We start from the raw sequence: 269,996 nt of genomic DNA on the forward strand, positions 1-269,996 counted from the left end.
GTTTTGTCTGACAGGACTGTGATCGTCTTGTGTTTCGGTGTCTGTCTTTGTGTAAGCATACGGTTTCGGTTGTATTCCCTGCCATGCGCTCTTTGGTCTGTCTTGTTTCTGATTAACACTTTTTATTGATTCACAAAATTGACAAAGAAAAGCAAAACATAAATTCATTGAATCAACATTTAACCCCCACTATTTACAAGTTTAAATCTTTCTCTCATAATCTCTTGAGAGAGGTTGAAGCTCAGTCCCCCAGCCTCATGACCTTTTCCAAAAGCAGTAATCACCACTTCCAGAGTATCTGCCGCTTTAGGGGGGTGCATGCTACTCTCAAAAATAGTACAGAGCAGGTGGTGCAGCTGTAATTACCTAAAGAACTGAGATCTGGGAATCCTAAAATGTTGAACCATATTTTCAAAGGATCTCAACACTCCACTCTCATATAGGTCACCAAGCGTATTAACCTCCCTTACAATCCACTCTGACCAGCAGAAAGGGGACTTATTAATACATAATTTTGGGTTCAGCCATATGCTCGAGGCAACTTTTAAATAAACGTCAGAATGAAACACTCTAGACACTTTTGTCCATACCGAGATAAAATGCGAGATAACGGGCTGTGACTTCACTTCTCTGGTTAGTTTGATATAAAGGCTTTGCAATGGCGAAATAGGGGCAAGAACTTCCTGTTCAATACAAAACCAGGGAGGGGCTGTCTCAGGAGGAAGCTAGCAATGAGCAAAATATCTGAGACCAAATGCAGAATAATAAAATAAAATCATGGGTAGGCCTAGCCCATCTTTGTCAATCGGCCTATGCAACTTATTGAAATGTAATCTGGGACGTTCAACATTCCAAATGAAAGACAGTCTGTCATGTTTCATGTCGGGAGCACGGTGTCTGGATCCTGACTTCCTGTCTGGTTCGTTTCGGTCTTTGTCAGGATCTGGACACTCGTGCTCCATGTCTGTCTGTTACTGACGTGGCTACATCGCGCTTATGTCATCTTGGCAGCATGCACTCGCATCAATAGTTTGTCTGTCTCTATGAACACGGGTGCGCCTCATGTTGTGCTGAGGTTCGGTCACTTCGGTCTATGGTGTAGGGTGTGTGGCTCGCACAGGTGTCCTGTCTTGTTTTTGTCGCTTGTTGCGTGCATCGCGTGGCGTTTGCCTCGCGATGTACGCTCAGGTTTCGTTTAGTGTTTGAATGCGTGGTTTGCCGTTGCTACGCACTCTCTTGTCTTGTTTGTCGATTGGCATGGGCATATACTGCCTTATTGTCTTGGCAATGTGCGCTCATGCCATTCGAGTGTTTGTTGTCTTGTGAGAGCATGTGGCTTTGTTTTGTTTCTGTATCGCCGCATGTCTCTCTGTCTTACATCATACCCTGCCTTCTTGTTTGCTTATTGTTGGTTCATTTGCCTCACATGTCCCCTGTTAACCCATTTGATTTCTCTCCCTATTTTAGTCTCCTCGTGTGTGCTGTCTAGTGCCAGCTCGTCTTGTAATCCACTCGGTCCTGTATGTTTTCGGTCATTCTTTGTGGGTCGTGTTCCCCTACATTGTTCCTGTTCGGTCCAGTCGGACCTGTGCCCTGTTTACTTTCTTCCCCATCCCAGATTACTTCCTTTGTTGTTTTTCCCCTATGGGGTTGTTTATTTTTGTTTTTCCCCCTTGTGGGAGTTTTGGTTTGATTTTTGATTTTTGTCATTTTTGTTTGTATTAATAAATTCATTTATTTTAACTTTGTGTTTGGGTCTATATATATATATATATATATATATATATATATATATATATATATATATATAGAACACATACTAACATGATGAATACATATTTTACCATTGAAATAATATATCATTGATTATTTCACATTACAGTGATGAGAATGTTTTTTTTTTTTACTGCAGTAATATGAATCTTAATGGTCCTAAAAATAGGCTTGATTTTCTTTATGCAAAATATAAGTCAGGTTGTCTTGCCATGGTATTACTGAAACCCAATGCTATGCCAAAAATGACTGAAATACTGTTGTTGACAAACTTAAAAGGTAATCACTAAAGAAAAACTTTGCATATTGATTTAGCAGCAAATATTAAATTGAAAATTAAAATTCTTTCTAATCAGGCAAATTTCACTAGATTATCATAAAATAAGAGAGAGCGAGAGAGAGTTGTCAAACACTAAACTGGAGCTTTATGAAGTGCCATTATGTAAGTTTATTCATAGATTATACACAGAGAAAATTCCTACAAATGGGCATGACAGGGGAGCTCAATAAAATACATGACCTTTGCATAGTGGGGGATGGAATAGCCGTGCAGACTGACCCTGGGAAATTCTGTCATTATCCCTGCCACAGTGATTCTGAGCTGTGCCAGACAATCTGCTCAAACTGCTTGTGTCTGTAATATTCCCCTAACAGTATTGGATTAATGGTTACTGAAGGCACTTTTCTGACCTCTGGTCACTTACAGGTCTGCTGAACCATACAAGAGTAAAACATGTTAACAGATGTGTGGCCTGTGAGGTGGATCTCTGTGGAATACCCATACTTCTGCTCCTGATCTTGCAAGGAGTGGTCACTGAAATGTGAAGTGTGGTGATCTCTGACATCTCTATGCATCTTCCAAAGATTTTCCCCAGTTTATAATTTACTTGCAGTAAATGAAAGCAATTCACTATCTGAAAACAGACATATTCTCATATAGTAATTTCAACAATCAAAGTTTTTGTGATGGGGAATAACAAGACTTTTTCTCCCACATATGCTTAAAGCATAAATATAGGGTGAATTAGGATAGTGTTAAGTCTTGTTTACTCCAATAAATGTGTTTTCAGGTGCAGTCCACAAAAATAGTATTGTAACATATGATGATAATTGACGTCATATGATACCAGATCACATGTCAGCATGTTAATAGACTTTTAGCCTAGGCATTGCATTGTATTGCTGTGCTGATGTCTCCACAGTTTTCCTGAGCAACCATCAAAATGAGCGATCCAGACTGAGAACAACAACCTTTTAAGTTTTTTTTTGGAGTAAAAATGTATTTGTGTTGTTGTTGTTTGTCATTACAACTCAAAGTAATTAATGATATCAACATATCAACCTTGGACGATCAACACACTCAGGTGAGGCACTGTCATTAAAAAATGGTCATCTCGACTCTGCAAAGTATCGGCACTGTACAGCCACAAGTTTTTAGACCATTTTTACCAATGCAATAGTCAATTGATTAAAAATTTTAATCGGATTAATTACATGGTATGTCAATGAATTAATCAAATGAATCGCAATAAACTGCATGCATAAATATTTGCTGAGAAATCCCCTCAAATAACAATAATTCAATATATAATGATTAATTATAAATAATATATATAGAAGTAATATTCCTTATTACAGTCTGGGCACATGGTTAATTGCGTTAATTTTTTTACACATTATTTATTATATAATTAATCACACTGAATTAACGCGTTAAACTAACAGCCCTCGTAATAACTTAAACATTACATTACCACTAAGAATATACGCTGATGATAACACTGGAGACCAGAAATTGAAAACAGTCAAATCGTGGAACACTTCCGCGTTCAGGAAAATGATTTATTGTGCATTGATGACACATTTAACAACAGTTTTGGGAAGTAACGGATTACATGCAATTCAGATTACAAAACCAAGTACTTGTAATTGGATTACATTATATTTTAAAACATGCACAATCAGATTACATTTATTTTTTAATGAATTACATGTTTACATTACAAATCAGCAAGGCAAGGCAATAACTAGAGCATAACTAGAGAATTTACGGATTATGCTCCTGAATTTACCATTAAACATTAATGCCTAACAAAGGTCACATGACTGAAACATGGAATCAATAAAGTATATAGTGATATTTTTGTGAAAGCAACAGGAGTATGTGTGACTTTTGCTTGGTTATTACTAATGTTTCATGATACAAGTTGTCACTTAATACATTCGGTACTTAATATATTTAACAGTCTCAAAAGCAAGATGATCCGCACTCCTTTTTCTCAGTTTCTTATATTTTATTAATATCTCACAGTACAGGAGAACACAGATGTTTCGGTACTTAATATATTTAAAATTAATGATTAGATTGATCAAAACCTGCAATGAGGTATTCCAAAAGTAACCAGATTAGATTATCTAAAAAATGTAATCTAAAAGATTTGGTTACTGTTTACAACTTTAGCTGTGTAATTTGTAATCAGTATCGGGTTGCATTTACACCAAATATGTTCTAAATGTATTATTACAATTCTTGTATTATTATTAAATTTATTACACATTTGAGTTTTATACAATTTCGAGCACAATTAGATGTACAGTTTAACACAATTCAGAATTAAAATATTGATTTGATTGATAAAATTACTGTAAGATTCTTTCCACAGTGTTGTACACATAGAAATGTCCTGCCTGTGTGTTTTTTTTTTTTTTTTTGTCCTTTATTTAATGAAAAAAAGAGATTAAAAATCTCTTTTACAGAAGTGTCCTGGCCTAAATAGGATTTATATCTGGATCCTGAATCTCCAGTCTGGTCTGGTTTCAGTTCTGGTGTTGGCATCTGGACACTCATGCTCCATGTCTTGTCTTTTATTGGCGTGAGTGCATTACTCTTATGTCATCTTGGCGGCATGCACTCACGTCAAATGTTTGTGTCTGTCTCTCTAGACTACGGCGTGCTTCGTGTTGCGCTCGCTTTGCGCTGTACGTCCGGGTCGCGATCTGTCTTCACGTTGTGCTGGGGTTCGTCACTTCTGTCTTAGGTGCCAGTTTTATTTGTGGCCTAACTCTCGCACAGGTGTCTTGTTTCGTTTTGTCGCCTGTTGCGTGCATTGCATGGTGTTTGCTTCGCGATGTACGCTCAGGTTTTGTCTAGTGTGAGAGTGCATGGCATTGCTTTGTTGGCATTGCCATGCATTCTCTTGTCTTGTCTATCAGTTGGCATGAGCGCATGTTGCCTTATTGTCCTGGCGATATGCACTCGTGACATTCGGGTGTTTGTGTTTTGAGAGCATGTTGCTTTGTTTTGTTTCCGTTTTGCTTCCTCATTCCTGTGTCATACCAGGCCTCCATGTTTGCCCATTATCAGTTCATTGGTCTCACTTGCCCTGCCTGTTAACCTGTTATTTCTCTCCCTTTTTAGTTTCCACATGTGTAATGTCCTGCGCCATTTCGTCTTGTTCTCTCGTCCTGTCAGTTTCTGTCGGTCTTGTGTTCTGCTCGTTTTGCTCCAGCCCAGCCTGTCTGTATGCTTTCCGCCCTGGACTGTGTTTTTCCCCTACGGGGTAGTTTGTGTTTGGTATGGTTTATTTTTTGTATTAATAAAACCCTTTGTTTGCACTCTGTGTTTGGGTCCTGCCCAACAGGCGAGATCATGAAAATGGGCCCAACTAGTATAAAAACTGGCATGACTTTAAAACATCCATAGAACCATGTGCAGACATGACAAGTGTTTTTTTGAGAGAAAACACAAAAATACCAAAGCACATATAGCTACTTAACTTTAGCTGGAAAGTTGACAAAGAACCTGTTCATGACCTTATTTTTCTTCCAACATCAAGATTTTAGGGTAAATGTATATGGTACTACAGGTGTTATTATAGGTGCAGTAGTCATTGCTGTTGAGTTTTTACCATTTTAACTTTTTGAAATATGCTTCTTACAATAGATTTAGATGAAGTCCTGACAATGCTTGAAATTCCATGTCAGCTGCAATAACTATATTAATAGCTATGACTACAAAATAATGTATCAAATTAAATAATTTAATCAGGGTCTATACATAGAAATGGCCACAAAGTAAACTTATTTTCTGGATATCTGTCAAACGGATTTCAGCAAGGAGTGGTAGTTCCTAGCATTGCACTGGAGTATTATAAATTATGCATTACTGTGTTTTATTTCTTATTTTACCTTTTGCCTTGTTTATTTATGCTTCAGTTGTATTTGTTGTCACTTTCAGTTATTTGTGATGTGGTCATTATTGGGAGCTCATACTTATTAAGTTGTTTTGGTTGACACTATTGTGGTTTGTGGGTTAAATATTGAGGTTCATATGCATCTATAAAATAAATGAATGATGCATTTAATTCATAGAACTCGAGAGGCTGCCACTAAATCGTGATGCATCAAAATTTATCTGGATTTAATTAAAGGTGCAGTATTTGAGATTCAGACACCCTTGTTATTAATGACACCTGTGGCTGTTAAGTGAACTGCAGCCAGCTACCTGTTGCTCGTGCTCGTGCACACACTCCATAGGGACGCGAGCGGGCAAGCATCGGCCAAAACAAAGACATAACGTACAAAGAGACTGAACGTGATTCACTGACAGATGAGGTAGAATAATTAAAATTACACAGTTATGATTGTTTTACTACAAATTTTGAGACTAAACTAAAACTACTTATCAGCTAACATAGCATATTGATACACACATACAGCTACATACTACCGAACTATACCAGACAGTTTACTGTTCCACTGTTATGTTGCACTATTGTATGTTTTGTATGTCATATGTTGTACTACGATCAAGAAACCAGCGTATTTGCTTAAATTTATCCTGTATACCTGACTTTTAGTATAAAGAGAAGATCGTTGAAATTATTTGAAAGTTACGAAGCAAGGTAGCTTGCAATTCGTCAGCGTTAGCAGGCAAGATCAAGTTAGCTAAAATGACACAGATCAATCCTTATGACACTATATTTCACATGCTTTGCAGTTATGTAAGCTTACCTGTCCAATAAGAAGAACGCCAATTCAGGGTCGGTTTTGATCCCCAAAACTGAAAGAAGGTCCCTCCAGGAATCAAATGCCCTGCCAACGTTCACTCTAGTTTTCGCTCGACCAAAATCACGTTCCCGCTTAGCCAGACGGGATTCAGTAGAAGGCACGCATAAACAACACATCCTTTGGATTTTTTCTGCAAAAGCAACCCGCTCCCTTCACATGAAAATCAGTCTACAGGATTTAATAGGTAACCTAGGAAATCCGGGAAGGGCTCATTTTTTAAGTTGCATTACAAGCCGTTCACACATTGGCAAAAAAAGGTGAATATTACATGAAAATTGTTACATACTGCACTTTTAAGTAAAGCAGATTCAAGCTGTTTGTGTCTTGTTAAGAGGAGGATACCTGTCTTCGCATCAAAAGACAGTTTGTTCATTGATAACAACCACGCTCGCGCGTCCACTCGTCTGTGGCATTCAGTACCGGTCCTCTCTATAGGCAAATTAAGAAAGTTGCTTAGGGTCCCCGATCTGCCAGGGGCCACCCACATTGTCAAAAACATTATAAGTAGTGTTACGAACATACTGACCTGGGACCCCACACAAATTTTTGCTTAGGGCCCCCAAAAGGCTAGAAAATTCATGCACTGGTGTCATTCATACACTATTATGGCATCATGGAATTTCGAGCTGGCCCTGCCGAACATCATAAAGCTTGGAATGTGTGATGGAACGTCTCGCGGCTACTGTATATAAGGCCCGTGTTTCTTCAGGTTTGTTTGTCTTCAGATTTGGACTCACTCGAGACCACTCTGGGGAGAAAGTTCTGCGAGCTGAATGGGGTGGAAGGCGTGCGCTTTACAGGATGGGATGGGGTGATATATTTAATAACTGTACAATTAAATTTAATTGAGATTTTATTGAGATTAGAGATTTTGTGCATTGTGAAATTCGCTGCGAGGTACTTGCCATTTGATTTGTTTAGTTCCTGGCTCTGGGGGCAGCACACTGGGCGGAACTCCGAGCTGTCTGACCTGTCTGACCCCAAGGAATCCAGTCCCTTATTGAATTAGGGGACTCACTTAGTTGTGTGTGCCCTGCAGGGTTGGGTGGGTGGGTTATGATGCAGGGCAGGGCGGGACTGCTAGTTTACCCCAGAGAATCACTTGGTGCTAGAAGCAGGATGTGCCTGGCAAGGTGGTGGGTGGGACGCAGGGTGGGCCCTATAGGTTTTTAAGATCTAAAGTATCTAATGCATCCACCTCGATATCAGTCGATTCCGTTTTTTTTTTTTTTTACATAGTGTGCTAAGTAATTAACCAAATTAGTCACAATTAATCACATAATAAATCATATAAATAAATATATAACTGAAAATATATAATAAACAAAAATAATACGAATAAACTATAAAATATACATATATAAATAATACATATTAATAAAATAATATATTTACAATATAATATATTAAAATTATAAACAGCTTGTAATATATTGCCCCCATAGATTTTCATTTTGCCCCCCATTCATTTCTCTCAACAGTGGAGCTTTTCAGTTGAACCCAGTTCCATTTTAAAAGCCTCTCTCTTAACACACATCGCTGCATAAGTGATCAAATCTATAATTGACGGAGTTATGATTTTTATACCCCCCTTGTCACATGAAATAATTAAGTAGCTCTCAGAAATTAAGACTGCTTTAATGTGTAAAGGAGCCACTGATAGCGAGAGTGAATTTCACCCTGGTGCTGGCTACGTGCTTGGTTTTCTGATGAAGTATTTTGGGTTTACCAGGGCTGAACTTGTGATCAATTATGTAGTGAAGCTGTTAATAAATTGTTTGGAATTAATGCTTTCTCCAGAAGCGAAATGTGAAGTATGTGTGATGTGAAATATATATATATATATATATATATATATATATATATATATGTGTGTGTGTGTGTGTGTGGAATACATGTGATATGAACCTCTGTCATCTCATTTTGAGACGAGGCAAGTTGTCACATTTTTTAAAAACCTTAAAAAACAAAAAATCTATTGAATATGTCCACCATTATTGCTCTGGAAAAAGATAGAGTTCCTTGAACACATGTTGTCATTTTGAGACAACAATAGCGGGGAATGCTGACACACTATATGGGGTAAATTGTCACAATGGGAACCTCCTGTTTCCTTCACTTCAATGCTGCGTCAGTTGCTGACGCTATGTGAAGCTCCTCCCAGGAGTGACGATCTCTTAAGCCCTTTAAAATCAAGCTGCTTGTACTCATACTGATGATGTAATTGGACCGTGGTTTGGACCTAAAAAAAAATTATGTGAACAGAGACCAGCGGGGGAGTGGGAAGGAAATGAACTTGGGTTCGATCAAAGCAATCGAACCAAGTGTGAAAGCACCCTAAATCTTATTGTTACTGAGATATAGCCCTTGAGACAACTATCTCAATATCTCCCCATATCATCTGTAATGCGTGCCTTGATTGCAAAGAGACACCAGAAGATTAATCGTCCTTGATTTGCATGTGATGCAGGAAAAGTAAATGAACGCAATCAGATCTATATCTGGCTGAGAGATGCATTTGTGTTGCAGGTGTAAATGAAGTGTGGATAAATCATATCTGGATATGAGGGGTATGAAGTGTTCATGTGATCTAAATAACATCAGAATAAATTAAAAACAAACTTGACATTTTCTAAAGTAAATGTGATTACTTGTGCTTGCATGTGCAGTTGCATTGGTGCTTGGGCATGTAATGCTTGCCTTAGCAAACACAACTACTTTACCTGTAATTACTATTTGTATGGTCTCAACTAAAATGCCAAATTAAAGTGTGCATTGCTCCGTTGGATTGCTGACATTTTACCACATTGTGTTGTATGAACTTTTGCACACTGTAATTTCATCTGGTTACTGATAATCCATAAGAGTGGGGTGGAAGGGGAGGGAACTGGCAGAACAGTCAACATAACTTTAATGACATAACTGAACTTAAAACTGCATAAACATAAACACACACAGTGTGGCCGTGTGCGTGTCTCTTTCTCTCAAACTGGCCTCTCCGGCTCCCCTTTAACTCTCTCTTCCGCTGATTGGGTGACTCAGCACCGGCCGTCATGCCCTCCTCCTCGTCACAATCCTCCCCCACCCCATTCAGACCGGGGCGCCATCCGGACTTGCCTACTCCACACCCCCCCCCCCAGCCATTCCGCCAGCCGATGGTCCACCCTCCCTCCTGAGAACCTTGGGAGACACGAGGGGAGGAAGAGGGGAGAGGGGGAGGGCGAGTGGGAGGGACACAGAGAGAGAGAGAGGAGAGAAAGAGAAAAACTTGCTCGCCAGTCCCCGAACACGCCGTCGCCCGGTACTCAGCCACTCCTCCGCACTCTGGCGGACGACAGCCACTCCTCCCCGGGCAAACGGCAGCGAGTCCTCCAACCCCTGGAGGATGGAACGGCTCCTCCCCTTCCTGGCAGATGGCAGCAGTTCCTCCAACTCCCGGCGGCCGGCAGCGACTCCTCCGTCCCCTGGCGGATGGCCACGGCTCCTCTCCTGGCAGACGGCAGCGGCAAGGACTCCACGACAGCGCATCCCTCCTCCCTCCCAGGTTTCGGAACCAATGTAACGGGTTCAGGATGGGCAAGGAAGAGGCGGGAACCAGCAGAAGAGTCAATATAACTTTAATTACATAACTGAACTTAAAACAACATAAAACAAACATAAGCACACACAGTATGGCTGCGTGTGTCTCTAATACCTGGAAAAATCTATCTAATAATATTTGCGATTTAGATGTTGCTTGCAATAAATTTTGTTTCATCAGGGTACACGGTTATGCTGCGTTCCATTCAAGTTGGATGTGGGATATTCCTACTTGATATCTCCGACCATAAATGCATTCCATTCCCTGATATTCAGAACTGCAATGCTCCTGTTAGCTTAGAAGGGGTTTGACTCTCATTAGAGATGTCTCCTAGCAACCCAACTGATAAACAATGCTGCAGCGCTAGAATTTGTGCTACAGGTGTACGATTATCAAAAGAGATTATAATGTTTTATATACCTGTTTCTGCAGGCATTTGTTAAACAAGCTTTAATATCATGTAATGTGGAAATGAACTCATTTATCGATATTACTTAATAAAGTGAATGTTTATCACTTACTTTGTATATCTCCCTGAGTGTCCACATGTTTATGTGACATCATGCCCCTGCACCTCGGCGAAATCGGAGTTGAGAATTTCTGCAAAAGCCTACAAGTTGTAATTCTGAATTCAAGATGCATTCCATTGCACTTTTCCTAGTAGGAAGTTGTAAAATCCGACTTTCCGAGTTGAATGGAACGCAGAACTACTTTTCAAAACTTTATCTGACACTGAATGCTCCAGCAGCCTAATTTAAACTTTGAAAACTCCTGATGTTGCTATAACAATGCAAAAAGCACTTACCAATTTACATGAAGTGAAAATCAGTACTCCTTTCCTGTTTAATAAATTAATCAATCAGTCATGCAGAACATCTCGTGTTTTTAAATCCATAAGGATCTCTTTCTTAATGGCGATAGTGGCAGTAAAGACAGTCGACTCATCAGCAAGATCTGGCGCTCTTCGCTTTCAAATTACGTCACTTAAACATGATTGCGTCACTCAAGGCCAGCTAGAAGGCCTCGACCGGGACATATCCTAAAGATCACACCCACCAAGAACAAATAAATCAATCTGACTGGCTGATGAATCTGACAATCTGACTTTAGTTGCCCATTCATTTGCACTGTTGAGGGATTCTGTGGAAATTCTGAAGGCCTGAGGAGGTGAAGCTCAAACTCATGTGCTGCTTCAGGCATGTGATATGTGAAACAGTTGTCACCCTTCACTTGTAAGCATGAAGGAATAAATTCTGACTGGATAAACTTTTCGTTTTTCTCTATTTGTTTGTAGATTAATTAAGAGTGGAAAGCGATTAAAAATACATGGGCAAAAAAGTGATTGAGAATGAAAGAATGAAAAATATTTATTTATTTGGCATGTTAGGCCAGCAGAGAAGGCTTTGCTGGCCCTGAGAATTTGCCAGTGGGTTTAGGGTGTGGGTGTAACAGTAGCCAGCTGGTACATGATAGCTGTGCAGTGTGTAAACCTCACTCTCCTGGCCTTAAGAGACGCACTAGCGACCGATGCTAGAGGCTTGGTTTTTATAGCCTCCTTGCTAGCGTGTCTGCCTCCCATGCTGGGAATTGCCAGTTCGAATCTCGCTCTGGGTGGGTCGAGTAGGACCGGTAACATCAAGATGACACAAAATACCGTTTTGGTGCAAAGAAAGTTGAAGCAACATTTTCCCAGTGGATTTCTTCGCTCTTTCTCCTCTCTCCTGGTTGTGTAAAGTTTGAAATTTTACAACTCATATCTATCTGTGTGTCAGATAATGTTAATTTGCAGTGCATCCTCTGACTGGAACGCACATTCTGACCATGCGGTGATGTTTTGCATAACTGTGACAGTAACATTACTCAAATATTTGTACCCGTTGACACATTTTCACAGGTACATCATTTTAACCAGTATATGGATGTATGAGCTAAATCTTCTAAATGAAGATCTACAGGTCTGAAAATGCCCTAAATCACTCTATTGCAATTGTTTATGCTCATGCGGTACTCCTGTTGTTATTTCAGCAAGCCCCACGTGACAGGGAATCAGAGAGAGAGCGAGAGAGTTGCGGTGAGTTGGTATGTTTGTCACCCCTTCACCATTCTTAATCAGCAAGTGTGTCATACCTCCAACTGAAGAGAGCAAATCTCAATAAAACAGTTGGCAAACGTGACACCCTCAGCCAAAATCGAGTTGTTAGGAATCTGTTAGTGTGATGCCAACTTTAGCCATGACAGACGGAGCTGAGCGTTTCAGTGCCTGATCCCTCATTCATTCTGCCTGTGCAACAGCGTGTGATAAATCAATGCAAAATGCGATGAATGGTAAAATGCTCCAAGTAATGTGTTTATGAAAATAATAATGAATGATAATAATATGTATTGCCAGCTTGCAATATAAAGCGGTATAAATTAGTCTGTTTGTATCGTTGAATTGACTGGAGGTGACTTATAACGGCCCTAGTTACGCTGAAAAATATGATGGATAGGGTAGCAACACGTCCTAATCACTGGACATCCTCTTTTTTGGACCTTAAAATCCGGCTGGGATTTCTTAATTGCCTAAACTGCTTGGGATTTACCTGTTTTCATATTGATGTGCTCTCTATAGCCATACATCCATTTCATCCATTTTATACATTCTGTGTGAGTATTTGCCATTTAAAAACATTTAAACCTAGGCTATTAGTTGAATTCCTACTGCACGAGTGAACGAGTGAGAAAGTTTCAGGCATGTCAGTCATTGTGAGAAAAAGGCTATTTTTAATGGGGGGGAAAATACGCAAACGTAATGAAGAATGAACACTTCAGTGTTTTCAATACATACAGTATGTCTGAAAATATCTGTTTGGGTCTTACCTTAGTTTCAGTTAACTTGTTTACATTCTGCTGATCTGGTCATCACTGAAGTTAGATAAAGCTATTGTCTGATTATATTGTTTTAGACAATCTCGGCCGCTCCCCACACTTCATCCGCATCATTGTCAATCCCACAATCCACCTCGAGAGCGTGGCACTCAGCTCCCATCTAAATGAATTTAAAACGCTCGCTTATCTTTGCTCACAATGCGCCAATGGAAATGTACAGTGAGATGACTGTATTTCACGCGTGAAATTTAGCTGAGCGAAGGTAAATGTGACCACGTCTTAAGGTTGTCCAATCAGATTTCAGATATAGATGTGTGATTGAATGGCTAATATTTACTCAATGAAATGAGAAGATTTCCTATTAATCTAAAAGGCACCATGGAATGTTTGGGCATGGCGATAAGGTGGCGCAGTGGCTTCAATGAAATGATGTCATCAGCAATCCAGTTCTATATTAGATCAGTGACTGAACTCAAAACAGCATTCTGTCACTTCTTTGAAAATGCATAATCTTTTTAGTCAAAAGGTACGCAGGTGACCAGATGACCATGACTAATAAATCTGGACGTATCGAGGTCAATCTTTTGTTGTCGCTATCCTGTATTTAGCAGAAATAGGGTGTTTGCAAGAGACACGGAACAGAATTTGACAGATGAATACATGACAAACACTTAATATCGTGTCAAATGTACACAGACAATAAATGCAGACATATGCACAATTCACAGATTCACCTGCCCATATAATCTGAGTTATAAAGGGTAAACATATGTGGCTTGCTGTCAGCAAAGGAGGGGCTCAAGGAAGAGGCTCAACTCAAGCGCTAAATTAACCCACCCCCCCAAGGGACTACTTTACTGTATATATAGTGGAAGCTATGGGTAGGAACACTTAGAAGATTGAGGATGGAGATGGGGAGGTGGAGGAATGCCGGAAAGACTGTCGCTAGAGTGAGGTAAATGGAGGCTTATATACTCTGCAGCCTGCAGGCTGATTGGCAGATTAGATGAGCAAGCTCCTCCCGAACTTGCGTTTAAGAACTTCATTTCATGAGTTCACCTGCCCATATAATCTAAGTGATAAAGGGTACGTATGTGGCTTGTTGTCTGCAAAGGATGGGCTCGAGGAAGTGGCTCGACTTGAGTGCTAAATTTACCCCCCAAAAAGATGCTTAGAATAAAGGACAGCAAGCGTGTGAAAAGATCATGAGTGCTTTTAGATATAAAATATTATATCCTTAGGTGTGTATGTAAACATGACAAATAATGGTGTAGTAGAACTGTTTCTTAGCGCAATGTTCAACCCCTCCCCCCCAAAGAAACTCCAAAGCAAAGGCTAACGGAAGTGCTAAATCTTGGTAAACTGTACGGAAACAGCTGGCTTGCGGAGGCAGCCTCACGCAAGGGCCTGCTCTGGGTGGAAGGTTTAGACAAAGGACATTTATGCAGCTATAGGGGGCTGTACCATTGATATCTTGCATCTAATCAGCAAGCTTGCAGAGGTAGCCTCACATAAGGGCCCGATCCGGGTGTAAGGTTTGGATTAAAGGACCTGTGTATGACCATAGGGAGTTGTACCATAGTTACACTGTAAGATCAGCTGGCTTGCAGAGGCAGCCTCACTCAATGGTCTGCCCAGAGACAGGGAAATATGGTGCTTGAAATTAACAGGAGGAGATGGTGACCGCAGCTGTAATGCTTGTTACAGCTGCTGTGAAGTGAAGACAAAGGGCTTCAGCGGAAACACGGTAAAACACTGCTGTGGCAGTAGAGTAAAGTGGGCCTCCTGTGGGAGCAGAATTAAGGCACTGCTGTGGCAGTGGGGTAGATGAGATGGAATAGTAAAAAGGGGTGTTCCTGCAGGAGCGGAGTTTAAAGTACTGTTGCGGCAGTGGATTGAGTATTTGGGGGCATAGTAAAGGAGCTCCTGTGGGAGCGCTGCTGTGTTTCCATTGCTGTAGATGCACTTCTATAAATGTATGAAACTTAGAAATTGAGACGCCTGTGGAGAAAATAGAAATAACTCTGTGTACACACCTGTAAGAGAAGCAAAAGGTTAGTTAGGAAAACGTAACCATTACATTTATACACACCTGCAAGGGAAGCAACAGGTTAGTTAGGAAAACATGACAATTATGTTTGTACACGCCTGTAGGGGAAGCAAAAGGTTAGTTAGGAACACATAACTTTATTACATTTGTACTCAACTGTAAGGGAAGCAAAATGTTATTTAGCAATACATAACTTTATTACATTTGTCAAATGTACTGCTATGGCAGTAAAATTTACATTCTGCATTGCGGGAAGCCTCTCAAGTGTGTAAAAACAACTCTTACTATTGGGTTGGAATTAATTAATAATTGTTTAACCCCAAACTGGGCAAATCAAATAGGGGAGCTCTAGATGATCATCGTACTGAGGACCTTATTTCAATAAGTAGAAAAACCTCATGTATCAGAGGTGTTAGAACCCTGGGCCTGGGGTAGCAGTGTTCGAAAGAGGAGGGCCCACACTGCAATTTGAACGGGAGATGGCCCGAAAGATGACACTGTTGTGGCATATGGACAGTACATTTGCACTGTTTTGCAGTGGCATGGGACGGTTAGTCGCGCGACTCAAAAGTTGCCTCAGTTGTGGCACATGAACAGCACATTTGTGCTGCTTAGGGATGTTTTGATCCAATAGCAGGAGCACCGCAGTTGTGCTTTTGTGGGGATTTTTTAACATGGGGTGAATAAAATGTTTGCCATCTTTTGGCTCCTCAGGAGGTAACATTAAAGTCTTGGAAAGACACCTATACAAAAAGCGGGAGGAAACCTTTGTATAAACCTGTGGAAAGAATTTAAATGGACTCTCACAGACACCTGCTGGAAGTAATATTAGTGAAATCCCTGAGGATGGCACAATTGCATGCGTTTCTGTAAAAAGAAAAATTAGTCATTTGAAGCTGAAACTTAAACCAGAAAAACATTTTAAAAATCTGTGAAATAGAAAACAATGTGAGAACTTAGATCCATGGCAAACTGGCCACTGGAGAGTGGGCTGCACATGCGCCGGTAGAGGGAAAACCTCAAATTGCTGGTGCTTATTTGAGGGGAAAAGCATGGGGTTGACGTTTCGGGGACATGAGTCTAGAGAAAAGAGAAAACAAATATTTGTGACAAAACGATGGCACGGCCACTGCTGCAGCCACTGGGTCAACACAGAAGGAAGAAGCTTTGTTGCATTAGTGGAAAATGGTTCTTGTCTGCTTACACCTTAAGGCTGAGATGGAGAAGTTGGGCCAGAGAAATTATTAAATGATGATTTTGGGTAGAAACTCTGGATCATCTAAGTAATGATTACATGCATGCATGTAAAATACACACCCCTGTATGCTTTTTAAAAGGTTGTGTATTCAAAAGTTGGAGGAACGTCTGTTGCTCAGTAGATAATTTTCTGGACGTAGAGCTGTTCCATGAACTACATATTAGAGCCGTGTTCAAAATTCTATAGCAATAGCATCTGTGAAAAGGAAGGGAAGGGTTAATTGTGGGAAAAGCATGCTGACATACATGCTCCTACAAGCAGGAGAGCTGCTTACAATGGTTAACAGCAACTGTGATTTGACCAACAGAATAAAATGATCTAGGAATAAAAAAGCTGCAGCTCTGTACAGCATACAGAAATGCAGGGGAAATGGTCTTCCTGGGAATTACAGCTTTAGAAACAATGTGAGCAACAGCACAAAAATTATCTGAGAATAAAAAAAGATGTAGCTCTGCACTGCATACAGAAATGCAGGAGAAATGATCTTGCGATCATTATTGAATGAATTTACTTTTACGTGAGTTGTGAGAGAGTGGGTGGGGAGACAGCTAATGCGTGGCATTTAAGCTGAGAGGAAGCATCTGTGCGGTAGAACAGGACTGAAACACTGGAGTGCGTGGGAATAAAATGTTTGAATTCAGTTGCTAATCTTTGATTTCCTTTGCCTTAAATTAAAACTATGTTAGAGCTCCACGGAAATGGAGGCAACCTCACACTGAAGAGAGCTGCTCCAGGTAGACAGTTTAGATGAGAGGACCTGTGCACGGCCATACTGTATGACGCTGTCGCACTGGTATACGGCGAAACGGTGGTCATATTGCGGAGGCAGCCTCAATCCAAAAGGGTCTGCTTCGGCGAGTAGATTAGGAAGGAGGAAAAGTAGGGTAGAAAACAAGAGTTAAAGTGGCAGATGCCATTTCCGTGATGTATGAAAATAGTGAGCTGCTGTGGCAGCTTCCGTTGAATAACATGTGGTAGAATAGCTTATCTTGTAAGGAGGACAAATGCTTCAAGTGGAGTAATAGGACAACGCATGGATCTGTTGCGGGTGGGCGGGGCCAAATGTCAGAAAGACTGTTGCTAGAGTGAGGTAAACGGCGGCTTATATACTCTGCAGACAGCAGGTTGATTGGCAGATTAGATGAGCAAGCTCCTCCCAAACTTATGTTTAAGAACTTCATAGAAAATGAGAAAAGAGAAAATACATAGAGAAAAGAATTCAACATTTTTGGGAGTACAGTGGGGACAAGCACATGCACTATAAACTATACCCATTTATACACACCAATGTGTTATACACCCCCCTATTGCAGTGCAATTCCACTGCAGCTCGCGTTAGAAATTAAAGGAAATAAACACAGCAATAAAGTTAATAAACAGAGAATTAAATAGCAGTCTTACTCGAATGCCATGTTTGCTATTAACACAAGCATCGCGGGAAAATTACGTTGCTGTGCAGAATGCTGCTTATTGACTGAGCCGAATGTTTACGGGAGTAAAGAGTACACCGCTTATACAGTGCATGTAAGTAGGAATGCCACTTTTACGCAATAAGCCGCTCTCTGGTGTCCATGAAAATGTAGTCAGTGGTACATATCTGCAATGTTACTGTCTATAACTTATATCAGAAGAGGGGATGTAGTAGGCTTTATGAAGGGGATGCATTTTATTTTGCCTTTTAATTACGTTGACCTGTACTGTGCTGTATTATCATCCATGGCTTTCTGGTTTTTGGCTTCTAGCAGGTGAGGAGACTTAGACTGAAAGCAACAGAGTTGGGAGGGGTGGTGAGGAGGAAAATTTAGCACAGGCCAGGAGTTGCTCAGAGAAAGTACAGCTGATTCTGACAGCGGAAATGATTGATTCTCTTATTTCTCGTCCATGTTTCTCATGACAGAAAAAGTATGAAGTACAGAGATGTCTGTTTCTGAAACATTTAAGCTAAGATTGATTATCCAGACAAAAGCGTCACCGACTGTACCTCCATTGGGACAGGGACATAGCTCGTAAAATCTGTCCCAGTTTTATGGGGATGTCTGGTCACCCTAAAGTTATGTGATGTCAAAGACACAACACGATTTTCGTGATATGAACATTCGCCACATGGTGGTGCTTTTCTGGAATTTGGCATATCATGTCCGATGGAAAAACTGTTTCTTTTCCAGAGCAGCGAATGTGTTTCTGCTTCAGAGCATCAAGGAAAGTTTAGTAGCAGGCTAAGTCACAGCAAAGCACAAATGACCTTTTTCCCTTTCCATCTAAAGTCATTAAAAAATTTTAAGTGCTGTATTGAGAATAAAGAGCTGCCATTTAATGGCACCATTCAGCCGAATGACAAGAGAATACTGACTTCAGAGTTTTCAAACTATACTGTGTACTTTTTTCCCATCCATCAATGGAATCTATGAAAAGAAGCCAGAATCAGTGATTTTGCTCCTTTCACAGGCAGAATAAAAAGCAGTGAAAAACAGCTTTAGCTCAGAGAAAATAAAGCGGACTTCTGATCGCTCTGCGAACAATGATACAAAGGAGTGATTGCATCTGATTTTCCTCTCAGAAGAGTTTACAGAGCAAACAAATGTTTATCCATGTGGAGCATTACATTTCCTTCTGCTATTAGTGCCACCAGACATGCTGTTTGCAAGGAGTGAAACATACTTATAGATTTTCGTTCTCTTTAAATCCTTTGGAGTGATTTAGGGATGAGCATTTCTGTGATAATGAGGGACCAAACAATGTAAAAAACATTTTATTGATGTTTCTGTGTAAATGGAATGAAATATTGTTGTTTTGTCTGTTGTATCAGAATTTGGAAAAACTTAATGACTAAAAACTATTGCCCTGCAAAGGCAAAACGCAATTACTAGTTTTTGTCAAAATTGAATTACTGTATGACCGAAATAGTGCTTCTTATGCCGAATTAACCCTACACGATTTTAGGCCCGATTTCCACTCGCTTTTGTGGAGATCGCCGACAAAAGCCCGAAATCATAGGCAAATCAGAGCTCACTCCAGTGAGCGATGTACGCGATGTATGAATTATCAAAGACTCGATCTGAGAGAAGCGCTGACGTGTCGCCGATGTCAGCGAGATATCTAGCATGTTAAATATCTGGACCTGTCTGCGATTCCAAATCGTGCAATGCGAAATGTGTTTTGACTGAATACAACAGCAGCGTTGACCTACAGCCAATGAGAGAGCAAGAAACAGGGTATGGGAAGTTTCAGTGGGAGGAGTCCTGATGTACCTGCAACAGAACATCAACTACATGGCATGTAGATATAGCATGGCTGCGGTATCAAGAAAGTCTCATTGGACCTAAGAAATGGAGGAAACATTAGTGGAACATTGGCAGGAGCACCAGTGCCTATTTGATGTTTCCTCTGAACTGTACTACAACCGGGTGGAGAAAGAGAAGAGTTGGAGAGAAATTGCCAATTCTCTTGGACAGTCAGGTAAGCAAATAGGTCGATTTTTCAGTAGGAGGTATTTTTTCATATTGTAACCAATAAAATATATGATGCCTTTACACATTATGTAAAAGATACACATCATATTCTGAAATGCATAACATATGATCATGCATTTGTTTTCATATCTCGTATCACTTCTCGCATGTACTCTGTTGTGAAATGTAATTTGGAGTCCAGGCAGAGTCGTCGGGGACTCGTCAATAGTGAAATATTTTGTAATGTGTCACCGATTCCTCGTGTAATTTGAAAACCCTACTACTTCCATGACAAGACAGTTGTGTAATATGAACAATACCACAATCCGGCGTCTTTGAAAGTCGTGTAGTGTGTAGGAGGCTAGACTACGATCTGTCCAGTGACAGATGGGTTTGGCTCAACTATGTTCAGATTCAGAGAAAACAGAGTGAGACTATTTTACAATCCACAATTTTGTGGACAATCAAAAAAACAAACAAACTCTGAAGCCATTTTTTTCAGTTTCAGGGTTGGCGTAATAACTGTGTTTTGCCTCTGAAAGGCATTATAGAAAGTACTAGTCACAAATGAGCATTTCTTCCTTCTATAGGCCAGAGTATACTTCTGTAATGAACTTTAATGGCATAGCCTTTACACAATGGTTTGCATTTATAGCTCTGCCTTGGTATCTCTGCGTCGTTCAGCGAGTACACAGCCAAAATGCTAGTGTATTTAGAAAAAATGCCTTAATTTCTGGAATAATTACACAGTTCATAAATACACAAAAGTAATGTTATTAATGGATTCAAAAGTATATATTAAGTGATCATGACATGAGGAATCCAATTTTCCTTGATCTTTTGACATATAGGATGTCATTGTACTATAAAAACATACTGTAAGTTTCGGAACTGAAAACTTCCTTCCTAATTGAAAAAGAGCATTTATTTAAACCATGCTGTGAAAACGGGCCGTTTTCCAAACTTGTGGAACTTGTGACGTCACAAGAACGGAATACATCTGCATTTGTTTGCCTCTTCAGCAAGACATCAACGCCTATTTTTTCATCATTGCACCCTTGGCCCCGCCCACTGGTGCTCAGTCAGTCACACTCACAGGTGAAGAGGAGAGATGGGCCTGTCATGGGAGATTCATCTACACCAAAGGGGACTTACACGGGACACCTTCATGTGCCTATCCAGATTTAAATGTTTGTTTTTTTACACTAGATGAACGGCTTTGACCGTTATCATACATTTTGTGCTGCTTTTAAAAGACTCAATGTCAAGTTCTAACTCTAAAAAGGAGACATCCATTCTGTTTCATTCAGCTGCACTGTTTCTTGCTGTTTTGAAAGCATCCTGGACCATTTTTGCACCCAACTGTGCTAGATTTAATTGTTGGTCTTTTGTAAACATGCACTACATGGACGTCTATGATCATTTTTATGCGTTTCCGGTGATGTGCGCCACGTTTTAATATGGTACAAGTGTAACTTTTAAAAACACGTCTCATTCTGCTGTATTACGGATTGTATTACGTTTGCGTTTTCATAACATTTCACTGTGGATTGCTTGTGAATTAGTCACAGTATGATTCAAGCTTTGCAAAGGAACTGTTTGCAAAGGAAATGCGGCAGTTAAACACTACTAGACCTGTGAATAAACAGTTTCATTCACGAATGTTTCAAGTGCCATGACTGTTTGATAGTTGCTGTGCTTGAGTGAACATTTTGATACATTCAGATGACATGTATTGGGTGTACGTTATGTGTTAACCCTGAAATGTAGTTTTATAATGTTGTGTGGAGTTTCAAATATGGCTGTATTTGAGGGGCTGCACAAAGTTAGCCAATCAGAACAGTGGGCATTTACATTGAAGTCTGAAAGGGCCAGATAGCTTTAAACCGAGCTTTTAGACAGAGGGCCAGAGACAGGGTGGAAAATGATCATATATTATTAAATTATAACTGTTTTGGTGCAAAAAATCTTTACTGACATCATAAGTGGACCTCAGAGAAGATAATAAAATTATTTAAAAAAAAAAGTATGCCATGACCCCTTTAACGTATTGCTGCATTACTACAATCTTTTTTTTATCATCCTGGGAGACAGTGTCTAGTATGAAGTGGACCACAATCATTGTGGCCTTTGCAAATGTGATGTTTGGTTAAATTTGTTGGAGAGGTGCACATCAGGGTATGCAGAGATTTAAATCAGCCTTAAGAACTTTGTGTGTGAAATTGAGAGCCTGATCTCATAAAAATGATGCGACTGTGGCGACAGTTTTGCAAAATGATATTTTGTGGTTCATTATATGTGTCGTGGCAGTTCTGAGGTGAAATGTCCACTGTGTGGTGCTAAAAGTAAGTTAAATGTTCTCCCAAACAGAGGATGTTTTTAAGGTTTATGTTCTATTTAGTTTTCAATCAACAAAACCTACCTCCTTACCCCTAAACCTAAAACCTAAATCTAACCCAAAAGCATTGTTAGACCCAATTTAGGAGGGTTTCAGCTCCCCTCAAATTAATCTCAGCTCAACCTAAAAGTCTGTTAATCTGCAATCAGCACACAAATCTTTTAAACAGCTGCAGCACTGCACTAGTTTAAAGCAAGACTGCTTTGGTGGCTTTTCCCACCTGTTAAGACTGACTATAGTGCAAGACAATAGCATTGGACACTGGGCTGTGAAGAAGCATATCATTGATTTGACCCACCGAATGAATACATGCATTCCCCCATTCAATTCATGAGCGAGCAGGGATCCGCTTCTGTTATCAAACTGATGGAGAGAAGGCATGTCATTAGTTTTGTTCGTAATCTCATTTAACAAGGAGAGAAGGAGTGAATTAAGAGTAAAATTGATTAAAGGAATATTCCCGGTTCACTACAAGTTAAACTCAATCGACAGTGTTTGTGGCATAATATTGATTACCACAAAAATTTATTTTGGCTCGTCTCTTATTTTCTTTAAAAAAATCACAAATCCTGGTTCCAGTGAGGCACTTAAAATGGAAGTGAATGGAGGCCAATTTTTTATATTAAAATACTCATTGTTTCAAATGTATAGCCAAAAGACATAAAGGATATGCATATTAACATGATTTTAGTTTGATAAAATCGCTTACTAACCTTTTTTGCGTAAAGTTTTACAAGCCAATTTTACAACTCCATTACCATGATGATGTAATGTCAACAAACTCTAAAACCCTAACATGACTGTAAAATGATGATTTAAACAACTTTACAGCTCAAATAATACACAAGTTTTAACAGCAGAATTAATGCAAGTGCTTTTATAAAATTATAAGCTTCACGTTTATGTTTAAACCCTTGAAAATAGGCCACATTCACTTTCATTATCACCATTCACTTCCATTGTAAGTGCCTCACTGTAACCTCTATTTTTGCCTTTTTTAAAGAAAAGGAGGTATGAGAGGAAATTAATTTTTGTGGTAATCAACATTATGCCACAAATGCTGTCAATTGAGATTAACTTGTATTGAACCCGGAATATTCCTTTAATGACATTACAATGACACCAAGATGGAATTAAAACTTGTAATTATTTTCAGGCTAATAATGTTGTCTTTTTTGTATAGCTTGATAGTCATGCACAGCAGTTCAGAAAATGAAAGATGTGAAAGATTATTGTCATTTGCAGGGAAATGCTTATGATGTTTAAACACTCTGCTTAAGTCTCTTAATAGACACACAGATTTTATCCATCCATCCATCCATCTTCGACCACTTATCCAGGGCCGGGTCGCGGTGGCAGCAGACTAAGCAAAGTAGCCCATATGTCCTTTTCCCCAGCCACATCCTCCAGCTCATCATGGGGGATCCCCAGGCATTCCCAGGCCAGCTGAGAGATATAATCGCTCCAGTGTGTTCTGGGTCTTCCCCTGAGCCTCCTCCCAGTTGGACATGCCTGAAACACCTCCGCTGGAAGGTGTCCAGGAGGTATCTTAAACAGATGCTTGAACCACCTCAACTGGCTCCTTTCAGTGCAGAGGAGCAGTGGTTCTACTCCGAGACCCTCTCGGATGTCAGAGCTTCGCATCCTATACCTTAGGGTGAGCCCTGACACCCTACGAAGAAAGTTAATTTTGGCCGCTTGTATTCACGATCTTATACTTTTGGTCACTACCCAAAGCTCATGACCATAGATGAGGGTTGGAACGTACACTGACTGGTAAATTGAGAGCTTTGCCTTCAGGCTCAGCTCTTTCTTCATCACCACGGCCCAGTACAGCGACCGCATTACTGCAGAAGCTGCACCGATCCACCTTTCGATCTCACACTCCAACTTTCCCTCACTCGTGAACAAGACCCAGAGATACTTGTACTCCTCCACTTGAGGCAGCTGCTCTCTCCCTACCTGAAGAGAGCAGTCCACCCTTTTCCAGTAGAGAACCATGGCCTCAGACTTGGAGGTGCTGACCCTCATCCCAACCACTTCACACTCGGCCGCAAACCTCCCAAGTGCACGCTGGAGGTCACAGCATGATGATGCCAACAGGAACACATCATCTGCAAATATCAGGGATGCAATCCTGAGGCCCCCAAACTGGACACACTCCACACCTCGGCTGCGCCTTGAGATCCTATCCATGAATATCACAAACAGGATCGGTGACAAGGGACAGCCCTGTCGGAGTCCAACGCCCACTGTGAACAAGCTTGACTTAATGCCGAGGATGCAGACACAGCTCTCGCAAAGGTTATACATGGACCGAATGGCACGCACTAGTAGCCCCGGTACCCCATACTCCCGCAGTGGCCCCCACAGGACATCCAAGGGGACATGGTCGTATGCCTTTTCCAAGTCCACAAAACACATGTAAATTGGATGAGCAAACTCCCACGCCCCTTCTAGGACCCACGCTAAGGCAAAGAGCTGATCCACTGTTCTATGAACGGGACGGAATCCACATTGTTCCTCCTCAATCTGAGGGTCGACAATCGTCCGGAGTCTCCTCTCCAGCACCCTGGCATAAGCTTTCCCACGTAGGCTGAGAAGTGTGAACCTTCAATAGTAGGAACACACCCTCCAGTTCCCCTTTTTAAAAATGGGAACCACCACACCTGTCTGCCAATCCCTAGGTACCACCCCAAATGTCCACGCAATGCTGAATAGGCTTGTCAGACATGACGGCCCAACAACATCCAGGGCCTCCAGCATCTCAGGGTGAATCTCATCCACCCCTGGTGCCTTGCCACTTCAGAGCTCTTTGACTACCTCAGTGACCTCTGCCAGGGAAATGGGTGTCAACCCCCAAGTCCTCCATCCACAGAGTGTGTGTTAGTCGAGTTAAGGAGTTCCTCAAAGTGTTCCTTCCACCGCTTAACTATATCACCAGGCGAGGTACTCCACCCCAGCCAACAATGGCCTGGACAAATCCCTGCTTTCCATGCCTGAGCCATCTTACGGTTCGCCAAAACCTCTTTGAGGCCAACCAAAAGTCCTTCTCCATGGCCTCCCCAAACTCCTCCCACACCTGGGTTTTTGCTTCCAAAAATGCTGCCCCTGCAGTCCTTCTGGTCTGCCAGTAACTGCCAGCCGAGATTGGAGTTCAGCATGCTAACCAATCCCAAAAAGCCTCCTTCAGCCTGACGGCTTCCTTCACCGCAGATATCCACCAGCGGCTTCTAGGATTGCCACCCCGACAGGCACCAACAACCTTCCAGACACAGCTCACAGTGGCCGCCTTCACAATTGAGGCCTTAAACAGGGTCCACTCAGTCTGCATGTCTCTAGCCTCATCTGGAATGTGGGAGAAGCTCCTCCAGGGGTGGTGATTAAAAATCTTATGGAAAGGGGTCTCCGACAAACATTCCCAGTTCACCCTCACAATCCATTTCGGTTTGCCAGGTCTATCTGGCAGTTTTCCCCACCATCTGATCCAACTCACCACCAGGTGGTGATCGGTTGACAGCTTAGCTCCTCTCTTCACTCGAGTGTCCAGAACACACGGCTGCAGGTCTGATGATAAGACAATAAAGTTGATCATCAACCTTTGGCCTAAGGTGCTCTGGTACCAAGTACACTTATGAACAACCTTATGTTCGAACATGGTGTTTGTTATGGCCAATCCATGGCTAGCACAGAAGTCCAATAACATAACACGCTCGGGTTCAGATCAGGCAGGCCCTTCCTCCCAATTACTCCCCTCCAGGTATCTCCATCATTGCCAACATGGGCATTGAAGTTGCCCAGCAGAACTATGGAGTCTCCAGCTGGCACCAGCTCCAGGGCCCCTCCGAGGGTCTCCAAGAAGGCCGGATACTCTGAACTGCGGTTCAGTCCATAAGCACAGACCGCAGTCAGAGCTTTTCCCCCTGCAACATGAAGTCACAGTGAGGCGAGCTTCTCATCAACTGGGCTAAATTCCAAGATTGTTGAGCCAAGCAACTTGTGAGTATACCCACACCCACTTAATGCCTTTCACCCTGAGCTACTCCAGAGAATGAGAGAGTCTAACCCCTGTCCAGGAGTTTGGTTCCAGAGCCAGAACAGTGTGTAGAGGTGAGTCCAACTATATCTAACTGATATCTCTCAACCTCACACATTAATTCTGGCTCCTTCCCCACCAGTGAGGTCACATTCCATGTTCCAAAAGCCAATTTCTGTAACCAAGGTCCAGTCCGCACAGGCCCCCTCTTCGCCTGCTACCCATTGGGACCAATTTGCCAAGGGAGATCCTACCAGGAGCCAATGCTCCACACAACACAGCTCCCAGGGTCAGTGGAGCACACACACCCCCTCCACCATGATGAGGCGGCGATCCACAGAGACACAGATTTTAATACAGTATAATTAGACTTGTTTCGGTCATTGCTTTCGCAATGGTTTAATGACTCACTCAAAACACATGCAAGACGTCCATTTGTTGCCACCTACTGCTGTAAAATTGTGATATACATAAATCTGAATGAATAAGTGAACAAATCTGAACTATCCTTTTTTTATTTATATTTGAAAACTTATTGTGGGTGTGGTTTGGACGTGACATTTTTTATTTATATAATCATGCATGCCAGCTGAGGTTACCTAGGTTAATGTCATTGAAATGGATATATTTCAAGCCCGTCTCTTAGAGATTGTGCAGAAGTGTAAATGTTTATATAATTATCAGCACAAACTCCACAAAGACCAGGCCTCGACACATGTGTGGAGAGAGATTGTGGTTTTTATTAAGTCAGATCAAATAACTTATTGCCAAAAGTGGAAGGGACTCCGTGACAAGTTTAATAAGGCAAAGAAGTGATACAGCACTGTAAGTGGTAATCCACGAAGAGAAAAACCTGCATTACTGGCATTACTTCCATGGCTGGAACAGTACGTTAAACACATGACATCACCCTGAACAATCAAATTTTAAACCGACGCTGCGCAAAATACAAATGCCGGCTTTGTTTGCATAGGGTGCTTTAGTTTGTCCTAGAGAAAAAGTTTGGCTTCTCCTAAAGTAAAAATTAGGTGTGTTCTTAAATCATCCCATGAGGGTACTGTGGTGTCTGTCTGAGGGTCTCTGGATTTGTCCACTCAGAGTGTTTTTTGCAGAGCTGGCTGCAGTAACTGAGAGCATGTTGAGTTGTGAAGATCAGAGGCACTGCACTCGTAGTTTCTGATGAGTTCTGACAGCAGCACTGACTCCAGCAGTGGCCCTCATCCCCACCCCCATCTCCTGCGGCTGGTGCGCCTGATTGTGGGGCTGTCCGCCTGATTCACAGTCCAGCTCTCCGGAAGCACCTGCCCCCTCTCCGGGGCCCAGAGCACAGGATCAGGCTACACCTGATGTGGTTTTCATTAAACACACATATTGACATAGAGACTCACAGAACACACACACACACACACACACACACACAACAACTGAGCTTCCTAAAACTGCCAGTCAAGATCCTAACATCTGTGATCCCCTTAACAGAAGAATTGTGTCTGTGACTCATACTTACATAATGTTTTAAACATTCACATTTTATTCCTCTGTGAGTTTGTAAGCTATACATTGAGAGTTGTGTTATATGATTAACAGTGGCCACATCCCAGATGTGTTTGACTTTTTCTTCTGCTGAACACAAATGAAGACTTTTAGAAGAATATCTCAGCTCTGTTGGACCTCACAATGTAAGTGAATGGTGACCAAAACTTTGATGCTCCAAAAAGCACATAAATGCAGAATAAAAGTAATCCATAAGATTCCAGTGGTTAAATCCATGACTTCTGAAGTGATATGAGAATCGGGGGTGAGAAACAGATCAATATTAAGTCCTTTTGTACTTTAAATCTCCACTTTCACTTTCTCTCCAACATTCTTTTTTATTTATTTATTTATTTTTTTGAATTCGCATTCTTCATGCATAATGCCACCTACTGATCGGGGTTGGTAAAAGGTGGAGATTTATATTAAAAAAGGACTTTTACAAACTTATTGACTGTTTCTCACCCACACCTATCATATTGCTTCAGAAGATATGGATTAAACTACTGGAGTTTTATGGATTACATTTATGCTGACTTTATGTGATTTTTGGAACTTCTGGTCACCATTCACTTGCATTGTATGGACCTACAGAGCTAAAATATTCTTCTAAAAATGTGTGTTCCGAAGAAAGAAAGTCACACATCTGGGATGGCATGAGGGTAAGTAAATGATGAGAGAATTTTCATTTTTGGGTGAACTGTCCCTTTAAGCCACACTTAAGAATGTAGGCCTGTCATTGCAATAGATGACAAAATATTACAAACAAATTTTAAACCAAGTAGCATTTAATTGAAAGAAAGTTGGCAAAAGGACACTTTTCAAGCAAAACATTTCACACAAAGAAATTTGTTAGGTTTGAAATGATAAAACAAAGATATATAGAGAAACAAAAATATTTTGATAATTTCTGGCTGTCTGCATGACATGTCTATAGATAATGTGATGAACTCCACCTGTGGTTACTCTGCTAGGACACCTGTGTGAACTTGAGGGAAACCAACTTAATATATAAAATTACTTTACTTTACAATAAGGTTTCATTTGTTAACATTAGTTAACTACATTAGTTAGCATGACAATTAGCAATACATTTACGGCATTTAAAAATCTTGGTTACTGTACATTTCAACATATACTAATACATTTTTAAAAGTTGTATATGTGAACATTAGTCAATGCATTATAATCTAACATGAACTAACAATTTACAATTACATTTTGATAAATTAACATGAATCATTATTAATTAATGCTATAAAATAATATTGTTCTTTGTTAGTTCATGATACCTGATGTTAAAAAATACAACCTATTGAAAAGTTACCAAATTGTTAGTGTCAAAAATGTAATAGTATATAATAGTTGTAATAAAATTAACCAGGATTAATCAGAACTTCAAAAGTATTGTACAGTGTTTGTACATGTTAATGAATGTAATCATGTAATTGATTAATAATGGGCCCTTTTCGCAGAACAATCATATCACTACATCATGAGCAATCATATCACTACAGTTTGTATTATATTAATATTACCCTGTAATTAATTTAAAAACAAAATGAATGAAAAAATTGGCATTGCTTTCTCTCTGTTTTTTCCTCCTGTGGAAAGTCATGGAAACATAATAGTGCTTTTTCTTCTTTTGCTGTTGGAGCAAATGGGAATGCAAAAATAATATTTGGTCCCCCATTCACCGGTCCCCCATCTTGGTGTTGCGAGGCCATGCTCTACCAGTTGAGCAACAGGAACCCAGGATTTTGTGCCTCTGTGAGATGGCACCTCAAGGTGCTGCTCACCCGCTGACTATAAGCTTCTGTTGGGCACAAAGATTTGAAGTAGCGAGTGTAGATAGGGGGTGCGGAGCCAGTGGTTGATCTGTAAGTGAGCATTAATGCTTTGAACTTGATGCGAGCAACCACTGGCAACCAGTGCAGTTCAATGAAAAGAGGCATGACGTATTCTCTCTTGGGCTAGTTGAAGACCAGTCATGCTGCCGCATTCTGGATCAACTGCAGAGGTTTGACGTACATGCAGGAAGTCCTCCTAGAAGTGCATTGCAGCATGCTCAGACAGGAAGGGTCTGATCTTCCTAATGTTATACAGAGCAAATCTGCATGATCGGGCTGGTCTTGTAATGTGAAACAGTAGGCAACAAGGTTGTAACCACACTGGGTATAAACCTTATTAATTCCTAATTGGTAATAATAAGTGTTATGCTGCCACTCAACTTTTGGGTAATGCTCTACATTAATGTTACCTTTGTTAGGGGTTTATAAAGAGGTTCATTAATGACTAATAAGCCATTTACAAATGCATTATAAATCACTGATATGTGGTTTTAACAAAATTAATAAAAAAGAGCAACTTTAATTTCTTTCATCAATACTTGCCAAATAGTGAATATTTTACATATAAATGCTATAAATGTTATCAATGCTTAAAAAGTACACTTAATCATACTTGTGTATACTAAAGCCTGATGACCATTCATCCATACTGAACTTTATGTACATAGGTTTCTAATGCTGGCATCTCCTTAATAAATGCTTCATATGTGTCCACTTTACATTATGGTACATTTTATTAGGTTACTAAGGTTAAATAAGAGCATTAAGCATTTATAACATGTAAGGAAAAATATCTCACTATTTGGCATGTATTGTATGAATGTTGCCCTTTATTCATGTTGTTACAACTGTATATCAATGTTTTATAATGCATTTTATAAACCTTAACAAAGGGAACATAAGTCTAAAGTGTTACCCTTGTTTGTAAAAAGAGGATTCATCTGTGGATTGTACCCAGATTATTTACTCCCACAAGGCCCTTTGTACATTCCCAGCTCTATCAAGCTCTATTTTAGTAGAATGACTGCCAGTGCAAGAGGTAATCAAACCACTGAGAGTAATAACACGTTCACATTGTTGGCCTAGTAGTTATTAACAGTGATGTCAGTTAATTTTTTCCATGAATGATTTTCCAATGTTGTATCTGCAAATGCTTTCCCATTAGACTCTGTACATCTGTTACGTGGGGCGGCAGATTTCATAAGCAATATTTTACTTGCACCTCATAATCCTTAATATTAAACACGTTCAACCAGAACAGTCTTTGCGATTAAACCTATAAGGGGGATAAAAACATTATGACTGCATTTATAGCTTATAAAGTTAACATTATTGCTTGTTTATTTCAACAGCACTGGCTGATGGGGTTGATTTATTTGGGAAATGGGAGAGAGAGTAGTGTTGTGTGTTATGCACTATGGGCTCAGGTCCAGCCTTGTTTACTTATATGAGTGAGTAAGCACGCATTATAACGCAGCAGTAATGCAGGTTACAGGACTGTAAAAAGACTGTGGAAAAAATGAGCTCATGCCGCTCTGAGCAAGTCTGGTCTTCCTAGTGGGGAGAGATGAAACTTGCCTTCCACTCAAATACTACTGTTCTCTCTTGCTCCCTTTTCTTACTACTCAATTAATTACTTGTGTTCACTAGGCCATACAGATATCTGATGTATGATTATGTGGAGATATATTATATACTGTATGGTTTTCACTGATATGATACATATTTGCGCATGAATGTAACACATATTTCAAAATATAAAAATTATATATTATATTATTTAAAATATGCATATATTAAATAAATAAAAAAAAAAATATATATATATATATATATATATATATATATATATATATATATATATATATATATATATATATATATTGATGTAGTATATGTTTCTGAGCTTAAAGACCATTTCAAGAAATAAATAAACAATAACAAATTAGAACACTACAGGCCTGGGAGCACTTCTGGTATCATTAGATTATGAGTTAACATATTTTCTCAAAGAACATCAAACATTTACCTGAAGTGACTTATTCAGACGTGTTGTTGATACTGAGCGTCTACGTGAGAGAGGCAATGAAATTGGATCATAGTTCAGATGCTCACAATTATTTCCTCAGTGGAGAGATCGGGAATATTGGATCACTTTTATTATAATCAATGAAGCCATTCAGTGAAGCTGTCTGTGTGACCTGCGGACGAGCTAAGGATTTTTTTTTTTTTAAATAAATCCTTGTCTCTTTCTGCAACTCCAGCAACTCTGTGAACTTGACAGTTTGATACTGCAGATATTGTTGAATTTTGTGTGACTAATTGCTTGTTATGTTCCTCATTTGTAAGTCGTTTTGGATAAAAGTGTCTGCTAAATGACTAAATGTAATAGTAAATTACTTGCACACCTTCATTCATTTTAATTGGAGCGATCTTTAGTCACTTTTAGAGCTCTGCCTCTCAAACAAGTTGGCATAAATGTTGTTTAACTACGAGAGATAAGACGTGTGCTACAGTTGTTAGTACTGCACGTATCAAGCTCTCGCTTCATTGCTGCAGTTCATGCATCAATTTGTGGTTGCTTTTTCAGAGATATAAACACTTTAATTTCCGTTAGTTCCAGGCATCCAGGGAGCATCCAGCCACCGAACAACATGGCCCACATTTTAATAATGACATTTTATGTCAATTGTATTAACTTTAGTAACATTAATTGTGTTAAAGTCACTATGAATGAAGCATCTCCTGCTCTTGTTTTGATTGAGTTTGACACCTAGTAGGAAATGTTCAAAGGGCAAAGACTTCCTTAAACCGAAGAACAGTCCTTGTTATGGTCTATATGCAAAGAAAAAATGTGAATTTTTTTATCCTTATATAACCTTATATAAACTGGATATATACTTATATAACCTTATATAAGCTGTATATATAATTATATAACCTTATATAGGCTGTATATATACTAACCTTATATAAGCTTACATACACTACCGTTCAAAAGTTTAGGGTCACCTACTCATTCTTTTTTTTTTTTTTTTTGACATTTTAGAATAATAGTAAAGTCTCCACAACTATAGAATAGTAGAAATGGAAATATGGGAATTATGTTGTGACTAAAAAAATCCAACATAAATCAAAACTATGTTATATTTTAGCATCTTCAAAGTGGCCAGACTTTGCCTAGATTTTGCAGAAATGTACTCTTGGCAGTTTCTCAACCAACTTCTTGAGGTATCACCCTGGGATGCTTTTTAAACAGTATTGAAGGAGTTCCCATCTATGTTGGGCACTTAGTGGCTGCTTTTTTTAATCATTCGGTCCAAGTCATCCATTTCAAAAAAAATTTTTTTTTTTAAATAACATTTTAGTTTTGTAATTAAATAAATTAAAATGTTGGCACAATTATATTTTTGTCTACAAAACTAATTTCAAACATTTAAGCATACACCTTCAGATCAAAAAGTTTTTAAGATCATGAGAAACATTTCAGGCAAGTGACCCCAAACTTTTGAACGGTAGTGTATGTGCATTATGTATGTCCATGTTTGTATTTTACATGTATTTCTTGTCATATGTCAGATTTCTGTAAGGGAGAACATTTTTAACAAAGGAATTATATGCATCAAAAGCAACAAGATGTAGGTTATATCCATTACCAACTAAACTCTTAAAAGAGGTGTTCCCTGTAATCTCAGAACCTCTTCTTACTATTATTAACTCCTTGCATTGTTCAGGACTCAGACACACTCTCTCAGTTTAAGTCTAGACTAAAGACTCATCTATTCAGCCAAGCATATACCTAATTTATCCCTCAACTCATAGTTATGCTGCTTTAGTTAGGTCTGCCGGAACCAGAAACACTTCTCGTAATCTATAACTCTGCAATAAATTGAATGGCATCTACGCTAATACTATTCTATTTGTTTCCCTGTTTCAACCTCGGGATTCAACTGAGTTGTTGAGGAGATCTCATGTGTGATTTTCTGTCCTACATGTCAAAGAATTTCAACAACTTTTTGTCTCCAGTTGTTCTGATGTCAATTTTGAAGGAAGCTTTAATCTCCTGGCTCTCTCATCCTCTATAATGCCATAATCACCTGATTATTAGAGGGAAAATGACACAGGCTTTCTCGCAAACAGAATTAGCACAGGGACACGCAGTCTTTTCTAATCCAGCATTACATCAAGCTAATTGAAGAAGATAATATCCCCAATTTCCTGCAGAAGTGGCTTGTCGCCCTCACTCTGCATGAGTGCAGACATCACACACAAACACATGTACTCTCACATCTGAAAGTCTTTAATAGGTGCTTTTATCAGGGCACTGCTTTCTGCTGCCTTATTGTGTGTGAAGATCCTCAGGCGAGGTCTGTTTCATGTGAGTGTTCATGAGAGAGGAAAGAGAGAATCTTTATCTCTGTTCCAAAACCAGCAGAGTTGAACTGCCTTGCTGTTTACATACTGTAAGCAGCTTCCTTCAAAGGCTGCATCCTAATGGAAGTGGAACCTCAGCTGCCATGGTGGCTAAATTTAAAAGGAAATCAGTCATTAATATTTCTTACCAGATTTGAAACTGTATTTTGAATAATTTCTTATTATTAACTGATTTTTCCCGCACAGTGCATGTCATTGTGTCATTTGCAGCATCATATATGAGATGAGTCAGTTTCCATCTCTCAGTGAATTGCACCTGTCACAAAAACGTGACAACACATCATGATTTTGTTCATGGCAACAACTCTGTGTGCTACACAAATGGTGCTCCTCACGTGAAGTACCAACACTAATTTCAAATAGAGTCTGACTTTAGCATGTTGCTAAGCTAACAATGTGATACTCTAAGAAATAAGGGGGGAAAAAATAAAAGGCACATGCAAATATTAGGTAAAATTTTCCAATTTCAATTGTCTGACTTTAGCATGTTGTTAAGCTAACAATGTGATACTCTATGGAAAAAGCATAAAATTACAAGGTACATGCACATGTTAGGTAAATTTATCCGATTTCAATACAGACAGGTGCACGTAAATATTAAGTAAACTTATCCGATTTAATACAGTGTGACTGTAACGTTGCAAAGCTAACAATGCGAAACTCTAAAAAAGAAGCATAAAAATACAAGGTGCATGCAAATATTAAAATTATCGGATTTAAATACTGTCTGACTTTAGCATTTTGATAAGCTAACAATGCAATATTCTAGGAAAAAAGCATATAAATACAAGGCACAAGCTAATTTATCATAACATATTCAATTTCAATACAGCCTGACTTCAGCATGTTGCTAAGCTAACAATTTGATACTCTAAGAAATAAGCAAACAAATAAAAGGCACAAGCAAATAGTAGGTAAAATTATCCAATTTAAATTGCCTGACTTTAGCATGTTGCTAAGCTAAGAATGTGATATCCTAAGAAAGCATAAAATTAGGTACACGCACATATTAGTTACAATTATCTGACTTCAATGGTTTGACTTTGGCATGTTGCTAAGCTAAGAATGTGATACACTAAGAAAGAAGCATAAAATTACAAGGTACATGCACATATTAGTTACAATTATCCGACTTCAATGGTTTGAATTTGGCATGTTGCTAAACTAACAATGCGATCCTCTAAGAAAAAAAAAAACATAAAAATACAAGGCACACACAAATATTAGGTAAGATTATCTGATTGCAGTACAGTCTGACTTTGGCATGTTGCTAAGCAAACAATGCGATACCCTAAGAAAGAATCTATAAAATACAAGGCACACGCAAATATTAGGTAAAATCATCCGATTTCAAAACAGTCCGACTTAGCATGTTGCTAAGCTTTATGATACTCTAAGAAATAAGCATAAAATACAAGGTATATGCAAAAACTTGGTAGAATTATCCGATTTCAGTAGTCTGAATTTACCATGTTGCTAATCTAACAATGTGACACTCTAACAAGGAAGCATACAAATACAAGGCACACACAAATATAGAATATTATACAGAAGTTAGTTCAGTTTTTGTATCTGATTGGACGTGAGGTGTTTCAAGAGTCTCGTTTAGAAGGATGTGTCCTTTGAAGGCTGCAGTATACCGAGTGTCCTCCTTTAAAAATTTAAACGAGACGGCCTTCATAGGACGAACGGAAATGGAATGTATCGTGGTTGCTATGATGCACACCACTCTTTAACAAGTGCGAGTGCTTTGAGTGAGAAGGGAACAAAGTCCCTCTGGAAGGGAATGCATGAGGTACATTTTAGGAGAGTTATAATGATGTAAAGAGAAAAGAAAATAGATTTTACAGGTGTACTTTTAGTCTAATACTTTATTTTAATTATATATTAATATAATTATACATATTATATACTCTGCACCCATCTTCTGTGGTACTTCAACTTGGGAATTAACATTACTTGCATTTGAACATCATATTTACGGGCAAATTGGCATTTGCTTCATTTCCGTTGAAGCAAAGAATTGTGGGTTGTGAGAGCCCACGAAGGATACACCTCATGCATCCTCCGAATTCCCATGAAAGAAGGTCGCATTCGAAGGGTGCATTCGAAGTGTCCTACTCGCTTTTCTGAAACGAGACAGCCTCGATGACGTATGCGGCTGATGTGACCTCTGGAGTACGTAGCCTTCCAAATGAGACACAGCCCAAATCAGCACTGGTACGCGTCACTGTTTGTTTCACTCCGTTTGTGTTCGTGGTGTTCCAAACTAAAGTGTAAGAGCAGTGCAGATGTGGGGATTTTGATTCATCCCTGTGACATTAAAGTGTCAAGAAACACCCCTAGTTCAACACCAATCATTCACACCTCAGACTGAAAAAAGGCTGTTCATAAAGGCGTGATATGTAAAATGTGTAAAAATGTGGAAGGGAATTGACTAAAAGGGGTAGAAGCAGGAGGACGTAAGGGGGTCAAGAGCTAACTTCCAAAACACGCACACGACAGAGATGGCTGAACTTCACATTATGAGTGGCAAAAGGAGTTTTGGGGAAATTTGCTGTATATCAGTCATGGGACAAAAGTGTGAAGAGTGAAGACGATAGAACAGTTTGCAAATCTGCAAAAAGATCTGGATGTTTTGTTAAATGTTTTGAGAATGAAGTGAGATCAGCACTCAGAGTACACATCAGCATCAAAACCAGCACAGACTTTGTTAATTCACAGATATTAATTCTCACAAGGAGTGTTACAGGTTTAATACAAGTTCTATTTACAGCATGTGTGGCATAATGTTGATTACCACAGAAAATAATTTAGACTCAATCACTCTTTTTCTGAAGGAAACAATTAAGGCACATACAATGAAAGTAAGGAGGTCCAATACACAAAACATTAAATACACTGTTTTTCAAAAGTATAGCCACAATGCTTAAGCATAATATGTGTTCACATAACTCTAATATGATAAAATTGCATACTAACCTCATCTGTGTAAAGTTTTCAAACTTAGTTGTCATGACGACGTAACACGTGTAAACTTCGTAGGTGTGAATCTTGGAAATTTTCGTACAATGTAAAGGATACAAATAAATAAATAAATAAATAAATAAAGAGCTGACATGACTTTCGTTTTTTCATCATTGTTTTTGAACAGGCTGTCATGTTATCTGGTCCATGATCAGACACATGGAGAATAAGTGATGGAATCAACACTCCGTCTAACAGCCTCCCCTCATAAACAGCATGTGATTTCGATCTTATCATGGTGTTTAGCAGGGGTGTAAAGTACTTGAGTAATTCTACTTCATTACTAAAGTATTATTTTGGGGATTTGTACTTTACTCGAGTGCAATTTAAATGGAATACTTGTACTTTTACTTAATTACATTTTCAAAGAAAAAATAGTACATTTTACACCTTACAAATTTATTTAGACTTGAAAAGTTCTCGTTGCATTTTTGCAGATCATTTTCTTCCATTTTATCTTAAACTGGGCATCAGTACAATTTGATTGGTTTGTTAGTATTAAGTTAAATGTTATTTTGTCTGCAAGTTAGTTCCGTTTTAAAACAAAATGTAATTGGCCACAACATGGTCATTGGTCATTGAGAAGCGACATCACGACTCACCACAATGCACAGCACCTTGACCTGTGCCTGAGACTAATAACAAAAGAAGATGGATAAACATGACTCAGTCACCAGAGCAAGAGCACCCATAGCCCTACTAGGTCTGGGCAAAAAAATTATCGATTTGATATCGATTCTCAAAAGTCATGGCTCGATCTTTTACTCTATGAGCAACCCTCCACTACAATGAGAGGAAATCACTCGCATTTGCAACCAAATTTTGCACTATATGATTAAAATGTATAATTTGGCTTTATAAATTTATAACACTGGCTGGTAAATGTTTAGATTTCACTCACCAGTGATTGAATTGTGTAGTATAATGGTGGAGCATTCAGCAGCGAGATCCTTTCGCTGTGTGTTGAGCGTAAAAGTTGTTCCGTGTATTGCGTGTCCAAAGACGAGATCCACGCAACTGATTTGTCAATAATAATGTCTCTTTTAATACTTTTTCTGTTCTTTGCAGTCAGATGTTGATAAAAAAAAAAAAAAAAAAAAATATGTATATATATATATATATATATATATATATATATATATATATATATATATATATTTTATTTTTTTATTTTTTATTATTCTAATCACACATAGCACAGATAAAGCCGTTTGTGTCTCTTGTTAACTTTCGCTCATTTACAGACACTCTTTACAGAAATGCTGGGTTTCCTTAAAGAGACAGTAACGGTTTTTAGCACGTGTTCAACAACTCAAAGTAAATACCTGTGAATAGTACAAATTATGTAATGAAACAATAAACATGTAACAAAATATAATATATGCAATATAGTATCATATTTATTGAATAAATACATTGATTTGTTCCCTTTTAAAAAGCTAAAATGTGACGAATGATGAAAAAATAATAAAATGTAATTAGAAAAAAATATATATTTTCGTAATGTACCTTGTTAGAAGATCCCCTGTATAATTCACAGCATTAGCTGAGAAATAATTTATTTCATATGAAAGCAACATTATAACTGAAATATACCCATATGAACTAATATCGAATCGAAATTGAATAAAATTGAGAGGAAATAGAATTGGGAAATCTATATCAAATCCCAGCCCTAGCTAAGTGAATTATTTTCCTTTAGTGGAGTTAGTAAGAATTCATACAAGATGAAATGTCTCCATTGTCTCCCACTCACCGAGGAAATTTTCAAAAATCCGCCATCAGATCTGTTTTCATTCTTGCTATGTTACTTTTACTTTTTAATACTTAAGTACAATTTAATGTGGTACTTTTTTACTTTCACTTTCTGGTTTCTGGCTAGATACTTGGGCATTTAATTGAGTAAAATTTTCATTCAGTATCCATACATTCACTTAAGTATAATTTTCTAGCACTTTTTACACCCCTGGTGTTTAATGTAAAAGTCCCCTCTCGTGTCTGTTCCGCAAGTGCTGTTGAATTCTCGCACCTGCCCGGAACAACTGTTACGTCCATGAGTATGAATTGTCCGCTGTAATGTGAGTTCATACGTCAGGCGGCACTGTGATTGGATGAAAGCGTTCCTTCACATGAATATTGTGGAGAAGCGCTCAGAATCTACTGACGTAGTTTTCATGTGTACTGTCCTACCATGCATAACTCAGAGCTTACGCATAGACCTTATTTTTGTGACATTGCTTCAAATTGCTCAATAAAATGAAAAAATAACCACTTACCCTTAACAATAAACATAATGAGTGCTTTCATTGTTTTATTATGTGCAACCTGTACATACGGTATCTGTTAACATCTCAAAAAATGTGTTTTGGGGTTTCATGACCTTTTAAAGATTTCAACCAGTAGGTGGCGACAAAAGGCCATCTTTTTTTGTGTTATTAGCAAGTTCAGTTGATGTTGAGGGAGACTGCGCTGTCAGTCAGCGAGTGCATTTCATTGGTGTCATCTGCTTGTCTCTCACAGTCTCGCTCCATGGTAGCTCCGATTAATGCTACACTACAGCTAAGAAATAGAGTTTAACTAACAGCTTTTCCATTACTGCCAATCACAGCTGAGAGTCACAAATCACAGAATAATAACGCTCAGGGTGCCGACCTGATACCCAAGTTTCTGAGTTGGAAGAAGACGTAAACTTTCAACATGGCTGAGGACAGTACTGTTTCGGTGTCAAAATAAGAGTTCCATAAGAAATATGCAAGAATGAAACTTGCTTCCTCCATGTTTTCTCTCTGACAACAAAACACTTAAAGTGAAATATTCATGAGTGAAATACTCATAGGATTATTCTGAAAGCACATTAAGGCAGTATCACTCCATGATCACTCAGAGTGGATTACCACCACACAACAGCTGAGGAAGAGTTAAACTAACAGCTTTAGCATTACATTTGATCACTGCTTGGGAGTCGTGACAGATGTAGGTAATCACACACCCTCAGTCTCTCTCTCTCTCTCTCTCTCTCTCTCTCTCTCTCTCTCTTTTTCTCTCACACACACACACGTCATTGTTACTTCAATAACTTGTTAGAAACAGCCTAAGCTGTCAGTACTAGTTCTGAAGTGACTTTTTCAAATTTGTAACAGAGGCTTGTGCACATCTTTTGAACTAGCAATGGCATATCCTTATCCGTGGTGTAAGAAAGTAGTTCCACACACAAGTGCATTTTTGGGACAGTCCTTAGTTAGTTTTTTACTTACTTGTTCGTTGAACATCACAGCTGTGCTGATATACAGCCATAAAAGCACTCTTACTCATGTTATATTGCATGATAAGGAATTAATTATAAATATATTTAGTAATAACCTAATAATCAACATTTCTTTCAAGTCATCCACCATATTGTTTTTTTATACAAACCATATTGTTTGTTGCAAAGCTTTCTTTGATTGCAGATAACAGGGAACATTCTCAGAACTATGGCTAATGTTTTCCACATAAGTTCTCTCAAAGAAATGAACAAACGTTCTTACAGTAATATTTATAGAACTATCGTTGATAAAAGTTCTCAAAATTTTAGCATTGAAAACGTTATTCAGACATTGTTAGTGGAACATTCTTTAAACATTACTACATTGTAAAAACAATCCACAGTTTTCCTATGTTTTACAGAATGTTCCTATAACCAAGAAAAAGTTCTTAGAACATAAAAAAATCTGGACTATTTTAAGTGTTCCCAGAACTTTCATATAACATTTTCACAATCTAATGGGAATGTTAGGAAAACGTTCTTGGAACATAAAATATTTATGTGATGCTGCCTTTTTTTAAGCCTAAAGTATACTTCGGTCAGACGTACAGGATGCGTGACGCAAATCTTTTCATCAGCAGAGAGCTCAAACACTGAACGCATGCAGCCCGATATTTCTAACCGCTTACCTTTGAATACACAGAATGTGTATGCGCCTAGAATTATTTGCACGAATTAGGATACACAAGGTGGCAACACTCACATGATGCTACCAACCTTTTGGAACAGCCTTCACCTTCCTTAAAATGCTAAGTAGGCAGCTTTCTAGATTTTGGAGCAGAGCTTTAATCTGCTGTGAGAAATCCGGAGGTAAAGTCAGAGCCCATAGGCCATAATTTTTGCTTTTCACACAAACACACACACATGCACGCACACGCACACACACATTTAGGCCTCTCTGGGTGGGTAATTGCAGCGTCTTCTTTGATCAAAGTGCAGCCTCGTTAGCATTCTGCCCTACAGTAAAAACAGCTGTGTGTGTGTGAGAGAGAGAGAGAGCCATGCTCCTCAGCTGTAGAACACACAGTTCAACATATGTCGATTCAGTAAATCCCACAGGTATAATCACCCACCCAGTAACACAAAGCAAATCTGCTCTCTCACCCAGCTTCTGCAGGATGGAGAGAATTGGAATGAAAGGAAATGGAAGGTTAAACCTTTCACCCTGTTCACCCTCCTCCACAGAACTCAATGATTTTCACAAAACATTAAACATGTCAATACCCAGTCCAGTTTATACTCAGCTTTATGATGAAATTTAGATCCAGCTGAAACCTGCTGAAGTGTTGGAACATGAAATGTGTTGAACTAAAAATATATACAGTATATATGTACAATATTTTTTATAATACGTTTTCATTTGAAAATGCATTGATTTTGCTGCGTTAACGCCTCTCAGCCACACTAGAATGGCATTTTCTTCCACAGAAAGCGAAACATTTAAAAAACACTCTCCATTACTGCTTACTTAGGGAAACAATGACTTTAGGGAACTGAAAATTGAGTTTTCAAGTGAAAACAGTAGTGTGGAAATGGCCTTAGAGTAATGAAAATAAAAGGAATGTTATTGCTCGAACAGAGATCTAAATAAAAATGAAGCCATTCACGTGTTGCGTAGTCTAGAACTCTTAGCCTATTTTATATAGGATACATTTGCAGAGAGTGTTGAATTGCTGTACAGGAGAAATTGTTCAAAAAGCCCTTATATGGAGATTGGTTCATGTGTTTTATGCAAAATACTGAGTGGATGCTGTTCTTCATTGACTGTAGTAAACAACAGATTAGAACGAAGGTAAGAACAAATTCATGCGCATACACACCTGCTGTGAATCAGGCGTAAAATTTTACTTGAAAACGCAACTTGCATCTGTTTATTGGTGAACGAGACCCAGTGATATTTTTTCCTTGGCAAACAAAGTGAGTTATATTGCAGAGTGTTCAGGCTGCTCTTTCCAGTACAAACATGGAAGGTGACTAACAGTGTTGGGGAGTAATTAATTAAAAGTAGCGACGCTATTAACTTAACTTAATTTTTCAGTAGCGTGACAGTAGCTCAGCTATTTTCACTATAGTCTATCTTTTCCAGTAACAAGCTACATTTTCCAATGAGTAGCATGCTACGTTTGTCACAATTGTGAACGCAGCAATTGAATTTCGATTCAGTTATTATAAGGATCTTTCTGTGCCTGTTCCTGACTGCACGCTGCACGAGTGTTTGTAGCCTGTTTAGCATTGCTTATTCTTATTCTCATATGTTCGTCTTTTTATCCTTTGTCATTTTACCACGTGTTTCGGGTTTTTCCGCTTTTCTACTGTTTCATCTGTGTGTATTTTACCTGTTGCTGCTAGCGCCTAGCTCGAGTCTGAGTTTGTAGCCTGCTAGCTTTTTTAGCATCACTTATCTGTCTGTTTTCAGCCTTTAATCCTTAACATCTGCCATTTTTCAGCATGCATCGGGTTTCCCCCCGCATAATTCTCTTATCGTGATTCAACTGCGTGCATTTTCCACGTGAATCCGCTTTCTATTTTTATCACGATTAAACACAGCGCGCACCCGTTTTTTCTCCTCTGTGTTTCACGGATTATTGCATCCATCTCAAAGCATCGCTTATCAAGAACAACCATAACAACAAACAATTGTGTGAGGGAGTCACATCGATCTCAAACCCTCACCACTCAGGAACAACCAACAACAACAACAAACAACTGCGGTAAGTCATGGCATGTTGTTTCATGTTATTTCTTCCTGAATTGCATGTCACATGTTTACAATAGCCTCTTCCGTCAGCAGTGAGGGATTCACATGTGATAAATGTAAGGAATTAGTCAGGCTGACGGAGAAGGTTCATGAGTTAGAGGCACGCATCCAAACGCTAGTGGAGGTCAGTGAGAAAGAGAAGCCGGTAGATACTGTTTCGGATGCGGGCAGTACAGAGAGAAACACACATACTTTGGTTCTGGCTGTAGAGCCCCCGCAGCAGGGCGTTTGCATGACATCTCGGCGGCATACTCGCTCAGAAAAGCGACACCACTCTCCCATTCCTGTTAGGGTTTCCAATTGATTCTCCCCACTCAGTGATGCACCCACTGAGAATCATGTTGAAAGAGCCCTTGTTATTGGTGATTCTATTGTAAGGAACGTGGAAATAGAGACTCCTGCCACTATTGTTTAATGCATTTCGGGTGCCAGAGCGTCTGACATAAAATCAAATTTACAAGTACTGGCTAATGTTAAACATAGATTTTCTAAAATTGTTATTCATGTCAGCACTAATGATGTCCGGCTTCGCCAGTCGGAAATCACTAGATATAATGTTAAAGAGGTGTGTCAATTTGCAAAAATGATGTCAGACACTGTAATATGCTCTGGCCCCCTCCCTGCTCGTCGTGGTGACGAGGTTTATTGTAGATTAGTGTCACTGAATGGCTGGATGTCTGAGTGGTGTCTGGAGAATAGAATAGGATTTATAGACAATTGGAAGAGTTTTTGGGGTAGACCTGACCTGCTAAAGAGAGACGGACTCCATCCCTCCAGGGAAGGTGCTGCTCTCCTCTCTAGTAATTTGGCTCATAATCTTAATAATGATAGTATTTGACTAACTGGGGCCCAGGTCAGGAAGCAGACAAACTGGTTAATCCAATCGTCTGCTAGCTGCCTTGAGACGTCACACAGGTCACATAAACTACAACACATAGAGACTGTATCACCTAGATATCATATAGAGACTGTGTCTGTTCCCCGATCTACCAAACAGAAAACCCTCACTAAATCATTTAGAAATGTTTTTATTAAGGTCAAACTTGAACAAAACAAACAAATTAAAGATAAACACCATATAAAGATGGGCTACTAAACATTAGATCTCTTTCTACCAAAGCACTAATTGTAAATTAAATTATTACAGATCATAGTTTGGATGCACTCTGCTTGACTGAAACCTGGCTTAAACCGGATGAATATATTAGTTTAAATGAATCTTCTCCGCCAGGTTATTGTTATAAACATGAGCCTCGTCTGAAGGGTCGAGGAGGAGGTGTTGCTACAATTTACAGAGAAGTTTTTGGTGTTACTCAGAGGACAGGATATAAATGTAAGTCTTTTGAACTAATAATGCTTAATGTGACACCATCAGATATAGATATAAATTTAAAAAAAAAACTCTGCCATCTTTTACCCTTGCTACAGTATATAGATCACCCGGGCCTTATTCTGATTTCCTTGGTGAATTTGCAAATTTTTTAACAGATCTTGTAGTCACTGTAGATAGAGCTTTAATTGTTGGTGACTTCAACATTCACATAGATAATGAAAATGACACATTGGGATTAGCATTTATTGATATTCTCAACTCTCTTTAAGTCAGACAAAATGTAACAGGACCAACTTATCATTATTATCATACACTAGATTTAATTCTGTCATGTGGATTTGATGTTGATACTATAGAAATTCTGCCACAGAGCGATGACATCTCGGATAATTACCTCGTGTCTTGTATGCTGCGATCAGCTAATGTTACTCAATCTACACCATGCTATCGTTCAGGTAGAACTATTCTTTTGACCACTAAAGATAGCTTCACTTACAATCTTCCAGATCTATCTTATACACTCAGTAAACCCCAAAGCCTAGAAGAACTCGATGGAATAACAGAAAATATAAATACAGTCATCTTTAGCACTCTTGATAGTGTCGCCCCCCCTTCTATTAAAGATTATTAAAGAAAAAAGCCATGCACCATGGTACAGTGATCACACTCATGCTCTCAAGAGAGCAGCTCGGAAAACTGAGCGCATGTGGAAGAATACAAAATTAGAGGTATTTCATGGTGCATGGAAGGATAGTGTTGCCAGGTCAGCATATTTTAGCAAACTCATAGAAAATAACCACAACAATCCTAGGTGTTTATTCAGTACTGTGGCTAAATTGGTTAGGAATAAAGCATCGACTGAACCAGATATTCTGTCACAGCACAATAGTAATGACTTCATGAATTTCTTTCAGAAATAATCAGAAATAAAATTGGAATTATTCAATCATCTGTCACAGTACCTCAGAAAAAAGTGTCTCATAATTTTCCTCACGTGCAACTTCAATCCTTCGCTGTCATAGGTCATGAAGAGCAAACAAAACTTATCGAAACATCAAAAGCCACAACATGTTTGTTAGATCCAATACCAACCAAGCTCTTAAAAGAGGAATTCCCTGTAATCTCAGAACCTCTTCTTAATATTATTAACTCCTCGCTATCCTTAGGACATGTCCCAAGAAACTTTAAAATGACAGTTATCAAACCACTTATTAAGAAGCCACAACTTGATCCTGGAGAACTGGCTAATTATAGACCGATTTCAAATCTCCCGTTTATGTCGAAAATACTAGAAAAGGTAGTATCCTCCCAAATATGTTCATTTCTACAGATAAATAGTATATATGAACAATTCCAGTCAGGATTTAGGCCTCATCACAGTACAGAGACTGCACTTATCAGAGTTACAAATGATTTGCTCTTATCATCTGATCGTGGCTGCATTTCACTTCTAGTGCTTTTACATCTTAGTGCTGCATTCGACACGATAGATCACAACATTCTCTTGAATAGGCTAGAGAATTATGTTGGCATTTGTGGAGTTGCATTAGCATGGTTTAGGTCCTATTTAGCAGACCGCTATCACTTTGTCTATGTAAATGAGGAATTGTCAAACCAAACAAAAGTAAAGTATGGAGTGCCACAGGGATCAGTTTTAGGGCCTTTGCTTTTCTCCATGTATATGCTTCCCCTGGGAGATATTATCAGGAAACGTGGAATAAGTTTCCACTGTTATGCCGACGATACCCAACTTTATATTTCTTCAAAACCTGATGAGATTTCACAATTCTCCAGATTAGCAGAGTGTATCAATGAAATAAAATATTGGATGGCCAGAAATTTCCTTCTACTCAGTTCCGACAAAACAGAGGTACTAATTATTGGACTAAAAACCTCAGCTCAGACTTATCTCACAGTGAAATCAGAAACAGCAGGTTGACTTTTCTTTAGCTAAAATTGGTCTGTTCTTGCCGAAATGTGAAACACTGCCCCCAGTGGCCAAAGCGGTAAGTGTTGTTGGGCATATGGGCACGTGTGAACTCCATTTTCCAGGTGAAATGTCCACAGAGGGATGCCAAAAGTGAGTGGTAAAGTGAGTTGTTTTCAGCTGTACAGGATGCAATACTGTACAATGAAAAGGAAACCACATTTTATAAACTGAACCCCCCAACCCAAACCCCAAACCTATACCTAACCATCGGTAGAGTAAAAAAAAAAAAGTAATGTTAGGGAGAAAAAGGCAACGTTTGAATTGCGCTTGTCATTGATTATGTGAAAGCGATTACCTCCTGGTTTCAACGTGTGACCTGCACCTGGGTCTCCCTCACTGCTGATGTAACATGCTTCTGGTCGCGCCACAAGGGAAGGTAAACATGCTGGATCTGATTCAAAAATGTCTAATTGGAGATGAAGCGTAAGTCATTAATTTGGCATAATGAGGCCGATCCTTGGATACCGGAACTCTCGGAAACAACATGCAGACTTCCCAAGTGATCATTTTAGCTAACTACATTTCAAAAGTGCAGCTTGACTGTCATTTAACTGCTCTAAATAATGAGTTGATTGTAGCATGGGAAGCTACAGTTTCAATGTAGCTTTCCCAACACTGGTGGCTATGCATGTCAAGCTCCAAAAAGTACAATAATGTACCATAACAGTATAATAAAAGTAGTCCATCTGACTCATTCACTGTACTCCAAATCCTATGAAAGATATGTGTGAAGAAAAGACCAAAATTTAAGTCATTATTCTTTAAAAATCTTGCCTAATATCATAGCTCTCAAATCTTCAAACTTGGCATGTCAAGATGCTTGACATGACATGTGTAATATGTATAATATCAGTGATACCAAATGCCCGAATCAACTCGTTGTTGTCATTCTTCGCTGGAACGAGCAAATCTCTTTCACAAATGCGCATATTCAAACTTGGAGCATTTAAATGAAAAACAGTACTAATGTACACTGCCAAGTTTGAATGTGTGCAAGCACAAATTTTAATCTGTTTCTCACACAAAGCTATAGTGCAGCTTTAGAAGATTTGGAAAAACAGCACACAAGTCTTTTAGATAACTGTTAAAATATAAAAGCATGTACAGTATAAAAACGATAAAAACCTTACACAGGTAAATGATGACAGAATTATTATTTTTTTTTGGGTGAATTATCCCTCTTTGTTCCCTTTATTCATTACTCAACAGTACAAAAAGTTTGATCATCATATCCCTGAAAATGGTTGTTTGTGGTTATTCAGACGTTATTCAGATGTCTCACTGTCCAGGCGCCTGTAGCACATTCCACATTGTCCAAACTGTCCTGCACTCTAACAGTCCTCTGTCCACACCGGATCTGACCGACTACAGTTTTATGAAGCTTAATCAAATACTCTCTCTCTCCAACACACCCATGACCTCTCTTGGCCGGTCTGGCTCCAGGCCGCTTCACTCGCGGCTACATCGCAGGAGGTGAGTGATGTCTGGTTTGGGGGTTTGGGTAACTATAGCTGGCTGTACCACCAGAGAATGAGACGGAGACAGTGTGTGTCTGATCTGTATGAGGGCTCAGATCCGGATGGCTCAAATCTTCCGGAACTGCAGTGGAATCTCTTACTAATTATGGCTGAGGAAACTGAAACAAGGAGACCACTGTATAATAATCCATACACACACACACACACGCACACACACACACGCCTTCCTCCATAATGTCAGTTTATAGAGTAATTCTGTGATTTCATTTCACAGGATTACTCTATATATATTTCATTAACACTGATCAAACAGAGCATTTTTTGAAGTGTTGAGAAGTGTTTTTAGAAACTTAAAAGTAATTAGTAAAGTGATTTTTTTTTTCTCTGCCAGATGAAGTAATCAGTAGAGTCAGTCATATGATTACAGTTTTATTGGTAATTTGTACTGGATTACTTTTTTGAGTAACTTGCTAACTCTAGTTGTGCCATATATTAGCACAGTTGTGAATCCTCCATAAACAGGTCCGGATTGGCCGTCGGAAGAATTCCCATTGGCCCGGCCTTCGTCTTCTTCTGCGAGTGGCACGATGATATCTCCTGGGGTAATTCTCACAAAACTGAGCTTGAACCACGGCAGTGAGGATTTCCATATAAAAATCAATATAAAATTCTATTGAACACAATAGATATGCATGTGATCTATTTTGGACATAAAGATGTCATAACACAAAGGATGTCATGTTTCATTTTAGTTTTTTAAAGAATTTTCTTGTTCAATTCTTATTACCTCAATGTGTCCAGCTTCAAAATTAGGACTATTAAATATAGTATAAATAAAATAAATAATTTTAAAAGAAATTTCAATAATGTATGTTGAACCCAAGACCCAATAGTAAATAAAAATAATTTATTTGATGTTCCAAACATCACTATCTGGATAATAGAATGAAACAACCTGGTGTCGATCAAGCCGTTTCTCTGTATTGCAACACTTTTTGTCTGCCTTTTTAAAACAGAAAATTTTGGTGAAGAAAAGACTTATTCTGCCATCATACATCAGCAAGAGTAGAAGTTCACATTTGGCAGACACTTTTATCCAAAGTGACTTACAGTGCCAGTCCCACTGGAGCAACCTGGAGTTAAATACCTTGCTCAAGGACACAATGGTGGTGGCTGTGGGGATTGAACCAACAACCTTTTGCTTATTAATTCAGTGCTTTAGTCCACTACACCACTCCATCCAGTTTGAACATGGATACTTAGATACTTGTCACCTCATTTTGTTTTACTAAAAATGTTTTTGTTGTGTCTTAACCTGTTTCAGACACTTTGCATTCTCATTACCACAATGGATGCTAAATTTGTTAGACAATGGATTTAATGATCAATCTTGCCAACTATATATATTTTTACATACCTCTGTAAGATGAAGTAATTTGTGTTCACTTGTAATGGTTGCCCCTATTATTAAGGTTTTTGTATTAGGTCACCTCATTACCGCAACACACTTTATTATTACCGCAGCATTTGTATAATTGTTTCGGTAATAAGAAACTTTTTTTTTTTCTTTCAGTATTTTAGCTTAAAATGATATTTTTAGTACCAATATGAATGCATTTTAATATTATTAATGCATTATATTGTTATCTACAGTAAAAGAGAAATGCTGCTGAAGCAATATTGAGAAATAAGCATATTGTCCAAAACAATGTTTTGATATTTTAGTGTTACCTTTTCCATTTATGTTATGTCATAAATCATTTTGCGTCTCATAATTGTGTTATTTTATATATGTTGTTGAAAAGCTTATGATTGGATGTTTATGTGACAACTTACCCCATATAGTATGTAAACATGTGCTGCTACTGGGGCAAGTTGTCACAGAAGCTTTAGTTTTTTCCTGGGCAATAATGGTATAGCTTTTTAATAATAGCTTTTTTTTTGTAGCCAAAACTTTAAGGTATGTGGCAATGCAGAAGTTGAGAAGTTGACTCAAAAATACCCCCTTACCCTGAGAAATATTTTCTGCACTAAAAGTGTGACAATCAGACAAGTCTCCTCTAAAACAAAATAATTAAATTAAATTAGAATAAAATTAAACTCAGTCATGCCCATTTTTATTCAGACCTAAAAGTTAATATTTGACATAACTTTTCAATAAATGTACTTAAAATTCTAATTTACACAATGTCTTCATTTGTGACACCAAACAATAAATAAATAAATAAAACATATGCTTGTCATTCTAAATGTTTTCTAAATTAAGAAAAATCATAAACTGAATATTCATGTATAAAACAATTTGGAAAAACTGCAGGAAAATGAAATGTCCATCAGCGATGTTCTCGTTCTCCGTTCAGCAACATTTTTTAATAAAGATTTATTTTCTTTAATTAAGCAGAACACCTTTTGACCTTCAAAATGGCTACAAAATAAGTTCAATGTTCTCTTGCCAGTCAGAACTTATTATTTTTACTAAAACGTGTTCTTTTCCATATTTAGAAAAAAGTTTAAAAGAATGTGTTTAAATCATTCTATAAATTATTTGGGTCCAAATATGCAACTTATCATATATCATTTTGATGAGTCATTAGCTTCTCTACTGTTAGCAAAACATTCTGAGGTCTCTCATCCTCCTCACTAGGCCATGTGGAAGAGACCTGTTTCTGTGAAAATGTAATCTGTGATCTACTGTATATTTATATGGAAAAAAGTTCGGATATTGAGAGTCATTAGCTTCTCTACTGTTAACAAAACATGCCAAGTTGTATTATAATAAAATAAATAATAAATACATGTTTTTAAATTTTTCTTAAAATTTTAATTTAAATATATTCGTCCCAACAGTTTGTCTTTAATAAATTATTATACAGCTGGTGTGCTAATACCCTTGATTTGAGTGTATCACAATTTTTAAAGGCTATCCAAGCGATCAAAGTTGTAACATGTTCAACAGGTTAAATCAGGTAGATAAAATGCTCTCATATTTATACTAACAGACACTAATGTGAAAAATAATGATTTTAATTGCTTGAGGGTGGATGGAAGGATCTTATACATTTTTTTAATGGAATTTAACTAAAGTGTGAATGAAATTCTCATTACCGCAGCTTTTTTTATCATTACCGAAACACATAACAATACCTTACAGATTTACACAGCCAAGAAACTTGAACAATAATTAAATGACAATTATGATCCTTTATCTTTATACCAGTCATTAACACATAAACATTTTTTAAAACTGTTTGGGTTCATCTGAAAAACAAGAAAAAAAAAAAAAAAAAGTGTGAAATTGGTATGTGTGTTTCGGTAATGAGATAAATAGTTTATTTTTTAATACAATTTGGTGAGTAATGATTATTCATTTATATAATCTAATAAAGATTGGCATGTAAAGTTCAAATCAATTTTAATTATTTTTCAAATTAATCAGATACTTAGATTTTTGGACAGTTTTTTTTTTTTGTGTGTGTGTTGCGGTAATGAGAATTTTTCTGGACATGCTCCAGAAAATGTCTTCAAAAATGTGGAAAAATGTTAAAATATGTCTTGATTTTACAGTTTACAATGATTTCAGACTTCCTGTTTCATGGTCCAAAAGAAAAGAAACTGAATAGTAAAAAATCTTGTGTGGCCTCATTGAAATCAGTTTTTCATGAGAATTACCCCCTGAGACCTAAGCGTGACTGCTGTGTGCATTTTCCATTTCCCTTTTTTATTTGTAACTAGTAGCACCTAATAAACATGAAAAAAAAAAAAAAAAAAAAAAAAAAAAAAAACTACAGCAAATGTTTTTTTCTGCTTAGGCAACAAATTCTCAATGTTCTCTCTTTGCACTGTCAAACAAATAAGTGATAGCCAGTGCTGAAGCATTTTACCAATAAAAAATTAGAATAATTAATTCTCATTCAAAGTAATGGCCAGCTTTGTCCAATCACTGTCAACCATATTAAAATAAAATTAATACATTATAAATTCTGAATCTATGTCCTGAATATCATTGTCCCATGTCTGCCAAACATGTTGAGTGATCCAAACATCATCTGCAGCCTGAAACTGAACCTTTGACTGGATTTTAGGAGTGAATGCACTTAACCATGCTCCCTTGCTCCCTATTTAGTGAATGACTTAACCTCCGGTGTGCTGTCTGTCTGCACTGGTCTTAGAACAGTTCAAAATGCACCTTATTTTCATTTTAACTCCATATGTGATATTGCACAGTAAATATAGAACATGTTATATAGGTTATTCTAATGAAAAATATGTGCTATTGTCCACTATAGTGATCATTGTGTTTAACAGCATGCAATTTCATGATAAATAGCTCAAATTTTTCAAATGGCATATCAGATGAAACCAGAGACTCTAATCTTGTTACTCAAACAGGTTTCAATGTAAAAACGTAATGAGGTTTCTTACCAGATGTAGTTTTGTAGGTGTTTCTCCCAAAGACAAACTCTGCTGTGATCGGCGCCATGTTGCTTTGTCACACTCCGTACATTGAATTTTAACCTTTACTGACAGCCAAGAGTGTCCTGAACTGAGATCAGTCAGTTTAAATGAATTTAAATTATGCGTTGTGTAAAGCGAAGCCAAAACACAATGTCTGCGCAGAAGGAAGTGTTGTCGCCCAAGGATATAGTAAGGGAGCTTGACTCCAGCAAAGTTACTAACCTACTCTGCTTTCCCTTTTCAGACACAGAATACTGAAATCGCAAACACTGCTCCCCAGAAAGCCTCACGCTATTCCCTACACAAAGTCACACTTTTTGGAGTGTCACAATCACAAATCGGAATTAAAATCACAAGGAAGCGCACGATGAACAACATTTGTTGCGTCGTCTCCACTGGGGAAGATAAGACAACGCTCATGAAAGTGTTAATCTATGTTTTGGCTTAAACATTATGAACGTTGTGGAATAATGATGAAGATATGTGCGATCAGTATCCCGTCTTTCCAGGAGACCTGTTCATATCAAGTTTCAAATCAACGATCAACGTAGTTACCTTTTACATTTAACCAAGGAATGATGTGTATATAATGACCATACTGTATGTGCTCATGAAAATGTCTAACAATAACATTTGCAAAACTCATTAAACCTAAAATAGATAACAGGAGAACAATATTTTGTTTTCTTTCTTTTTTTTTTCTAAAGGTGTGAATGGTGCTTGCCTAAGCAAAACTAATGTGTTCTGAGTGGTTGCCATGTTGTAGCTATGCTGTAGCTAAATTGTTCTCTGGGTTTTTAGAACATTGCTATGCAGTTGATAGACTGGGTGGTTGCCGGGTGGTTGCTACTGGTCCAAATGAAAAGAGCCCATATGTTCCAATTTGATATGGACTTTTTTGTTTTCTTTTCTTCATTACAATCATATGTCAAATCCACATATGTTCAACACAAAACCAGTACAAAGACTATTTCAGTTATGTTGTGATTTATGCTGCATCCAAGTCCTCCTGGGAAGTTAACTTACGAAGTCAGAAGTCGTAGTTGCAATATAATGTGCGTTAAAATGATTTTAGTAGGAAAGAATAGGCCCGTTTTGCAGTTTCCTATTTTTTTTTCGTCTTTTTCACTTTTCTTTTTTGCTTCTCAAGCACCAATGCAACAAAAAGACTATTCACATAGTTTAATGCTTTTATTTGATGCTTTATCTGTCGTATTTTTGTCATTCTTGTGCGGCCAAATATGCTGATGGTAATTGATGTTTTCTTGCACAAGCTCTCACCTCATAAACCAGCTATAATAGTCTGATTTTCTGGTAAGCTTTATTCTTCATTAGTGGTACAAAAATCTTAATTCTTTCTTTCTTTCAGCATTTTCAAACACATTTTTGCTTAAATTTGAAATGAAATGGACTATTACTTTAAATGGAACTGTGGTGTGAGATATTCGTTTTTAAAAGTACAAATATTCCCTGTAGTCTCTCAATTGGTATGCATAATAATTATAAAAGAATTAGCAAAATGCTGTTTAAAATAGTTTTAGATGGAATACAGAATGTCACACTGCATGCAATTGTACCTAATTGAAAATAATAATAAATAAATAAATAAATAAATATTGAAAGTATTTAATGTCAACTCCCTAAATGCCAGTATGTCAGTATTTGCATAATTGTTTTTACTGATATACCAATATGTGGGACAGGCAGATTAACCGAGTACTTGGCTATTTAATTAAATTTAATTAATCAATAAATTAATGTATTAATTGCATTAAATTATAATCAATATTACAATTATAATCAATATTGTTATAGTTTAGTGACCTCCTGGCCAGTAAACAGAAGTGCTAGCAATCCATTGTCAACAGACACAACATTTTTCAGTTTTCAAATACTGTTAGTGAATTTTGAGTAAATACTGTGTAAAATACAGTGCTGTGAAAAAGTATCCTGATTTCTTCTATTTTTTGTATTTTTCTTATTAAATTGTTTTAGATCTTCAAACGAGATATAACATAAAACAAAGGCAACCAGAGTAAACACAAAATGACACAAAACAAAACTGATTTCTGTGTAAATCATATGTAAAACCATTCTAATGTAATTTGTTGCATTCAGTACAATAGGACAATTTTCATATGAATGGATTTATAAATGATTTAGTCCGAAATTAATTCTGCTTGTATTTCATGAATACAGCCTTAAAATTTTTAAATGGCATCATGACTTGCTAAAGTCTTTGTTTTGGGGGGTTTTATTAAAAGAGGTGAACACTGAATGACTGATATGTTTAGAACTGTGATAATGCTGTAGAAAAAAAAAAAACTGCTTGTGGATCTAGAGTTTGTACAGACACAATGAAAAACCCAGAGTCTGTGGTATGATATGGCACTAGTTGATTTAAAAACAATAAAAGGGACCACAGAGAATTCATGTTATTATATAAATTACAAGTTATTTTACAAATCTGAAGATTATGCAGCAGCCGTAGAGTGTGATGTTCTGATAGTATGCACACACACTGCTGAAAGACAGACCTGTGTTTTTAGAAAGCAGTCTGCCTCCCAGAGGATTATGGGCCAGTAGTTAGTGTTACTCTTCTCTCTTAAGATGTCAACAGCACAGAGATATACAGAGAGGGTGCCATCTTACACTCCACTAATCCACACACACACACACACACACACGCACACGCACACACACACAGACACAGACACACACACACATGTTGGTGCAGCTATCATTATGAGGACTCTCCATAGACATAATGATTTTTATACTGTACAAACTATAGATTCTATCCCCTAACCCTAACCCTACCCCTAAACCTAACCCTCACAAAAAACATTCTGCATTTTTACATTTTCAATAAAACATAATTTAGTATGTTTTTTTAAGCGATTTGAATTATGGGGACACTAGAAATGTCCTCATAAACCACATTTATAGCATAATACCCTTGTAATTACTAGTTTGTAACCTAAAAAAAGTCCTTGTAAACCACACACACCCACACACAGATAGAGAGAGAGAGAGAGAGAGAGAGAGGCGGTAAAGGAGATCGAGGCTGCCATCTACTGTGTAACTCTGACTAAGCTGGCATTAGTGGTGTTTGCTAGGGCAAGCATCACTTTTACTATTGCTCACACTTTAGGGTTAGGGATTTGAACAGTGTTGTGTTATTACTTTCCGAAGCAATCAGACATAGTTTTTTTTCACATGGCAGATGAAGAAATGGGTTCCACGAATCTTATCTAGAGACCAAAATATTATAGATGCCTTGGTGACCACTGCCATGAAAGCCAAACAGTGTGTGTGTGTGTGTGTGTGTGTGTGTGTGTGTGTCTACTCTATGTGTGTGTAGAGTGACAGCTGCTCTATTCTAATTGATTATGATGTGTTGAATGACACATTCATTTATTGTTTTAACTCAAATTCTATCACTCATGTTCTACTCTCATATAATTACTATTTATTTTTGGAAAACGTGTAACATGTGAGACTAAACCCAAGCCAAATATACAGTATATACTGTATATATATATATATATATACAGTATATTATTATTTTCAAATATATATATACAGAATGTCACACCGCATGCAATTGTACCTAATTGAAAATAATAATATAGAAATAAATAATTATTGAAAGTACTTAATGTCAACTCCCTAAATACATACAGTATTTGCATAATTGTTTTTACTGATATACCAATATGTGGGACAGGCAGATTAACCAGACAGTACTTGGCTATTTAATTAAATTAAATTAATCAATTAATTAATTGCATTAAATTATAGTCATTCTTGTTATAGTTTGAATTATATTATTAAATTATAATTAATAATTAGTGGCATTGGTCAAGAACAGTGACCTCCCGGCCAGTAAACAGAAGTGATAGCAATCCATTGTAAATAGATACAACCTTTTTCTGTTTTCAAATACTGTTAGTGAATTTTGAGTAAATACTGTGTAAAATACAGTGCTGTGAAAAAGTATCCTGATTTCTTCTATTTTTTGTATTTTTCTTATTAAATTGTTTTAGATCTTCAAACGAGATATAACATAAAACAAAGGCAACCAGGGTAAACACAAAATACAGTTTTCAGATATATATATATATATATATATATATATATTGAAGCAAAAAAGTTATCCAATACCTATATTTCCCATGTTAAAATCTAACTGCCCCTTTAAACTGAATAGCTTTAGCAGTAACAACTTCAACAAAACGCTTCTGATAACTGGAGATCAGTCTTTCACAACGCTGTGGTGACATTTTCAAGCATGAACTGCCCGTTTAAGGTCCTGCCACAGTATCTCAATCAGGTTCAAGTCAGGACTTTGACTAGGCCACTCCAAAACTTACATTATACTTCTTTTGAGCCATTCAGAGGTGGACTTACTCCTATGCTTTGGATCATTGTCTTGCTGCATAATCCATTTGCGCTTGAGCTTCAACTCATGGAGTGATGACTGGCCATTCTCCTTTAGGAATTTCTGGTAGAGAGCAGAATTAATGTTTCCCTCAATTATTGCAAGTCATCCTGGCACTGAAGCAGCAAAGCATCCCCACACCATCACACTACCATCACCATGCTTGATCGTAGGAATGAGTTTCTTTTTGTGGAATTCTGTGTTTGATTTACACCAGATGTAACAGGACCCCTGTCATCCAAACAGTTCCACTTTCGACTCATCAGTCCACAGAACGTTCTTCCAAAAGGTTTGAGGATCATTAAGGTGTGTTTTGGCAAAATTCAGATGAGACTTAATGTTCTTCTGGGTTAGCAGTGGTTTTTGCCTCAGCACTCTTCTACAGTATGGATGGCATTTTTGCCCAGTGACTTTCTGATAGTGGAGTCATGAACAGTGACCTTCATTGATGTGAGAGAGGCCTGCAGTTCCTTGGATGTTGTCCTTGGCTTTTTTGTGACTTCCTGGATGAGTCGTCGCTGTGCTCTTGGAGGAAATTTGGAAGGTCGGGCACTTCTGGGAAGGTTCACTACTGTGCCAAGTTTTCTCCATTTGGAGATAATGGCCCTCACTGTGGTTCTTTGGAGTCCCAGAGACTTTGAAATAGCTTTGTAACCCTTCCCAGACTGATGTATTTCAATCACCTTTTTCCTCATCATTTCTGGGATTTCTTTCGACCTTGGCATAGTGTGCTACTGAGTGAGACCTTTTAGCCAACTTCATTCTGCAGAAAAAATTCTATTTAGTTCTATGTTGATTTGATTGAACAGGGCTGGCAGGGCTGATTTAGTAACTAAGGGGGCAAATACGTTTTCACACAGGCCCAGCTGGTGTTGGATAACTTTTTTGCTTCAATAAATAACATTTTCATTTAAAAACTGTGTTTTGTGTTTACTCAGATGTTTGTATTTTTTTAAACAATTTAGTATGAGATATACACAAAAACAGAAGAAATCAGGATGGGGGCAAATACTTTTTCACAGAACTGTAGGTAAATATGTTCATTACTTTATTAATTTATAAAGAAATGTTAATTGCATGAATATTTTGTATCATTTGCTATCGTTATTATTTTGGTATTATATCAGCATTTGGTCACCCTGCTTTCTAGATATTGATGTCAGAATTGACCACTAAGATATATATTGCCTATCAGACGAAATATTTGTTTTGGTGATTCCTTTGAAACCTACAGTATTTGTGGACAATCTTTCATTTGACCTGCACCTACTAATTCACAACAGTTTTGACTCTGCTTGACTAGGAAACTATTTTAGAGAGGGAGAGAGAGAGAGAGAGAGAGAGAGAGAGAGAGAGAGAGAGAGAGAGAGAGAGGGAGAGGAGGAGGGTTGAATTCGAAAGGTTCAGGTCTGCAGGACTGTGACCTTGTCAGGGCATAATTGGGGGCGAGATGCCCTGCAGGACTGTTGCTAACAGGCTGCAGTGTGATTGTATTGAGTTTGACAGCAGTGTGTATACCTGCAGCCTGCACTCTTGTGGCATTTGGAAACTAACACACCAGACTGATCTCACAGAAAACAGAAACAGTAGGTTGACTTTTTTAAGCAGACATTGGTCTCTGCTTACCAAAATGTGAAACACTGCCTCCAGTGGCCAAAGCGGTAAGTGTTGTTGGGTGTATGGGCACATGTTAGCTCCATTTTCCATGTGAAATGTCCACAGAGGGGCGCCAAAAGCGAGTTGTGAAGCGAGTTGTCTTCAGCTGTACAAAGTGTAATACAATGAAAAGGAAAGCATATTTTATAAAATGAACCCCAAAGCGTAAATCTAACCAGTAGTAGAGTAAAAATTTAATGTTAGAGGGAAAAATGCAACCTCTGAATTGCCCTCATCACTGATTATGTGAATGCAATTAATTCATGGTTTCAACATGGGATCTGATCCCAGGTCTTCCACACAGCTGATGTCACGTGCTTCTAGTCGCACCACAAGGGACTGTACACATGCTGGAGCCAATGAAAAAATGTCTGATGGGAGATGCCGCTTGTCATTGAGTCGGCATAATGTGGCTAATCCTAGAGTACTGGAACAGTCTGAAACAACATGCCAACTTCCCATGTGATCATGTAGCAGCTGCAAGATATAAAGTCACAATTACAAGTAATTTGCAATGATATACAGTCACAATAACGAAAAATAAAGTCGCATTTGCGATAAATAAAGCTAAAGTCGAAATAGCGAGAAATAAAGTTTCAATAGCAAGATATAAAGTTGTGACTGTGAGAAATAAAGTTGCAATACAAAATATATAGCTAAATTCACAATTACAAGAAAAGTCTCATTTGCAAGAAATGAAGTCGCAATAATGAAAAATAAAGTTGCATTTACGAGAAATAAAGTCACAATTGTGAGATATAAAGTCAAAATTACCTTTTTTTTCTTCTTCTCTTGCGACATAAAAGCACCAAGGAGACTACAGGGGATATTTGTGTACTTTAACAAATTCATTTGTTTTAAAACTCTTTGAATTGAACAAATGAAACCAAGGGTGATTAAAAATGGTTAAAACAGTTTTAGGACCTAAGATATACCCTTTCCTTTATACATAAAATTAGAACCTAAAATCTTGATATTGATACAAAAACTAAAATAAAATCATGGACTTGTTATGCCTCAACTAACTGTTTTTGTGTGTGTGTTTTTAGTCATGAGTCAGGACTAGTCAAATTTCTTTCAGCATGGCCCTGTGCTTTACACATCCACCACAATTAAACTAACAGGCTAATTAGAACTATTGATAGATCACTAAGGTACTTTAGAAGAGTATTTAATAAATCAAATGACTGACTGGATCTTTTTTTAGAGTAGCGGATGTCCCTCTTTACCTCTTGGATCTTGACGGACAGTCTTACAGCTTTTTTAAAGAAACTGTTCGGATGTTTACAGAGCAGAGTTCGACCCCGAGTGTCACGTCCGCCCCTCTGTGTCCCTGATTAGGTCTCCAGAGCAGTGATAGATGCTCCCAAGTCAGAGGGCGTGACGCCCCAGGCGGGACTCAGGGGGAATTCTCTCTATGGGGAGAGGAGGGGGCGATGGTGGGCTCATGGACCCAGAGAGGCAAAGCTCTGAAGGGGAAGATGGGGAGAAAAAAGGAGGTGGTGCTGGAGGTCAGGACCCACCAGACTCTGTCTCACACCAACCCTGATCTTCAGTGACCTTTCAGTTTCTGCCATAAATAGACGCTTGTTCCGCTCACTCTGTCACTCTGACTCTGTGACATCACTCCTTAAAGAGCGCTTTGTTTTAGGGTTTATGTAGCTGAATTAGAAACACTTATTGGGGTGAACAATCCTGATATGACAAAAATTAGGAGCCAAATTGTCTACCTCAAATGCTCCCTCCTTTCCAATTACTCCGAGCAACCCCACAACACTGTGGTTACTTGGAGCTGCGTATTCAATCTTAAAGGACCCTCAATATTTATATTTTTGCTTAGTTTTCATGAAGCCAATCTAATGAGTTATAAAACATCTTTAAAAAAAAGGGAAAGAAACCACAGTTGCCTACAAAATATGAATTAACTGGTAACATTTAACATTAATATTCCCTTTCTTAAAGATATATATATATATATATATAAATACACACACACACACACACACACACACACAGTATATATCACAAGTAATAATCGGGTGCGTTGATTCAATATAAGTATAGATCAAAAAATAGATAGAAAAATGTAATGGAATCTGCACTCCAAACCAATTTAGATTTTTTTAAATGTGGCTTAAAGTCCAAAACACTTTACTGCAGATATCCAATGTACATGGTTGCAAAACAGAACAGTGTACAGATGTGCACAACAAAAGAGTGAATATATGCATAAAAAGGAATAGAGAAAAGGCTAAAGTTTCAGTCCATTACGGACTTTCTACAGTGCTTAAAGTTTATGTAAGCAAAACAATACATACAGTATATATACATGCTCAAAGACAACACTGATTACAGACAATTAGTAAATATACTGGATCATGATCAAGGATAACAAGATGAAAATCATTCAATTAAAGAGATAGTTCACCCAAAAATGAAAATTCTCTCATCATTTACTCATCCTCATGCCATCCCAGATGTGTATGACTTTCTTTCTTCTGCAAAACACAAAGATGTGAAAGTGAAACTAAACTGGCACCCCATGTGACTTTCAGATGTAAAAGTGAAAGTGGAGATTTATAGTAAAAAAGGAACTTTTTCTCACCCACACCTATTATATCACTTCAGAAGACATGGATTTAACCACTGGAGTTGTATTGATTACTTTTATGTTTCTTTGATGTATTTTTTGGAGCTACAAATTTCTGGTCACCATTCACTTGCATTGTATGGACCTACAGAGCTGAAATATTCTTCTAAAAATATTAATTTGTGTTGTGCAGAAGAAATAAAGTCACACACATCTGGGATGGCATAAGGGTGAGTAAATGAGAGAATTTCCATTTTTGGGTGAACTGTTCCTTTAACCATAATGCACAGGCACCACCACCATAGGCAGAGACATCCATAGTACACACTACAGCAACAACAGGTGGACAGGAATGACACCTAAAAGGAACAATAAAGATTTAAAGGAGCACCAAGTAATTTTTGTTTATGTTGTGCAGTCGTCTTGGACTTACACTGACACCTAGCTGTGTGGATGCGGTATAGTTTTAAAGCAATAGTTTTAAGTTGCCAGTGCCATTGTAGAAATTCACTACTCACAGTCAGCAATAATGTCTAAATACAGGGAGATTACTGAGATGAAGCAAGTAGCATTTCACTGGTCATGTGATACTAACATGGCCACCCCCTTGAGGGAACACTCTCCATGTAGAATAAAACAGCTTTTATAAGGTTACTGATATGACTAGAGTCCTCATTTTATGTGAGTACACATTTCATTATCTGTAGTTCTGTACTTCTTGACCTGTCTTTGTGGTTTGCAATACGTTGGCTAAACCAATAGAGAACCCCGCACACAGATAAATGAACATTGTAGTTCCATCTGCAGAGTTGACTTAAAATCCCTAGCGGCCTGACACTTTAAGGAACTCAATCATCCAGTCCACACCCTTTCTTATAGTGGCATTGATAAAGCCACCTTTTCCCTTAGATATACAAAATATCAATATACAAAATATTATGTACATTGATGTTCACTTTGTTAAATATCCAAAGTCATACTGCATCCATTTGTTAGCATAAAAGTTGCCCTTTTTATCCATTTTGCTAAAACTGCATATAAATTATTTATAATGCATTTTTAAATTACTTTTTAAGTCATTAACGAATGACTTTATATGCCCTTAACAAAGGGAAAATTAATGTAAAGTGCTACAAATAATTTTGAATGTTTATGTTGTTACTGACATTTCTTTTGTGTGTGTGTGTGTGTAAACCAGTTATGCATTGACACACATTTTATTGAAACATTTATGATTTCTACTATGTGTACTGAGCCAACATTTATGAATGAAAAAAAAAGCATATTAAACAACTAATCTAAAAATATTATAATCATTATTGTCCTGTTGAAGGCTGTAAAGTTTAACTAATGAATAGTTCATACATGATTAGTTAATGGTGATTTCTAAGACAAGCATCAATATTTTCCAATATTTTAATCTATATTGTGAAAAAAAAAAAAAAATCATGTTTGTTGTCCCCTAAGTCAAAATGAGACCTTTGCCTGCACATGCACAGGCTGTTTGTGTGTCAGTCTATACTGTAGCTCTATAAGTAATAGAGTTGGTAGCAGTATTGTGTCTGTGGGCAGCAGTTTTTTTTTTTTTTTTTCTCGTCTGGCTTATGCTGCTGTCGTTTGGCTTCATTTTGAAGTCAAACCACAGAATTATTCCACAACCCTCCAACAATCATACTCATAAACTCTCTCAATACTGTTCCTGGACCAGTCTGGCTTTCTGAAACATAACAGGTAAGTTCAGCTCTGGTGTATTGTACGAGAACAGACCCTGCGGTGTGCTGTCATCTGTGTTGTCTTTCTCCAAATCAACAGGCTGTTTTACATTACAATTCTCAGACGAGCAGGCTTGAGGTTTTGGGAATTAATGCATTTATAAAAAAGAATCCACATGAACTGAAAACATATGGGAACTGCTTGAAAAAGACCATTAAAGTCTGGAGTTTCCCCGTAACTATTTAGAATGCAGACACTGAGTTTTATTTCAACAGGTGTCTCTTCTGGAGTAATCTCTTGTTCTGGACTGCAGTGGAAAAACTCCTCAATTTTCCAATAAATGATGTTGTAAACAAACATTCTAAAAATGGTTACTGTACCTTGTATTCCCACAGTACTAGAAAATATGTAGAGTGTCATCTACAATCGCTCTAGCTCTGTTCCAAAACCTACTGATCTGCATTACAGGCGTGATCCTGACGGCTGTTCCAAAGGGTAGACGGCAACATTGTGCTGCCTTCTAAGATGACTTGTTTAACCAAACTCTAAAGCAGCATCACATGTGTCCATTGTGGACAAGGCAATGCCAGAATGCATTGTGATGAGCTCAGTGAATAATTCATGATAATGAATGGTATTTTAATAAAAGCTAAAAAAAAAAAAATTCTTTTCTAAATAACCCGTTAACTGAATGGGAACATTCAAATTAGAGGACATTCGGAAAAAAACAAAACAAAAAACAAAAAATTTAAAATAGTTTTGTAGTAAAGTTTTAGTGCCAAGTTGGAAAAACAAATCAAAGAAGATTTCGAGACAAAAGTTGGAACATTACAAGTAGTATTGTAGTATTATTTTGAGAATAAACTGAAAATTAATAGAATAACAAGAATAAAGTCGTAGTAATAGATGATTAGAGTCATTATTATGAAAATAAAGTTATAATGTTTTGCATATAAAGTTGGAACATTACTATATTTAAGTAGTAATAGTTTGAGAATAAACTGAAAATGACAAGAATAAAATCGTAGCAATATGAGATTAAAGTCATAATATTATGAGATTAAAGTTGGAATATTACAAGAATAAAATCAGATTGTTTTGAGAATAAAGTCGTAACATTACAAGATTAAAGTAGTAACATTTTGAGAATATGAAGTGAAAATTACGAGAAAAAATAAAATAAAATCATAGCATTACGAGAGTAATGTAGTAAAATTTTGAGAATATAAAGTAAAAATTATGAGAAAAAATAAAATAAAATCATAGCATTACGAGATTTGTCATAATATTTCTAGAATAAAGTTGGGATTTTACAAGAATTAAGTCGTAGTGTTTTGAGGAAAAATTTAACATTATGAGATTAAAGTAGTAATATTTTAAGAATAAACTGAAAATTACGAGAATAAAATCTTAGAATTACAAAATGAAAGTCAAAATATTATGAGATTAATGTTGGAATATTCCAAAAATAAAATAATATTATTTTGAGAATAAAGTCATAACACCACGAAATTAAAGTAGTAATATTTTGAAAGTATAAAGTGAAAATACGTGAAAAACGAAAATAAAATCATAAATCATCATTTTATGAGATTAAATTTGAAATGTTACAAGAATAAAATCATACTGTTTTGAGAATTAAGGGCATAATATTACGAACTTAAAGAAGTAATATTTTGCGAAATTAAAAATACGAGAATTATGAAAATAAAATCGTAGCTTAATGAGATTAAGGTCATAATATGATAATAAAGTTGGAATATTACAAAAATAAAAAGTCAATGTTTTGAGAATAAAGTTATAACATTATGAAATTGAAGTAGTAATATTTTGAGAATAAAGTGAAAATGACAAGAACATTTTCTGAAAATGATCCACACGTAATCCATACATTTAATATCACATTGTCAGACAATGTCTCACAGAAATTCCATTCTAGAGGATGTCAAGACAATATCTAAAAATAGATGTGCGAGTTGTTATGCCCTCTGGCTAGAGAAAACGTGGACCTCTTAGATTGTGGCTGAAAATGCACCTTATGAAATTGCTGTCTGTGTTGTGTGGATAGTTTACATCCTTTTTGTATCTTGCAGTGCAGTTTGGAAAGTATGTCAGACTGTTCTGCAAGCATTATAAAAGACCTGCTTTGCATTGTAATCTGTTTGTTTTACAGGTGTTCTCCATGCATCTCTGGTGACCCCTGCTGATGTCATCATAACGCGCCTGCAGGTGGCAGCCCTTCTGGAAAATAGTGTTGTGGCAGGAGGTACAAGCACACAGACATATATACTCTGTCTCACAATGGTAAAAAATTAGAGGTTTCATGCTCACAGAAAAAGGCCTTCCTAGTATCCTCTAACTACTGTATGCAGGATATCTGAGAGATTGCATTTAAAAGAGAGTGCGAGGGATGAATGTCACTAGCTCTTGTCTCTCCACACAGCACGCGTTTTCAGATCTCCAGAGTTTGATATTAGACTAGTGACTTATGTGCATTAATAGACAAACATTAACTTTGATTCGAATCATCAATTGCTTGCGAAGAAAGTGACTGGAATTTATTCATTATGATAGTGTCTTCATTGCTTTCATCCATGGTACAAGCTGTCATGTGTGGTTTTGCCCAAAGAATCAAGGTTTGTCTGGTAGCATGGTCCAGTTAGCCCCTGCTGGTAGGTGCCATAACTACACCATTATCCCGACATCTTTCTTCATTGAGGGCCAATTTAAAGTAGCAGAGTTTTTTCACAAAATGTATTATTATTATTTGCCAGATTTAGAGTAAAAAGTGGCTTAAATATTGATCTGTGTATATAGCTCAATGGATTGGCTCAAAAAACAAAGTGCCCAGGAAGCAAAGATGGCAGCAAGGTTTAGCCTACACACAAATTTCTGAAACATAGGCTGTGTCTTGTTTCGAAGGCTGTGTGCTCTGGAGGTCGCATTTGTTGGCCAAATACATCACGTCTCATTTCAGAAAAGCGAGTAGGACCCTCCGAATGCAGCCTTCTAATGTGACTTTCTTTCACAGATTTTCAGAGGACGCAAGAGGTGTATTCTTCGTTTGGCACTCACAACCCACAGTTCTTTGCTTCAACTGAAATATACATAATTTCTCTAAAAAATTACGCTGATTTACCCGAAAATATGATGAACAAATGCAAGTAGTGTTAATTCCCAAACTGAAGTACCTCAGTAGAATATACAATACAAATTTTAATATATTATGTAAAATAACTATTAAAAATTAAATATAAAAGTACAGCTGCAAAATCAAATTTCTTCTCTCTCGAAATCGTTATAACTCTCCTAAAGTTGACCTCAGTGATTCGCTTCTCGCTAAGAGCGCTCATGCAGTTTGATAGTGATATTTGCTGTCATAGCAACCATGATACCTTCTGTTTCTGTTTTTCCTACAAAGGCCATCTCTAATAAACAAAGACCTTATTCACAGCAGCGCCATCTTTGATTTTGAATTGGAATGACAACGAGGCTGTGAGGGATAGACATAACAGTCTCTTCAACAGGCTGTACTGCAGTTTAAAGTGTTTTTGGATTGTTCCGCAGACAAAACATTGATAAAATATCTGTCCAAGAACATTCAGTATTCAAAGAACTCCAGACAACATGAGTTGTGGAAAATCAGATGTGATCTAGGAGCTTTAAACAGCTTTATACCGTTTGTGCCATTAAAGAGTCTGTATGTCTGTCCTTCACAGTCTCATTTTCATTCCATTTAAAAATCAAAGATGGCACTAGCATGAATAAGGTCTTTGAGGACGCTCAGTATACCGTTACCTACAAAGGATGCGTCCTACCTAGCAACAGCCTTTGTAATGAGACACACCAATAGTATGGCAGGGGAAGATTCATTAATATTCCTAAATAAAGTGATACCTAATTGGACAATTCAGCAATATTCATCAGGAAAGTGCTACCTGATTGATCTGAGAAACTATAACCCAACTCTAAACCTTTCCCTAAACCTGACCCTTGTTCTAATAGACATGATTTAAAAAAAGATTGTTGAATTTACATATTGTAGCACATATTAAAACTTGTATAGATGCATGCTACATCCTCCTGTCCTTCTGAGTTCGTGTAACTTTTGCAGGGTGGAGTTGAGAGAAAGAGGATCTAGATGCAGGCTTTTTAATAAATACTCAGATAAATAAAGAAACTCAAACACGAAAATAGAACAAACCATTACATCCATGAATGGAAAGCAACTGACAAAGAACACAGGCAAACCAAGGGATTAAATACACAAGGAGCAAACGAGGAAACAACGAACACCTGAGACTAATAATCACAAGAACCAATGAAACAAAAGACAATGACAAGAACTACAAAACACATAATCAACACACAAGACAGGCAGGGAAAAAATAAAACATACATGATGACCCCTAGTGGTCACCAGGGTAATCGTGACAGAGCCCCCCATCTAAGGAGCGGCTCCTGAAGCTCCTTAACAAACACACACACACAAAAAATAAAATAATAATTCATGGAAGGAGCAGGACATCATGGAACCGGCAGTCCAAGAAAGCACAGGGGAAACGAGAGGGCAAAACGGACCAGGCGGCCAAAGTGGAGCTAACGGGGAGTCTGAAGACCGATGTGAACCAGGAGACCAAGCAGGCCAAGGCAGATCAGGCGGATGGTCAAGAGAACAGAGCTGATCAGATGGACGGCCCGGAGACCAAGGAAGCCAGGGCAGATCAGGCGGTTGGCCAGAAGACCAAGGAGAACAGGGCTGATCAGGCGGACGGCCAGGAGACCAGAGCGGATCAGGCAGACGGCCAGGAGACCAAGGCAGATCAGGTGGAACAGCAGGAGGCAGAGCCGCAGGAGGTGGAGGCTCGGAGGGCAGAGCTGTGGAAGGCTTGGAGGGTGGAGCTGTGGAAGGCTCAGAGGGCTCAGAGTTCAGAGATGCTGGGGATTCAGAGAGCTCAGAGTTCAGAGCAGCTGAGGACTAGCAGAGCAAGGCACTAGGAGACTCGGGGAGCAAGGCACTAGGGAGCATGGAAGACTCGAGGGTCTGGACAGCCTCGGGGAACTGGACAGGCTCATCAATGGCCACCAAGGTCAGGAGCACAGGCAGTGATATGGGAACGGCCTCCATGCCCGTGAACACTGGCAATGACCTCCGTGGCCATTAACGTAAACATAAAGAAACTCAAACACGAAAATAGAACCAACTGTTACATCCATGTATGGAAAGCAACTGACAAAGAACACAGGGAAACCAAGGGATTAAATATATAAGGGGCAAATGAGGAAACAATGAACACCTGGGAGTAATAATCACAAGAACCAGTGAAACAAAAGACAATGACTACAAAACCCATAATCAATACACAAGACAGGCAGGGAAACAATAAACATACATGGTAATAGTGACAGTTCATTCTTTTGAGGTAGCTAGACAAGTCTTCACATGTACGCAAGTCCGTTCCTTGCCTTCTTAGCACTGTTTAATCAAAGTCCCTTTAAAGACAAGTCAGTCCACTTGGCAGTCATCTTGGGAACACTTTTTATGGATACAAGCAGCATCAAAGTACAGCTCATATCTTCGTCAATAGGGAAAGACTGAAATCACCAAAACGGTTCGTCAAGATAAGTGTTGGGGGTAACGTGTTATAAGTAATGTGCATTACTTAATCAGATTACTTTTTCGAGTAACAAGTAACGCAATATTTTTTTATTTTAGACCATAATATCGGAGGTACTGTTTAAATAAGTAATGCGTTGATTTTGTACACCTCTCCTTTCCCTGTACTGCGATTAAATCAAGAGTAAAAGTGTGCAAACTATGGGGAGGAGACGTAGTGCATGATGGGCATTGTAGTTCTAGAGAGTGGGAGGCTTAACAGAGATACACAATGAAGCTGTAGTATTTGTGCGCATGATGGGTATTGTAGTTCTAGAGAGTATGAGCCATGCTTATGAGCGATGGCAGAGAACAACTAGTCTTCTTTTAGCCCACCCTGAGATTTATGATTTAAAAACTGCAAAATATTGCTGGTAAAGGAATGTAAATCTAAACGCTTCAGTGGAATCCAGTTGTACTCATCATTAGCAGCGGTTGATTTTTTTTTTTTTTTTTTTTGTGCACTGGAGCTTACATGAGCAGCCGTCATAAAATTTGCCGTTGTCATAACAATCACAGCAAGAGTTAAGAAATGTGTCCTCATTAGGCAACATTTTGTCAAAAATGTAACATTTGGGTAAGTGAAACTTTGATTCTCGTAATTGATTCATGTAGGTTGCATTTAAAAGTAGGAGAATGGGATGAGAAAAGCTGATTCTGGATCAGCGGCTGTGAGCAATGTACTACATCGTTTGTGTATGCTGACAAAATGTCTTCTACATCTTTGTTTTATAATAAGCAAGTAATGTGATTTGTGAAACATACCGTTTTTATGACATTAAAAACGATTCCATTCAAGTTGTATCAACATGCGTGTTTGCAGTAGGCTATCCGCAGTATGGACCGTGGATCAACTCAAAACAAGCTTGCACTGAGATGACTTAAGTGAAAAATATTCATTTATTCATCAGACTTATTCCTTGAACATGTTAGGTTGGCATTCCCCACTGAATTTTATCCTGACTTCTGAAAAACATCTCAAGTTGACTCTGGAATTTTCGATGGGCACCGCATATGATGCAGGTTCAGATGTTGAACTTTGTTGCATTTGGTAAGATACTGGTTATTCTTCATTATTCATGTTGGCTGCCATGTCGATGGAAAACTAATCATACATATTCCTGTTACTGAGTCTTTATTATAAATATGACATGAAGATTGTAGACTTTCTAATTATCTGTTTGTTTAGTATGTTGTATTGACAAGAGTGTTGTACAGTTGCTAGCACGACCTGTAATGTTTTTCGTATGCAATACATGGCTTATTTGTATGGAATGCATAGCATAGCAGAAGAGAGTGTGGTGGTGTGAAAAAAAAAAGTAATGCAAAAATAACGCAAAAGTAAAGTAACGCTTTGATAAAAAGTAACTTTTTAATTAATTAAGTTACTTTTTAAGGAGTATCGCAATATTCTACCGAGTTACTTTTAAAAGCAACGTTACCCAACACTGGCCAAGATTATGATCAAAAAACATATTTCAAATCAGCAGTAAAATCTGGTATCATAAATTGTGCTTCTTTAGCCCAGATGACGCTTAAACCCCCCCGCAATTTTTCAGGCTAGTCCAGCTAATGAGCATGCACGTTCTCGAGTTGATTGACAGGCTATGTCTATATCTAAAATGTGATTGGCTCTTTTATCTGTAAGGCGGGACTTCCTTTTTTACATCCGCCATATTTGGTGTTCCAGTTTCTCCCATTCATTTTAAAACAAGTGCTCCGTCTCAGGCTTAGTAGTCTGTGGTTTAATTCACTGGCAGGCGATCATGTCAGACATTATTGATAACAATTAAGTAAATCTGTCCTGTCAAACTAACTTATTATTGCTAATCGCAGAGTCAGCGTCTTCAGTAAAATACCAGCTTTTGTGGGTTGTGATCAATAACAGGCATCAATAACACATATGGTAGACGTAACATGCTGTCTTATTTAGCCAATCACCACAGTGCACACTAACCAGTCATGTTTTACATTTTATAGATTAAAGAATATATGGCCTTTTGTGATCTATTTAGTGTTGCGCAAGCTACAAAGGTACCAACTACTCCGCAGAAAGAGACAGCTAAAAAAAAGTTTATAAGCTGAAAGCTACTAGAGAAAGCCAGTCCACTACAAGCTACATGACATTGCAGCTTATTATTTTTAGCATTTCATATTTATAAATAAGCAAGCTACTATCTGATCTAATGCTAATTCATTAGAATATATATTGCCAGTTGCTGTGTGTGTTATTCAGAGCACTTTTGAACTTTCTCATAAGTGTGGACAAAAAGCCCCCCTGGCCACATAAAAAAAAAAAGAAAAAAAGAAAGAAAGAAATTTAAACCAAACAATTTTTCACTGATTCATGAGATAATAAACAGTTTTTAAATAATAGTTTTTATGTTTTAATACATAATTTGAAATGGATATATTTGTAGACAAAGGTCTCAGCTAATGAACCATGTAAGGGAACAGGTTTTGATAAAAACGCTTGTTTTCCTGAACATTTACATTTATTCACTTCATAACTTACATCTTACTGTAATTTGCTTCAACTCTGTCAGACAGACTAAAAAGCATGCTATTTTAATTTGATCCATCCAACAAGAGTGCAAAGTTTTTAATTATCTAATAATAGTGTTCAGTAAAGGAGTTAAGCAGTGGCAATTTTCAGGACCAGCAAAGCCTTCTCTGCTGGCCTAACATGCCAAATAAATAAATATTTTTCATTCTTTCATTCTCAATCACCTTTTTGCCTATGTATTTTTAACCGCTTTCCACTCTTAATTAATCTACAAACAAATAGAGAAAAATTAAAAGTTTATCCAGTCAGAATTTATTCCTTGATGCTTACAAGCAAAGTGTGACAACTGTTTCACAAATCGCATGCCCAAAGCCGAGCTCGTTAGCCGAAGCAGCCCGTGAGTCTGAGCTCCACCCCGTCAGGCCTTCAGAATTTCCACAGAATCCCTCAACAGTGCAAATGAATAGGCAACTAAAGTCAGATTGTCAGATTCATCAGCCAATCAGATTGATTTATTTGTTCTTGGTGGGTGTGAACTTTAGGATATGTCCCGGTCGAGGCCTTCTAGCTGGCCTTGAGTGACGCAATCACACTTTAAGTGATGTACGTAATTTGAAAGCGAAGAGCACGAGATTGTCATCACTGCCGCTATCGCCATTGAGAAAGACATCCTTATGGATTTAAAAACACGAGATGTTCTGCATGACCGTGTGATTGATTAATTTATTAAACAGGAAAGGAGGACTGATTTTCACTTAAAGTAAATTGGTAAGTGCTTTTTGCATTGTTATAGCGTATAAGTGTAAATTAGGCTGCTGGAGCATTCAGTGTCGGATCAAGTTTTGAAAAGTAGTGCTGCGTTCCATTCAACTCGGAAAGTCGGACTTTACAACTTCCTACTTGGAAAAGTGCAATGGAATGCATCTTGAAGTCACGAATTACAACTTGTAGGCTCATGCAGAAATTCTCAACCCCGATTTCACTGAGGTGCAGGGACATGATATCACACAAACATGTGGACACTCAGGGAGATATACAAAGTAAGTGATAAACATTCACTTTATTAAGTAATATCGATAAATGAGTTCATTTCCACATTACATGATATTAAAGCTTGTTTAACAAACACCTGCAGAAACAGGTGTATAAAACATTATAATCTCTTTTGATAATCGTACACCTGAAGCACAAATTCTAGCGCTGCAGCATTGTTTATCAGTTGGGTTGCTAGGAGACATCTCTAATGAGAGTCAAACCCCTGCTAAGCTAACGGGAGCATTGCAGTTCCGAATATTAGGGAATGGAATGCATTTATGGTCAGAGATATCAAGTAGGAATATCCCACATTCAACTTGAATGGAACGCAGCATAACCGTGTACCCTGACGAAATGAAATTTATTGCAAGCAACATTTAAATCGCAAATATTATTAGATAGGTTTTTCCAGGTATTATAGACCTCCTTGGTAGATTCATTTGAAAAATTATGATTTTTGAATGTTTGGGAGACATTTCACAAAACAGTCATGCTGCAGTTAAAATTAGGCTTGCTTAAGCATTAAGTGTCGTTTCAAGTTCTGGCTTTCATGCGTGGATGTGTTTTGAAAATGTCAATTGGTATTATTAATTAGCTGTGACATAATGTAAGATGTCTTATTCATTGTGAAACTGTGTTTTCTTAATGGCATGAATCACACTGAAGGCCTAGACTTTTAATGCACGGCCCGCCACTGACCAAAGCATATGTGTTTCAGTAAAAGATTTACTAAAGTAATTTTATTTCGTGTATATATCACCTCTTATTTAAATATTACATTTACTATAATTTTGGCAGACATATTTATCCACTTAAAGTACTTTTAGTAGTAAGAATGTACCCTGCGGTGTTTTCTCACAATGATGGCAAAGGCGTGGAACCAACAGGACCAGAAGGTGGTTCATTTCCATCAAGTAGTTAGACTGTATCTAGGCAATAATCAAAATTATCATAATCAAAATCATTTTTATTACATGATTATTTTCTGCTTTTGATGTCAAAATGTAAGTGGGTTTCACCCAGGGTGCCATATAAGCTAGAACCGCTACTGTTAAAAGCAGAAATAACACATTTTAAATCTTTACAAACTAACAACATCCCTACAAATAGATTTTTTTAAGTTCTAAATTTTCTAGTTATAAGTTCTAATTTTCTACAATTCCGAACTCAGCCCCTGAGTTTAAAGGGGTAGTTCACCCAAAAATGAAAATTCACTCATCATTTACTCCCTCATGCCATCCCAGATGTGTATGACTTTTTTTCTGCAGAACACAAATGAAGATTTTTAGAAGAATATTTCAGCTCTGTAGGTCCATACAATGCAAGAGAATGGTGATCAGAACTCAGGTCAAAAAGCACATACGATCATAGTAGAAGTAATCCATTTGACTCCAGTGGTTAAATGAATGTCTTCTAAAGCAATACAATTGCTTTGGGTGACAAACAGATCAATATTTAAGCAGTGGCATAGCCAAGGGTGATTAGACCCACCCAAATTAGACCCAGGCCCACCCACAATATTAGAGATTATTCTTTGATTTCAAATATATATTTAGAAAATAGTTTTTAAAAAAAAAAGCATGAATTTACCCCTGGAAGTTTGCGAGTTCAAATCCCAGGGCTTGCTGAGTGACTCCAGCCAGGTCTCCTAAGCAACCAATTTGGCCCGGTTGCTAGGGAGGGTAGAGTCACATGGGGTAACCTCCTTGTGGTCACTATAATGTGGTTCGCTCTCGGTGGGGCGCGTGGCGAGTTGTGCGTGGTTGCGGCGGTGGATGGTGTGAAGCCTCCACATGCACTATGTCTCCGCGGTAATGCGCTCAAGCCACGTGACGAGATGCGCGGGTTGACGGTCTCAGATGCGGTGGCAACTGAGATTCGTCCACCGCCACCCGGATTGAGGCTAGTCACCACGCCACACTACGAGGACTTGGAGTGCATTGGGAATTAGGCATTCCAAATTGGGGAGAAAAAGAAAAAAATATAATTATTTCACTGCTTTCTGAAAAAGGAAAGAACTGTTCGAATGTGCCGCTTCTGTTAAGGAAAGTTTGGTTAAAAAAAACACTTGGCCCATCCATTTTTATTGGGGCCCACCCAAAAGTAATTTCCTTTTCACAATAATTGTTTACTGCCAGTCATGTACAAATACATATTATACATGCTTTTTCTTAGGGTGGCACTGATGTTTCAGTGAATGACATTGCTATTTGATGAAGAAACAATGGTCAACTATAGCAAGTTTAACACATGAATAGTATGAAATGACTATTGTCATTTAGGTGTACTAATGAAATTACACTGTGCATCTATTAAGATGCAATAAATGGATGAGAAAATATATACAGTATGTGTTACACATGATCTACATAGGTATCTTATGCATAGCTCAACACATTTGACCACAATATTATCTTTTGAAATTTCAGTGTGAAAGTAATGAAGCCTGTTCTCTTTGATCCAAAAAAAAAAAAAAAAACTCTGGGCATTTTGTAGATATACAGTAAGTGCTGGATCTCTAAAGACCCAAATATGGGAGTGTTTGGGGAAAATCCCAGGCATTTAAGGGCTAAATATCTTAACAAGTCACATTGTGATTTGACCAACTTTACTGGCTTTTAGCATACCTAAAGACTACACTGAGGATAGAAAGTAGTGTTTGTAATATACATAAGTCCACAAGAAATGTATTATAAATTCAATACAAATTTCTGGCACAAAAACAATGTCAGTTATAGTGACAAATAAGGTGGCAACAGGTTCTCTCTCCTCTTGCTTACACCAATCATTCCACTCAGTCTCTCTTGGGATGTCCAGAGCATTCTAGCAAATTGGTTTGCTTCAATGGTTAATGAAAATGAACCAGTTGAAACAATGCACAGATTCAATTCAGCTCCTGCACAGAACCTTTGAAGTCATTACATCTTTAAATGTTAAGGTACTTTGAGCTGTCTGATCACCAACCAGTTTCAATGAATAAACTAGTGATTTACTAGTTGTAAAGTAACATTTTCAGAAGAGTAGCCCATCATTTTATTTAAATTGGTGCCCAAGGGTGGTTCCGGCATCAGTGGAAGTCCAGGCCAGCGTTTGATCACTGCATGATCTACTTTAAATCTTGTACACCGCAAACTCTCAAAAGCAACCACTTGAAGTTACCACTATTTACACCCACAGAGCAACATTGTGCTTTCATCTCCAGGTAGTTTAACTTATGTGGTGTAACTCTGACCCTCTCAGCTTTTCATGGTAGTGAGGTTGAGGACGTCAGTAGAGAGACCCCCCCACCACCCAAAGAACTCAATGTATACTTGATCAAGGAAATCTTGAACGGTTTACAGTAACTCCTTGGGTTGAGTGGGTCCCTTCTGTACTTGTCAGCTGCACTTTGAGCAAATTCCAAACATAGGAGACAATAGGCATTTTGGTTATCAACTGCATAAACTGCTGTACTAATTGGCACGTTTATAATACGGTCATGGTATTGCTTGCAGCCTCAGTGATTTTTGCGGTTACACCCCACCTCATTAAAACAGCTTACACAGTTGTTCATGTCTGGTAACTTTAATTTACATAAAGAAAATGCCTCCACTGGAAACGACAGCCTTCTCAGTCTCACCAACATCCCTTTCTGGAAAACAAGAGAAAGCAGAGGTTTATAGTAGTGTACAAGCTTTATATACACCCTCCCCCCCCCAACACAGTGAAGTAAAACACCTACTTTGCCTGATGCAGCTCTGCTCACAGGAGCCAGAGGAAGAGGGATGGCACACTGATGTACTACAGTGGATGAAGACCTGGGCAAGAAGGGGATTAAACCATAGCATTCAGAAGAACAATTAAGGGTTTAGAGGTGTTGAAGTTTGGATGGCAATCATACCATTCCCTGCAGAGGAGCTAGTGATGCTGGATCCACAAATGTGAACATCTTCACAATAAAGCGCTTGTAGTGGGTTGGGAACTGAAGACCAGATGAGCCATCCACAGGAACCAGTGTGGTCAGGTAACGGTCATCCTGGTAAGGGCATCTGGAAGGCACAGTAACAGTCAGGGCTAGCTCAAAACTCTTGATTACCAGTTATGTGCTTTAGCCCACGATGCCGTCACTCGGACCAAAACAGACCAATGACACAAACGCTGGGGTTATACTCACCCATTAACTAGAAGGTCCCACTGAGGTAGACTGAGGGGATCAGGGGTTGATGTCACCCAGCAATGTCCCAGCATCAGGACAATATTGGGGTCAGTCCTCTCCAAAAGGTACACCTCAACATACACAGGTTGTCGTAGGACTTTTGTGACTGGGTAATCAGCATCACTGTAGTAGGACGTGTACGCAGCATCCTCTGCAGGAGGACAACATTTTATAAACCCTAGTTACACTTTCAAGACAGCCATCCAGAGAAGCAGTACATTACCTTCTGCACATCCTTTAGTGACACACTGTCCATTTGCCAGGCGAAGGGCCACTCTGAGGGGCCCTGGAGCAGCTACAGGTGGAGGTGGAGGAACGGTGTTAACCTCCACAACCACAGCTTGAACAGCAGTGCCAGAATACCTGCACTGGAAGAGAAGCCTGGACAACAAACAGGGAGCTTGTAACACCAGTCAAAGATTAGCACTTAAGCTTAAGCTAAAGCATAGATCACCTACTCAAAGTGACTGTCCCTTGTGATGGAACCAAGTTGTCCAATCCCAACTTCATAGGATGAAGTCATTCTGTTCTCATACACCACATATCCATTGTCCTCCTGCAAAACATGGTTAGCATCCACTCCTTTCTGGTGCTTTTAGAAAGTCTAAAAAGCACCAGTACCCACCGTCATGCTTGTGCCACAAGCAGTGACAGGGAATTGGTAAATGGCAAAGGAAGGTGTGGACCCAACTGGAGCGCAAGGTGGGTCACTTCCACCCAACAGATGGGCCGTATCCAGACTTAGTGAAGGCAGTGTAACATCTCTAGCCACCACAACCACAAACTGGCCATCTCGAATACACTGGACAGTCACTGATTCAAGGTAGAGTGCAAGTTACCACAGAGAATCAGTTTAATATGAACAGCTTTACATTGGCTCAACACCCTTACCTGCTTTCCCATAGTAACACTGCTGTCCATTAAAACAGCAGTTTATAGCTTCACACTCAGCAGCACTGATACCAGGTAGTCCACATTGGATCTGCTCATAATCAGCTACAGCACACTTGTCAAGAGGCTCAGCCTGTGCCACTGGCTGCTTGGGGGAAAATGCCTGAGAAAACAGTCGAGTCTGCTGGAGGACTGAAGATAGAGGATTCTGGGCTGGACCCCACCCCTGTCGAGCCAAAAAACGCTGATCACTTGCCTGGGATACTAGGGATTGAGGATTCAGAGCTGGAATTCCCCCTTGTTGTAGAGTTTGGAAGACTAAAGCCTGAGGATTCTGGGCTGGACCCCACTCTTTTCGTTGAGTCTGCTGTTGCAGAGCCAAAAACTGTTGATCACTTGGCTGGAATGCACTAGCCTGAGGATTCTGGGCTAGAATCCCCTCTTGTTGAGTAAGCTGTTGTACTCGCTGTTGAGGCAAATTACTCAGCTGGAACACAACATCTTGATGATTCTGGGCTGGACCCCACCCTGGAGTTTGCGGTTGCAGACTCTGTTGAGCCAAAAACCGCCGATCACTTGGCTGAAACGCAAGAGCTTGAGGATTCTGGACTGGATTTCCCCCTTGTTGTCGAGTCTGCTGTTGCAGAGCCTGTTGAGTCAAAAACTGTTGATCACTTGGCTGAAACGCAAGAGCTTGATGACTCCGGGCTGGAATCCCTCCTTGTTGTTCACTTTGCTGGAAGACTGAAGTTTGAGGCACCTGGGCCAGATTACTCCACTGTGAAAAAGCATGACTAGAAGCACAAAACAACACACAAAGTGCTAAAAGATTAAATGTACCCATACTTTCTGCCATTACTCCACAACTGAACTCATCATTCAAGTGGATCCCTTTTTGAATCCTGCAAAGTGCAGCTCATTAACGATGTCACTCCCTGTTCAATTAACAGTCTTCATTCATCAGACTGGGCGTTTACAAATAAGGTGATTCTAATTGATTCTAAAAAGTTAACCTGAAGATTTTGTGTGGTCACAGTCTAAATAACATGCTAATCTTCACACAACTTAAAACAACAAATGATGAGACGCACAGAAGCCAATATGTACACCAAAGCATATGTATATCAGCAAAAGATTTACTAAAGTATTTTTATTTAGTTTATATATCACCTCTTATTTAAATATTACATTTACTATAATTTTGGCAGACATATTTACCCACTTAAAGTACTTTTAGTAGTAAGAATGTCCCCTGCAGTATTTTCTCACAATGATGGCAAAGGCGTGGAACCAACAGGACCAGAAGGTGGTTCATTTCCATCTAGTTAGACTGTATCTAGGCAATAATCAAAATTATCATAATCAAAATCATTTTTATTACTTGATTATTTTCTGCTTTTGATGTCAAAATGTAAGTGGGTTTCGCCCAGGGCGCCATACAAGCTAGAACCGCTACTGTTAAAAACAGAAATAACCAGTGGTGATTTCTCAGGGCCAGCAAAGCCTTCTCTGCTGGCCTAACATGCCAAATAAATAAATATTTTTCATCCTTTCATTCGCAATCACCTTTTTGCCTATGTATTTTTAATCGCTTTCCACTCTTAATTAATCTACAAACAAATAGAGAAAAACAAAAAGTTTATCCAGTCAGAATATATTCCTTGATGCTTACAAGCAAAGTGTGACAACTGTTTCACAAATCACATGCCCGAAGCAGCGTGTGAGTCTGAGCTCCACCCCCTCAGGCCTTCAGAATTTCCACAGAATCTTTTTATTTATTTATTTATTTATTTTTATTGCAGAACTTATATATTCATACATACATACATACATACAAGATCAGGGAAATGAAGCATGGTTGTATCTCTTAAAATGAACAATCATAACAACAGAAACAGAAAACAAATATTATGGATTTAAAAAAAAAAAGCACAATAATACGTTTTTTTTTTTTTGTTATTTATAAGTCTAAGGGATGAAATAAAAGAGTTAAATTCAGCAAGAAAAAGAGGAAGGCATAAAGGAGGCTTAAGCCATTTTTGCTTGTGGATGAAGAATTTTGCATACAAGATAAAAAAATTAGCAACATATTCAAGGGACAATAACATTGGGTTTTCATAATAAAAGATAATCTCTTTGAGGATGAAGGTGTGGGTCACATTTGTGGGGCTAAAAACATGAGCTTAAGTCAACCCAAAATGTATTGGTTATACTACAATCACAAAATAAATGGGCAGCTGTTTCTTCAACAAAACCACAAAATGAGCAAGTTTCATCAATATCAGAATATTTAGAAATGGAAGAGTTATCAGGATAGATTTTATGAAGGATTTTATAATGAATCTCCTTAACCTTGTTGGATATACAAAATTTACTTGGTAAAAGCCAGGCCTTTCTCCAGTTTACATTTGTTACAAGGGATCCCCAATAGAATTTACCCCTTGGAGTAATTTTTTTCTTCATTTGAAAAATTTTGCAAATATGTCTGTTGTTGCATTCCCGATCTAAAAGATCAATACCACCCAAGCGTAAAGCTGGATAAACACTGTTACCTTTACCGAATTTAAGGTGATTTTTAATTAAATGGGCTAAACCTGCTGGGATAGCTTTCATCAAGGTATTATATTCCTTTAATGGGACAGGACATTTCCACAGAATCCCTCAACAGTGCAAATGAATGGGCAACTAAAGTCAGATTGTCAGATTCATCAGCCAATCAGATTGATTTATTTGTTCTTGGTGGGTGTGATCTTCAGGATATGTCCCGGTCGAGGCCTTCTAGCTGGCCTTGAGTGACGCAATCATGCTTTAAGTGACGTAATTTGAAAGCGAAGAGCGTGAGATCGTCATCACCATCGCCATTGAGAAAGAGATCCTTATGGATTTAAAAACACGAGATGTTCTGCATGACTGATTGATTAATTTATTAAACAGGAAAGGAGGACTGATTTTCACTTCAAGTAAATTGGTAAGTGCTTTTTGCATTGTTATAGCAACATCAGGAGTTTTCTAAGTGTAAATTAGGCTGCTGGAGCATTCAGTGTCAGATCAAGTTTTGAAAAGTAGTTCTGCGTTCCATTCAACTCAGAAAGTCTGATTTTACAACTTCTTCCTGGGAAAAGTGCAATGGAATGCATCTTGAAGTCAGAATTACAACTTGTAGGCTCGAGCAGAAATTCTCAACTCCAATTTCACCGAGATGCAGGGGCATGATGTCACACAAACATGTGGACACTCAGGGAGATATACAAAGTAAGTGATAAACATTCACTTTATTAAGTAATATCGATAAATGAATTCATTTCCACATTACATGATATTAAAGCTTGTTTAACAAATGCCTGCAGAAACAGGTGTATAAAATATTATAATCTCTTTTGATAATCGTACACCTGTAGCAAAAACGCTAGCGCTGCAGCATTGTTTATCAGTTGGGTTGCTAGGAGACATCTCTAATGAGAGTCAAACCCCTTCTAAGCTAATGGGAGCATTGCAGCTCCGAATATCAGGGAATGGAATGCATTTATGGTCGGAGATATCAAGTAGGAATATCCCACATCCAACTTGAATGGAACACAGCATAACCGTGTACCCTGACGCAACGAAATTTATTGCAAGCATCATTTAAATCGCAAATATTATTAGATAGATTTTTTCAGGTATTATAGACCTCCTTGGTAGATTCATATGAAAAATTATTATTTTGAATGTCTGTTCGGGAGACGTTCATTTCACAAAACAGTCATGCTGCAGTTAAAATTAGGCTTGCTTGAGCATTAATTGTCGTTTCAAGTTCTGGCTTTCATGCGTGGATGTGTTTTTAAAATGTCAACTGGTATTATTAGTTAGCTGTGACATAATGTATGATGCCCAAAGGCATAGGGTGTCTTATTCATTGTGAAACTGTGTTTTCTTAATGGCATGAATCACACTGAAGGCCTAGACTTTTAATACACGGCCCACCACTGGAGTTAAGTGATAAAACACATTCTATCTATTGTTTTCCATTTTCACACTATTCTGTTGACAAAATTGATTATTTTTCCATCTTAACCATGTGTTGTACACTGGAGCCATTTTTTTTCCTCAGCTAAAGCTGCCTCTATAACCTAAACTAAAATGCCAAAATTTATCCCACAATTCAAACAGAAATACAGGTATCATAATGGGAATGACGGAGTTGACATGTTGAAGCTGTGAACACAGACTTAAACATTGTTTGTTTCAAATATGAAAAAAATATTAAACTTACCAGACCACGTGTCCTACTGTTGTATCCACCATGAACAGGAAGTTGGAAAGGGGTCCTCAGAGTTATAGATGATCATGACATTGTCTGATTTATTCCGTATTTTAAAAGAATCTTTTATACTTATATAAAAATATAAGTAATTAATGTCAAGAGTGAACACATTTCTTTTGGATTTAACTTTTTCAGTATTTTTATAATTATGAATTTCTTGATTTTTAAAGAAATATTCCAGGTTCAATACAAGTTAAGTTCAATCGACGGCATTTGTGGCATAATGTTGATTACCACAAAAAATAATTTGTGAGGCACTCACAATGGTAGTGAGTGTGGCCAATATTTGGAGGGTTTAAACAGAAATGTGAAGCTTATAATTTTATAAAAGCACTTGCATTAATTCTTCTGTTAAAACTCATGTACAATTTGAGCTGTAAAGTTGTTTAAATGGTCATTTTTACAGTCATTTTGAGGTTTGCTGACATTACATCGTCATGGTAACAGTTGTAAAATTGGCTATAACTTTACACAGAAAATGTTTGTAAGTGATTTTATCACACTAAACGCATGTTGACACCCATATCTTTTATGTCTTGTGACTATAATTTTGAAACAGTGAGTATTTTAACGTTTATGGATTGGCCCCATTCACTTCCATTGTAAGTGCCTCACTGTAACCTCGATTTTTACTTTTTTTTTTTAAAGAAAAGGAGGGACAAGTCGAAATGAATTTTTGTGGTAATCAACATTCTGCCACAAATGCCGTCAATTGAGCTGAACTTGCATTGAACCCGGAATATTCCTTTAACATAAAGAAGCCTTGTTTGTAGGACATGTTTTGTCCCTTACCTAAAGAATATAATTTATTTTTCCACAAATAATGTTGCTCCATCAATTTTCAATCAAAAGAAATGCATTTATGTTTTCAATCTTGAAATTTTTTAATTCAATGACCAACCTGGGGTTGGCACTCGGACGGCAACATTAATATAGCATCATACACCCTCGTTACGCCCATGCCTTACATATTTATATTTACATGTTTGTCTTTACCAAGCATGACACGAAGAGACAGTACACAAGTTTAAATGTTTTAATTGAATTGAAGACACAATTACTCAATAATATAACTGTATGTGCAAAGAAATTGAGTGAATCATGTCTTGTGTGTAAAAGAACAATCACCAAAGACCTGTAAACACTGATGAGCCAAAACATTATGACCACTCATAGGTGAAGAGAATAACATTGATCGTCTACTAACAAGGCCACATGTCAAGGTCTGGGTAGATTAGATGTAAGCGAACAATCAGTTGTCGTAGTCATGTTGAATGCAGGAGAAATGGGCAGGAGTAAAGACCTGACTGATTTTCACAAGGACCCCTTGTCCCCTGTTGAAAGTGCCTACAATGGGCACACGAGCATCAGAACTGGACCTTGGAGCAGTGGAAGATGGTCGCCTGGTCCGGTGAGTCCCGTTTTCTTTTACATCACGTGGACGGCCGTGAACGTGTGCGCCGTTTACCTGGGTAAGTGATGGCACCAGGATGCACTGTGGGAAGACGACAAGCCGGTGGAGGGAGTGTGATGCTCTGGGTAATGTTCTGCTGGCAAACCCTGGGTCCTGCCATTCATGTGGACATCAATTTGACACATGCCACCTACCTAAACATCATTGCAGACCAGGTACACCCCTTTATGGCAATGGTATTCCCCGATGGCATTGGCCTCTTTCAGCAGGATAATGCGCCCTGCCACACTGCACACATTGTTCGGGAACGGTTTGAGGAACATGACAAAGAGTTCAAGGTGTTGCTCTTACCTCCAAATTCCACAGATCTGAATCCGATTGAGCATCTATGGGATGTGCTGGACCAACAACTCCGATCCATGGTGGCTCCGCCTCACAACTTACAGGACTTCAATGATCTGCTGCTAATGTCTTGGTGCCAGATACCACAGGACACCTTCAGGGGTCTTGTAGAGTCCATACCTCAGCGGGTCGGCGCTGTTATGGCGGCACGTGGAGGACCAACAGCATATTAGGCAGGTGGTCATATTTTGGCTAATCAGTGTATACTGGTCTTCTGCATGTCCTTTTAAAAAATAATGGTGTCTACATATTTCACGGGTCTAACAGAGTGTTTGATTTCATATAAAAATTATGACCAGGCAGTCAAGGAATTTATCTAAATGTATTTCATTACTCTAATGTAATTCATTGAAATACTGCACAACACAATGGTTTCTTTTTGAAATGCAGATTTATTGGACATTCAAACATGACAAATACTGTCGGAAATAGTTGCAAGGAATGTTTTTGAAAAACAAAATCCTGATTACTTTCATCTCTCAAGTATGACAGTACAGACTGAGGACTTCAAACTGACTGAGGTAAGTAAGAACAGATTTGCCAAAGTTCTGGCTTAGAAAAAGAATTAGTAAATATAAAAAGACATTCAAAGAGGTTCCGCAAAAGCTACTGTGACCGTTTCAAACAGATGTGTAATACTGAGGTGGAAGACCTTGCTCTCAAAATGAGATGCTTTAAATAGTTCAGATAGTTTGAAAACAAGCACTATATATTGATGTGCATCATAAAAAGGAGACTCGGGTGAAGAGGAAAAGATTTCATTACAACACTTTACAGCATGAGAATTGAGATTTGAAAAAGAACAAAGATTTGAAAGTTACAAGTCACTAGTGTTTTGTCCACAGCAAGACAACAGAACTCAACAACAAACTGATGTGATGTTGAATTTGTGACCCATGGAGCAGATCTAGAGTTAAAGATGCAGATCTCTAGAATTCTCTCTAGTTCTTATTTAGTTTGAAAGAATACAATGATTACTCTAGTATTGAGAATAGTGTAGATGGGTTGAATGAATCTCACAGAACCAGGCAAGAACAGATATGCGTCATATTTCAACACAAAATCAAAAGAAAGAACTAATATATAATATATTTTTTTAAATCATGAATCATCACCATCATTTATTCTTTAGATTTGGTTGTAAAACATGACCTGGATATGTTATTGACATGTTTTGTGTGATTCACTCATGTAGATGCTTCTCTTTGGCTGTGTATAATAAACCCAGAGATTATCAGGCTCAGAGGTACCTGGATATAAACTGAGAAACATTCATTATATTTTTGGGGGTTTTGTTTGCAAGTGAATGTTAAGGCTTCTGGTCATGAAGTGAGACTCAAATCTACAGTCCAGGTTTCAGATTTTTTTTACAAACAAAAGGCAGAGTCAAAGGTTTGCACACAAAAACCAATTTAATTTCCAAAGAGAGAGATGATTACAGTGGTCATTGTCTCGGGCTGTTTGTTTCTGAGATCTCTGGATTGGTGTTGGTTTCCATAATGATCAAGCGGCGAGACGCTGGGCGGCCAGTTCTTCTGCATCATCACGATTTTCGTTAATCTCAGCCAGCGTCCGCACAAAGCGTGTCCATTCATCACTTCGTGGGACTGCGATTTGCTATGGGAAACAGAAACGGTCAAACATTGTGGAGTGAATTCACTAACACAAGTTGTGCCACTCTTTCATGTGTTATTTCAGCACATTCACTTTTTAACCACCTGCAATCCAGCTTAACTTGGTTGCTTTCTGTGCTGAAATAGTGCTGCATCATGCATATTAAAATTCAAAAAGTCACATACCTGCTTTCTCTGTAAATGAGGCTTATTATTAGGTAAATAAAATAAATATATATATATAACCACCTGCAATCCAGCAGTAAATTTAAATTGTTAATATATATATATATATATATATATATATATATATATATATTAACAATTTAAATTAAAACAATGTGTCTCTTGTAAAAATTGTTTCAAGCATTTAAAGGAATTATTCAAGAGCCAGTAATTAAATAGGGAACAGAATAAAAGTGCTTTAAGTTTTTCAGCAACAGTAATTATACATTAAAAAAAATTATAATATAAAATTATTAAAAAAGGTATTTTAATGCAAATGAAAGTACTTAAATATATGACACTCTTTACTGTGTGATTATTAGATCTACATTAATACTAATTTGATGCAGTAAGAATATCAAAATGCCTATAACAGACAGCACGCAGCTTATATACATTTAGACATCGCACAGATCTAACACTTTGAAGAATTTGTCCCGTCTGCTTATACATTAATGTCCGTTTGCTTTAATATCTCGTCATAACAGCGCAGATTTAATCCCGTCTGTTTACACTCTCGTAATTCATTAACAGCTGTGTTTACATTAATATCACCTAAAGAGGGTTATTTTGATTAAGAACAGCGCGGAGTCTCGTGCAGGAGCGCTACATTCATCAAGTGCATGGGGAGACACACACATGTGAGCATTGGACAGCAGCCACCTGTAATAAAACAGCTCAGGGGTAGTGAATTTAGTCAGATCTGGGTAATTCCTTGGCTATTAAAATATTGAACTGAACAGAGATTGGCATACTTCTAGCTAATCGTGGCTGCACCCTGCAGATTGTAAAGCACTGTGCTGGACAAATGTCTTTGGCTGTTGTGTTTTAGTTTATTCAGCGTCTCATGCAGGAGAGCTGTGTTTTGTGGATGCTATATAAAGTTTAAAAGATCAACATTTACAAACGCATCTTGAAGTGAATTTCTCATTTAAATTTGACCGCATTACAAAGGCATGCCACGGGAACGTTAATATACATTGCAGAACTGTAATTTAGAAATGAGATTGCATGGGTGTCTGAATCGAGATTGCGATCTTTTAACGATTAATCGTGCAGCTCTAATACATACTGTATGTATATATCTACAGTATATGTATAAATATGTGTGTGTGTGTATATATATATATATATATATATATATATATATACACACACACACACACACACACACACACACACACACACACACACACACACACATATGCAGCTTCGTCAGGCCAAAGAGGATGCTTACAGGGGTGGGGATAAAGTCTTGTACAATCAGGCCAGGAACACACTGAACAAGGAAATCAGAGTGGCTGAAAGAAGATACTCTGAGAAGCTGAAAAACAAGTTTTCAGCTAACAACCCTGCATCAGTGTGGAGTGGAATGAAACAAATCCTACCCCCAACCCTGTGGTGGACCAACAACTGGCTGACAACCTGAATGTGTTCTACTGCAGATTTGAAAGGCCCAATCTCACACCCCACACCCACTCTGACCTTCACTTCACACAAACACCAAGACCTCCTGCAACCCCCCTCCTCCCTCCACCTGCTACTCAACCTGCACATAAGATCTGTGAAGATGATGTGAGCCGCATCTTTCGGAAACAAAAGACGAGGAAAGCTTCAGGCCCAGACGGTGTCTCACCTGCCTATCTGAAAGTCTGTGCTAACCAGCTGGCCCCCATCTTCACACAGATCTTCAATAGATCACTGGAGCAGTGTGAAGTCCCATGCTGCTTCAAACATTCCACTATCATACCCATCCCAAAGAAACCAAAAATCACAGGACTTAATGACTACAGACCTGTCGCCCTGACATCTGTGGTCATGAAATCATTTGAGAGACTGGTGTTGGCCCACCTGAAGAACATCACTGGACCCTTTCAAGATCCCCTCCAATTTGCTTATCGAGCAAACAGGTCTGTGGATGATGCAGTCAACATGGGATTGCATCATATCCTGCAACATCTGGACAGACCAGGGACATATGCAAGGATCCTTTTTGTGTACTTCAGTTCGGCTTTCAACACCATCATCCCAGCTATACTCCAGAATAAATTACACCAACTCTCTGTTCCCATGTCTATCTGTCAGTGGATTACCAGCTTTCTGACAGATAGGCAGCAGCTTGTGAGACAGGGGAAACTCACTTCCAGCACCTGTACAATCAGCACTGGTGCCCCCCAGGGATGTGTGCTCTCCCCACTACTCTTCTCCCTCTACACCAATGACTGCATCGCCAAGGGCCCTGAAGTTTGCAGATGACACCACTGTCATCGGCCTCATCCGAGATGATGATGAGTCTACATACAGAAAGGAGGTTGAACAGCTGGCTGTCTGGTGCAGTCAAAACAACCTTGAGCTGAACACGCTCAAAACGGTGGAGATCATTGTGGACTTTAGGAGGAAACCCCCAACACTGTCCCCCCTCACCATTCTAAGTCATTCAGGTTCCTGGGCACTACCATCTCACAGGACCTGAAGTGGGAGACCCACATTGACTCCATTGTGAAAAAGGCCCAGCAGAGGTTGTACTTCCTTCGCCAGCTGAGGAAGTTCAACCTGCCACAGGCACTGCTGATACAGTTCTACTCAGCAGTGGTCGAGTCTGTCCTCTGCACTTCAATAACTGTCTGGTTTGATTCATCTACGATATCAGACATCAGAAGACTACAATGGACAGTTCAGACTGCTGAGAGGATTATTGGTTGCCCCTCCTCTGGAAAAATCACTCTGGACCCCACTCACCCTGCCCATTACCTTTTTGAACTGTTGCCTTTTGGCCGACGTTTCAGAACTCTAAGCACCAGAACCGTCAGGCACAGGAAAATGTTTTTCCCTCAGGCTATCCATCTCATGAACAGTTAAATTGCCCCATTGAGCAATAACTATGTGCAATACACAGTTTAGTCTTTTTTATATTTATCCAACACATCCAACCTCTTCTGCCATTTCATTCCTCTGAAAAAAAAAAAAAACCAAAAAACCATTTGCACTGTATATAACAGATTTGTATTTTGCACTGTACATAACAGATAACAGATTTGTATTAGATTTACAATACGTATGTGTATGTATGTATGTATGTATGTATGTATGTATGTGTGTGTCTGTGTGTGTATGTACATATGTGTATAATTATTTTTTATTATAATCTATGTCTTGCTGCTGTTTTTGTATTGTTGTACACTGGAAGCTCCTGTCACCAAGACAAATTCCTTGTATGTGTAAGCATACTTGGCAATCTATATACTGTATATATATATATATATATATATATATATGGCCCCAAAAAGTATTTGGATGCTTAAGCTGAACTTAAAAATGCATGAATTCCTTTGCATTTGAGAACATCAAACCAATTTATTTTATTGTAAAGAAAGATAACATAAGCACACTTTTCAAGCAAAACATTTAACAAAAAGAAGTTTGTTACGTTTTAAATTATAAAACAACTGATATATGTTTTAAAATTAAGACAAAATATTATTTGGACACTTGATAATGGCTTCATTAAAGATAAGTTTAAGTGTTTTAGTTTTTAGTGTGCAATCTCTTGACATCATCTGGGCATAGAATCAACAAGTTTCTGTAAAAGCTGTGGTGAAAGTTTCCTCCAGATTTAAGCCACCAAATCTTTCAGTTCATCCACTCTAGAACATCGACGATCTGACATTTTCTTCACCACAACATCCAATATGTGCTCTATAGGGTTTAGGTCAGGGCTCTTAGAGGGCCATTCTAAGACCTTTCTTTTTTGCAAAGTATTCTTTCAATAGGCAGCTGGTCAGGGATGGGCAGTACTTCAGTTACATGTATTTGAAATACATAATACTATTTTGTACTTTGTCTTTTAAAGTCTTTGAAAAAAAAAAAAATCAAATGTAATTTGTATCTAAATACATTTAAGTTTGGTATTTGTGTATTTTCAAAATATATAAAATAGTTTGTGCCAGTCAACCTCTTTATTAGGCTGCTGATTTCCTCTATAAACTAGTTCAGGCATGCCCCCCAACCCCAACTTTCATAAACGCAAGCTGGAGATGTCAGAGAGAATGCATTGGTTGAGCAAATTTTCTGCATTCCTGCAAGAAAATATGTAATATGATAAGGTGAGGATGTGATGGTCAATTCTACCTGTTGTAAAAAACATAATAATTGCTGGCAACTGTTATTTAATTTCCATTCAAATATTAAGGAAGCTATGATATGGGGGGCCTGGGTAGCTCAGTGAGTATTGGTGCTGACTACCACCCCTGGAGTTGCGAGTTTGAATCCAGGGTGTGCTAAGTGACTCCAGCCAGGTCTCCTAAGCAACCAAATTGGCCCGGTTACTAGGGAGGGTAAAGTCACATGGGGTAACCACCTCGTGGTCGCGATTAGGGGTTCTCACTCGCAGTGGGGTTCGTGCCAAGTTGTGTGTGGATCGCGGAGTGTAGCATGAGCCTCCACATGCTGGGAGTCTCCACGGTGTCATGCACAGCGAGCCACGTGATAAGATACGTGGATTGACTGTCTCAGAAGTTGAGGCAACTAAGACTTGTCCTCCGCCACCCGGACTGAGGTAACCGCGCCACGAGGACCTACTAAGTAGTGGGAATTGGGCATTCCAAATTGGGAGAAAAGGGGATTTTTAAAAAAGGTAGCTATGATACTTCTTGCCAGCCAGTGCAATGCATGTCAACAGTGAGGAAATCAAAATTACCCAGCAGCCAGCTAGTGAGCTAGTCAGCAGCCATATCACCCTATAGTTTTCGCCTGATTGCCCACTAAAGCTAAGCAGGGTTGAACCTGGCCAGTACCTGGATGGGAGACCTCCTGGGGAAAAACTAAGGTTGCTGCTGGAAGTGGTATTAGGGAGGCCAGCAGGGGGTGCTCACCTTGTGGTCTTTGTGGGTCCTAATGCCCCAGTATAGTGACGGGGACACTATACTGTAAAAAGGCACCATCTTTCAGATGAGATGTTAATCCGAGGTCCTAACTCTCTGTGGTCATTAAAAATCCCAGGGCACTTCTCGTAAAGAGTAGGGGTGTAACCCCGGTGTCCTGGCCAAATTCCCCCATTGGCCCTGAATTGGCTACATCACTCTCCTCTCCACCAGTGGCTGGTGTTTGGTGGGCGTTCTGGCACACTATGGCTGCCATCGCATCATCCAGGTGGATGCTGCACACTGGTGGTGGTTGAGGAGATTCCCCCTATACTATGTGAAGCGCTTTGAGTGCCTAGAAAAGTGCTATATAAATGTAAGGAATTATAATTATTATTATTATTATTATTATTGGTCTTACTATCATTAGCGAGTTCGCTAGCTAACAAGCTAAAATGGAACATTCAGATTTGCCTTCAGTTAACATGAAGGAATAAAAGAGCACTGGCAAGGGGAAAATAGCATTAGCACTAGTACTGGACTTTAGTGCTAGTTGCATCTCACTAGCCAATTTTTTTCCAATGATTTTCAGGTGTTAGTTTCATTAACATAATCATTGGCCAGGCAGAGGGAGACAGAGTGCGCATTAGCATCTCTCAATGGGAGTTCATTAATAACTTGACTGTCGGGACTTCCGTACTGAGTTAATGGCTACAAAGACTGAAAAAAACATCCGTTTTGTTTGAAAAAATCATTCTGTCACTGAGACGGGGTCTTGTGTTCTCGTCAAGTGACCAATAAGCTTCTTCTTTTCCTGAAGAATGGACAAGATGTCAAGCTGATGTGAATGTTTTCATCGCACTCAGATTCTGTCACCAAGCTTTTTTCGTGCACTAAAATGAGTCACAACAGTCTGTTTTTATTGGTTGCATTTCTTTACTTACTGAAAGCTGCACTTGGACATGCGTTCTACGAAAAGCCACGATTGGATAAATAAACAATCATGCACTTTTGCAAGGAAAAGTTACAGCACTTCTTTTGTATTGCAGCAGAAAAGACACAAGAAGAGAGAGAGAGAGCTCCGTGACTGTGAGAACAGGTACGTTTCAATGCAAAAAATAATGAAACTAATTTAAACTAATGACGGATAAAAATAACAAGAACATAAATTTGCCCTTTTTAAAATATAACCTTTCCAATCCGACTGAACCTGCATTTGAATGGGTAGCTTATTGCTCTTTGGAGTCAACAAATATGTTTGTATGACATCTAATATGTCATGTCATATGACAAACTATTAAATGAAAAACATTTCTGCTGCCCAGATCTTTGAACAATGTGAATATAAATGTGTAAAACATTTTACATTTAATACTTGTGTCTTATATTATGTTATATACTGTAGCATTAATGTTATCCTTTGGACTTTTTATTCTTTGAGCTAATGAATGGTTTTCGCTGCATTACTCTCCCTATGTACCCATACTCATTGATCCTGTTTCAAACGGTCTGTGAACCAAGTTGTATCTGGTAATTCTCATTGACGTGTGAGGCAATCCTTGCAGGCGTTTCTTGCCTGTTACTCTTGATTTTACTCACAATTATCCTGTCCTGTGGAGGATGGAAGATTTAGTTTTTTACTTATCTGGCGAGAGCACCTATGAAGAAATTGTTAGATCGTCAATGTTCTAGTGTGGAAGAACTGAAAGCTTTGGTGGCTGAAACCTGGAAGAAACTTTCACCACAGCTTTTACAGAAACTTGTTGATTATTTGCCCAGACATTGTCAAGAAGCTCAGAGAAAGAAAGGATTGCAAACTATAAACTAAAACACTTGAGCTTGTAATCTTTAATGAAGCAATTATCAAGTGTCCAATAATTTTTTTGTCTTAATTTTAAACCATATACAGGCATGTGATCGTCTAAATACAAAAAAGCAAGAAAATGTTTCAAACGACATTGTTATCAACATTGTTATAACAGTTAATAAACATGCTTCAATAACTAACTATAAAAAGGCGCCAATAGCTCGTGCAGTGCTGACTGAAGCAGTCAATGCAGACTGTTTTAAACGCAGTCTAGTAATCTTTTATTACTAATCATGCAAGGCCGTATCACGATTCAATCTTAATTCAATCCATAATGCTGAAATAACGGATATCATATCAATGTCTCAGGTCAATGTTGCTTCATAAAGTGCGGTAATACACAAAAACGATTGCCCCCAAGTAGAATATATCGAATGTTTTGTTGCGTTTTCATTTATTTTCACTTATTAATACAAAATATGAGAAGTAGAATACTGTGATTCACAGCAGATGATCCTGATTAAAACAAGGCCCAGCACAATGTACTGTAACAGTGCACTGATGTACAAATAATCTGCAAACAGTCATAGATTCTCTTCCGCAAGCAAATAAAACATCATAATTTATTGCACAATAATTTCACAATTCACTATTTTCCTAGCTATCGGCCAATAATATATCGCACGCCCCTACTTATTATAAATTGTGCCTAATACACAAAAATCTGCGCAATTTGCCTGGTGCAATTAATGTTGCTCTATTATCACCCACAGAAAGCAGGTGGTAAGTGAAATTTGGTGGTGGCGATCATAACAGCAGTAATTCATCGAATGATGGAGAAGAGCGGCATAACCGGGCATACACTGTATTCAGATGCGCGATGTAGTCAACCACATTATTGCATCTGTCTGTTTTTTTAACAGTTTTTCTTTTTAAACATGCACTAGACTGACACCTGTTGTGCTGATATAAGCTAAATACTAAAGTACTTGATGCAACCAGTTTAAATATTCTGTCCATCATAACTTTATTGTTCTAACAAACTCTAGACCACTGTCAAACGCAACTCCTCACATGCCCACAAAATGACGTTTCTTCACACTCACAGCAAAACATTCAGTAAGTGAACCAGATAATTAGTGCATAGCAAAGAGGGTTGTAAATATCAGAAATATCCACAGTTGCTAAGGTTGATGAATAAACAGTATGTAACAGGCATATTGTTTTACTCACAGACTAAAAGCTGTTTATTTGTGCACAGCATACAGTTACAGATGTTATAAACAGATGTGGCTATTTGTCGTGTTTTTTTTTCCATTAAACAATGAAAATGAAAAACACACGAATACTTAAAGTAAATGCTCCCGAAAAAAGACTTAAAACAAGTCCAAATACTGCATGATACGATGCATAGATCCTGAGTAATCCTTATGGGGCATTTTGAAATGTTTTGACAAGTCGGGCGTCTGCTCGCGGGTCCTAGCGCCTGCCGCATGCAACCTCTGTCAGTGCGACTTGTACACAGATTCAGGTGCAACTTGCAACAGGTGCAGCAAATGTGTACTGAGAATACGGCACACATTTTTATGTGTGAAAAGTTATTCAAAAAAACGAGTTCCTTTTTTTTTAATTTAAAATAATGTCCAAACTAATAGTAGACCTTTTACACATTTGAAAACCATTGTTACATCGTTGCGTGAGAAAATACGCTTTTTAATGCAGGGTTTCTGCAGGTTTTATGAAGCTAAAGTTAAGACTTTTTAATACCTTTTAAGACCAACTAAAGAAAATGTAAGGAATAAAGTGAAGGGAACACAATACGTCAATATGTTCTCTAAATGTAAATGTCTAAGGAGCACATGAAGAGTCGTATTTATAGCAACACTTCAAAATTTAAAACTGCAACTTTCGATAGATCTCCATTACTTTTTAACTCATTTTACAAAAAGTATCTTCTTTTTTTCAATTTTGGCTGGAACAAACGTTTCCCCATTTCACCAACTTATCCATCGGCCTCTCAATCGAACTACATCTCTAAACTGTGATATTTGCCAAGTTCTTCCGTGGTTACTGACAGATGAAGCAGCACATACCGCCACCTATTGTATACTGTTCAATGAATATTTAGCAATCTTATCTAAGCCGTGTGGCACAGAAATTAGGCCTACCCTTCACTTTAAAATGACTTAACACAACGAAAATACGATCCTTCAAGCAACATTTAATGCCTTTAATGACCTTATGAATTTAAGACTTGTTGCTCCAATTTAAGACCTTTTTAAGACCTGCGGAAACCCTGTAATGGTAAATAACGTAAGAGTAACCGAGGACAGATAAAAATAGATCTGTCCGAGTGGCAAATGACAATTATTTGTTGCTCAACCACTGATTAGAATGTGCCTACTGTACCATGCCGTAGCATTTTGTGTTATCACGATATAGATGATACTCAAAGATACTCACCAATCAGAATGGGGGAAAATGTGATTTCTGGTTCAAGCGTACAGAAAGGTAACGGTAACTCAGAGAACCCCTCTGTATAACTGTAGTGAGCAGAATAGCATCTCAGAATGCACAACATGTTAAACTTTGAGGCGGATGGGCTACAACAGCAGAAGACCACGTCGGGCACTTTATTAGGACCATAGTGGTCTTCTGCTGTTGTAGCCCATCCGCCTCAAAGTTTGACATGTTGTGCATTCTGAGACGCTATTCTGCTCACTACAATTATACAGAGGGGTTCTCTGAGTTACCGTTACCTTTCTGTCCGCTTGAACCAGAAATCACATTTTCCCCCATTCTGATGGTTGATAACAACATTAACTGAAGCTCCTGACCCGTATCTGCATGATGTTATGCACCGCTGCCACAGTTGGCTGATTAGATAATCGCATGAATAAGTAGGTGTACAGGGGTTCCTAATAAAGTGCTCAGTGAGTGTATGTACAGGCTGACAGATTTCTATAGGTTTATCATTTATATTCGGTATATCGCACACCCCTTGGAGGGCAACGCTTTTTTAGACGTCAAATTTAAAAGAGCTTCTACTTTCAAAAACCTGTCTCGCATTCTTTCCCTCACGTAGCGTTGAGTCCAGCTTTTTTTATTAGAGTAAGAACACGTTTGGACTGAACCGCCCCTTGTTGGTTAACATTCTGAGGTGATGCCGCTAGTGTTGATGGACTCAAGTCAACACAGCGCAATGTGATGTGACACTGGTCGTGTCCAGAGTAGAGACGCTGTAAGATGGGAACATTTGGTAAAGACGTTTTTCTGATGTGTAAATCCTGCTGTGGCAGCACGGTGGACGATCAGGCTATTCTGAGAGTCTCAGTGTGAACTGACACCTAATAACAATCCTCTCTCATTCTTCAACTCTCTTTGCTTTCATCCCATCTCATTTCTCTCCATTCATCTGTAGATGGCAGGAGTGACACAGGGCCTCTGTAGCCCCTGAAGGGCCGTGCTGTTTGGGCCCCCCTATGAAAGATGTAATTGTAGCGTGTCATCTTTAGAAGCTCTGCATCGGCTTTTTACGCAACCAACTCAGTGACACAAAAGAGAGAGCTGCTTAAAGTGGTGTCCAGGTGCAGAGTGTGTTAGTGAGTGATGTGTGGATGTGTCCTAATTAAACTTGATTCTCACCTCGCCAACGTCGTAAATGTGGATCTGTCCCTCCGAGTCTCCCACGGCGATTTCTCTGCCCGACTGAGACCAGCGCATTCTGTTTAGAGCAGGACTACCATCAACAGCCATGCTGGCAGTGGGTACCTACACAAACACAGTTAATGTAGCAGATAGAGGATTCAATTCGTGCTTCGTTTACAAGACATACAATTCCGATAGATATCGAGATTTCACAGAAAACTGTTTCAGCTGTATCAGCCAGAATAATTATTGTGGTTGTAAATTTATGTTGTTTTAACCTCTGTGTCATTGTTGAGGTTCCACAGGTCGATGCGTCCGAGTCCGTCCACACAAGCAAAGAGAGCGGGGTGCACCGGAGACCACATGACATCATACACATAATCGGAGTTATCCTCAAATGAGTACAATGGCTTGTTATTCTTCAACGCAGAGAGTAAGGAGTACAGGGAGTTTAATTGATGACTGTATAATGTTAGAAGTGTATATGAATGTAATGAGTGTGTATGAATGCTGTGTTACCTTGGTACTCCAGAGTTTAACGGTCCAATCAAATGAGGCGGTCAGGAAGAGATGAGAGAAATCAACCAGCCCTGCTGCAGTGTGACAGTGAATACCCGTGATTGGACCATGATGCCCCTCAAACATCTCACTGATCCCTGCACGACTGCTCACATGCACACACACACACAGAATGGCATTGGTTTAATGATCTCAGCATGTTTCCATCAGTTGTTTAGCACTTCACATAAACTAACAGACACCACTGAGTTTGTGTGTGTGAACTCATTACTGTGAGAGGTAAACAACAGCCTGTGTGAGTGTGTGGGTGGAGGATGAGGTAATCACAGCATCACAAATGAAGAGGAAACACTCGCTCTCTCCACTCATTACAGCACACACACAGTTTATATCTCATTCATGAACACACACACATAAACATGGGTGGATTTTAATTTCGGAAATGAAATCATTCACATTAAGTTCCATATGGGACATAAAGTTGTGCAAGATAGTTAAGTGGATGAAACAACATGATTTCTGCTACAGAAAAGCCCCATAGACTCTAGTCAAAGTAGACGCTGCCAATGTAAATGTAAATGTAAATGAAAACAAGGCTGTGAGAGATAGAACTGCAGTCAGTTCAATAGGTTGGACTGTTGTGTATCTGGGTTTTGATTGTTGAAATGACATCTTCACCGATTTAATTAAATAAATGCAGTCTGCATTTGCTGCACGCTTCAACACACACAAGAATGTGAAGCTGCTTATAAACTGAAACACAGACTGTTCAAAACTCCACATTTTATGAGCATCACAAGCTGTACTTGTAGTAGATAACAGAAGAGAGCACACCTTCACTGTAAAGTGCACAGCGCCTGCAGACTATACTGTGTATTTACTGTTTATATTAAATCGCTTCAATAATCACACTGGGCCATATAACCAACGTCTTATCCGGAAGTGTGAAACGACCATCAAAAACACTTAACGGAAAAGTGTTGACGTCAAAATAAAAGTTCAATTCAAAATAAAAGCTTGACGTGAGAATTAAAGAAATCGAGTCTGTTCAATAGGATTTTACCTTTTTTTTTGGCAATGAAATTGGTATCGAGAACCATGAAATTTTACTGCTATTGGTACTGACTACTGAAATTTTGGTATCGTGAATACCCTATATTGAACAAACATTCTGTACTTCTCTCACAGCGTGTTTTCACTTATAGTTAAATATGGCATCTACACAGTCCAAGGTTTATTCACAAAGAGAATTTTTGGCACAAGAATATATTTGAAATTTTGTACTGCTATCCAATTTTTTCTTAGGTCAGTGCTTTAAATGTGTGAATATAGAGCAATTCATTCAAGTTTTTCAGAGCTTGAAGAATAACACCGGATTGTTTTCAAATACATTATGCTTTCATGTCATATACATGCCAGGTTTTATCGAAGGAAGGTTCTCTGATTTTGTGACTGCACATATCACTTACTACGTGACACTTTAAATATAAAAACACAGGACATAATATAAGCTTGTTTTGGATATAATTAGAAGCTTGTTTTTAAATGGTGATGCAACATTTATGACTGAAAAAAATATTTTATTAATAATAATTATTGTTTTATTAATAATTATGTCTCTTTCTCATTAATTACCTTCATTTAAATAATAGAATATTCAAATATTCATTTTTTATTCGCTTAAATATTAGAATACCAGATTATTGATGAATGCCCATCCTTAGCGTATAAGTATGCAAAATCCACACAATTATTAGTGAATGAGGCCCAACGTCCAACAGGGTTTGTTCATGCATAACAGAGAGATTTAGTCATAAAAATTCCCAGCACAGTGTCATTTCCAGCATATCTCAAATTCTGAATTGTGTTTTACAGAATTCTGTGCTGGAAATGACGCTGATGAAAAAAAAAAAAAAATGTATGTATCCTAAATACAATTAAATTATTTTATAAAAATTATATAACTTTTTGCATAATTTGGCAAAATTGCAGCTTGATTGGAAATGACACCCAGTAGAAATATACTGCTCACTAGTGATATTTCCCTTGATTTTCTTTATTTTGTCCCATATTTCATCATAAGTATGCTCTTCACTGACACTTTTGTCCACTTGGTGAACAAGTACACTAACTTTTGAAAAAACTTAATATGGGCAAAATTGTTTGGTGTGGTGGAAATGACATCACAACCGTGAGACAGTCATCATTTTTGAAAAACTGATTGAAATAATTTTCACATAATACATTTTGAAATGGTTTACGTTTATTTCACTATGTTTAGATTATGTAAGGAATAACTGAAGACAGACCGTTTAATTATTGAAAAATAATGCACACCCGAGGTGGTAATGCGGTCACAACGTGCAGTGGACATCGTTCAGGGTTTTATCTCAAGACATTTTCTGGTTTTTCTGCTTAAAACACTCTTGTGAGTGGAACTACTTTCTTCCGCCACAGATTCAGCATCTTGCTTTAATACAGTCCGAGCCTTCGTTGCTAGTTCAAAAACGTCACTTTAGAACTAGCAATGGAGGATAATGAGGCTTGCGCTGCTTTACTGGCACTTACTGGAGTAATGAGGTAGTGCGTTTGTGTGTGTGAGTTTGTGTTAGTTTGTTTTTGAGGGATTGAAAGAGAGAAACTAAGAAACTGTGAGAGATTTCTTCTGGGATTGCCTTTTTTGTTGCAGCTCTCGTCAGAAGTAACATCGCTTCAAAATCGCCAAGATGCAAGTTTGAGCACACTTCTCAGCAGCAGCGAGTGTCGCCATATTTCCTTTGTAAACCTTAACAACTTTTTTCAACCCTACTGAGATGCAGGTGTGCGCTGACATGACGACTCTGTTTTTAGCTCGCGAGTAAGTGTGTGCATAATGCGTATTATGCATGTGTGTCTACGGTGTGTGGGGACGTGTGTGTGTGTGTGTGTGTGTGTGTGTGTGTGTGTGTGAGAGAGAGGTGGAGGGTGCTTCCCACTATTATTTCAGATAATATAGAAAATGTTCAATCCACAATTGAAATAAATGTATATTTTAGACATTGTTTGACATTCTTAACTGATTTACTTTATTCAATGTCTTTGTTTTAATTGGTCATTTTGTTGTGGTAGCCTGTAGGGCTATTTGAAATAACTGAAATCATTTAGCAAAGTAATATGGAACCGTTATAAGGTAAAGACCTGGAACTACTTCATAGCCATGCGTTTACTGGAAAATAACTGCACACCTTAGAACAACCGTGAACCAATCAGAATCAAAATCGAGCATTTAACAGACCTGTGGTATAAAGTAGTTTTAAACATAATAATTTGTATCGATTTTCATATTTTAATTTTAAAAGTCTGGTTCTGGGACAAGGCTAAAACAGTCATATCTGTACAGAAAAAGTCATTTGAAAAGTACCAAAAATAAATGATGAAGGCATGATGAAACGTTTCCAAGTCAGTTTTATTATGATCATCATATAACGAAAAAGAAAAAAAGTAGAAATCTACTTGTTTTAATAAAAATCAACACAAGTGCCCGAAGTTGAAGAAACACTAATGTAATGTAATAAACTGCATGTATGCATGTCAGCAAAGTTTTACACCCTTGTATAGGCACCATGATTCTGTGTTACATGATTAGGCAGTTTTTCGATGTTCTCTGGGCTCATCAGGACACATTAATCACTTACACTACATACAAATGTGTTGCACTCTCCTGTGCACAATGAGTGTGTGTTTGTGTGTTACCTGCCATGGCGACAGGATGAGTACACTGATCCATCCTCACTCCCCACCACAAAGTTATTAACATCACCCAGAGGGAAGGACACGGAGGTGACTGCAACGGATTTAGACTGCTTAAACACCAGGTCCATACTGTCCTGTACTCACAGACAGACACACACACCGTTAACATTACAGCCAATACCCTCTCTTAGATTTTATATTCAACCAGCACTTTAGAAATCATTTACATGTGACACTGTGGTTTGAAAATGTTTTTATAAAGTCGTGGCTGAAGTTAATGTTATGCTGCCTGCAAATACAACACTGTGTGTGTTTAAGGGCAGCAGTGGGCCTTTAAATGAGTTCAAAATCACTATAAATCACTTCCTGGACCGGTCAATAATATCGGCACATAGCATTCATACATTTTGCCGCTTGAGTAAGAATGGTGCTTTGCTTTCACAAAGAGAGTGGGTAACTCTTAGAGGGTTTCAAACTTGCTTTGTTTCAGAGCCAGTCCGCATTGCAATGCCGAATCAAAGTGAAGAAATTACACAGAAATATATTACTATTGTATAATTATTTTCCAATATTCAATTTATAATAATAATAAATACTATTATTCAGATTTCTATTGTTGTGGTCCAGGCTCCAAAAAACAGTGTTAATGGAAAGTAGACTGAAACCATTTCCCATCTAAAATAGACCAAAATGAGACCTGAGTCCACATTTAGGGCCAGGGACAATGTGAATGCAAAGAGAACAGGGTTCTATTCCACACGGTTCACTTTTTAGTCCACATAAAGTCCTGGGCTTTAATATGAAAATGGTAACACCCATAAAAACTGGGCTGAATAACGGCTGGTACAGGTCATGTAATGGGCGAAGCAGAGAGGACTGTGGGCACCTGTGGCTGGGACAGCATGTCCAGACTCCAGGAGCACATCTTCCCATCCGTAGAGATGCTAATGAGGTTATGAGCATTCTGCGTGCCGACCACATTAACACAGTACACTGGGTGCTGGAAAATATGCATGGAAAAAGTAAATATCAAAAACAATATTTAGTTTTAGGGCATCCCATTTTATTAATTCACATTTAAAAACACAAAGACATCTTAAGATTCTTGGACTACATAATTAATGTAATTAATTATATTTATTTATCACACATTATACATTTTGCACATATACAGTGAAATTCTTTTTTTTTTTTTCCACACATCCCAGCTAAGCTGGGGTCAGAGTGCAGGGTCAGCCATGATACGGCGCCCCTGGAGCGGATAGGGTCAAGGGCCTTGCTCAAGGGCCCAACAGAGGCATCTTGGTGGTGCTGGGGCTTGAACCCCCGACCTTCTGATCAGTAACCCAGAGCCTTAACCGCTGAGCCACCATTGCCCCTACATAGTCTGTCTCAGCTCATTCCCTGTGTGTGGTGTGATGTCACATGTACCGTGTGGGCGGCAGCAGACAGAGGTGTCCTCTGGACAGGTGTGCGTTTGTTACTTCTGTTGTCCCACAGGACGATCTGTCCCGAGTAAGTCCCACCGACCACCAGGTTAGGATGAAACTTTGCAAATGCTGCAGACATGACTGCAGACTAGAGGAGAAAAAGAGAAATTTCCTATGTTTTAGCAATTTTTCTCAATTTCTCTATGGAGAAAATTAATGTCAGTGAACACTTTGGGGTAATGAAAGGTCTGCAACCCAACCCGAACCCAAAGTTTTCTTCACCAAGTAAAGAATTTTGTGATCCTCCACCACAGTTGTCTTCTGTGTTCTTTCTTTTTAAGAATGTATCAAATTGTTGATTTGGTCACTCCTAATTTTTCTCCTATGTCTTTGATGGATTTGTTTTTTTTTTTCAGCCTAATGATGGCGTGCTTTACTTGCATTGACACCCCTTTAAACCTCATAATGAGAGTTTACAGCAACAGCTTCCAGATGCAAATTCCACTTTTAAAATCAGCTCCAGACCTTTTAACTGCTTACTTTTGTGATCATTAAACAACTTTTCAGTCGATTCTCTAATTACTTTTGAGCCCTTAAAAAGGGGGTTCTATGTATAAAAAATGCTGTAATTCCTAAACAGTTCACCTAATTTGGATTAAAATCACTTCAAATCAAAGCGGACAGCCTGCACTTTAACCTCATGCGACCCCGCGTCCTTCTATGTGGACATTAGGGCTGCAACTAATTATTATTTTGATAATCAACTAATCAAACGATTATTAGAATGATTATTAGACTCTTCGGTGATTATTGCAACGATTAATCATTAGCTCTTGACCGATTATTCAGCTTGTGCCCCGACTTAAAAGGTTGTATTAAACGTGCTTACTAACAATAAAGAGGACAAAATCATCTTTTAAAAATACCTCTAAATGACATTCATTGAATTACGAGGAAACAAATACTTGGATTTGTATTGTCAATACAATTCATTAAAAATTTCACTACAAAAAAATCCTATTGTTATCGAGTGTTTTTGTCTTGTTTTCCATTTAAAATTGTCTAAAAATCCTTAAAACAAGATACATTTACTTGAGAAGTAACATATAAGATATTTAGACTTGCTTTAAGAGAATGTATCTTAAATATAAGTGTATTGTTTCACTTGGTTATACTTCTGCGAGTGCAGTAAAGACAAAATATACTCAGATTCAAGATACATTCTCTAAAAGAAAGTCTAAATATCTTATATGCTGCTTCTCAGGTGAATGTATCTTGTTTTAAGGATTTGTAGATATTTTAAAATATGTAAATATTAAATATTATATTCAACATTCTCCGATAACAATTTTTTCTTCTGCAGTAGAGCTCCTAAAGTAAATGTTTGTAAGGAGTTTTAGAAATTTATATTGGAAAACAAACCAAAAAAGACAAATCTAAAACTTTTTTTTTTTTTGCATTGTATAATGGGCTAAGACCACACACTCTCATCTTTTTGGTCACATCGATTCACCTTAAACTAACAAAAAACAAACTCCCTCTTCTTAATAGAGCTTGAATCGCTGATTTTCTTCACAATAAGATACACACGTGACACATATATTATGATTCACTACATCGTGAGCAATCACGTTATAATCTAGCTACAGCAAGCGCACGCCAGTGATGAGCGTCTCCGCATGAGACAGTATATCAGCCGGGAGAAGTTTGAAACACTCTCGTGCTGTTTTTCATGCGACTCATATAAGCGGCTCTGACCACACAGCTCTGACATTTTTTTAGACAATTTTTTATTGTCTAATCGTTTCAGCCCTAGTGGACAATGTGTTTTGTCTTCACTATATACGCTATGCATAACTGTATTAAATTTAAACTGACTGATCTCAGTTCAGAACACTTTGGCCTGTCATGAAAGGGTTCAAATTTGATGTACGGCGTCATGTGACATAACAATATGGTGCCGATCACAGCAGAGTTAATCTTTAGGAGGAATGCCAACAAAACTACATCTGATAAGAAACCTAATTAAGTTTTTACATTGAAACCTGTTTGAGTCAAAAGATTAGAGTCTCTAGTTTCATCCGATATGCCATTTTAAAAATGTGAGCTATTGTTTGCAAAACAGCACGCTGTTAAACACAATGACCACTGACATGGACTATAGCGCTATTTTTCCATTAGCAATCCTATTTTTACTGTGCATTATCACATTGAGAATCAATGTGTTAATCTAAAAGCTGAAGAATGTTGCTTTCAGAGGCTTTATATGGAGTTAGAATGAAAATAAGGTGCATTGTTTTGAGACCAGTGCAGACAGACAGCACACTGGAGGTTGTCATTCACTAAATACGGAGCAAGGGAGCATCCTATAGCTTTCTATACAGCGAAGTACATTCACTCCCAAAGTTCAGTTTCAGGCTGCAGATGATGGTTGGACTGCTCAACATGCTTGACAGACAATTGACAATGATAATCAGTACATACACTATATTGCCAAAAGTATTCGCTCACCCATCCAAATAATTGAATTCAGGTGTTCCAATCACTTCCATGGCCACAGGTGTATAAAATGAAGCACCTAGGCATGCAGACTGCTTCTACAAACATTTGTGAAAGAATGGGCCGCTCTCAGGAGCTCAGTGAATTCCAGCGTGGTACTGTGATAGGATGCCACCTGTGCAACAAGTCCAGTCGTGAAATTTCCTCGCTACTAAATATTCCACAGTCAACTGTCAGTGGTATTATAACAAAGTGGAAGCGATTGGGAATGACAGCAACTCAGCCACGAAGTGGTAGGCCACGTAAAATGACAGAGCGGGGTCAGCGGATGCTGAGGCGCATAGTGCGCAGAGGTCGCCAACTTTCTGCAGAGTCAATCGCTACAGACCTCCAAAGTTCATGTGGCCTTCAGATTAGCTCAAGAACAGTGTGTAGAGAGCTTCATGGAATGGGTTTCCATGGCCGAGCAGCTGCATCCAAGCCATACATCACCAAGTGCAATGCAAAGCATCGGATGCAGTGGTGTAAAGCACGCCGCCACTGGACTCTAGAGCAGTGGAGATGCGTTCTCTGGAGTGACGAATCACGCTTCTCCATCTGGCAATCTGATGGACGAGTCTGGGTTTGGCGGTTGCCAGGAGAACGGTACTTGTCTGACTGCATTGTGCCAACTGTGAAGTTTGGTGGAGGAGGGATTATGGTGTGGGGTTGTTTTTCAGGAGCTGGGCTTGGCCCCTTAGTTCCAGTGAAAGGAACTCTGAATGCTTCAGCATACCAAGAGATTTTGGACAATTCCATGCTCCCAACTTTGTGGGAACAGTTTGGGGATGGCCCCTTCCTGTTCCAACATGACTGCACACCAGTGCACAAAGCAAGGTCCATAAAGACATGGGTGAGCGAGTTTGGTGTGGAAGAACTTGACTGGCCTGCACAGAGTCCTGACCTCAACCCAATAGAGCACCTTTGGGATGAATTTGAGCGAAGACTGTGAGCCAGGCCTTCTCGTCCAACATCAGTGTCTGACCTCACAAATGCGCTTCTGGAAGTATGGTCAAAAATTCCCATAAACACACTCCTAAACCTTGTGGAAAGCCTTCCCAGAATAGTTGAAGCTGTTATAGCTGCAAAGGGTGGGCCGACGTCATATTAAACCCTATGGATTAAGAATGGGATGTCACTTAAGTTCATATGCGTCTAAAGGCAGGTGAGCGAATACTTTTGGCAATATAGTGTAGATTCAGAATTTATAATGTATAATTTTATTTTAACATGGTTGGCAGTGATTGGATGATGCTGGCCATTACTCTGAATCAGAATTAATTATGCTTGTTTCTGATTGTTAAAATGCTTCAGCACTGGCTATCACTTGTTTGTTTAACAGTACAAAGAGAGAACATTGAGATTTAGTTAAGCAAAAAAAACAAAAAAAACATTGTACCATAAAAGTCAAATCGACTCAAATAATTTTTATTTGTATAGTTTTTTATTTGTGCTTTTCCCAATACACATTGTTCCAAAGCAGCTACTCAGAAAATCAGCTGTAATGTCTATGACGTCTCAAAAACATGAATAACCAACACTCCTGGAAATAGAATAAACGATTCGATTAAAAAAATCTGACTTTCTATAGCTTGGTATTTTTTAACATTTCACAACTTAGTCCCGCCGTCCCCATATAAGAACATTTCATTTTAACTATTTGATCTACAATTATTTCTTTTTTTTGCATGTTTATTAGCGGATACTAGTTACATATCAAAAAGGGAAATGGAAAACACACACAGCAGTCATGCGGGGGTCTCAGGAGGTTAATCACATACTGACTGAAAAATGTCTCACTGTCCAAATTTAAACTTATGGAGGGTACAGTATATACACTGTATATCTATATATAGTGCTGTGAAAATGTATTTGCCTGATTTCTTCTGTTTTTGTGAATATCTCATACTAAATTGTTTCAAAAATTCAAACAAAATCTAACATAAAACAAATGCAATCTTAGTAAACATAAAATACAGTTTATAAATGATAATGTTATTTAATGAAGCAAAAAAGTTATCCAATATCCAATGGGCCTGTGTGGAAAAAGTATTTGCCCCCTTAGTTACTAAATCCCCAAATCTATGAAACTGCATTCATTATGGGGTTCAGCTGGACTAGACACACCCAGACCTGATTACTGCCAGCCCTGTTCAATCAAATCAACACCTAAATAGAACTTTTTTCTGCAGCATGAAGTTAGCTAAAAGGTCTCACCCAGTAGCACACTATGCCAAAGGAACTATGGACTCCAAAGAATCACAGTGAGGGCCATTATCTCCAAATGGAGAAAACTTGGCATAGTAGTGAACCTTCCCAGAAGTGGCCGACCTTCCAAATTTCCTCCAAGAGCACAGCGACGACTCATCCAGGAAGTCACAAAAAAGCCAAAGACAACATGCAAGGAACTGCAGGCCCCTCTCACATCAATGAAAGTCACTGTTCATGACTCCACTATCAGAAAGACTCTGGGCAAAAATGCCATCCATGGAAGTGTGGCAAGGCGAAAACCACTGCTAACCCAGAAGAACATTAAGTCTCATCTGAATTTTGCCAAAACACACCTTGATGATCTTCAAACCTTTTGGGAGAATGTTCAGTGGACTGATGAGTTGAAAGTGGAACTGTTTGAAAGACAGAGGTCCCGTTACATCTGGTGTAAATCAAACACAGAATTCCACAAAAAGAAACTCATTCCTACGATCAAGCATGGTGGTGGTAGTGTGATGGTGTTGCTTTGCTGCTTCAGGGCCAGGGCGACTTGCAATAATTGAGGAAACATTAATTCTGCTCTCTACCAGAAATTCCTAAAGGAGAATGTCCGGTCATCACTCCATGAGTTGAAGCTCAAACGCAACTGGATTATGCAGCAAGACAATGATCCAAAGCATAGGAGTAAGTCCACCTCTGAATGGCTCAAAAGAAGTATAATTAAAGATTTGGAGTGGCCTAGTCAAAGTCCTGACTTGAACACGATAGAGATACTGTGGCAGGACCTTAAATGGGCAGTTCATGCTCAAAAACCCTCCAATGTGGCTGAACTAAAGCAGTTCTGCAAAGAAGAGTGGGCCAAAATTCCACCACAGCGTTGTAGAAGACTGATCTCCAGTTATCAGAAGCATTTTATTGCAGTTTTTGCTGCTAAAGGTGGCACAACCAGCTATTCAGTTTAAGGGGGCAGTTAGTTTTTCACACTGGTGATATATGTGTTGGATAACTTTTTTGCTTCATTTAAAAATATATATATATATTTGAAAACTGTATTTTGTGTTTACTCAGGTTGCCTTTGTTTTATATTATATCTCATTTGAAGATATAAAACAATTTAGTATGAAAAACACAAAAATAGAAGAAATCAAAAACTTTTTCATAGCACTGCACATATATTGGTAATGGTGTGAAGGGGTTCACAAGGATGCATTATTTCAATTTAAACTCTGAAAATGCCATAGCTTCAGACTTCAATAGGCTTCAAACCCAATACAAGTAAAGCACCCAAAAATAGAGTTCTTATTTTTATTCTGTATAGTGAAAAAACTTAATTTAATGTGCCACAGGCCCTCTTTGTCCAGGATTATTTGATCTGTTGCTATCTAAACTCTGAGCTAAAGACCACTAGGACAGTTTACCAGCCCCAACACACTTCACAAACACAGTCCACAAGATAGAAAAAGAAATGAATTCACACTTCTGTGAGTGTGTGTAGATAAATGTGGAGTTTTCTGTACGTGTGTGAGCTGTGTATCCTGAGGGCAGCACATGTGGTTGCAACTGCGTCACCTGACAGGATTTTGTCAGTCACTTGGTTTCAAATAATGCTGCAACGCAACAGGTTGTCTCGCCCACAGTGAAATCTTACTGGTCCATTCTTGTCGTAATGTTTAAAACATTAAACATTAGTTGTTTCTGATTGACTGTGATTTGCTGCATTGCATGCCTTTTTCCACTGTTGGTGTTGACATACAGTATGTGAATGCAACAAGGGTGAAATAACAGTGTGCAGGAAATTGAGAGCAGAGAGAGAGAGATTGAGAGACGTCTGGCTGCAGGCCACCTGTGAGAACTGTGGGACGAGTTTCAGGAGGTGTGTATGTGTGGAGGAGTGGAAGTGAGCTGTTCATTGAAGGCAGGTGTGTGTGTGTGTGTGTGTGTGTGTGTGTGTGTGTGTGTGTGGGTGTGTGTGTGTGTATATACCTGACAGTGGAAGACATACTCCGGTGTGGTCTTCTTGTACTTCATGTTCCAGACCAAAGCCACTCCATCAGGCTCATGTGGAGCTTCCTCATTGTTGTTATAAGAGGCGACCAGCAGCTCAGGATACTGTGGACACACACATGTTTATAGGGGAGGACAGCAAGGACACATTGTAAAACATAGCGTGTAAAATCGTTTGACTACCTTTAAAGTCTGGTCCAATGAGCACCTGATCGACATGTAAAAACGAATCAAACTGTGGTTGGTTACTTAACGTGACATTTAGGGGCAAATATGCACATTCTCTCAGCAGAGTAAGAGAGTCCAATTCATTTCACGAAATCAGTTTGTTTGGACGGTTCCTTCAAATTCATTGATTTATTGGATTTGTAACATTTGTTTTATTTGGAGCAAAATAAATATTTAGTGGAAAATGGTTGTTTATCACTATGATTCAGTTACGTAAATGAGATTATGGGTCATTGACAAATAAGGATGTCCGAGATGGATTGTTTTTTTTTTAATCTTTTAAAAAAAAAAACTACTTTACAACATGAGTCAAGTTTGTAGAAATGCAGTCTTTGTGTCCATTTTGGTTTCTACATTTTTTTAAAACAATCTATCTATCTATCTATCTATCTATCTATCCAGTATATATATATATATATATATATATATATATATATACACAGCACAGTATATATACCTGTATACATACACAGGCGGCCAAAAGTTTGGAATAATGTACAGATTTTGCACTTATGGAAAGAAATTGGTACTTTTATTCACCAAAGTGGCATTCAACTGATCACAATGTATAGTCAGAACATTATTAATGTGAAATATTACTATTACAATTTGAAAAAAAATTTCAGAACTTCTTAAACTACTTCAAAGAGTTCTCATCAAAAAATCCTCCACATGCAGCAATAACAGCTTTGCAGATCCTTGACATTCTAGCTGTCAGTTTGTCCAGATACTCAGGTGACATTTCACACCACGCTGTCTTGTCGGGCACTTCTCACACACTTTACAGTCTAGCTGATCCCACAAAAGCTCAATGGGGTTAAGATCCATAACACTCTTTTCCAATTATCTATTGTCCAATGTCTGTGTTTCTCTGCCAACTCTAACCATTTCTTTTTGTTTTTGTGTTTCAAAAGTGACTTTTTCTTTGCAATTCTTCCCATAAGGCCTGCACCCCTGAGTCTTCTCTTTACTGTTGTACATGAAACTGATGTTGAGCGGGTAGAATTCAATGAAGCTGTCAGCTGAGGACATGTGAGACGTCTATTTCTCAAACTAGAGACTCTGATGTACTTATCCTGTTGTTTAGTTGTACATCTGGTCTTCCACATCTCTTTCTGTCCTTGTTAGAGCCAGTTGTCCTTTTTCTTTGAAGACTGTAGTGTACACCTTTGTATGAAATCTTCAGTTTTTTGGCAATTTCAAGCATTATATAGACTTCATTCCTCAAAACAATGATTGACTGATGAGTTTCTAGAGAAAGCTGTTTCTTTTTTGCCATTTTTGATCTAATATTGACCTTAAGACATGCCAGTCTATTGCATACTGTGGCAACTCAAAAACAAACACAAAGACAATGTTAAGATTCATTTAATGAACCAAATAGCTTTAAACTGTGTTTGATATAATGGCAAGTGATTTTCTAGAACCAAATGATCAATTTATCATGATTACTCAAGGATAAGGTGTTGGAGTGATGGCTGCTGGAAATGGGGCCTGTCTAGATTTGATCAAAAATGACTTTTTTCAAATAGTGATGGTGCTGTTTTTACATCAGTAATGTCCTGACTATACTTTGATTTATTGAATGCCACTTTGTTGAATTAATGTACCAATTTCCATCCCGAAACAGAAAAATCTGTACATTATTCCAAACTTTTGGCCACCAGTGTATATAATGAGTTTACAAATGTCAAGTGGTGTAACCATCAAGCAAAAGGTATTAAAATACTTTCCTTGCACTTTGAATACAAATCAGTGCATACAACTTAATCATTCATCTCAAAAAGTTTTCAAACATATTTAAAAAAAAATATATATATATATATTTACAAATATCATGGATTTCTCAGTCATAAATATCAAGAAGTTTCTTAAGGTTGCTACATTTGACCTTAACAAAACATGCCTTTTCATAAAATGTCAAAATATCTTACATATAATACCCTATATACTGTACAATATACAGTATATACAGTATATATATAAGAATTACGTATTTTAGTTTCATAACAAAATTCAATGAAGTTGAATTGTGTAATTTTTTACTAAATTAAATGAATGAAACAATATTTAGGTTTTTTAAATTTTGTTTTTTTAAAGATTATTTAATTCAATTTGACAGAATTTTGATGAAACTGAAGTGTGTAAATGTTTAAATTATTTTTTTGAGTGTAATGACCTTCACACTCAGTAAGAGGGTCCTCTCTGTTTTATGGATTTCATATCACATGACAACAAAGTGGATGCCTGCATAATGGTTACATCACTTGACTTAGATTTGGTGAACTTTTCAGATAAGTTTTTTTTAATATTTTTTATTTTTTTATTCTTTTCTCCCAATTTGGAATGCCCAATTCCCAATGTGCTTTTAAGTCCTCGTGGTCACGTAGTGATTCACCTCAGTCCGGGTGGCGGTGGATGAATCCCAGTTGCCTCCGTGTCTGAGACTGTCAACCCACGCATCTTATCACGTGGCACGTGTGGAGGCTTCATGCCATCCAATGCGGCAACCACGGTGAACTCACCACGCGCCCCACCGAGAACAAACCACATTATAGCGACCACGAGGAGGTTACCCCATGTGACTCTACCCTCCCTAGCAACCGGGCCAATTTGGTTGCTTGGGAGACCTGACTGGAGTCACTCAGCACGCCCTGGGATTCGAACTAGCAAACTAGCGACCTCCAGGGGCCAGCGTCTTTACCACTGAGCTACCCAGGCCCCAGTTTTTTTAAATATTAATATTTTAAAACCATTTGTATCACTGCTTATTTAAAAATAATAATAATAAATTATTATTTTATACAACTTAAGCCAACATTTTTTTTTCAAGAATTTCAGCAAATATATATTAAAGTGAATTGAACTCAGCCATCTTGGTTCCGGAAGTTGTTTTTTTCATAGAGATTTAAAGAAAGTCTTCATAAAAGAGTTGTAAGCCCTGAACTAAACCAACCAGTGCCATGGTGAATCACAACATTACAAACTTTGATTTGAAGCAAAAAAGTATTTAAAAATTGAACAAAAAGACGAAGATGGTACAAGACTGTGTACTTAACATCTTTCATGAGGGAATGGACTAGTACAATCCCATGAAAGACCGTGAATTACATAAATGAAAAACAATTGAAAAAATAAAACTATTTATTTAAAGTTGTTGTTTGAAAATGCATATTTTTCTTTATGTTCTGGCCTTCCGTCCACACTCAGGCAGCATTTTTGACAGCGAAAACAGAGTTTTCGAAAATGCCCTCCCAAGTGGATACATTTTAAAATGCCGTCTACGCGTAGTAGTGTGGACAGGGAAAATGGAGACATTGGAAATCAATCACGTATTTGTTGTCATGTGACGCAATCATGTGGTTCATTCAACCCAAAACAATGAAGATGAGAGTAGCCCATGTTGTAGCGGTGTTGTTGTGCTTGATATCCACTTTGATAGCGTTGTTTAAGATAAATGTACATTTGTACAAACTTCACAATGCATTTCTTCAAAGGTGATGGGAAGTTTACTCGAAATTGGTGTCTGGCGGCAGAACACCAGGATAACAGCATGGAGCGGCAACTGTCTACATGCGTAGTAAGGGGACTTAAACTTTTTCATACGTTTCAGTGTGGATGAGCAACTTTTCAAAAACGGCAGTGTGGATGGAGTGCGTTTTGAAAACGAAACCGTTTTCAAATTTATCCGGATTAATGTGGACGTAGCCTAAGAGTCTAATGAAAGGAGAACAATATCTGTTATGGAGTAGGAAACAAACATTTCCACTATAGACGCACAGTCCCAAATCACTAAAATGGTTTACATATGAATACTATATTTAGGCCTATAGAAATAAGGTGTTAAGTTTGATTTTTCACAGTACCTTGAAGTACCAAAAAAACTGTTAAAGTTTCTAGATGCACAGAAGATCAAAAATAAATATTAAATACAAACATGAAATGCAGCTACATATGTGAAATATGAATTAATTGAAATTATGTAAAAAGACAAAAAATAAAATAAAAACTGCATCACATGTACTGTATGACTGTGTGCATCAGCCATCACCAAAGACCATTTCTGACCCAGAAAAAACCCTGCAAGTAACTTTTTTAAAGGGTAATTTGAATGTAATTTAACTACTTAGAAACTGAACATTGAGAGATCTCAATCACGGGCTGAAACGATCGCACATATTTGTTTGTGTTGAGGCAAGAAACACGACATTCACTGAGATAAATTATGCTGTAGATCTATTATACAGAACTACTGTAGTAAGAGCGACTCTCCAAAATATGGGCTTCTGTTTAAAAGTCAAAAGACATTATATTCAAAAAGCAGATCTAAACACAAAGTAAATGTGACACTCATCTTTCTATTCATTTTTGTGTGTTTTATGTTTTGTGTATAAATGTGTACATTTTGCAGCACTGAAAACATGTTTACCAGATGAGCTCCAGCATTTGGTTGTGCTTTTAGGCTAATGTGATATTCAGGGACAGCTCACCAGTCTGGTTTCATTTTAAGCTATATTTCACCATGTCAGTGCTCAATTTGATGTTGTTATGGAATTTGGGTATCACTTTACTTTCAGCCTGTATATATATATATATATATATATATATATATATATATATATATATATATATATATATATATATAAAAAACGCAATACAAAGGTATTGATAATGCCTCATACACATTGCCATGCATTTCATCTTGTCATTAATGATTATACTGTAATCACAGATTCATAGGTGTAGTTTTTAAATGTGAAGTCTAGGAGAGACAGTAACACACCTGTGGGGACCAATCCAGACATGTGACCACTCGCTGTTTGGACCAGCGCTCATCAACAAACTTCCTGTTTAGAGACAGTTTGGCTCCAGCCTGCATCTCACTGAACACACACACAGAGAGAAAATCATCTGATGTTAGGCAATGCATTTGAGACAGTGTAAGAGTTGCCCAGCTGAGTGTCTTTGTGATATTCTTGGTGAGTAGAGCAGAGCGTTACCCCTCCTTCTCCTGCATGTCACGGCCGCTGTAGTCAAAGAAAACATCCACGTGTTCAGAGAGAGCACGCTCCATGATGCGTGTGCTGTGGTCGAAAAACTCCATGAAGTCTTCAGAGTGCAGGATCTGTAACTTCTCCTCCTCTGTGAGCTCATGAGGGGGCGCTACACACATAAACAGACAAGTCACAATGCTGAAACAGATAAAACTAATTGCATCTACCCATCTATCTATCCATCCAGCTGATGGCTTATTTGACTATCTATTGGTTTATCTACAGTTGAAGTTAGACGTTTACATACACTTAGGTTGAAGTCATTAAAACTAATTTTTTAACCACTCCACAGATTCAATATTAGCAAACAATAGTTTTGGCAAGTCGTTTAGGACATATACTTTGCGCATCTCACAAGTAATTTTTCCAACAATTGTTTACAGACAGATTGTTTCACTTTTAATTGACTATATCAATTACAGTGGGTCAGAAGTTTACATTAAGTTAACTGTGCCTTTAAGCAGCTTAGAAAATTCCAGAAAATGATGTCAAGCCTTTAGACAATTAGCCAATTAGCTTCTGATAGGAGGTGAACTGAATTGGAGGTGTACCTGTGGATGTATTTTAAGGCCTACCTTCAAACTCAGTGCCTCTTTGCTTGACATCATGGGAAAATTAAAAGAAATCAGCCAAGACCTCAGAAAAAAAAATTGGACCTCCACAAGCCTGGTTAATCCTTGGGAGTAATTTCCAATCACCTGAAGGTACCAAGTTTATATGTACAAACAATAGTATGCAAGTATAAACACTATAAGACCACGCAGCCATCATACAGCTCAGGAAGGAGACGCATTCTGTCTCCTAGAGATTAACGTAGTTTGGTGCAACAAGTACAAATCAAACCCAGAACAATAGCAAAGGACCTTGTGAAGATGCTGGAGGAAACAGGTAGACAAGTATCTATATCCACAGTAAAACGAGTCCTATATCAACACAACCTGAAAGGCTGCCCAGCAAGGAAGAAGTCACTGCCCCAAAACCGCTATAAAAAAGCCAGACTACAGTTTGCAAGTGCACATGGGGACAAAGAGCTTACCTTTTGGAGAAATGTCCACTGGTCTAATGAAACAAAAATTGAACTGTTTGGCCATAATGACCATCATTATGCTTGAAGGAAAAAGGGTGAGGCTTGCAAGCCGAAGAACACCATCCCAGCTGTGACGCACGGGGGTGGCAGCATCATGTTGTGGGGGTGCTTTGCTGCAAGAGGGACTGGTGCACTTCACAAAATAGATGGCATCATGAGGAAGGAAAATTATCTCAAGACTTCAGCCAGGAAGTTAAAGCTCGGTTGCAAATGGGTCTTCCAAATGGACAATGACCACGAGCATACCTCCAAAATTGTGGCAAAATGGCTTAAGGACAGCAAAGTCAAGGTATTGGAATGGCCATCACAAAGCCCTGACCTCAATCCGATAGAAATTTTGTGGGCAGAACTGAAAAATCATGTGCGAGCAAGGGGACCTACAAACCTGACTCAGTTACACCAGTTCTGTCTGGACAAATGGGCCAAAATTCCAGCAACTTTTTGTGAGAAGCTTGTGGAAGGCTACCCAAAATGTTTGACCCAAGTTAAACAATTGAAAGGCAATGCTACCAAATACTAACAAAGTGTATGTAAACTTCTGTCCCACTGGGAATGTGATGAAAGAAATAAACGTTGAAATAAATCATTCTCTCTACTATTATTCCGATATTTCACATTCTTAAAATAAAGTAGTGATCCAAACTGACCTAAGAGAGGCAATGTTTTCTACGATTAAGTGTCAGGAATTTTGAAAAACTGAGTTTAAATGTATTTGGCTAAGGTGTATTTAAACTTCCAACTTCAACTGTAGCTAGCCTGCTGTTTGTCTTACTGTAATGTCTGTATAGCCATCAAACTAGTTTAAACTTTCAGACAAGGCTTTGTCAGGCCAACATCAAAGTTTGTCAACTTCAATCATACTTTACCTATCTAGTGAAAAATGTAATTGCACATTCGAGGTGACAATGCGGCCACAACCTGAACTGAAATGTATTAAAGGGGTCATGACATGCCTTTTTTATTATTTAAATATGTTCCTTGATGTTCACTTATAATATTAGTAACATTTTTTTTTTTTTGCACAAAACAGTCATATATTTGTAAAACAGTCACTCGGTTTTGGTGCTGCTCTCCTTTAAGACTTGAAAGTCTGATTGGCTCTCTTGACTGACCAGCTTTCTCACTGCACTACTGGGCGGGGCTATGGAAGTGATAAGGTAAAGTAGGTGTTGATGTGTCGTTGTGGAGGCAGTCAGATGCAAATGTCTACCACAGTGTGACATCACAATGTGGAAGTCTTGAGTTCTGAAACTTACGGTATGTTTTGATAGTACAATAAACTCTTATATGTTAAAAGATCAAGAAAAATGTGATTAAATTTTTTCAATAATTCAAAAGTCTGAATTCCATTAGGCCTTCCAATTCACATTACACTGAATACTTCTGCTTTAAATATCTGGGTTGAGTAACAAACACTGCAAATACTCATAGGCTCTGATGTGACACTTCCATAGTGTGCTCTTCACTCATCAATAAGATAGCAACAAATATCAGCGTTTGGATATTCTAGAAACAGGCAGAAATATGAAGCATTAAACACACTGGTTTTGTTTGATGCTTAAAGTACCTTCATCCTCCAGTTTCTCCACTGGTTTCTCTTTCTCGGCCTCGACTGCTGGCTGTGAGGGAGGGGTCTCTTCCTCCTCTTCCTCTGCAAAAAAAAAAAAAAAAAAAAAAAAAAGATAAAAAGAAACATGAAACATGAACAGCTGCAGTAATGTGTCTTTAAAGTGGTCACAACATGGGAAACAAGATTTTCAGACCTAAAACCTAGTCCAACCAAATCATTTACTCAAAATAAACTTAAAAACAGCTTATTAAGACATTTTCATAATAGTGACATGCATGAGCACTGGGGTTTGCCATTGCCAACCGGCCCATATAATCCGGAATTGTCCCATTTTTAAGGGAACAGAATTGCGTTCTGTAATAAATCCACACGTGACAACTTGTCCTGTATTTTAGTGTCCAAACAGCTGAGCACGTCTCAGTATTTGTTTGCATCATTTCCACATTCAATTGTTAATGAATGGTAAAACAAATCAAGAGAAATTGACTGGAAGCACATATTGCTACTACACTTGACAGCTGGGGAGAACAAGAAAGTAACTGTTTCCCACCACTGCGAGGTGCAAGCACAATTACATCACAATAAAACATTGTTATATTACATATGTCTGTGCTCTTTCTGGAAGAATATTAAAAAATTTGAATGTGGCTTAATGTACTACACCAACCATGGAGAAAAACCAGGGAGGATGAAAATGTTCTACTGATAAATTCTAAACAACGACACTGTAATCCATATAGCCTACAAGTGTTTTCTCCCAGCAAACATGGGAACTCCTTCAACAGAGCGAAACAGTCTGATTCTGGAAGTAAAAATCTCATTATTTTTTTTCCACAGGAGAATAGATCTGAACGACCTACCGTGAGCTCTGAGGTTGTTTTTAGATGGTATATGCTTCTGCTGAAGCCATCTGTCCACTTTATTTCAACTTTATTTAAAAAAAAAAAAATGTGTTTAGTAGCAGAATTCTTGATGAAGAACTACACTTCCCATGATCCTGAAGAGAAAGACCCGCCAATCAGAATCTGAGTCAACGAAACGTGGCAAATTTGCTTAGTAGGGACCACCCACTCCCATGATGCACCATTAATGACGCCATCGAGTACCACTCCCTACACTCTCAATCAACAACTTTAAATATTTTTACATTTTTACATTGTTTTCAAATCAATTACATCTGATCTGTCTTGTAACTTTGTCTTTTTGTCTGATTTTCAAATACATTTTTGCTTCAAATCAATGTTTGTAATGTTGTGATTCACCTCGGAGCTGGTTGGTTTGGTTCATGGCTTACAATTCTTTATGAAGAATTTGATGAAATCCCAAAGGAAAAAATGGATTGCAAAAGTAGTGTAGTGTGTCTGTTTGAACATTGTATCTGCATCCGCGAGTCCGTCCTCTCTCTGCTCTACAGGAGACTAAAGCATCACAGAGGTCTTATCCTACAGCCCCCCAACACACTCCCAACGTAACTGAGACAGGGACTATTAAACAGAGCATCCCACACACACACGCACGCACGGCAGCAGGTGCCATTGGCTGAGACAGCTGATGGGTGTGTGAGTGTGTGTTAGGCAGATGGTTTGGCTGCGAGTGTGTGTGTGGTGGCACTGGGATGGCACAGGGCTTTCTGCCTCACTGCCCGCAGTCAAGACTCTCTCCGGATACAGAAGTCAGTGCAATTAGAGAGTCGGCAGGGGGTCTGTGGACCGCTATTCACTCCCTAAACATGAGCCTGTCCAGCTGTAAGCCACACACAGAGCTCATCACCCACAATACTGATGCTCCAATAAACGCAAAGTTCAGGAAAAACTGTTCATGGAAAAGTTCAGCCAAAAATTAAAAACATCTTTATTCACTCACCCTCATGTCATTTCAAACCCATATGACTTTGTGTCTTCTGTTAAATATTTTTTTTTCTGTCTGTATTCTGGCCATTCTTTTCCATATAATGAAAGTGAATGAAGGCTGGCTTAAGCTCCAAAGTGAAAAAAAAAATACATCATAAAAGTACCAAAAAAGTATTCCATATGACGTGTGCTATATCCCAAGTCTTCTGAAGTCATACGATAGCTGTGTGTGAAGACCAAAGTCATTACTCCCTGAAAATATCCCCCTCTGCTGTAGCTCTTAAATCTATAAAGCCCCTTAGAGGACGGGGAGGGAATGTATTTCTGGAATAGTTTTGTGTTCCCTCGCAATGTTCTTTTTGTTCAGTGCATTTTGCGTTTCCTTACAATTGCAAGGGAGCTTAAACTATTGCGAGGAAATGCAAAACGTTTTGCGAAGTAGCATTAACTATTGCAAGGTAGCATAAATGTAGCACAAAATACTTACTGTGAGGCAATGCAAACTGTGGCGAGAGAACGCAATACTTGTGTCAAGTGAATATAAACTATTACGAGAGAATGCAAAAACGTACTGTGAGGGAGCGTTGACTATTATGAGGGGGTGTAAACTTTATGTGAGACAGCATTATATTTTGCGAGGCAATGCAAATCTTATTGCAAGGGAGTTATATGAAAGACTTTATTATTTTATATTATATTATACAGCCTCAGTTGATAATGCAAGTGCACTGTAATACTACAACAATACGTCAATGCAATACACATAATAACACTGTGAACTAAAAACATAAAATGAGGATTTAATAATAATGGGGATAAAATACACTTTGTTAAACATGAAAATTATATGCTTGAATATGCAATATAACAATAACAAGAAGTCAATTTTAGAACTCATGAATGTTAGTAAACATGTCACTGTACCTTCCCCCGACAACATGGATACATCGCAATCAGTAAACACATGAGTATTGTTCGATTCATACGAGCATGACAACCAACATAACCTTCAACCAACCCTACCAGAAAACATATCCAAGCATTATAGCAGGTAAACAACTTTGTCAAACGGATAACAGATAGACATCTATCCAGACAGCAGCTATGCTGTCCTGAACTGTGTGAAAGTGACTGACTGAACTGAACAGCGCAGTTAGTTTCTCAAGCAGGAACATGTGACAAAAACATTCAGTAGACAAAAAACACCAGAAAACAAGACTTGTGGGAAATCAGATGGGACCTTGGAGCTTTATACAGCTTTATACTGTGTGTGCCACAGAAGAGGTGGTAAGTCTATTCCTCACAGCCTCGTTTTCATTGCCGTTAAAGATCGAAGATAGCGCTAGTGTCAATAAGGTCTATTCCAAATGCTGATCAGGGATGATGGTGCGCGTAGCTGCTGGTCTAGGATCAGTTTCAAACCTAAAGCACTAGTGAGGAGGAAAAAGCTGACTATAGATGAGTGGCTGCGGCCATATTAATCTTACATCGCTTGAGTGGCAGCGAGCGATCAAAGTAGAATGTCTTTATTTCTGAAATAATTTTACATTTTAAAAGAACAATTTTTAAATTAAAGAGTGTAATTCTTGTATTAAACCCTATTTATTAGATTATGGCAGTAAACTAACTTGTTCATCAAAGTTTATAACTTTCTTTATTAAATGCGGTAAGATAGTACTTAATACATATTCAATTTGCAGCTATGCCGACTGAAAACAAATCGGTAATATATAGGCTTGATCTTGCCTTCGCTTAAATAATGAATATCAGTATTGGCGTCTGTGAAAATAACAATAATAAACAATTTATTCCTTATTCTTCAGTTTATTGCACCATTTGTTTTATGGAATGTGAATGTTCAACAGTAGGTATTACCTGCAATTTAAAAAAAAATTGAATTTCATGTATAGGTCCAGATGGCAAGAAATGCATTTTATTTTTATTATTATTATTATTATTTTAAAACTTCGACCCTCAAAAATATGTTCCCTCTGTTGTGAGGGAACGCACATCTATTTCTGAAAATAAATTCCCTTACTGTCCTCTAAAGGGCTCCGTACAAATCAAATATGGAACGACATGACAGCGAATAAATGATGACAGATTTCTATTTTTGGGTGATCTTTCCCTTTAATTTCTCCACAAATAATTATGTACAATAAGCAAAACAAAGGTTTCCGCACTCCCCCCATGTAAATGGCATGCTTTTTTACAAGACCCGAAAAACTTGTTTCAATAGAGAGTGAAATCACCCTTTTCCTGCAATAATCAAAATGATAATGTCATCTGTCAGATTTTACATTGGGAACGTGTCCTCCACGGCTCTCACAGGAGGGCCAGTGTGGAGAGGGGGGTTATAGAGTTGTTCTGATGACATGGGCCATCTCGCCGCGCCTGGCCCGTACTCATGAAGGAGAGAGAAGAGAAGGTTAAAATCTTTCCTTTCAAGGGCCTCAATCAGGCTTGGAGGAAAACAGTAATCAGTGTCTTTCAGTCCGGGGCCCGAACGCAACACGGCCCTTTCTCCGCCAGCCAGACCCGAGCAATCAACCTGCCAGGCATTAGCAGCGAAAAGACAATCTGAAAATAAGGGGTGTAATGCACCTGCCAGTAAAAATGCCCATTTGGAGAAAAGCAAGTGATCCTGGTGACCCCACAGAGGGAAGGAGAGAGAGAGAAACATTTAACAGAATTCACCCTGATGGCAGATCCCCTTGTCTTCGACACCTCATCTCAAAGCAGCAGCAATTATAGCTTTTGTATCCCTCAAGAAATAAAAGCTTTTTGCAGGGGGAGGGTGCAAGCAGAGAGAGAGAGAGAGAGAGAGAGAGAGAGAGAGAGAGAGAGAGAGAGAGAGGCCGGTAATCGGCAGGCTTTGTTAAAAGGACAATGTATTAATGCAAGCGCCCCATGGGGTCAGAGGTTGTTCGAGAACAAGACTAATGCTCTTTGATGTCCTCTGCAGGTGCACCGAGTCCGTCAGACGCCTGTAGAAAAGGAGATAGAGTGAGACTTCAGAGCGCTGACTTTCACATTTGTGCTTGTGAAAGAAGCCTGAGCAAACATCGGCTCTCTGAATACAATTTCAGGACTCCTGCAGCACTGAATGAACGGCTTGTTTGTGTTGGGCTTTAACAGTCAAAATGAAACAAAGAGACGTGTGCAGCTCTTCAGGGCCACGTCCTCCTCCAGAGAGCTCACACAGGAAGTACAGGAGAACAGATGTCTTCTCAAAAACTGATATTAAACGTACTAGCCAACATCGAAGCTTCAATATGGTGTCAATACATAAATGATCAGCATTAAACAGCATTTCTGGGCATCCAAGGTATCAGCATCATTAAACATTTGAGATCAATGCTGTAAAACAAAGGTCAACATTTTACAGCATTTTTGGTCATTAGTGTTGTCATGATACCAAAATTTGAGCAGTCAGAACTGATATCAATAAAAATTTCACGATTTTCTATAGCAATTTCGACACCACAGAAAAAAATAAGTAATATGCTATTAAACACACCCCTTTAGCCTTTTAAAATGTTACATTTCAATGTAAATAATAAATTAAAACAATAGCATGTTTCCTTCGAGTGTTTCTCAATTAAAGGTGCAATATGTAACAATTTTCATGTAATATTAGTCTTTTTTTTTTTTGCCAATGTGTGAACGGCTTTTAACACAACTTATAAAATGAGCCCTTCCCGGACTTCCTACGTTGCCTATTAAAGCCTGTACACTGATTTTCCTGTGAAGGGAGTGGGTCGGTTTTGCCAGAAAAATCCAAAAGATGTGACGTTTATGCACGCTCCCGAGAGTCTTGCCTCAGTAGCTTCTCTTCCGCTATTCAACAGCGACAACAAACTGCAACACTAGGTAACGTTAACTTAGAGATGGAATCCAGCAAACGTCCGGCTCCCAGCACAACACCGACTCCTACACAAACCCAGAGTAAGCCAAAGAAACCAAAAAAACAAAACAAAACATTTATCTACTGAATCCCGTCTGGCTAAGCGGGAACGTGATCATGGTCGAGCGAAAACTAGAGTGAACATCAGCAGGGCATTTGATTCCTGGAGGGATCTTCGTTTGGTTTTGGGGATCAAAACCGACCCTGAATTGGCGTTCTTCTTATTGGACAGGTAAGCTTACATAACTGCAAAGCATGTGAAATATAGTGCCATAAGGATTGATCCGTGTAATTTTTGCCTGCTCAATGCTGACGAGTTGTAAGCTACCTTGCTTCGTAACTTTCAAATAATTTCAACGATCTTCTCTTTATACTGAAGTCAGGTATACAGGATAAATTTAAGCAAATATCGTAGTACAACATATGACATACAAAACATACAATAGTGCAACATAACAGTGGAACAGTAAACTGTCTGGTATAGTTCGGTAGTATGTAGCTGTATGTGTGTATCAGTATGCTATGTTAGCTGATAAGTAGTGTTAGTTTAGTCTCAAAGTTTGTAGTAAAACAATCATAACTGTGTAATTTTAATTATTCTACCTCATCTGTCAGCATGATGTCGGTGAATCATGTTCAGTCTCTTTGTACGTTACGTCATTGTTTTGGCTGATGCTCGCTCGCGTCCCTATGGAGTGTGTGCACGAGCACGAGCAACAGGTAGCTGGCTGCAGTTCACTTAACGGCCACAGGTGTCATTAATAACAAGGGTTTCTGAATCTTACATACTGCATCTTCAAGTTTTTTAAGTATGACTAGGGCTGGGCAATATGTCTTAAAAAATTATATCTCGATATTTTTCAGCCTATTGACGATATTTGCTCTAAAATGGCTCTAAAGTGTTTTTTGTTTGTTTTGTTTAATCAGAGGAACTATCATTTCATCCAAACAGCCACCGTAGCCAAATAGATTCAATATTTTAAATACATTAATAAAAATCTAATACTTAGTTTTTCATTAAATAAACACAAGGGAGAATCAAACTCAATCATTTTCATTGATATGCACTTTATATTTCATATACAATGATACATAGTAGCTTAATAAAAAGCATTATTTACCTTCAACTGTTTTTACTAATACATTTTTGTGAATTAATAATGTGTGCAAAGCTACTTCACTGACTTATTTTTGAACCACCAGTTGAACATTGCATAATACTAAATTATAACTGTGGGACACGTCAGGTTTATTATTATAATATAATGCTGAATTATCATTATTATTCTGATTATTAGATTTGCGTTATATAAAAGTAATATACTTCTGTCCTGTTTACTTCATCTTCACCCGGGGGCTTTAATTTTGACACTAAAAGTGATGTCGTATTCACTTCAACTTCACATGGAGCTTTTATTTTGACACAGGAAAGACTTTAATGTATTTAATTGTTCAAGAATTTAATGTATTTGACAGTTTACACTATTCTGCATTTCCTGAAATGCTGTAATCTCCTCCTTTTCTGTTATTCTGTGCCGTATTTGTAAATTTGTATAATAACTTGTAACTGTTACTAATGTTTGGAATTGCACGAATGCTTGAACCTGCATTACTTTGATTTCACAATGCATGTGAACTGATCTGAGAGCGCTGCCATGCACGTGCACACAGATCAGCGGGTCACTAGTTTGTTTTGAATCACACACAGACCATGTTTATCTGTCTTTAAATCATGGATTGATTAAATTAAATTAAATGGATTAATAACCATTTTGATGTTATTTTGTTTAATTGTGCGGCCCTGAAGGATCGTGAAATTAGTCTACTGATGTGCTCTTTATGAAACTTAATGGCCAAATGAAAGCACATTAAAATCATCGCGATATTCTTCATCGATATATCACCCAGCCCTACGCAGGACCATATACAACATTTTAATTTGATTTGCAAATACACCACTGATCAAGTGATCAAAGAGACGTACAGTATGAGAGATACATACACCAGAGCTGCTCTCCTCACAGATGTAAAGGGTAAATAAAAAACAAGGGTAAAGGGCATCAAAAGTTTTTACGAAATCCGTGACAGAACAGGAATCACCAAAGACATCTAATGCTGTTTCGCTCGTGCTTGCGAAAAACCAAAAAGTTGCTATAAGCGAGAGAACTGATTGTTGAGAAGTCTTGTGAATAGAGAGAATGTTCTCTGACGCATGGGACTGTTTGGTCCGTGCGTGTATGTTGTGGTGCAGAAATGTTTTGTATTAATGCACTGAAAAGTTATGTTCTTGTATCCAGTATTGTTATTGATGATAATATTTAGAGCTGAACTAATATCTATAAGCTGTTTTATGAGGTGGGGTTGAAAATGTTGTCTGTTCATTTGTGTGTTTGCAAATGCAAATGAGATACATTTTCTTGAAAATGTAAGTCTGAATATATTGCTTATCAATTGAACATGATTTTTTTACATGTGAACGGCACATGTAAGTTACAAAATTATTATTAGTTTTTAAAATTATTGTTAAATAAAAAAATGTATATAGGTAACAAAATCTTTAAAAGAACATTGCATTAGTTGTGCATAGATTACCCACAATAATGAGGAAATTGAGTAAAGGGGTGAACATTGTTAGAGTGTGGATTTGTAATCCGGCCCCTTGGTAGAAAGGAGAAAAAAGTTGGCCCTCGCCCCCTTCAAAGTTGCCCATCCCTAGTCTACAGTGAATGCGCACTCTGTTTTGTCATCTACTACAATAAGCACAGCACGCGATGCATTGTATGGACCAACAGAGCTGAAATATTCTTCTAAAAATCTGACATTTCTGTTCTGATGAAGAAAGTAAGTCATACACATCTGGGATGACATGAGGGTGAGTAAATGATGAGAGAATTTTCATTTTTGGGTGAATTATTCCTTTAATAACTCAACAAAAGTTTTAGCAAAGCTTACTAACCAGTCTTTTAAAAACCGGTATCAGCTGTCTGATGACATATTTTTCTTGACCAATGAGAAGCATTTGTTGTTCTGACTTCACCCAAATAGTTCCACTTTGCAAGGAAAGTATCACCTCAGCAGCAAGCACTATAAAGGTTCCTGGTTTTAGTTCCACGTGGAACTCGTTCATGTGGTGGAAAAACCACGAGAACCTGAAATAGTTCCAGGAACAAGGAAAAGTTCCTGCAGTCTATAGGCACGTTTTGAAAAGCAACATTTGAAATCAATGTTGATCAACAGAGATTAATCAGCAACATTAAACATTTGAGATAAATGCTGAGAAACAAATATCATATTCCAACATCCTTTTCGGGCGTCATATGCACGTTCAAATGTTTGATCCACAACATTCAAAATCAAAGTTGATCAACAAAGATCAGAGCTCTACAGCATTTTTAGACATAATACAATGTTCGAAAAGCAACTTATGAAATCAACGCTGATGAACATTCAGCAACATTTTTGGACATCATTGGCGTGTTCAAACGTGTAACCAACAACATTCGAAATAAACATCGATCAACCAAGATCAGCGTTCAACAGCATTTTTTGGCATCATAGAAATGCTCATAAAGCAACATTAAAAATCAACGTTGATCAACAAAGATCAGCGTACGACAGCATTTTTTTCACATCACAGGCACATTTTGAATGTTTGGTCAGCAACATTCCAAATCAACAAAGATCATGTTCGACAGCGTTTTTTGGGCATCAAATGCACATTTAAAACTTTTGATCACCAACATTCAAAATCAAAGTTGTCCAACAAATACAACATTCGAAAATCTGAATTTTTCATATGAATCTACCAAGGAGGTCTATAATACCTGGAAAAAGCTATCTGATAATATTTGCGATTTAAATGTTGCTTGCAGTAAATTTCACTGAATGCTCAAGACGTCCTAATTTACTTTTTTGAAAACTCTTTGATGTTGCTATAACAATGCATAAAGCATTACCAATGAAACTGAAGTCAAAATCATTAATCCTATAATAAATATTATATGAACAACTGAACGCTGGATTTGAATGCTTGAATGATGCCCTAATTTGTTGTCTAGGCAAACAGTGCAATCAATTTTGAGACACTATATCACATTAATCTCTCATGATCTTCTTTAAGTCTTCTTTGAGAGAAGACTTTCCGAATCTTTTTAGGATGGAGCAAATTTATGAAACAAAATGAAAGAAAATTGGTGCAGGACGGGCTTTATTATCCTTATTATTAATGTAGCATGTGTGTCATTCACTGATGGTGCTAATATCTGTGAAGAGCAGGGCTGAGGGTTCCTCACTTAAAGAGAGATGCTCTCCATACAAGAGGCTGCTCGTGATTAGCACAGGATATTAACCCTCCTCTGAGCTCAAGGGTGATTAAAACAATCACCTTTAATTCAATTTCATACTTTCACAAACCCACAGTGCTGCAGCAGACCGAGGTGTACATCAGACGGTAATGAGAGTGATTTCCACCTGCACATGTACAGCCACCTCGCTGAGCACGTCTGCAGAAAACAAGGGCTAGAAAACTAAATTTGTTAGCCCGTGCGAAACTTGTCACCAAAATGCTAGTGTACGACTGGTTTCTGGCCCAGATCAAAACAGCCCATCTGTAAGACTCTATAATATTCTGGTCTCTAGATATGGCTGAGATCCCTCCCTCAATGTAAGTCTGTATGATTTTTTTGCCTGTTTAATTGTCTGTTGAGCTGCATGTTTTCATTCATGTATAGGGAAACCTAACTGATTATGTCATTTGCAATGCTTCATCTGACTGGTCGGTCACTGCTGAGTGCATTTGGCTGATTCTGCTCTGATTGCTGGATCACTCTTCAGGATTATGGGTAGCTGTAGTCCTTCACTGGGAATTCAGCTGTTCATCAACATGGAATCACACTGACTTGTGATTTCTACAGAAGTGTATCGACAGGTCTAGACAGGTTTATAAGATACTGTTACAAAACAGTGAAGTTAATGAGATTACTTACGGAACCTGACTATTGCACTCTATAATGATCTGAAGAGAAATGCATGAGAAACTGAGGATGTACTGTAGAATTTGTGCACATTTGCACCCGTTTCAGATGCTTCTGACAATGGTATTTATTGAGGGTTGATTCTCAAATCACAAGATGCTGAGTTGTTCAAAAATGAATCCGTCGATGAGTATGTGCCAGTCTGATCTGTGATCTACGTCTCGCTGGGCAAAGTAGCCACACACACCTCCCGACCTACACAGAGCTGAGCCTTCAACATCCTCACAAGCATCTCTTCTACCAATCACTCCATCAGAGAGAGAGAGAGAGAAAGAGAGATGGGAAAGCCTCCCAATGTCACCCAGAGTGATTTGTTATGTACTGCAGACAGGAGTGTGAGAGTTGATGAAATGATTACACACTGGCAGGAATGGAGGGAGAGATAGAAAGTGTGTGTATGTGTGTTCAGGGGAGAGCTGTCAGACACACTGCATATAAAACTCTTGCTTAACACTTTTAATACAGTGTGGGGTGGGCGCTACAGCTAAAATATTTCACTATTTTTACCTCAATATTTTTCAGCCTTTACGATATGTTGATATTTATTAGTGATGCAGCGATGTAACGACCAATCGTTAGTATCGGCCGATGAATGCAATTATATACAATATAGGACATCAGCTGATTGAATAAAACAGCCGATAATCAGGGCCAATTAAAAATTTACAATTAGCCTTCAACTCCTATTGTGTGTGAAAGAAAATGTCACTTGCGTGGAATTACTTTGAATTGGGCGACAATGAAAGCAGAGTTGCAGTTTGTAAGCTTTGCACTGCTAGAATTTCACGAGGTGGAACTACTGTTTAAACTGATAACGCGACTCATTTCATTACTCACCTTAAAGCGCGAGTTTAGAGTTTGTTAATGCTAAAGCGGAGGCTGATTCAACTAAAAAGGGACAGGATTCATTCATTCAGAATTCAAAAAATTACAAAATCTTACCAATTTAATGTGAGCCTGTGGAGCAGTCTCCCAACAGGGAATTTTAATGTTACCAAGGACTTATTTATAGATTTATTCAGCATTTCACAGTGTTCACTTGGGGATTGCTGCTTGATTTCCTGTTTTAGCAAGTGGGCATAACCATCAGGGAAGCATGCACCTAATGGGTGAGCACTCATTTTAGCTATTTAAGGAAATCTTTACTGTTTTGTTATGCCATTTTTATTGTAGTTTTTGGAGTTTGTTTTAACACTCATTTTAACTCTTGTTCTTATTTATTTATTCAATTATATTGTATTTAAAAATGGGGAGGAGAGGTTTAATTTTATTTCAAATAATGGTATGGTCCAATTAAAAAAAGGCAGCAAAATTCTGTAGTCAAGTCGTATTTATTAGTTTTATATTTATTTTCACAACACACATCGTTTCAAAGCAGCTTTACAGAAAAGTATGCTGTAACAAAAAATGATGCTATTAAAGTCCTCATTGTGCGATTATACTGAACAACGAGATTAAAAAGCATACCTTAAAAATTATAGTCTTAATGCTCCCAGTGAGCAAGCCAAAGGAACACAAAACTCCATAAGATGTAGATAATGGAGGGGAAAAAAACAACCTAGGGGTGGTGGGCAGCATGAATACCACGCCAATATTAGTTATCTATGTGTAGTACAAGTCTTGTTTTATGCAAGCAAACTGAGTAGATGTTGGTGGGCCAGGTTTAAACTAAAGGGATTTTGTATGAACTATAAGATTAATGATTAAGTGTCTGTGAATTCCATCCCAAATTGTGCACATAGATGCAGTGCCCTTTTATTTAGCTGATTAAGGCTTTAGTTGGTATCAATTTATCATCTAAGTATTCTATTGTAAATAAGAAAGTGCAGTCCATCCTATGACCAAGATGATGCTGACGGACCAAGATTTAAACCAACTGCCACTAGGGGGGAAACAAAATGGATGAAGGGTGTTTGAGTACATGGAACAAGGTTGTTAGCACTGCTTGAGTACAAGGAAAGTCAGGGCTCCAGAGTATAGGGAGGGGAGTAGGTACCGCTCTTAGTACCAAAAACTGTCTAAATTTAAGCATTTTTTAAAATGTAATCTTGTTTTTATGTACGCATTTAAACAATATTAATTTGCACATTTTGCACCAAAGATCTTTTGGAACGCCATTCCTTCTCTCCAGCGTGATTTTCCTTGTGACCGCCTTGGTCCCTATCACAGCCTGACAAAAACATATTCAGAATTCAGTTAATGAGAGATTAGAATGTTATCCTGAGGTCATAACGTGCTTTTTTAGGGTTCTGTTTTCAACTGAGACCAGTTACTCTGGAACATGGACGACATGTAGAGACAAAGAGAATCAAGTTATTATATAGGTTTCTTTCAAAGTTGTGAAATTATCAGTGATTTCAAACAACGCAGCATAAAAAAAGCAGAACCGCTAAACTATCGGTATCAGCAGATGTTCTAATCGCATATTGTTACTGGCACACACATTTGGCAAATCGGTGCATCCCTAGTATGTATTTATTACTCTGAAATGGCTTAAAAGGATACATTTTTTTCAGTTTGAGGAACCATTTCTTTGACTAAACAGCAATTGTTGCAAAGTCGATTAAAAATGATCAATGCAAAAAGTAAATACAGCAAAAAATCTGGTTAAAATAATCAAGGCTTTTACAGAAAACATGCTTTTTTTTCTAAATTAACAAAGAATGTTATTTAATCATTTTTATCTGTATGCTCCAATATATCAATACACCTACCTTACTAAAACAATAAGGTAAAAACCACTTGAAAATTCCCTGATATTTCCAGGTTTTCCATGACCGTAGGAACCCTGTGAATCGAACTTACCAAATTTAAATCAGAAATGCTATCTCTGTCTTAATATATTATCAAGTAATTTACAGTAGAAAAGATAACTGATTAGTCTAACTAAGGGTAACTGTTTAGTACTTCTGTAACTTGGTACAGACTATTATTTTAATTGTAACAAATCGACCCTGATATTATCAGACCAATGCTAATAAATTTAACTGTCATTTATTTGAGTCACTTACATCACATGCCTACTAAAAAAAAAACATCTAATAAACATCATACACACAGAGACAGGGCAGCGATCTTGTGTATTTGAGATGAGGGTGAGTCTGAGAGTGTGTTGGTCACAGACACCACATAAAAGGGCACAACTGCAATTACACAAAGTCTGACCTGCTCTCATTTCTCTACTAACCTACCGCTCATTTCCTCTACACTCTCCCTCTCTGTAAACAGATGTGTGTGTTTAATTTTGCCGTGACGTCTTATGTTTCTCGAGTCTCTGCAATTTTCCCTCAGCTTTCATCTCCATGCTCACTACAGTCAGATCATTTCCAAAGAGGGTCACACACTTCTGGTCTCTCATGCTCACACACACAGACACACACAGTAGAACTGGGCGATATGTAAAAATTATTTTAGCGATAATCGTATTAAAAAACACTGCAATATACGGTTGTATCGTCAACCCCCCTGCCGAAGGTCGGTGAATTTTTTTGCTTTATTGATTTTGCTTTAAAAATTTTATTCATTTATTGAAACACGAAAAACATAAACAAAAGACATTTCTAAATTCAAATTGCACTTAAAACTAATTGCAAAAAGCAAAAAAATAACAAAGTGATCAAAAAATCGTATTTAACCACCTTATTTAAACATTTACCGTCTCCAACGGCTCCATTTTCCATCAAGCACATATCAGTCAGCAGGTGGAAAACTAATAGCCTACAGAATAAGAACTAAAGACAATTATAAATGTAAAGATAATAATAATCATAATAATAAATCCTAATAAATCCCCTTGTGTTCCCAAAATAATGCTGCCAAATGTGTGCCCTTATTGAATTTGTGTCTGTTTCGCCTTTCGGTAATACAGTTAATGCTGCCTAAAAAAAAAAAAATAATACTACATTTTAGGTTAAAGGTGAAAGTGTCTTGTATTATTTTATGATTAATCACTTTTGTCTTTGTTTCCTTAATACAAAGATGTATATTACTGAAACTGCAGAGTTGCGTTCACAATGCATGCCAACCGCGTGGAAATAAAGCGAACTAAACTCAAAGCACCTCCTGAGATGATCGAGATAATTTGCAGCATTCTCATAGATGACATTATTCTGGCAAACAGTTTTAAGATGATTGAAACAGAGAAAAAAAGAGTCAAAACTCTTTACATGCGCTTGTTCCACGAGAAAGGCTCATGCTGCATGCCTGCATGTGTGTGTACCACAAGACAGGCTCGTGCTGCATGCCTCTGAACACAAGCATTGACGACTTTTCTTTTGTCTGCTCAAAAATATTATAAAGTGTGTTTCTTCAAGTGCATGTCTTTGTGACTAACAGCGTTTCTTGTCATGTGTCACTCCGAGACGTCTTACAGGTCGCCCGCCTGTTGCGGGTAGATGAGCAAAATTACTCATGCATGAAATAGGCCTACATTCGAATGAGGAGCTTGTGAACTGGATTCAGTCTCCTCACATTTGGTGGGTGGCAGGTGCTAGTTTCACACCCTGGCCACTGTTTAATATACGTATTTGCCGACTTCCCAGATCCATGGTTTTGCCATTTCCCAATATTGTCGATCATCATCTGTTTGCAATTAGCATCGGGATCTTTGTAAGACATCGATATCTGATTACATCGTCCTATCGCCCAGCCCTAACACACACACACACACACACACACACACAAATCAGAGGATTGTGCTCTAACTGTGGGTGCAAATGATTGACATGTGTCAATCATGCTGGCCTCCAATCACAGTGTGTGGTACCGAGGGCTCATGTATCTGAGCTGACCTGCATCCTCAGCATTACAGAGTCACTTTATACAATTAAACTTGTTTGGGAGCCACTTTTAACTGACACAAAATAAAACAGACTGACAGTGATTCAAAATAAGTGTCACACATTCATATTTTGGTCCCCTCTTTTTAACCAGAATACTAACTGGTTTTTGAATACATTACACTGGCAGCCAAATGTTTGGAATAATGTACAGATTTTGCTCTTATGGAAAGAAATTGGTACTTTTATTCACCAAAGTGGCATTCAACTGATCACAATGTATAGTCAGGACATTAATAATGTGAAAAATTACTATTACAATTTGATTTTTTTTTCAGAACTTCTTAAACTCATTCAAAGAGTTCTCATCAAAAAATCCTCCACGTGCAGCAATGACAGCTTTGCAGATCCTTGACATTCTAGCTGTCAGTTTGTCCAGATACTCAGGTGACATTTCACCCCACACTTCCTGTAGCACTTGTCATAGATGTGGCTGTCTTGTCAGGCACTTCTCACGCACCTCACAGTCTAGCTGATCCCACAAAAGCTCAATGGGGTTAAGATCCATAACACTCTTTTCCAATTATCTGTTGTCCAATGTCTGTGTTTCTTTGCCCACTCTAACCTTTTCTTTTTTGTTTTTCTGTTTCAAAAGTGACTTTTTCTTTGCAATTCTTCCCATAATGCCTGCACCCCTGAGTCTTCTCTTTACTGTTGTACATGAAACTGGTGTTGAGTGGGTAGAATTCAATGAAGCTGTCAGCTGAGAACATGTGAGGCGTCTATTTCTCAAACTAGAGACTCTGATGTACTTATCCTCTTGTTTAGTTGTACATCTGGTCTTCCACATCTCTTTCTGTCCTTGTTAGAGCCAGTTGTTCTTTGTCTTTGAAGACTGTAGTGTACACCTTTGTATGAAATCTTCAGTTTTTTGGCAATTTCAAGCATTATATAGACTTCATTCCTCAAAACAATGATTGACTGATGAGTTTCTAGAGAAAGCTGTTTCTTTTTTGCCATTTTTGACCTAATATTGACCTTAAGACATGCCAGTCTATTGCATACTGTGGCAACTCAAAAACAAACACAAAGACAATGTTAAGCTTCATTTAACAAACCAAATAGCTTTCAACTGTGTTTGATATAATGGCAAGTGATTTTCTAGTACCAAATGATCAATTTAGCATGATTACTCAAGGATAAGGTGTTGGAGTGATGGCTGCTGGAAATGGGGCCTGTCTAGATTTGATCAAAAATAGTGATGGTGCTGTTTTTTACATCAGTAATGTCCTTACTATACACTGTGATCAGTTGAATGCCACTTTGGGGAATAAAAGTACCAATTTCTTTCTGAAACAGCAAAATCTGTACATTATTCCAAACTTTTGGTGTGTGTGTGTGTATATATATATATTAGGGGTGTAACATGTATTCGTCCCGAACCGTCACGGTACTGACGTCACGGCTCGGTGCATGCAGTCAGACGAAGAATACATCTGAGTCAGTCACAGGCGATCCACTCCAATCCAGAAGGGGGCGCGCAAGATAATGCAACGCTGTTAGGTAACCGCCACAACAGGAAAAAGAGCAGATGAAGAAGAGACCATGTATGCACCAACCCAAAACAAGAATGGCTTCTCCTAATGCACAAGTTTTATTTTTCATTATTCTATTTATTTTGTACTTTTATAACACAAGAGATGCTTTTCAGTTTTGTAGCTGATTGTGACCAAATACCTTTTGTTTTTTATCAACCCTACAAAAAAATATGGCCTATGCAAGAATGTATTCTGTTTACTGCTTAGTGCTTAATACACTAAAGGAGGCTATACTGCACCAACTACCTCAGGGGGTACTAAATGCCGCTAGGTGGAACAAACTGTAATTTGCACTACTGTCTGTTCAAAATAAATGAAAAGAAACCTTGCATTTTGGATTTCTTGCTTTTTCCTGTTGTGCCGAACTCGTATCGAACCGTGACCCCAAAACCGAGGTACATACCGAACCGTGACTTCTGTGTACTGTTACACCCCTAATATATATATATATATATATATATATATATATATATATATATATATATATATATATACACTGTATAAATGAATGATATATACAGTATAATATAATACTTTATTATTATTATTATTTCTATGCTGTGGTCAATAAACACTGTGATACATCTATACTGAGAAAAAATAATAACTACGATTCAGTATAGTATTTTAGACTTAAAATTGGGCATTAAAACAATATAATGTACAGTTGAAATGTCATTTTTAATATGACTTATTTACACACAGCTTGGCAATACTGTGTTGTTTACAGTTAGGCCAACAAAGCCATTCTGAATTTAATTGAATTAATCCTTTTGAAACCTTCTGTCTGAACTCGAGGAACTTAGCCCTGATATTATCTGCTTTACTATCGGCCTAATAAGACTGATGTTGTAAATTAATTTTAAAAAAAATAAGTGACAGCAAACAGACATTATACTGGCATTTCTAAGCTCAGGAGCCTGGGACTGTGTTTGTGAGATTGCAACTGAACTCACCCTCTTTCTGCTCTGTCACGGTGGGTGTCTGCGTTTCCTTGGTGTAAGACACTACCTCTTTGGGTGGAAAGTCTACGTGGGTCATCTTCGCCATGGCCAACTTCAGCGGCCCACGTCTGGATGAGCACACAAACACATGAAAACATGAATACTAAGTAACCATCAGAAGGGACTGACATCTATCAAAAATTCACACACACACACACACACAGTGGGTGACAAACTAAGATTCTCTTTACACCTTGTATTAATATCCCTTTTGGATGAATACAGATGTAACAGAGGTTCAACATGTCTTGGAAAAGTATTGTGATCCAATCACATCTGTAGGTCAAATTTTCAAGTACACACACACAGTAGAAAGTGTAGCCACGTATAGATGGTTACAATGAAAACTGATGCGCTAGTTTTATTCCACAACTAGTGTAGTTCGATTCCCGAAAAAAAGACTCTTATGAGCTGGTTCTTTTGAATGTAATGTTGTACTTAAGGCTCCTGACACTTAAAGGTGCTGTAAGTGATTTTTTCACGGAAAGGAATGCAAAATTATTTCCTATGTTTCATGAAATAAGTGTTTATATCTCACCAATCTGTGACAGCTCTAGACTCTTTAATCGATAAGACCGCAGTTGTTTAATCCATATCTTCAGAAGCAATATGATAGGTGTGGGTGCGAAACAGATAAATATTTAAGTCCTTTTTTACCATAATTCTCCACCTTTGACTAGCCCCGACTAGTAGGTGGCGATATGCATGAAAAATGCTAATGGCCAAAAAAAAAAAAAAACAAACAAATTGAGAGAGGAATGTGGAAGTAAAAGTTAAAGTGGACACTTATAGGAAAAAAGGACTAAAACATTGAAATACTGAAGTCCTTTTTTCTATAAATTCTCCTCCCTGCCCAGTAGGTGGCGATATGCACGAAGAATGCAAAGTGGAAAGTGAAAGTTGAGATTTATTATAAAAAAAGGACTTAAATATTGATCTGTTTCTCACCTACACTTACCATATCACTTCTGAAGATGTGGATTTAAACACTGGAGCCATTTGGATTACTTTTATGCTGCCTTTATGTGCTTTTGGACCTTCAAAGTTCTGATCACCATTCACTTGCATTGTATGGACCTACAGAGCTGAAATATTCTAATAAAATATTCTGTGTTCTGCAGAAGAAAGAAAGTCATACACATCTGGTATGACATGAAGGTGAGTAAATGATGAGAATTTTTTTTTTTTGGGAGAACTATCCCTTTAAATGTATCACTTAATTGTAACACATATGCTTTGTTGAAATCTAAAATGATCTTATGCTGAGGGCAGTTCATGTAATTAGAATTGCATTTATTTCCACATATTTCTTTCTTAAAAATAAGAATTTTGGTGGAACCGTTAAGAAACCAGAATTGTTAAGAGAAATGCGAATCATTTACCATCACTTCTTAAAAGACCAGAAATGAAGGAGAAACGAGCAGAAAAATAGTGCAGTACCCCAGCTCAGAGTGAAGCAGCAGAGTAGAGGGGTCAGAGTCCCAGTGCAGAGTCCTGTTAGTGCCACAGCCACGAGACAGGGTTAGAGAGACAAACAGACACACAGAGAGAGAGAGAGAGACAGACAGAGAGAAAGACAGACAGACAGAGAGAGAGAGAGAGAGAGGGAGAGGGAGAGGGAGAGGGAGAGAGGGGTGTTATGAAAGCGGGTTAAAACACATGTAATAATTGTAATAATTCTTCAGTTACAGAAACAATTCTATACACACAATATAAACAGAACATATGAAAATAGAAACAGAAACAGAAATCTGAAAGAGATCGCGTGTGGTATTTCCTCTAGTTTGCTGCATCTCGTTAGCAGTTACATCGCTTTAAAATGCCAAGTAAGTTAAAGTATACTTCCCAGGAGAAATTCTTGTATATAGCTTTCCAACTGTTTTATTAAATCACGGGTGTCCATCAATATCAAGTGTTGTGTCCATGTGTAAGAAGGTGAGAGCGAAAGCAAGGGGAGGGTGTTGTTTTCCACAGATATTATAAGTTGTTTTGGATAATATACAGTGCATCCGGAAAGTATTCACAGCGCTTCACTTTTTCCACATTTTGTTATGTTACAGCCTTATTCCAAAATGGATTAAATTCATTATTTTCCTCAAAATTCTACAAACAATACCCCATAATGACAACGTGAAAGAAGTTTGTTTGAAATCTTTGCAAATGTATTAAAAATAAAAAACGAAAAAAAAAAAAATCACATGTACATAAGTATTCACAGCCTTTGCCATGACACTCAAAATTGAGCTCAGGTGCATCCTGTTTCCACTGATCATCCTTGAGATGTTTCTACAACTTGATTGGAGTCCACCTGTGGTAAATTCATTTGATTGGACATGATTTGGAAAGGCACACACCTGTCTATATAAGGTCCCACAGTTAACAGTGCATGTCAGAGCACAAACCAAGCCATGAAGTCCAAGGAATTGTCTGTAGACCTCTGAGACAGGATTGTATCGAGGCACAGATCTGGGGAAGGGTACAGAAAAATTTCTGCAGCATTGAAGGTCCCAATGAGCACAGTGGCCTCCAACATCCGTAAATGGAAGAAGTTTGGAACCACCAGGACTCTTTCTAGAGCTGGCCACCTGGCCAAACTGAGCGATCGGGGGAGAAGGGCCTTAGTCAGGGGGGTGACCAAGAACCCGATTTTCACTCTGACAGAGCTCCAGCATTTCTCTGTGGAGAGAGGAGAACCTTCCAGAAGAACAACCATCTCTGCAGCACTCCACCAATCAGGCCTGTATGGTAGAGTGGCCAGACGGAAGCCACTCCTCAGTAAAAGGCACATGATAGCCCGCATGGAGTTTGCCAAAAGGCACCTGAAGGACTCTCAGACCATGAGAAACAAAGATTGAACTCTTTGGCCTGAATGGCAAGCGTCATGTCTGGAGGAAACCAGGCACCGCTCATCACCTGGCCAATACCATCCCTACAGTGATGCATGGTGGTGGCAGCATCATGCTGTGGAGATGTTTTTCAGCGGCAAGAACTGGGAGACTAGTCAGGATTGAGGGAAAGATGAATGCAGCAATGTACAGAGACATCCTAGATGAAAATCTGCTCCAGAGCGCTCTGGACCTCAGATTGGGGCGAAGGTTAATCTTCCAACAGGACAACGACCCTAAGCACACAGCCAAGAAAACAAAGGAGTGGCTACGGGACAACTCTGTGAATGTCCTTGGGTGGCCCAGCCAGAGCCCAGACTTGAAGCCGACCGAACATCTCTGGAGAAATCTGAAAATGGCTGTGCACTGACGCTCCCCATCCAACATGATGGAGCTTGAGAGGTCCTGCAAAGAAGAATGGGAGAAACTGCCCAAAAATAGGTGTGCCAAGGCTGTAATTGGTGCCAAAGGTGCTTCAACAAAGTACTGAGCAAAGGCTGTGAATACTTATGTACATGTAATTTCTTTTTCATTTTTTTTTTTTAATAAATTTGCAAAGATTTCAAACAAACTTCTTTCACGTTGTCATTATGGGGTATTGTTTGTAGAATTTTGAGGAAAATAATGAATTTAATCCATTTTGGAATAAGGCTGTAACATAATAAAATGTGGAAAAAGTGAAGCGCTGTGAATACTTTCCGGATGCACTGTAGAAACTGTTGTATTGATCAAGTCGCGGGAATGCATTGACTTCAAGGCTCTGTTTGTTTGTCGCAACTCGAGTGTGTCTGCGTATGTATGTGTGTCAGTGTGAGAGCAAAAGACAAGGGGGAGGGGGGGTGCTGCTTTACATAGATATTAAAAGTTGTTTCGGATAATACAGAAACTGTTATGTTCATCAAGTTGCGGGGGTGTGCTTACATCAAGGCTGTTTATTGGTCGTGACTCGAGTCTCAATATTAGTCTGTGTGCGTATGAATGTGTGTCAGTGTGTGAGACGAGAGCAAAAGAGAGAGAGAGGGTGCTTTTCAACAGAAATTGAAATAAATTTAAGCTAAAATAGACACTGTTTGTCATTCTTATCCGATTTGCTTAGCTAATGTCTTTGTGTTATATGGTTACTTTGCTGTGGTAGCCTGTACGGCAAAGTGATATGGAACCGTTATACGTTCAAGACCTGGAACTACTTCATAGCCGTGCGTTTACTGAAAAATAGTTGCACACATTAGAACGTCTGTTATTCAATCAGAATCAAGCATTCAATAGACCCGTGGTATAATACTAAATAAATAAAAGTGCATACCCCTGAACACAAGTATGCTAGTTTCAAAGCCAAACGTGACCACCAATATGGCAACATTTTGGTTTAAACTCGCTAGCAGAGTGAGTAAAAAGTTTATGCCTACAATGTAAAAGTTCAAGCTATTTGACGAACCAGTGGGGAAGGTGCATGGGATCACAAAATATATTGAATGTCAATGGACGAGCACATGGCAAGTACTTAGCTGCATTAGAGCGCCACCTGCATTTCATATCTGTATATCCACAGTTTTCCTGAGCAATCACTGGGCAGCGCCATGATGATTCAAATTGCCTGTTTTCTGTTTCTGGTCTCGAGATGGAATTTAAAAACTACTGAAACAAGCTATACAGACAGAGAACACCAATCATTAAATTTTTTTTCAGGCTCAACTTGTGCAGTTGTTGGCGGTCATAACAATTCAAAGTAATTAATGATATCAACATAACTAACCTCAGACCATCGCTTCATGTCAGGTTGTATAATGTCAGTTGAGGCACTGTCAATAAAAATGGTCATCTCAACCTTTTTTGACAATTTTTACAATTGTAATACCTTAAACATTACATTACCCGCTAAGAATATACGCTGATGTGAATGAAAACACAGGGGAATGGAAATTGAAAACACTCGAATCGTGGAACACTTCCGCGTTCAGGAAAAAGGTGGATTGTGATGGAAGGTGATACTGGAAAATGTCTTTTTCCTATTACTTGCTGCCATCTAGTGGAATGGAGTAACACTTTTAGTAGAGACACAAGAGCAAACAGAGCCTGAATAACAGACTTTCAAAGACATGATAAAAACATTGTATGTTCATCATAGGAATGTAAACATATACAATATTATTTATGAATTATTGGAATCTTTTGTATATAATTTGGGGGATTTTCTGTAAAATGAGACCAATAGTTTGCAATTTGGTCACTGTATGTGTGAAAAATAGCAGACGGCAGTCAACATGTAGCAGAGCTGAAGGGGTTAAACAAAATGGGGATAAAACAGCCCAATAACATCAACAGATGTTTGTATAACTTGCAAATATTTTAATATTTTAAAAACTATGTAATATATTTGAAATACTATTAATCATGTCATTATTCTACTATGTGGAATATTTGTTTACTAATAAAGAAAGAGACATCTTATTTAAGTTCAATATGAATACATCACTTCTTCAGATGAATGTTAACCTTATACAGAACAAAACCACAATTAGCAATTATCTTTATGACAATGAATCGGCAAGAAAAATCTATTTAGCCCTAATCAGTACTTGACACTAAACCTAAAGCCTGGTGCACACTGTACGATTTTTACGATCCTTTACAATTGTTGTTTGTCAGACTGCACGATATTATCCCAGTGAAATCTTTGGTAAAAGCCATGGCACATTGTGTGACATTATGCCAGACTGTGCGAAACACATCGTAGCCAAAACTGTGGTCCTAATTGTCCCGATTGACATCGCTGACTGGGTGTTTCATCTTATCAGGCTTTCGTAGGAGCACTCACACTGCACGGCTGTGACGCAAAATTTCTGATACTGCCAGAATTTTGATGGAGGATAAGATTCACTGAATTGGCCATCTGTGAACGTGTCACACTAAGCGATCAAAGACTGCCGAATCATACACTGTGAACCTTGCTTGACCCACATCAGCAGAAGTACAACATGAGACTGTGTGTGTGTGTGTGGTCACGAGTGTGTTAAACACGAGTATGACTGTAATGTGTGTTTGAGGTTGGTAAGGAAGTGGTAAAGCGGTGCAGGATATGAGTGGACACGGAGCACCTGGGGGCATCTGTGATTGTGTGTGTGTGTGTAATCAGGGGTTAAACACTCTCCAGAGCAGCTCCACTCTGCTTGCACAGGTCTGATGTAGGATAAAAATCGACATATTTTGTAATGTTTAATTCATAACGCTTTACTAGTAGGAAGACGTGGCATAGTGGTTCACCCACATGCTCCAGACACATTGAGACTTGATGCTCATGCAGGAGATGCAGGTTCGGTTCTGACCTTAATCTACACAAACTGAGTCAAGCGTGTCCAAACTTTCCTGTCCTGCAAAAGCGAAATGCAGTAACAAACAACTTCTACATATCTGGCTGGACAATCAAAAAACTTCAAAGACATTTTTCCATTTCAGCGTTGGCATAGTTCCTGTGTTTTGGTCTTGTAGAGCATTATTGACTGATACAGTATAGTAGCTATCACACATACAGCGTTTTCTGGAGAATTAACATAATATTTCAGTGTAGAGGTCATGTAGAACCCGTTTTTTATTGGAATGACACATTGTAACATTACCGGAAAAGTTATGCTTTGATGCTGATGTTAAGTCTGAAAACTGAACCGTTATCATTTTCCAAAGTATACAGTTATGGAGAAAGTTTTCGAAAGGAGGCAAAGGCCAGTCTAATGTCGATGAAAGGCATAAACGTGGGAAATTAATGTACTTTCAAACAAAAACGTATAAGCTTAGATGTGGTCTGTGTGTGAACAAATCTCTTAGATTAACGGTTTTAGCATGTACGAAGTCGGAGATGATGGCATTACTCAGGAGTCAAAACAATGTCGTCAAATTGGACAGATTCTGTGAAACTATGGGGGTATTACCACTTTGGTCATTTTACGCGTTTTTACTTACCAGATTGCTATCGGACTGACAAAGCACATTTTACTTGGCTACATAAACGAGTCTTCGACAAACGGAAATAACTTTTCACTTGCGCAATTATGCTAATGCCGGGCAGCGAATTTAAAAGATGTGATTTATTATTTGGTTCCAAGTGACTTTGCCTAGTGCACATGTGTGTTTGTATGTGTGTGTGCGTGCTGTGTATTTTTTCCCCTTGTTGGTAAGTTATGTCCATACACATCAGCTACATTCATTGTCAGTATTTAGTTTCATTTTCGTCAGTGATCCCAATTTGGAATGCCCAATTCACAATGTGCTCAAAGTCCTCGTGGTGGCGTAGTGACTCGGGTGGCGGAGGATGAATCTCAGTTGCCTCCGCGTCTGAGGCCGTCAATCTGCGCATTTTACCATGTGGCTTGTTGCGCGCGTTACCGCGAAGACATAGCACGTGTGGAGGCTTCACGCTATTCCCCGCGGCATCCAAGCACAACTCACCACGTGCCCCACCGAGAACGAGAACCACATTATAGCGACCACGAGGAGGTTACCCCATGTGACTCTACCCTCCCTAGCAACCAGGCCAGTTTGGTTTATTAGGAGGCCTGGCTGGAGTCACTCGACCAATATGGGTTTTTTAATTGCTGATGTCGATATCCAGAGAGCATGGTGGCCGATAGACCGATACAATGCCGATATATCACACAATTTAATATAGTAAATAACAAACATAAAACTGCTAAATAATAATAATAATAAAAAACTCTTATTTAGCACTATATTTACTAAATTTCACACAAAACAAAACAAATGATATTGTATTTTAAATGGTAGATAGCAGTTTCTTCACATTTCTGTTTAGTCATCAAATTTTAGTAATTTATTTGCACATGAAGAAATTGTTAATATATTAGGAAGAAGGAATAACAGTACACACAGTAGTCCCGAAACCATAGATGGCATGTCCACGTTAGCAATCACATTTACTCAAAAAAATACCAAATCAAACCAATTGTACATACAGTGAATAGTGAATATGACATTTACTTACAGCACACGAGAAGCGCTTTTACTTTGGGCTGCATCAGAAAACGTAGGCAGCTGTCTTGCTACCTTGCTGCCTAATCAGTTAATGGCTTAACTGACATCTGTTTTGAATGAATGGAATTCTGGGAAACTGGTCTCCAAACAGTTTGAATAGTACCTTATTTTCACCATACCTCCGTATACAGCCTCCAGAGGCAGCATTTTCCTGGTTTCATATGCAGCCTTGAAGTTGCACTCACGCACTCGTGTAGATCCATCTCCTGACAGTTTAAACGGCCTGGATCGCCTACTTGGGTTGTCACGGAGTTACCGTCATGATTTGTGAATCAGAGGAACTATTTATCCTGACCCTGAAGTTTTTGATTCTGGCTGATAGAATACATGCTTCAGACGAAGATATTAGATGAGCGCTCGATGGGAAGAAAACGCTGGATTTTCATGAGGTTTGTGAAATACATCTTTTTAAACGAGATACTGCATATTTGCAGACGGTATATAATAGAAGTTTAATTGATATTTGCCTTTTATCGTTAAAAAACAAAGTTAAAAGTGACAGGGAACTGCTGAGGAGAGGCTGATAGAATACGTGCTTTAGAGGTAAATAAATGAGCGCTCCACAGGACGCTGGATCTGCTAAAGTTGTGTGAGGTTGGTTTATTACATCTATTTAAACGAGATATGTGCATATTTGTAGATGGTATATGATATTAGTTTTATTGATATTTGCCTTTTTATCATTAGACAAGACAGTTAAAAGTTACAGGGAACTGTTGAGGAGAGAGAGGGAGAATTAAACAGGCGAGCACTTTAACATTATGAGCTCAAACGCATCGGCCGCGGCTCTGATATGCGGACCTTTTAAATGAGACTGTGTTGCACATCGGTCTACTATTGTAGTAACACGATGCACGTAACAACCAAACGAACCATGACTGGTCGTTTGCATGTCTCAGTCGCTTCACATGCAAGCAGAAAATTTTTGGCGCCCTCAAGAAAAAAATCGTCCAAACAGGAAAATATATCGGCCGATGCCGATAATGAAAAAAGTCAGAATATCGGCTGATTTATCAGCCTCTGCGATATATCGGTTGACCACTAGTCCAAGCTGGTCATGAGCTGGTCGACCAGCTACCATGTCCCAAAAACCAGCTTGACCACCTTGAGCTGGTATGACAAGCTGGTAGCTGATCTAAGCTGGTCTCCCAGCTAAAGACCAGCTTGGACCAGCTAAAGACCAGCTACCATGTTCCAAAACAAAGCTAGCAGCTTAAACTGGACCTTTTCCTATGCTGACATAGCTCTGTTAGTGCAGAGTAAAGTTTCCAATCAGATTTATCTCAAATTCTTCTTGGAGGGCATTTAAACTGTGTCTTTCTGTGATTGGATGCAATTTTAGTGCAATTTAACGGGTTTCTTGAGTTAAAGTGACTCATGTCGTCATGTTTCTCCTTTATTCTCAGGGGTTTTCCAGCAGCAAATTATCATAGTTCCATTTGAAAAGCAGCTAATTACAGCGATTTACACACCAGAGCCTTTTCCCACCTGCTCAGATAGAGAGAGAGAGAGAGAGAGAGAGAGAGAGAGAGAATACCTTGGTCCTGTGGCACCATCTCCTGAGTCTTGGCTACCTGCCTCACTTGGAGTGCCTATAGATTTGGCTGTGGGAGACACTGGTGCAGGAACTGAAGAGAGGGAGAAATAAACATACTTTTTGTTTTGTTTTTATCTACATATGGTGCACTGGCTGCAAAAAGGCTTTGGACACACTTACCAAAGTCTGAATGTTATTCCACTGGATACAAATTAAGTGTGATCTACAAACAACTGATGCTAGAGCTTTCCTTAGAACCAATTTCATGGTTTGTTTTATTACTTCAACATTAAAAACATCTTTTTGTGAAATGTTTGACTTGAAAACTACTATCTTTCTTTAAAATAAATGACAACCAATACAATATTTTGAATGGCTGAAGTGGGCAAATCCATTTTGGGACCATTGTAGTTATTCACAATTATTTACATTCAGGAAAACACACACACACACACACACACACACACACACACACACTAAAAGAACAGTACACTTCCTATTTGCTCAGCTCTGTATGGGTAGACAATGTCATTTTTTTTTTTTAATGACCAAAATAAACAAACCTTTTAGAACAACAACTACATATAAACTGGAATACTTTGAATATAGATATAGATGTGTATGATATAATCTGTTGATTGTCAGTTTGTGTTGGTCAGATGCTCTAACTTACATAGTTGTTTTTCACCTTAAAATTTAAACAGATTGTAAGGGTTTCAAGTCTGTTTCAACATTTCAGTTGAAAGATCTGTAGAAAATGTAAATAAATAAATATTAAATTTCACCTACTAAGCTAAGCGGTTGATGAAATTACCAAATAAGAGTCTCTCGCTGGTTATCAAATTTACTGTGGAGCACTTCTGCCCTCATGTGCTCAAGCAGTGAAGTACACTGTACAAGTACACTGCTTTCTACATAAGCTGGTAGCACTCCAAAGGAACGTCACTGTTATAACTAACCATAGTTTTAGTATGCTTTACTGTGGTTTTAACTAACCTCAGTTTGCTTTGAGTAACATTTGGGGCTGGGTAAAACACCAGAATCCAAAGCAGGATATATGTAGCTGAGCTTGTTTCTACGTGTCTCAAAACATCAGCCTGGTACCTTGTAAAATTGACTAGTAACAACCTGTACACCCTGACTTCTGGTAAAATGCTTAAAGCCAGTCAATCAGATTAGAGCTTGTGATTTGGGAAAGCCCATGTGCAATATATATCAGACGGCTTGTGGGCATGAGGCTGAACTACAGTGACTCAGGTGTGCAGGTGACCTACCTACAGGTACGTCAGGTGTGATGCCCATACTCTGTAACAGAGCATCGGCCTCTCTACGCTTCTTCTCTAGATCTGAATCCTCCAGGGGAGCGGCCTCTTTCTTCAGCTCCGCCTCAAACATTCAAAACACTCACAGTTACTCAAATGGTAAACACACTTCATTATACAGTATATTTATTACGCTGCATGAAAGAAAACAAACTTTCTATAAATCAACTGTTCGCAAAAAAAAAAAAAAAAAAAAAATAGTAATCTGACACCATTTACTGCAGTCAGGTTGGATGTGATGCTGTGCACATACTGGGAATATGCATTACTAACTAATCACTAGGGATGCACCGAATCAGCTATCAGTCCGACGAGCCCGATCCACATATGATGCTGTGTGCTAGTCATGTTTGTTACTGTCAAGCTCCAAAAATGACATAAAAAAACCCATAAAAAGCACCATTTAAGTTGTTTAAGAAGCTCAATAGTTTAGTTCGCTTTTAACATTCATTGAGAATGGAGCCGGAGGAGCATTTCACCAGAACTTGAATAAGAAGTGAATTAAACTACTGTGATCTAGCCCAAATACAAACACTTACAGAACTTCCTGGAGTGTCAAAACCCTCAAAATAAAAGCCAGTGGTTTTAAAAGTTAAAGGTGCACAACTTAAATATATATTACTCTCATATTATACAATTCTAAAAGTCAATAATACAATTGCAATCAAAATTATTCAACCCAACCCCCCTAGTGTGAATATATAACCTAATATTTGTAAATAGCAGGATTTTTTTAAAATACAGCCATGTCATAATTATCCAACCCCTATTGCATGTAGCTGTTTCTTAAATATGTAAGGCTTCACAAGTAATTGTTTTAAAACAAAATTAAGTCATCAATCTGCAATGGCACTTATTTAAGTTTTAAAATGTAAGTTTAGTGTTGTAAGCAAAAATTTATTTCTATGCAAAAAATGCAATAAAAAATAAGCTGTCTCAAAAGCTAATAGAGGAGATTATTTCATTACACAGGAAAGGTCATGGCTAAAAGTACATTTTCAAGGCACTTTAATTTCCAATAGACCAAGTTGGCAGCACCATTCATACATTTCTTAAATATGGTACAACAGCAACCTTCTTGGGGTGTGGAAGAAAGCAAAACTTCACCAAGATAAATGTTGACTTGAATATTCAAGAAGTAATTAGGAAAGACCTGTGGAGTCCTGGAAGAAGGTTTTGTAGACGTACGACACTAAACTGAAAATGAGTTTTAGACCCATGGGTCAGCAGTACGTCTGGAGTAAGATGACAATGTGATGACAAGGTGATGACAAGAACGACACCATCCCCACAGTCAAGCATGGAGGTGGGTCAGTCCTGTTATGGGGTGTTTTGCGGCAGCAGGAAATGGCTATCCTGACTATGTGACTGACACCATGGATTCTTTCAAGTATCAGGCCATTTTGGCATGAAACATGTGATGCCTTCAATGTGTAAATTGAAGCTCGGTGATCACTGGATTTCCAGCAAGACAATAACACCAAGGATACAACCAAGTTGTCCAAAATCTGATTCAGGGATAGGTCGTGGAATGTCCTTAAATGAGTCTTTCAGTCCATCATTAAAATCCCATTGCAAACCTTTGTTGGGATTTCAAGGAAGCAGTGGCAGCACAGAAACCAAAGAATGTCAATGAGCAGGAAGCTTTTGCTCATGAGAAATGTGTAAAACTTCTAATAGTGAGGTGTCTGAAGCCTGAGAACACTTACCTGAAACATTTATTTGCTGTTATTAAGGATAAAGGATACTCCACAAATGATGGACTTTGGGTGTTGAATATTTTTGACTTTGGGGGTTGAATACTTTTGACATGACATTTATGGAGAGAATTAGTTCTTTTTTATTTTAACATTTGGGTAAACTGAACTCTTTTTTCTCAAAATCACTCAAATATGTATTAAAAACTTACTTTGACTGTTTACTGAGGTTTTAGTTGATGTGTTTTAATTCACATCACCAGAATGTATTTCTGGTCAGGGGGGTTGAATAACTGTAATAATCATTTATTATTATCATCATTATTATTTGTTTACAAAGATTTACTGTTCATATTGCTGCTGCATTATCTAGTAAACAATAAAGTTTTTCTTAATAGACTATACATCTCTATTGAAATAATGTGTAGTTAGAGGTTTGTGTTTCTTTACATATAAAAGAGTACCCCCAGTTAGTTCCACAAAATGCGGTAAACATTTTCTGAACTGATACACACTGGTTTCGGATCTGGATCGGTATCAGAATCTGATCAAAAGAGAAAAAGTGGTATCGGTGCATCCCTACTATTCAACTTGTTATAGTTCACCAAAAAATTTAAATTGTGTCATTGTTTACTCACCTTCATATCATTCCAAACCTGCATGAATTTCCAATCCATATGACTACACCAATGGTTTTTGCACATCTCATGCTTACTTGTGACTTGATACATTTAAATGTTTTAAATTGAAAGCAGGCGTAAATGAGATTTGAGAGCTACAGCAAAGGGCAAGATTATCAGTGAATGACTAATTGCCTATTTTTTCTAATATAAAGCTTTCATGAAATTCCATGGCAGGAATAAATTCAAGCGTATTTAGAGTGACATGAGGGTGAGTAAAGGATGACAGAATTTTCATTTCATTTCTGGGTGAACTGTTCCTTTAAAAGAAAGTAAACAGTAGGGTGTTGTGTGTTTTCACCTCTTTTTTCTTGCGCTCCTCCTCTTTTCTCTTCTTCTCCTCTCTGATCTGAGCCAGACGCTGTTTCTTTCTCTCCAGCTCAGCTTTCAGCTCACTTTTATCCGACATGATGCTACACACATCACAGACAAAACACAAACAAAACAAGTTAATGTCAGGACCCCAGAACCTTGTAAAGTTTCCCAGGGTTTTTCTTGTATAGGCTATTATTTAGGGACAATGTCAAAGGGCAGGAAAAATGGCCCGTCGCTTCAACAACAGCTCTCCGCAGATGTCTTTAAATAGACAGTGGTCTGTGGCGGATGCCAAAGGCAGTTTACATCAGAAGTTTCTTATCACACTATCTGTCACTGACTCCAAGAATTCTGGCACTGTTTTATAAAAGTATGTGCTTTTACCATGATTAAGGTGATTTTGGGCACAACACCCACTACATGTGGTAAATTCACTGTAATGCACAACCTCAGGTGGCTTATTGCCTTAGTTGCATCCTCAGTAGCAAACAGTAAAACATATCTAGAAAGACACACAGCTGTGGAGAAGAGAGAGAGAGAGAGAGAGAGAGAGAGAGAGAGAGAGAGAACCCTTTCACCTGGTCTCAGGACCCTGACTGTCGCCTGTCTGTCAGCCCGTCTTCGCCTCTTCAGACAGATTAACTGGATCCTCGCTTCAGGAGTCACGTTTGTCTCCCTACACACTACATTAATCTGTCTTTTGTCAGCGACCAGCACCTGACTCTCTCCACTGATCTGAGCAAAAAGACAGCTCTCTACAGCTCTTAAATGAACAACGGAAAACAATCAGTTGAACCGTGCACTTGAAACACAAAAAAGAAAGAGCCTCGGTCCTCCTAACCTGGTCAGCACTCTGACTGAAGATTAAAGAACAGAATTATTCTTCACTCCAGCTTTTCTTGCCATCTGCTTGAGTCCTGATACATCACACAGAAGCTCGTGATCTTAAGGAGTTCACAGCACAATGTAACCACTGTTCAGAGAAGCACATAGCTAACTGTTTATACAGAGATTATAACCGGGTCACAACGAAAACATATATGCGAAGACAATATAGAAAATAGAGCAACACAATGACTTTGATACTCAATTTTTTTAAACATAATTACCACATACATCCTCTCTGATCTAATGTAGCATTATTTGGTCTTCATTTTAAACAGTACATCAATTGTTTTATCATTTAAAATCTTTTTGTGAAACGGTTTGCTTGAAAAGCATGCTTGAGCAATCTTTCTTCAATGGCATGACTATTAAATTATTACACAATTTACACAATACAATTACTTTAACACACACTGAACATGTTTTCAGTTATGGTTCAAAGTCATTTTGATATATTTTTTAATTATATTCTGGGGCTTGAAGTCAAAAATGTCATGCGGTGTAACCATCTGAAGACAAAATCTGAAAGTCTTATTGAAAGCTGAAATTCTTGGAAAAAAAGAAAAAGACATTTGGCATTAAAATAATCCTTTATTATTATTTCTTGAAAATATAAAAATGTTTAATTTAAAATATTATGAATATAATAACTTTTGTCCACCAAATCAAAAGTGGTGAAACCAACATGTAGTTCACCATTCTGTTGTCATATGACAAAAAAAAAAAAACATGAAACATTGAGGATCCCTTTAGACCCTCATGAAGGGTGTGAAGTTTAAAAAATTAATTGTCATACATCAATATTTTGACATATTTATGAAAAGGCACATTTTGTTGATGTCTGAGAAAAACAATATTCTTGACTTAAATTCATGACATTCGTAAAAAATTCTTTGCACTTTGAAAAATACGGCCCCCTATTGGGCCAGTAGAAAAAATCCTTAGCGTTGAGCCCTGTAAGTACTTAGTTAATGGTCTGAATACTTATGTCAATGCGATATTTCAGTTTTTTTCTTTTTAATACATTTGCAAAGTTATCAAAAATCTGGTTTTTGTTTTGTCATTATGGGGTATGAAGTGTAGATTGATGTGGAAAAAAAATAATTTAAAGCATTTTAGCATTAGGTTGCAACAAAACAAAATGTGAAAAAAATGAAAGAGTCTGAATACTTTCTGAATGCACTTTTGCAAAGTTAAAATCTTTATACATTATTAAACATTATCTTGACTTCCTCAAATGTCCCCAAAGGAAGGTTTTGTCATATTTAGCTAACTTTTAGGGACAATTTCCCTCAAACTACAGCTATTCCATGTTTGTCAACAACTCGAGAGCAGAAAAACAAATGACAGTAATTCAGATTACAGGCCAACAGATTAAACTACTGACAGTAATCTGATTTAGATTAACTTCTGCTCTGACTCTCACAGCACAAACAACCAGAGTCATACAGCCTGACAGCACAGATTCAGAGAGAGAGAGAGAGAGAGGTGCCATCTATTTGTGCCATGCATCAACAAAAGATTTTCTCCCCTTTTCTCCCCAATTTGGCATGTCCAATTCCCAGTGTGCTCTAGGTCCTCGTGGTAGCGTAGGACAAATCTCAGTTGCCACCGCCTCTGAGACAGTCAATCCGCGAATCTTATCACGTGGCTTGTTGAGCGCGTTAACACGGAGACCTAGTGTGTGTGGTGGCTCACGCTATTCTCCACAGCATCCATGCACAACTCTCCATGCGCCCCACCGAGAGCGAGAACCACATTATGGCGAGCACGAGGAGGTTAACCCAACGTGACTCTACCCACCCTAGCAAGCGGGCCAATTGGTTGCTTAGGAAGCCTGACTGGAGTCACTCAGTACAACCTGGATTTGAACTTGCGACTCCAGGTGTGGTAGTTAGCGTCTTTACTTGCTGAGCTACCCAGGCCCCCGCATCAACAAACTCTTAAAACGTACAAGTCACTATTAAAAAGCAAAAGAGTAAAACATATGAACCAAGCTCAACAAGATTGAGGAAGCAGTTGATCAAAATTAAAACTAAGAATTTAGAACACAAAAATTTAAATAAGTCCAGAAAAGAAGAACAAATTCCCATCGGTGACCCAAATACCTGGATAGAACATTTTGGAAACCTTTATACACAAAGTGAACCAAACCCCACCCCAAAAATTCTGACCTCCCAACTATATAATCTGGAATACACAATAACGTGTCAATTACATAATTTGGACACCCCCATAACACTGAAGGAACCGATACCACTTTTTCTCTTCCGATATCGGAAATCTCAGTATTGGTCGATACTAGTGCCCGACCGATATATCGGTCGGCCAATATTATCGGCCGAAATTAGCCTTTCACCGATATATCGGTATCAGCGTATATTTTACCAATATGAAAACTTTTTTTCAGAACATATAATGCAGAAATCAATGCTTTAGAATTGGTGTCATTACTTAGTTTGTCCAGCAGAGCGAGCTCCGACTCCATTGTTTACAGAGCTGGCTCTGAACTGATGGTGGCTCTGCAGTCAGGGTGGAGTTCAGCTGACTCTTCACGGTAAGATTAGTTTGTGAAATACATACTGGAAAGTTAATAAACACTGACATTCATTTTTCATCATTTTTCCTTTTCAATATTACTAATATAATGATAACCCTGTCCCTGAAAACCATGTCACTCATGTCTGTTTGCTGTTAGCCAGCTATAGTTTGTCAGTGCAGTCAGTAGTGTAGCAGATTGAAAGGTAAGCATTAGAGCATCTTTTTGCAGCTCAACAGACAACGGTGCAGTGGTGGATTGTGTCTGATTAGTGTTGATTTCATGCCACGTTGTTACCTAGTTGGTGAGACACAATGCTGGAAAGTAAAATAAACAACGTCCGTCTTTTACTCTCTGTGACAACGAGCTTATAGCTAACTAGCTAATCACGTAGCTACTTTCATTGTTGTCATCTGAGTGGAAGTTAATGAGTAAACATGTATTCACTAAACTGTTTTGTTCAGGATTCACAGTTTGGTACCCCTTCAACTGAACATTTCCAGTTGTGTCATTTATAAAATGTAATATTTAAAAGTCTGGTTTTCCACTGTTGAAAGTTTCCCCTGAACTTGTATTGCAGAATAAGGTGTAACACCGCTGCCTCTGTTTATCTTGACTCGGCAGGTGTAAATGCCAATAAGTGACTGGCAGTATTAAAATAGTCAGCATTTGACTGATACTAAACATACAGTACTGATGTTTATTTAGCTATTTATTGTATTTTTATTTATTCTTTATTTTAATGGTCAGCATTTGACCGATACTAAGCAGTAATACTGATGTTTATGTAGCTATTTATTGTATTTTTATTTATTCTTTAGTTTAATGGTCAGCATTTGACTGATACTAAGCAGTAATACTGATGTTTATGTAGCTATTTATTGTATTTTTATTTATTCTTTATTTTAATGGTCAGCATTTGACTGATACTAAACATACAGTACTGATGTTTATGTAGCTATTTATTTTATTTTTATTTATTATTTATTTTAATGGTCAGCATTTGACTGATACTAAACAGTAATACTGATGTTTATTTAGCTATTTGTTTTTTTATTTTTTTTATTTTAACAGTCAGCATCTGACTGATACTAAACAGTAATACTGATGTTTGTTTAGCTATTTATTGCATTTTAGATTTATTCTTTATTTTCTCAGTGTTCATTTCTAAAATTTGTTGACAAATGTATAATAATAATGTCAAATATTCTTTGATTAAAAATATTTAAGAAAGCAGCCTTCTGAGTACCTTTGCATAGTCATATCAGTGCAAAATCAGTGAAAAATCCACATAGAAAAGGTCTGTTTTCATTCCAGCTCAAAAATTAGATATATCGGCCACCATATCGGTAATCTGTGAATTTTCCCTCTCTAAAATCGGTATCGTCTCAAAAAACCCATATCGGTTGGGCTCTAGCCCATACCGATCCAATACCAGTGTTGCTGTTTTTTTTGCATAATCAGTTTAGAATATCTGTTATAATATTATTGTGTGGAACTAACTGGGAGTACTCTTTAATATGTAAAGAAACACAAACATCTAACTGCACATTATTTCAGTATAAATGTACACTATTATTAACTAGAATACTGGATAATGTAGCAGCAAAATTAACAGTAATTCCAGTATGTCTTTTTTTTTTTTTTTCAAACTTGTATCTGGACTTTAAAGGATTCAGATCTCTTTTTTGTTCAGTTTAGTTGTAAGATATCAGCTCACTTTTCATTCACACAGTTATTTTTTGGAACCCACTCAACTTAAATATTATTATAATTTGTAAACAAATGATAATAATAATATATTATAATAGTAATATATAGTAAAACATCTCAATCGTGCACCTTTAACTTTTAAACCCTCACGCTTTTATTTTGACATTCTGAACTCCCCAGGAAGTCCTGCATGTGTCAGTTTGTAGGCAAGTTCACAGTAGTTTAATTCGCATCTTATTTAAATTCTGGTAAAATGCACCTCCAGTGTCATTCTAAATGCATATTATAAGTGAACCGAACTATTGAGCATCTACATCTGAGATGTTGTTCGTGAGTAGTGCTCAAATATTGTGCACCCCTGTGAAGGCTAAAAATAGTTGTGAGTACATCACCAGCCTGTGCGTGAGTTTGTGTGAACAGAGCAACACCATTCACTGGCGCTGCGCATACTATATATTTAACACAGCCTTTTGTGATTCACAGAGCTATCGCACATCTTCAAGTGGCTTTGAATAAAATGCACGGGTCATATGAACTGCTTTAATGGTGTTTTTATGGTTCTTTTATGTCATTTTTGGAGCTTGACAGTAACGAACATGACTAACACACAATAATGGATTTGGATCGGGCTCGTCGGACCGATACACGATCCATTTAAAAACGTCAGTATCGGAACCGATACCGATCCAGGTATTGGATCAGTGCATCCCTAGAGAAAAGATCAATACCCTCAACAATTATTTTTTTTAAAGAAATAATATATTGTGGCACATATGGAATATGCAATGAGATGTTGAAACATAGTAGCCCAAAAATGAGAGAGGCCATTCGCAAATTATTTAAATCAGGACACTCCTTTTCTTGAAAAAGAAAATCAAAATCACCCCAATCTTCAAACTAGGTGACAAATTTAACCCAAACAACTACATGGGCTTTACAGTGAGCAGCAACCTTGGCAAACTATTCTGCTGTATTATAAATGACAGATTAGTCCAATATCTTCAAGAAAACAAGACTTTACACAACTGCAAATTGGATTCATGCCAACAATTGATCATATATACACACTGCACACACTTTTACACAAACATGTACACCAAACAAAACAAGGTGAAACATTTGGCTGCTTCATTGATTTTAAAAAGGCCTTTGATGGACTGTTCTTAAAACTGTTTCAGAGTGGAATAGGAGGAAAGGTTTATGATTTAATTAACGACAAATACAAAGGCAACAAATGCTGCATTAAAATAAACAACAAACAAACTGAATATTTCAGCCAAAATAAGGGAGTTCATCAAGGCTGCAGTCTAAGCACAACTTTATTTAATATTTATACGTATAAATGAATTGGCCACAACGCTTCAAAACTCTTCTATCCCTGGACTTACTTTAGAGGACAGCGAAATCAAATGTCTTCTAAACGCAGATGACCTACTGCTGCTCTCACCTACTGAGTGATTATGTGAAAGACTCCCAATTCTAGAAAATTACTGCAGTAACTGAGCCTTACCACTAAACATGGACAAGTCAAAAGTGATCATTTTCAAAAGAAAAATCATCTTTAAGACAATATGTTTAGGGGTCACCGCAAATGGCGGAGTAGACGTGCTATCGCTGAGCTCCGGTGGAACCTTTGAGTTTTTTGGTGTATCAGCCTCAGTAATAACCCTAAATTGCATCATAGTTGTGGAGGGTGTACGTGATGTACACTCACTTAGAAAAAGAAGACCGCTAATGTTTCCTGTCTCAGAGCTGAGTGCGCGCTTCACCCTCAAAAATGACAGAATTGACAATGGCTGCTTGCGAGGTCGGATTAAAAAGAGTCTAGACGTGGCCCTTGAGAGGCTGGATGATTTGGAAAATAGAAACAGACGGTGCAACATCAGAATAATTGGCCTGCTAGAGGGTGAGGAGGGTACGAACCCAGTTTCGTTTCTCAAATCCTGGCTATCTACTCTGTTGAACATCGACTTTAAGAATGGCCAGGTGAAGATTAGGGATGCACCGATCTGATACCTGGATCGGTATCGGCTCTGAAACTGAAGCTTTTAGACGGATCGTATCGGTCTGACGAGCCCAATCCAAATCCGATACTGTGTGTTAGTCATGTTCGCTACTGTCAAGCTACAAAAATGACATAAAAGAACCATAAAAACACCATTAAAGCTGTTCATATGACTCGTTCATTTTATTCAAAGCCACTTGAAGATGTGCGATAGTTCTGTGAATCACAAAAGGCTGTTTAATAAGTAAATAAATAGAATGCGCAGCGCGTTATTGAATAGTGCTGCTCTGTTGACGCAAATTCACGCACAGGCTGGTGATGCACTCGTGGCTATTTTTAGCCTTCACAGCCGTGCACAATATTTGAGCGCTACTCAAGAACAACATCTCAGATGCAGATGCTCAATAGTTCGGTTCACTTATAATAGGCGTTTAGAACAGCACTGGAGGTGCATTTTACCAGAATTTGAATAAGAAGCGAATTAAACTACTGTGAACTTGACTACAAACAGACACTTACAGGACTTCCTGGAGAGTTTAGAATGTCAAAATAAACACGTGAGGGTTTAAAAAGTGCACAATTTAAATATTTTACTGTTGTATTTAAAAATAAAATTAAAAGTCAATATTAATAACAATTCATTATTATTATTATTATTATTGTCATCATTAGTATTTGTTTACAATTTATAACAATATTTAAGTTAAATGGGATCCAAAAAATAACTTTGTGAATGAAAAGTGGACTGATGTCTTACAACTAAATTGAACAAAAAAAGAGATCTGATTTCCAAGAGACAAGCATTCGCGGCACCGCAAGTGGAGAATTGGCTTTGCGATGATCAACCCAGTGATCCTGAAGGTGCAATACGAAGGCGGCAAGCTCTTCAAACAGCCTAAAGATGTTGAGGCTTTTCTGACGCCCCTGCCTACTACAATATCCACCTCCACTGGCCTCTCAGCTCAGCTAGACAGGACTGAGCAAATCTAACCAGGTCGATATTTGATTTAGGGTCACTTGTGTGTAAAAACTAAGTGTTACAACCAACAAGGGTTGTGTGGTTTACCGGTACTAACAAAGTATCGTGATACCAAAAACATTTTAACGGTACGATATCATCTTGTTGCTAATTTTGGTACCATATTACAGTATGCTGTCATTAGCAAAATGATATGAGATGTGACAGTTTTAAGATTAAATCAATGACAATTTGAAAATAAAAAAATGTATATGGCCAAGTGTGATCATTAAACAGCAGAAGAATGTAATTAATTAAATATCATAACAGTCACATGTGCTGCACACTACAGAATGAACAAGAGGTGCCGCTCTGCTTTGTCATATGATTCCCACACACACACACACACACACACACACACAAACACACACACACACACAAACACGTGCACGCATGCTCACACACTCACAAATGCAACACACACTACTGGTGCTTAATTTACATGGAATGTGTTTAGAGTATAAACGGCTGTTAACACTTAAATGAACTCCTCCGGTGCAGCTCAGAGATTTCAGCTCGAGTGTCACGAAGGGTGTATCCCAGCATTAATGGGAAGCCTGATATAACACTGTCAAAAACAGGAAGGACTCAAAAGTCTGTTAAATTAAAGTCCCGCTTAAATGAAACCAGATTCAACTGGATGCGTGAAATTGAAGACAGAAAAATATAACTACTGTATAAAAATTTATTATTCAGAAAGTAGAAATAATACTCATAATAACAATTATATAATATTAAATGATTGTTTTATTATTAGTAGTAGTATTAGTGCCCAAACACTGAAAGTGCAGAGGCCCTATCATCCTTCTAAGGATTATTAGGGCCCGAGCACTTAAAGTGAGGAGGCCCTATTGTTCTTCTAAGGATTATTAGGGCCCAAGCACTGAAAGTGTGAAGACCCTATTGATCTTCTAAGGATTATTAGGGCCCAAGCATTGAAAGTGCAGAGACCCTATTGTTCTTCTCAGGATTATTATTATTATTAGGGCCCAAGCACTGAAAGTGCAGAGGACCCAAAAGCAGAGTTGACGGTTCAATGGTTTTATTAACAAAGTTCTCGATGTCAAGATCCTTATCAGCACCCGGCGCTGGCTCAGAAGGCTGAAATCCAGCAAGCCGCAATGGGCTAGTGAAGGGTGTGTTCGTATAAGTGTGTGCATTGTGGAAGTCAGGAACAATCCGAAGAGAGTCCATTGAAGCTGGTGTGGTGTGAAGCAAAGCCCAGATGATATACTCCAGAGACGCGGGCAGAGACAGAGGAATCCTCCTCCACATGAACTGGGCACAGAACTGGTGAGGGCGATGGAAAACAGGAAGGTAACCGCACCTCTACAGACAGGCAAACAACAGACACACGAGCACACTCCAACTATATAAAAGAGAGCACCGTTAACATGACAGTGAACATAAACGGGCAAAGAATGAGGGGAAACACAAGGAATAAGTAGGGAGTGCAATCAGAATGAAGCAGATGGTAATGGGAGAGTAAATCATTGCCGTGATCAGCGTCTCCCCAAGATCGATCACCGTTCCCATGGAAATGCTGTTTTTTTTTTTTTCGTTTGTTTGTTTTTTTGCTTTTAATAATATTCTATGGGCGGACATGCATTATTCTAACCTAATTTATGTCCTCATTTGCCCAACATTATTTTAGAGGCTATTTAAACAGTTGTGCGTATGAATAACGAATGCAGACTCAAAAGTTAATGTACTTCATTTATTTTTACAGTGAACAGAGAAAAAAATGCATAAATAAAAGAAATTGAAACCTATTGCCAAACAACTGCAATGAAATTACAAGCCTAAATTACTTCTGTGCTCATATTAAAATCTACTTAAGACTATCTAACACCTAATGCCTTGAATTACATTTGTTAATTTAATTTAAAGCCATTTTAAGGATAAATACAAATGGTACATGACTTCATTACAATATAATCTTTAGATCTACATATTTTTTCAATAAATAATTGTATTAAATGATAGCAAAAATGTAAAATTAGTCAGTTAGCAAAAAAAATTACATTTAAAATTAACAATTAAATATTGACAGACAGACAGATAGATAGATTTATATTTATTAATTTGGCAGACACTTTTATCCAAAGCAACATACATCATAAGTGATTCATCTTAAGGAGACAGTGGTACGAAAAGTGCTGCATTACAAAGTTTCACTAGCATCAGAATAGTAGTATTCAAGACAGATTAGATTGCAACAAGAATATATATATATATATATATACACGTGAATGGTTAAGTGCTCATGGAAGAGATGTGTTTTTAGCCACTTTTCGAAGACAGAGAGTCTGCTTCACAGATGGAGTTGGAAAGGTCATTCCACCAACGAGAGAGATAGATAGATAGATCCTCTGAATTCTCTGAACTTTTAAATACACCTAGGAGATTCATGAGATTGTCACTACATTATGCCAAGACACTGAAGATGCTAAACTGTGAACAGATTTTTGATACATTGAAAGGTGTTGCCATGGCAAGGCATTAAATTAATGTTGAAAAGTGGGAAACAGGAAGTGTCTCCTATCTTCTGTGTGCAATGTGTAATTTAGATCAAAATTGAGATGTATGTTTAGTCTTGGGGGCTAATCACATGGATGTGACTATTTTGGGTTACGGTCACAGCGCCACGACCTGAAAGCAGGAAGTGTGGCTCTTACAACAGACTTTAAAATAGTCCTCTTATATTTACCCAAACTGCTTCAAAATTGTTTAGAATAATGTCAAATGCATGTGTCCACCTTGCACTGTTTTCCAAAAGCCACCATGTGGAAATGGACGCATGGTGCTTGGGCCCGTCATCGCTGCTTGCAGCTATATTTATTATTATTATTAATTTCAAGGTTTTCGGTACTTTTGGGGTACTTCAAAACTCTTGAAATTTTGCACACACATCAGTTGGCCATTAGGGCTAGGCAAGGTTGTGTGTGTGTGTGTGTGTGTGTGTGTGTGTGTGTGGGGGGGGGGGGGGCGGGGGGTCTGTAGTGCCCCCTTGAAAATGTGAATTTAAGGGGAGCTCTGTAGCACACCAATTTTCACCTACAGTCATCAAAATTAGTATGTATATAGTTCTCATCAAACCAAACAAATTTCATATTCACAGTCATTAGCTCCGCCCAACAGGAAGTCAGCCATTTTGGATTTTCTGAAAATTGCAGACTCTGAACTTTTAAATAGTCCTCCTAAGGGTATCACATTTGTGCAACATCATGCCAAGACATTGTAGATGATAAATTTCCAACCGATTTTTGATATTTTGAACGGTGTTGCCATGGCAAAGCAATACATTTATGGTGAAAAATGGGAAACAGGAAGTGCCTTATATCTTCTGTGAACATTGTGTGATTTTGATGAAAATTCAGCTGCATGTTTGATAATGGGGGCTGATCACATTGATGTGGCTATTATGGGTCATAGTCATAGCGCCACCAACTGGCAGCAGGAAGTGTGGCACTTTTAACAGACTTTGAAATACCCCTCTTATATTTACTCAAATTGCTTCAAAATTGTTTAGAATAATGTCAAATGCATGTGTCCACCTTGCTTTGTTTTCCAAAAGCCACCGGGTGGAAAACAAGGACCAGTTGTGCTTGGGCCCAACATCACTGCTATATTTATTATTCTTATTATCATTATCTGTAAGCAATATCACAAATGCAAGTGTTTTATCAGCATGTTGTGATTCAGCCATAGCAGCCTTGTGCCACAGGTAATACAATTATGTTTTCATTAATACTGTGCAGCTCAGTTGTGCAGCGTTTTATTTGACCAAAAATAAAATCGCAATTTTATATATTAAAAATCTATTTTTATTTGATTAAAGCTGTATGTATCAATTTGATTAAACACCATTTGATCATAACATTTAATTAAAACATTAACATGGAATCCAAAAAATTAAAACGGAAAACGCATAATATGTATCTGTGAGACTTTATGCAGTTCTTTTAATCAAGTCATTTTCTGTGTCATTTCATCTAAAATCTGAAGCTTTTTATTTGTTGATTATAGTATTGATTTAGTATCGATACTGAGGTACCAGGGCTGGTATTGTTCCGAAGCCAAAATTTTGGTATCGGAGCAACCCTACAACCAACCGACGTCAAAACTGATACAGGCTCTCGCAGGACTTTCAAACTTGTTATCCACAGTTGGGAGCATTATGCATCATTTAGATGAAGATTGCTAATCCATCCCAGTTCACTCTGAGGTAAAAGACATTTTGGGACCCATTTTTTTCTCTCTTCTTAAAGGTGCAATATGTTTTTCATGTAATATTCGGCTTGTAACGCAACTTAAAAAATGAGCCCTTCCCGGACTTCCTAGGTTGCCTATTAAAGCCTGTAGACTGATTTTCATGTGAAGGGGGCGGGTTGCTTTTGCCGGGAAAATCCAAAGGATGTGACGTTTATGCGCGCTCCCGAGAGCCTTGCCTCAGTGCTTCTCTTCCACTATTCAACAGCGACAACAAACTGCAACACTTGGTAACGTTATCTTAGAGATGGAATCCAGCAAACGTCCGGCTCCCAGCACAACACCGACTCCTTCACAAACTCAGAATAAGCCCAAAAAAAAAATACAAAATAAATAAATAATAAAAAAAAGAACATTCCTGTCTGGCTAAGCGGAAACGTGATCATGGTCGAGCGAAAACTAGAGTGAACATCAGCAGGGCATTTGATTCCTGGAGGGACCTTCATTCGGTTTTGGGGATCAAAACCGACCCTGAATTGGCATTCTTCTTATTGGACAGGTAAGCTTACATAACTGCAAAGCAAGCTTCGTAACTTTCAAAATAATTTCAACGATCTTCTCTTTATACTAAAAGTCAGGTATGCTGATTCACAGTAACTGACATAATGTTAATCTGTAATTATTCAGCAAGGTAAACTACAATAACACATGAAATGAATGCTAGACAATGTTCAAGATAATGCAAAAAGCTCCATTCATTAGTGTAACGTAACTTGGTTATACAGAAAAAATATACAATCTATTATTATAAAACAATAGCGCATCGATATATTAAAATGTCATTATTAGACAAAATGTCTATTTTATAAACAGCTACTGTCATCATCCACCAAATTTAGCTAACAGCTATTGATGAAGCTGGCTAGCTAGCTAACGCCGACATTGACTGCATTTATACGATAGCCTATGTAACATGCAAAGAAAAGTGATTACTTCAAACTACAGTCTCGCATAGTCAGACCTCTATCCACACTTTGTTTTAGGCCTGTTCCAGCGCTGAAGAGTCAAATATAATATAGTCTCAAAGTTTGTAGTAAAACAATCATAACTGTGTAATTTGTCATCATTATGCTGGTGAATCACATTCAGTCTCTTTGTTTTGTTCCCTATGGAGTGCGCGTGATCACGAGCTACAGGTTGCAGTTCACTTAACGGCCACAGGTGTCATTAATAACAAGGGTTTCTGAATCTTACATACTGCACCTTTAAGACCCAAGATGCTCAACTGCAGTATTTGCATGAGGGAGGGGCTCGGGTTGGTTGATGTATCACTTTCTTTGTAATGAGGTTGATGGGGGATGTTTATAAAAGGACTGAACAATTAAACTAAAGGGATTTCTTCCGTCGCAAGCTACATTACCAAATACAGCAGTGACACTTGTTATCTTTTTACCTACTGTACTTACAGTAGTACTACTGCTTGTTCATTGTAATACCTGGTCCAGCAATATTTCCTATGATTATGGGATGCTTAGTTTGCTACTCGTTGGAGTAATACAGACCAGCGTCAGACTGTCTCTACATATAACTCTCTTCATATAATAAAATGGTATTTTAACTGTAAATAGTTCTTCGTTTATGTTTGGCTTGCAGGGTAACTTACTTTCACGTTTGTTTACTTCTTTTTTTCAAGTTTTATTTTCAGGTTTACATATTATGGGTTCTCTTAATGACAAGTTATTGCACAACACTACTTATTTATTTTTAGGCATCTCACACACAGGAGGGCATTGGGGCAAACAAATTTTTCCCCTTACTATGACAGTAAATAATCTGAATCTCTGTAGTTGGAACATGAGAGGTATTCACAGACCAATCAAAAGAAAAAGCTGTTGAATTTCCTGAAAAAGGAATGAGTTCATATTGCATTTTTGCAAGTCATATTTAACGGCCAATGAGCATGTTAAGTTGAAGTGTAACTAGGTTGGACAGGTGTTTTGGTCATCATTTATAGTAAAAGCAGGGGAGCTGCCTTTCTCGTTCATAAATGTATATCACTCTCTAATGTACAGACATGTTCTGATAAGTCCGGGCAATTCATTTTGCTTAAAAGTTTATTGAACGGCGAGTTTATCTTTTATCTTAAAAAAATCTTATAGTTTATCTTTTTATTTATCTATTTTTTTATAGACAATAAAACCCATGGTGTACTCCCAAGCTAATTGAACTGATTTCTGATTTTGGCTCAGACTCTGGTTATAATATTAACTTCTCCAAATCCAAAGCAATGGCACTAAGTAATGTTCACTCCACAGATTCTAAAGTCTCTTTACATTTTAAACTGTCACCTTCTGGATTCGAATACTTGGGTATAAAAATGTCACCAAAATTGGAGTGCTTATACCAAATAAATGTTATTCCAGTTATTAAATCTATTAGGTCTGACTTAGACAGATTGTGCAGCCTACCACTATCATTGCTGGGACATATCCATCTTGTGAAGAAGAATATATTACCACGTCTGTTATACTATTTTCAAATGTTACCTGTTTTACTACCCAGCAAATCCTTGAAACAGATGCGTGGCTCTGTTATTTCTTTTATTTGGTGAAAGAAACGACCCAGACTGAGATATAGTTACCTTTCACTACCTAGCAGACTTGAAGGATTAGCAGCTCCCTTGTTTAAGTTTCATAAATTCTCTGCCCAGCTCTGATTCATCTTGGAGTGGTTCATAGATGACCCCAATTCTACTTGGGTTAGCGCCGAAGCGGCAACTCGTGTCTGTCCCCCTTCGTAAATTCTTTTATATCTCATTCACAAAGTTGTCAGATCTCACTAAAGGCAACTTCATTTTAAAAAATATGGTTAAAATGTGGATGCAAATCCATAAAACCATGGGCTTCTACACACATCTTTCATTGTTAACATCAATACAAAACAACCCAGACTTCCCTCCTGGGATGAATGACGGGCTGGTACTATGGAAGGAAAAAGGCATCTGCGTTATAGGGGATGTAATAGAAAACGAAAAGATAATTATTGCGAAATGTAATATCAATAAAAAGAACTTTTTGACATACCACCAAATATATAGTTTTATATCTAAAAGTCTAAAGCAATACCCTGGTGGTTTCAGTTCTTCCCAATTAGAAGAACAGCTGAATAAAATTCCAATGCCTCATTCGGCATCCAGGCGGTTTTATAACATTCTCATGAATTTCCACAAAGGTAATGGGAACAAGGCCAGAGAACTGTGGGAGAGTGATATTGGAGTGCAGTGTGTGAGATACCTTCTTATCAGATAACTCAGACTGTGAAATGCATTTTACGATTCTGCACTGCTTACCTATCACTCCAAGTTTAAAAAATGAACCGAAATTTGTCTAGTCTTTGTAATAAGTGTAAAGCATCGGAGGGAACCCTTATTCAATGCTTTTGGAGTTGTGGAAAGATTCAGCACTTCTGGTCCCGTGTTCTTTTGGAACTGGAAAAAATATTTTGCTGTCCACTACAATTGGGGCCAAAGGCCTGTCTAATAGGAAGTTCTCAGGAATTCCCTTCTAAATTACAAGGTACTCATCTGCTGCTAATTCTTTTGCACTGTGTCTGCAAATGTATTCTCATTCTAAGGATCAAGGGCCAAAGCCCCTCAGTAGTTCAGTAGATAAACATAGCTAAAGGGCTCAATGCTTATGAGGCCTTTTCCACTGCATTAAAGGGTAAACCTTTTAAATTCTATAAGACTTGAGACCCTTTCTTTAGATATTTGGGGGTGGACGAGGCACAAATATTGTCCATGAGAATCCAGACAGTTGCATGGAGAGGTTTAAAGATGAAAGACAGAGTTTTGTGCCATCTATGTTGTACACAATCCATAAATATGTTTGTTCTGTATTATTATTATAATGTTCTGATTTAATTTATCTTATTTTATTCATTCATTTATTTATCCTTTTATTATTATTATTTATATGTAGTAGTAGTAGTAGTAGTAATGTTACTCAGTTAAATACTTGATTGGTTTTGTTATAGTTTATGTTTAAATATGTCTTTATAAGTCTTAGACTGGAGAAGCTATATAAAATGTTTGTACTGATATGATTTTCATTCACCCCGTCAATGCCAAAGAAAAATAGCAATGAAAAAAAAAAGACAATATGTTTTTAGACTTGGGGGGAAAATCTTTGACAGTGAAATCTGGGGCCCCAAATATAAACTGAATTATGAGTCCTTGGACAAAATTCCAGTTGAAATTTTCCACTTTGACTTTTGTAAAAACATCCTGGGAGTTTAACAGAAGTGCTTCTGACCTGGGCAGATTCCCTCTCTTGACTGACATTCATAAGAGAGCCAGTAAGTTCTGGTTCCACCTGTCAAACTCTTCCCCAGATAATCACCATCACTGTGCGTTTATACACAGAGCAGCACACCCTGAGAGCGAACATTTTAAAGTATTTAGTGAACAAACACCAGCTAAATTCATCAATTCAATTCAGTCTGGCTGTAGAGACGGGTCGACAGAGCTGGAGACCCAGAGAGAACAGACTGTGTTCACACTGCACTCAAGGAGTCATAGATGAACTACACTGAGTGCAGTTAATATGAGAACATTAGAAACACACTTTTTTAATTTACTGTTACTCACTGTTCTCTGTAGTTACTTCTCTTTACACTTTGTGCACCTACCTGTATGTACGCTTATTAGTATTACAGAATTCTTTGGCAACATTGTATGCATCATGCCAATAGAGAGAGAGAGAGAGAGAGAGAGAGAGAGAGAGAGAGAGAGAGAGAGAGAGAGAGTCTGTGTGAATATTCTCTGACTGACATTAGCAGCACTAGTACAATCCTTCTGCTAGACTACACCCACAACATCACAAGTGCCACACTGTCAAATAAACAGATGATTTGTGTCATTAATGTGACACTGAATATTTTATCTCATGAGAAAGTATGTTTTCACAGACCTGAGGTTGTATATTGCCTGCAGAAAGCGCTGCTTTTGTTGCCACTTTTCAGTTTCCGGGTGCACGGATGCGGAGGCGCTTAACGGGTGCCGGGGAGTATCTAAATGACTGACAGTCAAAACGCGAAAGAGTTTGTCGGAGTAAAAATTACAAGTTAATATAAAAATATTTAAAATTGAAAACCATATTTTTCCCACGTTGTAAAACTGGCTTAGCACAAAAAACACAGTTTTAAACAGAGTTCGAGGTTTTTCTCAAAGACGTAAAATAGCGGAGATAGATTGTTTACATTTAAGTCCCCGAAAATGACATCCACTTTATGCATACTTTTATATTTGCTTATTTCCATATAATATATATGTCTTATGTCTCTTTGTAATTTTCTAAACACGAATGCAATTTGATTAAAAAATTAAAAGCTTAGAAGAATTTCACTGGCCAATGAGAATGAAGAGGTTCAGGTCATATGGTCATGGCTGCTGTCGCTTCAGCCGTTACACTCTCCATTGCTCCCATGATCACAACCAAAGAAATTTAAAACACGACCATCACAAGCAAAGAGGGTTTATTATTATTGTTATTATTATTATTTACTTATTACAAAACCTGAAAGATTTTTTTACACCTAGCAAAAAATACATAAAGAGGAATTACAGAGTGCATAAAACATACAGAGAAATTGCACTGAAAAGAACTAAAAATCAGCAGAGAAGTAAGATGAAAATGAAGAGTTTAGAGAGAGAGTGTGTTGTGTTGTTTCTTACATACTACAGCATCTCAGTCTCAGTATAATATTTTAATGCAATATTGTTATGCAGTGGATGTTATGTTTACTATTTATGCATAGTTCCATGATTATAAATAGATTCATTATAATTATAATATTTTGACGTATGTTCATATGCTCACCTTTAGTAAAACATCTCCATTTTTATTTATTTTTTATTTTTTTTCTGTTAAATGTCCAATATCAGTCATCAGTCCATGACAATGTATAGAGAAACAGCAGGGTCACCAAATCTGACTGAGGTTACCAAAATCTGTTACCCCTCTTTATTTCGGTAACCTCTAATATACTGTCAGATTTGGTACAAATATTACAAATAAATGTATTTCATGCACAAACAAATGATAAAATACAAGTAATTAAGAACAACAATATTATAAAATAAAACACAATGGTATATGGATTGCTTGTCATGGCATGCGTCTTTAAGAAATCTGTTAGCATTAAACAGCCCCGCCCTCTCGACGCACGTGTTTCTCGCTGAGCACGAGCACCGGGCGTGTTCTCACACGAAAACTTACTGAACAGCGACCTCTAGTCACAGATTTCGATAGGTCACAGATTTCGGCACAACACCTGTAACTGAGGTAAATTGAGATAATTCACCATGTTGGACTCATTTCAGTCGTTGTAGATGGTCAACGTTGCAAGCCTCATTCGTCCCCGAGCCAGCGTTGCAAGCCTCGTTCGTCCCGGAGCCAGCATTGCAAGCCTCAGCCACCACGTCTGCCTCATCATGCCATGTTGCCACACCTGCCATTCCTACCTTGTCATGCCATGTTGCCACATCTGTCACATCATGCCATGTTACCACGCCTGCTATGCCTAGTCAAGAGGCCCTGCTTTGCAATATTGCCACATCTCCGTCCCCTGAGCCCACCACGGCTCCATACCCTAAGTCTCCCACGGCTCCGCCTTCCTTCATCCACCTTCCGATTCTCCCACAGCTGTGCTCACGGCTGACCGGAAGCGGAAGAGGAGAAGGAGGACTCCTACTCCCCAGGCACTGCCTGTGTTCATGACCACGGAGGTCGTTCCCCTGTCACTGCCAGTGTTCACGGCCACGGAGGTCGTTCCCCTGTCACTGCCAGTGTTCACGGCCACGGAGGTCATTCCCCTGTCACTGCCAGTGTTCACGGCCACGGAGGTCGTTCCCCTGTCACTGCCAGTGTTCACGGCCACGGAGGTCGTTCCTCTGTCACTGCCAGTTTGCACGACCACAGAGATCGTTCCCCTGTCCCTTCCTGTACTCACAGCCACAAAGGCTGTTCCCCCATCAATGCCAGTGCCCATGACCATGGAGGTCATTCCCTCGTCACTGTCTGTGCTCACAGCCACTAAGACTGTTCCCCTGTCATGGCCAGTGCCCGAGCCTTCCACGGCTTTGCCCTCTGAGCCGCTCCCTCCGGAATCCTGTCCAGCGGCCGCAGCCCAGAACTCTGTCCCCTCTGCCCTGTGGCCACCTCCCAGGCCTCCTGACCCTGTCCCTGTCCTGTGGCCGCCTCCCAGGCCTCCTGATCCTGCCCTGTGGCCTGGAGCTGCCACCAAACCCACCACCGGCTCTGCCCTGGTCTCCTGCTCCACGCCCTGTCTCGCCAGGCCATGCCTCAAGGACCCCAACCCCCCAGCTCCCTATTGAACTCTGTTAGTTTATGTTTGGGCATCGGGTGCCACCCCTTGTCATGTTTTAATGTGTTTTTGTTCATGTTTTGTGTTCATGTCTTTTATTTTGAAAATGTAGTTCCTTGTTCCTGTTTCCTCTTTCTTGTCATGTGATTTCCTGTTCCCACCATGTTTCTTCTGTTTTGTTCTTATTGGTTCCTTGTAATGTGACTGTCATATGACCCTCTTGTTCCACCATGTTTATTAGTTCTGTCTCTTCATTGGTCTACGTTTATGAGTCTTGTTATCAGTTCTGTTTTATCATTGTTCTTATTTCATTGCCTTGTTATCATGTTCATTAGTTTAGTCTCGTCATTGGTTGTCTCTGTCATGTGGTTATCCATGTTCATGTATTTAAGCCCTCATGTTTGCCATTGTCTTTTGTCGAGTTTTGTTTTGGTGTAACGTTGTCAAGTTGCTTATGTTTGTTTCATTTTGGATTTCACATTGTTAATAAATACTGCACTTGGGTTCACTCGTCATCATCTGTTCCTGTCTTCAGCCTGTCTCAACGTTACAATTACTTTTATATCAGGTCTTATCTCACTTCATATAAAATGAAATATCTGATGAAATATCCAGTTGGAGAAATACTCATACATAATAAATAATCATAATTAACATTGCAGTCGAAACTTCAGCTGTATGTTGCATTGAAAATAGAGAAGACTCTGATTACAAAAAGCTGGTGGATGACTTTGTATTGTATTGTAGAAAACAACTGCAGCTGAATATCACAAACATAAAAAAAGCTGATGGTGGACTTTGAAGAAACATCTGAGTCTGACTATCATTGAGGCACAGGACGCAACAGTACATCAGAGCAGATGACTAAAAATATGTAAAGGAAATTATCAGAAAGGACAGCTATACTAGACTTGATATACATTTACTGAAGTCAGATGTTAAAGCATCCTCTCCACAACAACGGTTTTATGAGCACCGTGCTCTAGAAAGCGATAGTGGAGATCTCTCTTGCCGTCAGCAATCAGACTTTATTATGCCATCTCTCTTGTTAAGCCTATATAACAGGAAGCAGATACAGTATTAACAGAAATTAATAGAACTGTTTCTAAAATAATTGATTACCGTACTTATGTAATTGATCATACTGTAATAATCTCATCTGTAGTAAGTCCATCTATCCTTTGGGAAGTTACTACATCCTTTAGAATGAGAAAATATCATTTTGGAGAATTTTAGGAAATATGTTTCTAAAATAATTTATTACTGTACTTACATAATTGATCATACTGTAATAATATCACCTGTAGTTAGTCCATCTATTCTCAAGGAAGTTACTACAGCCTTTAGAATGTTAAAATATCATTTTGATTAATTTTAGTGAATATTTTTCTAAAATAATTGATTACTGTACTTGCATAATTGATGATACTGTAATAATCACACCTGTAGTAAGTCCATATATCCTCTGGGAAGTTATTAGAACATTATGAATGTGAAAATGTATTTTAGTTTTTTTTTTTTTTTTTTTTTCATGTATAACTTGCAAGTCAAGTGAATGAACGAGTGGACATCTCCTATGTTTTAGCGTAGTGGGTGGAGTTTTCAGACGGTCCCTTACATCTGCTAGGCAGTTAAAGCGCATCGGAGCATTTCAGGCATAATTTTGCAGCAACACCAAACGTTGACTGTTCTGAATCCAATTTTTATGCCCATATAGTATAGTTGTACTCCCTTTAAACCAAGTGTGCTAATGACATCTTTGTAAGATTGTCGACTGAAGAGAGCGCGTGAAAGCGAAACCGAATATCTAACGAATGTCGAACGCCAAACTAACTTACCGCTGTTGTCACTTGTACGTATTTTTCTATTTCCGAGAGACGTGCCATACTCCTGTTTCATTTGCTTCATGCTTCAGGAGGGAATAGTTTTTAGACAACAGTGTTTTTTTTTTTTGTTTGTTTGTTTGTTTGTTTGTTTTTTTGCATTGTTACTTTTCAGCCGGATTTTTTTTTTTTTTTTTTGCCTTTCCAGTAAATCCACCGCAAAGAGGCTCAAATACAAAAGACAGTGGCATTCTTTTTGAGTATTGTAGTGTATTGCCAAATATCTCAAGATAATGTTTGATATACTGTAGGGTGGAGTTAAAATACAATAAGCTTTTATTTCTTTATAATTCTAGAGTTTACATTCATAAGATTTGAGTTTATTATGGAATGACCCACTGTTGAAATGCAGTTTCAAGTGGCCACGTTTACATGCAACCAGATAATCCGTTTATAATCCAACCGATAGCTCAATCCGATTGAAAAGCCTTCATGTAAACACAAAAATGATCTGACTGAGCTGGATCCGAATGAAATTTTCATCCGATTGAAGGGGGTGGTGTAGACCTAAAATAGTCAGATTAAAAGAAAAATATTAGCTATGTAAACGTTTGAATCCGACTACTTTCTCAGTCATATTCTAAAATACCTCGCGCTCATGCGCAGAGACGTGGTGCGTATGTATGTTTATACATGATACTATTCGCGTGAAACTAATTCATACAAAGCAATGACAAAGTGCTTTATTAAGGGTATGCAGGCTTGCACTGAATATTCTGCAGGGCACATATGTTCTTTCATGACATCACATAAAGCAAAAAAGAACATTGCGTCATTCTTCATAGGGACTTTAAGCAGCAGGTGCGGTTATGGCGTTCTGTGTTCCATTGCGTGTAAGCGACTTCACTCACTTCCTGACGTCGAAACCATGATTTCTAAAGCATTTCTTCTTTGCCATAGTGACAGTTGATCATACATGACAGATTAGGAAAGTAAATGTTAGAATATGTTTTACAAGATATGATGCAAAGTGAACACAGTAAATGGCCTAAACATCCTCCTCAAAACTTATGTTAAATTACACACGGTTATAGGCTTTGAATAAAAATACTCAAATTTATTGGTAGACTATTAATAGTTATATCTAGGTTTTAGTCGTAGGCTATTTATATGGTACAAGAGTAAAACTTCTTACAGTTATTAAACACTGCGAGCATCCCTTCTCTTGCTGTTTTAAATAGTCTGCCTTTTTGTCTTGAATGATTAAATGCTCTGTTCCGTCGTCATTATTGCTCAGTGATTTTTCAAGAGCTGTTGCTTAAAGTCCCTATTATTTTGTTTCCATTCCACATCTGTAAACTCCTTTAATGACAACTCTCACCCACTTGTCTTTACTTCATTCTCGCATCCAGAGATGTCTGCGGTTATACTGGAGGAGGAATGGGCATGAGGCAAATACATGGTTAAGTCAGACAGGTATTACACGCTGCTTCTAATTCTTCATTTGCAGAGTAGATTTAGTAACGTAAGAAGAAAGCTTTTCTGGCATATTTTTTTTAGATATCTCAACAAAGCAAAAAAGGCAATTACGGTTTTTGGTGCCATTCTCACTTTCTCAGCCTTTCTCCACTTCTTCAGAATGCAACGACTGACGCACTTCACATCCACAGAAGTTTTGTTCAAAATACATGAAATGCACATGTAAACAAATATTTGTATCAGACTGCAACGTTTAGGGGACATATAAACAGTACGTTCGAATCTGCAATCGGATTGAATTTACTCGGATTGACGAAAATTTGTGCATGTAAACCTTTTCTTTTACCTTTAGTGAGGAACTCCTCAACAGAGCCATATCACTGAACGGTAAAGGCTTTCTCATCATTGATCACAATTTTCCACATCTGCAAGCTTAAATGGTGCAGACCAAAAAAACAGATGTCAGTGGAAATAAATGTTGCCTGTACACTTACTGATGCACATTAATTACTCCAAAAAAAGGTACTTATAAAATATTTTATAAGCCTGCTGATCATTATCCCTTAAAAGAGGAAGAACATAAAAATACCTCATAAATACATTTATGAAAATAAGTTAATTTGTTGCTATTTTCTAACATATTACAGCCCAAATATTATATTTTCCTAGTTTTTTTTTTCTTCAACATACTTTAGTAGACAATTTTGCCGCATGTAGCCTATTTTTCATGAAAACAACTTGTAAAAGTTTGGAACATTTTCCGTGACGTCAGTGGTACGTACTGTAGACTTTGTCAGTTCAAACCAGTCTGGCCATTCTCTGTTGACCTCTCTCATCAACAAGGCGTTTCCGTCCACAGAACTGCCGCTCACTGGATGTTTTTGTTTTTGGCACCATTTGGAGTAAATTAAATTACTCAAACCAGCCCATCTGGTACCAACAATCATGCCATGCTCCAAATCACTGAGATCACATTTTTTCCCCATTCTTATGGTTGATATGAACATTAACTGAAGCTCCTGATCCGTATCTGCATGATGTTATGCACTGCACTGCTGCCAAATGATTGGCTGATTAGATAATCGCATGGATGATTGTTGGTGCTAGACAGGCTGATTTGAGTATTTCTGTAACTGCTGTAACAGTCTCTAGAATTTACTCCAAATGGTGCCAAAAAACATCCAGTGAGCGGCAGTTCTGCGGATGGAAACGCCTTGTTGATGAGAGAGGTCAACAGAGAATGGACAGACTGGTGTGAACTGACAAAGTCTACTGTAACTCAGATAACCGCTCTGTACAATTATGGTGAGAAGAATATAATCTCAGAATGCTATTCTGAGAACCGGGTTGGCGCTGTTTTGGCGGCACAAGGGTAACAAATTAGATCGATTTTATGTTTGTTTTCAATGGCGTGAACGACGTAGACATTGATTCTCTCGGTTTGCTATCTGGGTTGGTTGTGATTGGTTAATGTTGTGTCTATACTGTACACCTATATACACAGAATGGAAAAAGGTCCGGCAGTTTATTAATTCTTTCCTTTATTAGGTTAATTTATTGAGTTTACTTAAATGTGGACATATAAATTGTAGTGTACTACTGGTTCAATCTGAATAATTTTGATTTGCTTTTGTGTCTTTTTAATAATCTCCTGATTATTTCAGTGTTGTACTGCACCCAGAGCCGCGCGGCAAAAATAGGCTCAACGCCAAAACTGTCTGTTCACTGCCGCTTCTGGGACGCGTCACCTTGCAACACACGCTTGCAGTGTAAACGGTGTAATCTGTTAATATGGATGGCGAAACGAAAACGTGCCGCTCACGGAGGATGTGTGAACCCGGCGTTAGGAGTAGGACTTCTGTGGGACTCCAAAACAATACAGTGTATGAATGTCGCATGTGACTGACGATTCCATTCTAGACAGGACCCTTTAAGGCAAATTGGCTCACTCGCCGGACAACGCTACCATGCAGCAATAAGTAACATAAGGAAAGCTCTGTTCTACTTAAATGGAGAAAAAACAAAATCTCCACCAAAACGGTTGGTAAACATTACAATCAAATAACATATTTCAAATCAGCAGTAAAATCTGGTGGCGTAGTGGTCAAAAGCACTTAACTGGTAATCAGAAGGTTGCTGGTTCAATCCCCACAGCCACCACCATTGTGTCCTTGAGCAAGGCAATTAACTCCAGGGGGATTGTCCCTGTAAAAGGGCACTGTAAGTCGCTTTGGATAAAAGCATCTGCCAAATGCATAAATGTAAAAAACACAACAATGGGATCATAAATGGTGCTTCTTTAGCTCAGATCACAAGAAAAAGAAATGCCATTTCTTTTTTAGGCTGGCCCAGCCAATGGGTATGCATGTTTTTAATGAACACTGACGGGCTATCTCTATTAAAAATTTGAAATAAAATGTTAAATTGACATCCGTATACTCCAAATACTTCTTGGGGCCACTGTAACAGAAGTAATGAGGCTGCAGTTACAGTCAGTCTCCAGTAAAGTACTCCAAATCCTTTATTGACACATTCTGGATGAGTTTTAATTTGGACAATTCATTCTTGTTCAGTGGTTCCAGATTTAAGACTAGTCAAAATAAGCTTTCAATTCACACTTATATGCGTTTTTAATTTTTTTTGTCAATTAAATTCCTGAAAGAAAATCATCAACCTTCAGATATTTTCTCTAGCAGGGTGAAGCAAGACGTAGAAATGTCATTCTTTAAAACTCAAACCTCTCACACTTTATTAGAGAGACAGAAAAAATAATACAAATCCTGTTTCTTGCCTGAAACAACAAAATGTAATAGATGGGATGGTACGTGGAATGTGAAGCCCCAGTTTTGCTGGTACATCATTACAGCTCACATAAACACAGGCCTGTGTAAAACACAGATATGTGCATGATTTCCTAAATCAATCACGTGTAATAGTTTCAGAAAGCGGTCAACACTGCAAAGTGAAGAACAGTCAAATAAATAATTGTACACTGACTTAATAATGAACCCAAATGGTATAATTCTCTCAATAATTAAAAAAAAATCAATAATTCACCCAAAAACGAGAATGCGGTAAATATTTACTCACCAGCATGAACACTAAAGGAGTTTTTAATGCAGAATTTCCAAGCTGCTCTCTTCCATACAGTAAAAGTCAATGGTGACCACAGCTGTCAGACAAAGATTTTCAATGAACTGAAATTTCGGTCTCACACAATACCAACGTATAATTTCTGAAGACTAGGAATATAGAGCACGAGTTGTATGGACTACATTTAAGGTGCTTTTTGGTCTTTTTTAGAACTTGAAGCTCCCTGGTCATCATTCACTTTCATTGTATGGAAGAGAACCAAGTGAACATTTTTCAACATTTCTCCTTTTGTGTTCCACAGAAGAAAGGATGCCATATAGATTTGGAGCAACATGAGGATGAGTAAATGATGATTCAGATGAACTATCCCTTTAATTTTAATGCTTTCTATCCAAATACCAGATTTCTATGTTATGATAATACCTGTGAGTTGGGAAAGCTTATAATGGCACACACTCAAACACAAGTACATCCAATTGCAATGGCCTATTTTTATATTTGGCACTAGGAACACCCCTGCTAACTTATCATACTGCCAGCTCAGTTCACTTCAGACCTTTTAAACTTTCATGAGAACATACTAGAAACCTCTAAGGTTTTAGCAACCCCCATTTATGAAATGTTCCTCTGTTACATCGTGAGGCCACAGTTTCTATCATTGTTGTCCTCTCTTATATCTCATTGACCTATATAAGTGGACAGATGAAGGTAAGATGTTTGGATCAATGCAGTCCGCACCGGATCAGCAGTGAGAGGGGAACAGGGCAAGCACATCCATAAGAGCAGCTTTAATCAAGACTAGAAGCTGCGGAAGGTGGTCATGTCTTTGGGCTCTTTGCTGGGAACACACCAGTCATCGGCCTCGTGGATGGTTTTGTAATGCTTCCAGGCAGATTTGTTGTAAACTGGAAGCCTTTCGATGGACTCGGTGGACAAAGCCTTCAGGGTTAAAGCGAGAGAGAAAAATCATTCATTAATCTACAAAGCAATCCTCCAGCACTCCAGTAGAGGCTCCATGACCTGAACTGGGTTTGTGAAATAAGGGTTTTGGTTTTACTACAAATATCATGGTTTAACTATGGTTACTGCATTAAAACCCATACCTGCCAACACTCTATATTTTACCTGGTTTCTCCCGTTTTTCCACTCCTCCCACTGTACTCCCGATTTACAATTTCTCCAAAAACTCATGATTATCCACATCCACACTTTGCTCATGAGAATGTATTAGACCTTAGACCTCCAGTGGGGTTACCACCCGTCCCGTAAAATACGGGATCGGCCCTTATTTAAATATGGAACGATGAGTCCCGTATCGAATCAGTACGGGATTTGTCCCGTAAGTTGGTCAGATGGCATCACTGCTAAATCGTTCCAAATCGTCAATTTAGCATTGATAGAAGTTGGAAATGTTTCTTTCGGTGGGTAAGGGGTTGTCTGAAAAGTCTACACATTGTGCTAAAACTGTGGATTTTTTTACTGAAAAACAGAAGGTTCAATATAAATGTCCAATAAGATGTAGAAAATTACACAGATCCAACAATACACTCCCTGTCATTCTCTGCTGACCTCTCTAATCAACACGGCATTTCCATCCACAGAACTGCCGCTCACTGGATGTTTTTTGTTTTTGGCACCATTCTGTGTAGATTCTAGAGACTGTTGTGTGTGAAAATCCCAGCAGATCAGCTGATACAGAAATACTCAAACCAGCCCATCTGGCATCAACAATCATCAATGCAATTATCTAATCAGCCAATCGTGTGGCAGCAGTGCATAAAATCACGCAGATACGGGTCAGGAGCTTCAGTTAATGTTCACATCAACCATCAGAATGGGGAAAAAATGTGATCTCAGTGATTTGGACCGTGGCATGATTGTTGGTACCAGATGTACAATTGTGGTGAGAAGAATATAATCTCAGAATGCTATTCTGAGATGCGGGTTGGCACTTTTTTGGCGGCACGAAGGGGACCTACACAATATTAGGTAGGCAGTTTTAATGTTGTGGCTGATCGGTATATATGAATACAATCACTGATTCATAAAGACAAGTTCAGGTGAAGGAAAAAAATAAATGATTAAAATATAAATACAAAAATTGTTAAAAAAAAAAAAAAAGATTTTGGGTTGAAACATGACTACCATGTGGCCTTTAGAAATAACCACTTTTCATTCAGACACTCAGAGGTACTCACTCTAATGTATATGATGGCATCTGTGCCATATCCCTCCATAGAGTAGAGCTTCAGATCACCCTGGAAATACCTGGCGTAGAGTCTAGAGATGGGTAGCCCATAACCATAACCAGCCTGAGATCACAGGACAGCACACACCATCAACCACAGCGAACATCTCACATTCTACTCAGCAGTGTGTTGGTTGCTTACAATTTATTAACAATGTAGAGAAATATTTTATAAACTTTTATGTAATTGATATAATAATTTTGATTAAAATACCCAACACTGATTAATTTAAGAAGGTTGTTTTAAATCTTCTGCTTTAGTCTGTCAAAAGGAAATAATAATTTTAGATTTCTAATAGTGGTCGACCGATATATCGCAAAGGCCGATAAATCGGACGATATTCGGAATTAAATTATTGGTATAGGCCAATAAATTTTCCGCGAGGGCACCAGATCATCTGTTTACACGTGAAGGAGCTGTCTGAGACATGGAAACGACCAATCACAGTTCATTTTGTTTTTACATGCCAATGTCTCAGACGGCTCCTTCACATGCAAGCAGGCGATTCTCTGTGCCCTCACAGCTTCCAAAAATAATTGACCAAGCAGGAAAATGTATCAACCAATGACGATAATTTAAAAATAGTAAATGTCATCAGATTTATCGGCCTTGGTGATATATTAGTCGATAACTATATTTCAATCATAAAAAGTCAATATTAACAAAGCTTACGTCATTATTCACTCATCAGTTTCCCCTACTTCATTCAAATTTGGCACATTGCAGTCAGCACAATACACGTGAGCCATTTGGCATCAGACTTGCCATGACACATCAACACACAGGTTGTGCATTTTAGTTGTATGTTCAGATCTTAGCAGTGCAGTGATGTGACATACTGACCAGAGGAGTAGCTCGAGATGTGTCCATCTGAGGTCGAGGGGCAGTGGAGTATGTATATGTAAACAGTCTGTCAATCTTCCTCAATGGAACTCCACCTCCACGGTCACTGACCTATGAGAGACCAAGAAAGGCAGGTTTGAGACTGTGATGGAAATTCACATCAGACTGAGATTGAAGTTTGATGAGAGAATAAGCATCCTTGCTCCTATCTGTGGAGTGATGATCCACTTTCTTATGTGAATGGAGTCATTATGCCTTAAAGGGATAGTTCATTCAAAAATGAAAATTCTCTCATCATTCATGTGTATGATTTTCTTTCTTCTGCTGGTGCATACAATGCAAGTGAATGGGTGCCAAACTTTTGACACTCCAAAAAGCACATAAAAGCAGCATAAAAGTAATCCATAAGACTCCAGTGGTTAAATCCATATCTTCTGAAGTGATAAGATAGGTGTGGTGAGAAACAGATCAATATTTAAGTAATTTTTTGTACTAGAAATTCTTCTCTCTGCCCAGTAGGTGGCAATATGCATGAAGAATGTGAATCACCAAAAACACTAGAAGAAGAATGTGAAAGTTATAGTAGAGATTGACTGAGCAGGGAGAAGAATGTATAGTGAAAAAGGACTTAAATATCTCACCCACACCTATCATATCGCTTCAGAAGACATTGATGTAACCACTGGAGTCTTATGGATTACTTTAATGCTGACTTGTGATTTTTGGAGCTTCAAAAATTTGGCACCAATTCACTTGCATTGTATGGGCCTACAGAGCTGAGATATTGTTCTAAAAATCTTCATTTGAGTTCTGCAGAAGATAGAAAGTCACAAATCAAGGATGGCATGAGAGTAAATGATGAGAGAATTTTCATTTTTTTAAGGATGTTGTTATATGAACTCTATAAGGATTCTTATGCAGGAGGTCAAGTCTTGCCTCATTTCCATCTCTGACTGACTGTATAGATACTGTTTACAAACAAATGCTTGGAGCCCAGCACTTCTAGTTCTTTTGGCAGCGCAGAAAATAACTACTTTCAATGGGCACTTCACATAAATTGAGCTGAAAATGTCCAAAAAGTGCTGTTTGTTGGGCTGAAACCAGGGAAAGTAACAAAAATCACCCAGAAATTCAAAATATGGGGGCAAAAAAATGCACACATAATGAATTCCTCTATTTATGCACTTAAAAGTGTTACTGTATAAAGTATGTTAATTTTGACTGAATTTATGAGTAAGAAGTCTAGTTATCTAGTTATTCATTTTGAGACTTTGTTGATTAATTCATGAAATTAAATGTAATTATTTCACATAAAAGGATGACATTGTAGGTTTATTATTTGGTTAGAAATGCCCCTGAAAAACCCGACAGTGTATTTTGCCCCTTAATGGAAAGTTAATTTCTGATCCTGATTGAAACACTCCATTTCTGAAATATTACTGGAGATTTAAGCTTCTGTAGATTTCCATCAGGATCTGTGGATAAGGACTAGAGATCAACTGAATTGGATTTTGCCGATACCGATAACTAAGGTGGTGGAAAAGGCCAATAACCGATTAATCGGCGACAGATTTTCAAATTGATTTATATAATTTTTTTTGTTGTTGTTGTTTTTGTTATTAACAATTTTGATTGATTCCATTCACAAAATAAATAAACATAACATAAAATACGGAATCAAATTATATACATTAGGCCCCTCCCCCTGAACATTTCCCCCCACCCAACACAAACACACACTACAGTGGTCATAAATAATTAGAACAAAAACAAAGTAGACTTTCAAAAAAAAAATAATGCACATACACATTTAAAACTACAAATCCCTCTCCACTACCCCTCCCTGAGAACCCTCCAAAAAAGCCAAATATCTACCCCAATTCCTGTTAAACAAATCCCATTTTCCCAGCCTTCTATATATTACCTCCTCGAATGCCGCCACCCCACCCATCTCTTTGCACCACTCTTGAAATGAGGGTGCTCCAGCCGACTTCCATCCCCTGAGAATGATCCGTCTGCCAATCATAACTCCAGCTAGGACCCAACTTTTTTATGTCTATCCCCTATATTATTGACCACCCCATCGCCTAAGATACAGAGTCTGGGGCAAAATAAAAACTGAGTGTCCAATACATCACACATAAAGCTCTGAACCCTCAACCAAAATTCTTGGATCTTGTTGTGTCCCCATCTTCTGATTGGCATCGCCAGCAGGTGGGTGTTTCTTAAAGACCAAGCCTATACAATCTAGAGGGGGTCCAATAGAATTGATGTAAAATCTTAAATTGCATAAGACGCACCCTTGCATCTCTAGATGTAGACTTGACGTTTTTTAGTATCCTAGACCACACTCCCTCCTCCAATACCAAGTTTAAATCTTTCTCCCATAATCTCTTGAAAGAAGTTGAAGCTCCGTCCCCAGACTCTGAATTAACGGAGTAATACACTGATGCCTCATGTCCTTTTCCAAAAGCAGTAATCACCACTCCCAGAGTATCTGCCGCTTTAGGGGGGGTGTATGCTACTCCCAAAAATAGTACGGAGTAGGTGGCGCAGATGTAAATACCTGAAGAACTGAGATCTGGGAATCCTAAAATGTTGAACCATATTTTCAAAGGATCTCAACACTCTACTCTCATATAGGTCACTGAGCATATTTACCTCCCTCACAATCCACTCTGACATACCGAGTGAAAATGCGAGATAACGGGCTGTGACTTCACTTCTCCAGTTAGTTTGATATAAAGGCTTTGCAATGGCGAAATAGGGGCAAGAACTTCCTGTTCAACACAAAACCAGGGAGGGGCTCTCTCAGGTGGAAGCTACCAATGAGCAAAATGTCTGAGACCAAATGCATAATAATAAAACAAAATCATGAGTAGACCTTTGTCAATCGGCCTATGCAACTTAATGAAATGTAATCTGGGACGTTTAACATTCTAAATGAAGGACTTCGCTATGCTATCAAATTGCTTGAAATAAGAGAGAGGGACATCTACAGGGAGAGATTGTAGAAGGTAGTTGAATTTTGGAATACAATTCATTTTAATAACATTCACCTTCCCAATAATCGATAAATGTAATGAAGCCCACATCGCTCAAAAACTGTTTTATTAAGGGGTCAAAATTAACTCCAACTAAATCACACAAATTCGCTGGGAATAAAATGCCCAAGTACTTAATGCCCTGTTTGCACTGAAAGGCACCCGACTGAAAAGCCGTTACTGGGCAGTACGCTGTCAGAGCCAAAGCTTCGGATTTAGACCAATTGACTCTGTATCCTGAGAATTTAGAAAAGGAATTAATGATTCTGTGGAGGCAAGGCATAGATCCAGTGGGTCGGAGACGAATAATAAAATATCATCTGCGTAAAGCAAAAGCTTATACCTCCCACCACCACCCTTGGAAAATCATCTTCCTTTCTTAATCGCGGCTGCTAATGGTTCCAGGCCAAGACAGAACAATAATGGGAAAAGAGGGCAACCCTGCCGGGTGCCCCTATCTAGAGTAAAATAATCTGAAATTAATCCATTTGTTTGTACCCCGAACCCGTATATTTCCAAAATCTTAAAAAGATAATCCCATTCTACCACATCAAACGCCTTTTCAGCGTCAAGTGAGAAGGCAGCGACCGGAGTCTGATCATTCGCCACTGACCACATGATATTGTTGAAACGCCTAATGTTATCAGAAGAGCTGCGGCCCCGAATAAACTCCACCTGATCTATATGTATAAGAGATGTCATAACTTTACTTAATCGGTTAACCAAAATTTTTGACAATATTTTAACGTCTAGCTGGATCAGGGAAATTGGACGGTAACTCTTACAATAGCTTGGATCTTTGTCCTTTTTAAGAATCAGACTGATCCGGGCTTGTGTCATGGTTGGCGGAAGCTTTCCATTCTTTAATGATTCCGTATAAGCTTCTAACAAAAGTGGAGCCATAAGATCTAAAAAATTCAGCGGCAAAAGGTATATATTAAAGCGCCAGCTGTATGATTTCTTTTTCTCCATATGTGGCAACACCTCTACATTTACATTTATGCATTTGGTAGATGCTTTTATCCAAAGCGATTTACAGTGTATTTATTATGGGGACAATACCCCCAGAGCAACCTGGAGTTAAGTGCCTTGCTCAAGGACACAATGGTGGTGGCTGTGGGGATCGAACCAGCAACCTTACCATTGATTGATTACCAGTTATGTGCTTTAGCCCACTACGCCACCACCAAACCTCTAAACTCACCAGGGCGTGATCTGAGAATAAGATGTTTCCAGTTGAGCAATCAACAACAATGAGGGACTTAAGATATAGAAAAATAAAATAATCTATTCTAGAATAAATCTTATGAACTGATGAAAAAAATGTATAGTCCCTTCCAGATGGGTTCAAAAGTCTCCAAATATCTGTAAGACCAAGATTTTTACACATCCTGTGAGGCACCAGTGTTGCTCTAGGGAGCTTACACACTTTTGCTTCACTATGTTCAAGGACTGAGTCCATCAATAGATTAAAGTCTCCTCCCAATATTATATCATGAGGGGTGCCAGTGGCTTGCAACATCCCTTCAAGATCTATAAAAAAAAGCCCTGATCATCAGCGTTAGGTGCATAAATATTAGCCAAAATAAGACTTTGCCATTCTTTGCAAGAAAGATGCGTTTCTTGAAGAAACACTAAATTATATTGCTGATGCTTAAGAAGAGAAATAACCTTCCTTCTTTTTATGGGGTGCCCCAACCCATTCACATTCCACGAAGAGAGAGACAATCCACTCATATTAACATTTGACATTTTGACATACTAGAAAAAATAGATTGTGTCAAAAATAAAATTATAAAGGCCACATTCCAACATTAGCGTAACAATCAAACCACGAACCAAACAAACAGAAAAACGTGCACATTAACCCCGCGCACGACAGCGCCAACTGGCATCCGTCCCTCTAAACTCAAACAGTCCATGTATGCCTAAGAGAGCCACCGCAACAACTTTGCTGTAAGATTGCTCAAGTCCGGTGTTTTTTATAAAAATTTTGTGAGACAGAATTATACAACAGAAAATAATCTATAAAACAAAATCCAGCCACTAGGTGGGACCAGCACAAAAAAAAAAAAAAAAGGCCACTCAGATTCCTCGGACAGTCTAGTTTAGTGAGCCGGCCCATTCGGCTGCTACATGAGTGCAACAAATGACCTAATCACTCCAATGACTTGCAAGAAATACTCCACAAAACAACCTCCAACCAATAGGAGGCATAAGCACAAAGAACATGCAGATTCATCCACAACACTGTCCCGAAGGAGAACAAAAAAGGCGCTCAGTTTCCTCGGACAGTCAAGTGTATTTTCAGTGAGTCGGTCCACTTGGCTGCAATGCGAGTACCATAAAATAACTTACTCTATTGACTTTATGAAGGACATCACGCGTTGGGGCTATGTAAATGATTTACAGCCATCCTTAGCATCTATTCTCAATTTGGCCAGGAACATCAGTGCAAAAGCGACCTTCCGTTGATGTAAGAGTTTCTTGCATTCCTTGAATCGATCACGTATCTCTCGTTGAATTCGCAAAGTCTGGGAATAAGAAAATGCTGTGGTTCTTCCAAGAAAGCCTTCCTTTACTCCTTGCCTCATGTAAAACGAGATCTTTATCGGATGATCTCAGAAATTTGGCCAGAATTGATTGATTGATTGCCTGTCTCCCTCAGCAGATCGCCGAGCCGGAACCCTGTGAGCTCGCTCGATTTCCAGCCCATGGCCTGTTATGTCGAGCAGACTTGGAAAGAGCCCATCCAGGAACTTCACCATATCCCGACCTTCCTCGGCCTCAGGAATTCCAACAATACGGACATTATTCCGCCGACTACGGTTCTCCATATCCTTCAACTTCTCCCAGACGTGCTCCAAATCCACCTTGGCCACCAGCAGATTAGAAGATAATTCCCTCTCCGATGACTCCAGATAATCGGTCTGTTTCTCGACATCCCCCACTCCTGTAACCACCCCAGTTAACCTCGTCTCATGGCAGTGATCGATCGACGCACCACAGCAAGATCCTCCAAGTCAGCAACGACCTTTGTCAGCATTGCTGAAGTTCAACAATTCTCGCTGAATTTCCCTCACTTCTCCGGCCAAATCGGCTCCCTGGCTCGGGGCCTCAGGGGCATCAGCTTGAGCATGTAAGTGTCCTTTAATGTCTCCAGAGCCCAAGTATTTTATTTTTTTTTTCTCATCAATCTGGAATGCCCAATTCCCAATGTGCTCTAAGTCCTCGTGGTGGCGTAGTGACTCGCCTCAATCCAGGTGGCGGAGGATGAATCTCAGTTGCCTCCGCGTCTGAGACCATCAATCCACGCATCTTATCTCATGGCTTGAGTGCATTACCACGGAGACAGCATGTGAGGAGGCTTCACGCTATTCTCCGCGGCATCCACGCACAACTCACCACGCACCCACCGAGCGTGAACCACATTATAGCAACCACAAGGAGGTTACCCCATGTGACTCTACCCTCCCTAGCAACCGGGTCAATTTGGTTGCTTAGGAGACCTGGCTAGAGTCACTCAGCACACCCTGGATTCGAACTTGCGACTCCAGGGGTGGTAGTCAGCATCTTTACTCACTGAGCTACCCTGGCCCCCGAGCCCGAGGATTTTGAATTCTTTGACATATTGTCTTCCTAGAACAGTTATGGAACAAGGTATATCGAATCTCACAGGTTTATGACATAAAAAGTATTAAAACTAGCAAAGTGTGCAGAGCTCGCCGTTCACATGTCCGAACCTCGCATGGCGTCACGTGACTCTGATTTATAGAATGTTAAAAAATGTCTTTCCTAACTATGACAGGCCCAAACATAGATACTACAAAAGTCCAAAATGAATAAACTCCCAGATGTACTTAATTGTTCATCCAAAATCCCAATAACCAGAAAGAAAAAAAATGAAGATTTGATTCATAACATGGTACTTAAACACACTTGGGACTCTTATTTTGAAATGACAGAGACTCTGTTACAATACTCTATATAAAGTATTAGCCAAGTTGTGCTTTTCATAGCCTTTATATTTACCAGATTAATGGTTTTGTTTCTGTATATTTCAAGTATAATGAGAAATAAGGTTTATTATTCACAAAATATGAAGTTGGAGACACAATGTATGTGTTGACGGGGCACGTTTCCATATAGTCACATTTTATTTTGCATGACCTTATACTTTAAGTCTGTCAGTACCTTAACAGTCAGGTCTTCATGACCGAGGGCGATCTGCACATGTACTGGTGGATACTCCATGGCATCTTCGTGCAGTTCCATGGTAGCGCGCATGGCATTCTGCAGGGGTCACATAGTATATTTATAGCTCAGCACTGCTGTTACAAATTAGGTTTCTCTTCTACACCTCTAGAAGAGCAAAGCAAAGTCATTTAACAGCATTAAAACCATGTACACTTAATATCCAAAACTGAAAATTTAGAATTTACTCAGTTTTTTGGGGGGGCATATACGCTTGAAAAAACGGTGTATACTTAAGTGCAAGTTTTATTGCAGTATCATGACAAACAAGCAGTGAAACTACTGATATATACTAAGATTTCAGAAGTAAAAAATAATGCACCCCACCTTAAAGAGCTCAAACACCATGTGGTACAGATGAGAGGGCACATAAACCACAGTAATGGTTTTATCGGGTCCTTTAACTGCAGAACAAACACATGAGAAACAGCAGTCAAACTCCTGATTAGGGTTGGGAACCGCTAACCCGTTCTTGTTCAGAACAGGTTCCATTTTAAATACAAGAACCGTATGATTTTTTTGTTCCATTAACATTTCCCGCATGTGCAATTCTCCACCGATGCGGATGGAAAGCCACACTAAAATACTCTTGACAGATTTTCCTGCAGCGAATTTCAGCAGCAGCACTGCTGAATCTACAGCACAAAACACACAGCTCATCCAGAGTATTCTGATTCCCAGACAAATGACTCTTATGAGCCGGTTCTATTTAGTGAATCAAATCATAAAGCACTACCAGTGCGGTTACTGAATGAAAGAATGACGTTTTAGCAGAGCAGTCGGAATTAAAGTGTTAACGCATGTGATTAATTTAAAATGTCTTACACGCTAATTTTTCTTAATCTCGATTAATGCATTTACTGTTATTACAGCAAAAGCCATAAAAAGTTAATAAAGCATTATATTCTTACATACTGTTTTGTTTTCTTTCCTAAGATGGAAATAAATGCATTTTGACAGGAAAAAAAGTATATATGGGGTCAAATGTCAGCATTTTCAAATCTGTGATTAATCGCGACTAACTACAAAAAAAAATGTATGCGATTAATCACGATTAAACTTTTAATCAATTGACAGCACTACTTTTAAGTAAATCAAAAACAATAAAAAGTGTTTTTGCCTCAGTCTGAGATTGAGAGCAGATACTGAATTAATCTTTTACTGATGTACAAGTCATGAATGTACAACTTGAAATAAGAACTGTTAAAGTGACACAAGCATGAAGTACAACATTTGGCTACATAACAGTCTCAACGGTCTCTGAAGTATCACAGGTCTTAAGTACAACATTAAATAAACAGTAACTGTTTCAATCAGGCAGTGCAGTTACTGACTGGTTGTTCATTTGACAGCACACGTTGTTTTTGTTGTTGTACCTCTTTTTCTCTGCTTTGTCGAGTGGCACCTCTGTTTATCAGAGCATGAGCATAAAATCGAGGCCTATTGCGGACTGATAGACGAGTATACATGCTAGACAGGACCAATCTACAACCGCATTATCTAGGTGTGTTAGTTTAATTTTGCAAAAATTAGACAGGTACGATTGGTCGGACTAATGTGTTTACATGATTTTTAACAAGACTAATTATTGCTTTAGTCTGACTGAAATCAGACATTTAAAGTGCATGTAAACACACTTGTGGTGTAGTTAAAGATACACATGAGTTTTGATGGAATTTTATAAAATAATAAACGAATGAATGAAATATGCTTTTACTTTTCTTTGTTTTGATTTTTTATTTAATATATATTTAGGATTAATTATTAGATTGCATTTATGCTTCTAAAAAGTCTTGTGTAAATACCCCTTTTACAAGAATTGTATTAAACTTATTTCTGATTTTTTTATATCTGCTCTGTAGAAATCTGAAATGACGTCATGATCGCATGACCACCTGTAAATGTGGAAATCAGGACGTTACCATTAAATTCTTCCAGTACGAGCTCAGGTGAGTTCATGTAATACCTGTCACACAGGTTTCGTGCATTTTCATAGGCATCTGAAATAAAAAACAAATTTTAATGTTAAATACAAAAGTAGGTTTTTTTCCCCATGGCATTGTTTGTAAATTCAATCCATCCATGTCTGCTGGAGTTCCCCCTCCAAAATCCCAATTTAACCCCCTGTCTGTAACTATTACTAAATGCTTGTAATAACAGGGTTGCTGCAGAGTTTTTAAAATCAAATGTAAGACTTTTTAAGACCTTTCTCAAGACCTGAACAAATAAAATTAATACCCTATCCCCATACCAAAACAAACCAACACAATCTCAAAATAAATCATGTATCACAGACTCTTACTTAAACAGGCAGAGGCACACATTCAACATGGCCTTAACATTGATCATCAGTAAAACAGGGATATATGCAAGTTTCAAATACTCAAGACATGTTTTCCACAAATATATCACATTGAAATTGGTTTATGTACCATTGTATAAATGAATACAATTAAGAGGTCGACCAATATTGGTTTCGCTGATATGATAATGAGTTGAAAGGCAATTAATCTGCCAAAAGTTTTTAGAATTCTGTGATGGGGAGGGCCAGACAGAGGCTACAAGAGTCATTTAATTTAATTAATTAATTAAGTACCAGTAACCAGTTGAATCAAAACATTTGATTCATAGTGCAGAACTTTTAAGTTTAAAAGCTGAAATACGCCGGGGACTCTTATTTTGAAATGTTTGCGCTTCAATGCTTCCAGCTGCTCATTCAAACAGATAATGGAAATAAAATGTGCACTCCTACAATTATCTACAACATATTACAATATAAACAATTAAAAGTAAACATTGTCATATTTCATCAACACTATATCATCAACATCAACAGATGGTCATTAGTGATCGCTTGTCATAAATTTCTGATATGGCCTAATGATTGTGAACTGAAAGACAACAACTGAAAACACTCACAAGCCCCTGTGTGCTTGAAGAAAATACAACAGAGCCACGATTTCATTCTGAAAGACGCAGCGCATGCATTTATTGAATTAAATCATATTCTTTTGAAGTTTGATAATCGCATTAGGTCATATCACAATTCCCATCTTTCCACCCCCAAATTTAAGACCTCTTTAAATGATAATTAAGACTTTTGTTGTATCATTTAAGATTTTAACACTTTTTATCACCTTAAATTTTGGAAAACTGAATTGAAGACTTAAGGATCCGCGGGAGTCTTGAATAAGAGAATGATCATTATCACCTTTTACAACATCAGTGACACAACAGCTGGGATCAATGCTGCCGATCTGTTTGGGATGAGCAGGATTCACACGCACCTTTCCTCCAAACAGAAGAGCTGAAAACAGGCAACAGTCAACATCAGGCCACAGACATGGAACATATTAGAGCAGTTGTTCTCAACCATTTTTTTGATGAATACCCCCCTACTTCATTCCCTTGAAGTTGTGATATGATAATATTTATTATCAATCTATTTCTGCCTAAAGTACAGTTAGTGTTACTATAGTAAATTGATATAGTGGTGATGTAGAATTTTGGGCTGAATTCAAATGTTTTCCACTTCTGGCGCCTTGCTTCTCACTGATTGTTCTGTCCATTGAGCCGTGTCGATCTACAGATACATACAGGTGCATTAGCCAATGTTGTGCCTCCGCCTGTGTATTTGATGCTGCTAAACCAGATACTTCAGATGTGTCGCTAGACTTTAAAATCAGATGAACCTTGGTACAAATGCAAACCAACCCGTATAATTGAGAACCAACTGATATACTCCAAGATTAGATAAACGTTTTAATGCAAAGAGGAACCTGATGATAGATTTGATTATTATGACAGATAAACACCCCCCATTTGTAACCTAATGCCCCCCTCTCTACTAATTTGCTCTCAGCATCATTTGAACGCACCCTGGTGGGGCGGTACCACCCCCGTTGAGAACCGCTGTATTAGACAGTCCTCTCATTAGTGGTGCAGCAACACAGCTCAACGTTTAAATGGTGACTAATTAATCAGTTATTGATCACAGATTAGAAAACCTCAGGTGGCTCAGCGGTTAAGGTTCTGGGTTACTGATCAGAAGGTTGGGGGTTCAAGCCCCAGCACTGCCAGGATGCCACTGCTGGGCCCTTGAGCAAGGCCCCTGACCCTGTCCAGGGGCGCCGTATCATGGCTGACCCTGCGCTCTGACCCCAGCTTAGCTGGGATATGTGTAAAAAAAAGAATTTCACTGTATATGTACAAATATATAATGTGTGATAAATAAATAAAATTATTAATTATATTAATTATTGTTGTTGTACCTCTCTAAAATCAGATCCTTTCCTAATTACTTTACTTTTAAGTTACTTTCTAAAACACTTTCAACAGAAAAGGTAGGTTTTTTTCTGCTCAACAAATTTAAAATAATGCCCATACTTCCTCCTTGGTCACACCCTTCAGCTGTCACAGAAAGGTAAACAGATGTACATATGAACATTTGAATTCATATTTTAAATATATTAAACATAAATATTATTTTAGCAATATGTGCCATCCTACTTAAAAGTAATGAACATAATTTAAAGTAATCTGATTGCAAGAATTTAAAATGTAGTGTTACACTACTTTACTTAACTTAAAAGTAGATTACAGTAACTAATTAATTTGTAATCAGCTTACACCCAAAACTGATTATACAGCCCAACATAGAGCACTAAATGTGTGTGTGCCTGTCTTACTGTGCTGGTTCAGGAGCATTCTGATTGAAATCCTGCTCATGTAGAACCGGTCCAGAAAGTACTGCATGTTCTGGCTGGTGATGGGGTCGGTCCCGTAGGTCTCCTTATATTCAACCACTCCTTGAGCCATGGTTGGCACCACATCATTGTGCCGGTTTCTGATCTTAATCACTGCATCTGTGAAGCTAACAGCAATAGAGTGTGAGGGATGTGTTGTGTGTGAGTGTGTTCTGGTAGGAGTGAAGGCTGTGTGTTGTTTCTCTTACTCGTGTGTGACCTTTTCATCATCAATATCCTTGTCCTTGAACTCAAGTATATCCTGGAAACTTTGCATGTACCTGCAGAGATGCAACACAACCAAAGTACGTGGCTCAGATACACACTTTTAAGGTCTGAGACCACTAACGAACATGCATCTATTTTGCATTTAACTAGTTTAATACAGATTTTAACATTGAAAATGATTTTCAGCATTACATTTCGATTGAAAGGCTTAACAAGAATTTCAGAATTTCTTACTATCTAAAATGTCCCCTTTTAGCTGGCATAACCTCCACAAGTTTGTGCAAAGCTTGATGATCCAGACCACGTTATCCAGCATGATTTGAGAATGCACATATGTGTATGTGTATATATATATATATATATATATATATATATATATACACACACACACACACACACACACACACCGCTCAGCCAAAACATTAAATTCACCTGCCTAATATCGTGTAGGTCCCCCTCGAGCCACCAAAACAGCTCTGACCCTTCGAGGCATGGACTCCACAAGACCTCTGAAGGTGTCCTGTGTTATCTGGCACTAAGACGTTAGCAGCAGACCCCTTAAATCTTAAAAGTTGTGAGGTGGGACCTCCATGGATCTGACTTGTTTGTCTAGCACATCCTATAGATGCTCAATCGGATTGAGATCTGGGGAATTTGGCTGCCAAGTCAACACCTTGAACTCTTTGTCATGTTCTTCAAACCATTCCTGAACAATTTTTGCAGTGTGGCAGGGCGCATTATCCTGCTGAAAGAGGCCACTGCCATCAGGGAATACCGTTGCCATGAAGGGGTGTACGTGGTCTGCGACAATCTTTAGGTAGGTGGTACGTGTCAAAATAACATCCACATGAATGCCAGGACCCAAGGTTTCCTAGCAGAACATTGCCCAGAGCAACACACTGCCTCTGCTGGCCTGCCTTCTTCCCATAGTGCATCCTGCTGCCATCTCTTCCCGCACACGCACCCAGCCATCCACATGATCTAAAAGAAAATGGGATTCATCAGACCAGGCCACCTTCTTCTATTGCTCCATGGCCCAGTTCTGAGTGCCCATTCTAGGTGCTTTTGGCAGTGGACAGGTCAGCATGGGCACTCTGACCGGTCTGCAGCTACGTAGCCCCATTCACAGCAAGCTGTGATGCACTGTGTGTTCTGACACCTTTCTATCATGGCCAGCATTACGTTTTTCAGCAATTTGTGCTACAGTAGCCTTCACTCCCCACACACATCAATGAGCCTTGGGCGCATATGACCCTGTCACCGGTTCACCGGTTGTCCTTCCTCTGACCACTTTTGGTAGGTACTAACCACTGCATACCGGGAACACCCCACAAGACCTGGTGTTATGGAGATGCTCTGACCCAGTCGTCTAGCCATCACAATTTGGCCCTTGTCAAAGTCGCTCAGATCCTTATGCTTGTCTAATTTTCCTGCTTCCAACTCATGAAATTCAAGAACTGACTGTTCACTTGCTGCCTAATATATTATATATATTATAGAGATATTATATATTATATATACTGTATATACGTAAGGGATAATGTACAGTCAGCCAGTTGTTATCGCAAAAAAAAAAAAAACAGAACCCCGACGCAAAGCGGCTGACTGTACATTATCCAGCTTATTACAAAACTACTTGCAAAATAAATAAATAAATGCACATGAAACATTGATTTGCATTGAAATTATGTAATTATGTGAGAAGAAACAAATTGCTGAAAAGCTGAAATCCACCTCAGATTTGCGTCGAGTGCTGTTGGTGCTTATTTTGTAATTAATAAACGTCTAACTTCTCATTATCCAGCTTATTACAAGGGATTGTACAGTGATCAGAAAAGTAGGAAAGATGGCTAAAATACCTGGATTAGTAGCCTGATACAAGGATGTGCGGTTGTTACTCAAAAATATCAAACCGCTAGATGGCACCATTGAAAAATCAAACATGCAAAATATATATATATACATATATATATATATATATATATATATATATATATATGATATGACACTGACCAGCTCTGCACTAGGCGCACTGATGGTGTCCTCAGCAGGTTATCAGGCAATAAATCGATTTCCTTCATTATATTTGCCAGTCTGACAGGCAGCTCTTGTCTCAGAAAAGTGATGGATGTTTTCTCACACGCATTCTCAGAACCTGAACAGGAAAATGTGAACAGAAAGATGGAAAACAGTGAGAGAAGTCTGCACTGTATGCATGCATGACTCCACTCCAGTCCACTTACAAAAATAGATCCCTTGTATATTACCATGTTTTTGGGCATGGTGCCTTGGTGGAGGCAATCAAATAATCATATAATATCAAGGAATATATTAAAGTACTAATATCGTCAATGTAGTATAATACTTTAACAGTAATTGTTGGTAAAAAAAAAAAAGAAAAAAAAAAAAGTCTATTCTATTCTACTATCATGACGCTTTCTAGTATCAGGGTAGCCATGTTTTTAGATATGATGCCCTGGTAAAAACATGTTATCCTATACCTTACAGTCAGGGTTGGGAGGGTTACTTTTGAAATGTATTCCACTACAGATTACAGAATACATGCTGTAAAATGTAATTTGTAACATATTTCGTTAGATTACTCAAGGTCAGTAACATATTCTAAATACTTTGAATTACTTCTTCAGCACTGGTAGATTTTTTCACTTGTTTTGACTATAAAAACTCTGCCAGTACAGTAAGACAAAATACACATGTTAAAAATACATTCTCTGAAAAACCTAAATATCTTATGCAGTGTTGTTTCTAAAACAAGATTAATCAAATTGATCTTGTTTGAAGGATTTTTTTAGATATTCTTACAGGAAAACAATAAAAAAATTATTATCAAGAATATGATTTTTGCCCTGATATCAAAGGTCTTACTAGAAAAAAAGAAATTATGATCCAACGTGAATTTTCTTGATAATAAAATATGATGGTAACATGTGCTAGAAATAGCATTTTAGCTTAGCGTAAAGCTGACAATTTACACAAGGTTTATTTCTATTTCTTGTGCTCCAAACTTACTTCAAACTTACTTCTCTGTCTGCTCATATGAATGTAACACATAAGAAAGTGTTTCACCGCTGTTCAAATGCACTTTGGATCGACTAAATATTAAATGAAACAAATGACAATAAAATGCAAAGTAATCTCTCTAGTAGTCAAAATACTTTTTGAATGTAACTGTATTCTTATTACCAATGATTTAAATTGTAACTGTAGTGGAATACAGTTACTTATATTTTGTATATTAAATACGTAATCCCGTATTTATCTCGTAAAAATAATCATATGTATTCCGTTACTCCCCAACCCTGCTTACAGTACAATGTAAACCATGGTATATGAATACGGTAATCATTAAGTACAATGTAATATAGCACAGTATTAAGTAGCATAGTATTATCATGGGATACCATCACTGTACCAATGTCTCGCCACAGTCAGATCTACTCTATGCTAATTTAAAGGATAGGGTTGTTCCAAACTCACCAAAATCTATGAACTGTTTCATAGACAGAGGAGAAGGAGAAAATCTGGAGTAAAAGTCGATTTGCTTGGAGACGGGTGCAATGTTCATCAAAGTCCTAAAAATCCTCATTTTGGCAGCTTTTATTGTGTTTAATTCTTCAGAAATTCAGGAGAAGCTGTCAACTCGCTGTCAACCAAACGGCCCGTCAGAAAGTGTCTTGCAGTATTTCTAAAGACATGATGTCTTCGTTTCTAAAGTGCAATCAGCAGAAGACTGTATCCTTGTTTCTCGTTGAGTAAAAATGAATGTCAGGCATGTTCGCGCATGCAGGGCTTCACTCATTTAAAATCAATGATGCACGAAAATCCAGACCTGTCTGGAAAACGCAGTTTTATACGTCAATGTCACAGTAATGACACGGTTAATAATAATATCTATTTCCTTTGGCCCCAAGCACGCAGGTAATCCAGCAGTAACGCATGATCGGTGTGTACAGCACGACTGATAAACACTCCAGCATGTGTTCATATACTCTATTAGTGATACAGAGAAGCATCATAACTGCACACTGGGCCTCTTACCGCATAAATCAATACCGTACATTACACTACACTACACACTATTCACCGCTGAGCTCCGACGATAAGCTCCAAAGCGCTGTTTCCTTACACGATTATCAAAAGATTTCACCAGACTGCTTTAAACAAGTTGTTAATACTGCATGGACATAGATGTTTCCATGGGGCAACGAGCGTCCACTCTCATTTACTTCCGCTTGGATCACGTGCTTTTCTATGGCGCTGCTGATTGGTTACTCCGTGGATGCCCGTTCACTGCCGTACACGACTGGACTTCATTTACTTTCCTCAGATATTTTGGTCTGAAAGGTCTACATTTGCTTGGTATTTTAGTATTCAATATTTCATTGTAATTATTTATTATTTATTTATAATATTAGGTCTTAACGCTTACATTGTAGGTGATAGCGCTGGTTTTAGTAAACTAAACGATTCACAAGCACCAATTAAAATGTATTAAGAGTATGGTTTATTATGATATTGCTACTTTTTAGTTTATTATTTTCTACTAGCTACTACTACAATTTTATGGAGGACGAAACCTGAAAAAAAAAAAAAAACACAAATACATTAATAAATAATTAAATAAATCCACATATTCGTGCATACGTAAATATATAAATAATTAAATGTGCAAGGAGATATACAAATAAATAAATAAATGCACCCATCAATGCAAAAATAATACAATAGCCTATGCACATTATGCCCCAGAGAAACTAGCGCACAGCCATCTTGAAAATATTGTCTTTGAGCTTCCGGTCTAGCATATTCTATATAGATTTTTATGGTGTTGATGTCTAAGTGTAATTAGCAAGCGAAGTGGATTTAAAGGTTGTAGAGTTGTCAAAAACTATCATGAGTATTTTAAAGTGTTCATGGGATGTAATAACAACTGGAAGCAGAGTGGGTTGATTTTAAAACAAGAGAACTTCATTCATTAATACATAGGATCCTACCTCCACGCTGTGGATGTACTAATGTGCATTTGTGCTCATGGAAGTCCAAGAGACAAAACAAAGTCATTAAAAATATCTCTGCATGATAACTCTGACCATCGTCTCATGTAATTCTCCCATCGTGTTTTAGCTCTGGGGCTGGTTGCACCAGCTATACGTATGTTACAATTTAGCCTAGTTGTGGCGTAAATGGGCACTAAGTCACAGTTTACGCTCTACTAAATATTTGAGTGTTGCACCATTAAACTTAGGTAGGACATAACCCTACGTATAAACTAAATATTTACTGAAGACTCCGACCAGTAGTAACGGTTGGAATAAAATTCCAATAAAATCATGTTTTGGTTGACAGGCTTCAGTCCTTTCCATATACAGTATGACATTGGCATTTACACTTGTTTACATTTACAAGAGAGAGAAAAAACGTACTTTTAAGCTGCTCTTCAGCATGAAACCCTTCTAACGGTGCTGTTTTTAGGGTGCGTCGCTCAGTGTCAAGTTTCAACACATTCAAAATATATATAAGATATTAAATTGAACAAATGTCTATTTTTTACAGCCTGTTGTATTAGTATTTATTTATCACCCCTCATTTATTTTAGATACAGTTCCTATATATTGTTATTTACACAGGGCAAATATACTGTTTATTAAATCTACTTTTATTATGTATCATATTTTAATGGGGATATCATTTATTACAGCTGACATTTACGTGAGCAGACAAGGTTTGAACAATAACTGTAACGAGATAAAACTGAAATTCACAGCTTTTCAACACTTCTGTGTATAAATTTGAAGGCTGCTTATTGGATCAATACAGGTAAATATGATATTTTACGGAGAGTTTACGACCCACTAGTTAAGTCTTGCCTTAAGAACAGGTGGTGCAACCAAATTAAGCACTGACTTAGTTACAAACTATCTAGTAGTTAGTGTGAACTTTACATCCCAATTTACGTGAGAACTTACACACAGCTGGTGCAACCGGCCACAGGTGAGCAGATTTTTGAGTGTTAAACCAGGACGGGGGAAGGGTTCAACTATATTTACACACACACACACATACACACACACACACACACACACACACACACGTGAAAGTGTAGGGTGGATTAGGGTAATGTGGGACATTTTTTGCAATTCTGACTTGTTTACCATATTTCCATATGAAACCAAAACAATATATCAACACCTTATATCATTATGAAATCCCCAAGATATTCCCTTATTAAATCAGAAGACAATTTTCAGATATTGTACTCAAAGGGAAAATGGCGCATATATAAGTGTTCCTCATGCAAAATCGTATAAGAATTTGTGGATTTTCTAATCTGGGACAGCTAGCGCTGAAATCTGGGACGCCATTGTATTCTGTAATACACTGCATTTAGGAATCGATTTATAGATGGATAAGAAAATGTATTTGTTCTATGCACGGAATTAAAAAAATGTGCCATGTTATATTTGATGTCAGTGTGACTAAAAGCTGTTTCTTTGACTTAGCTATCTAGGTAGCTAGTTAGCTAAACCGTAAACTAGCTAACTGGCAAATCATGACAAGGTTTTGAATCCTGATCTTAAAACAAATAATATTGCTGCATTATAAGCCCAAAAATTGAACAAAAATACATGTAGGGCATTTAACTTTCCTAATGCATATTTTCTCAATTGAATAACGTAGTATATATGACTGTCCCACTTTGGAAACTAACCTTTTCTAAAGTGGGACGACAAAGATTGCTTCAAATAGAAAATACTTTAACACATTTTCATAATATTATTGCAACATGTGATGTACAAATACATCACAAACATAATTTGATAACAATTTATAACATTGTTTTATTTATAACAGATTATATCCTTAACATTATTTTTGTCTAAATCCTTGAGTGGACCTCACAAGGGGTACTTCCTGTTTGACGATTTTCCCACCCACATTTATCACTTCCACAAAGTCACGTGATTTCAGTCACTTGACACCTCTGCTTGGATTCAGCACCAATCATGTTCACTTTAATGTTGTAGAAGAAGAGATAAATGCACTGGAGCTTAGGTGTCCCACATTACTCTAATCCACCATTCCATTTACAACAATTTTAATTACATTTAATACTCATAAAAATGAAGGATGACATATTAATTTTAAAAAGTACAACTGTAATTTTTATTAATGTTAAACTTGCATGTGTAATGTCATGTCAGCTACACATTTGAACACAAATGAGGCAAGTTGAAACCTAAAAATTAAGGAGAATTACACGTATAAGAAAACGCTTGTATCACGATAAAGTGCATTGTGTCATAGCTGTCTGAATATGATCTGCAGGTCCAATTTAATTTAACTCCGTGGGTGTCGGAAAAAACGAACATTTACAGTGACAGAAAAAACACCTCACGAACATTTTCACGTATAGGAGGGGTGCTGTGGATTCACACGATCAGCTCTTGGGGAAAAATACTTTCTGTGCTCCCATACGTAATCCATTTTGATTGACTCTTCTTAGCAGCTTCAATACAAACAGGAAGTTAGATGACAAAATGCGGAAGAGCGGAGCGCTGAAAAGGGGTGGGCTGAATAAGGTGAATAAAACAAATATGTAGGACAAAACCTGCCAAAATAATAAATATATAAATCCATATATTTGTGCATTAATAAATATATTCATAATTAAATGTGCGAGGAGATATACAAATAAATGTAATCAATGCAAAAACAACAAAATATAAAACAAATAAATGGTTGTGGAAATACAAAAATGTTTATTTAACCATTCTTTTATTTCTGTATGCAGGTCCAAACTGATTTTTCCTTTGCGCAACATGCTAATGAGAGGATGTCCACAGCCCTGCAGGCATCACAGTCAAACTAACGAGTGATCCTTGTCAAATGTAGCTGCTAACTGCCCCAAATATGCAATAGTCTATGCACGCATTCACTCTGAAGAGTAAATATACAGTAATCAGATTCAGCAGATAATGTAGCCTATAGTTCTCTGTCGCGAGTCTTTGCAGGTCTCTGGCTATTGCTAGTGTGACTCAATCCATATCTTCTCTCTTTATATTTCAGGCAAATATATGTTGCAGGCAAACATACTGTATATGGTGCTTTCCAAAAGGCATAAATCACCCTCCAAAGGGCACTTTGAAGGGAGAACAATCATGATAAGATCGCTTCAAACTGAATTTCCAATAAAAATGACTTAAAAAGTGAGCTCCGAATGACCCTTATGTTTGAGCCCCACACCTTTTAGCCTTTCAAAGCTCTCAGAGTGGATGGTAGAGTCTTAGAAGGGAATAGGGCAGGGGTTAAATTGGGCCGGGTATGGTCTGGAACAACGTTCTGGCACCTTCGATTCCAAAAAGAAAAAAATGCTTGTTTGTCAGTTTATTCCATTTCTGGTTTTCTTCAATGCAGCTTTTGTTTGATCCATTTGACACATTCTGTCTCTATTTAGCGAGTGTACTTGTTCAGAAATTTTCCTAGTTCATTATGCTTCGCTCTAGTCAGTTGCGGACACTGGTAGAGGCAACTATTCAAAAGTGGTGCGAGACCGCGCGCCCCCACATCCAGACGCACGTTCCGCTTCTGTATGTCACCGTGGTCCGATCTCTGTTTCATGGAAATCACGTAATATGGAATTAACTGCTCAACCATTTTGTAGATCCACTGATATGCAGTAGGGATTTTGCTTAGATTATTAAAAAGCAGTATACATGAAAGGGGTTTGAATCTGGAATCAATCGCATCCAAAGCGACATCAGTATAGATCAAAAGACCATAACTTGAGATCAAAAGTCCATAATTTGAGATCAAAAGACCATAATTTGAGATTAAAAGTCCATAACTTGATATCAAAAGTCCATAATTTGAGATCAAAAGTCCATAAATTGATATCAAAAGACCATAATTTGAGATCAAAAGACCATAATTTGAGATCAAAAGTCCATAATTTGAAGAGCATAATTTGAGATCAAAAGTCCATCATTTGAAGACCATAATTTGAGATCAAAAGTCCATCATTTGAAGACCATAATTTGAGATCAAAAGTCCATCATTTGAAGACCATAATTTGAGATCAAAAGTCCATCATTTGAAGACCATAATTTGAGATCAAAAGTCCATCATTTGAGACCAAAAGTCCATAACTTGAGATCAAAAGACCATAACTTGAGATCAAAAGTCCATAATTTGAGATCAAAAGACCATAATTTGAGATTAAAAGTCCATAACTTGATATCAAAAGTCCATAATTTGAGATCAAAAGTCCATAAATTGATATCAAAAGACCATAATTTGAGATCAAAAGACCATAATTTGAGATCAAAAGTCCATAATTTGAAGAGCATAATTTGAGATCAAAAGTCCATCATTTGAAGACCATAATTTGAGATCAAAAGTCCATCATTTGAAGACCATAATTTGAGATCAAAAGTCCATCATTTGAAGACCATAATTTGAGATCAAAAGTCCATCATTTGAAGACCATAATTTGAGATCAAAAGTCCATCATTTGAGACCAAAAGTCCATAACTTGAGATCAAAAGACCATAACTTGAGATCAAAAGTCCATAATTTGAGATCAAAAGTCCATAATTTGAAGACCATAACATGAGATCAAAAGTCCATAATTTGAAGACCAAGATTTGAGACCAAAACTCCATAACTTGAGATCAAAATTCCATAATTTGAGACCAAAAGACCATAACTTGAGATCAAAAGTCCATAATTTGAGATCAAAAGTCCATAATTTGAGATCAAAAGACTAATTTGAGACCAAAAGACCATAATTTGAGATCAAAAGGCCATAATTTGAGACCAAAAGACCATAACATGAGATCAAAATTCCATAATTTGAGATCAAAATCCATAATTTGAGATCAAAAGAGCATAACATGAGATCAAAAGTCCATCATTTGAGACCAAAAGACCATAATTTGAGATTAAAAGTCCATAACTTGATATCAAAAGTCCATAATTTGAGATCAAAAGACCATAATTTGAGACCAAAAGACCATCATTTGAGACCAAAAGACCATCATTTGAGATCAAAAGTCCATAATTTGAGACCAAAAGACCATCAATTGAGATCAAAAGTCCATCATTTGAGATCAAAAGTCCATAATTAGAGATCAAAAGACCATCATTTGAGATCAAAAGTCCATCATTTGAGACCAAAAGTCCATCATTTGAGATCAAAAGTCCATCATTTGAGACCAAATGACCATCATTTGAGACCAAAAGTCCATCATTTGAGATCAAAAGTCCATCATTTGAGACCAAAAGTCCATCATTTTAGATCAAAAGTCCATAATTTGAGACCAAAAGACCATAACTTAAGATCAAAAGACCATAATTTGAGATCAAAAGACCATCATTTGAGATCAAAAGTCCATAATTTGAGATCAAAAGACCATCATTTGAGATCAAAAGTCCATAATTTGAGATCAAAAGACCATCATTTGAGATCAAAAGTCCATCATTTTAGATCAAAAGTCCATAACTTGAGATCAAAAGACCATAACTTGAGATCAAAAGTCCATCATTTGAGATCAAAAGTCCATTCGACCAACACACTCTAAAAGGTTTCACTGTTATTTGTATATTTATGTGTGCACTCTGTTTGTGTTGATTCTGTATTTATTTTTATTTTGTGTGTTTTTTTTTGTTGTTTTTTTTCTAGCAAATATACATTGAGATACACTAGTGAAAATGCTTCTTCACACCACAGTGAAGAATTTTAAACTCTTTCATAATTAAATGCAAATGTTTTCATTACAAATTCAGAACAGCAACTTGAGTAGTAGTTGGTAGTTGTGTAGAAGGTGATTGTTTCCCCCGTTAGGAACAATGTGCATTTACTTTTAAATTAACATAATTATATTTAAGTTTGGCATGTTCTATTAGATGATGACCCCCCAACCTAGTGCAAGAAGGCAACTTGCCCCAGCTGTCATCTGATTTTTATAAAATGTATAAAATACATTTGATATCATTCTTAAGTTTTTTTTGTTTTTTTTTTTTGTCATAATGTAAACACTAAACCAAGTGACATCACCTGATTTTAGGTTTCCTCCACCTCCGAAACCCCAATTTAACTCCTGGGGATGATCACTTCTGATGCACATGCACATTATCATGATTGTTCTCCTTTCAAAATGCCCTTCGGAGGGTGATTTAACACATCTGGAAGGCAGGGCTTGTCAAGAGCACTTTAAGTTCCGCCTAATGATGTTCGATTTTCATCCTCTCATTAGCATATTGCGTGAAGAAAATACTACATACAAAAATTACTTTCAATATTGCATTTCCTTAAACATTTTTGGCATGTCTTAAGTCTTTGTTTTGCTTTTTGTTATTTGTATGCAGCTCAGTTGGCAATACTTCAAATAATTGTCATGCCAATAAAGCACTACTTTAAAACTGAAACAGAGAGAGAGAGAGAGAGAGAGAGAGAGAGACCTTTGCTGTGTGTTAAGATGTGTTTCTGTGTCTTTGACATGAGTCATGAAAAGTAACAACAGCAACACAGACTGTTGTGCTGGTATAATTTATGACCCAACTCACTGCACTTTCTCATGGATCAAACAACATTTGAGACTTTATATTTATATATTATGAGAAATAAAATACAGCAAATGCTAATATTATTCTCTCTGTTTCTGTCTCAATGAAAGAGCCATTATACAAAATGTAAATATTAGTATGTTAAAGTACTGTTAAATTATTATTTTAGTGCATTTATATTTGTTATAATTAAGAAGAATGTGTGTACTATTATTATGTTCTTGCTGTTACTTAATATGATGTGTCACTAAGACGTCAGAGGCTTGGTAGTTGTGTAACAAGCAAGTGATGGAGCAATACAGTTTTCGAACATCGTTCCATATATTGTTGCTATTATAAAAAGAAAAGTTTGTTCCTGCTTGAAAATTCGAATTAAAGAGGAATTCAAAGGAATATAATGACTTGGATGAGTTTGTCGCGTCAAACTTGTTTCTTTCATATGGATGGTATATTTACTTGCTTGAATTATATAGAGTGCCATTATATTCAACATCAGGATACATATCCCAAGGTTACCAGAGTTTGCCAGATCCAGCTTCAGTCCAGCCAGGTGTCCCACTCCTGAGTGATGACTACTAATTGTAGCCTGTGCCAGCCAGACAGCGAGGGGCGCTTCGATGATCACTGATTGCATTTCAGTCTTCAGGACTTCACAGAGGATGAACTGCTACCATCTCTAACAGTAAGACCTGGGATGTCCAATACCTGCACCGCCAAGCTTCCTGACTACGAGGCACACCTCGCTGACCTCCGTCAGCATCATCTCAAATCAAATCAAATCAAATCACTTTATTGTCACACAGCCATATACACAAGTGCAATGGTGTGTGAAATTCTTGGGTGCAGTTCCGATCAACATAGCAGTCGTGACAGTGATGAGACTTATACCAATTTACAATAACATCAAATTAACACAGCACAATTTAAACATCTGATATACACATAATTACACTCAACAATATACAAATAATAACATACACTGTACAGTATACAATACGCTGTTTTTGTTTTTTTGTTTTTTTTTGTTGTTTTTTACTATATAGATACACATTATTCAATAAAAATTAAAAATTAAAATATATATTAAAAAAAAGTATATATATATATATATATATATATATATATATATATATATATATATATATATATATATATATATATAGAATGTACAGTATTGTACTGTATTGACATTCAGGCTGTCGGTTGATAGTAAGTTGTTAAGAGAGAATATAATATAATAATAATATAATTTATGACAGTCCGGTGTGAGATATAAGGGTAATAAAGTGCAGTGCTGATGTATTTGATCGTGGGAGATCAAAAGTTCAAAAGTTTGATTGCTTGGGGGAAGAAACTATCATGAAGTCGGCTGGTGCGGGTCCTGATGCTGCGATACCGCCTACCTGATAGTAGCAGTGAGAACAGCCCATGGCTCGGGTGGCTGGAGTCTCTAATGATCCTCCGAGCTTTTTTCACACACCGCCTTGTATATATTTCCTGGAGGGAGGGAAGCTCACCTCCGATGATGTGTTTGGCAGTTCGCACCACCCTTTGCAGTGCAATCTTGGTCATAGGATGGACTACACTGTCCTATAATATACATAGACGATAAATTAATACCAACTAAAGCCTTAATCAGCTAAATAAAAGGGCACTGCATCTATGTGCACAATTTGGGATGGAATTCACAGACACTTAATCATTAATCTTAAAGTTCATACAAAATCCCTTTAGTTTAAACCTGGCCCACCAACATCTACTCAGTTTGCTTGCATAAAACAAGACTTCTACTACACATAGATAACTAATATTGGCATTTTCTTCATGCAGTTTCGTCTGGTAATTTTTTTCTTTTTTTTCTTTGGCTTGCTCACTGGGAGCATTAAGACTATCATTTTTAAGGCATGCTTTTTTATCTTGTTGTTCAGTATAATCGCACAATGAGGACTTTAATAGCATCATTTTTTGTTACAGAATACTTTTCTGTAAAGCTGCTTTGAAACGATGTGTGTTGTGAAAATAAATATAAAACTAATAAATATGACTATAAATAATGTTTGATTGCTGTCTCTGTAGCGTGCTGAAATGACAGGCAGCTTGTTTGCTAATATTATCTTGCTAGTTTAGCTAACTAATCAATTACAGTAATTTACCAAAACCTGCAACGTTAGTCAAAACGTTAATTTCTGTGCCCTTGTGCTTGCAAATTTGGGTAAGCTTTTTCTAATTTGTTCATATCTCTGTTTGCAGGGGAAATCTTTTCTGTAAGAGTGTTATGATTGTTTCTTTAATGTTGGCTGTATTTTTGATTATGTCAGTCCAAGTTGGTGATAGATTATTCAGACAGGATAATTCATTGTCAGTTTTTCTGCATTTCAGCAAAAGTGTTTTCTGCTTCTTCACAAGACTTAACAATATTGGGGAAAAAATGACATGAGTTAGATACTTAAAAATTGCAGCAACATAATTTCACAATACACACTATATACATGACATATGACATCAATGTCTGTCCCAACCAGTCCATGATCAACATATTAAAATGCATTTCTTATGTTAAAAGAACAGGGCTCATCTGTGATTGGGTAAAAGGATTTGTTTCCCCCTTGCATTCATTTGCAATGTGACAATGGCAAATTAATAAATGTTTTTATGTCAGTGCTGACATGGGGTTTCTTTGTAAAGTTTCAGGTGAAACACCAGGAAGCTGTATTCGCCACTGGATGATCAGCTTTTAGGGGCACATCATTTGTGAAGGCATCCAGCCAGCTTTTCTGTCTGGGCTTGCTGCTGTCTTTTCTACTTACTACATCTTCAATCTTCAGTACCAAGATGATGCTGCATGCACTCTGGAATTCATTCAAAGGTTAGCTGCTTAGATGCTTTCATCCTTCAGCTGTTACTATGTGATGTGTGCATTTTGAGGACCTTGTGTTGCTCCCGTTTAATTTCACTGGTCACGTACAACTGCCCAAAAGATCTGATTGCTGGAGCTCGTTAAAGCAATTGTTCACCCAAAAAAAAAAATTCTCTCATCATTTACTCACCTTGATACCATCCCAAACATATATGGCTTTTTTTCTTCAGCAGAACACAAATGAAGATTTTTAGAAGAAATCCAAGCTCTTAGGGGCATACAGTGCAAGTGAATGGGTGCCAAAACTATGAAGTTCAAAAAACACAAAAGCAGCAGAAAAGCAATTCTAACGACTCATGATTTAATGATTTATTAAATGTCTTCTGAAGCGATCTCATCAGTTTTGGGTGAGAACAGACCAAAATTTAACTCTTTTTTCACTATAAATCGACATCAGCAGTCTCCTTGGCGATCATGATTTCAAGCTTGATTAAACGTCCTAGTGCTTGACGCATGCGCATAACCACTAGATGGCACTAGGAATTGTAATAAAGCTTGAAATCGATCATGCCTGTAGGCGGCAATGGCAAGATTGTGAATAAGGAGTTACATTTTGGTCTGTTCTCAACTAAAACTGATGATATCACTTCAGAAGACATTTATTAAACCACTGGAGTCATTTGGATACTTTTCTGCTGCTTTTATGTGTTTTTTGAACTTCATAGTTTAGCACCCATTCTCTTGCATTGTAAGCACATCAGAGTGCTTTCCTTCTAAAAATCTTCGTTTGTTGTTCTGATGATGATAGAAAGTCATACACATCTGGCACGGCATTAAGGTGAGTAAATGATGATTGAATTTTTATTTTTGGGTGAACTATTCCTTTAAGAACGCTCTCCTGACACTAATCAGTGCAGAGCAAACTACCACTTTCTCTGAACCATGTTTGTATATTGATTTACCAGTGACAATGTGTAACTCCGAAAAAGATGCTAAAATGCAACATTACCTACACCTAATGTAGTAAAGGGCAATGTTCTTGATACAAGAATAGACTTTGCTATATTTATATAATGTCAGTGAGTAAACTTTTTTTCCATACTAATTATAAACACACATTTGTTTTTCAGGCGGTTCATTGGGATACATCCTGAGAGAGGCATCAAGGCTGGACGAGGCAAAGTCCTGACATCAGTCAACCCTCGTGTCTCCGGTCTAATAAAGAAACGAATGGACTTTGAGTGGGACTTTATATAAGTCAGTGAACCCAGTCAGTCACACACACTCAACACTCACACACAAACACACTCACTCAACACACACAAACTCACACAAACACTCAAAAACACTTTCTCACACACACACACACACACACACACACACACACACACACACGCACACGCACACACAACACACACAAACTCACACACACTCAACACAAAACTCACACAAACACTCACACACAAACACGTGCACACACACACATACGCACACACACACAAAAACTCAAACTCACACTAACACTCTCTCACACAGACACTCACACACACTGTTTTAGTCATTCATTCAGCCACTTTCTCAGTTATTCACTAACTTACTTAGTCAATCTTTGTGTTATTATTTGTTATTATATGTATTTATTATTTATATGGCTGAAATGTAAGTTTATTTACCTGAATCAGCTTTGGGCTTTGTTTTACCAATTTCCTTCTAATTTTGTATAAATGTTTTGCAAGATCATTATTTTAGTTGACTTGGTTTCTGAGGCACTGATTTTGATCATGTTTTATATGTATATTTTTTATAGCAAGACTAAGGAATAATTTATTAAATCACAAGGTTTAGAAATGTAAAAAACACACTGTAGTCCTTTTTGTTAGCAGTCCATTACTCAATATCTTATACAGAAGCATGTAAGTATATTTGTACTGTAGTCTACAATAAAATCCTGCAAATATACCTCTTGTGAAAAAGTACAAATAAACAGTAATTAACTGCTAATCCCTTTGTCAGTATTTTACTGTAAAAGTAGTAAAATAACAGCTTAATGCTGTATTTGCAAAAACAGTAGCAAACCAAATTTCAGCAACAGCAAGATACCATTAATTTTACAGTAAATTGCTGGCAACCCTGCTGCCTGATCTTTACTGTTTTCTCACAAGAAAATCTTTAACAGTGTATCTTATGAACGCGTCGCTATAGTTACAGAACTTCCACAGGTAAAACACACATGCTTTTATTTTAATTTTGTTGTTAAATATTGTGTTTACATAAAGGTAAAAATTTGACATTTTTGTTTATTGAGTGTACCTTTAATTGTTATTAGCACATTTATTCATTTAAAGTGTTTCAGTGTTATTCTTTTTAAAACATTTATACTTTTATAAACATCAATTTGGTTCAACAACTGGCAGTTCCAGAGGTGAAACTTTATTCAACTGTGCAGCAAATATAGATCTATTAATGGAAATGGATAGCCTACAACTAATCACGACACTCAATGTCAAAGAAAATATTTCATTTGAGTGATATAATGGCATGACATTTATAGGCTACATTTTAAGTGTTCAAATATTTTGTGTGTCACTGTCTGTTTTATATCAGCACCTGAAGAGTGTAAAAGCGCAAGACACAGAATAAATCACCAAAATATAAAAATAACGTTTAGGACTATTAGCTGTTATTTTGCAAAAGTAATTTACAGACGCGAAATGTTGTTTATTTTATCAGGCAAGACTTTCACTTTTGTCCTCCATAGAATAAAACAGAATAAACCACTAAATTTTATTCCTCACATTCCCGGTTTGGTTCATTCGTTCTTTTCCGTCAATGAAAAGCACATATAGGCAACAATTTCTATTTGTTGAATTTTCATTTTGAACCACACAAGAAAAATAAATACCAAATAAAGACAGTTTTAGACAGTTTAAATAATGAATGTGATAGGCTGACTTCATATATACAGGGGCAAGAATATATCCAATATTAAATAAATGCAAACGTGTGAGGACCATAACTCAGTCTTACCCATTTTATATTTATTTAATTTATAAATGGCATAATTTAACGAAATCATTTTCTTGTTTTATTATTATTATTTTTGTGAATAATTTGTTTTTATTATTATATATCATTCGGGACAACATTATATATTGTTTTTATGTTTGTGAGAAAAGCTCTTTTTTTTGTTTTTGTTTTTTTTTTTTTTGCTTATTTTTAAGATTTACGCATTTCAAATTCATAACAAAATTCCAATAAACTGAATTGTGCAATTTTTTAACTGAATTAAATTCATTAAACTTAACATTTATTTTTTGTTTGTTTGGTGTTTTAAATGTATTATTATTATTATTATTATTATGTTAAAACTCGATTCAATTTGATGGAATTTTGTTACGAAATTAAATTATTTACAAGATTTACGAAGATTTACCAAAAAAAAAAATAAAAAAAAAATAATAATAAATAAATAAATACATTTGTGAATCTATGAGCATTTATGACATGACAGAGAGAATTTGAATAGTTCTCTGTCACAAGTTAGAGTTTATACAGTCGTGAGACTCAAACTATTTGTTTGTTTTGTAGTTCCTGGAGTTAAACACAGCGATTATGGGACAGCGAAATACATGAGAGAAAGCGATAACCGGTGGCGATGAGGTGTAAAATTTCCAAGTACACCTCCAACATCCACCACTAACATGGAGATTACCGTTGGTGATAAATATAAGGGGTGTGAGAGAAAAGAGTGAGGAGGAAAAGGAGTCAAAAAGAAAAGGAGGTTCTGGAAGTGGCAGGTCTCTTCACACTTTTCTCATCTTGTGAAAATGTCCACCAACACACCTGAGACAGTGGGCGAGGGTCCTGAATCAGCTGCTGGACCATCAGTGAGCAGTACTGATGGTAAATACATGATCATGTTGGGAGAATATGATTCGTTTTTCTTTATATCAAAAAGTCCCTTTATCATTTACAGCTACAATGTAAAAAAAAAAAAAAAAAAAAAAATCAGAAAGTAAAATTCTGACTATAATTTACTTTGCCATATATGATGAAACATTATAATACATTTAACAGGTCAATACATGTAGCCTATTATATAAGCTAGCAACTGTGTAAAATACTGTATAAAAGGTTTTGGGAAGTAAAAAGTATGAATTACCGTATAATCTAATTTACATTCTATATTATATTTAGCAAGGCAATAAATGTGCATTTATAGTAAAATTGCATTTTGTAAGTATAAAATACAGTATGAACCATAATATAATTTACAGTAAAAAAAAAAAAAAAAAACTTTCCCAGAATTATTATTATTATTATTATTATTATTTGATTGAAACAAGCTTTTGATTGAAATTCCCCTCTTTAGATCAGAATCCTCTACAGCACATCACTTGTACTGTAAAGAGCCATTATCATCAGGAACCTCCTAACAGAGATTCTGAAGTCCTCAATGCAGAAACACAACATCAGCAGGTGCAGGAAGTCCTCCAAACTCCAGACCATAGTGTATGACTGGAGTGTCAACATCCTCCCAGCTCTGGTCCTTACAGTCTCCGACTGGAGTGTCAACATCCTTCCAGATCCGGTCCGCACAGTCTCCAAATGGAGTGTCAATGACCACCCAGCTCCGGCCCGTACAGTTTCCGACTGGGTGTCGACATCCTTCCAGCTGTGGTCCGTACAGTCTCCGACTGGAGTGTCGACATCCCCCCAGCTCCGGTCCGTACAGTGTCTGACTGGAGTGTCGACATCCTCCCAGCTCCGGTCCGTACAGTGTCTGACTGGAGTGTCGACATCCTCCCAGCTCCAGTCCGTACAGTGTCTGACTGGAGTGTCGACATCCTCCCAGCTCCGGTCCATACAGTGTCTGACTAGAGTGTCGACATCCTCCCAGCTCCGGTCCGTACAGTGTCTGACTGGAGTGTCAACATCCTCCCAGCTCTGGTCCATACGGTGTCTGACTGGTGTCGACATCCTTCCAGCTCCGGTCCGTACAGTGTCTGACTGGAGTGTTGAGTGTCTAGACAGTCCGACAGATGACATTGTGTCACCTCAGATGAGACAGCTGGACAGGAGAACTGAAAGTCAGTTTGTTCCCTTAAACCCAACATGAAACAAAACACACACACACATACATCCATAATCCGTCCTTGCTTAGTCATGAATCAGTCTTAAATCAGTAATTTGATGGTTTGTACTGTAAATTGACTTTTATATGCATTTTGTTTATGGGTAGTTGATAAATAATATGGACAGGAACTTTATTTTCCAACACCAATATTTTAGGTTACTTTTATGTATAAGAGAAAGTGTTTATTTTAGGCACTGTAACTGGTACATTTGTTTTGAGTTTTCTCCTAAAAAGTCCAGTGGTGTGACAAATACATTTTTAAAAGTACAAATAATCAATGCAGTCTCTCAATTAATATAAGCTCATAAAACCTGCATATGCAAATATAGAAGAATTAGAAAATGTTGTTTGAAATAGTTTAAGATAAAATGTAGCATGTCACCCTGCAGGACATAGCTGTCAGTGCTTGACACTTTATATCAACTACACTTATTTATTTTTTAACAGACATCCACTCCTGCCATTATGAAATCTGTGAAATGCTGGGTGAAGGAGGCTTTGGAGCTGTTTATGAAGGAAGTCGTTTGGAGGATGGCTTTAAGGTTTCACTCTTTTACTTAGAATATCTAGCTAGCAAATTGTTTTTCCCATGACATATCTTCATCCTTTTGGATATCTCACTCTATCCACTACAAGCCCTGTTAGTGTATCCATTATTTAGTGCACTTGACCTGCTTAAACTATCAGATTGACCGAACTTGCTTAACATTTTTTTTTATAAATTCATGCTTGGAATTTTAATTCCCTTTTCAATATTAATTATTGGAATGATATGACCTCTGCATATCTGTTAATTGTAAAAAATTCTTTAAAAAAAATCAGTTTTTTGTTTTATTGTTCAGGTGGCAGTAAAATATGTCACATAGACGGAGGATGTTGAATATATCAGCATTATAAGTAGGCTGTGCTCTCTATATTTTCTTCTCTCACTCACTGTTTTTAATTTAGAGCATCTCAAATTATCATTAATCACAAGCTACAAATGATTTTTCAAACAACAGTTTGTCCCAGACAGGTCTAAATCCTTATATGGGAATCCATCTCCATCAAACCATCAGAAACATGCTCTTTTTTTCCAGCCGTGTCATCCCAGACCTCTTCCAGTGGAGGTCGCTCTGCTAATCCTTGCCAATAAAGGCTCCAGGGTTCCAGAGATTATCCAGCTGCTGGACTGGAAGGAGCATACCGACCGCTACATCATGGTCATGGAGCGTCCCTTGCCCTGCGAGGACTTGTTTGCCTTCGCAGAGCGCCATGGAGGCAGCATCAACGAGGGGTTAGCACATGTTGTCATCACAAGCTGCCATCATGTGCTGCCGTCATGTGCTCCACCGTGACATCAAGCTGGAGAATCTGCTGGTGAACAAGGACACCCTTGAAGTCAAACTGATTGACTTTGGGTGTTCCGATGTCCTTAGAAAATCGGCCTATAAGACATTCATAGGTATGTACATTATTATCCATCAAAGCTGTTGAGTGGGGCTCAAGCTCTAGTGAGTAGTTTGGGGGTGTTCCCTCAGAACATGTTCTTGTAATCAAAAATAGCTTGATGCAGTGCAGCAGAATGAAACAGAATGCAGGGGTCTCCAGACATGTTTTTCACTAAAAAAGTAAAAAATTTGAACTAATTTTACTTTAAAACATGGTCTTAAACCATGACGTTTATTGTGTGTGCAAGATGCGAAACAACTTCCAAATACATGGATATGTAAATAGATCAAAATAAATAAAAAAATTAAAATTGAATAGTGCAGATAGGATGCAAGAACGTGTCCTGTGTGAACGGCTCCATACTGTATATTGAGGTCTGGATGATAACTTTCAGAAAGAGGCTTTTCACTTTTGAAGCAATATAAATTGGGAACATCTGTTGTGAATCAAATAGCACCCAATAATTTCTTGCATGCTAATGGATAAAAAATGCTGTGGTACAGCAAACTTACAAATCTGACAAAATCTTTTACCTCCAGGCACAGAAGATTACTGCCCCCTGGAGTATGAGAGAAAGGGCAAGTACCATGCCAAGCCAGCCACAGTATGGTCACTAGGAGTCAGGGCCATAGCAAGGTAATCTGGGCCCCCTGACATATATTGCTCTGGGCCCCTTTCCTATTAAAAAAATACAGTTTAGAATTTGTTGTGGGGCCCTCTGTACCTTAGGGCCCCTAGAATCATTACCACCTTTCACCCCACTAGCTACGGCCCTGTGCAATGGTGTGCAGAGATTACCTAGACAGTCTAGACCTGGACCTGATCAATTTGCATCGTTGGTCCAAAGCTGGCTTGTCAAAGGGTGAGATCTTCATCATAACAGTAAAGTCCCATTGTATTTGTCATGCTAAATAGAACAAAGATACAAACAGAGCAGGTATGAACATCTCTCCCATCTTTCTGTACAGAAATCTGCCATTTGATTCAGCGGTGCCTGCAGCGTAAACCAAAGTAGCGCATTCGTCTGGGGGGAATGGCCCTAGCCCTCACCCTCCGATCCAACAGATCCCAGACGTGCTCAATGGGATTAAGATCCGGGCTCTTCGCTGGCCATGGCAGAACACTGACATTTCTGTCTTGCAGGAAATCACACACAGAACGAGCAGTATGGCTGGTGGCATTGTCATGCTGAAGGGTCATGTCAGGATAAGCCTGCAGGAAGGGTATCACATGAGAGAGGAGGATGTCTTCCCTGTAACGCACAGCGTTGAGATCCATAATTGGTTTAAGGTACTGAACCAATCAAATAAAAATAATTTTGAAGATACATGTTTGGGCCAAAAACTGACAACTGTCATATTGTCACTTAACATACACTGCAAAGACATCAAGTCAACAAAAAACCTGATTTCTGTTTTTGTTTCAGGTCACCACATAAGATGTGAAGAACAGGAGAAAAGAGCTCCCTGTCATGGTCACCAGGGGAGTGGATTTTTCTCTCTTCAGTCAGGTCTGTGTCTGGCAGGCTGAAATGAGGGCGAGCTGTGGTAGTGAAGCCTTGGCTTGAGGCAAGAATATTTGTGTCTTGGGGTTTTGCTTGTGGGGATGTGCAAATAAACATTTGTAAGGTAATTATAAAACATCTCTCCCATCTTTCTGAACATAATTCTGCCATTTGATTCATTGGTGCCTTCAATGTAAACCAAAGTGGCAGCCTTATCTGGGGGAAGATTATTTTCCACGATTGGTTTAAGGTACTGAACCTATTAACTAAAATTATTGAAAAAATAAATTTGGTCCATTGACCAATAAGGATGTACAAGATAATAAAAAAAAAGATAAATAAATAAATAAATAAAAAGACAACTGTCATATTGTCACTCTACATACACTACACAGATGTCATGTTGTATGTTTATACCTTCTGAAGAGTGTTTGTTTTCCTAAATTGTAAAATTTCTAATTCTTTTAAAGTGTATTGCCTCATTTTTTCCCCTGCATTTGTTTAAATATTTTGTGTGTGCATTTGCATCATGGTATAGTTTATTCAACAATAAACTTGATTTCTGTTTTTGTTTCAGGTCACCAAATAATACATGGAGAAAAGAGCTCCCTGTCACGACCACCCCGGGAGTGTTGTTTTCTCTCTTCAGTCAGCTTTGTGTCTGGCCGGCTGACCTGAGTGGCCTCTCTATCCCTCCACGTAGGCCTTAGCATCTTGCAAGGCTGGCAAGCTGTGGTAGCATCTTGTGCCATGGCTTGAAGCAGGAATATTTGCGTCTAGAAGTATTACTTGCTAAGGGATGTGTAAATAATGTACTTTTGTAAATAGTTTGTTTTCTTACCTTCCTCTAAAATAATATTTATAACTATCAACTTCTCAGGCAGGTGTTGATGAAGATCTGGACTTGGTTGATAGTGGTTGTTTTTTTTCTCCACATTTATGCTCCATATAGCAGAACTAATTTAACACTGGTTTTGAAGAGTGATTAAGATCTGGACTTGGTTGATAGTGGTTGTTTTTTTTTTTTTTCTCCACATTTATGCTCCATATAGCAGAACTAATTTAACTCTGGTTTTGAAGAGCCTGACCTTGGTTTGTGGTGCCAGATCTTAAGAGTTTTAGAAGTTATTCAACTGGATGAATACTGCCATTGTTTTGTCGATTATTGCTTTATTGCTGTGTCTATGTCACCCTGATTGTCAATAACGCTGCCCAGGTAGGTGAAGGCTTCCACCTCTTTTACTGCAACTCTGGCCAAAGTTATTGGGTCTCTACTGGTCATATTGACTTTGAAGATCTTGGTCTTTCCTCTGTGAATGTGTTGTCTTTAGTTTAGTTTAGAGTTGAGACAAGGAGTTTGCCACTTGTTTGTCTTCTCCGGCTTCTTTTGTTTGGTATGGGAGTGTAGGGTTGTCTGCAAAATCATTGCTGTCTCAGAGGATTTTCTCATGGCCATTTCAGAGCTGGATGCAGCCCTAAAACCCACTGTTGTAAAGGTTGCCCCAGAGGTTCCTCTCATAGCCACCACAGAACCTGTGAGAGCTGGCTACAGCCAAACAACCGACTATGGTTAAAACTGTTCCTGTGGTCCAAAAGGCTCTTGTCAGGAAACCCCCATCCAGAAATGCTCTTTCTCTTTTCTTTTTTCCTCGAGGATTCCAGGTGAAGGTTTATCTAGTGCTGTTTATTTTGGGCTTGCAGAGGGTATGACCAATCCATCTCCAACATCTCTTCATGATATCACTGTGGGCTGAAAGCTGGTTTATCTTTTGTCAGAAGCTGATGATGCTGATGGTGTTTGAAGGATTCTTCTCAGGCAGGTGTTGATGAAGATCTGGACTTTGTTGATGGTGGCTGTTTTTCTCCAGGTCTCTGCTCCATTTAGCAGAACTGACCTAACATTGGTGTAGAAGAGTCTGACCTTGGTTTGTGGTGTCAGCTCTTTGGAGTTCTAGATGTTCTTTAGCTAGATTAAAACTGCCTTTGTTTTGCCAATTCTTGCTTTTACACCTGCATCTCTGCCACCCTGTTTGTTGATGATGCTGCCCAGAAGGGTGAAGGCTTCAGCTTCTGTTGTGGTTGTATTGACTTTGAAGATCGTGATCTTTCCTCTGTGAAGGTTTAGTCTGAGTTGTGCCAAGGTGTTTGCCACATGTTTGTCTTCTCCTGCATCTTCTGATTTGTTTGGGAGAGTCGGGCCAGGTCACTGCAATATCCAAGCTAAGACTAAAGCGTAGCTGATGCACATAGATATATCTTAACTACGACATGCCCGAGGGGAAATGTTTCAATACTATACATGAAAATAGCTGTGCCCATTCTGTAGAAACCTATTTTAATTCTCTATTCATATAATAATATAAATTAAATATATAAATAAAAAAACATGCAAAACATATTTATATTTAACTTATATATACAGGTGCATCTCAATAAATTAGAATGTCGTGGAAAAGTTCATTTATTTCAGTAATTCAACTCAAATTGTGAAACTTGTGTATTAAATAAATTCAGTGCACACAGACTGAAGTAGTTTAAGTCTTTGGTTCTTTTAATTGTGATGATTTTGGCTCACATTTAACAAAAACCCACCAATTCACTATCTCAAAAAATTAGAATATGGTGACATGCCAATCAGCTAATCAACTCAAAACACCTGCAAAGGTTTCCTGAGCCTTCAAAATGGTCTCTCAGTTTGGTTCACTAGGCTACACAATCATGGGGAAGACTGCTGATCTGACAGTTGTCCAGAAGACAATCATTGACACCCTTCACAAGGAGGGTAAGCCACAAACATTCATTGCCAAAGAAGCTGGCTGTTCACAGAGTGCTGTATCCAAGCATGTTAACAGAAAGTTGAGTGGAAGCAAAACGTGTGGAAGAAAAAGATGCACAACCAAACGAGAGAACCGCAGCCTTATGATTGTCAAGCAAAATCGATTCAAGAATTTGGGTGAACTTCACAAGGAATGGACTGAGGCTGGGGTCAAGGCATCAAGAGCCACCACACACAGACGTGTCAAGAAATTTGGCTACAGTTGTCGTATTCCTCTTGTTAAGCCACTCCTGAACCACAGACAACGTCAGAGGCGTCTTACCTGGGCTAAGGAGAAGAAGAACTGGACTGTTGCCCAGTGGTCCAAAGTCCTCTTTTCAGGTGAGAGCAAGTTTTGTATTTCATTTGGAAACCAAGGTCCTAGAGTCTGCAGGAAGTGTGGAGAAGCTCATAGCCCAAGTTGCTTGAAGTCCAGTGTTAAGTTTCCACAGTCTGTGATGATCTGGGGTGCAGTGTCATCTGCTGGTGTTGGTCCATTGTGTTTTTTGAAAACCAAAGTCACTGCACCCGTTTACCAAGACATTTTGGAGCACTTCATGCTTCCTTCTGCTGACCAGCTTTTTAAAGATGCTGATTTCATTTTCCAGCAGGATTTGGCACCTGCCCACACTGCCAAAAGCACCAAAAGTTGGTTAAATGACCATGGTGTTGGTGTGCTTGACTGGCCAGCAAACTCACCAGACCTGAACCCCATAGAGAATCTATGGGGTATTGTCAAGAGGAAAATGAGAAACAAGAGACCAAAAAATGCAGATGAGCTGAAGGCCACTGTCAAAGAAACCTGGGCTTCCATACCACCTCAGCAGTGCCACAAACTGATCACCTCCATGCCACACCGAATTGAGGCAGTAATTAAAGCAAAAAGGAGACCCTACCAAGTACTGAGTACATATACAGTAAATGAACATACTTTCCAGAAGGCCAACAATTCACTAAAAATGTTTTTTTTATTGGTCTTATGATGTATTCTAATTTTTTGAGATAGTGAATTGGTGGGTTTTTGTTAAATGTGAGCCAAAATCATCACAATTAAAAGAACCAAAGATTAAACTACTTCAGTCTGTGTGCATTGAATTTATTTAATACATGAGTTTCACAATTTGAGTTGAATTACTGAAATAAATGAACTTTTCCACGACATTCTAATTTATTGAGATGCACCTGTATATATATATATATATATATATATATATATATATATATAAACTCAGCAAAAAAAAGAAACGTCCCTTTTTCAGGACACTGTATTTTAAAGATAATTTTGTAAAAATCCAAATAACTTTACAGCTCTTTATTGTAAAGGGTTTAAACAATGTTTTCCATGCTTGTTCAATGAACCATAAACAATTAATTAACATGCACCTGTGGAACGGTCGTGAAGACACTAACAGCTTACAGATGGTAGGCAATTAAGATCACAGTTATAAAAACTTAGGACACTAAAGAGACCTTTCTACTGACTCACCAAAAGAAAGATGCCTAGGATCCCTGCTCATTTGCATGAACGTGCCTTAGGCATGCTGCATGGAGGCATGAGGACTGCAGATGTGGCCAGGACAATAAATTGCAATGTCTGTACTGTAAGACAGCGCTACAGGGAGAGAGGAAGGACAGCTGATCGTCCTCGCAGTGGCAGACCACGTGTAACAACTCCTGCACAGGATCGGTGCATCCGAACATCACACCAGCAGCAACAACAACTGCCTGATTACACCAGGAATGCACAATCCCTCCATCAGTGCTCAGACTGTCCACAATAGGCTGAGAGAGGCTGGACTGAGGGCTTGTAGGCCTGTTGTAAGGCAGGTCCTTACCAGACATCACTGGCAACAATGTCACCTATGGGCACAAATCCACCTTCGCTGGACCAGACAGGACTGGCAAAAAGTGCTCTTCACTGACGAGTCGTGTTTTTGTCTCACCAGGGGTGATGGTCGGACTCGCGTTTATCGTCGAAGGAATGAGCGTTACACCGAGGCCTGTACTCTGGAGTGGGATCGATTTGGAGGTGGAGGGTCCATCATGGTCTGGGGCGGTATGTCACAGCATCATCGGACTGAGCTTGTTGTCACTGCAGGCAATCTCAACGCTGTGCGTTACAGGGAAGACATCTTCCTCCCTCATGTGATACCCTTCCAGCAGGCTTATCCTGACATGACCCTTCAGCATGACAATGCCACCAGCCATACTGCTCGTTCTGTGTGTGATTTCCTGCAAGACAGAAATGTCAGTGTTCTGCCATGGCCAGCGAAGAGCCCAGATCTTAATCCCATTGAGCACGTCTGGGACCTGTTGGATCGGAGGGTGAGGGCTAGGGCCATTCCCCCCAGAAATGTCCAGGAACTTGCAAGTGCCTTGGTGGAAGAGTGGGGTAACATCTCACAGCAAGAACTGGCAAATCTGGTGCAGTCCATGAGGAGGAGATGCACTGCAGTACTTAATGCAGCTGGTGGCCACACCAGATACTGACTGTTACTTTTGTTCAGGGACACATTATTCCATTTTTGTTAGTCACATGTCTATGACACTTGTTCAGTTTATGTATTAGTTGTTGAATCTTTTTATGTTCATACAAATATATACACATGTTAAGTTTGCTGAAAATAAAAGCAGTTGAAAGTGAGAGGACGTTTCTTTTTTTACTGAGTTTATATACGTACATTATAAAACATAGAAAATAAAGTAAAATGTAAGTTATGTGCTGGAGAGAAAAAACTCTCAAAGCGCATCAAACAGCACAAGCACTCTAACACATCACACGCAGAAACCGGTCCACATTAAACTGTATGCTTATTACGATCTTCTTTGAAGTGTTTATAAAGTGCTCTTGTGTGCTGGACAACTAGGCTCATGTTTTTTTATGATTCAACTTGTCTCCGTAATTTTTCAAACGAGTTATCATGCAAACACATTTTTCACTTGGCTGTAAAGTGACATCACTGAACGAGCTTCTCTCTGCATGCTGCACATATCCAACTAATAGATGATGAATTTCAATGTAGATGATTTTAATGATTGATTATTATAAATTATATCGATTAGTCATTGCAGCTCTAGAAAACAGTTATTTTTGCAGTATTTTGAAATATATATTGTTGCATATATGTGCAATGATGTGGCTTTTTGGCTTTGTTCACACTGCAGAGAAAATAATTTTTTTAGACTGACTGTTCAACCTGCAAGTTATACAGTTGTGCTCAAAAATGTGAATACTCTTGGAGAATTGGTAATATATGTACCATTTTTAAAGAAAACATGAGTGAGCAGACAAAACACATTTCTTTTATTTCTTATGGGATTCATATTCAACTGTAGGTTATAACAGAATGGCACAATCATTAAACAAATCATGGCAACAAAGAAAAAAACGAAATGACCACTGTTCAAAAGTCTGCATACCCTTAGTTCTTAATACTGTGTATTGCCCCCTTTAGCATCAATGACAGCATGCAGTCTTTTGTAATAGTTGTCTATGAGACCCCAAATTCTTGCAGGTGGTATAGCTGCCCATTCGTCTTGGCAAAATCCCTCCAGGTCATGCAAAGTCTTTGGTCGTCTTGCATGAACCGCACGTTTGAGATCTTCCCAGAGTGGCTCGTTGATATTAAGGTTAGGAGACTGTGATGGCCACTCAAGAACCTTCACCTTTTTCTGCTGAAACCACTGGTGGGTCAACTTGGCCTTGTGCTTAGGGTCATTGTCATGCTGGAAAGTCCAAGAGCGTCCCATTCAGCTTTTGTGCAGTAGAATGCAAATTGTCTGCCAGTATTTTCTGATAACATGCTGCATTCATCTTGCCATCAATTTTCACAAGATTCCCCGTGCCTTTAGAGCTCACACACTCCCAAAACATCAGTGAGCCACCACCATGCTTCACAGTGGGGGTGGTATTCTTTTCACTATGGCCTTGTTGACCACTCTCCAAACATAGCGCTTATGGTTGTGACCATAAAGTTCTATTTTGGTCTCGTCACTCCAAATTACAGTGTGCCAGAAGCTGTGAAGCGTGTCAAGGTGTTGTCGAGCATATTGTAACCGGGCTTTTTTGTGGCATTGGCGCAGTAAAGGCTTCTTTCTAGCAACTCGACCATGCAGCTCATTTTTGTTCAAGTATCGTTGTATTGTGCTCCTTGAAACAACCACACCATCTTTTTCCAGAGCAGCCTGTGGTTACCTGTGGGTTTTTCTTTGTATCCCGAACAATTTTTCTGGCAGTTGTGGCTGAAATCTTTCTTGGGCTACCTGAACTTGGCTTTGTATCAAGAGATCCCCAAATTTTCCACTTATTAATAAGTGATTGGACAGTACTGACTGGCATTTTCAAGGCTTTGGATATCTTCTTCCATCTTTATAAAGTTCCATTACCTTGTTACGCAGGTCTTTTGACAGTTCTTTTCTGCTCCCCAAGGCTCAGTATCTAGCCTGCACAGTGCATCCACGTGAGAGCTAACAAACTCATTGACTATTTATACACAGACACTAATTGCAATTTAAAAAGCCACAGGTGTGGGAAATTAAACTTTAATTGCCATTTAAACCTGTGTGTGTCACCTTGTGTGTCTGTTACAAGGCCAAACATTCAAGGGTATGTAAACATTTGATCAGGGCCATTTTGGTGATTTCTGTTATCATTATGATTTAAAAAGGAGCCAAACAACTATGTGATAATAAATTGCTTCATATGATCACTATCCTTAAATAAAAGACAAATATCAAAAAGTCATATTTTCAAAATCAATGCCAAAATTTCACAATTTCTGCCAGGGTATGCAAACTTTTGAGCACAACTGTACGTGACCAGATATTATTTTTTTCTGTTCAGACAGCAGATGCTTTTGCTAGCATGTCCACAATAGTTGTAAAAGTAATAATGCAAACTTCTGTATGTTCACCATGCATTTCCAGTGTTTATAAAAACATCATTCTTCCACCTCAGAAATATTGCTAAGTTACAACACAGGCACAGGCTTGGACTACACTCTTTTAAAATGGAATGACTTTACCTTCCACTTGTACAGTTTCAGAGTTTTTATCCTTTGAGAAACACATTTCCAATGTTTGTAAAACAGCATTCTTCCACCTCAGAAACATCGTGCTATAATCCATCATGTTCACTATGATTGCAAAATTCCAGCCTGTTAATAATACTGAGAATATCAAAGTCCACAAAAGGAGGGACATCATTTTCCTATTTGGCTTCTATGGAATAGTCTTCCTAGCAGTGTTCAAGATTCAGACACACTCTCTGTTTAAGTCTAGACTAAAGACTCATCTATTCAGCCAGGCATACACCTAATTTATTCCTCAACTCTTAGTTTTGCTGCTTTAGTTAGGTCTGTTAACCCTGCTTTAAAGTAAAGGGCATCAACATTAATATTATTCTATTTGTTTCCCTGTCTCAAACTTGGAATATATATCCCGAGGTTACCAGAGCCTGCCAGATGCAGCTCCTGTCCTGCCTGATGTCCGACTCCCACTGCTACATGTCGCTGAATGATGCAGCCAGTGCAGCCAGACATCACTTTAGTCTACTACGATGGACTTCAGAGGATGAACTGATGCCAACTCCTATCGCAAGACATGGGATACTTCATATGCCAATACCTGAACCTTGGACTTAGGATGGACCTCACCAAACCTCACAGAAATGACCTGCCAGTTGAAGTGCGATGCACCTCACTGATCTCTGCCTGCATCACCTTGGTCTAATGACTACACTCTTAAAAAGGAATACATAGACTATCAATTAAGTGCCAACAATAGCCTTCATCAGCCAACTAACAAAGGACAATGCATCTATGTGAAATTATGCAGTTAATCCAGAATGGACTTCAAATACAATAGTCATTAATCTTACAGTTCATACAAAATCTTTGTTTAAACACTGGCACTTAACATTTAATTTACTGATTATAAATCATGACTAGCAGTAACACAAAAACTAATACTGGCATTATATTCATGCTGTTTTGCCAGAAGGGAACTGGCCCCCACAGTGAGTCTGGTTTCTCCCAAGGTTATTTTTCTCCATTAACCAACATCATATGGAGTTTTGTGTTCCTTGTCACAGTCGCCTTTGGCTTGCTCACTTGGGTTCAAAATACAATCATAATTTACTTATTTAATTAATTATTTTTATACACAATTTACAAAAGCAAAATACTTGCACACTTGCTCACTGCTCCAACAATAATTTTAATCCAAAACCATGTGGCTAACATTTCGACTCGTATAACGAGTCTTCTTCAGTTATATGAGTCAAAATGTTAACCACATGGTTTTGGATTAAAATTATTGTTGGAGCAGTAAGTGTGCAAGTTTTTTGTTTTTGATTGTATAGTTTTTTTGACTCGGCACCTTACAAAGTTTTTGGTGTGCGTGTGTTGTTACAAATGCTGTATACACAATTTACAATCATATTATAATAAAACTAAACAATGATGACTAAGACTTTATAGATATTACGGTTACATTTTCTGTTAAAGCATGATTTTCTGTAAAGCTGCTGTTAAACGATGTGTGTTGTGAAAAGCGCTATACAAATAAAAAGACTTGACGACTATACAGGTGGCTGTACCAAAATATACATACTGTATATCAGGTAGCCCACCTGTAATAAAAGGGCCTGGGCTCTCCTGCTGAGTGTTGCAACAATAAGCACACACAAGAGATGTATGTCACGTCATGTTTGTGACGATCAACCTACTGCAAAACATATATCCTGCAAGGACACACTATTTGACCATGCCCATGAAGAGGCCATGCCTCTAGTTGAAAGTGCTTTCACACCACTAGGGCATCTCACGCCCTGTGATTCATAAACAAGGATTATCACATCAACAATCCAGTGAGAGAACATGTGCTTGGAGACAGACATGCCTTTTGTGCGTCCTCAATAACAAACAAAGAGCTGATCCAACAGCTTAAACTGGTGGGTGTGCTCCACATACATGTGTAATGCCCGCACAGGACATAACAAACAAATGCATCGACTGCTCTTCATCCGAATTAAACGGTGGGTAAAGAAGGCTTGTAGGCGGACCACCTGAACATGGATAGAAACTAGGAACACAGCCTTTTCTTGGTTGACGGTGATTTTTGAAAGACCCGGCCCAAATACCAGGCATGAGCTGTCGACCGACAGAGCCTGCATATCCCCCCCCGTTAAACTGAGGCCAGAGCCAAGAGGAGTGCAGTCTTAGAGAAAGCACATGCAACTCAACAAATTCCAATGGTTCGAAGGGGGGCTCCAAGCTGGAACTGTAGCAGGGCGAGGAGGTTTAGGTGCCTCACTCTCTTGAGGAACTGAATAATAGAACATGTCTGCCCAAGGAGGAGCCAGCCTCCGGGGTATGGTATGCCAACATAGTTGCTACATAAGCCTTAAGCGTTGATGGGTTGAGATCTGCGTACAGCCACTCTTGGAGGAACGTGAGGATCTCAGCTATGGAGCAATTCACTGAGACTTCACAGGAAGAGAACCAATTTGTAAACACACACCACTTAGAGCATAGAGACGTTTCATCGAATCAGAATGTGGTGATTTGCTACCTCGGAATGCAAAGCCCTCAAGGCTAAGAGACAGCTAATATTTCCAGATGACTGAAGTGCCAGGTGCCGAAGGCTGGGTGCCCGCCGCACAGTGCGCCTCAGCCTGCGCTGAATGCATCCATGATTACCACCTTTTGTCAGAAGACCTGACCCAGCATGATGATTATAAAAGGTTGGAGCTGTGAAAGGTGCTAGATCAGCTAGACAGCGGCGAGTTATGCCAATGCGCATGCGCCCCTGGTGCCAGGCGTGCCGCCAGCACTGGAGATCTCTCATGTAAAAGACCTAACAGTGCGATGGCGGATGCTTTTCACCCAGTTTGAGAATGCCATTTGTACAGCCTGGGTCTTAGAGTAGTAAATTCCTGTGCTCGCATAACAGAGCCTCTGATCGTGCTAATAATAGCCCATCATAGAGGCAGTTAAAAATATGCACGCTGCTCTGCTTCAATGGATGAGCGCTGCATCGATATACTTCGAGCATGCGGGGAGCCAGAGAAGGACTCTGAATTAATAAGCTGCAACCTCGAACGTGAATCTCAAAACAGCCTGAGATGGTGCAACTCATAAATGAAAGTAATCATGCGTCCTTTAGATCTATTGACACAAACCACCCCGTGGGCAGATGTATGATAAGATCTGTTTCTGAGATACAGTTGTGAATGTGCGCTTTGCGAGTGTGCAATTCAATTGTCTCAGTTCTAAAATAGGCTGATGCCCGCCGTCTCACTCCGGAATGGAAGACATTGGCTGTAAAACCCTTGTGGGTGCCGCAGTTCGTAACAATCTGTATCACGCTCTCTGTGAGGAGATTGTGAATTCCTGCGTGCAAAATAGGTGCAACCCAAGCCAGGACTGTAGATGACTGAAAGCCGTAAGCGAGATAACAGGCACGTTGGCTTGCTCGCTAGAGGAGATAGATCACCGCTCGCCAATGGGAAGCGGTTGTGCACAGAGTGTGTGGGTAAAAGAAGCGTGAAGGGCTTCTTCGAAAGTGTGTGCACCTCTTTGCAGTGCAACAAGCATTTTTCTCTTTATGAGAACATCCTTTATTTAAACAGAACACATAGAAGCAACATTCTGTGTAATATTCTGATCCTGACGAACTCTGGCGGGGAGGGGGAGAGAAATGAGAATGTCTCGTGAAGGTGCCACAAGTGCTTCCCTCTTTTTTTTTGTAAGAATCATTATTTATTTGAAGATATCACATGGAAACAACATTTTGTTTAACATCCCAGCAAACTCTGGCGGGGAGTGAACAGCATGTGAATGTGTGTGAGTTTCATACAGCGAACGTTTTCTCTTTTATGTGAGAACATTCTTATATGAACACAATACACAGAAACTCATTTGTGCACCATCCCGGCAACCTATGGCAGGGAATGAGCATGTGAATCAGTGGAGGACCGTGCATTTAAAGTCTAGGCCTTCAGTGTGATTCAGGCCATTAAGAAAACACAGTTTCATAATGAATATGACACCCTATGCCTTTGGGCATCATATATTGTGTCACAGCTAACTTGTAATACCAATTGACATTGTAAAAACACATCCACGCATGAAAGCCAGAACTTGAAACGACATTTAATGCTCAAGCAAGCCTAATTTTAACTGCAGCACGACTGTTTTGTGAAATGTCTCCCAAACATTCAAAAATCATAATTTTTCATATGAATCTACCAAGGAGGTCTATAATACCTGAAAATAATATTTGCGATTTAAATGTTGCTTGCAATAAACTTCATTTCGTCAGGGTACATGGTTATGCTGCGTTCCATACAAGTTGGATGTGGGATATTCCTACTTGATATCTCCAACCATAAATGCATTCCATTCCCTGATATTCAGAACTGCAATGCTCCCATTAGCTTAGCAGGGGTTTGACTCTCATTAGAGATGTGTCCTAGCAACCTAACTGATAAACAATGCTGCAGCGCTAGCATTTGTGCTACAGGTGTACGATTATCAAAAGAGATTATAATATTTTATACACCTGTTTCTGCAGGGATTTGTTAAACAAGCTTTAATATCATGTAATGTGGAAATGAACTCATTTATCGATATTACTTAATAAAGTGAATGTTTATCACTTACTTTGTATATCTCCCTGAGTGTCCACATGTTTGTGTGACATCATGCCCCTGCATCTTGGCGAAATTGGAGTTGAGAATTTCTGCACGAGCCTATAAGTTGTAATTCTGACTTCAAGATGCATTCCATTGCACTTTTCCTAGAAGGAAGTTGTAAAATCAGACTTTCTGAGTTGAATGGAACGCAGAACTACTTTTCAAAACTTGATCTGACACTGAATGCTCCAGCAGCCTAATTTACACTTAGAAAACTCCTGATGTTGCTATAACAATGCAAAAAGCACTTACCAATTTACTTGAAGTGAAAATCAGTCCTCCTTTTCTGTTTAATAAATTAAGCAATCACACGGTCATGCAGAACATCTCGTGTTTTTAAATCCATAAGGATCTCTTTCTCAGTGGTGATGTGGCAGTGACAGCCGACTCGTCAGCAAGATCTCGCATTTTTCGTTCTTGAATTACGTACATCACTTAAAGCGTGATTGCGTCACTCAAGGCCAGCTAGAAGGCCTCGACTGGGACATATCCTAAAGATCACACCCACCAAGACAAATAAATCAATCTGATTGGTTGATGAATCTGACAATCTGACTTTAGTTGCCCATTCATTTGCACTGTTGAGGGATTCTGTGGAAATTCTGAAGGCCTGAGGGGGTGGAGCTCAGATTCACACGCTGCTTTGGGCATGTGATCTGTGAAACAGTTGTCACACTTTGCTTGTAAGCATCAAGGAATAAATCCTGACTGGATAAACTTTTCGTTTTTCTCTATTTGTTTGTAGATTAATTGAGAGTGGAAAGCAATTAAAAATACATAGGCAAAAAGGTGATTGAGAATGAAAGGATGAAAAATATTTATTTATTAGGCATGTTAGGCCAGCAGAGAAGGCTTTGCTGGCCCTGAGAAATCACCACTGGTGTGAATGTGTGCTTCATGAACAGGTGTGACAAGCACATTTCTGATTTTATGAGAACACAATACACAGAAACAGCATAGGTGAAGCCTCCTGGCAAACACAGGCGGGGAGAGGAAGTGAACAGCGCACAAGCACTTTCTGTTTTTGTGAGAACACTGTTTGTGTGAAAACCATCACACGGATGCAACACATATGTGTTAGGACCCAAGTATGGGACCAACATAAGAAGCAGTCAAAATGAGAAAACAAATGTCACAATGGCCACAGAAAAAAGGTGAAGTTTATTTACAAAATAAAAAATTAAGACAAACCAACAATAAATGTAACATATGCAAAACTTATACAAGGACAGTGAGCTGACTGAATTACTGTAAAGTAACTAAAGAGTTAAGAAACCTTCCTAACTCCTGAAAAAAACAACAACAAACAAACACAGAAACAAATCTTCCGGGTCCAGTTTCTTACCTACTCTTGCTTTTTAGGCTGCTTTAACTAAACCAAGCACAAACTCACCATCCTTTTTAAAGTAAAATTAAATGAAATAAAAAAACAACATCAAACAAACACAGGAGAGGGTTTCCTGGGGAAGCAGCTGCCATGACGTGCAGCCAGCACCTTTTAAATAGGCAAAACTTCAGGTGTAGCTGGTTAGAGTCTCCGCCCACAGTTAATTGCCAGTCTCACACAGGAAACACGAACGCAAAAGAGCAGGGGCTCGTAACACCCCCACCCATAAAACATTAAATAATCCAAAATTATTTAATGAAGTGCGAATAAAACCACTTACAATTGTCACAGCCGGCTCGTAAGCCGCAACCATAAGGGAGACTACACGTTGGATACAAGCTCAAAATATAATAAATTATTGGAAATTAAAGAATATATACAGGAAATTACATAACAAAACAAGAATAAAGCCAAACAACACAAGTCTGGACTTGCAACACAAGGGGCACTTGTAGACTGGCATAGTTTTAAAGCCAATGGAATCCTCAGCACAGGTTAATCCTGTCAGGTCTAATCATTGGGCTCATCAACTTCTCAAGTCAGACACTACCAATCTGCAAACAAAATACAAACACAAAATGAAAACCGATACAGCCCAAAAGGGGCCATAATAATATACCTGCCATATACCCACAGTATGTAACAAAGAGTAGCAAAAGCACAATGCACACATGTCCAAGGGATAAAAGACAGTTCAATAGCAGGACACTGAGGTGGTGTAGACAGAAGAAAGAAGAGCATCTGCTTAAACACATTTCAAAAGAAACTTTAAAACATGCTTAGGCCAACCTTTAGAACTAGCTACATGCTCAAAGTGAGTGAAATATGTCACATCCTTTTTTCTTTTTTTTTTCTTTTTTACTTTTTTTGAAAAGTTCAACCTACTGGTCCCTGATGTATCAAATTAATTCAGTACTTGCTCTGTTTATTCCAAAGTTTTTGTGAATGTTCATTAGGGCCAAGTCTGTGATGCGCATCTCCGTTTTGCATTATGCAGTTCCTTAAGTATGTAGGATATATGTGAACACAAAAATTTCAGAAATTGGATGCTGCTTGCTTTTATTATTATTTTTTAAACACTAGTTGCGTTTCCATCCAACTATTTTTATAAGAATTTTGAAAATGCGAATAAGAAATCCTGAATGGAAATGCCTGATATGTGAATAAACTTCAAATTAGCTTAAAATTCAATGCGCTAGGCAGAGGTGGAATTTCTAGAGTTTTGCATTTGTTAAAATGTGCATTAAGGTGATGGAAACAGTTTATTTTACAAAGCAATGACGTGTTTTGACTATTTGTGCGCATCTTATGAGTGTGTGATAGCTTGATGTTACTGGCCCAACGAAAGGTCCGACCTTGGCACACAATTCTTTGAACTTGACATTCGGAAATGTTTAACCCATTAAAGTGGGTCCTCACAATCAGCCCATTTCAGCCCTCTTTTTATGAGATATTACACTTGTTTTGCAGTGTTTCAATTGCACCAATCCTGCAAATAAAAATCTCCCCGAAGGAAGTCATTCAGCTGCTCCATCATGACAAGGCAGGGTCCCTCATGATATTGCGATGGATAAATCAAGATTTTGGATGGAAAAGCGCAACAAATCATATTTTCCTTAGTCAAATGTTTAGAAATGCACGTAAAAATATGAAACATTTCGGTAACACTTTTAATGTGTCCTTGTTACACATATTACATGTATTTACTATAGTAATAACAGTCAGTTATGCGTAATTACAAGCAACTAACCCTAAACCAAACCCTTACCCTAAACCTATAGTAAGCACATGATGTTAATTAGTAATAATCAGTAATTACTTTTGTAATTACACTGTAACAAGGACACAATAAAATGAAGTCTAACCCATTTAGATGGAAACCCAGCTATTGTTAATCGAGAGGCTGTCACGAAACATTACATTCTCCTTGTCAACTACAGATTAACAATCAAACAAATATGTAGTTCATCCTGCCAATTACATTCTTTCAAAAATGCTTACAGTTTCGATATTTGTTTGAAACATCCGACCACCTTTTTTCCAGTTTGTAATTTTTTTCTGCTGTATTTTATGTAGTGTGTTATATAATTTTTATTTTAGTGTGTGATATTTTTTCCAATGTATTTTTACATAAAAATACACACATCATTTAGAAATAATGTAACAGAGAATTTGTGTTGAAATGCTAGTAATGTTAGGGTATGCAGTGTGTGTAATCTGCATTCAGGCAGTTCAGCCACTGTCCTATGAAGTAGCAATACATGCCAAAGCCAGAAACAAAGCATTCTACAAAAAACAAAAGTAGCAATGTGAAAAACCATCATCCAGAAACAACGCATATGCAATCTCCCAGCAAACACCGGTAAGGAGGGGAAATGAACAGCGTGTAAATGTGTGTGTGTTTCCAGCACGAGCAGACGCAACAAGTGTTTTCTCTATTGTGTGAGAACACTGTTTATGTGAAAAATGCCACGGTTACAAACATAACCTTGGTACCCTGAAAGGGAACAAGACTTTGAGTAATGACGCAATTGGGACTACGTCAGTGGTTTCACGTGGTCTGAAGCCTGTATACAATCATGCACATTTTTGGCTGATGGTGCTTAAGCGACACCAATAGGGAGCCACATTACAGGCTCTGTATAGGCGAGCGTTTGGCACCATCTCGCCAGATTTTCTGTAAAAGGCATGAGCCTATGCAGCAACTAGAGAGTATGGCCAGCTACACAATGTCTTGTTCCCTTTCAGGGAACCAAGGTTACATTTGTAACTGAGACGTTCCCTTTCAAGGAAACATCAATGTTGTGTTATGACGTAATAGGGACAAGATACAATCACACCATATGAACAGTAGCTGCCAACTCTCTCTCTAAGCTTACAGCGGTGCACAAGCGAGCTAAAGAAATAGAAATCTCAAAATCTTACTTCTGATCCAAAAAAGAGAACTTGGGAAGCAGGAGACAAACTCTCTTCCACATTATAAAATCTAACAAAGGTATGCAGAGAGGACCATCCTGCCGGCATACAAATGTCTTCCAAGGATTCACCTCTAGCCAGTGCCCATGAGGATGCCATGCTCCTTGTAGAATGGGCTCAAAAACCCAGAGGCGAAGGCAAACAACGTGGCTTGTAAGCACTCGAGATTGCATCCACAATCCAATGAGACAGTCTCTGCTTGTACACCAAAACACACAAACAACTGCTCTGACTTACACCACTGACACCCAAACTGGGCGTAGCATATGTAGCCTCTTAAGCTCCTCCGACTCATGGTGGAGGATAAAAGGACTGCAAATTAATAATCTACGAGCAAAAGTATGCAGAGATGACTTTAGGCAAACAACCCAAACGAGGTCTCAGCATGACCTTAGATAACCTTGCCGCAAAATCTATGCACAAGGGATTGATCAACAGGGCATGCAAATCTCCAACCCTCTTAAACGATGCCAATGCTAATAACAGTGCCATTTTAAGAGTTAGAAATGTATCAGTCCTGGACAGGTGATCCACCCCCAAATTCAACTGGCCCAGAACATGTACTGCTCATAGAGACAGCACATTGTTCTGTGCCCACAGCCACTCAAAAGGGAGAAAAGTCCTCGCTTCAGCGTGAGTCACTAGCAACCAACACGGGCTTAGACAAATTCATGCACTGAAGTAAGAAAATCTGACGAGATGGTGCCAAGCGCTTCAGACCACATGTGACCACTGACTTCATTACGCAATGTTGATGTTTCCTTGAAAGGGAACCATCACACAGAAACAACACATACAGTATGCAATCTCCCAGCAAACTCCAATGAGGGGGAAAGTGAACAGCATGTAACTGTGCATGCATCTCGAGCACGTGCAGTGTGAGCGGATGCAAGAAGCGCTTTCTCTATTGCGTGGGAACATTGTTTAAGTGACCACAACACACAGGAACACATTTGTCTACCATCTCGCCGTACCCGGCGAGGATGAGAAGCATGTGAATGTGACGCTCGATCAGCAAGCATATTTCTGTTTCTTGTGAGAACATTCTTATTTTAACACAACACAGAAACCATTAGATGGTTCGACTGTCTTTGGCGGAGCTGGAGCAGCGGGGGTGGGGTTCTCTGCCGGGCGCTGATCTGAAATAGAGCGGTGAGCCATCAGATTCACCGGTGCTTTTTGTGTCCCACAGTGCCATCTTGAGGCAACCAAAAGTTTGTGTCACATCCATGACTCTGTCATGGCACGTATTAGCTTGAGTCAACGGCTGGTTTTGAACTGCAGTCCTCTGACTATAAGGCTAACACATAATGAGGTGAGTTAACACGCAAACCAGATCTCTGGGAAGAATGGTGCTGCCCTTTTGAGATGCAGTCTTTTGATGGTGACTGGACTGCAGGACCACTTACCCAGGCAAGATCTTTCCGGCTCGACTGGAGGGGACCACTGTAAACCGAGCTCCTCAACCGCCCAAGAGAGCATGCGCATGCTCCTCACCCTCACTGGGGGAAGGGACAGCAACCTCCTCCGTGGACCACTCACTCATATTTGATGCTGCGAGGGACATAACGTCATCCCCATCATCAGAACGGCCAACGTGATAAGGCCATGTGCTCCGATAGAGGGCCGGAGCTCATCACGTGTATACTGTACTGGCACTGACGCTACATCGGAAGATTGAGGGGATCGTGAGGCTTACGCCGCCGCAGAATCTTCCTCGACTTCATCCAACTCAACACCACGGCCCCACCATGCCTCGTAGTGTGAACCCTCGGGATCTAACACAGAGGCGGCGGGTGGGAGGGCGTGGGAGGCGGGATCGTCCCTCACAATGAGGGCGACCCTTGAGCGGAGCGTCCGGAGACTCATGCCCTCACAGTGAGGGCAGTCTGTCTATATGAGAGCCACTTCAGCGTGGGCACAGCCCAGTCAGCGAATGCAGCTCTTATGTTTACCTGATGGTGGGATGTGCAACTTGCATTCAGAACAATTGTGGAACGACATCTAGAAAAAGATGTGTTGCACGCAAATGGCTCTTTATGTGATACTTAACATATTATAACGTATATATATTAAAAGGATACATTATCTCCTCCCGGAACACTGTGGGAAGCGGGGGTGTCTCGCTGAAGTGCTGCATTGTTCAATGGCGAGCATCTGAAGTGAAGCAATGGCGAGGCGAAGAGAATCTTCGCTGGAACACTGCTGAGGAGGGGTGAGTCTTCTCACTGCATGCGCTGAGTCATCCTGTCTGCATCTGCAGAGAAGATCCGGTCCACTGAAGAAGTGTAGCTCAACAGCGAAGCAGAGAAAGCTTTCAAGAGGAGAGATGATGTCGCTGTCTTGAAGGAAGAAAATTCTAAAGAAATGGTGTTCGCGCACTCGCTTAGGCCAACTGCACACCTAAAGGGGCGGGGCTCAAACACCATTACCAATCTCAGGATTGGCATTATTGTACAAGGGCTTCAACTAGGTCACTGGGAAGGAATCCCCATAGCAATTCTCACAATGTCGAGTGAACTGAATCGAAAGGGAAACATAGTTAAACTATGTTATTTGTATAATAAAACCATAACAACCACAACATTATGGTTTTTATTACCATAGTTTTCATTTTTCTGTATTATTACTATGGTTTCACTACGAATATCAAGGTAAAAATTTGGTTACTGTAGTAAAACCATGGTCAATTTATTGCGAGGGAATGCAAAACTATTGCGAGGGAATGCAAACTATGGCGAAAGAACGCAAAACTTAATGCAAGTGCACGTAAAACTATTTCAGAAAAAAATTCCGCCCTGTCCACCCTCATGCCATCCGAATTGTGTATTACTTTTTTTTAAAAATGTTTTACAAGTACATACTGTAAACATTTTAGAAATGTTTGTTTCATGTATTTATGTAACACAGGAAGCATACAGAAAATAACAGAAGTTCAATCAGATTAGAACTTTTTCTTCAATGAAGAATGCAACTTCATTATTCAGGAAAAATGTGAAAATATTTGATTGTATTTTTTATTTTTTAATAAAACCTTTTTTAGTGCAGAAGTAAAAAAAATGCAGTTAATCTTCTAAAATATTTTTTTTTTTTTTACAAACGAACAAATGTTATAAGTTATCTGGAGACCAGGGTACCATGTCACTATAACGTTCTCCTTGGGATTAATTATCCCAGGGATTATAATATCTGTGATTTCTCGTCGGTGCAATGAGCTACAGCTGTTCCCTATTCCTCATTGTGTTCTCTGTTCTGTGTCAGTAAGAGCTTACCTGTCCTGATGTTCTCTCTACATCAAGACTTTGTCTTGTCAATTTCTGTCAGTCACCTGCTCCCTGCGTCCCTGGTGATCTCTGCTCGTTTAGCCATCGACAAGTTGCCCCTGTGGCTTTCCCGTCAGTCATGCCGTGAAAAAATGCCTTATGTAAACCTCATGTAAACCCCTTACATGATGTAGGTGATGTTGACTAGATAGACATATGTTCAAGTTCTTATGTTCAGATGCCAGAGTTCATGCCAGGGACTAAAAACGGTTCAAGGAATGAAAAATTTTTTTTTTTTTTTTTCAGAACATATCTGAAAATGGGAACAAAATCATTTTCAATTGCTCCAGAGTGAAAATGTTATTTTTAAATTCTGGTAACTGGTTAAAACCGGTTAATTTCGTTCCGATATTTTTTACATGAAACCAAAGGCCAAAGAGTTTATCACAGTAAATGTTTGGAACTACACTTCATGTCGCCTGAAAAAATTAAACGTGTGCTTTGATCCTGAAGGAAACTGTTGCATCACAGATTTCTTTGCTTAATTTCCCGTTGTGGATGGCGCATTCTTTGAATGAAGACCTTTTTATCAACTATATATAATTACTACATATACATGCATGATTAATCCAAATACAAGGAAAACAATATTAGGAGGTAAAAAGTATATTTCTCAGTTGTTTCACTGAATTATTGTTAGACATTATGCATTAATACAGATATGATGCTGCCGGGGATTGACTGAGAAGCAGCACTGTAATTAAAATTATACTTAACTGTTAATTAACTGTATGCTTGTTACAATTTCCATGCTGATAAATCCACCACACAGGAAAAAGATTTGTGCTTATTTTCGCCTATTTTGGTGAGGCAAGTGGCTTATTTTGAGCTTGTTTTTCCACCCTTAGCATAGAGTACTGTCATTTAAAAAAGAACGTTATTAACCGTTCTTTTAATTTGTTGTAACCGGTTACCATTTGGAAAGGAGGCTGCGGAACAAAAAAATTCTGTTTCTTCTCAGAAAGAACCGAAATGAAAAACATTTAGTTTTTAGTCCCTGGTTCTTGCTGCTTCTTTTTTTAATTTGCAATGTCATGAATTGCTCACCTGTTTGCGGTGAGACTTGTTTTTTGGGGTGGTAGGATGTTCCCGGAAAACAAGCCAATTTGCCACATTTTTACCATCAAATTGGTAATGTTATTTGTCAGGACAGAGATACTTTTAAAATTTGATTTATGTAAACACATATACCTTAATATTTTTATTTAAACACACACACACACACACACACACACACACACACACACATACATACATACATATACAGTAGACAGTGCTGTGAAAAAGTATTTGATTTCTTTTATTTTTCATTTAGATCTTTAAACGAGATATAATATAAAAGAAAGGCAACCTGAGTGAACACAAAATACAGTTTTCAAATATATATATACACTGGCGACCAAAAGTTTGGAATAATATACAGATTTTGCTCTTATGGAAAGAAATTGGTACTTTTATTCACCAAAGTCGCATTCAGTTGATCACATTCAACTGAATGTATAGTCAGGACATTAATAACTTGAAAAATTACTATTACAATTTGAAAAGTTTTTTTTTTAACTTAAACTACAAAGAGTTCTTATCAAAAAATTATAAGATCCTTGGCATTCTAGCTGACAGTTTGTCCAGATACTCAGGTGACATTTCACCCCACGCTTCCTGTAGCACTTGTCATAGATGTGGCTGTCTTGTCGGGCACTTCTCACGCACCTTACAGTCTAGCTGATCCCACAAAAGCTCAACGGGGTCCAAAGTCTGTGTTTCTTTGCCCACTCTAACCTTTTCTTTTTGTTTTTCTGTTTCAAAAGTGTCTTTTTCTTTGCAATTCTTCCCATAAGGCCTGCACCCCTGAGTCTTCTCTTTACTGTTGTACATGAAACTGGTGTTGAGCGGGTAGAATTCAACGAAGCTGTCAGCTGAGGACATGTGAGACATCTATTTCTCAAACTAGAGACTCTGATGTACTTATCCTCTTGTTTAGTTGTACATCTGACCTTCCACATCTCTTTCTGTCCTTGTTAGAGCCAGTTGTCCTTTGTCTTTGAAGACTGTAGTGTACACCTTTGTATGAAATTGTATAGCCTTCATTCCTCAACACAATGATTGACTGATGAGTTTCTAGAGAAAGCTGTTTCTTTTTTGTCATTTTTGACTTAATATTGACCTTCTATTGTCTATTGCATACTGTGGCGACTCAAAAACAAACACAAAGAAAATGTTAAGCTTCATTTAATTCGTTATAGCTTTAAATATTTTTTTTTTTTTATATATATTCATTATAGCTATTTAAATTTCTTTAAATAACTTTCAACTGTGTTTCATATAATGGCAAGTGATTTTCTAGAACCAAATGATCAATTTATCATGATTACTCAAGGATAAGGTGTTGGAGTGATGGCTGCTGGAAATGGGGCCTGTCTAGATTTGATCAAAAATGACTTTTTTCAAATAGTGATGGTGCTGTTTTTTACATCAGTAATGTCCTGACTATACTTTATGATCAGTTAAATGCCACTTTAGTAAATTAAAGTACCAGTTTCCTTCTGAAACAGCAAAATCTGTACATTATTCCAAACTGATTTGGCCATCAGTGTATATATATTTAAAGCAACAAAAGTTATCAGAACTTCCAATAACACCAAAAGTATTAAAACAATTTATTGCCTTGTGCAAAATAAACAAATTATTAGTGAAACTATGTCCCTCTCCTTGGTGCAGTCATTTATTCTAAATATATACTTGAAACTAGTAGCATAGAAAACATGCACATTGTGGCATAGTTTCCTTTGCTGTTGCCTGCTCTTGTGATAAACCTAGTGAATACTAAAGAAGACCATGGTCTCTGTGTGAACTGATTATTTTGTAGAAATCTGTTGAGTATGAAACAATTGCATGAGTGTGAGGGAATTAAAATAAATTGGTAAGGAAGTCAGAGTTGTGTTCATATATTTAACGTTTTGTTTAAAAACATTTTTTTCAGTAAATAATTATGAGAAGTGCTTTTTTTTTCCACCTGAGCCCCTGCCCCCCAAAATGTCTGTGCAAAATGTCCCTGATCAAGGTGTGCTTTGGCAAAATTCAGATGAGCCTTAATGTTCTTGTGGGTTAGCAGTGGTTTTTGCCTCAGCACTCTTCTATGGATGGCATTTCTGGCCAGTGTCTTTCTGATCGTGGAGTCATGAACAGTGACCTTTATTGATGCAAGAGAGGCCTGTAGTTCCTTGGATGCTGTCCTTGGCTTTTTTGTGACTTCCCGGATGAGTCGTCGCTGTGCTCTTGCAGGAATTTCGGAAGGTTGGCCACTTCTGGGAAAGTTCACTGCTGTGCCAAGTTTTCTCCATTTGGAAATAATTCCCAGACTGATGTATTTCAATCACCTTTTTCCTCATAATTTCTGGAATTTCTTTCGACCTTGGCACAGTGTGCTACTGGGTGAGACCTTTATGCCAGCTTCATGCTGCTGAAAAATTTCTATTTAGGTGTTGATTTGATTGAACAGGGCTGGCAGTAATCAGGCCTAGGTGTGTCTAGTCCAGCTGAACTCCATTATGAATGCATAGAGTTTCATAGATTTTGAGATTTAGTCATTGGCTTGCCCAGCAACACCACTGACCACCACCCAACCTTTCCTTTGCCACCACAACATGCACTTATTCAACATGCACTTTTCATGAAAAGGAGAGCACTTTTTTACAGCGGAAATCATTTGCCCAGGATAGCTCTAACTAAATTAAAAACCACCATTTACAAATGAGAATGTATATATTTTTAACAGTTTGTCTAATCATTATAGTAATTAACAAGAGAATAGTCACAAACCAATGAATTGAATTCTGCAAAGTGTATTTTTTTCACATCACAGACATGAAATGAATAACTGGAATTCCACATGACATTTAAACAATACACATTCACAATCAGCATATTTACAAGACAACTATTAATAAATGTGTGTGCGTGTGTGTGTGTGTGTGTGTGTGTGTTTTGTGTGTATTGTGGGGTGAGGGTGTCAGTTGGGAAAACTCCAGAGGTTAGGTGGAGAAACTAAAGTGCCAAATACCTGGTTAACACTGCACACTTCTCCTCAACTTCTCTGCCAACGCTATCAGCAATGAAGTGCAGATTCCAATCAGTTGCTTTTGTCTCTGAGATCTCTGAGGATCACGTTGCAACGCACTCACCGAACAGCAATGCCGGGTTTCTGTTGAATTGGACATTGCATTAACAACGCATTTCAACCAGACACTCCTGTAAAATTTACACCACCTCCTTCGTTACTGCAATCACCCCTACACCTGCATTTCATTCCACTCATTCTCTTGTAAATGATCTCACCCCATTTCATTCCAATCCACCATCTTTTAAAATCTCTGTCTATGCGCATTCCAGTCAAGGTGATTAAGCACAGGTGCAAACCCTTAGAAAAAAATCTAACCTAGCCACTTATTTGCTGCTTGTTATTTTCACATGCAAATAAGCTTGTGATTCACCACAAATGTTTGCAGCTCTTCACCGGTAGTGGTGAACCTCCGGCAAACCTTTGGCAACAATGGACAATTTGCTCATTTGCATGTGAAAATTATCTGTGGCGAATTTGCCGCAAGTTTGCGGCAAATTTGCAGTGAACTCTTAATTTCTGTAAGGATACGTATGTGCGCGTGTGCTGTGCAGTATTCCATACCGCCACAATGCAGAGATAGAAGGAGGTCAGTTCAGACACAGGCAATTAAGGGAGGCCTGGATCTGGAGTCAGATGCATCTGCAAAATAAAAGCAGGTAACCGGGAACCGTGTATATCCTTGGGGCTTCATCATTAATCCCTGTGCCCCCATATAGGTGCCTCTCCTGATCAAAAGGTGGCTGACAGCACTGATCGTCTGGGGTTACTTGAAATCAAGTGTCCTGATGAAGACTGTGTACTAGAGTGCCAGTACCTTTCTGTAAGAGCAGGTGGTGTGTTTGCTCTGATAACCAGCCATGACTACTATTATCAGATGATGGGTCAAATGGGAATCAAAGGAATGACATGGTGTGACTCATACACTTCGATGCAGAGAAAAGAATGACAACTAAGTTGGATTTTTCTGCCTAAACTGTGCTGATAAATCTAAGTGTCTCTCTCTCTCTCTCCATCTCTCTCTCTCTCTCTCTCTCTCTCTCTCTCTCTCTCTCACACACACGTTGGATTTTCATGTTTTATGAGGACTCTCCATAGACATAATGTTTTTTTATACTTTACAAACTTTATATTCTATCCCCTAACCCTACCCCTACCCCTAAACCTCACCCTCACAGAAAACTTTCTGCATTTTTACATTTTCAAAAAACATAATTTAGTATGATTTATAAGCTGTTTTCCTCATGGGGACCGACTGATTGTCCCCACAATGTCAAAAATTTCAGATTTTACTCTCCTTGTGGGGACATTTGGTCCCCACAACGTAGGGAATACACGCTCCTGCACGCGCACACACACACACACACACACACACACACACACACACACACACACACACACACACACACACACACACAACGCAAACGTTAATGTTAAATGGATAGTTCACAGGTCTGTTCTCTCAGACCCTGAGGTTCCATCTGCGATACCTGACCTGAGTGACTCTTCTCCGCCCGAGTCAAGTGGATTCTTGACTCTTTGGTACTTCTACCTGGGTGGCCCTACCCAGCTCCGTTAGGCCTCCAGTGGATCTACGGTTTCATCTTCCTTTGTTTGTGTGTCATCCCCGATCACTTCAGAGCTCCAGCGGCTTGACTTCAACATCTCTTGACGTAACTCTGTTGATTCAATAAAGCTCTGTTTGTTGCATCTCACATCTAGGTCCTCCTTCCTCTGAACATAACAAGGACAGAATTTAATAAACATGTCTAATGAGTTTGTATAGATGCATTTCAATTCCCAGCCTTATTTGTTTGACCAGAGTACTCAATCAAACTGAGAGATAGAGGAGACAGGAATGTCTGTCACCTCTTCTTCATTCTGAAGCGGTGTGTGTGTGTGACAGACCTCCAACTGAAGAGAGCGATTCTCAGCATAAACATTCAGTAGGTGTAATAATCTCTTTTTTTGGGGGATAAAAATTTTATTGTTACAGAATGTTAATGTACAGAGATCAAAAGTAAGAAATAAACATCATTCTGAACACTTTTTCCCCTAGATTACCCTCCCACATCCCCAAGGCGACCATACCCCCATCCCCATCTCCCAGAAGTACATTCAGATCATACATAAATAGTCTTAGAAGAGTGCAAATCTAAATCCAAATACAATAAATAAAGATATAAATGTAGGAACATGAGACATAGATCTTACAACCACTCCTTAATTTTTGAAATTGCATCTAGCCATGTTAAGATAGTCCTCTGAGAGGCGCCATGTAACCTTGCCACTGAGAGCTCCATTTTCGCAATGTCCAAGAAAGAATGCATCCAGTGAGTCCACGCTAGAGAGTGTGGAGGTTTCCAGCGCAAGGCAAGCATTTTCTTAGCAGCAGTAAGTCCACAGAGAAACAACTTTTTCTGCATTAAAGAGAGAGTGTAAGAGGAATCATCACTTAGAAGCAAAAGTCACAGACAGCATGATACCTCAGACTCCAAAATGTCCTTCAGCATCATGGAAACCTGTCTCCAAAACTCACTGACTTCAGGGCAATCCCAAAACATGTGCATATACTGTATGTGCCTATGCACCCACTTGAGCAAAAGTTACATGTAGGAGAAGTGGAAAGCTAAATTAAATGACGCTTCCTGGGAGTGAGATACATCCTATGAATCATCTTGAAATGGATCAATTGATGATTAGGGTTTTTAGAGACATGTTTGAGGTTAGCCCATATTGAGTCCCAACATACAGTATGTCATTACTGTCTTCTGAGCCAATCCCATAAATATCTCTGTACCAAATGTCTACAACTGGTAACTTTTTATAAGAAGCCTCCAAAAACAACATGTACAGTGACGAAACCATACCGCTTGTACTTCCACATGAAGTAAGCAACTTATGCAAAGTAAGACAGGGAATACTAGAGCCCCAAGGAACCCCATATGCACGCATGGCAGATCTCAGGTGCAGATAAAAGAAAAATGAAGTGCCTGGTAAATTATATTCTGCACGTAGATCATTAAACATTCGTAAACCATTGTCCCCCCAAACATCAGCCAAAACATTAATCCCTCTATCACTCCAGTCTGGTTTATTCTGAAAGAAGACTATGATTACGAAATAATGGAGAATGAGAATGCCATTTATGGTCATCATGGGAATACTTTGAAGCCGCCCGCCAGGTAGAAAGAAGATATGCTATTATTGGGCCAAAACGCTGTTTCACACTCTTCAACGGAGTGTTGCAATAAATCAAATACTGTAGTCTATAAGGTAAAGCCAGATTAAATTCAATCAGTTGCCAAGACACAGCAGAGTCAGGATTCAACCATACCATAAGTATGTAAAAAGTACTTATGTAAAAAACCGTAATGTAAAAGCCCAATGATAAAGCCTAAAGTCCGGAAGTGCAAGTCCACCAGCATCCTTGCAATGCTGTAATGTTGAATACTTTATACAGAGTGACTTGCCATTCCATATGAACTTGGAAACTAATCTTTGCAATTTAGACCAGAAATCTAAAGGTGATGACAGAGGTATCATAGCAGAAAAAAAATTAATGTGAGGCAAAATATCCATTTTCATGACAGAAATCCGAGCTTGTAAAGATAAAGGTAGTGTTGACCAACGAGTCAAGTCCATCTCTACACGATTATATATACCCTGGAAATTTTTCAGAGCTATTGTGTGCAGAGACGGAAATATATCCACACCCAAATATCTAAAGCTGGTTACTATTGGTATAAAAGATGGCAAAACTGACTTAGAGGATGAAGTATTTAAGTGCATTAATGAAGATTTGTTCCAATTAATCTTATACCCAGAGAATTGGCTAAAACAGTTAAATACTGACAAAATATGATGAATAGACTCAGTTGTATCACTAACATATAAAAGTATGTCATCTGTGTATAACGAAATTCTGTGAGAAGTGTTACTAAAAGTGATAGGACTAACCAAAGAATGTTGACGAATTTTCTGTGCAAGAGGCTCAAGAGAGAGTGCAAACAATAGTGGCGAGAGTTGGCATCCCTGACGAGTCCCACGTAATATAGAAAATTTTGGAGAGGTGATGCCCCCTGTCATGACCACAGCGGAAGGATTGGCATATAATACTTTAACCATATTAATATAATCTCTGCCTAAACCAAGGCGCTCCAATACTGACCAAAGGTAATGCCATTCAAGTCGGTCAAAGGCTTTCTCAGCATCTAAAGACAAAGTTGCACACGGTATGTCCATTCCACTGGTAACGTGTATAATATGCAATAACCGGCGAACATCATCGGCCGCAAGACGAGATTTAATTAAACCAGTCTGATCGTTATGCACCAATTTATTCATGAATGCATCTAAACGGGAGGCCAAAACTTTGGCGAACAGTTTCACATCACTGTTTAAAAGAGACAATGGTCTATAATTCCCGCACTGAGTCAAGTCTTTATTAGGCTTGGGTAACAGAGTAATAATGGCCATATTAGCACTATTATTAAAAGAACCCACCCGAATAGAATAATGAATCATATTCAACAGAGGCTGTCCCAGCTCATCCCAGAAAGAAAGGAATAGTTCAGGTGGGATTCCATCCCATCCCGGAGACTTACCCCTCTTCATACGTACAAGAGTATCCTTTAACTCATCTAATGAAATATGAGCATTTAAAGATGTAGCCTCTGCTTTCGAGAGACATATAAAAGTTAAATCTTGAAAAAATTTGTTGCATAAAGTTTTACTGAAGACTAAATCTGACCTATATAAATTCTGATAAAAATCTTTAAACACCCTATTTATACCTTTAGATTCACTTACCAAGCTATTAGGAGATTGAATTGCCATAATATTTGAATACTTTTCACCATTCCATAATCTAAGAGCTAAAAGGTGACTTGGCTTAGCACCATTGAAGTAATAAGTTCTTCTAACTTTGTGCATTAAAAACTCAGCTCTATGCTGTAACAGTGATTTAAGTTCTGTACGCATCACCTTCATTTCTTTCTGAACATCTTCAGAGTGACAAATTTGCTGACAATTCTCCAGCCTGTTTAATTTTGTCTCGAGAGTGCCTATTTCCTTCAATCTAGACTTATTTAATTGGGATGCAAAAGAAATAGAAGAAGACCATATGCAACCCTTGATGGCGTCCCAGAGAAAGCGGGGATCGTCCACCGAACCATCATTTATCTCTATAAACCAACTCAACTCTTTTATGAGCATTGCACAGAAATATTTATTTTGTAACAGTGTGGTATTAAAACGCCAACATGAAGCTCTAGTAGGTGCAGACACGAGAGATTTTAGCTGAGACCACACTATGATCAGATAAAGGGCATGACTTTATATCAACACTGTGTAAAACTGAGTATGCAGCATGAGATATAAGAATATAATCCAGCCTAGAATAACTTTTATGTCTGGCAGAGTAGAAGGTGTACTGTCTCTTTGTAGGGTGAAAAATGCGATATACATCAATTAGACTAAGATCAGACATAAACTTACGTAATTCAATAGATAATAAAGATTGCACTGGATAATTCTGCATGCACGAACGATCAAGAGAAACATCAACTACCGCGTTCATATCTGCACCGATGATAAGAAAACAATCTTGTATGCGCAGTAAAGTTGTAGTGAGGGCAGGAACAAAATTTGGATAAAAAAAAACATAAAACAAAATGTCGAGCAACTAGCGAAAAAGCTTAGATATATAAATGAAAATTGAGTAGGGTTAGTGGAGTCACAATGTTACGCTGCCATCATGCTCACAGGTCACGTGACCCTCCGGTAGGTGTAAAATTCTCAGCCAAAATAAAGTAGTGTTTAACCAGCTAAAGAGACACTGCTATACTCTTATGGACCAGTGCCAGTTCATAGCAGATGGGGTTACTCGTTATGGCTGGTTAGGACAAAAACTCTGATTAATATAGACAAGAAACTTTTAACTGTGTATTGTTTGCCGTCAGGCTAGAAAAGGGTGTGACAGTGGCTTCCTCAGCCTCTTCAATCCCTCTTAGTTTGATTTCTGAATACTCTGTTTCAAACAAATAAATGGGCTTAGAAATGCATTTATGCTCCGACTACTAGCTCATCAGACATGTTTAGTAAGTTTGGTTCTCTGGTTTGTGTGCAAATGCGCTGTGTTCTGTTGTTAGTATCGTTGTAGTGGACCTGTTTTTAGATAAACAAAATCGTTGAGTTTTTTGTCCTTGAGTGTAATTTTTTTGTCCTTGTCCTCAAGTACGGTTTTGGGCCCTCTGTCGAGGAGCTCCTGGTTGTGCAGAATCTTTGCCAAAGATGAACTATGTGGTAGGAGGACCTACGTTAGGCCAGTGTTGTTGTGCAGTAATTTTGTTGAAGATAAACAACATTTAATTATGAACCCTCCAACGAGGTACCGTTGTTTGGAATATCTTTGCTGAAAGGTGAACAACGTAGCGTAGAGCCATACAATAATGGTGATGTTGCGTGCAATACCCTTCGTTGCAAGAAAACAACATTTGATTATGAACCCTCTGATGAGGGCAGGTGTTGTTTGGAGTATCTTTGCCGAAAGATGAACAACGAAGCGTGAAGCCATACGATAATGGCGACGTTGCGTGCAATACCCTTCGTTGAAAGAAAACAACATTTGATTATGAACCCTCCGACGAGGGCAGGCATTGTTTGATGGTTATCTTTGCCAAAAGATGAACAACGTAGCGTAAAGCCATGCGATGATGGCGATGTTGTGTGCAATACCCTTTGTTGAAAGAAAACAACATTTGATTATGAACCCTCCGACGAGGGTGGACATTGTTTGATGGTTATCTTTGCAGAAAGATGAACAACGTAGCGTAAAGCCATGCGATAATGCCAGTGTTGCGTGCAATACCTTTCGTTGAAAGATATCCTATGTTGGTTATGAGCCTTCCGTCGAGGGCGAGCTAGGCTTGTGCAGTACCTATGCAAAGGAAAACCATGCTGGGATTGTGGAAGCTTTGGTGAGGAGGGTGGATGTTGTTATGCAGTGTCCTTGCAGGACAATAGATGTCTTGAATTTGGCCCCTGACCACCTCCAGATAGGTATGAAAACTTATGGCTGAGGAGGTTTGAGCAAGTGTAATGATTGAGGGTTGGATCAAGTATATTTCTGGAGGATGAGGAAGACCACCGCCCGAGCATCTGATTGTGGGTTCTGGTAGTCCTTGATGAGCAGCCATAAATTCTGAAAGAGTGCCTCGAGACTAGGGGAGGGGCTGCAATATTTGAGGGATCAGATGCGAATTGTGAACTAGTATTCTGAATATGCAGGGGGGTATCGGGTAGGAAGAGCTGGAGGTTATAGATAATGTTATGCTACAACCGCATTCCATGTGGTCTGTTTTGGAGTGTTAGAGAAAAGAGTGAAATGAGTGTGGGCTGTGCGAGTCCTTTCTGCATGAGTTTTAGCTGAATCTAAGGTGAGGAGCGAGGGGCTTAGACCGGCAGAAGGTTCGAAAGGGCGGGCAGAGGATGAGAAGTATGCTGGCGAATGGAGATGTCGATGGAACTCCTGAATGAGATAGAGAGTAGAGATTGAATTGAAAACCTGGGAATGTGCTCGGCTGAGAGAATGGGGTTCAGTTGGTGCTCTGCCATGTCAAATGTCTCAGTAGGGGCTAAGGAGCCTGGAGGAGGACAGCCTTTGATACGATGGCAGTAGTTGAGTCTCAAATGTCGATATGTTTGCATGCCCGTAGGGGACCCCCATAATATGCTGGTGATGACGGGGTGAATTCGAAGATTCGGATGAAGGGGAGCTGGCATGAGTTAAAATTTAGTCTGGCCATTTCCCTGAAAATCATGATCCTATTCGGTTGCTTCAGGACCTTCAGAGGGCGCACATGCATGAAAAAGGAGGTTTCAGGGTTTTGTTATGGAAAAGGGGGAAACAGTTCCGGTGATTAGCCACGGGGATCAAATTTGATGTCCGATCAGCAGCAGTTGTCAATAGATACATTGTCAGAGTGTTATTGATGAAATGCTAGCATGAGGCAAGAGATGGAGTGGCCTTGATGAATGATGTGCATGCGAAATGAGGTGGCCCAAGGAGGTGGGATATTGAATATGAAACTGGAACTGCTCGGGAAGGAGGAAATGTGAACTAATGATCGGTCTAGCAGATAGAGAGGTGGGGAAGCTTGCATCTGCATCTGTGTAAAATAGAGCATAATGCCAAGGACGTAGAAGTTTTTTTTGTTTGTTTTTTAGCCCATAAAACCATGACATGCAGCTTCAGTGGACGGTATCTGCTTCGAGAACACCAATCCGGCACTGTGATATCCAGAGGAATGAATCCTACTGCCTGCTGCTAGATGAGAGCTGCCCTGAATGCAAATTTGTATACATTGAATGGAGTGAAAAACGAAAATGTTGATAACTTTTTAAAATCAATAAAGCATTTGGTAACATAGTTGAAGAAATAACGTAAAAGCATAAGGAGGGAGCTATGACTTACCAGCAGGAACAGAAATTAACAGTAGCAAGATGAAAACAATGAGCTTTGATTCGGCACAGGTTTTATCCAATGACTGTGAAACCTAAGTTACCTGCTACTAAATGTAACATCCCCAACCACGGCACATTAAAAGTGAACAGCGTCATACTGAAATGCATTGATACTTAAATTAAATTGTAAAGTAGTTAAGCTGACATGACTGTTAAACTCATAATGAGCTTTGAAATTTGGAACATTGATAAAGCCCCAATGCTTTAAAATCCCCATAGATTGGAACATGGTCTGAACAGAGATGAAAGTGAATGATTTATGAAGACATATTTGATAACAATTTCTACACTTTAATGATGCCTGAATGAGTAATAAAAACTTAAATATGCCGTGAAATAGGAATCACCCCCTGTATAACCTGATCATATAAGGCACAAAATGCATTACGCTGGTAATGAAATTATCTGATGAATAAGGGAATGCAGTGCGGAGCCTTCCGCTAGTTGTCAGAGGTGCGCCACAACAGTGGTGCTTCCAATGGAGAATGTTGAATTAGATGTATAGAGTAAGAAAACACTGCATTTTCCAAAGCGGCATTAATGTGCCCTTGAAGGTGCTTGGGAAGGGAACACTGCTCAAAATGTTGTTCCGAACAAAAGAAGTTAATTATTTCATGAAGGACTCTTTCACAAGACTTTAGTGAAGGCTACATTTAAACTGTGATGCCATGCTCCTTTCAGAGTGCCCACATCATGAGCTCTGTCCTTCGTAGTAAGTAGGGCATAGGGATGATTCCTTGTATTGGAATTCTCCCGCTACCTGATTTAGAGCGAAGAGCAACCAACAAAACAGGGATATCTTACTGAATGGAATGATGAGACAATAAGCACTGTACATCATGACATGCCTGCATAATGATCTTAATTCCCCTATGGGGAACACTCGGGCATGCAACACGGTGAATGATATGCAAGTGAACCCTAACCAAGTTACCCTCATGTGATCATGCTGAGAACGCATGATTTCCTGCCATTACTATGAGAGCAAATGTGCTGTTGACATGAAATATTGGCTTTTGATTTTGATATTGATGCAGATGTGTTATGATGAACAGACAGCATAGGCAACAGAAGGCCTAGACCCATAACTATAATCTGAATGCATTTGATGGATATGATTGAGAACTTAGCTTATTTCTGATGGAAATCAGCTGCTGCCTGAGCCGATGATTTTGACAGACTTGGCGAGGAGCACACTCCTTCCACGCTGGGTTGTGCATTCCGATTGAGGTGGATGTGGTGGCTCGATTGAGGGAGATCTCCTAAGTGAATGAGATATGGATGAAGATCCGGGTTTGCTGATTGTTTACTCCCCATGGGTTTGATACGGGCCAAAGTTGAGATGAAGTGACGGCGTTGTTGGGAAGGGAAGGCGGGCTTCCAGTGATGTTCTGAGCACTGGTTCGCCTGTGGCCTGGAGAGGTAGGAACATGTCTATTATCATTCCAAGATGGCACGATCCCACTGAGAATCTGGAAATTTGCAGAGGTGTGTTGTGGCGAGGAGCTGCTGATCCTGGATAAAGGTAAGGAGCAGTGAATAAATCCGTGTCCATAGCTGGATATTAACTAGTCGGGGAGCGGATTGGACTCGATGTCAGACAGTGCTATGGAATGATGTTGCCGTGCTTGCACACTGACACAGCAATGTGATAGATTGTGAGCAGACTTATACAGCAATGGTTTACATGAGATTGGCTAGGAGTTACCTAGCTAATGGTGCGATGATGTATAGCTGCTAGTCTTCCCGCTAGAACTACGCTGCGCTTACATTGAGTCTCATGGGATAAATTACTCCTAAATTATACCATAAACTGCCATTGTATGAGATTATTGAGCAAAATATGTTTTTCACAATTTCACCCTTTGTGTTAAGAAAAATAAAGTCATATGGGTTATAAAAACAAAGGGGTGATTTAACAATGACTGAATTTTCATTTTTGGGTGAACTATCCCTTTAAGAGCATGTTTTCCCATTGACAGCCATTCAAAAACAACCATGTATTCTGACTAAATACAGTTTTTAACAAAAACATTTTGATCATGAACATTTAATTATATTGCACAAAAAAAAAAAAAAATTCCGGGTATAGATTTTTTTTTGCCAGGATCCTAAAAGCATGAAATTTACTTTTCCCAGTCTCATGCTACAAACATAACAGCTCATGTGCCAGCCTGAAGCTAAAGCACCAAGCGGAGCAGACAAGCGGCTCGAGCGCTCACTCGCGTTAGGTTGGAAATAAACTTAAATCACACATCCTTGTTTGAAACACAGCAAGAGATGACGATAAGACACCTGTTTACTACATTACATGTGCATATCTAATGCATTTGACAGCCTGGGTAATTTAATAAACAAATGGGAACTCTTTATTTTGCAGTCTTGTGTCATGGTTATTAAATAGCTGATTACTGCAGTGTATTAAAAAACAAACATAGTGAAATAATTTGTAATGTATAAATAATTCAAGATACATCAATTTGGAATAATGCCATTTTTAAGAGTGCTCTTAATTGTGCTAATCGCCACAATTCAGGGTTTGGTATAAAATTCCAACAGCAATTTATAAATTATATAGTTATATATCTGATAAGTTTTTTGCCTAATATGATCACCCAGGCCACATTCACATTACTGTAGCCTACCATTATGGCATGCACGTTGTGTTATGAGCGTTATGAGCATGCCATTTTTCTGCGGCTGAGAAGCAAGTCACATAACAACTGGTGCTAAGTTAGCACTCAGTTCTGGGGGAGTCGCGGGGACCCCTGTGCCAGGTGAGCACAGCAATAGAGATGAATGGGAATGCTAAATGTTATCTCTATTTTAGAGCTCCTTGGTCCTGCCTGATGGACCTACTCTCTGGCTCCTCTTCCCTACCTACCTCCTTCCCGGGATGAGTCAGCTATTTGCTAGTGTCATTTTGCCATGTGACTCAGCTCCATCCATTACCCATACTCTGTGGCTTTGCAGCTCCCTGCTGTCCTGGTTTTCTGACTGCCACCTATGGCTTACCTCTGGCTGCTAACTGTCCACTCATCTCCGGCCAAGCCTGTGACCCTCTGGTTCAGTTTTCCAGCCAGGTTCCCCTCTCACCCCCTGTCTCCGGCCAGTCTGTCTGTGCCCTCCACCTGTTTTTGGACTGTATTTTTGCCCTTCGGGGATTTGTTATTGAATACCCTTATTGAATAAACTCCTTTGTTTTGGATCTGCACTTGAACAAACTGACCAAAGAGGACTGAGCAGATCAATATGGGCATTTTCCTCTTTCCCTGTCCAGTCCACTAGATCTCACCTCACCAGAGGATGGCTCATGCTGACACACCCTTCTCCCTCCATCAGGGGAATCTCACCATCAGGGACTTCACGTGTGATTTCCTCACAGTCGCTGATGGGCTGGATAATGATGAGCTCAACCTTAAAGACTTCTTAAAACCTGAGCTCAATGAGCCTCTTGGTCCTTGGGAGGTTAAAGGGTTGGAGATTCTGTCCTTTTGGGGATTTGTGGAGTATATCTGCCACCGTGGAGAGCTGGAACCCCCATCCCTGAAGGGGCCTCCCCAAGTCTGATTTCCAACCTCCCCACCCATACCTGTCCAGTTCTCCAGTACAACTCCTCTTCAAAGGAGGAAGAACAGTTCTGCCTTATAATTCACTGCAACTACTCCAGAGGCAATGGAGTTTGCTGTAGCTCTCCCAGAGGCATCAGTACAAGCCCACACCCCTAGGACAAGGAAGAGGGGGAGGATGGCTCTTGACTCATTCAGTCCAGCCACGGCCAAGAAGGCCATTCTTGAGCTTCTTGTCTCCGCCAAGGAAGCCGTTTCACTGATTCCCATGCTCCTGGCCAGGAAATCATTCCTCAGCTGCATACTCAACCTCTCCTGGCCACAGAGACTATTCCTGACAATCCTTAATCACCCCCCATGCCACCGGTCAACATCATCGCCCCTCCTGAGCCCTGTGTTGAGGTCAGTATCTCCTGGGTTGCCACCGCTTTCCTGTGTGCTCTGGCTGCCCACACCCCTCAGCCAGTACCCTTAGACCTCACTCCCCAGTCAGCTCCACAACAGTCTGCACCTCATTTTGGCTCTTTTCCTGGTCACTGCAGCCGACACTGTCCTCTCCCTGATGGCTGTTGCCAACCCAGTCTCTCCTGGTCTTATTTCTCTGTTGGCCTCTGTGACTTCTGTCTCTCAGAGCCCCCAGGGTTCTACTCCAAATTTCCATCACCCAGTTAAACCTCTGGGGTTGACGGACGCGCTGGTGCATCCTGCTGGATTTTTTCCGCATAACAGTGGAAACAACTTAAAATACTCCGTCATTTTTGGTTATACAGATAAGTGTAAGACATTATTAGAAACTATAAAGGGTCTACTTTTATTTGTGTACACTCACAATAACAACAAAACCTTGTGCTTTTGTAAAATAAAGAAAATAAACAGGGTGCGCTTTCAGCCGTCTCTGTCTCCATGAGCATCTTTCTGAAACACGTCACAAAAATAAAGTGAAACTCCACGAAAACTTATCAGACAAACATGAAACATATGTCTAAAGAAAGCTTAAAATGTCTACTTTTAAATAAAACAATTCAAATTTAAAACAAATACTCTCCTGCAATGTAATCTTTATGAAACAAAGAGATGTACAGTTTCTCCTGGCTCAGCTCATTATCGCTAATGTGATCCCACCCACCAACAGAGTGCGTTATTCATACGGTAATGTCCTGAGGACATTACCGTATGAAAAATGCAAACATGCAAATGGTAAATGCCCCCACAACAATGCCTTAAAAAACATCAAGTTTCATCATCATATTCATTCACTTTCCTGCGTGTTTGGAAGATGGCATGCTCCACAGGTGAGGAAGCTCTACAGATGGTACTGGATTTTTCTCAGAAGAAGAGCGGGACTCTGACGATGAATGTTTACATTTTGAAGAGCGATTTGATCCCGCCGAGGATACAATTCCGGATGAGTAAGTCATTTAGTTTTACTTACATTAGTTGACATGCTATTTTATATAAACGTACATATTTTACTAGCTGGACTATTTCCAGACTTGCCAGCCAGTATTCAGCGTATTGACATTTGAAATATGTTCCAAATTGGCAAGTTTTAGTTACATTTAAATGTTGTTTCGCCTAAAGCAGGTATTTAAATTGTATGCTGTATGATATCAATATGATATGTAATATGATATAAAAATAATATGCATGTTCAGATTATATTTTAACTAGTGTTTATGCTGCCTCATTATCATCAAAGAAACTTGTGCTTGCAAATATCTGTTAAGGTGTAAATGTGTAAAATGTGCTGTAAATATGCCCATATTAGAAAATCAGCATATCAGAATGATTTCTGAAGGATCATGTGACACTGAAGATGATGCTGAAAATTCAGCTTTGATCACAAGAATAAATTGCATTTGACAATATATTCAAATAGAAAAGTTATTTTAAATTGTAAAAATATTTCGCAATATCACTGTTTTTGCTGTATTTTGGATCAAATAAATGTAGCCTTGGTGAGCAGAAGAGACTTTTAAAAACAAAAAAATCTTACAGATCTATAAACTTTTAAATGGTAGTGTAGGTCTAATGTTTTTAAGTAAAGTCTTTATGTAAAGAAAATGTATAGTCAGATAATACATTCAATCATTGAGTCTGCTCACATTCATTCTCCTCAGGTGTGAATTACATCAATATTCATGATCATCCACGCCTCCTCGCATATGGCCTTTCTAACACTAAAAGTGTCTTACAAAAGTTAAATGAATGAGTGATCAGGATGGGTTTCACATCATTTTTGTAGCAAAAACTCTAGGCTACAAGATCCAGTTCTCAAAAGTCTCATGAACAAATTTTTAGTACAGGTGCATCTCAATAAATTAGAATGTCGTGGAAAAGTTCATTTATTTCAGTAATTCAACTCAAATTGTGAAACTCGTGTATTAAATCAATTCAATGCACACAGACTGAAGTAGTTTAAGTCTTTGGTTCTTTTAATTGTGATGATTTTGGCTCACATTTAACAAAAACCCACCAATTCACTATCTCAAAAAATTAGAATATGGTGACATGCCAATCAGCTAATCAACTCAAAACACCTGCAAAGGTTTCCTGAGCCTTCAAAATGGTCTCTCAGTTTGGTTCACTAGGCTACACAATCATGGGGAAGACTGCTGATCTGACAATTGTCCAGAAGACAATCATTGACACCCTTCACAAGGAGGGTAAGCCACAAACATTCATTGCCAAAGAAGCTGGCTGTTCACAGAGTGCTGTATCCAAGCATGTTAACAGAAAGTTGAGTGGAAGGAAAAAGTGTGGAAGAAAAAGATGCACAACCAACAGAGAGAACCGCAGCCTTATGATTGTCAAGCAAAATCGATTCAAGAATTTGGGTGAACTTCACAAGGAATGGACTGAGGCTGGGGTCAAGGCATCAAGAGCCACCACACACAGACGTGTCAAGGAATTTGGCTACAGTTGTCGTATTCCTCTTGTTAAGCCACTCCTGAACCACAGACAACGTCAGAGGCGTCTTACCTGGGCTAAGGAGAAGAAGAACTGGACTGTTGCCCAGTGTTCCAAAGTCCTCTTTTCAGATGAGAGCAAGTTTTGTATTTCATTTGGAAACCAAGGTCCTAGAGTCTGGAGGAAGGGTGGAGAAGCTCATAGCCCAAGTTGCTTGAAGTCCAGTGTTAAGTTTCCACAGTCTGTGATGATTTGGGGTGCAATGTCATCTGCTGGTGTTGGTCCATTGTGTTTTTTGAAAACCAAAGTCACTGCACCCGTTTACCAAGAAATGTTGGAGCACTTCATGCTTCCTTCTGCTGACCAGCTTTTTAAAGATGCTGATTTCATTTTCCAGCAGGATTTGGCACCTGCCCACACTGCCAAAAGCACCAAAAGTTGGTTAAATGACCATGGTGTTGGTGTGCTTGACTGGCCAGCAAACTCACCAGACCTGAACCCCATAGAGAATCTATGGGGTATTGTCAAGAGGAAAATGAGAAACAAGAGACCAAAAAATGCAGATGAGCTGAAGGCCACTGTCAAAGAAACCTGGGCTTCCATACCACCTCAGCAGTGCCACAAACTGATCACCTCCATGCCACGCCGAATTGAGGCAGTAATTAAAACAAAAGGAGCCCCTACCAAGTATTGAGTACATATACAGTAAATTAACATACTTTCCTGAAGGCCAACAATTCACTAAAAATGTTTTTTTTTATTGGTCTTATGATGTATTCTAATTTTTTGAGATAGTGAATTGGTGGGTTTTTGCTAAATGTGAGCCAAAATCATCACAATTAAAAGAACCAAAGACTTAAACTACTTCAGTCTGTGTGCATTGAATTTATTTAATACATGAGTTTCACAATTTGAGTTGAATTACTGAAATAAATGAACTTTTCCACGACATTCTAATTTACTGAGATGCACCTGTATGTGTTATATGGCCTTATTTCAGTGACTTACAATTTTTGTTTTCTCAAAAACCACGCATAAATGTTATTTTCTCAAAAATACAAACATGTACATTCATGTTGTTCACATATTATTGTAGCCCAGTTTGTGCTGAATACAGTGTTATGTCAAGGTATGTCAAAACTTCTCCAGGGCCTAAAACACCCTCAGACAACCAGAGGGTTAACCCCGCTCACCAAGCTCCTATTTACACAGGTCTCTACACTTCTGAAGCCAGTCACTACCCCCAATTCCATTGAGGGAATCACCACTACAACTCTCCATCAGATCACATCCTCCTACCAGGAGCCCAGTTTATCCCTCTCTCCTGGGAATTTTTGCCTTTATCCATGCCAGTTGTTCATTGGTTGGGGCTACTTTCTCCCTGTCCTGTCAATCCTGGTCTTCTTATCTGTCCACTCATGCCCTGCTCCCTTGTTGGTACAGTCAGACCCTGCTCCATCGTCAGTCCAGTCTGGTCTTGATTACCCACCAATCCTGCTAATCAGGGCACTCTAACCTTTCACTCTTCTGATTGATTCTGCTGCCCACCCAACCAATCCTGTGTTCCAGTGTCCAGACCCTTCACCAGGTCTTGGTCCTAGTCTGTACTGCTATTCATTGGTCTGTCCTACTGGCACCCCCTTGGTATCCTAATCTCCCTGCCCCGTTCATCTGCCTTGTGCCAGCTCTGCTGACTTCCTCCTTGTCCTTGGCTCCTGAACCAGAGCCACCTGACCCTGGTCCAGAACCTGAGCCATCCCCATGGTCTTCCCCCTCCCACCCTCCCTTCTACTTTGCCGCGAGCCACACTGTGCTCTCTGGCTCCTCTTCCTTACCTACCTTCTCCCCGGGTGAGATCTTTCCCAGTGTTATTCTGCCATGTGACTCAGCTCTCCAGCTCTCACCCATGCTCTGTGGTTCTACAGCTCCCGTCTGTCCTGATTATCTGACTGCCACCTGGGGCTTACATATGGCTGCTAACTGTCCCATTATCTCCAGCCAGATCTGTCTGCCCCTCAGGTTCAGTCATCCAGCCAGGTTACCCTCTCACCCTCTGTCTCCAGCCAGTCTGTCTGTGCCCTCCACCTGCTTTTTGACTGTCTTTGAGCTTTGGAGATACATTGTGTTTTACCCTTATTGTGTAAACTCCTTTGTTTTGGATCTGCAGTTCTTGGTTCCCAAACTTCAGACAGCACACTATGTCTTTGATTATATGTAGTGGAGATTAATGCAGCTTTGAGTTTTGCTACAAAAGCATTCTTTATAATGTTTAATAGAGTGGTTTATTTGAATAAATTAAATAAAAATTAAACCACATCTAACAATCACAACTCCAATCACCATTTTTTTTTTCTAAAAACAAAGCACTGTTTATTAAACATTCAGTTACAAACAAACAGCCCATATGAATCAAGAAAAAGAATATTTCCATTTTTGAATGCAAATTGTACACAGAGACTTCTATACAATCCTATTGCAGGGCTGTAGGCCTATGCATGGAGTAGAGTAGATGAGGCTATATTCTTCAGAGAACTCCTGAGATAGAGGCTGTCTCTGCCTCACTGGTTTACACAGGAAACATCACAGTTTGACTGAGACTTAGTAGCTGCTTCAGACTATTTGATGTAAATATAGAATTAAACTAACATTCTGATATCATTAAGCTGCTTGATTCAAATGTGCTGACATGAAACTGAGCCAAACACTTATGATCTGACAGAGGTTATCAATGCAGAGCAGAAGCTTTATACAGCAGGTACTGATGAGGTTAAACATTAGCTAAATCGTGGCAAAGGCAAAGTTGCTGTGACATCATTGATGTGATGATTGTCCTAATGCAGTATTCACAGGCATGTCATGCTATAATTTTATCATAATACACTACTGAAACATTATTCAATGGCCCAAGTCCCAGACCAATCAAGAAGAGTGAATTACAATAATGTCAACTGTGGCATTGTGATGTGTTGTTGTGTGTAATATAAATGCATTTTTGATAGATCTGTCCATAAGTGTTTTCAACCAGATACAAAAATATTAACCTGCAAATGATACTGTTGTACTGTACTGTGGAATGACACAAAGGCTTTTGGTGATAATACTAGTTGACAGTTATTCTAATAAATAAGTAGGCCTACTTTAAAATGTTTAAAACAAATTTGAGGGAAAGAGCAGTTTCTAAGTAAATATGTATCTCATGTAATCGAGTTAAACCAGTCTTTAACACCCTGTCTACACTGGACGTGTCACAACGGCTTGAGGTAGTCTACACTTGATGCAAAGAAGTAAACAAATGACGTGCAGATAACACATTAGTTAAAAGCAGTTAAAACATGCATATACATGTGGTTTGAAACTAAATATATATTTTTCTATTAGCAGACAAGAGACCAGTAACATCACAAGCTGGTTTTGATGCAACAGTCATAAGTTATTTAAATATGTAACAAATAAAATTAAAGGTAAAATGATTTACATGTATGGTAAGTAAAACGATTTTATTCAAGATGGGATAGTAAAGTGGCTGGAGAAGCTTTGAAGCACTTCAGAAATAACCCTAAAGTGAATTAACATTTTTGAGGGTTGTGTCTAGAAGGTGTCTCGCAAGATTCCCATTCGCTGTTATTAAGGTTCGGTTCAGAATTACATTTAGTGGTAGGGTTCAGATTAGGGTTAGGTTTAGGGTTTCTGTGGGACTCCAAATAAACACTTAACACCCTCCATTAAAATGTTTTGAATACTTATGAAATGTATATCAGATGAAGGCTGCTTTAGAATGAAAAATTGTAAGTATTTAAAAAGAAAAAGAAAAAGAATTAGAGGGATCAATAAATCAATTAACTTTTGCCGTTGCCTGATTAATATGTACTCATGTAATCCATAAAAATTAACTAATCTGATTACTTGTATTTTAAAATGTAATTTCACCTAATTACAAGTACTTGATTTTAGTAATCTGATTGTTATCCAGATTACATGTAATACATTACTACCCAGCACTGATGATAGGTTCCCTATTAGACATTTTCTAGCCATGGGTCCCCTTAGAATTTTCCTATGGGTTTTTATAATGGCAGTTTTTAATTTATGAGTAAAATAAGGTCTGTGGTAAACATTACTTTAAGATACTTGGATGTTTTGTTCACCAACATAAAAAACAAACATTTATACTCTAAATGTGAATTTTGAAGCCGCTGTGTTTTAAAAAAAAAAGTATGTTGCTAATAAGTTGCTAGATAAGAACTGTTACAGTTTTCCCTTTCGTCAAGCATGTTCACTCACATGCTTGTGATATTTGTAGGCCTTATCTAGCAACTCGTTAGCAATACAAATTTTTTTGAAAACATGGCAACTTCAAAATTAACATTTGAGGTATGACTGTGTGTAATTTATGTTCTAGAAAATTAGAAGAATTTTCAAGTATTTTTTACCACACACCTTATTTTAATCATAAAAAAAAAAAAAAACATTATAAAACCCATAGGAAATTCCAGAGGGAACTCATGGCGAATAAGTCTTCAGGTTTGCCTACAAATTGACATCAAGTCTGAATAGCTTAACACGACGAATGGACACTTCCAGTGTAGACAGCATCACTGATTACAATGGAAGCGATATGCTTTTGATGCGACACTCGCGTCCATTGTAGACAGGATATTAGGTTACTCTCCCTGTCAGAGTAGTATTTTACAGTAATAGTGGTTAAAGTGTTTCTTCAGAGTGTGGTCGATAATTTGGCCACATTATCATCTGAGTTTATGAATTTATTTGATGTGTCAAAGCTGATATATGACTGACATGACATTCAGTTGGACACCTCTGACTGCACATAATGTAGGCCTACAACATACAGAACTATAGTTGAACACTACAGTCAAATGTTAATGTCTTAATAACACATACAATACCTGGACATTCATATAATACATCAATATGTTAAAAATAATAAATAAACAGAGTTTAAGGCTTTGGGGTTCTACCTGGACATTGTGTGGGGATTTGGTTGAAATTAAACACATTTTAAATAAGCTTTAACTGCTTTTGCTAATTAAATGAAGTTACAAAATTCAAATAAACAAACAGAAATACAATCACAAACATTATTGGTACAATTCCTCATTATGGCTAAAAACTGCCCCACTGAATAATCTACAACGGTGATAAAACTCAAATCATGTGGCCAGACATTGCAAACTTTTATATGGTGGATGTTCAATTCTTTCTACATGCAGTTATATTTGTACAATAATTCTTACCTGTAATATTCTACATCCTTTTTGTTTATCTTGAAGAGTTTGTGAAAAACAGATCTGCTGAATCAAAGATGATGGATTTTCCTGTAAAGGTCGTTCAATATCTCTTCACACAGAACAGCCAACTCCTTAACCACTTTCGACACAACTTTGACTTTCTTGCTTTCAACTGACCACAGTTCATTTAAGGAATAGTTCACCCAAAAGTGAAGATTCTGTCATCATTTATAACACCTTCAAGTTGCTCCAAACTTGTATGGCTTTCTTTCTTCTGTGGAGCATAAAAGGATGTTATCAGAATACTGCTCTGTTCCATATGAAGAAATTGAAAGGGGACTGAAGGTGTTGAGCTCCATAAAAGCACCAGAAAAGTATTCCATACAGCTCATGCACTATATTCCAAGTCTTACGAAGCCATTTGATGGCTGTGTGTTAGGAACAGACTGAAATGTACAGCAGCTCTCAGCTCATCCACTTCTGTATATTCAACTGGTCTTCTGATTGGACACGTGACAAGCAATGACGTTAGGCATCACTGACATAAAATCTAGTGCGATGTGACATCATGGGCCATATCTGAACATACATAACCTTTGAGAGCCATGGCCTAGGGTACGATTTTTTGGTAAATAAGAACTTAAATTTCTGTCTGTTCCACATGCAAAACTATTGTATGTTGTCAGCAGACTTTCATGCTGCTTTTTGTCCTTTTAAAGACACCAATATTCTTCTAGCAAAATCAAATAAAGTACGGGTGTGATGTGATTTCAAACAAAATCTGGCAAAAAGGAGGAGGTGTTTTTGATTTTCTTTGTGGTGTTTTAAAACTGCTTGCCAGTGTAAACTCAGAAAAACTTTGTACCTCCTGTTTAACACATTCTTACTGCTATGGTCGACTTTATTGATGGGTGTGACCTGGTGCTCAAACCTACCGTACTTTGAAGGCAACATCTATTTCTGGTTAATCTCTTCACATAATCAAGATCAGTTAAAATGAACACATTGAAGTGCAGAGTTGCCACCGTTTTATACACCAATCCATTTGTATACACCAATACACTAGTATTGATGTCTTATTCAAAAAACAAGTTAAATTTTTTTTCCATGATCTGAAGTATATCATAAAATACAATAACAGATGGTAACTGGGTGACATATATTATGTCCACGTATAGCCTGTTAGCATTAGCACCATCAATGCGGAATGAAAACATGACAAATTACACATCATATGCTTCATATATCTTAATTTCAACAATCATTGAGCGGTGAAAAGGTTCCTGGCTTTTAATTATAGAATGAGATGGGAAGTCATTAATAACACATTTTAATGTCACATAAGATGATATTTTACATGTTGTCTGTTGACAGGACAACGTGTGTCTCATATTTAAATGCTAAACGCCTCCCCCAGCGGCATGGCTGGTGTCCAAATGTTCGCAAACAGTGTAACGTTGCTCGACTGTTTTGACCCTCTTTCTAGCTCTGGCCGAAGAATGAATAGGAACTTCACGTGAGTGTACTGGTGTCTTAAAGTGTTTGACAGCCTCAATCCCCATTCACTTATTGTATGTGAAAGAGCACCATCAACATTCTACCAAACAACATATTAAGCGTTCCACAGAAGAAACTCATACACATTTGGAACATGAATGTGAGTAAATGATGAAAGCTTTTTTCTTTTTGGGTGAACTATCCCTTTAACATTTGTCAAAACAACTGAACATGAACCAGCACTGAACTACAGTTCTGTTTAGGACTTGCAAAGCTCTAAAACACATCCTCCTAAAACCCTAAATTATGAGATTCAATGATGCCACTAAAAGCTCTGCCCAAAATTACACTGTCCCACAAATCCATATTATTTACTTTAAAAGTGTTGGCCAGATTTAAAGGAATATTCTGGGTTCAATACAAGTTAAGCTCAATTAACAGCATTCGTGACGTAATGTTGATTACCACAAAAATGTATTTCAGCTCATCCCTCCTTTTCTTTAAAAAAGCAAAAATCTAGTTTGCAGTGAATGGGGCTAATCCGCAAATGTTAAAATACTCACTGTTTCAAAACTACAGCCACAAGACATAAACAATATGTATGTTAACATGATTTAAGTGTGATAAAATCACTCACTAACCTTTTCTGTGTAAAGTTATATCTAATTTTACAACTTTGTTGCTATGAAAACACATATAAATGTCATGATAACAAATGGTGTATTTCAGTGTTTATGGAATGACCCCATTCACATGTAAGTGCCTTACTGTAACTGCCTTTTTTTTAATGAGTGAGGGAGGAGTAACTTTTATTGAACCCAGAATATTTATCTAAGAAGGTCCACTCTGTAGGAAACGGCATGTAAGTGCACAACTGATTTGATATAATATAATGACTGTAGTCTGGACTTGTCTCATAAGGTGTGACCCATACTACTGCTGACTAGTCCTTTAACATTAGTCACCGGTCTGACGTCATGTAGCTGTTTGCGTCTGTCTATGAACGCAGTGAGTCTGCTGGTGTCCAGCTGTGTTTTGGAATAATCTCCGCTGTGAGCGCTGACCCACGGGTGCTGCAGACACGTGGCTGAACTCGGCCGCTTTCGGGGGTCCTGGTGAAGCGTAGACAAGATAAAGTCTTTGGCGGCCTGGCTTACTCCGCAGAAGTACTCGTCAGGAAAGCAAAAGTCCAGCCTGCAGATGTTGACGCAGGTCTCTTCCAGACTCTCATCCAGAAACGGCGAGACGCCACTGAGCATGATGTACGCAAGCACCCCCATGCTCCATACGTCTGTGGACAGGGACACCGGAGTACCCTGGATGAGCTCAGGAGCAGCAAACTCAGGGTTCCCAAGGAGCAGATGCACATAGCGGTGACCTGAGATCTGCACAGCATCACCCAGATCTGTGAGCTTCACGCAGGGCACCGGCACGTGTAGGTTCACCAACAGGTTTTCAGGCTGTAGGAGAGGAAAGAGGTAAAGACAGACTGCGTCCAAAACCAAATGTAGCTGTCTTGTTGCCTCGCTGCCCTATCAATCAATGACTCAACAGACAGTGTTTGCATATGAAGATACCTACAGAAACTGGTTTTGGACAGGCTACTGAGGCAGTATAATGTCACATCGTTACTAGGATACCAGCAACTGATTAATGCCATCTGGTGTCCACTAAAGATAATGCATCTGCCTCATTCATCCAACTGAACCACAATAGTCTAATAACCTAGAACAAAATCAGTTTTGATGATAACCAAGTGTATATTTCATAACTACAGTACTAATATCTCGCTAGAAATGGAATCAAAAGTTGAAAAGTGGGGAAAATAATGTACATTTATACACAAATTAATCAACCGCCTCTTCGGCCGACATTTGTTTTCTTCAGCTCAACCGCCGTGGATCCGCGCGCACAGCATTGTAGGATTTCATAGGCAACGAAGGATACATCTATGCTGCCTTCAAAAATCGATCAGATGAAGGTATTTCAGTAGACAGGATGTGACACGAACATTAAATTCTGACATTCCTTGATCCCTTCCTACCTCTGTATACAGCCTCTGGAGGCAGCATTTTCCTGGTTTCAGACGCAGTCTTAGACTTTCTAAATGGCTTTCTAAACTATCCTTTAGTGGTATAGTCACCTGTACATAGGCAACCATGTCCATGTTGGGGAAGCCACTTTGAAATTGTAAAGCTATATACTAAAATAAATATTGACCCATGGCCTTTCACATTTTTGCTTTCATAACCATTTCTGTTTCTGAAATTTGGTTGATTTGACATGGAAGACTAATTCAAGGCCTCAAATCTTTCCCTCATGATAGGGTTACTGAATGAACCAATGATAGTCCTTAGAGTTCATGTAAGTTTCTCAGAGTGCTAAAGAGGTGCCAAGATGTTCTCCAGAGGGTTCCAGTGTCGCACCTGAGGAACTCAAAATGGTGCCCTAAATTTACACTTTTAATTTAATTTATACAGTACGCAATATGCAATACTACACTTTTTTTTTTTTTTTTTTTAAGTAGTTAGCTACAATAAAAGCAACTAAAAAGCGACTAACAAACATTAGCTAACTACGTTAATGCTATTGAAGGAAGCAAAAAAATAGAAGGAATCTATTTTAATTTATACCATTAAAGTTATACTTGTATAACTGAAGTGTAACTATCACAGATATGAGATTATTTAATTTATTTCCAAAATCAGAGAAGTATTTATTGGGCACAGAAAAAATAAGAATCAAACAACAAAGTATACTTCGGTTTTCCGCGTGCCGCTATGTCTTGCGCACAGTGCGTGGTGTGACGGTCTCAAAACAGTTGTAGTGAGCACGGCAAGGGTATACTTTGTTTTTCCGCTTGACGTTCCGTCTTGCGCACGTCGAGCGCTCACCATACGTGCTCACCGTCACTGGCGCGGAGTGAGCGAGTGTGTTCAATCCATCTCTATGGGAGCTAAGTGACCCTCTGACGTGGAGGATTGTGGGATTGACGTTGCAGCGAAGCAAGTGTTGAGAGCGGTCAAAGCCTAAAATAAACTGAGAAATGCTCAACTTTATGCAAATGAAAAGCAAAAAATTCAAGGTGGTAGCCTATCACTGTGAGATGAAAGCAGTGAAGTCTGTCATAAGCACTTCAAAATCTAATGATAGTGCAGCAGTTTCTGGTTGATTCAGTGCTTAAATCTCATCATTATGTTTAATTCAGACTTTAAACAGACTTCAAATGAAGACTGCACACATTCATTGTGGCAATGCTGTGGATGGGTTAATAAAAAAAGCAATAAATCAATACGGTTTAGATACTTTGGCCATTCAGAAATCTATAGAAATATAGCACCTATTCAACTGTAATTGTGCATATAGAATGATTTTATTGCTCGTGTACTGCGGGCAATAGCCTTAGTCTTTCAAACTTCTCTTTTGATCACGAGCCCATACCGACGAGTTCAACGCACACTATGACTGCTTTATCACAAAGGCATGCGCAAACACCAATAATTGGCAATGATGCACTGTACTGATGACTAAATTTGCCTCACACTCTTTTACCATAGTTATGAGATGACAGTGGATCCATCTGCTCACAAATCTGAAAACAACTGAGCTGCAGTCATGCTACTGAAAAATGTAGTTACATTAGTAGAGTCACAAGGAATAGACACCAGTAAGTATGTTTTTCTATGTGTTCTGTATGTGTAATACTAGTAAAAGAAACAAGACTGAATTCAGGGCATTACAATTCACAATTGCATGCTGATGTGGCTGGGGTTGTGTAATGTTTTACCTTGAGGTCCAAATGAGCAATTCTGCAGGTGTGCAGGTACTGCACAGCTTCCAGTGTGTCTTTAATGAAGAAAGCCACCTTCTCCTCCATTAGCTCATCATGAGCCACCAAATAATCCAACAGACGACCATCTTCCACTCTGAACACATACAAACACAATCATAGCACTGAATTTGGTCTTTAAAACAAATGAAACAATTACTTAAAGGGATAGTTCACCCAAAAATGAAATTTCTCTCATCATTTACTCACCCTTATGCAATCCCAGATGTGTATGACTTTCTTTCTTCTGCTGAACACAAATGAAGATTTTTAGAAGAATATATCAGCTCTGTAGCTCCAAAAAATGCAAGTGAATGGTGGGCAGAACTTTGAAGGTCCAAAAAAGCACATAAAGGCAGCATAAAAGTAATCAATATGACTCCAGTGTTTTAATCCATGTCTTCTGGAGTGATATGATAGTTGTGGGTGAGAAAAAGATCAATATTTGAGTCCATTTTTACTATAAATCTCCACTTTCTCTATCTTCTTCTTTTGTTTTTGGTGACTCATATTCTCTGTAGATATGGCCACCTACTGAGTTGGGAGGAGACTTTATAGTAAAAAAAAAAAAGGACTTAAATATGGATCTGTTTCTCACCCACATCTATCATATCACTTCTAACTACTCTTCTAAAAATCTTAATTTGAGTTCTGCTGAAGAAATAAAGTCATACACATCAGGGTGAGATTTTTGGGTGAATTATCCCTTTAAGGTAAATCACTGTGAAATGCACAATTAAAGCCCCAATTTAGAATTAAAATGATATAATAATTTATTTTAATTATAATAAAACTATGCAAAATAATATTATACAGAAATTTCACACTCTGACTAAAGCCAGATATATTGTCAGTGACTTAAAGAAAAGTTTTTGATATAATTGAAATAAACTGAAGTACAAAAATAAAACAACATAGAAATAAAACAATGAATAATAAAAGTAAATAAATTGAAAATAACCCTTAACATTACATTGTCAGTCCATGACTGGTGTGTGTAAAACATGTCTGTAACTTTAACAGAAACAGAAAGTAAAAATGAAACAGTGAAAAAAATTTAATTGGCATAGATTTACCTTTCCATATAAGGTAAAAATGATAATATATGAAAAATATTTAATAAGTTTATATTTTTTAGATGTAAAAAGTATGTTTTTACTGTATAATTAATGAAAAAATTATGTTTAACAAGAGAATACATGCACTTTTACGGCAAACTTTTGTTAAATTTACAGTCGGTGAAAAACAATAATCAGGCTTTCCCAGAAGTCCCTGCGTGACCAATCAAATTTCATTATATTTTATGGAAATAGATATGTTTCTTATTAATATTGTTTAATATCCGTTATGTACATTGGGGTGTTCTTTGTTATATTTTATGTAGTTTAGGTAGTGTTTCTCTTGCATTATTTTAGTGTCACGTGTGTTACCCTGATGGTGTTTTGTGTTTGAGTGACACTGTGCATGGTCTCTGCTATAAATGACTGTTCCTGAAAAAGGCCACTCTTGATGAACTTTAAGTCCTTATGTGTCCTAACACTAACCCTAACCCTGTAGTTTCTAAAATGATTAGCAAAACATTTTGAAGTGAAGAGCTGATTGTTGTAGTTCCAGAAGTTTGGTATATTAAGTTAATATCATTTAATAATAGAAACGGTAGTGAACTGTAAAACATACAGGCACCAAAACGTATCCAAACGGTGTATCTGCTTTCTAAATGTATTAACTCACAACTCAAGAACCAGCATGTACGCTGTGGGCGACTCATAGGTGTCAAGTAGCGCCACCAGCTGTGGATGTTGGACGTGACGCAGGATATCAGCTTCATGGGCCACCTGGTCTTTCTTCTGCATCTTCTTATTGACAAACTTCACAGCAACCTCCTTCTTACTGGCTTTACTCAGACACCTCCTGACCACAGAGAAACGACCCCTACAACAGAGCAGAGTAAACACAAGAGTACGTTTGAGATTGTTATTTGTATAGTGAAGGGCATTTGGTTTCTTTTTAATGAAGGTAAAAACTGTTTACCGTCCAATTTCACATATTTCTGTGAACGCAGATTCAAAGTTGTCTTTCCATTGGATTCCTGTGCCATCATATGTCGAGGCTTCATAGAAGGGAAAAAATGTGGTTTAAAAAAAAAAAAAAAAAAAAAAAAGTTTTAAAATTTAGTGAATTTAATGAATTTAGTACTTTTTCACTAAACAGATACAGTTCTAAAAATATTGTTACTTGTGTTACAGGATGTCAATTGCAATTACAATTTGTTTGAACTTAAAGGACTGAAAGGACAATTTGGTGTCTATGCTTCAAATGGTAAATGTCAAACCGAGTTTAATAACTTCTCAAACTCTGAATGAGTCACACTATATATGATTGTGATCCTCACCTGTGCTGGGTAATGTCACCATGTTTGAGGGTTCACTGGGTGGGCTGATGCCCCAGGGGTTACTGGCACTGACCCTGAACTGATAATGCCCACCAGGAATCAGATTCTCAATCTTCACACACACATCTGCAGTGGAGACCACCGACTGCTGCCACACCAGAGAGTCTACACACAAATATACAGTACACATACATAGTGTGATAATAACACAAAGCTGGAACAAAATGGTAGAGGATGTCACCTTTACTTATTTGTTTTAAATTATAAATGTTATAGATTTTAGGATGTTTAGATACTGTAGAAGAATAGAGGAAAGAAAACACATATTCAAAATGCATGAACATAACTTCAGTATAGAAGTTTGCAATAACTGTCGTTTATCAGGTCGGGTCAAGTTGCTGAATACTGAAAAGGTATTGATAGGTGTTGTTAATGTGAGCAGTCATAGGTTAATGAGCTAATGGTTGAAATGTCATAACCATGAAGCATTTTTGAATGAGCCAATTTACACTTTCTACCCAATAAACAGCCTTTATAGCTCTGAGAGCTAGAGTATGTCTAAATAGTACATCAAACGAAGATCAAATAAAATCAAAATTGGACTTTTGAGGCTTTTAGTTCATGTCTGTCAAATTTGATGTCATCTACTGCATTGTTTCCCAACAGTATGTGAACACGTAAAAAACAATAAACATGTAGGCCAAACTATATATACACTGTGTGTGCATTATATATATATATATATATATATATATATATATATATATATATATATATATATATATATATATATATATATATATATATAGTATGTACAGTTGTGCTCAAAGGTTTGCATACCCTGGCAGAAATTGTGAAATTTTGGCATTGATTTTGAAAAAAACTGTCTTTTATTTAAGGATAGTGATCATATGAAGCCATTTATCATCACAAAGTTGTTTGGCTCCTTTTTAAATCAATGATAACAGAAATCACCCAAATGGCCATGATCAAAAGTTTACATACCCTTGAATGTTTGGCCTTGTTACAGACACACAAGGTGACACACACAGGTTTAAATGGCAATTAAATGTTAATTTCCCACACCTGTGGCTTTTTAAATTGCAATTAGTGCCTGTGTATAAACAGTCAATGAGTTTGTTAGCTCTCAAGTGGATGCACTGAGCAGGCTAGATACTGAGCCATGGGGAGCAGAAAAGAACTGTCAAAAGACCTGCGTAACAAGGTAATGGAACTTTATAAAGATGGAAAAGGATATAAAAAGATATCCAAAGCCTTGTAAATGCCAGTCAGTACTGTTCAATCACTTATTAAGAAGTGGAAAATTTGGGGATCTCTTGATACCAAGCCAAGGTCAGGTAGACCAAGAAAGATTTCAGCCACAACTGCCAGAAAAATTGTTCGGGATACAAAGAAAAACCCACAGGTAACCTCAGGAGAAATACAGGCTACTCTGGAAAAAGACGGTGTGGTTGTTTCAAGGAGCACAATACAACGATATTTGAACAAAAATGAGCTGCATGGTCGAGTTGCCAGAAAGAAACCTTTACTGCACCAATGCCACAAAAAAGCCCGGTTACAAAATGCCCGACAACACCTTGACATGCCTCACAGCTTCTGGCACCCTGTAATTTGGAGTGACAAGACCAAAATAGAGCTTTATGGTCACAACCATAAGTGCTATGTTTGGAGAGGGGTCAACAAGGCCTATAGTGAAAAGAATACCATCCCTACTGTGAAGCATGGTGGTGGCTCACTGATGTTTTGGGGGTGTGTGAGCTCTAAAAGGCACGGGGAATCTTGTGAAAACTGATGGCAAGATGAATGCAGCATGTTATCAGAAAATACTGGCAGACAATTTGCATTCTTCTGCATGAAAGCTGTGCATAGGACACTCTTGGACATTCCAGCACGACAATGACCCTAAGCACAAGGCCAAGTTGACCCTCCAGTTGTTACAGCAGAAAAAGGTGAAGGTTCTGGAGTGGCCATCACAGTCTCCTGACCTTAAAATCATCGAGCCACTCTGGGGAGATCTCAAACGTGCGGTTCATGCAAGATGACCAAAGACTTTGCATGACCTGGAGGCATTTTGCCAAGACGAATGGGCAGCTACACCACCTGCAAGAATTTGGGGCATCAAAGACAAATATTACAAAAGACTGCACTCTGTCATTGATGCTAAAGGGGGCAATACACAGTATTAAGAACTAAGGGTATGCAGACTTAAGAACAGGGATCATTTCATTTTTTTCCATTGTTGCCATGTTTTGTTTTATGATTGTGCCATTCTGTTATAACCTACAGCTGAATATGAATCCCATAAGAAATGAAAGAAATGTGTTTTGCCTGCTCACTCATGTTTTTTTAAATGGTACATATATTACCAATTCTTCAAGGGTATGCAAACTTTTGAGCACAACTGTGTATTTATAATATATATATATATATATATATATATATATATATATATATATATATATATATATATATATATATATATATATTATATATATATACACACATACACACACATACATATACACACACACTATATGGCCAAAAAAGTTTGAGGACACCACCTTCTAATTAACAAATTTGGTTACTCCATTAAATCCAGTAAAGAAAAATCTTAATGTTTCTTTATGTAATGGCTTGGGCTTTGTGTGCTTCCAAATTTGTGGCAACTGTTTGGGGATAGCCCTTTTCTGTTCCAGCATGACAATGCCCCTGTGAACAAAATGAGGTCCATAAATAAATGGTTTACTGTGTCTGGCATGGAAGAAATTGACTGGCCTGCACAAAGCCCAGACCTGAACCCCACTGATCACTTTTGGGGTGAACTGGAACAGCAGCTGTAAGTCAGGCCCCATAGACCAACATCAGTTCCTGACGTCACTGATAGCCTTGTGTCTGAATGAGAGCAAATCCCTGCAGCCATGTTACTACATACAGTACAGTGGAAAGCCTTCCCAAAAGAGTGGAAGCTGTTATTACAGTAAAGGAGGAAATTGATGCCTAAGTTTTTGAAATCAAATGTTCATCAAGCACATATGGTGTCCACAAACTTTTGGCCATATAGTATATATATATATATATATATATATATATATATATATATATATATATATATATATATATATATATATATATATACACACACACACATACATACACACATACACACAGATGAAGTCAGAAGTTTACATACACTTATTGAAACTCATTTTTTAAACACTACACTTATTTAATATTAGCAAACTATAGTTTTGGCAAGTCATTTAGGACATCTACTTTGTGCATGAAATGAGTAATTTTTCCAACAATTGTTTACAGACAGATTGTTTCACTTTTAATTGACTATAAATCACAATTCCAGAGGGTCAGAAGTTCACATAAACTAAGTTAACTGTGCCTTTAAGCAGCTTGGAAAATTCCAGAAAATGATGTCAAGCCTTTAGACAATTAGCCTCTGATAGGAGGTGTACTGAATTGGAGGTGTACCTGTGGATGTATTTTAAGGCCTACCTTCAGTGCCTCTTTGCTTGACATCACTGGAAAATCAAAAGAAATCAGCCAAGACCTAAGAAAAAAAACCCATTTTGGACCTTGTGGTCTGGTTCATCTTTGGAAGCAATTTCCAAATGCCTGAAAGTACCACGTTATCTCTACAAACAATAGTACACCAGTATAAACACCATGGGAGCACACAGCCATCATACCGCTCAGGAAGGAGATGCATTCTGTCTCCTAGAGATGAACGTAGTTTGGTGCGAAAAGTACAAACCAATCTCAGAACAACAGCAAGGGACCTTGTGAAGATGCTGAAGGAAACAGGTAGACAAGTATCTATATCCACAGTAAATGAGTCCTATATTGACATAACCTGAAAGGCTGCTCAGCATGGAAGAAGCCACTGCTCCAGAACCGCCATAAAAAAGCTGGACTACAGTTTGCTAGTGCACATGGGGACAAAGATCTTACTTTTTGAAGAAATGTCCTCTGGTCTAATGAAACAAAAATTTAACTGTTTCACCATAATGACCATTGTTATGTTTGGAGGGAAAATGGTGAGGCTTGCAAGCCGAAGAACACCATCCGTGAAGCATGGGGGCGCCAGCATCATCATCAGCACTAGTGGTGGTTATGGAGAGTCCCCTGTTCACTGTGTAAAGCGCTTTTTGTGTAGTGTCAGAAAAGTGCTATATAAATGTAACGAGAAGCTTGTGGAAGTCTACCCAAAACATTTGACCCAAGTTAAACAATTTAAAGGCAAGGCTACCAAATACTAACAAAGTGTATGTAAACTTCAGACCCACTGGCAATGTGATGAAAGAAATAAAAGCTGAAATAAATAATTATCTCCACTAAACTCAAAAAAAAAAAAAAAAAAAAAAAGTCCTTTTTTCAGGACACTGTATTTTAATGATAATTTTGTAAAAATCCAAATAATTTTACAGATCTTTATTGTAAAGGGTTTAAACAATGTTTTCCATGCTTGTTCAATGAACCATAAACAATTAATGAACATGCACCTGTGGAACGGTCATTAAGACACTAACAGCTTACAGACGGTAGGCAATAAAGGTCACAGTTATAAAAACGTAGGACACTAAAGAGACCTTTCTACTGACTCTGAAAAACACCAAAAGAAAGATGCACAGGGTCCCTGCTCATCTGCGTGAACATGCCTTAGGCATGCTGCATGGAGGCATGAGGACTGCAGGTGTGGCCAGGGCAATAAATTGCAATGTCCGTACTGTGAGATGCCTAAGACAGCGCTACAGGGAGACAGTAAGGACAGCAGATTGTCCTTGCAGTGGCAGACCACGTATAACAACACCTGCACAAGATCGGTACATCTGAATATCACACCTGCGGGACAGGTACAGGATGGCAACAACAACTGCCCGAGTTACACCAGGAATGCACAATCCCTCCATCAGTGCTCAGACTGTCCACAATAGGCTGAGAGAGGCTGGACTGAGGGCTTGTAGGCCTGTTGTAAGGCAGGTCCTTACCAGACTTCACCGGCAACAACGTCGCCTATGGGCGCAAACCCACTTTCGCTGGACCAGACAGGACTGGCAAAAAGTGCTCTTCACTGATGAGTCGCGGTTTTGTCTCACCAGGGGTGATGGTTGGACTCTCGTTTATCGTTGAAGGAATGATCGTTACACTGAGGACTGTACTCTGGAGCGGGATCGATTTGGAGGTGGAGGGTCCGTCATGGTCTGGGACGATGCATCACAGCATCATCGGACAGAGCTTGTTGTCATTGCAGGCAATCTCAATGCTATGCGTTACAGGGAAGACATCCTCCTCCCTCATGTGGTACCCTACCTGCAGGCTCATCCTGACATGACCCTCCAGCATGACAATGCCACCAGCCATACTGCTCGTTCTGTGTGTGATTTCCTGCAAGACAGGAATGTCATTGTTCTGCCATGGCCAGCGAAGAGCCCGGATCTCAATCCCATTGAGCACGTCTGGGACCTGTTGAATTGGAGGGTGAGGGCTAGGGTCATTCCCCCCAGAAATGTCCAGGAACTTGCAAGTGCCTTGGTGGAAGAGTGGGGTAACATCTCACAGCAAGAACTGGCAAATCTGGTCCAGTACATGAGGAGGAGATGCACTGCGATTTAATATCAGGAATTGTGAAAAACTGAATTTAAATGTATTTGGACAAGGTGTATGTAAACTTCTGACTTCAACTGTATGTGTATATATACATATACACACACACACTGGCAGACAAAAGCTTGGAATAATGTACAGATTTTGCTGTTTCGGAAGGAAATTGATACTTTAATTCACCAAAATGGCATTCAGCTGATCACAAAGTATAGTCAGGACATTACTGATATACAAAACAGCACCATCACTATTTGAAAAAAGTAATTTTTGATCAAATCTAGACAGACCCCATTTCCAGCAGCCATCACTCCAACACCTTATCCTTGAGTAATCATGATAAATTGATCATTTGGTACTAGAAAATCACTTGCCATTATATCAAACACAGTTGAAAGCTATTTGGTTCATTAAATGAAGC

At 38.4% G+C, this 269,996-nt stretch overlaps 3 protein-coding genes and 1 pseudogene across 4 annotated transcripts in view; 1 reads left to right on the plus strand and 3 right to left on the minus strand.

Annotated features, from left to right (window-relative positions):
• Nucleotides 1-83,829: 83,829 nt before the first annotated feature.
• LOC127448065 (dynein, cytoplasmic 1, intermediate chain 2a-like) lies at nt 83,830-165,052 on the minus strand. 2 transcript variants are annotated; one of them, XM_051710341.1, is made up of 17 exons: nt 164,966-165,031; nt 164,309-164,429; nt 147,610-147,721; nt 144,884-144,995; nt 143,610-143,700; nt 134,097-134,212; nt 115,972-116,055; nt 113,264-113,426; nt 113,047-113,146; nt 108,015-108,140; nt 101,284-101,430; nt 100,739-100,852; nt 99,853-99,986; nt 96,121-96,265; nt 95,880-96,020; nt 95,599-95,724; nt 83,830-85,066 (listed from the first exon to the last, which is right to left on the minus strand). In XM_051710341.1, exons 2-17 carry the CDS (start codon nt 164,335-164,337, stop codon nt 84,953-84,955), a joined length of 1,854 nt encoding a protein of 617 aa, XP_051566301.1. In that variant the 5' UTR covers nt 164,338-164,429; nt 164,966-165,031; the 3' UTR covers nt 83,830-84,952. The 2 variants fall into 2 exon arrangements, with proteins under 2 accessions (XP_051566301.1, XP_051566302.1); XM_051710342.1 differs by lacking the exon at nt 164,309-164,429 and having other exon boundaries at nt 164,966-165,052.
• A 7,828-nt stretch (nt 165,053-172,880) lies between these two features.
• On the minus strand, nt 172,881-193,381 carry LOC127448073 (pyruvate dehydrogenase (acetyl-transferring) kinase isozyme 1, mitochondrial-like). Its single transcript, XM_051710354.1, has 11 exons — nt 192,638-193,381; nt 191,153-191,294; nt 189,121-189,192; nt 188,855-189,039; nt 187,378-187,473; nt 186,089-186,166; nt 184,494-184,570; nt 184,107-184,205; nt 176,869-176,979; nt 175,975-176,088; nt 172,881-174,715 (listed from the first exon to the last, which is right to left on the minus strand). Exons 1-11 carry the CDS (start codon nt 192,744-192,746, stop codon nt 174,575-174,577), a joined length of 1,224 nt encoding a protein of 407 aa, XP_051566314.1. The 5' UTR covers nt 192,747-193,381; the 3' UTR covers nt 172,881-174,574.
• Nucleotides 193,382-208,038: 14,657 nt separating this feature from the next.
• LOC127447730 (serine/threonine-protein kinase pim-2-like) lies at nt 208,039-213,228 on the plus strand (annotated as a pseudogene).
• Nucleotides 213,229-253,343: 40,115 nt separating this feature from the next.
• Nucleotides 253,344-269,996, minus strand: part of LOC127448053 (kalirin-like) — a 325,245-nt gene continuing 308,592 nt past the window's right edge. The window contains exons 56-60 of the mRNA XM_051710307.1: nt 263,942-264,106; nt 263,581-263,659; nt 263,281-263,481; nt 261,508-261,646; nt 253,344-259,180 (exon numbers count right to left, since the gene is read on the minus strand). Coding sequence (XP_051566267.1) covers nt 258,635-259,180; nt 261,508-261,646; nt 263,281-263,481; nt 263,581-263,659; nt 263,942-264,106 — 1,130 coding nt within the window. The 3' untranslated portion in view covers nt 253,344-258,634. The remainder of the gene's footprint in view (nt 259,181-261,507; nt 261,647-263,280; nt 263,482-263,580; nt 263,660-263,941; nt 264,107-269,996) is intronic.

Source organism: Myxocyprinus asiaticus, chromosome 11, assembly GCF_019703515.2.
Source record: "Myxocyprinus asiaticus isolate MX2 ecotype Aquarium Trade chromosome 11, UBuf_Myxa_2, whole genome shotgun sequence".
Classification (NCBI taxonomy): domain Eukaryota; kingdom Metazoa; phylum Chordata; class Actinopteri; order Cypriniformes; family Catostomidae; genus Myxocyprinus; species Myxocyprinus asiaticus.

Coding starts and splice junctions, on each gene's coding strand:
- LOC127448065 (XM_051710341.1), bottom strand. CDS start 164,337: ATGTCAGTCAAGAGAGGGAATCTGCCCAG. Junction 100,853..101,283: donor TGTCTGCTGCCGCCCACACG/GTACATGTGACA, acceptor CATATTTTCCAG/CACCCAGTGTACTGTGTTAA. Junction 95,725..95,879: donor ACCTCAACAATGACACAGAG/GTTAAAACAACA, acceptor GTGTTTGTGTAG/GTACCCACTGCCAGCATGGC.
- LOC127448073 (XM_051710354.1), bottom strand. CDS start 192,746: ATGAGGATTTTTAGGACTTTGATGAACATTGCACCCGTCTCCAAGCAA. Junction 189,193..191,152: donor GTGCGCCTAGTGCAGAGCTG/GTCAGTGTCATA, acceptor GCATCTCTGCAG/GTACATGCAAAGTTTCCAGG. Junction 184,206..184,493: donor TGGTGTTTGAGCTCTTTAAG/GTGGGGTGCATT, acceptor TGACCCCTGCAG/AATGCCATGCGCGCTACCAT.